This window comes from Lepidochelys kempii, chromosome 8 (assembly GCF_965140285.1).
Source record: "Lepidochelys kempii isolate rLepKem1 chromosome 8, rLepKem1.hap1, whole genome shotgun sequence".
In the NCBI taxonomy this organism is placed as follows: domain Eukaryota; kingdom Metazoa; phylum Chordata; order Testudines; family Cheloniidae; genus Lepidochelys; species Lepidochelys kempii.
Window position 1 is genome coordinate 20590935 of NC_136387.1, and position 278290 is coordinate 20869224.

The 278290-nt window shown below is 44.3% G+C and overlaps 6 protein-coding genes across 12 annotated transcripts; 1 reads left to right on the top strand and 5 right to left on the bottom strand.

The window, feature by feature from the left end:
• Nucleotides 1–13657: 13657 nt before the first annotated feature.
• Nucleotides 13658–22951, bottom strand: BNIP1 (BCL2 interacting protein 1). The gene is made up of 6 exons (XM_073355796.2): nucleotides 22781–22951; nucleotides 21725–21817; nucleotides 20870–20961; nucleotides 18562–18663; nucleotides 17651–17769; nucleotides 13658–15048 (listed from the first exon to the last, which is right to left on the bottom strand). The coding sequence occupies exons 1-6, from the start codon at nucleotides 22862–22864 to the stop codon at nucleotides 14852–14854; spliced, it is 687 nt and encodes a 228-aa protein (XP_073211897.1). The 5' UTR covers nucleotides 22865–22951; the 3' UTR covers nucleotides 13658–14851.
• Nucleotides 22952–25646: 2695 nt separating this feature from the next.
• CREBRF (CREB3 regulatory factor) lies at nucleotides 25647–61503 on the bottom strand. 4 transcript variants are annotated; one of them, XM_073355792.2, is made up of 10 exons: nucleotides 61375–61503; nucleotides 50882–50955; nucleotides 50387–50576; nucleotides 47891–48016; nucleotides 45856–46921; nucleotides 36234–36428; nucleotides 32950–33139; nucleotides 32382–32455; nucleotides 31965–32087; nucleotides 25647–31732 (listed from the first exon to the last, which is right to left on the bottom strand). In XM_073355792.2, exons 3-10 carry the CDS (start codon nucleotides 50498–50500, stop codon nucleotides 31617–31619), a joined length of 2004 nt encoding a protein of 667 aa, XP_073211893.1. In that variant the 5' UTR covers nucleotides 50501–50576; nucleotides 50882–50955; nucleotides 61375–61503; the 3' UTR covers nucleotides 25647–31616. The 4 variants fall into 4 exon arrangements, with proteins under 4 accessions (XP_073211893.1, XP_073211892.1, XP_073211894.1 ...); XM_073355791.2 differs by lacking the exon at nucleotides 50882–50955; XM_073355793.2 differs by lacking the exons at nucleotides 31965–32087; nucleotides 50882–50955.
• Nucleotides 61504–68491: 6988 nt separating this feature from the next.
• Nucleotides 68492–83297, bottom strand: ATP6V0E1 (ATPase H+ transporting V0 subunit e1). Its single transcript, XM_073355797.1, has 4 exons — nucleotides 83099–83297; nucleotides 80318–80365; nucleotides 73280–73411; nucleotides 68492–68994 (listed from the first exon to the last, which is right to left on the bottom strand). Exons 1-3 carry the CDS (start codon nucleotides 83200–83202, stop codon nucleotides 73318–73320), a joined length of 246 nt encoding a protein of 81 aa, XP_073211898.1. The 5' UTR covers nucleotides 83203–83297; the 3' UTR covers nucleotides 68492–68994; nucleotides 73280–73317.
• Nucleotides 83298–85914: 2617 nt separating this feature from the next.
• RPL26L1 (ribosomal protein L26 like 1) lies at nucleotides 85915–93244 on the bottom strand. The gene is made up of 4 exons (XM_073355798.1): nucleotides 93144–93244; nucleotides 91501–91673; nucleotides 89983–90123; nucleotides 85915–86088 (listed from the first exon to the last, which is right to left on the bottom strand). The coding sequence occupies exons 2-4, from the start codon at nucleotides 91666–91668 to the stop codon at nucleotides 85960–85962; spliced, it is 438 nt and encodes a 145-aa protein (XP_073211899.1). The 5' UTR covers nucleotides 91669–91673; nucleotides 93144–93244; the 3' UTR covers nucleotides 85915–85959.
• Nucleotides 93245–99964: 6720 nt separating this feature from the next.
• Nucleotides 99965–201464, bottom strand: ERGIC1 (endoplasmic reticulum-golgi intermediate compartment 1). Of its 4 annotated transcripts, XM_073355799.2 has the most exons (11): nucleotides 201197–201464; nucleotides 169153–169245; nucleotides 168645–168706; nucleotides 150628–150700; nucleotides 129652–129746; nucleotides 128629–128753; nucleotides 120412–120516; nucleotides 114877–114937; nucleotides 114282–114382; nucleotides 111291–111413; nucleotides 99965–102202 (listed from the first exon to the last, which is right to left on the bottom strand). In XM_073355799.2, the coding sequence occupies exons 2-11, from the start codon at nucleotides 169197–169199 to the stop codon at nucleotides 102095–102097; spliced, it is 900 nt and encodes a 299-aa protein (XP_073211900.1). In that variant the 5' UTR covers nucleotides 169200–169245; nucleotides 201197–201464; the 3' UTR covers nucleotides 99965–102094. The 4 variants fall into 4 exon arrangements, with proteins under 4 accessions (XP_073211900.1, XP_073211901.1, XP_073211902.1 ...); XM_073355800.2 differs by lacking the exon at nucleotides 169153–169245 and having other exon boundaries at nucleotides 201197–201458; XM_073355801.2 differs by lacking the exons at nucleotides 111291–111413; nucleotides 201197–201464.
• A 52398-nt stretch (nucleotides 201465–253862) lies between these two features.
• On the top strand, nucleotides 253863–256707 carry DUSP1 (dual specificity phosphatase 1). Its single transcript, XM_073355804.2, has 4 exons — nucleotides 253863–254622; nucleotides 254799–254947; nucleotides 255171–255390; nucleotides 255946–256707. The coding sequence occupies exons 1-4, from the start codon at nucleotides 254253–254255 to the stop codon at nucleotides 256314–256316; spliced, it is 1110 nt and encodes a 369-aa protein (XP_073211905.1). The 5' UTR covers nucleotides 253863–254252; the 3' UTR covers nucleotides 256317–256707.
• Nucleotides 256708–278290: the final 21583 nt, after the last annotated feature.

Consider the following 278290-nt stretch of genomic DNA (forward strand, 5'->3'; position numbering starts at 1 on the left):
GACATATCACAGAATGAAATAAAAAGAACTTTGTGTATGAACACATACTCCTTTGTATTACAGCTGTGCCTAGAGTTGAGCTTCTGGGTCTCTTTTCTCCTCCCTTTGGATCAGGCCCTTAGTATGACGTAAATCAGGAGCAACTCCACTGAAGTCAATGGTGTCACAAGGGGTGTAAAACCAATGTAAGAGGTAATGCGAATTAAGCACAAAGACTCACTCAAAGAAAGATCTCTTCCTCCCCAGGGAGAATTCTTTCATGGAAAAACTGAAAAATAAGTCCTGTTTCTTACAGGGAGTGATATTTCAATACTCTCTCCAGTATAGCAGTAAAATGTGCTTCTTGCACATGAGAGATGATCTCCAAAATACTTGTGTTTTAACTAAAAGAATGAGGAGTACTTGTGGCACCTTAGAGACTAACAAATTTATTTTGACATAAGCTTTCGTGGTCTCTAAGGTGCCACAAGTACTCCTTGTTCTTTTTGCTGATACAGACTAACACGTCTACCACTCTGAAACCTGTGTTTTAACTGTGATAATTTCACCCTGTTCATGTCGCAAGGACATATAGGAATTGTCATTCCAGAAAAGACCAATAGTTCATCTAGCCTGGCGTCCTATCTTTCTGCTCGTGTTCATTGTCAGCTCCTGGATGTCTAGTAGGACTTGCTGTTAGAAGACCATCTCCATCAATTCCTGGCATTTTTTTCCCCCACAGTGCCATGTGCCTCCCATTTCAGGAAGCCAGACCTGAGTTTCAGAAGCTCAGATGGACATTAAACTTGAAAGATGCAGTTCAGCTGTTCCAGGTCAGTTACGAATTTAGAAAAGAAATTCACTTCATCACAGTAACTCCTCAGTTTGTTTATGAGAAGATGCACTTCTAGCTGGAGGTTCTGAAACCGCAGTAACAGCTGCTGCTGTGGAGCTCATGCAGATGACTATGATGGATGAAATACCAGGAATAATGGAGATTTACAGCAGAGTAATTAGAAAAGCAGAAAGGAGGTCTTCTATCTCCATTAGACCTTCAGTTTCTTAGATGCCTTTCATTCCAGTTATCATAGGCCTGAACCCTTGTGCTCAGCCACTGGTAAGTGCAGAGCCATTTCTACATAAGTGTAAGGGGAAACAACGGCCCATGGCTCTATCTTTTGCGATTGAGAAATGCCAGTGGTGCCATGAGATGTAGACAAAGATTCGAACAGAAGTAATAGGTCATTTGATTCCTGGCCACGGACACTGCCTGAATGAGAGTACATTGGAACAGCCTGTAAGTACATATTTGAAGAGGACCACAGGTTATTTTCTGGAACATGTGTGTCCTCCTTGATTGACATCAGCCTGCCAGCTTGGTGAGTCTTCTCCTTTTAACATCACAGTGTTCTCTCAAAACCTGAAGCAGAAGCTACAAGAATACTACCCCTTGGAGTGAGGACATAATTCCCTTACCCCTGTTTAGGGGCAAGTAGACTAGATCTCATTTACTTTCTGACTCCCTATCAGCCTCATTCTCTGCTAGAGTTTATTACACAGAGTGGGAGAGGAGAGAAGGCTTATCCATACAGATAATTCAACTAACTGTATAAAATAACCCTCTACTGTCCACTGGAATGGATGAACTGGGTAGGACATATAAGGTCTTTTCCACCTCTAGCATCCATGATTCTATGAAATGGAGCTAGAAATGTAGACAACTGAAAAGCAAAGGTGACTTTTCTGTCTGCAGATTCTCTCTTCTGTTTCTACCCTGCCTAGGAATCTTTCTTAAGAAGGTTGCAACATTGCAAATGTGCTCACAGTTATTGACAACATATTGGTGACATTTATATTTTTCACTGTTCCTGTCTAGGTCATCCAGATATGCAAATATCTATTCTTGGCATCTTCTCTTCTTCCAGTCTTCCTTATTAGTCCATCCTTATCTCTTCTAGCCCAGAGATAAGATTAAAATTAAACCTACTTCGTAGGGATACTGAATGTCACCTGAAGTCTGTTGTTACAGTTTGAAACACCAGCTAAGATAGTCCCTTGAGGGCTACACAAATGTTACTCTGTTTCCTAAAGCTATTATTGATTGTTATTATTATTACAGTAGCACCGACAGTCCCCACATTAGAGTGGGCCCCATAGTGCTAGATGCCATACATGCCTAGTGAAAGCCACTCCCTTCCTCAAAGATCTTTCAAGTTAAAGAGACAAGACAGACAAAGGGTGAGGGGGAAGTGACTTGCCCAAGGTCATTCAGCAGGTCAGTGGCAGAGCCAGTAAGAGAAACTTTGTCTCCGGATTCCTAGTCCAGAGACCTATTCACTACAATTCCCTACTGTTTCTCTATTTAAAAAGTGGGTGATACCACTGGGGTTTTTATGCATTTGCAAAGGTTTTTAATTAATCTGAATTTCATTGGGTGAATAATTCATCACAAATAATTTATTCATATAATTTTGCTTTTTCATCTGTTTGCAAAGTCCTCCCAAGCTTCTCAAATGTGTTATTAAAATGATAAATTTGTAAATTTCTTCAGAATTCCCTTCTCCCACCCCATATTAATAGTTGACAGCCTGTTTGTGGTGAATATTTATTTGAAATTCACACTGGGTTGGTTAATTACTGAAGTCGGTTGGTATTGTTTCTGTTCTCTAACTGGAATACTTCTGTAACTGACTAACCCAATGTGAACTGCAAACATGTCATTCAAAAATTGCTTTCAGCAACCATTTGTGCTTAAAAAATTCACTATTCCCAAATATTTGTGCTAGCTAACCTTGAGCACTGAAATGTTCACAAAGGTAAACATGAGTCACAATAAACTCAATTGTCTATAAATTTTGTAATCAAAACATACTTGCGAACAATTTTTGCCGTTATTTGTGCAGCTATAATCTGAACTTTGTAGCTCCTTGCACAATGCAAGATTCTATAACTGCAGTGTTCCAAGCCACAACAGGATTAAGTTTTTGATAACTGATCCCATTATTTCTTGAATAAACCAGTCTCAAGGTTGACAAGGCTGAACAATATTTAGATGAAATATGAGCTGTGCATTCAAAAGAAAGAAGGAGGTAAATATTGCATTAAACTCCTACAATATTTATACAGGATTATTGTTTTTTTTCTTTTTTCTTTTAAAAAGCTGGACATTTCTTGAAGAGCATTCAAAAATTACACTCCATAGCACAAATTACTGCCAAATGTATCCAGTGTAAAATATGCTCCTTCATGGAAGGTCAAATGAATTGTTAAGAGACTGAATGTTTTTAAAACAAAGCAGAAGTGCTTCTAATTGATCTGAGAACACTTCTTTTACACTTTAAATGTTAATTTAGAGACTTGCAAGAGATGCCAGCAGGGAAATAAATCTAACTCATGTCAGCTGGCTTGCATACAATATTTTTACCTATGTGAATGTTTCATTTTTGCCACAGAGGATCTTTTGTACATCTGGCTCTTCTACTAATGTTTTGCAATCTGTTTTCTACTTTTGTATGTTTGATTAATCAATGAGATTCCAGATGTTAGATTTGTATACATAGTAACACACATTTTATATACATACATATGACCCATAAAATAAATAATACCTATCTTATATATAGGACTTTTCATGCATAAACCTCAAAGTGCTTTACAAAGTAGAAATCGTTATCTATCTCCCATACTGATTGGGAAACTAAGGCATGGAGAAGTTAAGTGACTTATCCAAGGTCATCCAGCAGATCAGTGGAGAGCCAAGAATAGAACCCAACTTTCCTGAAATACAGTCCAGTGCTCAATTCACTGGACCACAGCATTTCCTTTAGGTTGTAAACTAGAAAGAAAAGAAAGAAAGACATCTCTCTCCTAAACATCACCAGGGATTGCAGCGGGGGCGGGGGAGGAGAAATTGCAGGAAGAAATGATGAAAATTGCAGGGAATTTTGCTGTTTTTGTAGAACATTACATAAGAACGGCCATACTGCGTCAGACCAAAGGTCCATCTAGCCCAGTATAACTGTGTTCTGACAGTGGCCGATGCCAGGTGCTTCAGAGGGAATGAACAGAAAAGATAATCATCAAGTGATCCATCCCCTGTGTCCCATTCCCAGCGTCTGCAAACAGAGACGAGGGACACCATCCCTGCCCATCCTGACTGATAGCCACTGATAGACCTATCCTCCATTAATTTATCTAGTTCTTTTTTGAACGGTCATATGAAAGCTGTTCCATACCCCTAATTATTACAATATACCATTACATTATTTGGAAAAACACCTCAGCCAAAAAGCCCATGGAAGATTTCCTAGCCCTAAAATACATGTTAGTGAGACACTGATAAAATCATATCTATCTATTTAGAGATGTATATTAATAATCATTGCTCTGGCATATAAGTGCTTTCTCTTCAGTAACAGCAGAATATAATAAAAAGAAAAGGAGTAATTGTGGCACCTTAGAGACTAACCAATTTATTTGAGCATAAGCTTTCGTGAGCTACAGCTCACTTCATCGGATGCAGTGAGCTGTAGCTCACGAAAGCTTATGCTCAAATAAATTGGTTAGTCTCTAAGGTGCCACAAGTACTCCTTTTCTTTTTGCGAATACAGACTAACATTGCTGTTACTCTGAAAACTATGCCCTGCCTCACCAAACCCAAGCTCTAACAAACCACCAGAGGGAGCATTTTTCAGAGGTGTGGGCCCTGCACTGACATCTCCCTGTGCATGCTATGGGGAGATTAAACCTGAAACCAACCAGGAGAATAATGCTGAGGGTCTCTGTCAGGTAATCGGGCTGTCCCAGAACAGTTAAGGCAACCTCACTAAATTCTACTCCACCATTTGCTCTGGTTGAGTTGTTTTTTTGTTTTTAAATGGGTGAGTATAAAATAATTTTTAAAAAATCATTATTGTGGTAAAGACCCATTTTCATGATATTTTTGCAAGGTTGATTGAGGGCTTCATTGGTTATAACCAACATCCTTGAACTATAGCCTAAAGCAGACAGGGTAGCTGGTGTGGATCATGCAGTTCTGGAGATACATGAGAAGAACAGCTTCTTCCACTCTTATAGATATGTTGCTAAGCTTCTAAATATAGTATTTTGCAAGCATGTAGCACCTTTCAATTGAAAGGATTAAAAAATAGCTTACAAACTATAATTTTATAGATGTAGTTATGTTGGATGGTGTTAACGGTTTCCATCAATAACAGACCTGGGTAGGGTCAGTGGGTATATTAAACACCTTCATTCAGGCTAAAAGAATGAGCAATTAAGTGCCCCTTTGTGTTGAGAGACGTGAAATAATAGAAGCCACTACCCAAAGCACTAGCCAACTCTGAGCAGAAGCTATACTACGTGAGCCAACAGTTTTCCCTGTGGACTGATTGCAAGTGCAGGAGCTGGGGCATTAACTGGTTGCAGCTTTCTGTGTCTACATACGTCAGAGGCAGAAAGAGAAGCAGTTGTAAGCATGGTTCTGAGAGAGCGCAAAGAAAAAACATCTTGGGGCACAGGACTCTTTGGAAAGACAGGGTTGTAAACTACGGGCAGGAAACAGCATGCTGTTGCTGCTATTGTATTCAGAGAAACAGGACTTTGTGCACATTCTTTGTAAATAATTAGGATTTCACCAAAGACACATCTGGCACTTATAAAATTTCTCATCAATGGAAGCAACCCAGCAAAGCCCTAAATACTAGCTAACTACTCGGGCTCATGGGCAACTACTGAATATATAACAAACCCCTCCCTACGACTGGTATGCAGCCACCCAGCAGTAGCAGCCAGGGTGACACCAACAAATGTCAACACTGGGGTAAAGGGAAATGTTGACCAAGGACAGTGGAGAACACACACATTTATTGTAAGTGTCCTGGGATATGAACTGAAAGTTGAAGCTCTCTTCTTTAGGAGTTTCCTATCTATCTAACCTACCTGAGAAGGATGAAGGGCTGCCTCAATCCCACAAAGATTAGAAGGAAGTCTCAGTATTTAACCCCTGATGCTTATATCTCTAATCACCTCCAAATGACCATTATTGCAGATGCCACCTTGGGTTTACAATGTATTTGGCTCATTGCACAGACAATTCTATGAATGAATGAATGAATGGTTACATAGTAGCTCACAAGAACTAGAAACTTGGTAAAAATTCAGCTAGAAATTATTCAAAAAGATTAATGGCTGGGTGCACTCTACGGCTACAAAGAATTTTAAAGATCCTGCATAACCTGTATTTGCCAGATTTTTTTTCCATTTGGGGGATCTCAGGCAACAAAAAATGAAGGCAAAGCAACATGCTGGATTGACCGTTCCTCTCTCTTGAAAAGGAGTTCTGCATATTTGCAGACAAGTATGCACATGCACCCTGGATATTCTCAGCCCCCAAAGATTCCAGCCTGACTTGCCTAGCCCTCTTCCTGCTAGCATGTGTCTCTAGGCCACTTGGCATGCGATAGCAGCCGCACACATTTAGTGATGACATTTTAAAAAGTTTTCAAGCTATGAATTCACCATTCCATTCTGGTAAAGCCCATTATGTGGAAAGCATTTAAAAACCTTTCAAATATGCACCTAGATTTTTTCCTTCAATTTGTTTAAATATCATATTCAATTTCCACATAATTTATTCTCTCCCATTCACAGAGTTATCCCTACACTGTTTTTATATCAGTCTGCTCTATAACTGAAGTCAAATAATGCTTCAGACGCAGTGATTTTACAAATCAAGTAAAACCTCAGGCTCTTCAGCATAGCTACACTGGAACTGTTTCTATTTATTTCCTCCAGATTCTAATTCAATAGAATTGCAGTCTCCTAGGAAGCCATTCGAAGTACACTCCTCCCCTCAAGGAAACACAGATTTTCAGAAGTGGTTCAGAAAGAGCTATTTCAGTGTCCTAGGACATGCAGTTTCCCTTTGGATACATCCCTCTGTACACAGCCTTCTCTTCAGCACCAATCTCAACTGTAGTAGTCTGCCTGTGAGCCCCGCTGAAGTTAATTTAGGCTCTGCATGGGAGCAAGGATCAGCCCACATGTATGAGCTTGTAGAATTAGAAAAAGTCCAGAAATCCTCAACATTTGGAGCAAAATATGCATTGAAATTCCCAGATATTTCACTCCTGACCCTGCAACTGCCCAAGTTGTTACAATGTATCAATGTGGGAGAAGAAATTAAGGATGTTATGGACCCCTGCTCAGAAGTCACAGGTACAGCTGTCCTTGAATTAGGATTTCCCTCTGATAGGCATACTGGGGAAAGGAGAGCAGAACACAGCTCTAAATGAAACTGCAGCTTTTGGTCAATAATCATTTACAATACTGTGCGTGCTTGACAATTAATTAGCTTCAAACATTGTTTTTGCTAATAAAGGAGCCCGGAGATACCTGCAATACTTATATCTTCTTGGACTGTAGACCTCACTGAGGTGAGGCATTATTAGACAGAACAATGCAAACAAAATAAAAATCACGTTGCTATCAAGACACCGGTCTAAAATCCCAATAGTAACTCCCATGACTTTTTGTTGTCTTCATCCAGTCTGTACCTTGTCACCTTACTCTTTTCTGGCCAGAGATCATGTCTTCTTAGTCATCTATGAAGCACTGATCACACAGGTAGCACTATATAAATAAATGCTCTGACGGGGTGTAGGTGCTATCAAGCCCCTCATGAACAAGGGTTTAATCTCAACTCAGTTTCCCCCTCCTCTTGCACAGGTGTGCATAAGAAAGGCTTGGGAGACAATGCACTGTGGTGTGGGGGCTTATTGCCTCCCAAGCATCCCTTGTGGCCAGGGGTACCTCTGCGGTACCCCACCTTTGTTTTCTCCTTCACAGGTCTCCTTAAACAAACTTCACGCAGTCCAAAGGAAAATTAAAACATTCCCCACCCAGACTCTAATTTATTTAGTCCTCAGGTGCACTGGACCCTCCAGACCCCAACACCAGTTCAGGGTCTCGCTCTTTCTCTCTCCCCTTAATTGGGGGGTTTCCAGCCCTCTTCCTCAGACCTGGGTCATAGTTCAATGTTTCTGCAGGAGCCATACTTGCTAGCATGGATGGTGTTTTGGGGGCAAGGGGCAAGGAGGGGCATTACACCCTCCCCCTGCAAACTGCAAGTGTCAGGCAGGCAGCCTGAGTGTGCAATGTAATGAGTTCTGCAGAGGAGACTTCTCCCAGCTTGGACCCCTAAGGCAGGGAGTCCGAAAACAGAGCGATTAACAGGCGATTAAGATAAGAAAGGGCTGTTAGGATGTTTCCTAAAGTTAAATGATCTGTTCCAAGCTTGGTGAACTGCAAAAAGTAAGGTTTCAGAGTAGCAGCCGTGTTAGTCTGTATCCACAAAAAGAAAAGGAATACTTGTGGCACCTTAGAGACTAACAAATTTATTTGAGCATAAGCTTTCGTTAGCTACAGCTCACTTCATCAAAAAGTAAGTAGCCTAAATGATAGAAAGTAATTGTAGATTTTTCTACAATTGTTGGATTCAAGAGGTTACTAATATCTTTTTTTGAGAGGATAACTGATTTTTTAGACAAAGGAAATGTAGTAGATCTAATCTACCTGGATATCAGTAAGGCATTTGTTACTGTTTCACATGAGAAATTATTAGTTAAATTGGAGAAGATGGGGATTAATATGAGAACTGAAAGGTGGATAAGGAACTGGTTGAAGGAGAGACTGCAATGGATCATACTGAAAGGTGAACTGTCAAGCTAGAGGGACGTTACTAGTGGAGTTCCTCAAGGGTCAGTCTTGGGACCAATCTTATTTAACATTTTTATTACTGACCTTGGCACAAAAAGTAGGAGTGTGCTAATAACATTTGCAGATGACACAAAGTTGGGAGGTATTGCCAATATGGAGGAAGACCAGAATATCATACAAGAAGATCTGGATGAACTTGTAAACTGGAATGATAGAAATGGGATGATAGAGTATTTAATAGTGCAAAGTGCAAGGTCATGCATTTAGGGACTAACAAGAAGAATTTTTGCTGTAAGATGGGGTTTTATTAGTTGGAAGTGACAGAAGAGGAGGAAGAAAAGGATTACTAGTGGCACCTTAGAGACTAACAAATTTATTTGAGCATAAGCTTTCGTGAGCTACAGCTCACTTCATCGGATGCAGAGAAGGAAGATCTGGGTATACTGGTTGATCACAGGATGACTATGAGCCATCAGTGTGATGTGGCTCTGAAAAAGGCTAACACGGTCCTGGGGTGCATCAGGTGAGGTATTTCTGGTAGAGACAGGGAAGTGTTAGTACCATTATACAAGGCACTGGGGAGACCTCATCTGGAGGTTGCACTGTGTGAAATTTTGGTCTCCCATGTTTAAGAAAGAGGAATTCAAACTGGAACAGGTGCAGATAAGGGCCACTAGGATGATCTGAGGAATGAAAAAACCTGCCTTATGGGAGTAGACTCGAAGAGCTTGGCTTGTTTAGCCTAACCAAAATAAGGCTGAGGGGAGATATGATTGCCCTCTATAAATGTATCAGAGGGATAAATACCAAGGAGGGAGAGGACTTAAATAAGTACCAATGTGGACCCCAGAACAAATGGATATAAAGTTGCCATCAACAAGTTTAGGCTTGAAATTAGGTGAAGGTTTCTAACCATCAGAGAGTGAAATTCTGGAGAAGCCTCCCAAGAGGAGCAGAGGGGGCAAAAAACCTAACTGTCTTCAAGACTGAGTTTGATAAGTTTATGGAGGGGATGGTATGACAGGACTGCCTACAATGGCTCATCGGCAACTGCCTGTAGCCAAAATCCCAAATAGCTAGAGATGAGACACTAGATAGGGAGGGCTCTGAGCTACTACAGAGCATTCTTTCCCAGGTATCTTCCTGGTGGATCTTGTCCACATGCTCAGGGTCTTGCTGATCACCATATTAGTGTTCAGAAAGGAATTTTCCCCTGGGTCAGATTGGTGGAGACCCTGGTGGTTTTCCGCTTCCTCTGAAGAATGGGGCATGGGTCACTTCCAGGTTTAAACTAGTGTAAATGGTGAATTCTCTAACTTGAAGTCTTTAAACCATGATTTGAGGAATTCAGTAACTCAGCCAGAGGTTAGGGGTCTATTACAGGAGTGAGTGGGTGATGTTCTGTGGCCTGCAACATGCAGTAGGTCAGCCTAGACAATCACGATGGTCCCTTTTGACTTTAGTAAGAGTATCTGAGAGAGAATATACATTACAATTTTAAACCAAACCAGTGTCCCTTAAGTGATTTGCCACAAGATGTCAGACCATGTTAGTATTAGAGCTGAGTGGGTCTAATATTTATTCAATTTTCTTTCTTGAGATAGGAATTAGACACAGTGCTCCTGCCAGATAATTTCTAAGTTATCTGCAAAAATAAAAATACAAAAATACAGTATTCAGTTGCTTCAGTAGCTCCTGGAATCATAGCTAAAGTTGATTCCCTCCCCTGAAAATCTGAAATGGTGCCCCTGTGGGCCGGAACAGAATTTCCCCTCCTCCCCCATACACTGCCCCGTTGGCTGGACTGGAGCCACCCCCCTCCCCCAAATATGGAAGTCAAACTACGCCTGTGCTTGCTAGCTACATCTCCTCAGGTTTCTGTTTCCTGAACATCCCGGAACTTTCTACCTGGGGCAGCCTCAACAACCCTCTCTCAGCCACACCCCTGCCCTGTCTTTTCAGTTAGAATCTCCTGATTCCTCTCAGTCTCATCTTGTAGTAAGGGCTGGCTTAGCCCCAGACTCTTCAGCCCAATCACAAGCCACCCTGTTACACTGAGGAAAGACAATGCTTTTGGATAGATAGGCCTCCATAGCCAGGGCCAAAGGAGTGGGTTAAACTCTAGGGAGCTTTTCTATTTAGCTTTTGCTCAGGTTAACTGGCTTCAATTTCTTATCAGAAACACTGTTTCTTGAAGAAAAAGCTTGACTACAGTAAGTCATGCTGCCAGCTTACAGTGACTGATACACATCTTGTGGCAGACAGTCTAAATTACAGGAGTGCATCTGACCCATTTCTATTACATATATCTCTTTATTTTTGTAATGCTAAGTGCCCACCATAGTACCTAGGTGCCATGTACAGTGCATAAGTAAATCACATTTTATGTCCCCAAAAGGATTTAATTTTCACTGTCTTGAGTATCATTGTTCTAGTCATAGCCTTTGGGGAAGCCAAAGCTGAGCTGTTCCATAGGTTTGTTACTGCGGAAAGGCCTCCTCTAATTATCACCTAAATTGTGATGATTTGGAATATAATGACTTCATTCCACACTTCTGGAGAGCATTACATTCCACCTTAATATTACATCAATAATATTCTTATTGTATAGTTTGTAGTCCATTAGTGGTCTGGCACCATTCTTGATGGTCTGTAGAATAAAAGTTCTTGGAAATCAAGCAATGAGGGAATGGCATAACAGGAGAAGACTTGGGGCAAAGGGCAGATCATGTGCTAGCTCACTCTCTCTCAAAGGGTCTAGTTCATGGCTGCCGTATGACCATTTTGCACTAGTATAAATCCCCCTGTTTCTGGGGACTACAAATCTAATACTGATTTACAGAGGGAGGGCCACTATTTTCACAGTAAAAAAAGAATAGAAACTTTTTTTAAAAATGAAAGCTAATGTCATGGAAAGGGCTCATAATTGTAGAGTCGGCCATTTTTTTATTCCTATGATATTCTAGTTACCTACTTCTGGGATCTATAACTCAGTAATATTAAGTCACAAAGCCAACAGAGAAACAGGAAAAGATGCATTTAACAATGGATTTTTACTAAATTGCTACATTTTCAATCTCCATCAGGAAAGTCTGAACTCCTTATAAAACAGAAGTTATTGAATCCCACAGTGCCCTGCGGAGGCCATTTCTTTTATAAGAAACATTTATCTTCTGTACTGAGAGGGCAAAGCAGATAAACCACAAACTTCCTGCAGGGACAGTTGCACTCCATCATTACTTACAGCATGGCTCTACTGTCTGCTCAGCATTCCACTAACTCAGAGATTAAGAGCGATCTATTTTTATACTGCTCTCACATTAGGAAGGAAACATTGAATCAGCTGTAACGTTTGACCACCTGCAGACACTGTGCTTTTAGAACACGAGACCATTTCTCCCAAAGCAAGTCAAATCAATAAAGCAAAACTGCTACAGCTGGTCCAGAAATTTAGCAGGCTGGAAGGGAGAATTCTTTTGACTTCTTTAAATGTATATAAGATGGTAATGCATTACTAATTCAGAAGTCAGACACTCTGCAGCACAGAGGATCAACTAGAACATACTATATTTAAGCAGTGCTTTTCAATGTCAAGGACAGAGACCACTTTCATTTAGTTGTGATGTTGTATACATTTTTGATGCTTCTACATACAGAATACAATAGTTCATGCTTTCCTTTACTGCCCAAAAGAACCAAACCTCAATCTGCTCATGAGAACTCCTTTAATAAAACATATAAAAGCAGCCTTATGGTACTTTTAACTATTTACGGTATAAAAAAAATACATCTAATTGTGATGAAAATGAAGAATTTTCTCCTTTATTCAGGAATGGAACATTCTTACCATCACTTTGTTCTAAACTTTGGGTTCCCTAGGATGCAGTTACAGTTGGGAAGCTTCAAGTCAACTACCCCAGTAAGGAATAATATAAAAAACCATACACTAGATAGATGGATGGTGTATAAATGCCTGGATAAGAGACAGAAAGGATCTGACTGGATGAAAAACAGTTCATGATTCCCCTCTTAAGAAAGGCTCATTATATGTGCACGCACTACTGCCCTCTGCTGGATGTAACAGGAGAGCTGCTGGCATAGTTATCACTTCTTTTTCTCCCTATGAAGGACTGGCAACAGCTCTTTCAACTCATCACCTAGAGGCCTCTATTTTCAGAGCTGCTGATGAAAGATTATAGCTCCTATACCCTGTTGGCAGTACCTGCTCACCATGGCAACTGTGTATAGGCATTGGCTTAAATCATAATAATATACTTTGGTCCACCCTCATTACATCCTACTTCTTAAACTCAAACCCATGTCGACAGATGGCAAAAAGGGGGAATTATGCCACCTGATAAGATCTAATAAGGGAATTTTACAAGACAGGACCACCTTGAGGAGTTAGTGCCACTTCCTCTTTCCCAAATGGAACCTAACCTTTAAAGGGATGTCTAGCCAAAAATCTGATATCCTCTAAAATACTGAAATGTAACTGGAAGTATCATCTGGATTCTATTTAGAAGGGCCTTGTTTTTTATTTAACTTAACTTCTAAACAACTGATTTTTTTTTTATAATAGCCACCAGTTTTAGACACCCCCGCACAAACCCAGCATTTCAGGTGTTCCTACTGGTGCTAAGGCAGCAGTTAAATATTTTTCCTAGAGCTACACAGACATCAGTTGAAGGTTCAGCTCACAGTTCTTTCGGTATAAGAAGGTGCTACACAGAGTACTGCATATTGATAATGGTGCTGTTAAACCAAACAAACACGTTTATTGTTATTTCATTCAAAACACAGGGGAGGGGAAGGCAACTCAAGTTTGCCAATCAAAAAAGGTCAAACTATAGGAGGAAGGAAGAAACATTTGAAAATGTACAAGTTGCCAGCACTCTGAAGATGTAAATATTAAGAGGAAATGTATAAAGGGAAACTAAGACAAAAGACTACAGAAAAATTTCCTTGACAATGTGCTTTTAATAAAATATTGCACCAGTAAGAAGAGCTATAATAGAGACTTGTTTTTGCTTTGGTCTTTTGATCAATACAAAATTCTTTTTCAAATTTCAAGAGATGTAATGATGACCAAAGATCTACTCCAAGCGATCTCTAGGGTTCATGTTAAGAAATGTATAATTTTTTGCTATGGTTTTTCTAAGTTCTTTTTGTATCCCCAACTGAAATCCCTTTTCTGTAACTTCACAGTACTCCTTAGGAATTGATCATATGAAATACATTCCTATGCCTCTTACACTAACAGTATGGCAGGAATTCTCTATCCAGCAGTGAGGAAATGTCAGCATCACAAAGCTGTGCTGAATCAAGGCAAATGGGCCTTTCTACTCAAATATCAACTGGAGTCCTCCAAGTGCAGACCTGAAAGGAAGCCACAGAATATATCTGAACTACATTCTCAAAGAAACACAGTAACTTTGGCCTCAAGAAGGCACAAGATGTATTTCCCATATTATAAGACTACATTTGGAACTCGCCTTGTGAAAAGGTGGCATGACAGTTTTCATTCTAAAGCTACTTATTTAATTTCATTCCTGCAGCAGCCATCTTTGTAAGTCAAAGGCAGATTCAGTTTTAAAGTAAGACAGACCTTGTATATACAATTCGGTTCCTTCAATACAGGTGTAATTCCTCCGTTTAAATAAGACTCAATTTACGCAGACACTATAAATAGTTTATTAAAGGAATGTATCTAAGTTTGGGTTTTTTTTATTTGCTTCCATCCTCTTTTCTCTCCTCACATTCCTCATCATCTTACATGCAGCTGATAAGGCACCTCCTGATCAGACTGTTAAGTAACAGGTCATTTCATGCTGAGATGGGAGAAGGGTTGAAAATTAAGACTAGCACCTGCCATGATCACCAACTGCTTCTCTGTTTCCCCAAGCCAGCAGAGACCAGGGTGTTACTTCTGTCCACCTCATTCTTTCTGCTACGGCCCCTATCTGTGCGAGCAAGCTTGCTTGATATCTTAGCCAGGTATTGTACTCCATTTATACCATATAAAGACCTGTCTGCTCTAACCCTCTTTCAGCTAGAACAGTGCTGGAAACCAGTTACACCGACCCTTATTATTATTACCCCATCTCTCTTTCTGGTCTTTCATAATATTTGGTGGTCCATGTGCTTTGGAATTTTACAAAAATGGAAAGAGTCTCTTTTTCAGGATGTAGAGCACAGTGGCCAAAAATAAGGCCAGGGCGAGAAAAATGAGCAGCTTATCCGTCAGTTCTCTGCGGTTGTACTTTGTAATGAGCTTTCGCCCCAACTGTATTGTCCCCGACATGGACTTAAATTCCTCATTCGCATCCAGGATGGTTCGTGAAGAATTGGCTGAAATGAGAAAGTGTAAAGTTTCAGCTGAGTGTGCTTCAAAGCATCTTACAATGGAAACATGCATAAAGGAAATTACATATAGTTTCACCCCCACGGGTTAGTCTGACTAGCGGTAACATCAATGCAGATCATGTTCCTGCAGAATCTTTCACCACACAGGAGCCCTAATATGCCTTGGAAAAAAACACAAAGCAAAAGAAACTAGGAGGGCTGGATGGTTTGCAGATCTGGTAACAGGATGCAGGACCATTCATGCTTAGATTACTGGATCATCAAATCTAGTTCAGGTCACCTGTGAACAGAAGTCATTGCCTTTTGAGGTCTGTGTGAAACAAGTTTGGTGGATTCAGCTCCATTCTTACTAGAGAGAAACTGCCATCACAACTGGCACCATTACTGGCAACTTCAGTGTAGGCCAGCATCTGAGTATGGTCATGGAAACCAAAGTGCTCTCTCACCACTAGAAGTGTCCCTCTGAGCCAGGACAGTAATTCGATGAAAGTCAGGAAGAGTGATGAAGCAGTCAGGGCCTCAACAGATCCCTTAATGGTTCACTTCCAAACATTTTAACATTTGGCTTTCTTTTTTAAAAATGTACAATTTCTCTGTAAAAATTCTAATCTTAGGGTGAGGGTATTAGCTGGACTCCATTGAACAAAGAGTTTGTTTCAGAATACAACAAAATAATGACATGGCATACAGGAGCTTTTTAGTTTGTGTTTTTGCAAAACAATTCTCTCTTCATATTACTAAATAATGAAAAGCAGAAGCCCGAGTCTCCATTTTCTTGCACAATCCACATCCTGTAGCTGAGAAAATGCAGCTGAATTTGTACAGAGCTAAATGAATAAAGAAAGGTCAAACTTCAAATGTGCTGTTCACTCATATGAGCATGCAATATCTTATGAAAGAAATATCATAATCCATCATATCACAAACTCTGATGTCCCATCCTTAAAGAAAGGTCCTTTATCCAAGTGGCAAAGGGAAAATAGTTGTTGTTTCCCATGGTTAGTGACAAAGCATGGCTTCCTTGCTCCACAATCAAATACTGGAAAAAGGACTGTTATTTTTTAGATGTTAAAATTCTAACTACAGACTCAAAATCCACAGCTGGTTTTCTCACAGCAGACAATCTTTGATAGCTCCTCCCATGACAAACTGTAAGCACTATTCAGCCAGAAAATGGGTGACAGAGTGACTGCCAAATCTGTCTTATTTAAAAGGAAAAGAAACATACTTTTTCTGTGTGCAGGAACTGTGCACAGCTGCCATCTCCAGATGGGGGTAGATAGTGAGGGAGAGAAAGTTGCATTATCTAACCTATCCTTTAAATCCCACTCTCTTTCTTTCTCTCTCCAAGCACAGCAAATATAAGAGGCCCAGCTGGCACACATCCGACTTCTAAATGGTTCATGAATCACCAATTTTGACAGCCCACTTGATTTATTGTTCTAGGATCTAAAGGAAAGAGCTGGCCAAGTCCTGGGTTCCTAGTCCTAGATGCATTACTGACACAGCATGTGACCTTGGGTACAAATCACTTGATCTCGTCCTGCCTTAGTCAACCCAGCTGGAGGGCTGGGTATCTTGTATCCATGTTAAACTTCCTTCTATGTGTGGGTATGTCTCTATTTATACAGACACACCCACACATCATATTTTTGTATTTCTTTGATATGACACCATGTATGCTAGGAAAACAGTATAAAATAATGGCAAACAAACTGTCCCTGACATTGTTGCTTTGCCATCAAATTTGCTGTGGAATGTCAGTGATCTCATATCACAGAAAAGATTTTACACAGAACCAAGAGTCTCCAATCAGCTTCTTCCTCTTTCTTCTTTTTCTTAGACGATTTTACAAAACTCGCCACCAGTCAGGAGGATGGTCTGAAATATAACTCCAAGCCACAGCCAGTTGTTATTCTCTGTTTTGTGTGAAAATGTTAGTTCTGGTGACAGGTACTGACTGAAAGTCCTGCAACAGAAGTCGTCTAAGTATCTGCAAAATAAGTTCATCATGGGCAGCGCAGTGCAAATTTCCACTGCACCCTGCCAATTTTCCTCACTCTATCCTGGAAGAGTCACCTCTAGGAATAGAGCATCATTCTCCTTTAAAACAGGTCTGAACCCAGGTCTCCAGAGGCAAAAGACTAGTGCAATAATCCTATACATAAGAACAGTCATACTGGGTCAGACCAAATGTCCATCTAGCCCAGTATCCTGTCTTCCAACAGTGGCCAATGCCTGTTGCTTAAGAGGGAATGAACAGAACAGGCAATCATCAACTCATCCATCCCGTTGTCCACTCCGAGCTTCTGGCAATCAGAGGCTAGGGACACCCAGAGCATGGAATCGCATCCCTGACCACCCTGGCTAACAGCCATTGATAGACCTATCCTCCACAAACTTATCTAATTCTTTTTTGAACTCTGTGATAGTTTTGGCCTTCATAACATCCCCTGGCAATGAGTTCCACAGACTGACTGTGTGTTGTGTGAAGAAGTACTTCCTTTTGGTTGTTTTAAACCTGCTGCCTATTAATTTCAATCAAATTTTTATAATCCATAACCAAAGACTTGGGTTGCATCTGTACCTAGCGTATGCATGGTCTCCTCACTCTGCTGGACCTGCTGAGACATCATTCTGCTAATGCCCATCAGGTTCTCTGTAATTTTACTTGCATTCTCTGCCAGGCTTTCCTTTGTGGTTTTTCTGAAGGAAGAAAGGAAAAATAAAATGGCAAGGAATAAAATCACATCTCTGGGGTGTTTGATGCTTGCTGCTTCTGATAGTAATAGGGTGTTTAGAGCTGGAATTTGGCACCAACCATAGTCGCCTTCAGATGTACAAAGCACATAAACACATTATTTTAATGTGCTCATTCAAATGAGGTAGTTGATTTGAATGTGCACCCAAAATCCTCACTAAAGCCCAAAGTCACTGAATTTTAGAGCAGCAGCCCCTGAGACAGTTACTAGGCAGTGGCTGAGAGAAGGGGTCCAAGCGTCATCAGATGCTGATCCACAAATATACTATTTCATGACACAATATGGAAACAGTGATTAAAGCCACTGCTTTGTTACCTTTTATACCCAGTTTGATGTTCCTCGCCGATTAAATAAGACAAGTGTTTAATTCACAAATTATATAAAACAATCCAATTCTTGGTGTGAAATAATGATATCAGGCAGATTTGTAACTTGTACTTTATGTCTATGATACACTTGATGTAAACCACACAAACTTTGGAGCAGTCTTAACAGTTTCCCCCTTCCTAACAAAAGTGGGAGAATGTACAGTTTAACTGAATATTACAAATCAACCACACCTTTATTTACACAGAAGGTAATAGGTGTCAATAAAAGGACCCACTTTCTAAATGGAACCATGTAGTTTACAGTACACACACACACACACACACAATGTATTACTATTTCTTTTTAGAATAACTGGATACAGCATCTATTGTTTAAATTCTCTAATTACAAAGGAAAGATTTAGTACCTTTGTCTTAATGGGTCTCCTCTTTGCAGCAGTTCATCTTTCTCAGAGTTGTCTATAGCAATTTTGCAAGCTAGATTTGCCTTTCTCCAAGCTGTCTGATTGCTGAAATCACAAGTGTACAATGTTTTAGAATGATGGCGACAGTTCGCAAAGCTAGAAAGATTTTCAGGTGCCAGCCAGATACAAGGCAGTTGGGCACAAATAAATACCACACCCCAACAACATCCCACCTGCTTACCAGTAACAATCAACATGTAAAATATATTATGTGAACTACTTCTACATAAAAGCAACGAGCAGTCGTTGTGGCACCTTAGAGACTAACAAATTTATTTGGGCATAAGCTTTCGTGGGCTAGAACCCAATTCATCAGATGCATGAAGTAGGTTCTAGCCCACGAAAGCTGATGCCCAAATAAATTTGTCAGTCTCTAAGGTGCCACAAGGACTCCTTGTTGTTTTTGCTGATACAGACTAACACGGCTACCACTCTGAAATCTACTTCTACATCATGCTAAGAGTAGAAATATCCCATTCCCTCATACATTTCTCCTCTTCTGTATGTTTAGAGAGCAAGGCAAGGAAGATTATCGTGCAAGCTGTTGAAAATCTAATTACATTCCATCCCTGTTCTGAGTGTCGTCAAGAATAACTATTCAAACAATTCTATTTGACAGAAAGGTAATATATATATATAAAACACAACTCGGAGATTAGAACAAGAGACTGTGCTTCAGGAGATCTGAATTCTATTTTTGACTCTATCATTGATTTACTCGGTGACCTTGTGCAAGTCACTTCCCCTAGGTGTGGTTTTCAAACTTTTTTTCTGGCACCCCAGTTGAAGAAAATTGTTGATTCCCGCGACCCAACAGAGCTGGGGATGAGAGGTTTGAGGTGTGGGAGGGGGCTCTGGGCAGGGGTTTGGGGTGTGGGAGGGGGTCAGGGCTCTGGGCTGGGGGTGCCGGGTCTGGGATGGGGCTGTGGATGAGGGGTGGGGCTCAGGGTTGGGGTGCGGGTTTACCTCTGGTGGCTCCCGGTCAGTGGCGCAGCCAGGGTGCAGAGGCAGGCTTCCCACCTGTCCAGGCACCGCAGACTGTGCTGCGCTCTGGAAGCGGCCAGCAGCAGGTCATAGAATCATAGAATATCAGGGTTGGAAGGGACCCCAGAAGGTCATCTAGTCCAACCCCCTGCTCGAAGCAGGACCAATTCCCAGTTAAATCATCCCAGCCAGGGCTTTGTCAAGCCTGACCTTAAAAACCTCTAAGGAAGGAGATTCTACCACCTCCCTAGGTAACGCATTCCAGTGTTTCACCACCCTCTTAGTGAAAAAGTTTTTCCTAATATCCAATCTAAACCTCCCCCACTGCAACTTGAGACCATTACTCCTCGTTCTGTCATCTGCTACCATTGAGAACAGTCTAGAGCCATCCTCTTTGGAACCCCCTTTCAGGTAGTTGAAAGCAGCTATCAAATCCCCCCTCATTCTTCTCTTCTGCAGGCTAAACAATCCCAGCTCCCTCAGCCTCTCCTCATAAGTCATGTGTTCTAGACCCCTAATCGTTTTTGTTGCCCTTCACTGGACTCTCTCAAATTTATCCACATCCTTCTTGTAGTGTGGGGCCCAAAACTGGACACAGTACTCCAGATGAGGCCTCACCAATGTCGAATAGAGGAGAACGATCACGTCCCTCGATCTGCTCGCTATGCCCCTACTTATACATCCCAAAATGCCATTGGCCTTCTTGGCAACAAGGGCACACTGCTGACTCATATCCAGCTTCTCGTCCACTGTCACCCCTAGGTCCTTTTCCGCAGAACTGCTGCCTAGCCATTCGGTCCCTAGTCTGTAGCGGTGCATTGGATTCTGTCCGTACAGGTCCAGCTCCTAAGCAGAGGTGTGCAAGCAGTTCCTGCCCAATGGGAGTGCGGAGCTAGTGCTCGGCATGGGGGCAGTGCACGGAGCCCTGTGGCCTCCTGCCTCGGAGCCGGACCTGCTGCTGGCCGCTTCTGGGGCGCAGCGTGGTGTCAGAAGAGATAGGGACTAGCCTGTCTTAGCAGGGCAGCACCACTGACGGGACTTTCAATGGCCCAGTCAGCAGTGCTGACCAGAGCTGCCACGACCCAATACCTTACATTCCATGACCCAGTACTGGGTCACGACCCACAGTTTGAAAACCACTGACCTAGGTGACCCCATCTGTAATATGAGGGTAATGAAGCTCACCCACTTTTGTAAAGTGCTTTGAGATCCTAAGTGTGTACGATTAAATGAAGAGTCCGTACATACTGTCACCATCTTTACCTACCTGAGCATTTGTTTTTTATGGTTCTCTACTTCTTGGAGTAAAGCTTGTTTCTCTGATTCTTTATCTCGTTCCTTAGCCATCTGCTCAAGCTCCTTCAATATAAAAGCAGACATACTAAAATCTGAGCATAAGCTGTCACCATCTACAATAATTACTTTTTTCTCCACCAGAGAGAATAACTAACTTGATACTGCTGATACCCTTGGTTTGGATCTAGATTAGTTTAGAATGACTCGTCATGTGCATCCTAACCAGTTGGCTCTTGAACGACCCCAATAACAAGACAAGAGTCAACATACTTTCACATCAGCCAGAGAACACAGAGCAATAAGTAGACTGGCAGGTTAACTTCACTGCTGCTTTTCAGCAGACTATTGGCAACAATGGAAGTGACAAGAATCATGCCAATTTTCCTCTTCTGATTTTAGAGAAAGCTATGAGTATCAGCCCATTTGGAAGGTTACCACTGTAACTAGTGTTTAGGAATTTAATTTTTCCTTTAAAAGTAAATTTAATTTCTGCAGAACTTGTCATCTTAGACTCCATCAATTGCGAAGGAAGCTATACTTGCAAGACACATATTTGTGGGATGAGACCCCAGAATTAACGATTTTTACTTATTATGCTCAATACATAAACAATTAGAAATTCTCAATATTACGGTTTATAAATGGCTCCAAGATACTAGTACTGCAGTGTCACCCTGATACATTTTAACCTTCATTCTACCTAACACACAGGCAAATAAAACTTCTCTTTCTCTAGAAAACCCAGGCAAACCCTATTACGAAGCACCATTAACACCGTTACTGTTACCTGCCAGCATCTCATTTTTGTCGTTATGTTATGCCTCACCTGTATTCTGAGACGTAAATGTTGAAACTTTTCCTTTACTCTGGCATTTAATTCTGTAAGCACACTTAAGGGCCCTTGACAATCACTGATATCCTAAAAGAAATAACAGACAGGTTAGAAGCCATTGATGGGTAATGTAATTTAATTTGCTTATTAATTTATTTAATTAATTTTTGAGAAGGGTGTCTGCTGAATGGCATACAGGCAGAAACGTAGGACTTTTCAATTTGTGGGGAATGTGAATGTTTGCAATGTGATTAAAGATGGGGTTGATGTGAACATTATCAGTATTATGGTTTGGTTTTGTTTTTCACCAGGGACACAGGGCCCATTGCACTAGGCACTGCACAAACACACAGGCAGTGGTTTTGAAATGCTCTATTAACCTTTTAGTGGGGCAGAACTGGCACAGTTTGGGAAAATCAGTTAGCCTGGGCACATCTGAGGACCAGGCACCAGAGAATTAAACTAACATTTCTACTTCCCTTCCACATAAGACCTGCAGGCTCCTAAATGCCAGCTCTCCAAAGCCTCCAAGGGACATGACCATGGCAGAGAGGTTCACAGAGACATGCGCTCATGTATCTGTTTGCAAAGACCCTAGGTGGTGGGCGGGGAAGGATCAAGTCCTTGGGAGAGGTGTCTGGACTGGGAAGAGGTCAGGGCACTGCGCCAACTCCCCAGAGGCGACACACCCGCCCTGGATGTGGCAGGAGGGCAGCGGGCTGAGCTCAGCTGCCAGCGGTGAGCCATCCACCTACTGGGAGGGGTGTGGTGGGAGGGCCGGGCGCGGAGCGAACTCCCCAGCGGTGACCCCCCCGGCTGGGGCGGGAGGGCCGGGCGCTGGGCCCAGCTGCCCCCGGGTGACCCCCCCCCCCCACACACAGACCGACCCATCTGCCCCGGGGTGGGGGCGCGGTGGCGGGAGAGTAGGGAGCCGGACTGGGCAGGGGCCAGGGGGCGCTGGCCCCTCTTCAGGAAGGTGCCGGGCGGGGTGGAGGGGTTGGTGTCTGAAGGGGCGCAGGAAATGGGGCCGGGGGCTCCGGATGACGGTACCTGCACCGCCGCTTTAATCTCCAAGTCGAATTTGACAATCTCCTGGTTACAGACCCTCACGGGCACGTCCCCGGCCGCCGCCATCTTGCGAACTACGGGGAGGTAGAGGGATCAAAATCAAAACGCAACCCCCGCCCTCTAGTGGCCGCGCCCTGTCGGCCCAGGGCATGGGAAGCGGATACAGAGCCTCCTTCCCTGGTCCCAGGGCGGGACCTGCCTGTGACCGCTGCCCCAAGGTTGTGGGCGGCAGGAGCAGGGCCCAGGGGGCGGTGCCACTTTGTGTCCAGACACTGAAGTTTCAAAATCTTGATATTGCCACTTCCAGGCCAGTCATGAGTCAGATGCCGCCCCCCCCCACAAAAAAAAAAGAGTCAGGGGCTTGGCTTCAAAAACAGGCACTTAAAAAAAGGGAAAAAAAGGTAGGTTCTTGCTTGTGTATTTATACCTGTCTCTGAAAACTTCCACTACGTGCCTCTGACCAAGTGGGTATCGACCCCCACAAGCTTATGCTCCTGGACGTCTGTTAGTCTACAAGGTGCCACAGGACTTTGTGCCGCTTTGTTCTTTTTCTGTGACTTTAAGTTCAAGCTTTTTTTTCCTCAACAAGCATGAGCACTTGAACCAGACTTGTTTTTTAAATTAAAGCGAGCATGCTCACGCAGCCTGCCGCTGCCAGCAACTGAAGAACAACAACTGATTGCAAGACTCATGATAAAGCTCCAGCATTGTGGCAGGGATTTTTCTACATTAGTCCTTCAGAAGGGCTAACACAATCTTGTGAATCATTAAGAAAGGGCTAGACACAGTGATGAGCTGCCAAAATCTTAACCGGTTCCCTCCTCACTCCACAAGGGGGTTGTTGCCCACTCCCGCCCCCTGGGGACTTCTGCCCCATCCAATCCCCCGCATTCCTTGATGCCCTCCTCCTGTCCCCTGACTGCCCCCAGAACTGGGCAGGAGGGGATCGTGGGCCACCATAGTGGGTACCCATCCCACTCCACCCCATCCCTAAGAGCCAGAGTGACCTGCTAGGGAGTCCCAGCGGTGCTTACCTGGGGCAGCTCCCAGGAAGCATCTGGCAGGTCCCTCTAGCACCTTGGGGCAGAGGAGCGTAGCTAGGGGGAGAGCAGGGGGAGCAGCCACTCCCCCCACTGATCACATCAAAAGTGGCACCTTAGGCGCCGACTCTGAGGATGCTCTGGGGCTAGAGCACTCATGGGGAAAATTTGGTGGGTACAGAGCACCCACCAGCAGCTCTCCGCCCAGCCCCAGCTCACCTCCGCTCCGCCACTTCCCCTGAGAGCACTGCCCCACTCTGCTTCTCTGCCCCCTCCCCCGGCTTCCTGTGAATCAGCTGTTTGTCCCCCTCGCCTTCCCACAAATCAGCTGTTCGCGCGGGAAGCTGGGGCAGGCTGAGAAGCAGGCGGCGGCTTTGCCCTCAGGCCCAGGGAGGCAGAGGTGAGCTGGGGCGGGGAGCGGTTCCCCTGTGCCCCCCTCCCCGGGTTACCTGCTGAAGCATGGGCGGCCCTCCTCATGCCCCCCTGCCCCTGCTTGCCTCCACCTCCCTGGGCCTGAGTGCGAAGCTGCCGCCTGCTTCTCAGCCTGCCCCAGCTTCCCGCGCGAACAGCTGATTTGTGGGAAGGCGAGGGGGACGGGGGTGGGGATACAGAGAAGTAGAGCGGGGCGGTGCGTTCAGGGGAGGAGGCGGAGCGGAGGTGAGGGGAGCTGGGGCCAGGCACAGGGCAGGGCGGGGTGCTCTGCACCCATCAAATTTTCCCCGTGCATGCTCCGCCCGGAGCACCCACAGACAGTCAGCACCTAAGGCGCCACTTTTGGCTGGTTGTTAAATTTTAGAAGCCCTTTTAGAGGGGCTTCTAAATTTAACAACCAGTTTGTGCGAACCAGTGCGAACCGGCTCTAGCTCACCACTGGATAGACAATAAGACAGAAAATATCATCTTGCCTCTATGTAAATCCATGGTAAGCCCACATCTTGAATACTATGCGCAGATGTGGTCGTCTCATCTCAAAAAAAGATATATTGGAATTGGAAAAGGTTCAGACAAGCAACGAAAATGATTAGGGGTATGGAATGGCTGTTACACACTCTCCACCTGAGAATACAAAAAGAGAAGAGTGTGTTGATGCAGGATCCTGCTTTTTCACCACCTCATCCTAGCATGCACAAAGGGGTTCCTCCCAGCCTCAAGTGTGCAGTTTGCTAAACATACCTTGAAAGGGCAGCAGAGACCAAAGTCCACAGAGACCATATCATAGTTGTTTTGTGGCTTTTGTAAAATAACCTGGTGGTCTCAGTCTAGGTTTTACTGGAGAACTGTCCACATCACTCAAGCACCTTTTCAGCAAGTTGCTGTTACTATGCCGAGGACTGAATGGGGATAGAGATTAAATTATCCTCATATCTAGTAATCATCTCTCTAAAAGGAATATTGAAGCATGATACTGGGGCAATGGGAGAAGCTTACCCTGTTTATGATTGTGCTGTCCCTATTCTATTGGGGGGGGGGGCGCAAAAGGGAGAAAGAGGAGAAAAGGAGATAGCTCAGTGGGTTGAGCATTGGCCTGTTAAACCCAGGGTTTTGAGTTCAATCCTTGAGGGGGCCATTTATGGATCGGGGCAAAAATTGGGGATTGGTCCTGCTTTGAGCAGGGGGTTGGACTAGATGACCTCCTGAGGTCCCTTCCAACTCTGATATTTTAAGAGGGCTTCAAGTTTCCTGTAATGTCAGTACAACATTCTACAGGGGAAACCCCAGTAATTTTACCTGAGAACTATAGAAGCAACACCTCCGCTGATGCACTGCAGGAGAGAGAACACACCAAATGGGAAGCACAAACATTTGAGAACTGTTTTTTCTCCACAATTTTTTATTTTAAATTACAAAGGATGTTGCATACATTGATGAGTTTGTATCTGAATAGAAGTGCTAGGGCTCCAGGGTGACAGAGTAAACAAAAATCAATATTTTAATTGTGCCTCTTTAAAAAGAAAACTGCACAACTATTAACCAACATTAAACATTGCAACTCTTAACAGATCATGCTTTTAACAAGGTAAAATTATTTTCTGACAGAGACACAAGACTTTTAGTAAGTTTTTCTGAGCTCCAGTTGGAAATTGACTACAGAATATTGAGGACAGCATTACAAACATGACCCCAAGCATAAGCAGAGCAGGTTGCCACGTTTTGTTAAAAATTATTTTAATTTTTGCCATTCAGTCAGTTCACTATATCCACCATGTGCCATCAGCCTTAGAGTTCATTTTTAGCCACAATTACTGAGCTACAAGACATCTTTTAGACAGATGAAGTATTCTAAAAAGGGTAGGGGAAAAGGGTGGTTCAAATAGACAGAAATGCAGTTAGTAGAATATAGTGTTCTAAGAAAGGTTCAAAAAGCAGCTACATTTATACCACTACATTTTTTTGGTTTTTAACGTCATGAAGAGAAAGGAAAAAAGGAAGTATTGGGATAGAAGATGCATTTGTAATTACAAAGTCCAAGTCAAGAGAATCCTACTCTAACCATTCTACACACCCAAGTTTGGCTTATGCAAGTATCTAACTCTCCAGTATTCCTAACCCATTTAATCTTTAAATGCTGATACAGTACAACAGTATACAGTATATTGCTTGCTTAAAATAAAGAGTTTTGGATTTTTGTCCAGATTAAAAAATAAAATTGAGATTTGTCTTAAATGGATCTGGCTTTATTTTTGGCTCCATTGCTCAATAGAAAGAAAGACAGTTAATAAATGCATAATCAGCATTTGCCTTTGTGGAAGTTAATGAATGTCTAAGAGGCTGAGGGGTATAAATTCAGCACACGCACCTGGTCATGCTATATCCATTAAAAATCATGGCCTATTGTAAAATGTAAATCAAACATCATTAGCAAGGTACCCTTCAGTTTTTGGATGCGGTGAAAAAAATATACTCTAGAGTGCCACTTCTGCAATGCGGACATTGACATATCTCCAATGTAAACTGGGATATTAAAAAAAAGTGGTGTTTTCTCAACATGGTAATGCCCTTTATATGGTTACAACAAGAATCAGCCGCTTCAGCAGTAACTATTTGAAATGTATTTTGCATGATCCCTAGGGTAAACAAAATGAACTGCAGCTCTGTGAATAAGCCAAGGTTTCATCTGGTAGCATACTGAACTAGTGGTATCCAACTGAAACCTTTAACTTTAAAATAAAAAAATCATGATTAGACACATTCTTGAAATTCAGGTCCCAAGGCCAAATAAAGATACTAACATTCATATTACATAATAGGCTATGCCTCAACACCATTTCAGGAAGACTGCTACACAAGTTTGAGGAACAAAATTATATTTTCTATTTCTGCTGAAGGCAACTGTATACAACCCTTTCAAAGTAGATATTTTTAAAAAACTAAGATTTTTCACCTATCTATATGTTTTAAAAATATTTATGGAAGATAAAAGCACATCCATTCTTGACATTTGTGAATAAATTAACAGTTTTATTAAATGAAGGCAAACATCAGATAATGGTATAGATTTTAAAAATGAAATCCAAACTGGCAGAATTGTATTTCAGAAATATGTCTGGTCCTTTTTAGATTACTTAAAAGGCCCACCATGCGTTTTATAAAGGAAGAATTTTGCTTTTTACTGCTATTTTTTTAATCTGGAAAAAAGAGCTTACTAAACTTCAAGCTGATGAACTGAGCACACCTGGACCCGATTCTCACATCAATGTATATCACAGATGTCAGTGTTGTTATTTTTGATTTATACTGCTATGAGAGGAGAATCAAGCACATCCACATCTAACTGGAGACTTAAGAGAGAGACCCCCAAAAAATAAGTCAGAAAACTTTTTTGATAAACTCATGAAAGTCAGAGAAAGCATTAGCTGAAGGGATGTAGTGGAAAATATTTTTTATTTTATTTGTTTAGCCCTAGCACCCCCATCTCCCAAGGCCATTCAAAATTGGTCTTCCATACAAACACAAAGTGACTATTAAGAGAATTTGAAATCAGGTTCATTTGAAGTTCCTTCATGATACTTTTATCATAGTTCTGATTTTGCTTTCAGAAGGGTCAAAGGATTTAACAGGTTCAGGGGAATGAAAAATAAAAACGTTTAGTTCTAAATGTACAAGTAAGGCACAATATAAAGCCACATCATAATCTGGCATGAAGGAAATAGGAACGGACAAGAATCATACATGGTACAGTAGAACACGCAGTCCATCATACTGATTCAAAAAGTGTGGCACCCAAATTCAGGCTGACAAGATCTTAACAAGAGCAGTTTGACAGCATGCTTTAATATGGAAACAAATTCTAGAGAATCCAGTGTATCAGAAAAAAGGGTGAGCTTTTAGTTTTTATTAAATAAAAATGTATAATTGGTTTTGGATGACAGAATTAAAGTGAATATTCACAATGCCTACACTCAAAAATATTCAAGGACTTCATTAAGCTCCACATACCATGTATGAATGCTGAAAGCCTTTAGAGAACTATTCTCTAAAGATCATCCAAAAATGCATGCCACAATTTCCAAAAAACAGAACATGTACATTTGTATTTTTACCCTTATAAGATTTGTTTGTGATAAGAATACACTAAACATATATATTTTAATGACACTAGAGGAAGCAGATTGTTACTGGCATTAAAGTACAACCATTTCTAGACGGTTTAAATGCCACAGAGTCCCCTGGTTAAAATGTAAAGCTGCACAGCTTGCCTATGTCATCTTTATGATAAAGTTAAACCAGCAAAGGTCTTAACTTTACTCTACATTTTACTGCCAGGTTTTATTTAGATCAAGTATCGCTGCAGCATTCTGACCAGCCCAGAGTTAGCAGCAAATGGCAGGAATCATATAAAAACGCAATTTTTTTCTTCTTCTTTTTAAACAAAGTGCTTTTCTAAGATATACATACTTATATAAATAGGTACAAAATAAAGTGTCAACATTAAAAAGCTCAACTATTTAAAAGCTTTTAACTATTTAACTTAAAATAATACATAGAAAACACTGAAATGCAAGGGTACAGAATCCACTAAAGAGATTCAAAGTCTTTTTTGAAATGCTAGACCAAAATCATATTCTGGTTTTCAGACAAAATAAAAAGCTATAAAGCGATGTTAGCTCAGTATTCCTGAGCAGCTAGAAAAGGGCATTTTTCTACCTTATCGTCAGTTTAATTTGTCATGGAAATCCTACCTGATCGCAAAACTACTGTCATCGTATTTTGAAATACTGCCTTGCCTATACAGTTCTGATATAGGGTTTGCACCTTTTTAGCATTGTGAATGTTTAAACACCAGAAAGGACTAACATTATTTCAAATCTCAGTATAGCCATGACTTTAAATTTACACGACATAGACATTCTTTGTCAAGATTTCAATGGCCAAATGCATCTCTGGTGTAACTCTTGGCATTGGTAGAATTACAACAGGGATGCATCTGACCCATTATGTTCTGTTCTGAAGCTACAAACCTGTGCTGCTTCTCCTCCCGCCACATGAAAAAAAGCAAACAAAACAATCTACCCCACACACACAAAAACCCACCCCCAAAAAACCCCAAACCAACAAGACAGTCCCCTGCTCAGGTTTTGCAAATCCTTTAAGCGAATTGTCTACATTTTGACTAGATAGTCCTGGGTACTTTTTCACAAGTCTTGAAGGAAAAAAACTCTGTGATACAGTCCAGTAGTGGTATTTTGGCTTCCCTCCACCCTTTTAAGTTTTTCAAAATATCAAGGTGTAGAATAAGTTGTGGACACACTACAAGCATGTAGCAGGATTGCCATTTTCATCTTCCACTCTTTAGTTTACTACTTTTGATTCAGACCATCTTACACTAAAAGTTTAGGTATAAAAATAATCCCCTACCTATACATAAAAGGAGTCACAGTACAAACAAACTTAGCCAAACTACATAAAAGGAGAGAGATTTCCCCAAAGGGAGTGGAAAGAAAACCTTCATGGACTTTTTTTTTGCATTTTTCCAGCAGCTACATTTTAAAGTATTTGGTATTTCTATTCTCAGTAGACAGTGTTTTGTCATTATCTTTAAATAAAAAGGAAAGGGAAGAAAAAGGGGTCCATGAAACCAGAGAATGATCTTGCCTTGACATAAAGGACTTTCTCGTCAAGAGATAAAGCTTTTCATTTGTACTCTAAACACTAACAAAGCAAACTCTTATGAGCAGAGGAGCAAATAAGAACTAATGTGTGTTAGTATTTCCCAATCACAGAAACTACTGAATTAAGAATAAGTCACATATAAGTTTGAAGAAGCTAGTTTTGAAATTTCTGTACAAAAATATAAAAGAAAACTATAAATTTTGTTTCTGTTTTAAGCCTGTGCTGATCCTTTGAAACATCACATGCATAATAATACATCAACTGGAAAAGTGGCAACTAAGGAATTAGATTTGTAGCTCTTTTTCCTCTTTACATATATACATATTACAATAAAAATAATTTTATTTTGGTTGTTTGGTGGAAGTATCCTACAACAAGCTAAATAATTTTTTTAAATTCTCAAAGTTGAAAACTATTTTTCCAATAGCTTACTAAAATCCACATATATTAAACATTTCCTACAGCAAATGCAGAGAAAAAAAAAGATTGAGACTTTGAGATGGTCATCAACTTATCTACTATGGAAGCGAACTAGAAGAACAGCAAAATAATATTATGTATGAATGCTCCTTCTGTAGATAATTGGACCCAAACAAAAAAAAAAAAATTCACAGTTCAGTAAGATCCCTAACCCTGACCTTTAATTTTTTTTTTCTTTTTTGTTTTTTTGTTTTTTTACATTCAGTACAGTATCATGTAAGCTGTGCAAAACTTTACTTAGACTGGCAGTTTGCCATATCAGTTGCATTTGTCTTTGGTACAAAAATAAACAATCGCATTAATGTGCAAGTATTTGTTTTCTTCCGGCCAAGTACCGAAATTGAATTTTCTAGAGCCATCTTTTATACAATACATAGACTCTGTGGCATATATCTACATTTTCAACATATTCTTATATACATTCAAAAATTTGTAAGAGCTGGAACAAATACATGAAACCCCATAATCTTACCATCTATACATCTTGTGTTTTCCTCAGGGTTTTCATCGTACAAAAACTTTACTATCTTATATTTATAGCTCTCCCCCAAAATACAAGGCACAAAGAATATACTTTTTTTTCCTCCTCTTACTTTCACAGACATTTAAATACAATATTAAGCTCAGAAAATTAAAGTCTTATATGGCACACTAGCTCTAATGCCGTGTGCACTATGTACAAGTTAATGGGTGCAAAGAAAGCTTACTGGTTTTATTTTTTAGAAGAAAAAAAAGCAGTAATTCTAAAAAAACCCACTAAACTTTGACAGTTTACAAAAGAATGCTTCCTCTTAAATTTTTATTTTACTCAGAGCATAAACCTGCCACAATGTTCGGCATTTTGCTAAAATTTTCACAAGCACAAAACGTGTTTTTGCTTCTAAAGCAAATTATATGATCTGGTCCTAGGTTTAAAAACACCTAATCTCTGTATTTGTGCCTGAAGCAGCTTTAATACTATGTAATACTGGTTTATGCTCCAAAAATGCTAATTAAGCATTTTATATCGTGCGCTTACTTATCCTATTACATTGTTGTTAAAAAAAAAAAAAAAAAAAACAGCTATGGAACCTAATTTTAAATGTTTACATAATGCTAAACTGACATGCAGACCAGAATGAAATTTACAGTGGAGTACTTAACACAGGTAGAGCTCTGACCAATGAAATTAGGTGAAATGATGTCTGTTAAACTTTTGACGTTGGTATTCGCAGCCCTACAAGGCCACCAGTGGGGTCTCCTTCTGCAGTTTTCTCTAAAACTTGGTTCACAAATTCTGATGTTTGACCAGCTACAGGTAGTCCTGGAAAGGAAAGTTAGGGATGTACTTTAAGATCTCTTTTATTCCCACATATGTGCATATTTGAATGAATACAAAACACTCAGAAGTCCTGCTGTTGGTCAGTAACCAAGCAGAACGGCTAAAGCTCGGTGATAATTGGGCAGCTGCTCCTATAGAAATATTAGGCTGAAGGGACTCAACACTTGTTACATATCAGTTTTCGAGTATGTGGTTGATTAAGTTGATTCCTTACCAAGAGTATCTTTAATAAGTACATCAAGCTTCTGTTCCATGTTGGGTCCTCTGTCATCTTTAGGACTCTGCACTCGATTAACAATTTCTTGTTTGATAGAGTTGATCACAAACAACAAATTATCTACAGAAAAAGACAACACTGGATCACACAGTAATCTCTCTTGGGCAGGAACTGTGTTTCCCTATGTTTATGTACTGCACTTTATGGCAATGGGTCCTAAAATAGCACAACACAAATAACTAATCAAAAGCAAATCAAGTTATCTTTACGCACTACTTACAAGTTAAATACCAACACCCTTTTCTGCATAAAAAATTGTCCAAAGTAGGACTCTGGTGACGTGAAAATACAAAACATACAACTGTTTGTAGTAAGACAAAGGAAAAACTGTGTAAGTGAAAAAAAGTTAATTACCATATTCTGTGTTGAGACCCCATAGCTTCACTTTATTGGCTTCATACTGGGCTTTCTTCTTTAGTCTGCAAGCCCTGTAAAGGAGAGAGAGTCAATATACCTCTAATCACTATAGAACATTCATTATCGTTAACTTCCATCCGTGCTGCTAGAGATTGTGGCTTATTATCTGCTCCCACATCGTCTTTACAACCACTGCTTGTATTTGGTATCACTCATACACACAAAAATGCAATATGGCAGCAGTGCCTGTAGAATCTCAGATTCCTGTTTGTTAACTTAACAGGGTGGCTTTCAGGGTCTGTGCCAAAATCTATCAGCGAGGCCTGCTTCCAATGGGAAGAAAGTACAATCTAGTTTGCATTTTTCAATGTGAATCAGATGCCCTGGTTGTTTGGGGGATTTTTTTTTTTTTTGATTAAAGCAATACTAACCTTACAATGCTTGTCAAGGATGATGCAGCCTCTCTCTAAGTAAGAAATTCAAAGAGGTCTCATTTGTAAAGCACATGTCTAGAATAATCCCAAATAGGATTAATTCACACAGGTAAAAGCCATTTAAAGTTTACCTGGAAGCTAGTTTGTTCTTTTCTTTTCTTGACCTCGGTCTGGCAGTTAAGGGAAGTTCACTGACTGGTGTCAGGTCACTAATCACCTTATTCAGTTTCCTTAGTTCATTGCCAATCTGGAGAAGTTTTTTGGGGTTAGGAGTCAGGTCTTCCACATCAGTCCTCCGTGACTTCTTTACTGCATATTTTCCTATTTGAATACACAGACAACAGGGTTGAGGGGTGTTAGAATACAGAGATATACATCTGAAAAACATTCTTAAACTGCATCTGGGGAGTAGGTTGGGCTTATTTTTTCAACACTGGAGACCTGGGTGCAACCTGTCAGTTCCTGTGACCTTTTGCAATGTAAAACAGGACCACCACACAATTTGGCACTATTGACGATCCATCCAGAACCAGAAAAGCATGACTGATTGGTTAGGACTGAGATGCATGAGCAGCGATGGGTGGGATCCAGGATGCTCCCTGAACTGTGGATGCTACAAGTCAGGGATGAGGCAAAACAGCAAGATTTCATAACACCTTCCCACTGTAGCTCATTCCATTAATCTCACTTGCATGATCATCAAATTCACACCAAGAAATAAAACAATCCGTTACTCTGTTATCTTCTTTTCTTCATGAAGTGAGAGTAAAGGGTTGGTATCACAATAAAAGACCAGTGGTTGATCTAAGCCAGTGGTTCTTAAACTTTTTTACTGGTGACCCCTTTCACATAGCAAGCCTCTGAGTGCGACCCCCCCCCTATAAATTAAAAACAAGTTTTAATATATTTAACACCATTATAAATGCTGGAGGCAAAACAGGGTTTGGGGTGGAGGCTGACAGCTCACGACCCCCCATGTAATAGCCTTGTGATCCCCTGAGGGATCCCGACCCTCTGTTTGAGAGCCCCTGATCTAAGCATAACCAATGTACAGACTAGCCAAATCCTTGTGGATATCTTTGAGGAAGATCTCTTTATAGATACTAATGAGTATTAAAAACTTATGCAATTCACATATCTCCTGTGTGTCTCTTAGTCAGTTTGGTTTTACTAAGGATAAGTGCATGAAAAATCAGGATCTTTATTCCTTAGGAGTATCTGTTTCTGCTGCACATTTCCCTTCTGAAGATTATTTAAAACAGGAAAGATACTATTTTACTTAAAACAACAAAGATACTGGCAAACACTTTCCCCATAGACATTTCCCAGCTGAACTGATAACTAAAATGGCTTGCCATGAGGCACCAGCTGGCCTTTCACATACATTACCATCCAAAAGTTGCAGAATTTAACAAAGTGCTCAATTCTACAAGCCTTCTGCATACAGAATTGATTGAGTTAAAGGGCAGTTCTATGTACAGAGGTCTTGCAAAACAACCCTCCAAATCATGCCTCTGAAGAAAGTATTGAAGACTTTCTGATAAAAGTGAACAGAAGTGCAAATCCCAATCTGGAATATACCGTATATACCCAATCATAAAACGGTTCATTTATAAACTGACCCCTCCCCCACAAGATGGATAAGTAAAAACGGAAAAATTTTTTAAGACCCATTCATAAGCCGACCCTATAATTCTGGGGTCGGCAAACTTTGGCTCCCAGGCCATCAGGATAAGCCGTTGGCGGGCTGAGATGGTTTCTTTACCTCAAGCGTCCTCACGCACAGAGGTAAACCGAAGTAAACAAAGTGTCCCGGCACATTAGCTGCTTACCCTGACAGGCCGGGACAGCAACTGGTGGGGAAAATTTTTTTTGGGGGGGGGGAGAAGAAGCTCAGGGTCAGGGGAGTAATCCCTATGATCACCCCTCACATGACCCTACCCCTAGCCCGGGACCCCCACACTCTCCCCATTCCATCCCTTCCCACCTTATCTGGCGAGGGCTGAGGAGGAGGTCTCTGGCCTGGCTAGAGCTGCTCCGGCAGGCTAGGCAGCGTGGCCGCAGCCTGCTTCAACGGGCCAGACCGGGCAGCATGGCCACAGCCTGCTCTGGTGGGTGGGGCCGAGCGGTGTGGCTGAAGCCTGCCAGCCCCAGAGCTGTAGCTGCTTTGGAAGCTGGAGGGAGAGCAGTGTGGCGAGAAGTGGAGAGGTTCTGGCCCTGCTGCATCCCTTCTGACTCTACTGCCTCTCCTTGCTCCCTCTGTTGCAGGGAGGGGCTGTGTCCCACCTCTCCTTCTCTATACCCGTTCATAAGCCGACCCCCTTCTCTGATGCTTCCCTTTTTTACGAAAAAAATTGGCTTATGAACGAGTATATACACTGTATATATAATTATATTTGTTAGTGATAAAAATATCACATATTGCACATTTAAATAAACAGAAATGCATTAACTGAATTCAAAAAATTTCCATCCCAAACAGAACAGCAAGTAACATTACTTTTTATAAACAAAGGCTTTGAAAACTATCAGTATTAAAAATGACAGAGGAAGTTTTCAATTTGAGTAGCGCAAGAGGATGTTAACAATACAATTAAGGAAGTTTGTTTATTTCATTAATGTCCAAGTCCCTTCAGAATTATGACCAGGTGGGGAACTGCCTACCAGCAGAGGGCACAAGACAGAAGAACAAACTCTATTCTCAAAACTGTTTGTCCTTGACAGCATCAATAATGTCCAAAATACAGGAAAGTTGGCTTGTAAAAAAAAAAAAAAAAAGTCACAGGATGGAAATATGATATATGTTCACCAAATGGAAAGAGACAGAATATTACTTTAAGGTTCTAAGGGGGTGTAATAAAGAAATTCAAAAAGATACTTAAGTATTCATAGGTATTATTCCAAAACCCTGCCAAGTACACAAGGGTGGAAAGAGTGTGTGAAGAGGAACCAGGCAAGACAGACCTCTACCTTGTTGACTATTCTTTAGTTGACACTTGAATGAAAGTGCATCTGAGTACCATATATTGGTCAACTCTACTGCAAGCAACACTAGATCTGCCTCCCAGTATTGAGGGGCAAAGATCAGGTTTGTTACTAATTTGTGACATTAGCAGTATTGCACAGAGATTTTAGAACATTCAGTATTTTCACTGAGAGACTTCAGAAGTTACAATTCTCAATTCACCCATTTTCCTCTGGAGGGAAAGTATATTGAAGGTTACTAATGTATATGCACTGCCTCTTACCTGGATGCACTACAGATTCCAAACAGTTAAATAAAAATTACACTGTTTCAGTGATTCCTCCTCATGTAGCAAAACAAGAGCTCCCTTACATGAAGTCAGAGACAGCAGCGTTATGTGAAGATGACAGCATCAAAGACACTAACTGGTTACTGGAGAACAACTCTTACCATGATGGAGCCCATTCTTCTGATACATGTTACTTGGTAACGTATCTCGACTCCACTCTGATGGCCTTAGCATTCTTTCTTGTTGTGATGGTGTCAGTTGCTCACTATACTCCCAAAAGTATCTTCGTTTGCCTCTTTTTCGGCAAGATACTGCAGTACTTTCTTTTAAGTCTTCCACTGAATCATTTTCATATCCTAGAGGAATAAATTGCATTAGTCAGCTTATAAACTCAAGGTTGGAAATATTCTAATGTGTCTACAGGTACCAAACCAAGCATTCAAGAAAATACAAGTGAGAAGACTTAGTTAAAGGCCTCAATGGACTTGCTCCACACTATCTAATGAACCATGTTTTTCACCTTGTATGCAACTTGGGCATTTGCCATAAATCCAGCAATAGATGTATAGCCATTGATGCAGCTGCAACTGTGATAGGACAATGATTTCTGAATTGGGGAAAGTCCCCACTGCATCCAAAACCTCTCTATGCTCCGATACCACGGATGATCCAGCTCTCCTCTTCCCCCACAATCTCACCACCACACAATGTGAGAGCTGCCATCTCTGCAATTCTTGTAGTGTTGGATAGCCTTCTTGCACCTCCTTCATTACTTTCTCCTTCAATTCTCAGCAAAAACATTCTAGTTCCCCCTCATTTCTTAAATGAGTCTACCCAGCAACGTAGAATTTTAAACAAAACAAAAAAGCATCCTAAAGGGCAAGTTGGACAAAGAGCAAGATCCTAATCCATCAAGTCAGTCCAGAACAAAACTTTGACACCATCAAAAGCTTGGGGAAAAAAAGATCACCCTTGTAGCATGCCCCGAAAGTCATGATAGCCAGCTTTGTCAGACCAATGGAAGAGAAAGAGTTCCAGTATAGGAGGCCGTCTGTTCAGCACTACCTGCCCCCAGCCCCACCTCTCATCTAAACAACTTGAGCCAAGATCCATTCACTTTGATCCCTTGTCTGCACCTCTTTAATAACAAAAGAGAAGAGATAAATAATCAAATTACAAAGATAAGACACTTTAGAGTTAAATTAGGATGCAGTTTGTATGAAATATTTAAAAATACGTTTGTATACCTCAGTTTTTAATATCTATACCAACAGGTTACAGAATAGACAGTTTTCATTTTGCAACTTTATAGCACTGGTATAGGATTATTTTAGAGCTCTCTTTTATTCTCTGTCCACTTAGTTCTTCACATCAGTTTTATGTAGGACAATTTTTTAAAAGTAAAATATTGAATGTTATTTAAAAACAAATTGCAGAGACAAAAATGGATAATTGGGAACAGGACATGGAATGATGTGAAGTAATAAGTAAACATGTTAGTGGTTTTATTGCACAGATAGAGAATCTCACTTCAATTTTCTCATGCACCAAGAGAGTAGGTAAGCATTGGGATTCTATTTGTTAGTTAATGCTTATTTTCCGTTTTGGAAGACAGGATGATGTGAATTAAATATCAGGGTTTTTTCCACCATGGTTGCCATAATAAATGTAAGAATATAGATTTTATGCCTGGGTTGGTAAACTCCCATGATGATTTGGTAAGTTTGTTCCCTTCTAAAGCCAACTATAATGGCATTCAGTGTATTATAACACCGTGAAAGCATTGCTGTCAAAACCCTATTGCCTCAAAAGGAGAGGTTACTCACCTTGTGCAGGAACTGGAGTTCAAGTGCTCCACTTCAAGAGCACATGCATCCCATGTAACTCTGGTTGGAGACTTTTGGAAGCAATGTCTGTTTGATCCACACATGCACCCTACACATCTTTCTGCCCCACACTGAAGATATTTAGGACTGCACAGGCAAATCACTCCCAGTTCTTTCTTCACCACAAAGTCCCATATAGGAAACTCTCAAGCTGAGGAAGAGGAGAGTGGATAGTGGAGCACCCATAGGGGGGACACATCTCAAAGAACTCCAATTCCTGCACAAGGTGAGTGACCTCACCTTCTTCAAATAGTATCCCTATGGATATTCTATTTCAGGCGACTTCTGAGCAGTATCCTCATTAGAGGAGGGAGCTTTGGAGCGGAGTCCAACACTGAAGAAAAGATTGCAATCCCAAGGGCAGCATCTGATCTAGAAGAATGAAGCATTGCATAATGCTTGGAAAAAGTATGTATCAAGGTCCAAGCCTTGGGAATGTGTTTAAGGCCACTTGCCCTAAATCCAGCAATGTGAAAAAGTTGTGAAAAAGGCTAATATCACTATGGAGTATACTAACAGGAGCGTTGTATGTAAGACACTGGAGATAACTGTCCCACTTTACTCAGCACCGGTGAGGCCTCAGCTGGAGGACTATGTCCAATTCTGGGCATCACACTTTAGGAAATATGTGGACAACTGGAGAGAGTCCAGAGGAGAGCAACAAGATAAAAAGGTTGAGAAAACCTGACCTATGAGAAAAGGTTGAAAAAACTGGGCATGTTTAGTCCTGAGAAAAGAAAGGGGGAGGGGGGGGAGAAGAGAATCTGTTAACAGTCTTCAAATATGTTAAGGGCTGTTATAAAGAGGATTGTGATCCACTGAAGGTAGGACAAGTAGTAATGGGCTTAATCTGCAGCAAGGGAGATTTAGGTTAGATATTTGAAAATACGTTCTAACCATAAGGGCATTTAAGCTCTGGAATAGGCTTCCAAGGGAGGCTGTGGAATCCCCATCTCTGGAAGTTTTTAAAAACAGACTGGATAAATACTGGTCAAGGATGGTCCAGGTTTACTTGGTCCTGCCTCAGCACAGGAGGCTGGTCTTGATGACTTCTCAAAGTCCCTTCCAGCACTACCGTTCTAGGAGTCTAAGTAACGCCACCAAGGTACATAGAGATCTTTCAGAATGGGCTCACACTTTAGGAGAAGGGTGTATATGGGCAAATTCATAACAAGAAGTAACATTACTCAGAAATCCTCCTTGAGAGTCTCTGGGAGGAGACTGTGGACCCTTTGGGCCTGTCACCAAATGAGACAAACAGCCTGGGAGATGCTTTAAATGATCTGGTTCTGCCCAAACAGAAGGTTAATGCCCTCCTCATATCCAGGTACAGAAGGAAGCATCCTCCCTGGTCTGATGTAGCTTTGGAGGGGGGGTGCGGAAACTTGGGAGATGGAGGACTTGGTTGATGTGAAACTCAGCCAACACCTTAGAAAGAAACTTAAGATGCGAATGTAATGAAATTTTGTCCCTGAAAACCACTATAAAGGGAGTGTCTGCAATTAAAGTCTGCATTTCTCCAACTCTTCAGGCAGAAGTGATAGCCACCAAGAAAGCAGCCTTCATAGACAGGTAAAGAAGGGAACAACAATTGGCGAGCGATTCGAAGGGGTGTTTCATAAGACATTTAAGTACTAAATTTGAATCCCATATAGGAATGGGTTCTCTAAAGAAAAAGTCTTCTCAACCCCTTCATGAATCCTACTGTTGTGGGATCAGCCAACACGGATAATCCCTCATCTGAGGAATGAAAGCCTGTCATAGTCACCAAATTAACCCTAACAGAATTTAAAGATAATCCTGACTTTAATTCCAACAGATAGTCAAGGACAGGAGGGAGGGAAAAATGAACAGGTGAGAGACGTTGCTTGACAGACCAGTGATGGAATCTCTTCCATTTCTGAAGGTATTTCATGTACACCTTTTCCTACTGTTTAATAACATTTGTTTTAAAATGTAAAGTATTAAATAAGGCTTTCATATGAAATGCTTTAACTGTTTTTCCTTCTTTTCTATATCTTTAACAAAAAAGTTAAAAGGATTTTTAATGATGTGTTTTTCAGGGTACTAAGCAGGCTGACACTGCTATAAACCAAACCCTACCTTGCTTAATACTATAATTTTACACAAGTGACTGGGTCATGTCTACATCTCTGACTCTTTGGGCACCTTTGGACATTCTAAATTAATAGAACTTTATACTGTACAAAACAAAACTGAAAAGACTTACAGGACCATCAAAATACATAACAAAATTCACACTGTAATTCCAAGGATATTTCAAATCTGAAGTTTAGATTAATGAGCCGTTCCTCTTTAGAGCAGTGTCCCAAGACACAAGGAAAACAGAAAAGTTACCAAACATAGATTCTCCAGATAATGAAATGGCTGGGTAGATATTAGACATTCAGGGCATTCTGTAAACAGATGGGTTATTAGTTTTTAGTTAGTTGGACCCATTCTTTTCAAGAGTTGCTTTACAAAACGATGTATTGGGGCCATTGGGAAGGGAAGAGAAGAGAGAAAATTATCTAGTTTGATTTTGACCCTGCCTAGATCAAGTCATTCCAGAGGGGCAGCTATCAAAGCAAGTGCCCTCAGTTTAAAGCAGACGTGGGCAAGGTACGGCCTGCGGACTGCATCCCTCCTGCCTGGCCCCTGAGCTCTTAGCCCGGTAGGCTAGATCCCGGCTCCTTCCCTGCTGTTTCCTCTCCCCTGCAGCCTCAGCTCACTGTGCTGCTGTCGCAATGTTCTGGGCAGCGAGCTCTTGCCAGGCAGCGCAGCTGCCGAGCCATGGCCTGACCCGGTGCTCTGTGCTGTGCAGTGGCGTGGCTGCCTGTCTCGGTGCTCTGGGCGGCACAGCTGTAGCGCCTTCAGCCAGCGGTGCTCCAGGCAGCGCGGGAAGGGGGCAGGGAGTAGGGGGGGGGGTTGGATAGAGGGCATGGGAGTTTGGGGTGGTAGTCAGGGGCAGGGGTGTGGATAGGGGGCAGGGAAGTCACAGGGTGAGAAAGAGGGGTTGAATGGGGGCAGGGGTCCTGGGGGGCCAGTCAGGAAGGAGAGGGGGGTTGGATGGGGCAGGGGTTTCAGGGGTGGTCAGGGGACAGGGAGAAGGGGGGGTTGGGCAGACAGGAATGAGAGGAGGGGTTGGATGGGGCGGCCGGGGGAAGGGAGTGGGAGTCAAGGGTGGCGGGTCCAGGGGCGGTCAGAGGACAGGGGGTGGTGGATGGGGAGGCACAGCCTCCCCTAACCAGCTCTCCATACAATTTTGGAAACTCGATGTGGCCCTCAGGCCAAAAAGTTTGCCCACCCCAGTTTACAGACTAGTACAGGGTTTCTCAAACTGGGGTCTCTGAGGGTACTCCAGGGGGTCTGTGAGTCATGTCCGGGGTTGCTAGCCCCGCTAATCAACTCCTCCCCCCTCCCTCCCAGTGCCTCCTGCATGCCATGGACCAGCTGTTCAGCAGTGTACAGGAAGCACTGGGAGGGAGGGGAAAGAGGCAGAAAGACAGGGAAGAGCAAGGGCAGAGGTTGGACCTTGGGGGAAGGGGTGGAGTAGAGGTGGGGCCTGGGGCTGAGTGGAGGGCTTGGGGATCCATGACAAATTTTAAATCAAAATGGTGGTCCTCAGGTTGCTGAAGTTTGAGAACTGCTGGTCTAGAAAAATAAATGGGTACTGAAAGTTAAGAATATGATCAATCCTACCAAATGCATTCTTTGCTACATTCAGGGAGTCCACATCCAATCAGCTACCTGCGATAATCAAGAGAAGCATCTTTCCTCAAATCAGCAGTTTTCAACCTTTTTGAGCTGAGCCCCCTTTTGAGTTACAATTTTTGGTTGTCCCCACTACCCAGACAGAAATAGACACAATACCTGCCCCTCCCATCCCAGGTTTTCAGGGTAGGGGAAAAGCACGTAAGATGGTCTGTGGGGGTGGAGCCAGTGCCAGGTAAGGAGGCTGCCATGAGCAGAATTTGACTCAGCTGCAGCAGATGTTGACACTGACCCACAGGGTGGCCTGCTGAGGTGAGTCACGGGGTGGAGGTGGAGCTCCTTCCCCAAGCCCTGACACACGGGGCTGGTGTCATCACTTACCCCCCAAACGTTTCTCCATTTCCCCCTAGGAGGGTACACCCCACCATATGAAAACCTCTGCCTCAGAGGGTCTCAAAGAGTTTTGCAAATATTAAGTGATTTAGCCTTACATATTGAGGTAGAAGAATATTTTACAAAGACAGAATATTTAGCCTAACACCATATTGAGGTAGAAGAATATTTTATGAAGACAGAAACTGAAGTACGGATAAGTTAAGTGACTTACCCAATGTCACACAAAGTCAGTGTCTAAGTCAGAGAACATGACCTCTTAACCATCAATTCTGCATTGTAAAAACCAACTAAAACAAAGAGTCCACAAACAAAAAAACCCAGATATGCACCTGGTACATTTTTCCTGAACAGTGGATGAGCTGTCACCCTAATCCCAAAAAGCACACACTATTCATGCTAAGGATAAGGAAAGACTCTCGCACTCTTGTTTAGGATTTAAAATGCACTCTGTGACCTATCCCATTTTGTTTCCCTGTAACTATCCAGTATTATTAGGGTTCAGAGATTTAAAAAAGGAGTATAAAAGTCTGTAAAAATCCTTCTAGACCTGGTTTTCTGGCAAGAACATTTTGGAGCTTGAGAAACTTTGCAGGGTGAATAAAAAAGGGTGACTTCAAAAAAAGTATTTTAACCATACTTTAAAAATAAACTTACTTCAAATTTAATTTGAAGTGCTAACCCAGAATTTGATACCAGTAGTAGCTTCTGCAGGTTCAGAGAGAATATTTTTTTAATTTCAGTTTGTTCAACTATGTCAGTTCAATGACTAATTCATTAAAAGTCAAGAAACGGAGTTGGAGTTGAATGAGATCTACTAGTTCTAAAACTTGAAGAACACAGTGATAAGAAAATCAGTTCAATTCACTAACTACAGATAATACTTCCTTTATTTACTAAATCAGTTTGAAATATCAAAACATGTTTTGATAAATCTTTCTTATGTACCTAGCACATTTTAGGCAGTTTTTTATTTAACTAATAAAAATATTGTGCATTTTGGGGCATTTTAGTTGAATTCCTATTTCGATCCAAATGCAGCTGGACACAAATCATGAATAAAATATTAATCTAGTAAATAATAAATGTGTCATTCACTGTTTTCTAACATAACAAAATGTAATAATTAAGACATTGAATAAAAAATTTATTTATTTAAGCAATTGTATAACTTAACATACGTATAGTTATGCTCCTGGTTATCCAAAGGATTTATTAAATTTAGTGTAATGGCTATATTTAACTGGTAAGTAACCATTAAAAATGCTGATCTGCAACTAATAAGTATCAACCTTTCTTCAGAAAAATAACTGAGTAAAATACAAATCAAGATTAAATGTTTTCTGCTTGCCGATTTATATCACGATTGAAAGTTAAATCAATCCACCCTGACATCTTACTAAATCAGCAGTTCCCAGTCTAAGCAATTTATCAGCTAGACCTCAGATGAACCAGCTAGTGCCTCCTCTTATTCTACTGAATATTCTAATCCAGCATGGAGCTTTGGCTACACCAAAGTGTATCCCAGCCTAAATACTCCCAGATGGGAAGGAGGGAACGGTGCTGCATCAATTCTCAGTATCATAGGAAAGAAGAGCCTAGAATGCCCAGAAATGGTACATATATCAATTTAGAAACTAGTGCCCCCTCGTTCTATTACCTGTATAATGGAAAAGACAGAGGAATTCTGTTTTTATAACAGCTGGTCCTCTATTAGCTAGTGTGCGAGAGAACCTAGACAACCCACCTGGAATCCCATGCAAAGTTGACCTTTGCTGACGTTTGGGCTCCTAATGCTCTTACCATACATTAGCTACACTCCTGCCTCCATGGCAGTAAGGCAACTCCTGAGAAAGGGAGAATGTAGTTAAATAGACAGTCCCCAACCCCTGTCCAAACTGTAATTTCATTTATTTACTAGATTATTCGTCTTTTCGGTTGCAGATGCATTTGCACATAAGATGTGTCTCCACAAAGACTAGGTGAGGAGGATAAGACCTCAAAACAACATTGCTCAATAGAGTTTGGCTATCCACTTTTAGGATGTCCATTAAACTATGGATAATGAAGGAGCACGCAGATTATTAGTTTCTCATAGGTTCAGATGAGTCAGTGTTTCATAAACCCACAGAAATGGGGGAGGGGGAGGGGAGGAAAGAAAGGGGAATCAAAAGTAGAAAATATACATGATAGGGGTCAATAAAAACAGTATGTTCTTTGTCCTTTCAGTGAAATGCACCTCTGTGTCAAATTTAACTCTCTACCTTTAGTTTCAGTGTAACAGAATGAAAAGTCTTCCTGCTCTATGCTTGTTTCATCACTCCCTCCATCCCATCTAGGTGTATTTAGGCAGGGATACACTTTGGCATAGCCAAAGCTCCATGCTCGATTAGAAAAAAAAAAAGCAACACAAAACCCTGGTATGGTATAATTAGACAAAATGGTGATTTAATCTTTTAGTTCCCCGCTTGGAGTAAATGACCTTCATTATTTACTTGAAGCTCCAGTGAGCTTTTATAGGCCAAGTGGCTTTTTTATTTCTTAGTTATGCTATTGCTACGTGTAGGAGTAGTAGTATTTAATAGAAGGTGGAAGCGATTGCTGGTCAGAAAAAACTTTCAAAAGAGCAATTAATGCAATGCAACTAACTGAAATGCCAGCAATTAAAAAAAAATCCTTTTCAAGATTACATATTATTAAACATGGGAATCTGGTAATGTGGCATAATGGGTCAGGAGTTATACCATATGGCAATCAAGTCATACCACACAAAAACATAACAGAAGCCACTCAAACCTTCAGAAGAATAAGTTGAGAGGATTCCCTACAGAAGCAATGAGGGAAAGCTTAGAGGATGTTAATAAAGACTTGTAATGTACACACAGAAGTAATACAGAGCATATTGAATACCCAATATATTGTTTTATACAAGGTCTACTCATGACCTCCTTACAAACATGCTTGACTGAGACTGCCGATTTAAAGTGGAATTTTTTAACTGCCTTTTGAGTTTCTTCCCCAAAGTTACATATTGTCAAGAGTTTGTACAAGCTATTAATCACTATTCTATGCTAGAAAGCTGTGTAAAACGTGTATACCCACTAATAAAACTAAGCCCCTTAAGTATAGGCCTCTTTGCTTATATTTAATCATTACAGTAATAGTTACTGCCTTGTCACCTTCCAGATGAGGGTTAGTTCTCTGTTTTCTACTTGCAGATGAGAGAAGAGTTCTGTCTCCACAGTCCCATTGAATGCTTGGTCTTTGAGACTGCTAACAGGGGGCCAATTAGGGACAATTATAGGATTGATCTGTGAATTATGGACAATTGTCCAGTAGAATCTAGACAGACTATCAACTGATTTCACATGGGCTACTCAGGCAACTGTCAGGGGATAAAAATTCTCTGGATATACTAAAAGAACAATCTATTGCAGAGACGCAAGGCTCTGTGTATCCCACTATCAATTGATTGACTCAACACATCCCAGCCCAGGAAAGGGATGCAGTTGTGTCCAGTAAGCTGGGAGTCAAGAATTCTACATTCTCTTCCTGGTTTTATTACTGACTCTGTGGGACCCTGACCTTCTCTGTGAAATGGGAAGAATACCTATCTAATGGGTGCTGTGAGGTTTCATGTTTGCATTTGAAATCCTTGGATGGAAGGTCCTATGTAAGGGTAAAGTGTTACCATTTAGATCTATAAATCATTCCAAAGCATATTTCCCCCCAATACTTGCTTGGCAGAAAGAGTTGCCCTCCTCCTAATACACCACAAAATTTAACAAACCTGGTTCAGAGAAAGTATCACTGATGTCATCATCTTTGTCTTCCTCATAATCTTCTTCCTCATCATCATTTTCAGACAGTTCGTGCTCACTGCCAAACCCCTCATCATGGTCCTCATCTTCAATATCTTCCTCATCCTCCTCATCCTCTTCAGGGTCTCCTTTGGTTGGCTGCTCACACAAACTGTCTGTGACAAAGAGAGAATAATTGTGCTCTTCTTTCTTCTGTGAAGGATCTGAGACAGATGTGCTGGCAGAAAGGCTGCTCTCCCCCACAACTAGCCCTGGAGATTCCTGGGGTGGGCTGAGGAGCAGCTCCTGAGTCTCTTTGAAAGGCAAAATAGGAGTATTATGATTCTGAAGGGAATCTATCCCTTTCCTCTCTTGTCTCTTTGCTACAGCTCCACAATAGCATGTGTTCTCCTTTGCCGCATCTGCATGTGCCTGGCTCAACACTGGTTTGCTCTGTGGTAACGGACTGATCTTTACTTTTGCCTTTTTAACATAGTCTTTACATTCAACGTGGCTGTTCACCTTCTCATTATTGTACACATTGGTCTTCATGATTTGTGTGCTTGAAGTGGGCTTGCTTGCCTTTTGAACATAGTCTGACAAAGGTGCCTCAGCCTGAATGTTCTTTGAGGAACATACAGGGGCTGCTGCTCTACTTGTGATTTTTTTCCCAGGTAACAGAGAAGTTAAAGGGTTTTGTTTTACACTGAAGAGTGAATCCGAGTAATAAAGTGAATCTGACACAGGTTGAGAGTCCTCACTGTTAAGCTGGGCTAGAGTTGGAGTTTTACTTATCACCTCTTCATCTTGGTATGGGCTTGAGAAATCATCAAGGCCCAGGTAATCCACTTCTTTTGTTCCCCAGATGTCACAGCTGGTTAGTTTGGTGTACTTAGTTAAGTCTTCACAGTATGTGTCCCACTGCTCCCAGTTTGAGGTGAAAGCAGCTTCATTATCCAGGACATCTGCAAAAGACTCTAGATTTTCAATATCTTTGCAGTCCTCCATAGAAAGGAGGTTGTCTCTGGAGCTCTGCTGATAGTCCATTTCTCTGTCCTGTGCACAATAAGACAAGTTAACAAGGCACATTTTAGAAAAATACTCCCATCCAGCTCCCTGGTCTATAACAAACAAAGCCCCAAAACAAACAAAACCAAACCCCAAAACACTGAGTGCTGGTGAAGTGTACCAGCCTGATGGCACATGAGGCGTTTGTATCCCAAAACCAGACACAGCACAAGTGGCTCAGCATTGCGTTGAAGAATCTTTTTAGGGGAAAGGTCAGAGCATAGTTTCCATGCTCCATCAATTCTGGGCTTCTGTGCGGAGACTGCCAACAAGGGTACCGGACAATTGTGTTATGGTTTTTTGTATTGTGTGCACTCCTAGTCACTGGGAACTGGACTAAGACCAGCAATTCATTTCACATATAAAAGAGCCATCAGATGAAAACTACTTTAGTTCCCTGCTCACCTGGGTCAGATTTATACAAGTGACCAAGAAAAGAAGGGCTCCACGTACCAGCCACCACCAATGCCAGATATCCCAACCCTGAAGAACCTTGTTCTAGCCAGATCAATCAAATAATAAATATGAGCAATCTTTTTTCCTAGTCCATGCATGTCTGGTATAGGAAAAATTGGTTATTTCCAACATAAGCTTAGTTTACATTTTGTTCTGTTCATGTGTCTCTTCTTCAACTTGGGGGAATGTAATGTCTTTCCTAGACAAGACTATACTGCTTGGACTTATGTCGGCAAACAACATCCCAGCAGTGGCAGCGATACACCTATCTGCTCAATCTGAGGCTCCTGAACATAAGACATACCAAAGCCTCTGCTGATAGTTTTAACAGCTTCCTGTACGTGAAACATCCCAGTTGGTGGCCTGATGGTTGGGGACTAAGTCAGTAATAAGTAGTAGTGAATAATCAGACAGCAGACCTTCACTGAACAGCTCCCTACAGACCATCCCCTCATTTACATGGGAAAGGAAGATGCTATCCAAAAGGAAAAACAAACTTACTAGTTCATACATGAAGTCTGGATCTGAACTATTTGCCAACAGATCTGTGCTCGTCAGCGTCTGTTCTGAAAATGTGTGGCACCGAAAGGCATCTCCAAAAGGAGGGTCCATTCCGCTCACGCTGGGCTACAACAAAATTGTTTGATTTTGTTAAATATATATATGTATTACATTACATGCGCACTCCTACACCCCATATACCTCAACTTTGAACTTGTTCTATACTTGCATTTGGAAAACTTTAGATAAACATGTAAGCAAACAGCCAGTTAACAATACCCAGTGCTTTTACCCATGACACTCTAAAATTTGTATCCACCATGTAGCTGCTAGATCGGGGTCAGCAACCTTTCAGAAGTGGTGTGCCGAGTCTTCATTTGTTCACTCTAGTTTAAGGTTTCGTGTGCCAGAAATACATTTTAAAGTTTTTAGAAGGTCTCTCTAAGTGTATATTACATACCTGAACTATTGTTGTATGTAAAGTAAACAAGGTTTTTAAAATGTTTAAGAAGCTTCATTTAAAATTAAATTAAAATGCAGATCTTATCAGTTTAATGCAGTGGTTCTTAATCTGGGGTGCGAGATGCCCTTTCTGGGGGTGAGAGACATGTGAGATTTTTTTAGCAGGTAAATCATCGAAAACACAAAATAAGCACAGGCACATAAGTACAACTACTTTGTTTAATCAAACCTAGGTATTTATTAACATCATACATTTTTTAACGACTACTGTAATATACAAAGTTTGAGTTTTTAAGCTAATTGTAGTGTAATTTTTTATAAGGGGTGCGAGAACATGTTTTGAGAACTCCAGACCATCAGCAGGCTGGGTATAGTGTATTAAATGGGGCTGGGTATAGTGTATTAAATTGCTCCCCATAGGAACATACTACTTACCGCTGTCACAGCTGGGGCTCTGAACAGCATGGTAACAGGACAGGGAACGGGGTGGGGGGGGGGGGGGAGAGGGAGTTGGATAGGCGTGGGAGTCCCGGGGGACCTGTCAGGGGTGTGGATAGGGATCGGGGCAGTCAGGGGGCGGGAAGTGGGAGGGGGCGGATAGGGGGCAGGCTGTTTGGGGAGGCACAGCCTTCCCTACACAGGTGTAGTGTATTAAAATTTCTCCCTGTAGGAATGTGCTACTTACAGTGTACTACTTACCGCTGCCAGTCCTGGCGCTCCGCAAGTAGCACATTCCTACAGGGAGAAAATTTAATACACTACGCCGGTGGACAGAAGCCCAGACCAGCGGCAGACTGAATGGCTCAGCCTGCCACCAGCCAGGGTCCCGGCCGCCGGCCCGGGATTCCGTTCACCCAGGCCGGCAGCGGACTGAGCGGGGGCAGCGGCCAGGACCCTGGCTGGCAGCAGCGTGCCCAGTAAAAATCGGCTCACATGCAGTCTTTGGCACGCGTGCTGCAGGTTGCCAACCCCTGTGCTAGATAGTTGCTCATTTATTCCTTTTTGTTGTTGACTTGAAATTCTCAGTTGTTTGGTGAGCTTAGTGATATTTTAATGCTTGTAGAAATGACAGATTAATACTCTAGTCAATACTCTTGTGAATGGGTACTATCAACGTTTTTCATCCACTGCTTCATCAGTGGGCCTTAATCTTCCCTTGCAGCACCCTTACTATTCTAGTCCTGGAAGCTTTAAGTACATCTCAATTATTTCAATCCTGGGTAGAGACGGATGATTTTACCATTTGTGCAACTGGTTTGTAATGGAAGATCTACTGGGTGAATAGGTGGAACTTTGTGTAGAAACATTCTGCAGTTAGGTTAGGATTACTGGCCACAGAAATAATACTATGAAGCAATGGCAGTTGAGGCTAAAAATGAGTTACTGCTATAAGCCTGATTTTTGCTCTCCCCCTAAAATTCACAAAAGAAGTCACACTCGACTCAGACTGGTAGAAGTCAAAATTTCTTCTATAAAATTTGAAATTAACTGGACAAGAGGTTCCTGAATTAGGACACTAGCAGGTCATAATTTGTGGTGTTTGCCTGAAAACCCACCTTGCTAGTAGGTGGTGATCTTGCTGGAAGATGGTAAGTGTGTTCCATTGGCTCACTCTGCAGGTGGCTTATACGCTCATAGACAGAGGGGTAAGTGTGGCTCTCTAGAAAGAGTACCTAGGGTATGGGTTAAGCAGCCGTGAGTTAACAAATCTAAGAGCAGTCAAACTGGAGGAGAAGACTTGACCTTTTAGTTTTGTTTATCCACTGATGATTACTTTATTATTAAATAAAGCCAAACCCTACAAGGGGGACAGCTTTGACTCTACTCAGCATCTTAGCTTTAACTTAAAGCAGATTGGGAAAGGCAACTCACTTGTTATAATTTATACACTTCTTCTGAAGGTTCCTTGTTAGCTCAAAAGAATCTTGTAATTTAACTATAAATTTTAAAAATGCAGCAGTGTATGTGCGTGTAGGGAATACTTTACATAAGTAAATCAACTATCACACATACACACACACACACCAGGCTTACCTGAGGCATTTCCAAGCCCAGATCCCCCAAATCCAATTCCAAACTTCTTGTTTTCTTCACTTTTGGATTCCTTTCCAGCTTTACTTCAGTGTCAGTGGGTAGCATATAACTCATGCAATGAAAGGGATAGAGGTTTTCCCTGAAATAACTTCAGTTCACGCACATGGAGCTCTTCTCTCTTTGTAGACTTCTGTGTAAAATGAAGAGACCAAACACCAAAAGTTAACATTTATTACACTACAAGCTACGTGCCACAAAAAGGAGACAAACACAGGGGTTTTTTTCCTTCAGGAAAAAAAAAAGTTAGTATCCCAACATGATCATTTCTGAGGGAGCAAAAAACAAAAATCCCCCGCAAAACTGAACAGACCTCATGCTGGAGCATGCCATAAGAATTAGTTCTTCTCTCCTCCCACACCCTAGTTTAAATGAAAAAGCATGGAACAAACAAGACTTGTGCAAACCTTGCTGCTAGTTTAGACTATTTTCCGTTACCTTTTGCTCACTGTGTTTGTATGTCCTCTATTTAGATGCGAGCTCTTCAGGGTAGAGACTGTCTTTTCACATGTCTGGAAAGCGCCCAGCACACTTTTAGGTCAATACAAACAACACTCTTCATACATTTAATATCACAAAGTCAATAAATTCTAGAATGAGACTCATGTAATCATCATATTTTCCAAAGTGGATATTGAGGGCATACCTGTTTTAGTGTTTTCCCCATCCTTTTCTAACAAGGTCAGCCCAGCCACCTCCAGCTACAATTTAATCAGTTTCTCATGCAGTAACATCTAGTGGCAGAAGGAAAGTGCAGCAGGTACACTCACTATTAAAAAGGGGAACTTTCCTATTGGAACTTAAAGTTTGAGCCAATTCCAATGTCTTCCACTGACTTCTGCCTGGGCCTGGGTTGATTTGATCCAATTTATTCAATAGTAATTTCATTGACTCAGTATCTTTTGTAGTCCCTTGGATAGTTCAAATGCATGTCCTAAATAAGGGCTCCTTTCCAACCAATCCTGCATTTGTAACAGCATGAGGAAGCAAGGCTATGAAAAAGCGAAGTATTTGGTGCAAACATGACAAAAAGCTCAAAAGATAAATGATCGTGAGCACAGGAGAAACCAATTTATACATCAGAACTAACTAGCCATATTCATTCCTGGTGTAATTCCACTGACAACTGTTACACCAGGGATGAATTTGGCCAAATATTTATTGGCCTTCCTTCCCACACCCCCAAATACATGAAAGTCTCTTTAAGGAATGATGCGCACTGCCTAGATAAATCAGACAGCAGCAGTGTTGTATGAGCATTAAACTGAAATCCCAACCATCAACCCTGAAACAACAGTGCAGAAATATCAGTAGAAACATATTTCCATTTCTTTGAATGTAATTGTTTTATTTTGCACACAATTCCCTTCTAAAAGGGAAGCCACTTGCTCAGATTATTTAAGTTTATTCTCATTTTTAAATGCAGAAATAGCACTAGAAATGTTCTCCTACCACAGAGTAAACATGCCAGGAAAAAAAAGAATCCCTTTATAGATGAACTAACACAGGAAGGTAAATTATTCCTTCCCACTGAGTTAGTCTAAATTTTGTATCGTGAGTTTAGTATTTTTAAAAAGTCATTTGCATCTTAAGGTAACTGAAAGAGAATGCAAACAAAGCCCCTGCCACAGCAAAATAAAGTGGTTTTTAAATCGCAGAGTCACAAACATAAACAAAAACAAATATAAAAAACCACAAAGTTTCAATAGCCCAAATTTTAACTAGGCAAGACAGGTTCTCATTAAGATAATGCAAATGCTTCCAATGAAGCCACCCCTTTTAGGGCCTACATGTCAAATAAAAACCGGCCAGTCCTTTCTGAAGTAAGATTTTCTTTCTAACCTCATATTTCCAACAATCCCTTTTTTACTTGTGTCAACTGATGTTTCAACTTTCTGTCAGACTGCCTCAGGGCACCAAGTGTGCAGCCCTTGTCTGTCTCAGTGCACTGAAAACTACATACAGAAGAGACATCTACAGAGCAGGCTTGCTCAATGCTGTGAAATTTCACATTAGGTCGCAAAATAGATTTGCTCATTAGTCTAATGCAGTACCAAAACTTTGCACTTTAACTTAAATTTTAAAAAAGTATGGAAACTCATTTTGGAGCCTGGCTCTTCATATTTGTAGCTGGCGACATGGGGGAGGGGAGACAGGGTTGAGGAAATGGATCTCATCTTTCAATACCAATCCGCATGTCACAGTCTCTCTGCAATTCTGTATGTTCAAAGGGATCAATTTTATCTTCCATAAACTTAATATGCCAGCATCTTAATGATTTTGGGCAACCAGAATATCTGAAATTGCAAGTCTATGGAGTGTCAAGACCAAATTCTGCCTTTTTACAATCCACACAACCCCACTGCCTTTGATACACAAGGTATAAAGTCAGGGCAGAATTTTGCCCAACCCCTATGGCAATGCGTTCAGTAATGATTTGACATGACACTTCCCAAAAGCTTCTCTGCTCCTGAATCTCCAGAGTCTGCAAGTGTTATAAAGGTTACTAAGGTGCATAACAAACTTTCATAAATTTAAGTATGGTAGTTGCTGGTCTCCAACATAAACTCATAGTGTCATATTCTCAAATGTCTTGTGCCCTTACTTGACTAGGCAGAATGTATTCAAATAATCATTCTTTTTCATAGTTCTTTTTAAGTTTTTTTCTTAGTCCAAAATCTCATCAGAATACTTCAATGACGGTACTTCAGTCATACTTAGATAAATGCTAATGTTCATACTCTATGGGTAACCTTTGGTATTTACTGGTAGTTTTGATGACAAGACAATTAAATGGAAAGAGACAGTGAGGGGCACACGCTAATGACCCAGTTAGAGATTCTTAGTCTACAGTGTTCTCCACATTTACTATAGAGCAGGACTGCCTTCTATTCTTTTCCATTCCTAAATTCCCTGGAATCATCAAAATCTTTATGATAAAAAAATATTCACACTTACTTTTTTCTGGGGTTGGTAGATCATAATTTAATACACCAATCAACAATGTCTATGGAAACATGGGTTTAAAATCTGAATTGGTTGGAAAGTAAAATGAGTTTGTGGATCTCAAAGAACCCATTTATCCACACAGAACTACTATACAGTTCATCCATTATAAACAGTCTGTGCTTAAGACCACACTAGAACAACCTAGCAGGGATGCTGCAGATCAGGATTCAGCCTACTGAATACAGATTTGAATTAATGGAAAGAACTGTAGTGGGGCTTACAACAGGAGCATAAATAATACTGAAGATCAGCACACTTGCAGAGTTGTATGGGAGCACTTGTCCTTTAAGCAAGTTCCATTAATTTCTTAAATAAACATTAAAGGATACTGGGCATTGGTAATGTAATACACCCTTTCACTTCTAAATCACTGGTGCCCCAGGTGGGTTGTGATCATAAAGTTATAACCAACCACTGTTCAGTGGAGTTTGTAAAATGAAATATTAATCTAAAATCAGTTCCTAGAAGATAAACACACTTTTCCAACTGATTATCTTGCTGGTGATCTTATAGAAATGCTAAATGAACCACAGAGACAACTTTCAAGCTGGACCCTCCAATGTCAGGGTTGTTATATTGATGTGGTAGTGCAGGGGAGCTCGCATTGCCACTTCCTGTGTTTTATTCTCCCAGGTTGTAAATCCATCACCTTTCACCAACATTAAATTCACTCAAAAGAAACCCCGAAGAGAAGTTTCCAAACAACTGCATGAGAATGTAGCTGAATGGCTTTACAATATACACAAAAAGAAAAAGGAGTACTTGTGGCACCTTAGAGACTAACACATTTATTTGACCATAAGCTTTCGTGAGCTACAGCTCCGCTCCGCTGTAGCTCACGAAAGCTTATGCTCAAATAAATGTGTTAGTCTCTAAGGTGCCACAAGTCCTCCTTTTCTTTTTGCGGATACAGACTAACACGGCTGTTACTCTGAAACTTTACAAGATACAGTGCACCTCAAACTGCAATATGAATTTTGTAGTTTAGTTATGAGCAACATTGCTATTTAATGTTTGTAATGTTAGATGCACATTTTGTACTGTTTAAAAGTAGTAAGTATAGCTATATCTTTTGTTAAGGATTTGCACAGTGCCTATTATCACAGCAGCTAAGCACTTAGTTACAGCGTTAAAGTGCATTACATAAACAATTACATTTTCACCATCATGAAAAGTGTTTCAGCTGCTATTAATATGTCAAAGTTCCATTTTTAATACCAGAAGAAAGGGAGGAGAAAACATGTTTGCATGACTTTCCATGTGTACTAATCAATATTTTATTGATATTAATATTTGTACATGATTTGGAAGATGAAGAAATATAGCTTGAAAGTTTCCCCAAACACCTGTTAGGCCTGAGGATGAAGTCTACTAACAGAAGTGACTAGCAGCAGCAGTACTAGCATTGGGGATCGGCCCTGCTTTGAGCAGGGGGTTGGACTAGATGACCTCCTGAGGTCCCTTCCAACCCTGATATTCTATGATAGGTGAAAAAAGCAGATTGGTTTTCAAGACCTGTACGTGGTACTATTAAAACCAGTGGTGGGCAACTTGCAGCCCATCATGGTAATCTGCTGCTGGGCTGCCAGTTTGTTTACATTTGCGTGGCTGCGGTTCGCCGTTCCCAGCCAATGGGAGCTGTGGGAAGCGGCAGCCAGCACGTCCCTGTGGCCTGCGCCACTTCCCACAGCTCCCATTGGACAGGAACGGCAAACCGCGGCCACTGGGAGCTGCAGACAGCTGTGCAAACGTAAGCAAAGTGTCCAGCAGCCTGCCAGTGGATTACCCTGATGGGCTGCGTGCGGCCCGTGGGCTGCCCACCACTGTATTAAACAGAACGCTTTGTCTGCAAGCAGGCATCCACTGGGCTTTAATAGCACAAAACAGTGATCCATACTATTAATAACTTTAAGAAACTACTACAGCAAACAAGAAGAGCATGGTACTAGATTATAAAGACTAAATTCGTAGTTTATTTGAACACATATCCTTATGCAAGAATTTCAGCCAAATAGGTCAAAGGTTACTTGGGCATTCTTCATTTCTGCATATAACATAAGCAGACTAACAGACGCCAGCAACTGATCACTGCATGTCCTATTTCAAAGAGACTTTAAAACAATACTGTTGCACTTAAGAGTCAAAAAAAAAAAAAAAAAAAAAACCCTCCAACCACCTATCCCTTTTGTAATAAAATGTTAACTTTTCTGAGCATTTTGGGGTGGGCAAAGGGGCTGGTGTTTGAACGGACATATCGGACTAATTAATATTTTTAAATCATTGAGCCCCACCTGCCTCACTGTTTTGCCGCTGTAGGTGCCAATAGCAACATATTTCAAACAATCGCACCTTAAGCCTAAGGATCTCAAAAGGTAAGCATCATTATTCCTCTTCTAGAAGGACAGGGGATTTGAAGTACAGGGAAGTTAAGTGACTTGCTCCAGGTCATGGCAAGTCAGTGGAAGAACTGGGGATAGGACCCAGATATCTTGATTCATATTCTTGCTCTAACCACTACAGTACATTCATCTTTAAAACGCTAATACTACCAGCACCACTTTCCTCTGAACACCTACTGCATGGACATCTTATTCAAGAAAAACCTCACCAGACCAAGCGGAAAATTGCAGCAGGTTAAGTAGAATTACCGCATCTAGTGAAACAGTGAAGGGCTGTTTTGAATACAGATGAAAATACAAGTGCTAGAGCAGGGATCGGCAACCTTTGCCACTTGGCCCACCAGGGAAAGCCACTGGTGGACTGGGACAGTTTGTTTACCTGTAGTGTCCGCAGGTTCGGCCGATCGCAGCTCCCACTGGCCATGGTTCGCTGTGCCAGGCCAATGGGGGCTGCGGGAAGCGGCATGGGCTTAGGGATATGATGGCCGCCACTTCCCGCAGCCCCCATTGGCAGCTGTGATCGGCCGAACCTGCAGATGCTGCAGGTAAACAAACTGTCCCGGCCCGCCAGCAGCTTTCCCTGACAGGCCGTGTGCAAAGGTTGCCGATCCTTGTGCTAGGGGTTACACTATTTTCAGGCAAGTTATTAGCAGCTTTCAATTAATTCTTAACATCTTTTAACACTTTTTAGGAATCAATTTTAAATGTGAAAGGGATTAATTAGTATATGGATTTTATTCAAGTACTGTAAAACTAGAAAAGAGTTACTTTCACAAGAGATAATAATGAAACTGGTTTCTTCTGCTTATGTTGCATGGGAATTCACTGTTAGAAACAGAACAAAGAAGAGAGAAAACGAACACAAAACTAGGCAATTATATAACTGATCTTTTGGAAAGCGTGTCCTAGCATAAGCAATGCTACAGAGATGTAGAATATGAAGTCATCATCTCCACTCTTCTGCCAGTGCAGGGTACAGGGTGTAGAGCAGAGTCTTTGAGGAGAATGTGAGGGGCGCAAAGAAGGAAGAAATCCTTAATGCTCAGAAAACCCCTGGGTGAAGGGAAATGTAAACTTATTCTAAGCCCTTGTAATGTGGAATTATATTTATAGAAAACAAAAAAAAGTTTTGATATTAACTGCTGTCTCAACACAAAATGCTTCAAACTCACATATTTTATAGCCAAAAAGTGTGCAAGTGTAGTCAATTTATCCATTATCAAACAACTAATAAAAATATAATCCAATTGCCCATGCCATCCAAAAACCTGCAGGAAATGTAAATAAGCAAAAACAGAAGTGTTTATTTTTTCTTAAAATGAGTTATGGCACAGGCTACACTTTAAAGCCTAAGGCAATATATTCAAGTAATCATCCCCTAGCACCAATCTGTTTTTCCTATATATTGTAGATTTTCCTATATATTGGTTATTCTCTGTTACAGTAGAACCTCAGAGTTATGAACAGCTTGGGAATGGCGGTTGTTCCTAACTCTGAAAAGCTTGGAATTCTGAACAAAGAGTTATGGTTGTTCTTTCAAAAGTTTACACCTGAAAAACAACAATACAGCTTTGAAACTTTACCATGCAGAAGAAAAATGCTGTTTTTAACCATCTTAATTTAAATTAAACAAGCACAGAAACAGCTTCCTTACCACGTCAAATCTTTTTAAACTTTCACTTTATTTTTAGTAGTTTGTGTTTAACACAGTACTGTACAGTATTTGCTTTTTTGGTTTTGTCTCTGCGGCTTGATTGCGTATTTCTGGTTCCAAATGAGGTATCTGATTGACCGGTCAGTTCCTAACTCTGAGGTTCTACTGTACCTCAAATAAATAGCTGTCATAGGGTTTTACATGCTTGATCTTCAAGGAATCTCTCTGATGTGGATAAATAATTTTTTCATTGTACAATTGGGAAAACTGGGGTACAGGGTTAAGTGGTATGGTATATCAGAGATGGTCTCCTCTGACCACTAAATAATGCCTCTATCAAACACAGACAATCCTTTTTAAGTTAGCTAGTGTTTCTACAGCACTCGAAAAGTGCTGAGAATTATAATTAATTTCTCACTCCAGGAGCTATACCATCCAGCAATGAGTTTTACAGGCCATGTGATCATTATCCACTTTCCTTCAACATCAACCATATCAGGTTAGTTGGCAATCCGAAGTATATCAATCACCTAAAATATCTCAGACCTAGCAATTTCCACTCCTTATCTAGGATGCCCACAATGAACATGCACCAGATCCCCCAAAAAACTTCTGTATCTACATCTATTATTCTTACTCCAAAAAAAAATGTACAAATGTTATAATTCAAAAAACCCACAAGAGTACTTCAGGTGTGCTCAGAAGCAAGCTGTCTGACATAAACAACCTGGATGTCAGCCCACCTTTTTATTACTTTATTTTGAATTCAAGTCTCTTACAGCTTGAAAGACCATGAGTCAAGTCTCATCATACTTACACTGGTTTTACACCAGTGTGACTTCAAGGAGTTACCCCTGATTTACACTGTGAACAAAACAGGCCTACTGTGCTTTCAATCCAGAAATTAATATTTCAGTGTGTACAGTTACAAACTTAAAATAAAGTATCTAGTCTATACTGGAGTTTGAAAAAACTGGAACATTTGTTTTAATTGGTTAGTTCAGCATGAAAGGTAGAAGAATTCTGGTCCTGAAATTAAAACACTAATTATTGGATCAGTTACTGAAAATAATCCTTAAAAAAAAAAAAACAACCACCCAGTGTGCTTCACCTATGCACATGCCACAGCTGTATTAACAAACTGTCAAATCACAAGTATCAGGGGGTAGCCATGTTAGTCTGTATCCACAAAAACAACAAGGAGTCCGGTGGCACCTTCTCTTCATGTGTCAGTATATAATGCCTGCATCTGAAGAAGTGGTTTTTTTACCCACAAAAGTTTATGCTCAAATAAATCTGTTAGTCTTTAAGGTGTCACTGGACTCCTTGTTGTTTTTGTCAAATCACAGGGATGAGATTAGGGCATGCCTCATAACTCAAAGGGATGGAGAAGTTCAGTAGTTCACAAAAAAAAGTCCCTAATCATACAAAAAGCTCCCTGGCAAGCAGAAGCCAGCTGAAAACCCCACTGAAGTAGAGGAGGGTCCTTGTAGGGGCAGAAATCTACCTATTTGATGACCTGTTGATTTGAAAGAGGCTCTGTGCCAGTTTCCAGCAACACAAAGCTCCTTATAGGAATGATCTCATGGAATGTTAATATTTCCTTATTTATAAGAAAAGAATGGAAGGAAGGATGATCAGAAATCTCATGCTTGGATAAACACCTTAATTTGCTTTAAAAGGGAAGTAATTCAGATTAATATTGGATTAAACTCCACATTTCTAGAATAGTTAGTAAACAGTTTATGACATTTTCTGAATTTTAGATCAAACGTTCTTTGTAGAGCATCAATAATGTGTATGATTATGCCTCATTTACAAAAGCCAGAAGTGAAAAGACTCATGGGGAAGGTGGGAGGGTTTAAGCATGAAAAGAGAGAGAACATAACTTTAAAGAACCAAGTTACAGAGAATCTGTCTCCTTAACAATAAATGAAGATGTTTTACCCTCAGTTTCCTGATACAAACAAACAATATTAGTGATGAGAAGTCCTGCGAGTGACAGCAAGGAATTAGGTCCGCCCTGAGTCAGAGGGTAACTAGGGGGGTTGGTCTGGGTATATGTGGGTATGTATAGTCACAGCAGCAGAGGGGATGGTCCACTAGTTTTGTAAGCTACTTCCTATCCAGCATGTGCCTCCTGACACCCTCTTGGCTTCAGAGAGCAGGATCTCAATCTTCCAGCCCAATCACCTAGGTCAGGCATCTCCCCTTTCTGCATCGTCCGGAGCCCTACCTGTGCCTCTCCCCACCACCTCAAAGGGGAAGGGAGCTGCCCTCCCTAGCACACCCCTGGCTGAGCCCGCCTGCCTCCCGCACCTCTGACCCAGCCCCCACAGGCATGGTCTCCCCGCGACAAGCCCTTGTGCCTGGGCCTCGCCCCCTCCTCCTGACCCACTAACACACCTCCCAGCCAACATGGCCGCCCCACCAACCAGCACCGAACGCAGCCTAACCCATGACACAGCCCGCCCCACCCCCTTCCCAACCTGATTGGCCATCCGACCTCCCAAGCTCGCACCCATTGGCCCGAACCGCCGCCACTCATCCGCCCAGCGGCTCTTTCAAGCTAGTGTGAGGCAACATGTAAACAAATCACTTTCAGAGGCTCCTCAGCTAGGCAGTGCCGCCCCCCCACTCCCAAAGGAAAGGAAGTGGGGGGAGCTACTGCTCTTCAGAGGGAAGGGATAAGGGAACCTACTCTCACAAACTCCACCGTCCAGGCATGGGGGGAGCGGGCTTCCCTCACCCCCCCATTCCCCCCGCTGGGGTGCCCATAGGCACCTACTCTTCTCTCCTGGACTAGGAAGATGGGGCAGGAGGCTCGCAGGCAGCTAGGTTCGCCCCACAAATCCCCCTCCAGGAGAGGGGATAAGGACGGATCTCCATGGTAGCTTGTTTCCAGGCCTGTCACAAGCCTAAGACTCCTCCGGGAGCCCACACATTCCCCGCCCCACAACCCCAAACTAGTTACACAGAGTCACAGGGCTGAGCTAGGAGACTCCCTCATCCATTTCCCACCCAGCTGTCGCCTGTCTCCCCTATTTGCACTGATCCCTTATATACTGAGGGCTAAGCAAACCTTTCATCCATAGTACCAGAACCCACAGAGCCCCTGGAGAGAAGGTGCTTTAATCCCCATAATCGTTCAGTGCAGGCTCTGCTCCCCTTGCCACGGCACAGACGCCTGATAGATGTAGGTTGCAATGGAATCCGACAGACCACTGCTAACTCAGTGCACGCCCCTGCACATGCTGCTGCTTTCCTTTGCAGTCTCTTTCAACTCCTTCTGCTACTAACTTGCAGCCATTCATTTCAAAACATACCAAAGGCCCAAGAAGCGACAGCAGTACAATCACTGTGCCAACGGGTCGGAAACCTCAGAAGCAGAGAAACTCAGGCATCTGCTTAGCACGGGGCTGTTCCCATCATACTACCAACAACCGCCCCCTTGAAGGAGCACGGGAAAGTGTCTGCTGCCCTCCACGTCTCTATCCGCGTGGTACCTCCCCCATCCCATACGCCTCTCCAAAACCAGGAGAGGGAATCAGAGGCAGGCACACCCCTTTTTCACCCTGGGATTGTCCTGGCCTCAGTACCCCGGTCCTTCCTTGTGTGTATCAGCGACTCTCCTGATCTACTCTGGATGGAGTTCCTGTACCTCTCTACTGGGTTAAAGGAGCAATAAATGCAGCCCCCCCGCCCCGCCAAGGACTGCACCAGCCTCCACACCGCTGCCCCCAGCCCTTATCCTGCCAGGGGCTACTAGTGCAACAGTCTCCACAGCCTCCGCCCTGTCAGAGGCTGCTGCTACCGCCACCCCCACGACCCCTCCCTGCCCGAGGCTGCTGCAGCAGCCGCTCCCTCACCTGGCGTCCCCCCGACCCAGCGGGGCAAAGGTATGGCTCAGTAGGGGGCGCCGCCCATCCCGCTCCGGCCCGGACCCTCCATGCTGCTTTGGGGTTTGTTTTGTTTATGTCTCTTCCTGACGGGTTCCCGGAAATCGCGTGACTCGCCCCCCTCACGTGAGAAGGGGGGGGTCTGAGAGCAGGCCAATCACAGAGAACAATGCACAGGGCCTATCAGCAGCTGCAGCGCAGGCGGTCCTCTGTCATGTGACAGGGGCGGGCCGCGGAGGGGCCCAGTGGGTGTCGGGGGTATTGGCTCCCAGGCGTTTGCAACGAGCCCTGCAGTTCGTGTCAGGAGTGGCCGAACTTATTGGCCCTCAGATTCCGAGCTGCACATAACCATCTTCAGCGCTTCAAGAGCTGGAGCGTGCCTGCTAGGCCGGGGGGTTTCAGCCTTGCAGGGAGGCGGGTCTCGGGGCTCCAGCCCCATCGGAGGCATCTGCTGGGGCTCAGGACTCCAGTCCTGTGGGGTGCGCCTGCCAGGGCTGGGGGCTTCAGCCTTGCTCCTGCTGAAGCCCCCAGCCCTGGCAGGCGCACCCCACAGCGCTGAATCCCTCAGACCCCCATCCATGCAGGGTGGGAGCCCCTACCTCCACCACCCCACCACAGGGCAGACGCGTAGGCCCGGTCAGTGAGGAATCAGGGGCTCCGCAAGCCCCACTTTAACTGTAAAAGAGCTGAATCCGGCGTATGGGCCGCAGTTTGGCCACCCCGATATATATGCCATATAGGGTAGCAGGTGGTCCCAAGGGAGTTTCCCCACACAAGGAGCAGTGGGGTCTCCTAGGGAGTCAGCAGAGGGGCATCACCCCATACGCAGGGCTACGGGACTCCAGGGAGTTACTGGTGGTGATTATTTTTATGTAGTTTAAAACCTTAAACCCAAGAATCATGTTTCTGAAGCTCTGCTGAACTTTTGTCCCCTCTTTATCCCTGTTCCTGTATGGCAGTGGTCCCCAATCTTTTGGGGGTTATGCACCCCCTTATCCGGTGTGCCCCCCCCCCGACCCAGAGCTCCGGGAAGGGGCAGGAGATGCAGACAGGACTAAGGGCAGAGGTTGGGGCCACAGCTGGGGGTGGGGCTGGGAGCAGGAGTGGAGCCAGGGCCAGGCTGCAGTGAAGGCTGGCAGCCAAGCCCCTGGCCAGGTGGGGCTCTGCTCCCAGCCTTGCTCCCAGGTGGGGACACAATGGAACTGGGGGTGGGGGGAGACCTGCTGGGTGTTGCTCCCTGCCCCCCTGGGGGCTTGCCTAGGTCCCACCGGATGTTCCTCCACCCCCCTTGGGGACCTCTGCTGTATGGTATAAACCCTCAATAAAAAATAGTTGAGAGTTTGAGCCACATTTGATACCTAAATCACTCCTGCAGCTGCTGCAGCCTGTAATCAAAGGCTCTGAAGCTAGTGTGCATTGTAGTGATACGTGAGTTTATTTTTTCATTTATTTTTTTCCTGGCCTCCACCCTGTTAAATCCAGATGGGCATTAAACAAATGAACAAACAAGCAAAACCCAGTCTTCATAAGCTTTTCATCCATTTATATCTCTCTGACTTGGAGAATGAATGGGTTTTGGCTTAAAATAGTTTGGTCTCAAAGTAAATTGTAAATAAAAAGACACCTACTCAGCTGTGGAGAAAATTACACATTTTATCCACTCATATCCAATTTCTGCTCCTCAGTGCTGGCTGCTCAAACTCATTATTTCCTATTGGCTAGATGCAAGTGGATGCCTAAGTGGATGTACTGATGAATTTCATTCTATTGCCTATAAGTCTAGGTCTGTTAAATAAACTAGACAGAAAAAAGTGAAAAGATCATTGTCAGCTTCAAAAAGCCTTCCCTGTGTTACTAATTACTCAGATTAAAACCAATATATTTGGAAAACTTTATTTACTTTCTGCTGTTTAGACTGCTCAGTTTACTTTTGTACTTACTTCACACAGGCCAACACAATTATTAGTATTTATTTGACGCTATCCAAGAATATGGTACTTGCCTCACAGTACAAACATGAAGACATGGACACTGTCTTGAAGATCTTAAAATCTATTACCCCAGTCCTACAGTGTGCCAGGCATGAACACAGCAGTCTACCTACACACTACTACATGTTGGCTCAGGACCTAATGTCAAATGGAGGGGTAACAAAACAGTAATGAGAATAAGGGAGGATGGACAGAGCTAACATCAATAAAATAATGTTATCAGCAAAAGCTTATGCACAGCATGATAGAACAAACAATTATTGTTTAAGAATAAATAAATGTCTTTCCCTCATCACAGGTCAAAGAGGAAAGGTTAGTCAGTTGGCAGACCAGTTCTGAAGGGCATTCCATGCATAAAAGACAGTGTGGGTAAAGAGTACTTGTGGCACCTTAGAGACTAACCAATTTATTAGAGCATAAGCTTTCGTGAGCTACAGCTCACTTCCTCAGATGCATATCGTGGAAACTGCACGTGATAAAGCCTGCTGCAGTTTCCACGATATGCATCTGAGGAAGTGAGCTGTAGCTCACGAAAGCTTATGCTCTAATAAATTGGTTAGTCTCTAAGGTGCCACAAGTCCTCCTTTTCTTAGTGTGGGTAAAGAAGCGCAAAGAGAAGTAGACAATAGGACAAAAGTAATCTGTAGTGATGGTGACCACATGCACGCCTCTATTCACACTCTACACATTACTGTAATAATTTTTGTACAAAATATGCTTCAGTATTGTTTGAAAACTAATAGCTTGCTGGTTAATAATATCATGGTGGAATATATGTACCAATATGTTAGTTTGTGAACAGAAGGTGAAATCATGACTGAAGTGTGTTTACCAGACAAGTCTGGAGAGTGGGTAAACCTGTTTCTCAAAGACAAAGGACAAGTTGAAACCTCTAGCCAGGTGTCACCAAAGCTGATAAGTAATCACCTACCAAGTGGCCATTCTTGAGCAAGGACGCAGGGCAACAGATCTGCAGATTAGCAAACAGCAGCATGGAGACGTTTTCATCACCAGTCTCTTTGGCTATTGTCTACAGTACACACCTTTTAATGACACAATTGTGCTGCTACAGCCGCGCTGCTAAAAGGCACAGAGTGTAGTTGCTGTTTGTCGGTAGGAGAGAGCGCTCCCACCAACAGAAATACTTCCACCCCCAAAGAGTGGCAGGAGAGCTCTCCTGCCAACAAAGCGCTGTTCACACCACGGCTTTTTGTCGGCAAAACTTTTGGTGTTCGGAGGTGGTTTATTTTTGGGGTTTTTTTTCAAAGGTTCTGTCGTTCAGGTTCCACTGTAGACAAAGCCTTAGTCTCCATCCTCACAGTGGAAATGAACTTTATCTAGGGGTAACCCTTAGGAAAATGCAATTTCAAAGGGTGACTGAATTATAAAAGCAAGGAGCAAAAACACCCCAAGTTCTCTTTCCCTACGCATCTCTCTCTTTTCCATGTAAGATCACAAAAGAAACAGCCTATGGACTTTTGGAGCAGATTGTGACCTGAAAGTTGGTCAGCCCTATTGCTGGGAGCTTGTGGTAAGAATTTTACTTTGAACCAAGTCTAGTTTAAGTTTAGAAAGCATTTTAGCTTTATTTCTCTGGTAACCATTTCTACCTTTAATGCCTTATACTTGTACTCACTTAAAAATCTCTTTATAATTAAACAAACTTGTTTTATTCTTTAATTAAAACTAATCCAGCATTGTCTTTAAACTGAACTGTGTAGGTAATTCCAATTATGGTAGCAAATTGTTGTATATTGATAACCTTAGAGGGGTAATGGACCTAATATTGTCCAGGAGAGGGCTGGATGGTGCAGAACACACATTTTGGGGGGGAAATCCAGGACTGGGAGTGTGTTGGGTTCACCCAGCTAGCAGTAGCCAAGGCTACGGAAAGCCAGAGTGTAGCTTTGTTTTGAGCCCTGTGAAAGCTGGTGTTTCCTAACAGGCAACTGGGGTCAGAATTGCTAGACCAGGCTTATGGCTATCCACAGACACTCAGGGTGTAACATGCATCCTATTTGGCTGTTTGTGAGGAGCCCCAGCAGCAAAGCACTGGGAGACACCCCAGGTTGCAGAGGAAGGCTGATAGCCTGTCACTGGTCTGGATTGCACAGCACAGTGTGGGGAAAGAAGCGAAGAGAGAAGCAGACAAATAGGACAAAATAGTCATCTGTAGAGATGGTTGCAGAAAGAGAGAAAGCCATATTCTGTAGGAATATTCAGTTCTGTCAAAATTGAAATACTTCACAAAAATTGATTTAGTTTTAATGGAATTTCATTTCAGAAGAAAACTCGAAAAAATTCCAACGTCAAAATGTCCTGTTTTGACATTTTCAGAAGACTTTTTTTTGTTTTGAAATGACTTTTCATTGTGCATTTTTAAATTTTGTATCTTATATCGCACATAATTTTAAAAAGACAAAATTGAAAAATGTTTTAATTGATCCAAAACAATTATTAAAAAATTTCCTTTATGAAGGATTTTGGAATTTTGGGGTTTCATTTCAATTTGGAATGAAGTCAAATTTCAAAATCCATTAGGACATGGAATTTCATCCTCTGCACAGCTCTATTAGTCTGCTTATAGTTGGTTTCATTTTTGGGTTTTCATCTACCCACACTATAGTGCCACATTGTATGGGTTGCAAATAGTTCAGAAAAAAATCTAAATCCAAACAGTTTGAACTGCTGTTTACATTTTTAAAAAATTCATTTTTATTAATTTCAAATATTATTGTAAAAATAACTGTTAGCAAGACAAGATCAACAGAAACAACAGCATCAAAATAAAAAAATCAGGTTTGTTCAGAGAGAAAACAGTACTTGGAAATCTTGAAGAGACACCAAATTTAAAAACAACTTGAAAATAATCAGCAAGGTTAGCCGGTCTAGTTTTATACTTAACGTTGTATTAAATGGCAGGAAAAAAACAATGGTGTTAAGAGGCAGTTTTGTAAATCTTTTACATAATTTACATTTTGGGCTTCAAGCTACCTGTCAATGTACAAAGTATGAGATAAAAAGAATAAAGTTCATGGAATGGGTTTCACCTGTGATGACTTTGAAGCAGAGAAGTATCTCCAGAGTCCAGTTGAGTGAGCCTCAGAAATTCAGCTGAAGAAAATACATACCAGATTGAGGAATTTCCCTCTATTTTATGCATCAGCACAGTGAGCTAACACTTCCTCTCTGAGACAGCTGTCAGATAGTTAATGTGAAGAACTTTGGAGGTACCTGCATTTTTTTTTTAAATGAGTATTATGCGGACCTCTCTTTGATTACTATCATGCTGTCTGCTAAATGGGTGCAATGAGTTAACACAGTCCTGGATGGCTTTTTGCATGTCTGCAGGAAGCCAAAGTCAATAGCTTTAGACAGCCCGAAGTATTAGTGCTTAGCAACCACCACAGGTGTCAAGCTTTTAACATTGTCTCTATCCAAGTTGGGCACAGCACCCCTCTACCTCATGGCAAAGTGGGGAGAGGAGTCTATGGATACAAGAAAATGGAGTTGCCTGGTTTTAAAATGGTGACAGGTTTCAGAGTGGTAGCTGTGTTAGTCTGTATCAGCAAAAAGAACGAGGAGTACTTGTGGCACCTTAGAGACTAACAAATCTGAGCATAAGCTTTTGTGGGCTAAAACCCACTTCATGGGATGCACACGTTGGAAAATTCTGGTTTTTTGCTGGTTTTAAAACGAGATTCTCCCTGAAACTAAGAAGAGGCTTAATAAAAATTTGCATGGAGTTAACCAACTTGTATACTCCTCTTTTGGGGAATAAATTAATAGGAATATTATTTACCTACACAAAAGTCTGCTTTGTGACTATTGCCATGGATTCCCACTTCACCAATCCACCACTTTCCTCATTCTGATACCTCCAAGTAGTTAATTTTGTAAAAGCGCTGAATTATATCCTGTTCCCCAGCATGGCTCATCATTTGTTGCTCAGGCTATAATACATTCATGCTAACACCTGTCTGTGTTTTTTGTAACACAAAGTGGTGAATATCTTCATAACAGACTGTATCTGGGGCTTGTGTATAATAGAGATGCCCCTCCAGCTCTGTATAGATGTGGTTAACTGCACTGGTCACAAAATCCTGGACATGTTTTAAATAGGAAGGAGGGTAAGTGTGTCAAACTCATGTAGGCATGAACTGGGATTTTGATTATACCCTGCATAGAAGAGGTTTGTTCCCCATTTCCTGCACCTCAGTGGTTTCCAATCTCTCCTCATGGAGGCCCAGCTGATATATATGGCTTTCACCAGTTGTCTTTTTTCACATTTGACCTAGAATTAGCATGATCTCTGTTTAGAATTAGAACACCTTTGAGGACTACGTGGAAGCATCAGCTAGTACAAAATGTAGTCCTTGTGCTTTCTGCTGTGTACTGGGTCAATCCAAAGGGTTTGATACCATCAATACCACAAAAGTCCTGGATCAGGTTAGCCAAGTAACAGTATCTCCACTTATGCCTCACTGAAACTGGCCATCTTATCTCCAAGATCAAATTCCCGGCATCAGGTAATAGGGCTTTCTGTGAGGGATTCTCGGCTCTGGAACTCATTTATACTGAAGGGTCTTTCAGAGAATGTCTATTTCTAAGGCACATGCATATATCTATCTATAGCTAGTGGTTTTTTTTTCCTGATTGCAGTGTTTAGCATTAGGTAGGGTTGGTTGCTGTAGCATAACTTAAGGCAGTTTATTATTCTAACAGTGATTTTCTTGATGGGGCTTTAGCCCAAAGCACCAAGCTCTATTTTGTCATAGGCCTTTACTATATATATCATGGAAAATATACATACTGAAGTTGAACAGCTTGAAACACTACAAGAAAGAATTGAGAGAGAAAGCAACCAAGTAATTTCCCTCAGTATAGACCACCAGCTGGAGAGTTGGAGTCAGCTGGATAAGAACGCTTACATTCAGATGGTGTAGTGAAATAACAGGCAATGTTAGATACAGGCATATTGAAAGCTCTGAAAGTTTCTAAAGTTGAACTCTTTGACTAACTAAGCAAAATTAACATTACAGAAATCTACCCAAAACCAAAATAACTATACAACCATTAGATGCTTCCCAAGAATGTTTCACATAAAGCAGCAGATTCATTTTAATCTTAAATTTCTGTGTACATGGGAATAAACTTTTTGAGAATACAATCCATTGTAAAAATAAATGCCAAACATGTGGCAGCATCTCCCAGCCACCAGTTTTATTGCACACTTTATTTTTTGCAGCCTAGTGTATGGAAGTTTCATAAAGCTCATGGAGAATGAGCAACACATAGGACAAGGAAGAGGGCTGCCCTCAAACTCACATATCCCAGAAAAAAAAATTAGAACTTAAATTTCAAGTGTAATCGAAACAAGGAGTTTATAACACAGAAAAGGAGGTATAAATCTTATGTATTAGGCACATCGTTAAACAGCATAAAAGGAAACCAGGAGAAAAATATAGGGCTTTGAACAAGCCATTTTAAGCACAATACAAACATTAAGGCATTAAGCAGGTTTGGTATCCAATCAGCTATGTCAAGGGCATCTTTGGATCAATGTAGCTTTTACATCTAGAGGAAATATGTTCTTTACCTGCAAAGCAAAAGGCAAGTCAGTCACTCTTTTTCATCGAGGCAATTTACTAGCTGAAGAGCTGCTCAGTGAATTAACCATGGCTGTTTGCTTTCTAGGAAGATGCTATGCTGTAAAGGAACAGTTGTGGCCAAATAACTACAGAGTATGGACAGAATTCATCTGCTTGGGTGTTTGAAAGTTCTTTCTGAAGAGATCTATCCCCAAATCAGCATAATCTGTGGTGTTAGTACATTTATCATGTTTAATTCGGTCATATTAGAAGCTACCACCTGGGAAGTTGTGCAGTTTTATAAGTGGGCCTGAGGGGATTTCTGGCGGGTGCCCTGGAATTTAGTAGTGTGTGCACAGAATCTCCAAAGTAACGCCAGGGATGCACATCCAAGATCTCTTTCAGTTGCAATCTTGCTCCAGAACTTGCCAAGCAGAAGCCCACTGAAGGTTGTGTGGCTCCATCGGTACACTGATGGCAGAAGGGACAAGCAAGAGATTGGTACTCTTCAATAGCCTAATCAAGGTTGGAGCTCTTAGCTAGTCTGCTCCAGCCTGCAGCCCTGTCAACATGCTTGTGGTTGGCCAAGCATGTTAGAAAGTTTCTTACCTCTGGACAGTAAAAGATGCTTAGAAAACCATGTTGTAATCTTGATCAATACCCAGCATGGTTATTACATGTTTCTTCTGTTCACACAGGCCAGAACACACATGTGTAACTCAGACACACCATGCAAACTGAAGGTTAAAAACCCACACAAGTTGCTTTATAGCTACTTATCACAAGCAGTCAAGCAGAAAGGCACTCAGTCAGTAATTTGGATTCTCTGACAATCATTTGACTGGATTCCAACTCACTCTCCCACCTTTCCTTCAGATGAGGGACTTTCTGGTCATCCTATCACAGGGGTGAGCAATAATTTTTGCAGGGAGGCCACTCCACGAATTTTGGTAAGTCATCACAGGCTGCACATTTCTACTATATTAATGTGGGGTCTGGGAGGGAATTTGGGTGCAGGAGGGAGCTCTGGGCTGGAGCAGAGTGTTGGGGTGCAGGAGAGGGTGAGGAGTGTGGGCTCTGGGAGGGAGTATGGTGCAGGAGGGAGCTCTGGGCTGAGGCAGGGGATTGGGTGCAGGGTCTGGGAGGGAGTTTGGGTGCAGGAGGGGATTCTGACTTGGGGCAGGGGTGCGAGGTGTAGGCTCTGGTTGGAAGGCACTTACCACAGGCAACTCCCAGCCGGCGGCGCAGCAGGGCTCAAGCAGGCTGCCTGCATGCCATGGCCCCATGCCACTCCTGGAAGTGGCTGCGGCTGGCTGCTGCTGGCACATCTCTGGGCACCCCTTGAGGGGGAAGAGGGCAGCAGGTCTCTGTGCGCTGCCCACGCCTACAAGCACCACCCCTGTGGCTCCCATTGGCCGGTTTACAGCCAATGGGAGGAGTGAGGATGGTGCTGGGGGTGGAGGGCAGCACACAGAGCCGCCTCTCCCCTGTCAGGGGTGCGCAGTGACGTGCCAGCAGCAGCCGGCCGCTTCCGGGAGCGGTGTGGGGCCACGGCAGGCAGGCAACCTACCTGAGCACCCCACTGCGCCGCAAGACTTTTAGTGGCCCGGACTTGGAGATCACAAGGGGGCAGAGGAGGCCAGACAGAAATGTTAGACGGGCCGGATCCAGCCCGCAGGCTGTATTTTGCCACCCCTGTTCTATCAGATATTAATCCCCCTTCTTTTCCTCAGTACCAATTTATTTATAATGCTTTGGGATGCTACTCCACTAAAAGGGAAACATCTTCCAATAGATATTTTCCGGATAGCCAAGTCTAGATTCCATCTCTCACTCTAGCTTGTTCCAGCTGCTAGTGGCAGCACAGACCATGGAGCAGACGGTTCATTATTAATTAAAAGCAAGTCCCACCCTCTAGTTCCAAGTGTCCACTCTGTGCAGGTGATTATATTCCAATTCCAATCCCCTGACCTTCTGGGAATATGCCAGCCTTTCTGTCTGTGGTCAAGGTCATTACTCAGCAGAAACAAGACCCAGCACAATCACACAAAACAAATCCAGCTTGGCCACTGTACACTGTTAGAGCTTTCTATCTGCAGCAGATCCCAGCCTACCTTTGGCTTCTACTGAAAAACTAGCAAACAGAGACTTACATACACCACAGTCTGATACTTGTCAGGCTCGGCCTGATTTGGAAACACTAGAGTTTTGCTTAAGGGTTGGTACTCAACAAGCTTTACAACCAACATCCAATTGAGTGGCAATGTCAGCTATCATCCATATACTGCTGTTCAACTCTTTCAAAAGAACAGAAAATTATAGTAGTGAGGGGGGATTAAAGCTGCAAGACAAAGGCAGTAGAACACAGTGCTTTGAATTATTAATTCAGTTTGATCAGCATAAAAAACAAAGTCATGGAATTGGTCCCCACTGTTCTTGTTTGCACAGCAAGTCACCATTTACATCTCCTGCTCCCAAATCCAGCCCTTCAAAGAGGATGCCTGGATTAATTGTGCCTCCAAAAACCATTCAGTCCTGGTGATGGTTTCTGATGTGTCCAGCAGAAGCTTCAAGAGGTATTCCCATAGCACTGCTCAGCTAGTGCCCACGAGGTTTATTTATCTTGTTGGCCAGCACTAAAAATACCACGTTGGTTTGCAAGTTTATGGGGTAGTGCTCCCACACTGTCATGAGCGACCTAGAATCATTCTGGTCATTTGCACCGACTTCCTAGAGAGGAGAGTTGTACTGCATCAAACAAACTGCTCATCTTTATTTTCAAGGACTTTCACCATCTATTCTCACTCTACCCATCATCTCTCATTTGCTGTTGATTCTTGCCTCTAATCGGCCTATGATACCAGCCTCTCTCACGCAACTGTTACATTTTCAAATAAGCACCTTTGTGCTTCCTCCCATGCTGCCCCACCTGCTTGGGGGGAAGCTCTCTATACACATCTGCAAAACTACCTCACTACTCTCCTTAAAACTCCCCTTTGCCACAATACAAAAAACCTGACAATGGTCAGGCTGCTGGCGTGCTGAGACCACTGCCTGTCATGCTGACAAATACTGTCTCATCTCATACTTAGGGTACATCTACACTAGAAATTTAAGTGGACTTATATTAGGTCGACCTGCATCACCGCATACGGTGGTGGCTGTATGTCCACACTACCCTCCTTGGGTCAGTGGTGCACGTCCTCACCAGGAAGGCTTGCAACGACCTAAGGGGGCAGTGTGGGGAGCAGAGAGCCCGGCGCCTCAGCTCTGCTGGCAGCTCCCTGTCAGGAGCCCAGTTGCTCCACAGGCTCCTGGCAGGCCACCCAGGGTGGAGGGCAAGGGGAGGGGCTGAACAGGAGAGAACTGCCCAGGGCTTCTCACCTCCCCCTTGCCCGCTGGAAGTGGGAGGAGGGACCCTGGGCTATAGCTGCCCTGCTTTGTCGTCAATTTCATGGCTCCTGCCGTAAAATTGACAAGACAATCAACAGCCGACTTAAGTAACGCAGCGTCTATCCAGACATTGCGTTGTCCTAACTATACTGACATAAGTCCTATGCCTCTCATGGAGGTAGAGTTATTATGTCAGTGTAGTATGGCTCTTGCATCAGTGGGAGCAAGGCTGTAGTGTAGACACTGACATAATTAGGCAGATGTAAGCTGCCTTATGTTGACCTAAATGGGTAGTGTACACCAGCCCTCAGATTGTAAGATTTTTGGGGCAGGAACCGTCTTTTTGTTCAGTGTTTGTATAGGGCCTAACACAATGGGGTCCTGGTCCATGACTGGGGCTCCTAGGCACAACAATAATACAAATGATAATAATGTTACTCTGGACAGTTAAGGTGGGAGGACTACCTGGTCTGCAGAAAGATAGTCAGGTCGCCTCAACCATAATAGTGTAAGCACTTGATGATTGTTAAATAAGAAAACCAACTTATGATAAGTGTTAAAGAAAAAAGATATCCCCCCCTTCCCATACCCATTTTCAGGACTCTCATTTTGTTGCTAGAAGGAGGAACAGATGGTTCCCTCAACACCACCTGCTGTCACATGGTGTGGCACTCCCCTCCCCATCTTTTCAGAAATCAAGCATCCTAGTTCTAACATCTCAGTCTCCAAATGAGATTAAAGCACCCAGTCCCAAACTCAAATCCTTCATTGTTACAGACTGCGAAAAGATGCTTCCTCTTGTGAAACTGCCCACCCATTATCCATGCTATTGTGTAAGTTTTCACTGAGCATTTAGCAAACCCAAAGACATAACTGGAGAAGGTCTCCAACCATATTTACCTCGTCCACAAAAAAGGCAGCACAGAGGACAGACATCCTTAAGGCCATTGATGATGAAGATACCAGATTGTTTCATTGCTTAACTGTGGACCAAAGAGAGGGTTGAGCTGGGCCAGGATCGCAATCAGCCAACTGAAAGGGGGGGTAAAAAAAAAAAAAAAACACATAAGAGTATGGATGACTTGGCCAAAGCATAAAGGGTATCAGGAGAAGGTAAGACAACATCGCAAAAGGTCTAACACCAAGTCAAAATGCTGCTAAGGCTAAACTCCTAAAAGTCTGACACAGATGAAAGAGCTCTAGCACTGTATTACACCTCAGAAGACTAGCATGTTTGGACTGAGAACTATCTTGTTCAATTTAAAGTGACACTGTCAGTTGGATTTAATAGTATCTTTTTAATTCGTTGCTGCTTCTTCTTGAAAGGTGAAGCGCTCTGGGACACATTCCCATCCTCTGGGCCCATGTTCCAACAACACTGCCTCCAGAGCTACTCAAGGCCTCTCTAAATGGCAGTACAAGGCACGGAGAGTTACTAAAGCACATCACCTTCCAAATAAGGAGTATGCGTCTCATTTACTTTAACCATAACTGTGCCAAAACGTTTAGATATACAGAATATACATGAAATTTGAATTGAAGCAGAACCTCTTTTATACCAATAAACATTACAACGAAGATTAAATTGAGGGACGGAAGTACAATCTAGCAGTTAAAACGAAGGAACAGGAATTGGAAAATTCCTGACCTACTATGCAACATTGGCCAAATCACTTAATCTCTGTGTCTGAGACATCCCCCCCATAAAATCAGAGATACTAGGCTTGGCTTTACAAGGAACATTACGATCCAATAAAAGGTCTTAATGAAATGTATTGAACACTTTCAAACCACCAGCCCCCAATATAATTCTTGTAAGAATAAAAATAGAACAAATTTAGAACGGAAGTCAGAGAAATGGGTGTCTAGATCAAAGAGGTGCAAAGCTACTGAAACAATGTCAATGACAACAAAATCCAGATTAGCAGCAGCCTCTCCCTCAGAGCAGCTGACAGACTAACTCAGCAGAAACCACAGCCAGAATGCAGAACAAGAGGAATCTGGGATGTGGAAAATATCCAGGCAAGCTGAACAGAAATAAATATTTCAGTATTATAAGATGTACTTGCTTTGGCTTTTTCTGAATTTGTAATATTGACAAAGAAACCTTATTTTCACGGATTTACATCTATGTAAAATACTAACGCTATAAACATGTTTAGTGAACATACTGACCTATCCATCTGCTCTTTGTAGACTCTTTGTGAGGAGGAGAAAAAGCAGAGCAGCTTTGACTGGGAGCTGCCACAAAATGCATCAAAGTGCTTAGGCAGTCATGGAAAATTCCACATAAACCTGGATGCTTTAACAAGCAAATGAAGTGCAGGTCAGATCAGCTTCAAAATGGCTACAGAAGCCTTAGGCAAAAGATGCAGGGTTAGATAAAAGGAAGGTCAATCCTCTTGGCACTGACAAAATAAATATTTGTAAATTTTAGTGTTGCTTTTAGGGGGGTTTATTATTATTTTTAACACTAAGATTAAGTAGGACACTAGCTAAAGTCAAGCAAATGCTGTGCCCATAGTATGCTAACAACCCCTCACTCCTCACACATTCAATAGTATTCTGAGTGTAAATCAACAACTGAGGCCAGTCACTCATGCTGATATGCACAATGGATATTATGAAGTGGGTAAATGTCTACTCAGGACCAGTAGGAAAATAGCAATTCATTCTCCCTTGTAAACTGAAGAGCCAGAATACTTATTTTGTTATCCCTAGCTACTGCAGGGAAAGGGTCGCTCAGCATCACACACATTATGTTGAACTTAGCCTAATCCTTTTACTATATCAAGCAAATCCCTCAAGTGTTCATTGATTTGATAGAAATTCTCCCCTCCATCACCAGAACTCTATGTGTAGCCCACTTACAAGTTATTTTTCAGATACAAAAGGCAGATTAGAGGGGTACCAGAGTGCATTGTACTAACTGTCATTAACTTCCTGAACTAACACAGGCGGGGGGGAAGGACAGAAACAGTTGATTGCTGTAATAGGATAATTTGCCTCTTTACACTGTGCAGAGAAAGGAACCCCAGACACCAACATACATGCCCAGACCTCTCCCTATGTTCACTGAGATCAGACCCAGAACTGCTGTGAAATAAATGAGCTGGAAGTGCATTCTGAATATTGACATGTCCACAGCTGTACAATTAGGCTCTAGGCAAACACTGTACTGGTTTCAAAAGCTATTTGTTAGGACCATGCTGTTTACCGAACTTCTGAAGCGCAGTGCCATTACAGATTGTTCTTTAGCTTCATTACTTCCCTGCAGTGCTGGGGGTCTGATCACTGAGAACACAGTAGTAGAAGGTAGGGGAGCACAGGGTTCAGTGCTTTGAAAGACAGAACTGTGGAAAGCTTCTCCACACACATTTATCTTACACAGGGCTGCTTTACACGAAACTCTATCAGAGCATAATAAAGTAAACCTCTGTATCCAACATCTAATGTTTTAGTGCTGTTACATTCCACATGCTACCTCCTGCAACAGTCAGTGTTAATTATCATGCTAACTCAAAGAAATGATGGTCCATCATGATCAAGTATAACCATGTCATTTTATTACTGTATAGACTTCAGAGCAATTTTTATTCTAATTCCATTCTAATGGGCTGAGCACTACAATCTGTCTCTCTCTATAGCGGAGTAAGAGCTCAGGTTCTGGTTTCTATTTAGATTCCAGTTTGGGTAATTACAGTCAGCCCACCCAGAATTCTCCTGCAGATGCAACTGATGGAGTGTTCCAAACTCTCTATTTTGAACCACTGGGTACTACTGCTGTGTGCTCCTACACAGATAATATCTTCTACCTCAGAGGTGGCTTCGGTGATCTCAAAATAGATGTAGCGGAGCACCCTGGGTCTTTGATGGAAGGAATTACAGAAAGAAAAACTTCTTATCGAAAAGACAATAGGAAAAAAAGACCTGGAATGGACATTTCAGGCTTTGCTGGTACAGCTTTATGAGCTAAGACTATTACAAAAATGGAACAATTTTCTTCTGTTTAAAAAATAAATAAATAAATAAATAAATAAAGACTACCACTACATACTCTGCTTTGAGTCTCACCATGCTCCTGAGGTTTTGGTTACACTTCTTTTAGCAAGGTACAGCATACAGCACACGCACAAAAGGATATACAGTAAATTGTGTAAAGTTTCCCATAAAGCAACCAAATTTGTACAGCACAGTCAATAAGCTTAATTTGGATGACCCCTACCAACTCCACACGGAGGAAGCCAGTTTATTTTATCGAATGGGAATGACTGCTGTTTAATTGAGATTAAATTGGAATAAATTCAATTTAATGTGGATGTATTTGGCTAGTGCCAAGTAGTTAAGTGGCATTTAATAGTTACAAAACTGAACTTCATTAAGACTGGTGCTATCAAAAGTTAAAAGAAATTATAATAATTTTTATACTTGCATTTTATTTAGTCCAGAATTTCTGGATAAAAGTTTTGTAAAAACTGTATGACGGGGAACAGCCACTTCAGCAGAGTGACAGGTCCTTGCAGGAGAATCTTAAGTACAGGGGACTACACTTGTGACAGTGCAGTTAACATCAAATTTGACTCTGATACCAATATAATAAATACTTTCACACAAAGAACCTTTCATCTAAAATCCCAAAGCTCCAATAGGATTAACAAATGGAATGTAAGTGCAACATTTCCAGAAACTATTTAAAAAAAAAAATCCATAAATATGCAACACAAGGCAATTCCACCCTGGAGCATCAGAAGAGACATCAGTTCTCCTCCACATTTGTAAAAATAGAATCCAAATTCCATGTGATTGACTGTGTATTCACTAAGCCACTTAGGCTTTGTCTACACTAGCACTTTTGTTGGCAAAACTTTTGCTAGTCACTCCACTGACCGAAATAAGTTTCACCAACAAAAGCGCAGGTGTGGATAGCGCTAGGTCGGCGGGAGACGCGATCTCACCAAGATGGCCACCGTTGCTCATTGGGGTGGTTTAATTATGCCAGTGGGAATGCTCTCGCCTGCTGGCATAGAGTAGCTACACAGGAGACCTTACAGTGGTGCAGCTGTGCTGCTGTAAGGTCCGTAGTGTACGCATAGCCTTAGACATCACGTATGAAGACTTTAGCTTCTTCCGCTTTTTCTTTTTTGCAGGGTGCAACTGAGAATGTCAGCGAATAAATCCTGGGAACATGTTTGACAATTTTAATAAATGCAAATAATCTATCCTTCATTCAATAACACACGAGAGCAGATTACAAGACGTTTTAATGAAGAGCAGTTTTATCACTGCCCTATTCCAGGTACAGCAATTGCTAACCTCTTTCAATACTTCCACAACCACCTTTTGTTTGAGGATTTCAAAGCATTCAATCAAGCCTCAGTCATTCTGTGAAGTAAATATCTCCATTTTACAGATAAGGAGTCTGAGGCACAGAAAAGTAAAGAACCTAGTTTCCAGGGATTCCGAGAACCCTTAAATTTAATTAACTTCAAGGGGAACTGCCTCTACTCAGTACCTAAAAAAAAAGCTAGCCTTAAGTGGCTTGTCCAAGACCACAAAGCAAATCAGTGACAGGGCCAAAGTCAGAAATCTGGAATCCCAATTCCTACTCTCCTCAAACTTTCTGTTTGATTTAAAATAAATAAATAAATCAAACTAGAGAGCAGAGACAAACACAGTGCCTCAAAGCTAAATGGGCAGAATCACTGTGCCCGAAAGACCATCAAACACAGCAAAGAGTTACTAGTGTAAGTGAGGATTTTGCTTCTCAGTTTCACTTGTACACATGTACAGTAGATAGCAGTCTTGCCAGGGCCTACCTGATTACTTCACAATGCACTGGATCTCTACGAACCTGAGAAGCAGACTCAGTGACACTCCAAAATTCAAATTATTGGGACCACAGCACTGCTACTAAATACAAATAAACAAGCCATTCACATTTCCCTAGAAAGAGGCAGTATGCTTCCTCTATTAGGAGCTCTGAATCTATCTAAAATCAAGATGCTACAGCCATATTATGCTCCTCTTCTTTCAAATCATAATTTACTTCATCTGCTCATAGTCTAAATGTAATTTTCATGGTGAAATAAAAGGAACACATTATGGATATTTAATCTGGCAAATATTCGTGTTTACACACAGAGTCTAAGGAAGTTGGATAAAGATGCCTCCAGTGACTTTCTATATAATCACCTTCATGAATTCACAGCAGTTAAGTGTATGAGTGTGTGATTTCATTAACATTTTGTGGAATACAATTCCCACATATGCCAGCTGAAAATTCATCAGTAGAGGCTTCTCATTACACTGCATCCAGTAGTTCTCTGACAGCCAAGTCTTGGTCCAATTTAAGTATTAAAATCTACTCTTAGGCATTTCTTAGAACACCCAGCTTCCCCTACCACAATTAGTACTTGCTTTCCACAAGTACAAGACAGCATGGTCCAGGTACTCATCCTTAAATAGGCAGATACCCACACAAGAAATAACTTAACATTTATATTAAGCTATCTATTTGATGGCATGCATCAAAAGCCCTAAGGGTATGTTCTGCTGTTCAGCCAGTAAGTCAAGTTAGGTTAGTATATATTTTGTGAGAGCATAACTATGTTACTAGGTGGTTATTCCTATATAAACTGCAAGTGCGACGGACAGGGCTCCCAGTGCTTATGTACAGACATCTTTTCATATTTAAATATAGATTTTTTTTTAAAATGGCTTTTTTAAAATAGGATATGTCCTGGTCTAGCATGTTTTTAAAAGTCAGTCAGGAGGCAGATTCCATAAGGCTTCACATGTGAAATACTTCAGGCCTGTTTAACCATAAACAGAAACTGGACCTTGCTTGTATAAAACCTGCATATCACAGCATTCAACCAAGCTAAACCCACACAAGCTCGTGTCCCAAGCCAGCTCAAGATGGAACAAGACAGACCTTACTTTAAACATGCCATGTACTACAAATAATGCAGACACTAAAAATATGGCTTTGTGCTGCCAATCCCTGCACTCAAAGTCCCAGAAATTGAGATATATCCCTCTAAGAGGTTATTTATATTAAGCTCATCACCATGGTATGTTATGAGTGATGGTTTGCAACTAGAGAATGTGTGAACACTCCCAATGTTCGGTCATTGAATTATGAACAAGTCACCTAGCAAGTTGTACCCACAACAGGTATGTCAGTTTACTGTCTGTACTTGTAGAAAAAAAAAAAAAAGTGCTGTGTAGAAATGGCCTGAAAGATATTTTGATCTCAATTACAAGGCCCTATCAAGAGGAAGAAGTCATTTCACACAATTAAAGGTTTTCACTGCAGACTGTACCTATAACTCATCCATTTATTGACAAGAAAAGATGATATAGGAAGCAAAAAGGGTTGCAAAGTGTTCACAGGAGCGCAGAAGCTGCTCATTAGGTGGCTAAGAAAGAATTGTTATTAATACCATAAAATAAGGCATAATCAAGGAGCACAGTATTGATTTCAGTGGAAGTCAAGGGCTCTTGGCACCTCAAAGGATTTTGGCATAGTTGACCTGCCACTCTATCATAGTAGGTACACACAAACAGTTATTACAATTAATACAAATTATTCGAGAACTGAGAAACCCTCAAGAGGCTTGAGCTGAATAACTCAAGGTCCGTAGAGCAGAAAGCAATAGCCAAGATAAATCAATATAAAAGTACTAAGACTTTGGGTATAAGTCAGAGAATAACACTCATCCAGACTCATTTAAATATATTATCCACTAACCGGAATTTTTTCAAGATTGCTGAAGATATTTAGGAGCATGAGTTCCACTGACTTTCAAAGGGAGTTGTGCTCCTAAATCCCTTTGGTGCTCTGAAAATTTCCCCCTAAACATTTATTCACTGAAGAGGCCTTTTTCATTTTATAAGCTGTGCCATTATTAGGAGGGAAGCATTATTTATACTTACAAGAGGTAACAGCAAACAGCACAGGTCACCAGCATCGTGTTGATAACACTGCAGAAAGAAATAGGAAAAGACAACTGATTAAGAGTCATAGGCACAGAAAATAAACCTAAGAATGCATTTGGCTTTGATCACATGCAAGGTGACTCAAAATATGAATGTTCTCATGACAATCTAATTTCTTGTAATGTAACAGTATAATTAGAAGATAGATGTGCCTCTCTAACCTAGGACTCTGCACAGACTTAGTTTGCCATTTGCAAATAAAAGCATCTCTTTTTTTTGTAGTATAAATATTTAAATACAAAGCACAAGACCACACAGCCTTGTCTAAAAAGACTTCCAAAGAGAAGATCTCATGTAATAAACTTCCTTCTTTGTTACAATTGTTTCTATATAGTAAATCAGAACCAAATCCTAAAGCACCTTTTCTGTTAGATTTATATGTGAACACCCAAAGGCACAGTATATAGAATTCTTCATCTGGACACTCTGTTTGCAGAAAGTCTCACTGAAAACCACGAAATTAAGAGCCAATTATTTTGTTTAAAGTGAATCCTGTTGACTGTAACTATTGTAAAATTAAAGATCTTCAAAGGACAAACAAAATCTTGGAGATAATATGACAGTTGCCCAGAATGGGAAGATCCTTATTGGAGGGGATTGTCAGAACAGGTGTTACTAAAATGATAATAAAGCAACTGAAGCTGTAGCGGTAAAATCGTAGCTGAACAAACATTTCAAAATCCCATATAGATGGGAAAATTATGTTTTCCAAGAAGGAGTCATATGTTCTGACCATGTAGCTCAATGGAAGATGGGTATTCTGTGTCATGACTTTTTTTTTTAAAAATAAAAAAGAGGAATTCCTCTATATGTAGGTTTTTAGTTCTGTAAGAAGAGTTCAACCTAGATAATAAAAATCCTAATCAGCACTGGAAATAGGTAGATCAAGTAACTTGCTTTGGCTTTTCAAGCTATAAAATACATAGATCTGCTCATAAATAGTAACTTTAACATTAATGCTGGTGTTTCTAAAAAGTAAATTAAAGCACAATACAATTATAATGTATACAGTATCTTTCAAATACATTGTACAAGAAATTTTAGAGATGCAAAACAGTGAATGGTCTATATGGTATATATTATACATTATATATATATGGTATGGTATATATTATATACGAGAAGACAATGGTGGTGTTAATTGGGCAAATAAATTATTCAATTCTTGCAGCCACAGGATCATAGGATGGAGGTGTGGGGGGCAAAGTAGCAGCCCCTCCTCCTCCCTGTTGCTCCTGGATGCACTGCCTTGGTGTTGGTTGCTTGGGCTGCCAGCAAGGGTTGGACCCTGCCCCCCTCTGGAGACACCTGGGGCACACACTGGAGCAGCAGGCGAGTTCCCCACCTTCCCAGGGGTGGTGGGGCTCAGCCTCTGGGCTTCAGCCTCAGGCTTCGGGCTCCATCCCTGGGCCCCATCCTCCAGCTGCAGGGCTTTGGGCTCTGGCTGCGGGGCTTCAGGCTTCAGCCCCCCACTGCCTCCCCCACCCACCCCCATCACCCCTCCCGCGACCCTCCATTTGGGGCTTCATTTGTCCCCAGGCTTGCCAGAGCTGAGTAAGTCTGCTGTGTAAAGTGAAACTTATATGTTTGTTAGTATCACTTTGCACAGCAGACTTACTAGCTAGCAATAAATAAATTGCAATGATTTGGACATGTATTTGTGCACATTTATAGGGTTTTCCCAAAGCTAATTAAGTATTTTAGAAAAGGTATGACAGCAGCTACCAGCAAGAGTTGGTGGCCGCACTCTGAGGCCGCCAAAAAATTTGTCCTGAGAAACCCTGATGATAAGTGCTTATGTGCCCCTTCATCCTAAGAGTGGACTTGCCCCTTCCCAAGTACATAAGAACAGAACAGCCACATCTTATGATTTGGTGGATAAATACAGGGAGAGCATTCCAGTCAGCAGGATGTACAGAGAAAAATGTTCCTGTGTCATTAAAAGAAGCTAAACAAATCTACACTGTAACAGCAGCTGCATATGGGGTCTCAGGCTCAGTCCCCGCAGATGGTCAGCGATCACAGGAAAGCAGCACATTAGTCCGCGCCCCCCATCACGACTCTGCTCAGGAGGGGCAAGTCAGACACATTCAATCAGACACAAAAAATAAATAAAAAGGGAACTACGATGAGCAAGTGGCACAAGACCACTTCTGTCTGCGCCACTGAGATGCAGCAGGACCCCCACCCCTGGGACGGCTGCTGTATTATAGGAGGGTGGAGACACTCATTGCCAAGGGCCCTTCGCTGGTTTTACCGACTATGCCCTGCCCAGGTGCCCGAGAGAGAGAGGATCCCTACAGGCTTTACCGGGGTAACGGGACGGGAGACCCAGCCTGGGGAGAGCTGAAGGGGGAAGGCCCCGACGCCCGTTCTCCAACTGAAATCGAAGAGGACAAAGGCCCCAGGGGAAGAAAGAGCCAGACCCGCTCCCCGGGTGCGGGGGGCCACGGCGGCCACCACAGCAAGGCCAGACTCACAGCGCTGCCTCAGGAGCCTTCTTCCCCTCACAGCCCCCCCACCCCCCAAGGAGCGGCCCTGCCCTGCCCAGTCAGGGTAGGGGGGACACGGGGTCAGCTCCCCACGGGACCGGCTCCCTCGTTGGAGCTCTCCGCCGCCGGAGGGAGGGTAGCCGGGTGGGTGGCCGACACTCTCCAGCCCTGGACGGGGTCGGGGCCAGGGTCCGCTCCGCTTCTCTCCCGGCGGCCCATCACTCACCCACGGTTGGGCCCCTTGGGCACCAGCCAGGGCAGGATGCCGCCGACTATCCCCCAGAAAACGCTCATGACGATGATGGGCACAGTGAGGCCGCCGTACGCCATGGCTGGGGGCTTCGCTCTGGCACACTCGCGACAGCACCACTCCGCGCTCCCCCTCAGCTCGGAGTCGGCCCCCACCACAGCTGCTCGCGGAGCCCCGCCCCAGCCCCGCCGACCAACCAGCGCCCGGCACGTGACATTGGCTTGAGCCCGCCCTCGCCCGGAACCCGCGCTCGACCCGGCCCGAAGTAGGGCGAGGCACGCGCGTGCCCGGGACGGGGCTCGCGACGTCTGCGCGGCTGGCTTAGCCAGGCCGTTCGGCAGTTCGAGGCCCCGCCTTCCGGCCTGGCGGGCGTCCCTGCGCACTTTTGGCTTTGTGTTCTCCCCCCCTCCCCCAGCAGGACACCCCGGTTTCCCGGCACCGCCCTTGGGAATAGCTGGTGCCTACGGCACCGCAGCCACCACCTGCGGGATGGAGCTCAGGCCTCCTGCAGCACAGCGCCAGTCCAGTTTGGGGGTGGTGCAGGCGGCCGCTAGGCCTCGCCCGGCGACTTCCTGATACCTTTCAGCGAGAGGGGTAAGGCGGGCAGTCCCCCAGCACCGCTGGAGGACAGAGCAGGGCTGGCTCCAATCGCCAAGCCCGCAAGCCCGCTGCTCATTCCTCACTGCACAGTTACAGGAGGCAGAGGGAGCAGATAGGTTCCCACTGCCTGGCCGTGCGAAGCAGGCCCTATGGACTCTAGGCTTAAACAAGAAAGGGGACCCCACCGTGCCAGGAGCTGGAGGAGTAGAGGAGGGCAAGCTGTACCCTCGAGAATTGAGTTTAAAACAAGAAGCCCAAAGAAATGGAACAGCTAGCGAAACTCTTCTAAGGGTGTGTTCAGCTGCAGGAGCATCAAGTCCAATTGCTTTGTCCGTGTGAAGTGGTTTCATCTTAGATTCTGCATTTCAAATCTTAGATTGTAAGGGCAGAGACTGTACTTCTGTACAGCACCTCCTGTAGCAAAGGCCTTATCTGACCCCATAACAAAACTGATGGGCCTTTGTTTATACAGCACACATAGGACTATATATACACATTTGGAGAATGTGAAGATAATCCTATCACACTCATATCAGTGGAAAAGCGGCCCTTTGGTCTAAAGCAGTGATTAGAACAAGTAACTTGGGATTCACTTTACAGACCTCACTCTGCCTCCCTGGACAACTTTGCGTTTCACTTTCTCCATCTAAAATTTGAGATAAATACAGTTTCAAAACATGCTGTGAAGATCCAAGGATAGAGGTGGACTAGTTGTTTTGCTAAAATAGTGGAAATACTCTTCCCAGAAGTTATCCAACATGGCCGTGTCAATAGAGTTGATCCATTCCCACATGAACAGAAACTAAAGTAGATTAAGCACTGTGTTTGTACGTGTGGAAATAGGTCTACAAGGGTATGTCTGTACTGGCCATGCCAGCTGACTTGGGCTCAGGCTAAGGGGCTGTTTAATTGCCTTGTAGATGTTCCAGCTTGGGCTGGAGCCCAGGCTCTAGGACAGTGAGATGGGAGGTCCCAGAGCTCAGGCTCATCTATCTCTGCAGTAGACAGCCACATAAGCCCAGTCAACTTGTACAGGCCAGGCATATACTGCAATGTAGACATTCCTAAAGAGACTAGGATGAAGCCTCAATTTATGCAACAGTCTCCAAATTATTAAACACATTCCAAATTAATCTTTCCTCTGGATTCTCACTGCTTCCCATATTTTAGATGGTAAATCTTCAAGGCAGGGGCCGGATTTTTTGTCCAAGCTTATCAGTGATTGATAAGTCATTCGCTATGCCAGTTAGCCATCCAGTAAAAGTGAACTGTTTTCACCAGTCTGCAACAGCTTTCAGTCATTTCTATTACATTCATGTCAAAGCTCATGGAATTATGTTTTACTTACATAAATTCTCAAAAATAGCTAGAACAGACAACTACTGGTAGAATTTCACAAAGTGCTGAAAATGAGGGAAGCCTCTTCTCAAACTTCAGTAATAATTTAAAGGCACATCACAACTCAGTAACTGCACAGAACTAAAATAAAGCTACCACAACAGGGTACTTTAATACCTTGGTCTGTCTTCTTTTACTTCCACTTCATTATATGCCAGTGTAAAACTAATATGCAGACAAGTCTATTTACTTCTTTGAAGACAAAAGTTGGCTGGTGCAAGAGCCTGTGGTTGCAAGCGCTGCACTCATCTGCCTTGAAAACAACACTTTGTAGACTAAAAACATGACCAATTTCTCCCACTTATTTTGCCAAGTATGTGATACTTCAAACCAAATAACTTACGTTCCTTCATGGTTTTATACATGTCTTAAAGTTTCATTTATAGAGATGGAGAGGAGAAAAAACCCAATATATGCACTATTTATTCTAGCCACATGTGCTTTCTCCCCAGTTGTCCTTACAGCCTCCCCCCTGAATCAACTCTTGCTACTATTCTTGATTTCTTGGATTGTAAACTCTTAGGTATAGCGTCTGTCTTTACTGGCTTTGTAAAATGTCATACACATCTCTTGTACTACATAAAGGAATACAAGAACCAATGTGCATGCATGGTGAGAAGATACTAAATCTGCTTTAACCAATTTAAAGCATCCAATGGATAATAAGTGTTCTTTTAATTAGTAGAAGTGCTTTTCTGAGCATCCAATATTAACATGTGAAAGTGGTATGAAGAATAACACCAATCCAGACAGACTGTACCAACGCTTCCAAAAGTAGAACACACAACAATAGGTTTCATTTTAGCAGTTCTTTTAATGGGTGACACACAGGAGACCATTTATTCTTGCATCTTTTCAATGGTTTCTTCCTTGTATTTGCCCTTTTCCTTGCCAACTTGGCGAGACTTTGCTTTGCGTTCCAAGATCTTTTTGCGATCCTTGTCCAGTTTTAGCCTAGTGATCACCACCTAGAGAAAAAGGAGAAATAATAAAAATCTGTAATATTAAAACAAACTCTGGCAGAGAACTGTACCATCCTAACACCTTGGGAGTATCACAGTTAAACCTACTGGCATTATTAAATTCCCAGGATTATCATTTAATTTGATTAGAGTTGTAGCTCAGATATTGCTGTTCTTGCACATTTCAAAACTATATAGGATTCTAGGATAATGCAAACTAAAATTTTTTTCTATTGTCCCTCACAAAAACAAACAAACAAACAAACAAACAAACAAACAAACAAACAAACAAACAAACAAACAAACAAACAAACAAACAGCCCACAAATGCTTCACAGATCTTTTAGAACTGCCTCCCCACTGACAGTCAGGTCCTCTTAATACACAGCATATGAGAACTAGCGGAAAGGAACAAGAAGCATTAATCTGAGTTTCATGTGAATTGGAAAACTGGAACACAAAGGCCAGCACACTGAACAAGCTCTAGAATTGTGTGTATTCATGGACTAAAATAGACGAAGTAGGTGGGGTAATATCCTGGGTTCAACATGTCTGCATATAACAATGGACTGAAATAGACATATATTCAGGTACTTGGGAATTGATAGCCCTAGTGTGCTGTGATAAATTGAACTAATAGATTTTACTTTTAAACTTGTCTTAGCTACAGGTAGACGTTTTGTGGGTGCTAAGCTTATTGCGAACCAGCCAGCCAAAGGACAAAATTATCACTGAGATACATAAGTTTATTGCTTGTATTATTGTTATACCTGCAGACCCCAATCAGGGATTGAGGTTCAACCAGATGCTATACAAAGTATGTGGCTTATGGCTAAAAAGACTATATGCTTTAACCCTTTCCCTGCTGTTCCCTCACTGCATCTGCTCTACTATCCAGAGTTTTCCTCAAAGTCTTAAAGAATGTTATCTGATAAACAAATATGCAAATGTAAAATTCACAACTTGCATCAAGCTGGGATATATAGAATTTGAAGCTAGTGGCCATTACACCATCTAAACTGACACCATATTTGCAGAACTGAAATGGATTACAAGTAATGATCACACCTTCAGAGAGCTTCCTTCACCATTCACTAGCATAAGTACCAAAAATAAGCAACTTAAGCAAAGGTGTCCACAGTAACAACTCCCTCTTTACAGGGCACATGAGATATCCCCATAATTTTGGAAAACACTGCTGCTGTTGGCTGTGCTATTGGTTTAGCAACAAAATACTTAGCATGGCCAATCCATTTATTCAATACAGAATATTTTCAAAATATAAACAATACGTTGACCAGTTTAAAGACAAAGATTATAAATAAAATAGGTTAAAGAAAAGTAGCAATAACTGATGGTCAATATAATTTCATACTTATACTGGGTCTATACAAATAAACCAACAGAGGACCATCTTGGGCAGTATATCATAGGTAGATTCTCAAACATTTCGATTAAAGGTGGCTTTCTTGTAATTATAAATCTGCATTTCCCATGCTCCAGCCTTGAATAAAGTTCTCTCTTTTAGAGATTCACTAAATAGCACAACCAGCCCAAGATCAGCAAACGGCATTGTTTGTACACTGTACAGTTAAATATCTTTCAAACCAAGTTCAGCTCTGAGTCTGTTAGCAAGTTAAAGAATAGCACTAAAATCGTCCCATGTTTGCGTAGTGGATAGAAAGCATCTGGGAAATAATACTAATGGAAAAAGTTTGTCATGCAAACAGCAGACAACATTCCAAATACAATTTTACTGGTCCCCTTTCTTGGAATGCAAGAGCCACCAACCTGTGTGTGCTGTGCTGTAAACATATGACTGCTATCAGAAGGTTGCAGTCTGGCCAGGCAGTTATCAAATCTTATTAACACATGGGTACATTAGTGATTACTTGCCAAGCTCAATTTGCTTCCAGATTCCTGAAGTTATTTCATAATAAGACAGTGATACACACAAGAGTTTCCAATGGGCACCTTAGTTTCCAGACCCTTGCAGCAGCCTACTACTTTTCTGCCTTCCCAACTGGCAAGGAAGTAACAGAACTGGATTAAGCAGTGCTAAAAGAACAATAAGCAGTGCTAGAAAAAACAGATACATAAACCCCTAAATTTGTGAAGTAGTGAGTTAATGAGATATCTACTGTATCTCCCATCAAGCAATATTTGGATACTATTTGCTTTTAAAAAATGCAACTCTGGGATCTAGTTCTAATACATCCGCACAGATCTGAAGTAGGGCTGTACAATCTAGCCAGTATTCATTCTGCTCCTGCCAGCGTTGAAGAAATAAATGCAACATCAATGGGACAAGAGGAGGAATCCTCCTGCTACAGTGAGAGGCAGAAAACTGCAGAATTCCTGCTATCCCCCTAGAACAGCGGTTCTCAAACTGTGGGTCATGACCCCATTTAAAAGGGGTTGCCAGGGCTGGCATTAGACCAGCTGGGGCCCAGGCTTGGGGATGAAGCCCGACGGGGCTCAGGCAGACTCAGGCTTTCATCACCCCTCTTGGGGTCCTGTAGTAATTTTTGTTGTCAGAAGGGGGTTGCAGTGCAATGAAGTTTGAGAACCCCTGCCCTAGAAGTTTACTACATAACCAGACTGTCCTTTTTCCTCTTTTGTATATGCAGCTGGTAATTTCCTTATGGAAACAGAGCTTCCTTAGGAGACACTGCTTTCTTGGTGGGTGGCCCAAGACTGGAATTAACTCCTAAAGGAACTAAGGACCATTAGAAAACTCATTACTTTCCACTCTTAAGTACAAATCAACATCTTCCTGGGGGGTGGGGAGAAAGAATGACAGATGTTAGTCATTTTGCTTAATGCACTACTGGAAGACACACAGCTACTATAATGATGAGTGTGCAAAAAGAACATACATAGAATAGAATGGTAGATGTGATGCATTAGAGATGAGGTCTTATTTCCACTGTGTAGAGTTTTGTGGTGGAACCCATTAGCTCAAATCCAGTCTCTGGGCACAAAACTGTGTTCTTTGGATATAATTCTGTTCCCCTCTATCACATACAGTTTGTTAGAGGTTTCAGAGTAACAGCTGTGTTAGTCTGTATTCGTAAAAAGAAAAGGAGTACTTGTGCCAATTTATTTGAGCATGAGCTTTCGTGAGCTAAGCTGGGTTCATTCAAAACTACCCTTGCCTGGTCAGTGTGGGCCAGACAAAAGTCTTGTTATATCTGCTTCAAACTAGGTTTCTAGCTAGGTTTGCTGTTATTTCATTAGTTCCCTAATTATTCTTAAATGCCTGTCTATGACCAGCAAAACAAGCATTTTCTTCATCTTCACTGAATATAAACCGCCTTAAACCATGTTAGGCTGAAGCCAGAGTCAACCAGCAATATTTTTCTTGGCAGCAACTCCTTCATTTATGGAGGTGTATTTAGATATTTCTAATGCGTCCATCAGAGTGGCAGAAATGCCATATGGGAAGGCTGAAGGATGGATCAGATCAATCCACAACGTATGACAATCCCATTTTCACCACTGCAGAGGACTGGTGTGTGTGTTGGGAGGGGCAGGGGGTGTCCCCCAATATGGCAGTTACTACAATGTGGATGTGCGCTTAACAGTACTTTTGTTTTTAAATAACCAAGCTTTTTGGACATTTTACAAAATGTTTTAGCCTTTCACAAGACACTGCAGTTCAGATGCAAATAATTTCTTCATGGTCAATCAATTCACAGCAGGAAACAACCCCAAAATTCGGGTTCCTACTTCCCTGCTGCAACTAGGACATTCCCTTACTGTATTGTTATGCCAGTGCTACGGCTTCTCAAACTACTGTGTGTGCTAGGACAGCACTCTACTTCTATAAACTGCACCTATTTCCAAAGCTAACAGAAATTCCTTTGGGGAATTTCAGTTCCCATACACGTATTATACCTTGCTAGGATGGATTCCAACATGGACTGTTGTGCCGTTGGCCTTCTCACGCTGTACGCGTTCAATGTAGATGACGTATTTTTTTCTGTATACCTGGACTACCTTGCCGATTTGCTGGCCTTTATAATGTCCCCGGACAACCTGACCAAAAAAAAAAACCAGAGCATTTAACTTTCTCAGATTTCACAAATTCAGTCTCAGACATAGATAAGAATAGTAAGATCTTCACAGGCTGAAATCCCACCTTTACGCCTTGTGTGCAACATTACAGTGAGATCTCATATATCGCTCATAGTATGAGCGATATAATGTTCAACTAGATATAAAATATTATGGAAAGGAAGCGTATTTCTCCTTCAGTAAATTAGATTCAGTGAACTCTAAACTGCTTGAAGTTTAAATTATTAAAGGGCTCCTTTTTCTGTATCTGTCCTGTTTGTGGCCTGTAACCAAGTATGACAGGTTTCAGAGTAACAGCCGTGTTAGTCTGTATTCGCAAAAAGAAAAGGAGTACTTGTGGCACCTTAGAGACTAACCAATTTATTTGAGCATGAGCTTTCGTGAGCTACAGCTCACTTCATTGGATGCATACTGTGGAAAGTATAGAAGATCTTTTTATACACACAAAGCATGAAAAAAATGGGTGTTTACCACTACAAAAGGTTTTCTCTCCCCCCACCCCACTCTCCTGCTGGTAACAGCTTATCTAAAGTGATCACTCTCCTTACAATGTGTATGATAATCAAGGTGGGCCATTTCCAGCACAAATCCAGGGTTTAACAAGAACATCTGGGGGTAGGAAAAAACAAGGGGAAATAGGTTACCTTGCATAATGACTTGCATATTTCCCCTTGTCTCCCCCCCCACACACACACACGTTCTTGTTAAACCCTGGATTTGTGCTGGAAACGGTCCACCTTGATTATCATACACATTGTAAGGAGAGTGATCACTTTAGATAAGCTATTACCAACAGGAGAGTGGGGTTGGGGGGGGGGGGAGCTGCTGTAGCTCAGGAAAGCTCAAGCTCAAATAAATTGGTTAGTCTCTAAGGTGCCACAAGTACTCCTTTTCTTATTGTAAGGAGAATGATCACTTTAGATAAGCTATTATCAGCAGGAGAGTGGGGTGGGGGGGGGAGAGAAAACCTTTTGTAGTGGTAAACACCCATTTTTTCATGCTTTGTGTGTATAAAAAGATCTTTTATACTTTCCACAGTATGCATCCGATGAAGTGAGCTGTAGCTCACGAAAGCTTATGCTCAAATAAATTGGTTAGTCTCTAAGGTGCCACAAGTACTCCTTTTCTTGTAACCAAGTATGGCTCTCAAAACACTTGTCTTCCACACATTTTTTTCCTTGAGATCTCCCCCACCATAGCCTAGCCTGCTATGAGATTAACTCCAAAGCCCTAACAGCTATTTAAAGTTGTCTGGCCCATCTCTCCTGCAGAGATTCTACATAAAACAAGATGTCCACAAGACTCAAATTTCACAACAAAGACTAAAATGGCACCTACCTGGACTTCGTCATCTTTTCGGATCGGCATAGAGCGGACGTTGTATTTCTGCCTTAGCTCCTTGGAAAGGGGGGAAGACATGATCTTCCTGCGAATGTGAGAGGGTGCATTGAAGTGCCTCTTGCGGTTCTTGCTGCGGTCTGAGGTCACAAAAGGATTGAACTTCATTTTGGCTGCACAAAGAAACATAAAATTGAAACTCTGAGGCATTTATAGCAAAAACAAGCTTGGTGTGAAATTCTGCATATATTAGATATGACACAGTTCCAACTAGATTTCAACAAAATCCTGTAGGCACTTACTTTAGTTTCCATCCACAAATCTCTAGCTTGCATTAACACAAACCTGGGTTTTCAACAAGGTTATATAGCATGTTCCCATACCAATGTGGTGAGGGAGTTCTTCCTGAAAAACCATACTATAAACAATCACCCTGACAGTCTATAGCACTACTTCTGACCCAAAACTCACTGTGTACACCAGTCAGGAAAACTGTGCTAGCAATAACCATAATTAAGCATGGTGGTTGTAACCAGCACAGTTCTATTTCCATTGTGGCCATAACCTAGATATTTGAGGGGGCTTGCATCATTTTGTATGCTTCTATTAAAGAGAAAAATTAAGGTTTAGAGAATATAGCAGTCCTGTAATTCAAGTATGTCTTGGAATTTTAGCACGACGTTTGTGACACCCCACAATATCAGTAACGTCACATAGCAGCTCAGTGTTTTAAAGGCATATTAAGCTCTCGGTGATAGAAACATGTGCCCTCTACCTGCCTATGTTCAAATCCGTGTTCCAATTTGCAGTGAGCTTGGGTTGCACATGAATACAAGACAGGGCTTTGAAACAACCCAATTAAAAATCAGATACTGGACATTGAGGCTTAGTGCTGGCCAAGCTCAGTGGCAGGTGAGAGAGCATGGAACTAAACAAGAGGCAGGAACAGCAGGCCGCAACATAAAAGCTCATCAGCAGAAAAAATACAGGAAAGGAGAGATCAGGAAGAATCAGTTACAAAAACTAAGTATCACAACTGAGGCATACAAGTGAGGGGAATCTGGGGTCTACGAGTACCACTCAGAACAGCCTCCAACGTGCACATTTTTTAAATACTCCACCAGACATGACATAGGAGCGAGGGGTAGCAGAATCTTGGGTTATTTATGTGCCGCCTCCACCCCAAAATAGGGGCAGCATCTCCCTCTCCGGGGCCGACACCTCGGGAGATGTGCAGCCTCCCACCGTCTCACCGCGGAGAAATAGACTATACCGTGGGGCCTTTAATCTCGGCTCCCCGCCTCGAGTCATTTCCCCAACAGGGGGGTTGCTAGCAGGTCTCCCCGAAAAAGGCCAGGCCCCCAGCAGGTGATCGCTCCCGGGGCAATGGGGACACGGGTTGCTCGCTGTGCTTTCCCTCCACCACCCTCCCATTCCCTATTGGGCGCAATCCCACCCTCACCAAGGCCCCAGGCATCTTCTGCAGCCGGGAGCCACCTCCTGCCCCGCCAGGCTCCCCATACAGGCACTACACTGTCGGCCGCACGGCTCCCGAGCTCCCCCTAGCACCCCGGGCACGGGATCGAGGCCCCGTGGGAAGGATGGCAGGGGATTATAGCGGCTCCCCCCAGCGCCTCCCTTACCCCGCTGCTGGCTCCACTATGGCGGCCAGGAAAGAGGACTGGACGCTGCTTCCGCCTGCCCTACGGACTCTAAGTTCTCGCGAGAATCAAAGGGTGAGACTGGGGAGGAAAAGTGAGCAGCGCCACCAGGTGTTCGCCGAGCCATACGGCACCTGCAGCAGGAGGGCGGCTGTTGCAAAAGCAAAAAGCAGCAGATGCTGTCCTAAGCCCCATTGAAGTCAGTGAGGTTGCACAGTAAACCAGGGGCGGGCAAACTTTTTGGCCCGAGGGCCACATGAGGTTTCCGAAATTGTATGGAGGGCTGGTTAGGGGATGCTGTGTCTCTCCAAACAGCTAGGTGTGGCTCAGCCTGGCCCCCAACCTCATCTGACCCCCGGTTTCTCGCCCCGTGACAGCCTCCCCACGACTCCTACCCCATCCAACCCTCCCTGTTCTCTGTCCCCTGATGGCCGCCCTGGGACACTCCTGCCCCATCCGCCACCCTGTGCTCCTGGACCTCACACCCTCCCATCCAACCCCCCCCCCCTTACTGCCTGCCCCCTGGGATGCCTGCCCCCATTCAACCCCCCCATTTCCCACTATCTGAGCGCCCCAAGCCCTATCCATACCCCCACCCCCTCACCACCACCCCAAATTCCCCTGCCCTCTATCCAACCCGCCTGCTCCCTGCCCCCTTACCGTGCTGCCTGGAGCACCGGTGGCTGGCGGCACTACAGCCGTGCCGCCATGCAGCGCCGAGCACCGAGTCAGGCCAGGTTCTGCAGCTGCGCTGCCCCAGGAGCTCGCAGCCCCGCCACCCAGAGCATTGTGCCAACGGTGCAGTGAGCTGAGGCTGCTGGGGAGGAGGAACAGCAGGAGATTGGCCGGGGGCGAGCTTCCCAGGCCAGGAGCTCAGGGGCCGGGCAGGAGGGTCCCACAGGATGTGGCCCACGGGCTGTAGTTTGCCCACCTGTGCAATAAGTGCTTAGTACTGGCAGGGAGCAGAGAACGGATCAGGATGCTGTAGCATAGGGCAGCCTTGCAAACACGGTCATGGAAATTTACCAGCTCAGGCCCAAAAACCTAGGCGCATGGAGAAAAATTAACTATGACTTCCACTTCCTCCTCACCCCCATCACAAAGTAAAAATCAGTTTGCCTCACAAATATGAGAGCAGCCTTTGAGGTGCTGCTCCAGGATTTCCAGTGGGTGGGGGTTTTGCGGAGTTTAAAAAATAAATGGGGGGTAGGGAATATTAAGAAAATTACAATTTATATTCTCCATAATTACCAGGGCTGGATTAACCTTTTGTGGGCCTGGCCCCAAACATATTTGTGGGCCCCCATAGGGGCAAAGAAGCATGGGGTCGGGAGTTCAGTCCCCAGAGCAAGGGGCCAGCCAGGGGCAATTGGGCATAGGATGGTGGGGCCCGCCCCGCTCCACCCAACCCAGTGCAAGGGCACCGTATGCAAACCAACAGTTGCCAGATGCACACTGGCCCATCCACCCCTGTGCTGCCAGCAGTGGGCCCATACCATGCCACACAGCCCCCGATTCCCTATCCCCAGCAGCCCCCAACAGAAATGCACAGCGGCTTGCACACAACCCCCCCTTACAGCCGCACCACTACTGCCCAATGCACTTCCCCACAGCCCACAACCACACAGCACCCACTCAGACCCCCCACTGCCCAGCATCCCAACACTCAGACCTCCCCCCCCCTCCAAGAGACACCCCACTGGCCAGCAGCCCCCCCCCACCTCCAGAGACCCACTAACTCCCTCACACCCTGCCCCGTGGCCACACTCACCAGCCCTGCTGGAAGGTGATGGTGTCTGCCAGGCTCTGCTGGCAGCGCAGCCAGGGCCGGTCCAGTGCCAGGGCAGGGAATCACTCCAGCCTCCTGGGAGTGGCACGATCAGCCAGGTCAGGGTCTGCCCCAGTCCTGGCAGGACTCCCTCAGGACCCACTTGCCTGGAGATAGGATGACCATACGTCCCCATTTGGCTGGGACAGTTCCCTTCTTAAGCTCTGTACCAGCCATCCTGTGCGCCCCCCTAGCAGGGCGGGGAGGAGGCAATGTGAGGTGTCAAGCAGCAGGGTTTGGGGTGTCAGCCCCAGCCCCAGGTAGAATGGAGCCTGGGGGGGTGGGGGGTGGAAGGTTAGTGCCAGCCCCAGCTCCTGGCAGTGGTGCAGGGAGCGGAGGTGAGGGAGGAGTCAGCCCCTGTCCTGGCAGCAGCATGCAGAGCTCGGGAAGTGGGTGTGGGGGGGTGTCAGCCCCTCGCTGCGGCGTGGGGAGCTGTGGAGGAGGGGTCAACGCCAGTGGCGGATTTAGAGTTAGTGGGGTCCTGTGCTCAGCTTCATTTTTGGGGCCTCTCCTTGGGACCCAGCCAAGAAAAAGAACATTCTCTTATCTCCCCCCCTGCCCCTGTTTTTCATTCTTTTTTTCTTCATCCTCCTCCTATAAGTAATAGCAAGTAAATGAAAATAAAGTGAGGTACCTTGATTGTTTTTGTAGTCTAACTTATTTTTCCACAGACCACTTGAAAATCGCTGAGGGTCTCAGCCGACCACTTAATAATCTTTCCAAATATTGTTTGTACCGTTAGCTAACTATTGTAAAGCGCTTGGGATAAGAGTGCTTTATAAAAAACTGTAAAAAAACATTGGGGTGCGGGGCCTGGCCAGGACTTAGGGTGTGGGAGGGGCCTCAGGGCTGGAAGTACAGGGTCTGGGAGGGAGTTAGAGTGAAGGAGCAGGCTGGGGGTTGGGGTGTAGGGTCTGGCCAGGAGCTAGAATGAGGGAGGGGACTCAGGGTTGGGGCAGGAGGTTGGGGTGTGGAGTGCTTACCTGGGGCAGCTCCCATTTGGTGCAAGGGGTGCAGGTGGGGATGTGCGGGGGTGCAGGAGCCAGGGGGCTGGGGGTTTGTGAGGGGAGGGCAGGGTCTTGGAGGGAGTTAGGGTGTAGGAGCAGGCTGGGGGGGGGAGGTCTGGGGGAGGGCTGGCCAGGTGTTAGGATGCAGGAGGGGGCTCAGGGCTGGGGCAGGAGGTTGGGGTGTGGAGCGCTTACCTGGGGCAGCTCCTGTTTGGTGCTCAGGGTGGGGATGTGGTGGGGGGCAAGAGTCAGGGCAGGGGGCTGGGGTCTTGGGGGGGTTCTCAGCCCCCCTGCCCTGAGCAGGTCATGACAAGGTGTATGGGTAGGGGGAGTGCGGGGGCCCCGCCTTTGCTCCACCCAGCCCCGATTCCATCCCCTGCCCAAAGCCCCCCCCTCCCATCTTTGCTCCGCCCTGCCCCAATTCCACCCTTTGCACCAAGGCCTCCTCCCCGGCCTCTTCTCCATCTCCTTCCCTGAGTGCACTGTGACCCTTTTGGAGCCTGGGCCAGACACCATTGTAAACCTGGTACTGATAATTACCACCATAAAAATAACTTACCTGCATGCTGTATAGGCACCCTTAAACTGCAGCTCTGTTCAGAAAAGCCAAAATGAGGTTGGCTACAGCCATAGTTGAATGTATTCTGATGCAAATAATTTCACTATGATGGGAGGTAATGCTAGGTCATTAAACTATGCAAAGTGCCATTTGGAACAATCCCTCCAGCCTGGCTCAATAGACTTTGGCTAGCAGGACTTGCACAAGTGCTCTAAAAGTAGGTATACAGTACACACAATACTCTGAAATGGCCACTTGTGCTGGAGCTTGGGCTCTGGAACCTAAGGGAGGGAGGGATATCAGCACCACAGCTGGAGCTTTAACTTCAAAGCCCTGTCTATACTGCTATTTTTAGAGTACGAGCATGAGCCCTGCTATCCCAACTGTGTCAACCTGGCTTGCTCCAGACTGCTGTGTAGACATACCCTAAAAGTGTCCTCAAATGAATTTCGTATCCTCAAATGAAAAGCACTACAGAAGCATGACTGTGTTTTGCCCTACCTTGACGGGACCACTTGTAAACTGAAAGGTTGTAGTACTCAGATTTATAAAAGCAGCTTCTGTAATACTCAATTTTCTTTTTAGCAGTATAGTGAGTTCATACACAGGATTGTCACTTCTGGAAACCTGGGTTCAAACCCAGGCTTGAATTCAACTGCAAGCTGGCAGGGCCTGATCCTCTCTCAGTATTTTGAACTGTCACACATGTACAGATATAAATAAACAATATGAAAATTAAAGGGAATATGGTGACTCAAACAAGACATATGATCATCTACATCATTCAATTTTATAAACCCTTCTTCCCTTCAGCCTGACAAACTGTCTGGCTTAATTAACACAATGGTTCAATCAATCATTATAACCGTGTATTGCAAAGGATTTAAAGAAAGAGAAAGTACTTTTATACTGCAAGATACATATTGAAAAGGGCCAGTCATGGAAGGTTCTGAGCACAACCTGCATTGTGCTGAGCAAACACACTACTTCCACTAAAGTCAGCTGGAGTTGAGGAGACTGAGCGCCTCCAAGTTTGAGCCCTACCTATTTTTTATGCCCTGGTAGTGAGTCAGCGTCAATTAAAATTCAAGGAGGCAGTCTACTGTTTCAAATTTCCACCCACGTCAGAATGCTTACCATGATTTCACTGTACACAGCTCATTAAAATAAACAAAAACATTTACAAATGAAAAACCCCATCAAACCTGGTCTTGCAAGGCTAGTGGAATGAGAGGCAAATGGAAATGAAGTTTTATGTGATTATATCCGAAAAGACAATGTTCTTTTAATGTAAAGACTGTTAAGTGAAGCACTCAAAAGTTAGGAAATGCTAGAATTAAAATTGCCTGTGCAACCCTGATTTGGCACCTTTATGCATATGCATTGTGAGAACCTTTAATTATATGATCGCATGCTATTTTTTCCACAGGCTCCTGCCGCATTCAGTGAGCCTTTGTTTCCAAAACTTTAAAAAAAATAAATCAGTCTGAGGCAGGTATCCAGCAAGGAAAATTTTAACCTGAACCATCTTTTTATGGCAAAGTTATAAGCAACTGAAAAGCGGGTCTTAGTTATAATGAACAGCATTGGGGAACCTTAAGTATAGATAAAAGAAAAGGAGTACTTGTGGCACCTTAGAGACTAACCAATTTATTTGAGCATAAGCTTTCGTGAGCTACAGCTCACTTCATCGGATGCACACTGTGGAAAGTGTAGAAGATCTTTTTATACACACAAAGCACGCTGTGTATAAAAAGATCTTCTACACTTTCCACAGTGTGCATCCGATGAAGCGAGCTGTAGCTCACGAAAGCTTATGCTCAAATAAATTGGTTAGTCTCTAAGGTGCCACAAGTACTCCTTTTCTGTTTGCAAATACAGACTAACACGGCTGCTACTCTGAAACCTGTTAAGTATAGATGTCGCTACCTGAACTGCCTATAAAATGACTACTCGGTGATCTTACTTAGTCCAGCTGGTACTCTATTAAACCCTGGTTTGCAAAACATCTGCAAACAGACAGGCACAAACCTCTTCTGAGTATTTGTTTCCACCCCTTCCAAACACTAGCACCACAAGAGAGCCCTGTGTCCCATTTTCCTCAACCAGTCCTCAGCACTCCACATACATTTGAGGAAACACCATATTGCCGTGGACTTTTCACAGATCTGGAAATTGAAACCCTGCTTGCTCCAGGCCCTCAAGCAAAACTGTCTGGGCCCCCATTTCTTCAACTGTGTGATAGGGTTAATGCAGGTTTCAGGGGGCTTATGAGGATTATTTAGTTACTGCGGAGATTAACATCTTCAAAAGTGCTAAGTATTTATTTCTGGGGATGTCCCTCCAAGAAACCCTCAAATCAGTATTTTGATGGAGGTACATGTAAAAGCAAAGTGAGGGGAACAGAAAAGGAGCATCTATGGGATGTCAGAAAACGTTTAATAAAGGAGTTTGCTTGTTCATCTCTCTCAAAAGAGAAGGTGACTTGTAGCAGCCACTTTGCTTTTACAGTAGCAGTCTTTGCTTTTGCTCACAGAAAAATCCAAAGGCTCCATGATATCAGCTTAAAGACAACCCAAATGGGTCTTGGGTTGCATTAACCTCTGTTATCAAGGACACAACCTGGTGCCTTTATCCGGATTCTGTACACACTCCATGTCAATTTCTACCTCAGTCACATTCCTTAAAGATGTCCCTGTCTCAGCAATCTGCAGAGTTTTGGGCTTCTGCCCACACTTTTGCAGAACATTATGCGAACACTAGAGATTCAGGTTTCAGAGTAGCAGCCGTGTTAGTCTGTATTCGCAAAAAGAAAAGGAGTACTTGTGGCACCTTAGAGACTAACAAATTTATCTGAGCATAAGCTTTTGTGAGCCCACTTCAGCTCACTTCATCGGATGCATGAGATTCAGCCTCCCACGCCATCTTCGGCTCCTCAGTACTCTGTAGCAACAGACTCCACTCTCAAGTCCCAGCCCTTCATGGGGGATACTGCTGTGAAGTCACCTACAGTGGAGCTGTAGGGACCTAAAGTATGGGTCAGCTACAACAAGGGGACAGAGATACCCAGAACATACAGCACCATTGGTTTGGCAAAGCTTGAGAGGGTGTGGATCCATTGCCTAGAGACAGGTCCTGAGCTGTGATGTCAAGATCTGGATGATCCTTTTTTCCAAATTCATCTGGAATTTGAAAGGCTGTTGGGGCTCTATCTCTAGAAAAAACTGAACTCACTAGCAGAGTTATGAAACAGCTCTTTGACTGGATTATTTCAATGGATTGTTTTGGAAAGAAAGCAGGTAAGCTGAAACCTACTTGAAAACTAACACAGTTCAATTGGCTGTCCTATAGGCCAAGGACCTCTGTTTTTAAAGTGTGGGACAAAGATGCACTATGCAAGATGCTAAAATCATATCCTTTTAATCCTTTAATCTAACAAGCTCTGAGCAAAAATTCACCAAACGCAAGAGAAAAAACGAGGACATGTTTGCTTTAAGCTTTGGTTGGGAACCATGAATTAGAGGAAATTCCTCAGCAGGCAAAAGAACTGATTATACTGAAAAAATCCCATGTTCCCTCTGCAAAGCAACCACCACCAAGTGGGCAAAAACACACGAACACACACACTGAAATGAAGACAAATGTACTGTTTTCAACTTGATTTCTATAAATGGAAAAAATGTATAAAATCCATCCATACATTAACAGATACAGGAAGTTACAAGATCCAATTCACACCTAAAATAATAGTAATCAGTCCATTAAAAAAAATGGGAAATTCCACCGCTGTAATTTTACAGTAGTTACTACAGGGCAGGTACCAAAAGATTTTTTTCAATATGATTAAAAATTATTGGCTATCTTCCCTACTTCTAAAGCAATGAGACAATTTCAACAGATACATACTGGGCAGATTGAAGTGTTTCTGGCTCTTGCATCAACATGGAATATTCAAGATGCATATAATTACAATGTTCTATTTGGACATTCTCACCTCCAGGAGAGGGCTAAGGACTATAGATACTACTCCAAAGAAAGCCTTAACCCGTTCCAGAACCTGTAAAGTTGACAGACTTGGGGTTTATTGTTTTATGATTTGCAGTAATCCGGGACCACTCAAAATGTCTCCCCCCTCAGGTCACGCAATTTACAAATAGTGCAAAGACTGAAGGGATGTTTAGGGGCCTATGGAGAACGCACTGGTGGGTCAGTCCAGTGCCTAGTGGACTGACTGATGTTCACATCACATACGAACTGTATCTGGCAGAAAATTTCCTCTCATACTCCCCATTGCTGGAGGTCTCAGACAGGTCAAGAATTAAATGAAGGGCCTGGAAACTCAGCTACCCTTTCATCCTAAGAGTTTAGAAATACTGGCAGGAGCCAGTCTGTGAGGAAAGCTTGCCCTGTTACTGCCTGTGCGATATCTGTGACTAGACAGAGGACTTCAGTAACTGCCAGTCTAGGGCTGGTAAAAGATGCCTGGTTCAGTTTAAAAAAAAAAAAAAAAAAGTGTGCTGGGAATGCAGGCACCTCAAAATCCCAAAGGACAGACGTATTGTGTTTTACAGGTGTGAACCACAGACACAGACAGCACAAGGCACCAAGCTGTGTGCATCCACCCAACGCATCCCAGCATTTCTATGAACAAGTAGCATGGGTGACCCTTTCCAAATAAATCAAATTGCAGACTCCAAATGAGGTGGTCTGTGTTTAAAAAAGGCAGGAGAAAAGGATACAAAGCTAGTATTGCAATGACAACTATTCCCCTTCAAAACAAAAGGCCACATAAAATAGCATAACTCAATTTGGCCATCTAAAACACAAGACCAGATATTCAGTTATTAGGAAGAAATGAAAATATTTTTACATCCAAAGAGTACAACAGAGGCTGTCCCCTTCCCCAGTTACAGGTAGTTTACCCAGGAAAAGGTGGTTGGGGAATTTAATCATATTTGCTCATTTCATCTAGAGAGGGTCAGACCTAAAGAGGAGCTTTTCAATAAGAAACAAAACATCTTGAAGTCATTTTTGCCTTTCTCTCCTTGGGATTGCTGTGAGGACTAAACACTTTCCATTCTTCATCAATGGACACATCACTCTTTTTGGCACTGTGGGTAGAATTTCTTATACATAAGAATTTCCTAATACATAATTTTGCCTTATAAAATACATGATTGTCTAGTCATGCAATTCCAATAGCATGAAAGAGCTGCAAGAGAATTCACTTACATCTTTGAAACCCCTATATACGGAACCTTCCTGACACTAAAGTGTTACTCTGTAGGATCCTGGAGAGTTAATTCATAAATGCAATTTCTACATTAGAAACCTTTTGGGAGGTTTTGTGGGGAGGGGGCTGATGACTCAGAACTTTGAAATGTAGACAGATTTTTGAGTTGTTGAAAAGAGCTTCATTGAATAACTTGACTAAAGAATAATGTATCAATTCAATCAAATAGAAGAAACAGAAACAGGTGTGTGTGGGGGTTCTCATTCTTTACTCCTGCCCCTGGAGCTTTGGATAACGGTTTCATTGCTACTGCATTTTCCCTAATTGGATCTTCTTCCAGGCTTCAGAGGCTGTGAAAATGCATGAGTCAAGGATCCCAGCTACAGTAAACGTTCCTCCAATAATGGCGCAAATCTGAAATTTACAAAAAGAGAGAGTTTAGGGATTTTGTTGATGAGACAGACATTTACACAGCTTGAAACCCAGGGAAAAGGTAAGTGCTTACAGTTATTGTATTTGATAGAATCAATGGGTTATTTTGAGGGGGATCAATGCTGGGGAGATGGTTACATGTCAAGGCATGGGAACTACCAGTCCTACTGAAGGGGAAAGGAACTTATTCACAATACTATTAGCCCATTCTCTCTGCCAGCCCTACTCAAGGATGAAATCACCAAGTTAAACACAATGTCACTTGTCTGGTGTGTATTTACAAGAGTCCCCTCTTTATCCCCAGTATTACAAATATAATTGGATTTTCCCCTAGAGTGAACCTTGATCTCACTTTGTCTGAACCCCCTACTTCTGTTATCTACTTGAGTAAGTACCCAGCCCCTTCATACTCCAGGTTCATGCATAAGACCATTTAAAATAGCTTCAATCTGGTACATTTTAATCTAGTAGCTACCCCAAGAAATACTCCAAGGATTCATCACAGTACTGACACAGGACACATCAGTTATTGCTTTTGAAATGTGCACCTACTATGTAGGGGACCTCCAAAGCATGTCCTCACTGTTCCCCAGCCCACCTCAGAGAGTATTAATATACTAGCACAAGGAAGAATTTAAGGCAAAGGAATCTGACCCACCAGTTTCTATCATATGTTCCAATAAAAAGTACAGCACATCTCAAATGTCTAATAAAAGCACCCTTGTCTCACCTTTGTCCTTTCCCATACTCTGCCACTATTCCAGAGACAAATATCTGAGCAGCCTCCCAAGACAGCAGCAGAAACTCTATCATTTGGCACATGTTAAATACGTCTGAACAGAACGCTAAAAAATGTGCCACAGGGAACAATGTTGCATTGGCCCCCAAGGAACGGGAAGGACTTGTCACATCATAAATCCATCTCTAACTTTTAGGATTCTGTGGTATAAATTGCTCCTTCCCCTGGATGTATGCAGTGTTGCTGTAGCCACGTTGGTCCCAAGATATTAAAGAGACAAGGTGGGTGAGGTAATGTCATTTATTGGACCAATTTCTGCTGGTGAGGGAGACCAGCTTTTGAACTTACACAGAGCTCTTCTTCAGGTAACCAGAAGAGCTCTGTGTAGCTCAAAAGCTTGTCTCTCTCACCAACAGAAGTTGGTCCAATTAAGTTATTACCTCATCCACCCTGTCTTCCTCTGGATCATCTTCTATGTAGAGTAGCCCTCTGGAATCTCACTACTCTCCCTTCCTGCTGACTCACTGGCCTGGTCGTGATTCTGTCCCTCCACACACTCACCTCACTTTGGTGGTTCTGTCCCTCCGTAGTCTTGCAGTTGATGGTACAATATCCTTTCCTGACGCTACTCTTATTGACAAACAGCCTCTCTCTCTGTTTCATAGACTCAGCTATTTTAAAATCTCAGCAGAAAAATCTCTTCTCCCTTATGGCATTTAAATCCCTCCCCAACTAGCTTTAGCACAACGGCTTTTAACTAGGCTTGGCAGGATTTGATTTAAATGGTTAGCTGACAGTAAAAGTCGATTTCACCTGACACTCCATATATCCATCAGTAACAATCAGCAAATGCAGCCTCTCTTTGTGTCTGCAAAGATCCAGGGTCACCGGCCCTATGGCTATGCATAGAGCCCCCTGCTGTCAAGCTGTCATCTCACTCACTCACCGGCTGGGAGCGTGGGGGGCTATCCCCAGGGAGGAGCCATTCAACAGCAAGATGGCCTCCCCTGTGGCCAGGGACTTGTCCTCCTCCTTGCAGTCCTCCGCTTTGCCCTGCCAGGACTGCAACCGTTCCCCCACCTTATGCTTGCAGGGATCGGGAGTCACTAGCCCTGCAGTCACGCAGGGCGCCCCTTGCAGCCCTGCTGTCATGGGCCCCTGCAGTCCCGCTATCAATGCCCCACCACGGTTGCACAGGGAGCCCCTTGGAGCACGGCTATGAAACTGAACATTTATTTTAAACCAATCAATCAGAAAAAGGTTAAAAATAAAAATCTGCATCAGCCACTGAATTGACAAAAAAATAAAAATCAAATTCTGGCAAGCCGACTTTTAATTTAGTCACCACACAACATCTTTCCACTGCAGCTTTCTATCATCCATAGCTGTCTACCTTCCCTTATTTATTGTAGAGCATTTTGCAATGCAGGGCGAACGTGTATTGTTCAGCTCGTAAAGGACGGAGACGAATAAGAGGTAGAGCTGGCAGCAGCACAATAGTTAAGGCATCTAACACTTTCCCTTGTAAGAGCCCATTTTCAATTGTTTATGACTTTGCCAAACTAACTGTTCAGGCTGAAGTTTTCCATTCTGGGTGTCTAACTCAGGCTGAATTATTTAATTAATTAAATGTCAACACAAAAGGAAAGAAATGTTTTTTTTTAGGGAAAAATGTTTTTCCAGTGTTAAAAAACTCACAACTATTTCACGGAGAAGCTCTAGCACCTTCATGCTTTGGAGCAAGGACTAGAAATATCACAGAGGAGTTGCCTTGGAAGTCAGAGGTGTTTTTTGGTGTCCCTATGAAAATTTACCCAATTTGTCTGAATTCTAAGCCTTGGAAAATCACCAATTGTACTTGCTCACTAGAAGTTTGCAAAGAGCTTGATAGCAAAATTTTCTGAACATTCCATGCCCACAGAGCTCTGTAGCAATCGTGCTGAGCATACTCCACCCCACCAGAGCTCACAGCATTCTCTGGCCTGGGGCTGACCAGGACTTTCTTTGCAACTGCTCCTCACAGCTGTTGCGGGCCATTGTGGTGCCCAGCACCAGAACTGTGTGCACAGCGATTGCCTTTCCTGTGCTCTCAGTGCTCCCTCTGCAGGTGCCCAGGCAGCGTGGAGAAGGAGGAAACCTGACTTGGGAGGGTGGAGGATTAAAGTGAGGGCAGGAGCAGAGGAGGAATGTGACAGAAGGAAACAATTTGGGGAGGGCTGGGGACGTGCTAGGGGACAGAATCAGAAGAATCCGTAATTACTAAAGCATATTCTTCTCCAGAACCTGGGAATCCTGAGTCCCAGTATTCCTCTGTTGGCAAATACCTGTAAAACTACCAATTCAGTGTGTCTCATCACACTCTAGTAGCTGGTGCACACAGCAATAGCAGGCCAAAATCATTTAACACTTAATTAGCTTAAAGAGCAGATGTCTGTTCTGTGGAACTAATGGTTCCAATTGTGCTGATGGCCCATGATGGTATAGGGATCAATATGGTTCTACGTGGGGTTTTTTCCAGATTGCTTTTCGAAAAATTTGGGAAATTACATGAAAAACCCTATGTTAAAAGAACACTTATGTTTAATAGTCACATGCTCAAAAATTAGGAAACAACAGCATTAAGGTTGCTAATGCAACCCTAATTCCCCCTCTGCCCACTCTGTCTGCATATATATGAACTTTGATATAGTCTTTAATTACATGATCACACACTATTTTTCACAAGACCTCTGCCTCATTTAGGCACAGGATGGATGGTGTTCCAGGAATGAATGAGGGCTGTCTAGTAAATGAGGCTGTTGGCCCCGCCTGCTTCATTTGTTACAGAAGTTGCAAAGTGTGTGGTGAATGAGGCAGGAGACTACAAGAAAAAATAAGCAGTGGATTTTATGGTTAAGGAAGTCAAATGCCACCTTGGAGAAATGGATTCTTATCCCTGCCTCTACCAGAGTTCCTATGTGATGCTGGGCAAGTCACAACCAAACTTTTCACAGGGGGCCACTAGCTGTGTGTTTCTCATTTTCTGAGTGCCCACCTTGAATCACTTGGGGCCTGATTTGTGGAAGTGCTGAGTGCTCACAGCTGTGGCTAAAATTAATAGGAGCTGTTCTGTGAACATCTAAAATGTTAAGTACTCCGAAAAGTCAGGCTCTGCGTGTCTGAGTGAGGGCATCCAAAATCTGAAGGCCAAACTTCTGGCCTACTAGTCTCTTTTATAATCAATATATCTCCTTTATATTGCTTCAGTTCCCCATCTGTAAAACGGGGTTGATAACAACCTGGCTACAGAGGGATGCTGTGAGGATAAAATTAATAAATATTTGTGAAGCATTCAATACTACAATGATGAGCACCATAGAAAAGCCCATGAGGAAATTAATAATTCTGTATTCAGTGCGAGGTTTAAATTGTATGCAGTAAATAAGGCATGGGCCAGACCTGAATGATGGGGATAAAAAGAAATATTGAATAGATATCCCATCAGTGAGCACCATCCATCCTGGGCAACGAATGAGGCAGTAAAAATAGTATGTGTTCATGTAATGAGAGTCTCTATAATAATGCATACGAATGAGGGGCCCAAATTAAAGTTGCTACGGTTTTAACTTATGCGTGCTTGCCTTTGCAACCTTAATATTCTTTTAATGTAGTCTTTTTGTATGTCATTCAGACTGCAGCCTGGGGTGGCTCACTGAACGATAGTGACTCTTGGAGCTGGTGAAAGGTGAACAAACTGCAGTGCTTCCTTTGCTCAGGAAGAGGGAGGATTTGGACACATGCCAGATCTTAGAGATGGATGGGAAAACAGAATAAATTATTTAAAGCTTCAGGGCGAAGGGTCAGCAGCTATAGGGAAGTTAGCTGTGCAACTTCGCTGGGAGGGAGCCAACCCTGATTTAGGCCTATTGCACCATATCTGATTTGCCACAGAACAAATCCCACTGGTATGCCACACAGATGAGCAGCAGTGGCCGAGTTAGGTAGGGAGTTTGTTACAGTAATAAACAGCTCTAATGATAGACTAAAGATGAGAGAGAGCAGTGGGGAAGAAATCACTCATTTATAAACATATTTATAACCAGTGATATTTGCGTCCTATGAGCTCAGTGAAACAGCAAGATGCCTCAATGACGGAGGGGCCGGGTGATGTGTTTCTTGCAGCACAGCTGGCATTCTGGCAGATGAAAGCCTCAGAAACCAGAGCACCTGTCAGAGACTTAATTCATAGTTTTGGGGAGTGAGTACACTCTCCACACTCTGCCCCTCTCCCTTGCCACCCCTCTGAATGTGACGCATGGTGACGCTTCAGGGAAAGTGACAGCTGAGGAGGTGGGCTATTTCAGTCCACAGGGGATCAGCTGACAGGAGATTTTACACCACAAAAAATGCTTTTAGAGTTTGCATCAGATGGTAGGAAAATCTGACTTTAGTGCCGCCACAAGAGGGTGGGGGGAACTCACAGAAAAATGCATATTCATCTGCACAGCTCTGTACTGCTGAGTGCTTATGACTCACACACACCTGGCATTTGGCTGGACTCTGCCTCCCAGCACACACAGATTTTGAGTTTGCTGTGACCAACAAAAGAGGCGATACACAAGGTCTCTCTCTGGGTCAATACAGAAGCGATGCTATGTAATTTATTTGTCACAGTCCACCAGTGAGGTTCTAATATGTGCTCAGAGTCCCGTTCTATGGTGGGCTTCACGGGAAGCAGGCACTACACTATTAGTTATTTGTGTCGTGCCATGGGTGCAAAGGAGCTTTATAGATAGAATGACCAGTAGCTGCCTTAAGATATTTACGCCTATCCCACCATGGGGGAAGACAAATAAAAGAAGGGGAGTACGGGTGCAGGGAGACAATAGTGAGCGATCATGTGATGATAACATGGGCAGCACATTGGAGAATTTTAACAGATATGATTAGGGGACTACAGTGCAGTTGCTAGTAATGGAAGGCTGCATGGGTATAATGAAGGGAAGATGAAAGAAGGGCAATGGCAACATGGCTCTGCCTTCCCTAAGTGAAATACCATACTGAGGATCTTCAGGGTTTCTTCATGATCAGATTTTAAGAGCAGAAGGGGCCACTATAATCATGTAGTCTGACTTCCTCCATAAAACAGGCAATATATTTGCATCCAGTAATCCCTGCCCTGAGCTCAATAACTTGTTGTGGAGCTGGTGCGCATGTATTTAAAGCAAAACTCGGTGTTATTCTAAGACAGCTCATGTGATGGGGAGTCCACCACGCTCCTCAATAAGCTGTTGTGATGCTTAATTGTGGTCACTGCTAAAAATTTGCACCTTATTTCCAGTTTGAACTTTTCTAGCTTTGACTTCCAGCCCCTGGATCTTCTTATGCCTTTGCCTGCTAGAATGAAGAGCCCTCTAATATTAGGCATCTTTTCCTAATCTTCCCTTGGGATTGGGGATTCCTACATTGCACCTTTGTAACTATCTGCTTACTCCTCCCCCAGAGCTAACCCTGTGGACTAAAAGGCTGCTCTCTGGCCAACCACCTAGGGGAGCTCACAACTGATAAAATGTGAAATGTTGCATATACCTACACCTTTATCCACCAATGACTTGTCTACACTGCAAAATGTCACTCTGTTAACCAACACGTTAACTACCATGATGTTAAAGACTCTTTAGACAAGAAGAAAAGGAGGACTTGTGGCACCTTAGAGACTAACAAATTTATTTGAGCATAAGCTTCCGTAAGCTACAGCTCACTTCATCAGATGCATTCATTTAGACAAGGAACGTCAAGTTTAACGTTGTGTCAGCTGTTTGTGACTAACTGTAGGGTTCACAACCGGTTGACATGACGGTAATCATGGTAGCCCTGGTCTTCACTTAGTGCTAAATTGTGCTTAACACTATTTGTTAAAATGGGATACTTAAAGCATTTTCTAGCACAATGCTTTTTGCCATGTATAGATTAGACCTCTTGCATGTCACAGAATGAAGTTCTTAATGTCACTGGAAACAAAAGGTGCGGCCACAAGCTAACAAGTGTTAGACTAGAACAGCATTGCAGTTCAGATGGCAGTAATGAAGGCCGTAACATATGGTACAGCGCTGTGTGTTCTGATGTATCAGTCTCAGCTGCTTTGGGATTTTAAAAAGAAATTCCATGCTAGTGCACGATGTCAGACATCCTCTGTTTATCCACAGAACAAATATGGTAAGGACAACAGCAGCACAAGAGTCCACTGGAACTATATTGCGTAGTGCCAACACTTCTTTCTTACCTGACCTCCCAGCACCTCCCTACACACAGCTGGTAGATCTTAGCACCCACTAGTCAACATCTACATCATTCTTCCAACAGACACCCATGCTTAGGGTTCCTACAGACTCAGAAACTAAAAAGTCAGCTGCCTTTGTGGTAACAAACAGGTTTACATTTACAACCCTACCAAAGCCTCTCAGAGTCCAACAGAGTCTTCTCCCAGCTACACCTCCAAGAACATATTTCAGAACTGCAGTGTTTTTGTGACGACTGTATGACCACAGTCTAGTAAACAGGCTGCTCAATAAGGAATGGCAGGTGCTCCCTCCATAGCCCCCTTCTGTGGTTTTTAACTAAGCATCTGCTGCATAGGCAAGAGCTGAGGGGTTTCTGAAGCCTGCCCCACTCAACAATAACTCCAGCTACCACAAGCAGATAATCTTCTGTTGGATCAGAATGCTGTGGCCTCAGCATGCCAGTGACGATGAGCCAGTCTTCGGGGCAATCGTGATGCAGAAGGCCAGGCTGGTAATACTACACGGAAGAGCTAAAATGATAGGAATGATGACAGATCATCGTGTGTCACTGAGATAGGACAAGAAGGCTGAGGACCAAGGCATCTTAATCCCCAGCAACCTTGCTCTCCCTGATCCTTTCACAAAGCTTCCCCACACCTGCATCGACAAACCGAAGAAGCCAGCATACACACACACAGGGGATCAAACCAAACCTTAGACTTCTCAGCCTAGATAAACATAAGGGAGACATGACCTGGAACTGCATCCTGGCCAGAGGGTCCCATTGATATAGCAAAGATCTGCATGGTAGGTAAATACAAAAGGTCTGACACACAAGTGACATCAGCCACCCTCAAGTAACAGGACTAAAGCTGCCATGGATGTACTGTTACCCTCAGGTCTCAATATAACAAATATTAACACGGAACAGCCCAAATGGAGCTACTTAAACTTGGAAGGCAAATTTGGTGGTAGTCAGGGGAGGAAAGTGAAAAGTCTGGAACATTCTCCCCACCAGCTACTTAGACAATTTTGAAGCACAGTGTTTTATTTAACACAGATGCTACAGTTGTTCCCAATCGTAAGATGACCTCTTAGCAACAAGCAAATAGACATGATAGTGAACAGCAGTGCGGAATACTGAAGTATGGACCGGTCCCAGGTTCCAAACCATGCTACCTACCTCCCCCAAAAAGAAAAGACCATGGGACCACAATTTGGGAGGGAGAAGGACAGCAAGAAGCATTAGCAACCAGGTTAGTAAGCCCTAATGTTTTAACCTATTGACCACACTTTGAGACCAGGCAGACATGCTAATTAAAAAAGGGCCCAAACCATGAAGTTCTGGATCTCAACTCTTCTGCCTCAGAGTTTGGGGGTGTTTTGATCCATCTCTAAAGCTGATTGAAAGGAATTTAACGTTTATTGAGAACTCCAAAAACCGAAGCCTCCTAGGGACAGAGCACAGCACATCTAATAAAGCACCATTTATGTTTACAATTCAAATATTCAAACCCCAGTTCCAAACTACAGGTCTTGGGCACCACCAAAGTCAGGTTATTTCAGTCAGTTTATCATAAACACATGAAGCTTACATGTCCCAGCATGTAATGCTACACATTTTTCTGAGTAGCCCAGGTACATAGCACGATGGGTCCTTTAGTCTGTACAAGCTAGGTCCCATTATTAGAGAGGGGGTCTGCTGCAATCTGCTCTTATTGTGTGTCAGTTAGGTTTTGTCCCCATGTTCCTGGCATATTGCCAACGTGCCTCCCTTCCCTCCTAATGCAATGGGCAAAAAGAGCATGGGTACCGCTGGTGCAGGATATTTGTCATTCTTTTGTGCCAAAGCGGTTAAATCAAACCATCAAAGCTTGATCCTCTCTTATCGGATGCTCCACTTTTCCTTCCAGTTTCGATACGTGTAAGCTGGCTAAGGAAGAGCTCAGCTTTACTCTCAGCTCCTGTCATAGTGCTCTGAAGCAGGAACTCAGTTCCCAGATTGGCAAGGAGGGCAGGGGAAGAGCAGGAGAGGTCAAGAAGGAAGAGTCACAGGCTTAAAGTAACTCACCGATGTGATAAACCTGTACAAAGGTTGCCGCCTCTCTGTATATTTCACTGTGATGGGGCTCAGATCATAGCGAAACCAGATAGCGGGGATAATGCGGCCAGTGTGACTGTAGGCAACATACTCCTGGAAAAAGAGAGTGGGGAGAGAGGAAGGCAGAAAGCGTGAGCAATTTTATTTCAAAGAAGTTGATCTCAGAACTGACTCCACTGGGCTGCTCCTCATTCCTACCCAGGAAAATTGCAACATTCTATCAGGAGATAATAATTACCCATAATGATTACACTAAGAAGAGTAACTTGTTCATTTCTGAATGACTATACTCAACAATACTGACAGCATGGTGATGTGGCAGAGAACAAAAAATGCCACTCAGTATGACCCTAATCCAAAGCCCACTGAAGTCAATGAAAGAAAAAAAAAAAAAGACAGTTTTGGATCAGTCCCAAGTGGATACATGGATTTTCCAAGTGGTTTTAGATAGAGTTCTAGCACTATTACAATTAAACTGCAGCTAACCCACTGGTAAGTTAAGCAATACAAAGGGAATTTAATTTACACCAGCTTGTCGGCCTGCCCCATGCATTCAGAACAACAAAGCTTTCCCTGTATCTGAGGCCCCAAGCACATTGAGATACAAACAGATTTTTGCCTGCCCAGTGCAAATGGGACAGAGCCGTGTTTAAACCATGTTAAGAAACTTGCTCTAGGCAAGGAGGGGACCTAATGTAGCAGAGAGTTTGCAAACACCTTTTTAAATCTGTTGAGCAGAGACACTCTTAGCTTCACTGTGGACAGGGCCCTTTAATCCACTTCCTATATAGCAGGTACATGTGAAGTATCAGCCAAAGGGCAGCTCTCCAGCAAAAGACAGATCATCCACCATTATGGAGAAACCAGCACTGCAAAAGGGATTTCTAAAACCTGCTTTGAAAATACATCTTAGTTCTATCAGGTCTCACCAAGAAAACATTTAGATGATTTGCTGTATAATATTTTAACTGTGCCCTCAACACAAAGATAAATACCAGCCACTGATATGAGCAGACGAACAAGTCGAGGAGGAGAGTTCTCTTTGAGATACAGCAAATCTTTGAGAAATACCTGAGCATGCCCTCACATTCTGGCCCTTATCCCAGCAGACACCCCTTCCTGTGACACGTGTGCCACTTTTGACTGTTAGACCCAACTCTTCAGGAGATAGGGACAACAACAACCCTAGAGAGGTGGATGAAGGACTAACAAAGACATGTCCACAGGTATAACACGAACAGGATGATCTCTTCTCAGGAAAGGGAGAGGGAACCAACTGAAGCAGCACCATCATGCTCCATCAACCCCACAGGGATTTTTCCTTCCTTTTGAAGTCTCTTCCAGAGGAGGTGGACTGAGCTTCAGTGGACAGAACAGGAGGGGACCCAGACCAGCATATTTTAAGGGCTCCTTGCAGAGCTAACTGGTTGATGCCAGAACTGTAGTGGTGGCTTTGGGTGGAGAGGAAACAGAAGATCTAGGAGATAACGTAGGAGAGGAAACAGACACTCTGCACACATCTCCATCATGGTAGAGAACCACCTCATGGCTAGGGCATCTATACCAGACTATTCCAAAGACTTCCTTCCAATTCCTGCTTCCCTCTTATCAGCATGGGAGTCTAGAGCAGAGGCAGTAATCAGAGACCTTTTTAAAATGTACAGAAAATGCAGACGCAGCTCCATTTGCCTGAACTCTGGTTATGAAGAGAACAGTTTTGACAGAACTGACCTCATTTTTTCCTTCCTTACCTCTGCCCTCAGCAACACAGTCCTGATGATACAGTCTTGGCTGAGGGCCCCAACTGCAATCCTGCTCACAGAAGTATCGAGATCAGCAGCTCAGGATGTATGTTTTCCTAATTAATTTCAGAACTTGTATTGCAAGAGAGTCTTATCTGAAGAGTGGTTGTAACATTAAACAGAAAGAATACATTCTATCCAGGGAGAGAAAGCCATCCAAACTGTCAGGACACTCTGTACAGCACAAGCAGAAAGCACAGGAGACTATCACTAGTCTTGGCACAGCTCATGAGAGCAAAATAAATGAGTGGATATTTTAGCAGAATGGCAGCCTCAGAACCCTCAAGTAGCATGGACACAATAAATTTGCATGCAAATGGTCTGAAGGGAAGTAAGAGCCACTCGATGCTCCACTGGGCCAATGCAATCAAGAGATGTCCTGCAAAAACATCCACAGACATGAAGAGCAAGAACCCTGCCCACCTTCGAGTGACTAGCAAAGGGCAGTACTCCCATAAACAATGCATTATGTTTGCGCTATGTGTTAAAATAATAGTTAATTTTTCAGAGTCTAAAGGCTCTTTAAAGGGAAAATAATTAGCCCCCAATCAATTCAGTCATAGGAATGGCCTGCCAGGTTCCCACACTGTAAAAAGAAGGAGAGTACCAGGCAATAAATCTCTCTGAAACTCCCACTGGCCACTGTTTGCCCTTCCAGGCCAATGGGAGCTGCAATCGGCCGAACCTGTGGACGCGGCAGGTAAACAAACTGGCCCGACCCACCAGGGGGCTTACCCTGGAGGGTCTCATGCCAAAAGGTTGCCAATCCCTGATCTAGAATTACTTCAGGCAATGAAGGTTTTAGGTACAATATATATGGACTTGAGTTAAGCTCACATAGGAGAGTGTGAACTGCAAGGCAACAACTCTCCAGAGAAAGAATAATTAGCACCAGACGCTGAGAAAAATTCTCATGCTACTATAATGTAGCAGGTGCTAAGTATAGAAGAGGTGACTGCAAGAGTCCTTGTTCTAAAGCAATTCAGTTCCCCACTCTTCCAGCAGAGGTTACTGTATGCCTACCAAACACAAATGCTTTATAAACAGAGCGCAATACCAATAGCATGGATTGAGCTTTGTAAGTAAAGAGCTTCCTATGAACTCATTGGGTTTTTCTTCCCCAATGGCCAGCCTATGTAACAGTCACCTCCAGCCTTACCTTGTTTGCTACAGTATACTGGTATGAGTACCGCTGTTTGCCGCTTATATCTTCATACACGGTGGGGACTATCTTCAATATATAATCATGAGATGCAAGGGCTATGAGGCAGAAAGGGAAAGGATAGATTAGCCAGTGAAAAAGCTCATGCCTCCCAGAGGAGGGTGGGAGCTCATGACAGCTATTAGTAAAGGATAGGGGTGATTTTGGTGGTAATGGTGGTAGCAGTAGCAAGTGGGTGGGGGTTAGAAGAGCAGTATACAGATGCAAATACCATAAGCCCCCTGCTCAGACTTGCGACAATCCATGTCATACCCAGCTAGTCCCTCTTGTAGCAGATGATCATAATCAAGCTGCAGAGAATGCCACCTACTACAAAATCCAGGGTGCAAGAGGGGAGGTAGCAAAGGACGCTGTGTATTAGGCCTTCCCTAGGGTCAGGGGTGGGAATGGAAATCCCATTCACTGATGCAGGGATTGTTTTGATTGCTTTTCTGGCCTCCTAATCAGTGTTGCATTAATATCCTGGTTTTTATTTTGCCTTTGCCCACCATCGGTGGGCTGGCTAAGCCCTGAAAGCACTGACAATACATACGGTTTGAGCTGAGTTTGTCTGCTCCCCCTAGGGCATTGAATGCTCCATGAATGTTCTGGACCTGGAGAGCGAGAAAACACATACAGTGGTTATATTATATACTTAGTGCTTTTGGCTTTTGCTTCCCCACCTTTGAAGGCTCCAGTTTGACTCAGTCTTCCCGAATGCAAAGCCTCAGCCCAATGAGAAAAAGGCACAAATTATTTTCAGTGACCATTACCACAAGGATTGGCTCCAATTGGTGAGGTTGTAAGATCAATCTCCAAAGATCTAACATTAATGTCCACTCTAAATTGCTTCAGCCAAGGGAGCACTCCCAAATTGGAAGCGACTGGTGGGGAAACACAAGTCAGTCTGAAGCTTTGAGGTGAGTCGCCATGGCAAACGATGACATCATCGCACACCAGTCTGCGTTGGTGGGTAGTGTCAACAACCCATAATTAGGATCAATCTCCCAGCTGGAGAATAAAAGCTTGCACTAGCAAGCTCTCATCATTCTATCACATGCAAATAAAACGTAGAGACTATAGCCTGTTGGGAGTCACACTTTAAAGATTCAAATTCAGGGCAGAACCTGGAGCTTTCTATAGCTTTCACTCAGACGCATTCCTAGAACAAACACACCCTCTTTCAAGAATAGTGTAAGGCGACATGCCAGCTAGGTGATCCATTCCTTAGCAGCTGGTTCCAGGCATGCAAGCGTTAGGCACTCCCAACCCCTCACCACAGATCAATTGGATTCCCCCATTACTCCCCACTCCTCTAAGGTACAGGCTAATGGAATTAGTTGAAAACAATAAGGACCAACATCCACTAATAGAATGACTGATTTGGGAAACTTCTGGAATGGTGAAAGCTATACAGAGGTCCTGAAACTGTAGTCAGAGGGTTGCAGTGGTAACACATGCCACATTAAGATATACAGAAGGAGAAGAGATATCCACTAGCCGGGAAATTACTGACAGACAACAGATAAGCAGTTTTGTTTGGAGGAAGAGTTGTGTCCTTCTAGCTTTCACTGCATTAACAAGTCACTGCACCAATTTGCATTGCCCACCATCCTGCCAACAGCTGTAAGCACTTGACTGCATAGGACACATCCACCTGATCCTACGGCATGTTCCCCTGATCAGTATTCCACAGCAAGATGGTTTGGGAAAGAAACAAGCTAACAAGGTCCCTTATCAATATCCTAGGAAAGAAAATTCTAGCAAGACAAATTCCTTGTTTCTCATTAAACTGAACTGATGGAACAGGTAACACGCAGGTGACAAACATAACTGGAAGCACAAATGGGTTTTCTATAATGTCTTTGAGACTGCTGGTATCTCAAAAGGCTTGCACAGTGTCGAGTTGGAGAGTAGCAGTGTAGTAACTAGGCAGGCAGACAGCATTCTGTGCTATAGCTCACACATCCTTGGACATCTAGAGAGGGGGAATGTTTGACTTGGTAACAGGGTTAACCTCAGCTCTTCTTGATACATGCGATAGGAGTCAAACTTCTACTAGGAAAGCCCTTTGAGACAGGCAGAAAGGCCATCACTTTAAGGTCTCATCTGAAAGATGGCACCTGTTATGACACAGCAGCTCTTCCAACCACTCCTTCAGCATCAACATCCAGTAGAAGTCCTGGCAGGAAACATGAAGCCTCAAGCTTCAGATCAGAGGGTAGAGCACATTAATAGCTGAACAGTTAATCCTGGCAGAATCAGGTACTTTTTGAAGACAACTCTGAATACTTTCCCTCTCCAAAAGGAGCCACACTCTGAAGTGACTACACAAAGGAATTAATGGTCAAGCAGAAGTGTCCTCGTATTAGGGGATACTTTGGGGGCAGCTCAGGATAGGAGTCTGCCTAATAACTGTGACCTCTACATAATCTAAAGGAGGGAGCATATGTCAGTGAGGAAGCATACATGCTTGATTTACACGAGATGCTGGCTGCACTACAAGCGACCAACCACTGCAACATGCCAGCAGAATGCCTGGTGGTTTTCAATGTCATAATACCTTGAAGAGGTGGAAAAGCAAGGCAGCTGGTGTTTAGCAGGCATAGATGCATGGATGTGTGTATGGACTGCTGGCTTAGCTCAGCATATTTACAGGCAGCTGTGGTAATTCAAAACTAGTTCAGAAGGGATGAGCTCAGGTAAACATCTATTTCAGAGGACTGTCTGTGCATTATATAACTCCATGAACCATCCAACCCTTCCTAAGGTTCACACACAAGACATCAGAGTTAAGTTTAAACTACCAGGGTAAGGCCAGGGGAAGATGTGTCACTCAATAATAGTTCTAAGACACATGATACATATAAAAGTTCCCCCAATTTCCTTCATCTTAGTGGGTAGCACGTCACTTGCTTCTGCTCCACTTGGTACTTTGGCCTGGTCTACACTAGGGAAATTTACAAAACGTTTTCCTCCAATTCAGCTTGAGCCACTATTAAAACCAATCGGAAACATAGTTTAGACAAGGTTCCAGCAGCCAGACCAGTCTTAAACCACTATTTCAATTAGACTTGCTTTTCAGAAAGTTTAGCTAAAATATTGGTAAAAATGGGTTGCTGGATCCTTGTCTGAACTCTGGTGGTCACCTGTTTTGATGACAGTTCAGCTGAAACAGCGCTAAAACTGGTGGGATACTTTTTGTAAGTTTGCCTAGTACAGACAAGGCCTAGGAGGCCATACACAACAGCATACAGTCAAGGCACAAACAACAGACTTTGGGGGCAAATGTCCAGTGTCTGGAAAACATTCCAAGTTCTTCCAGTGTCAAAAACCCACAAGCTGTAGGTATAATGTCCTGGGAGGCTAGAGTTCAAGAACGCATAGTTACAACACAAAAAAACCTGCCCTTTAAATTATTTCATTCTTCTGTGTAAACAAGGAGAGCGAGGATCCCAGACCAGTAGTTTACTGAGAGCAATGTCTCATTTTTGTGCCACAAGTAGAGGGGTGCCTGGAAGATTCCACCCCCACGACACACATCCCAAATTGGACAGGAGCTAAGCCCAAGGCTCCGCGCAATCATAATTTGATCATCAGCAACATTTACAGTGAGCGGCATCTGATTTTGGTGACTCACATGAACAGAGCTTATTTTGTGGGCACAGCTTGGAGGAGTACCGCCACCATTTCCCAGCCACCTTCCAATCTGGTCATGGATGGCAGGAGATAGCCCCATTTTGCAGACAGGGAAACCGAAGCACCGAGTTGTTAAATGATTTACCCAAGGTCACAAAACATCTGTACGATACAGGTAAGTGACTAGACCCTGATCTACTGAACACCAGTCCCATGCACTAGAGCACGCTGTCAGAGTACTGGAGAGAACACCCCTGACCCATTTTGAGCTCTGCACTTCAAATTCAGGCAGTACTGAGATGAAATGTAGAAAAGGTTAATGAAGCCTAAAGTAGCACAACCTCTGAGACTCCAGTGGGCTTTTCACTATTGGAGAGAGGGGATAAATATTCTCCTAGTCTGTCAGCAAATGGAGGTGGGGAGATCCCTTGAGGGATAATCTGGGAGGTTTTTGCAGTTGGAGTTTATGAAAAACTCACATTTCAGGCCACGACACAATAAGGAACAAGGGAATCAGGCAAGCCCTTCAACCCACTATTAAATCAGCAGATACCCTAAGATAAACACTGAAGAAAGCTCACTCATATCCAGATCACATGAAAATGATCCACACCCCCCACCTCACGAAATCACTCAGGATACGTCTTTTGCTGCAGCTGGAGTATGCTTCCCCCAGTGCAGACCCACTAGCTCTGCTTCAGCTAGGATGCTAAAAAAACAGGGTGGCTGTGGTGGTGGCTCAGGCTAGCCACCCAAGTACATACCCAGGAAGTGAGGTGAGCTTGTGCATGGTTGGCTAGCCTGAGCTGCCGTTCATGCTACTGTGGCTACACTGCTATTTTTAGCATGCTAGCTCAAGCAGAACTAGTGCATCTATGTGCCTGCTCTAGGAAGCACACTCCGCCTGCAGCGTAGACACGCCCTCAGTGGCTCTCACTAGTGCTTGCTCAGACTTGCTAGAAGCAGAGTAATGAACATCTCCTCCCATGTCACATACCCTTTAGCTCATGGGTTTTGCTTACTGTGCCAGCAGCATGTGCACACACATGCATGAAGAGACGGAGGTGACTCAACAGCATGTGTTATTTAGAGGCATGAGATTTCTGAATCAACCTGTAATGGCACACACCAATAGCCAGCTACATCTGGGAGAGTGGCAGACTATATGATGTACTAAATAATTCTATGCTGGGGGACACTATGTCTGCAATCAGACATCTTCTGCCTGTCCCCCTCCATGCCCAAAGCCCTCCAATTGTCCAGCCTTCTCACCACATTCATGCTAACACTCTCCGAAGACTGCAGGATGCAGTGGTGGGAACATTCCCACATAGGACATGTTTCCCATGCAGTCAGCAGTAGCCCCTATTTGCACTTCCTCTTATAGCGGACCACCATGTCTACTAAAGTTAAGATTTATTTTTCATACTTTTCAAAGTGCTTTACACATTAAACCTCCTAATCAATATGCTAATATTTCAGTGCTCCAACACAAGACATGTCCTAAAGGAAGCAGGAGCAGAATGAAATAGAGGACGACAAAGCAATGCTTTAGACTCATTAGCATTACAAAGATTTTGGAGTACGCAGGCATGTGTGGAACAGGGAGCAGCATAATGAAATGTCTGTGTTGAGGAACCAGGATTACAAAGAGGCTCTGTTTAAGCCATACTGGGGGGTAAGTCATGGAATAGGTTTGTGCATGCACCTTTGTATCCCTATGAAGTCAGCTTTCTGGAAGCAAATTACAAAGGTGTGAGTTGTCTCCATTAAGAAGTCAGGAATTATGCAATAACATATAGCACACCAGGTGAAACGCTAGCCATAGGGCAAATGCACACATTCACCTTCTCCCCAGCTGTAGGCTGGCAGCTTTGAGCAACCACTCAATTTGTCCTATGAGAAGGGGGAAGTTGCTAGATGTCTCACTTTCTAATCTTTGATCTCCCTTAGAAGTATAGTGAAAGGAAGGGCAATGGGGCTAGAATTTTTTGCAGTAGCATATGCTCTCAACTACCACACCTATGGTATTGTAGTCCCTTGATGTACATGCCTAGCCTCCACAAAGCCGCTAACTGAAGCTACATGTGCAAAATGAATATTCAAAGCAACTTGCCAAGTGCTGTAGCGGGGAATCTGGACTCAGGATTCCTAAATTCTATTCCTAGTGATGCCAGTGACATCACAACCTTTTTATGCCTCCATTTCCCATCACCATCTGTGCAGCAAGGATAGGGCTACCTATCCATCTTTTCAAAAGCACTGTGAGATCTATAGATGAAACACAGCCACAAAAGTTTTAAGTTCTCTATTGTGAATGAGAATACAGCTCCTCCCTGCCCTTCCCCACCACACACAGCCCTTCTGTAAAATGCTCCAAAATGTAGTAAAAATAAGACTGGTTCCTCTGCCCCTGTAGGCAGCAAGATGGCCCGGATGGAGGACTCACCTGTAACTTATCCCCAAATGAGAGTTTGTGGATGATGTGCGTCATGTCAGGATTCTGAGGCTGTGCAGTGGCACTGTGTGTTGACACATGAAAGTTACCTGGAACCTGCAGTCAGCCAATCATTAAAAAAAAAAAAAGGAAACACATGACTATATTTTATTTCCTTAGGCATTATTAGGTATCGCACCACAAAATAGGACCACAAGGATAAGATCATAGACCCGTCTACTCTAGGAACGGCCACTACTTGATGTTTCAGAGAAAGTTTGAAAGCCCATAACGCACCTGGCCAGTGAGGTAATGCTGCACATAGAGGGGAGATCGGCTTACATCCCAAAATACAAGACCCAAGTGGCCGTATAAACACATTGCATACACTTATTTTCAACAAATCATACCCCAGCATTTCCAGGTCCCAAGACCTAAGGCATACCTTCCCTTTCGCCCATCAAAATGAAGATCCACGATTGCCGCAGGTGAAAAATAATTGTCTAAAATTTTTCTCCCACACTCACACTTATACATGGACCCATTATTGTTTAGCTGCGTAGAAAAGTCCTGGGTACCAGTCTTATATATATAAAAAGAGTTAGAGGCTTCACGTACATACAAACTGGTCAGATTTTCAGCTTCCAGCCCTGACAGTGGCCACCTCAAGAACAGGTTTTGTTAACTTAGGGAAAAAGAGAGTTACCTTTTCTGTAACCGGTGTTCTTCAAGATGTGTTGCTCATGTCCATTTCATATTAGGTGTGTGTGCTCGCCACATGCACCGGTGCTGGAAGATTTTCCCTTAGCAGTATCCGTAGGGGAGTGCCTCTGGCGCCCTCTGGAGTGGCACCCGTATGGCACAGTATAAGGGGCGCCACCAGCTCCCACGACCCTCAGTTCCTTCTTGCCGGAAACTCCAATAGTGGGGAAGGAGGGCGGGTTGTGGAATAGACATGACCAACACATCTCAAAAAACACCAGTTACAGAAAAGGTAACTGTCTTTTCTTCTTCGAGTGCTTGCTCATGTCCATTCCATATTAGCGACTCCAAAGCAGTACCTCTGGAGGCGAGTAGGAGTTCACGGACATGTAGATTGCAACACCACTCTACGGAACCAAGTGTCGTCCCTGGCCTGCTGAGTGATGGCATAATGAGTCATGAATGTATGGACAGAAGACCACGTTGCAGCTTTACAGATGTCCTGGATAGGGATGTGTACCAGGAAGGCCGTCAAAGCGGCCTGCGCTCTCATCAAGTGGGCTGTGACAATCGGCGGTGGCAGAACCCCTGCCAGGCCATAACAGGTCCTTATGCATGAAGTGATCCAATTGGAAATCTTCTGCAAGGACACCGGGTGACCCTTCATCCTATCCACTGTAGCAATGAAGATTTGAGTCGATTTTAGGAAAGGCTTAGTGCATTCTAAATAGAAAGCCAAGGCCCTTCGGACGTCCAGCACATGAAGATGCCTCTCCTCACTTGTCTTGTGTGGTTTGGGTCAGAACACCAGGAGGAAGAGGTCCTGGTTCATATGGAAGGTGGATACCACCTTCGACAGGAAGGCCGGGTGGGACCGCAACTGAACCTTATCATTGTAGAAGACAGCGTATGGAGGTCCTGAGATCAAGGCTTTAATTTCAGAGACCCGTCCTGCCGATGTCACCGCCACCAGGAACGCAGCCTTCCGTGACAGGTGGGAAAGGGAGCAGGACCCAGTGGCTCAAAGGGTGAGCTGGCGAGCCTAGAGAGGACCAAGTTAAGATCCCACTGTGGGACAGGAGTCCGTACCTGTGGGAAGAGTCTCTCGAGGCCTCTCAAGAATCTGACCGTCCTGTCATAAGAAAACACCATCTGCACAGTGCCATGTGACCCAGCAGGCACAAGCAAACCCTGGCCATAATCAGAGGGAATGTGGAGAACTCTGTGATGGGGTCCATCAACGTCTGGAACCTTTCTAGCGTCAGGAATGCTCTGGCACGGTCGAGTCGAGCACCGCTTCAATTAACTCTATCCTTTCCACCAGAACTAACATAGATTTTTTGTGGTTCACCAATAGGCCCAGGGAGCGGCACGTGGCTTGCAGCACCATGACATCCTCTTCGACCTGAGACCTGGAGTTGCTCTTGACTAGCCAGTCATTGAGGTACGGGTAGATCTGGATACCCCGACGCCTGAGGTAAGCCGCCACCACGAGCACGCACTTGGTAAACACTCTGGGTGCTGTCTCCAGGCTGAACGGGAGGACCGCAAACTGGTAGTGGTGGGGCCCCACCATAAACTGGAGGAAGCATCTGTGACCTTGAAAGATCGCTATGTGGAAGCATGAGTCCTTCAAGTTGAGGGCGGCATACCAGTCTCCTGGATCCAGGGGAGGGGATAATAGAAGCCAAGGAGACCATGTGGAACTTTAGCTTCTTTAGATACTTGTTGAGGTCCCTCAGGTCCAGGATGGGCCATAGATGGCCCTTGGGATTAACTAGTACTGGGAATAGAACCCCCTTGCTCCTGTACACGAGAGGAACTTCTTTTACTGCACCCAGTTGTAGCAACCCCTTTACCTCTTATGCAACAAGACTCTCATGAGAAGGAGCCCTGAAGAGGGACGGGGAAGTGGGGTGGGAAATAAACTGTAGGGTATAACCCTCCGCCACAGTATTGAGGACGCAGCAGTCTGAAGTTATAGGCATCCATGCGGGGAGGAAAAAATAAAGGCAGTTGGATAACAACGGAACAGACGGATCTGGGGTGAAGTCTGGTAGGTTGCCCTCAAGTTCACCCTCAAAACTATAGCTTGCCCCCCTGCTTATTGCAGATTGAGCCCGACTGGGCAGAGGGAGGAGGTGGGTGGCTTGGGTGGCGCTTGTAGCCCCTACTCTTCTTATGGGGGGAACTCCTTGTGGGTTTGTCTCCCTTGGGTCTGAAATTGCTGCAGTTTGAACCACTTATGGGCTGGACCTGGAACGTACAGCCCCAAAGTTTTCAGGGTAATGTGGGAGTCCTTAAGGCCATGCACTTTACCATCTGTCTGTTCTGCAAACAGGACCTGGCCATCAAAGGGGAAGTCCTGCATCAATTGCCGAGCCTCCGTTGAAAGACCCTCTGTTGACAGACCGAGAGGAGCAGCCAGGATGCCCTTTGCATGGAGATGGCCAAGGCCACGGTACGAGCCACAGAGTCTGCTGTGTCCGAGGCTATTTGGAAGGCCGCTCTCACTGCAGCAGTGCAGTCTTCGAGGATTGCCCGGAATGCCTTCCTGGACCCTTTGGGCAGCGAGACCTCGAGTTTTGCCACAGACTGCCACATATTGTAGTCGTAGCAGCCAAGGAGGGCTTGGTGGTTGGCCACTCTCCACCTAAGGCTGGAAGACTAATACATTTTTCACCCAAACAAACAGTCTCTTCAAGTCTTTATTCTTGGGCGTAGCCCCGGGTTGACTCTGGCTCTCACTCTGATTAATGGCCTCAACTATGAGGGAGTTTGGGGCTGGGTGAGTATAGAGATACTCATGGCCTTTAGTTGGCACAAAATATTTGCACTCAGCCCTTTTTGAGATGGGTGGAAGGAGGTGGGGCTTTGCCCTAGGGCATTAATTATTTTCAATACCCTCCCATGTAGGGGTAAAGCCACTCTAGCAGGTGACGTGGAGCAAAGGACATTGAACAGTGAGTCCTAAGGCTCCTCAAGTTCCTCTTCCTGGAGCCCCTGGTTACAGGCAACCCTCTTCAAAAGCTCCTGATGAGCTCTGGTGTCATCTTGTGGAACTGGGTGAGGGGCACCCGTAATCGCTTCGTCTGGCGATGATGAGGACGAAGCCAGGGCCAAGGGATCCACCACATCCCCCGGTGGTCCAACTGGCTGCTCCCCTAGTTCCTCAGGGGACTTGGTGGGGGAGGAGGGGGCTTCCCCTGCGGGGCCTCCACCTCCAGAGGAGGATGGGATGCCGCGGCTGATGGCCTATCTGAGGCCCCTGCCACCAATCAGGCAGCCTGGGAAGGCTGAGTGAACCCCCATGGATTCCAGGGGTACCACGCTGCTGGCCATTGGCCCAGAGGCTACGGGTCAGTTGCAGTACTTTTGAGGTCGATAGTACCACTGGTGCAGGGGCCTGTCCTGCTACCAGGGACTCCTGATCAGCACTGGAGTTGCAAGCGGAACGGATGCTGCAGAATGACCATAATCAGCTGGCCCGACGGCACTCCTCACCTTGGTGCCCGCTGCTGTGCCTCGGCACTGACCTGTCTGGTTGGGACGAGTTCCTCCCATGGGACCCTGGGGATCTTCGGCGTTCAGCGGATCTACGCCTCACACTGCTTGAGCTGTACCAGGATCTAGAGTGGGACCAGGAGTAAGAGCAGGCCAGTCGTCGATAGAATCTCCCCGATTGAGGGGATTCACATCTTGGCAACAGGTGCTGTCGGGTGGGTGACCGGTGACCCCATTCCACCGATCGGTCGCAGGACCGGTGCCGCAACATTGGAGACCCAATGGGTTGGTCTCAATGCTCATGCCGGGGGGCGCGTGCCATGGCAGGTCTGCACCAGGTTACCAGCAAGCTGCACCTCGAATCCTGCTTTTGGTGCCCAGGGTCTGGAGACAGACGAGGGCTTCTCTGAGCCGGTCTCCGGAAGTCCGAGGCATGACAGCTCCATGCGGGCGAGCGCTGGTGGGATGTCATCCGCAATGGGGAGCGGCGCTGCTGAGGCAGGGAAAGTCGGAACGGTCCCAAGGGTTTGGTACCACCAGAGCCGGTGTGGGCGGCACCAGAAGCGTCAGGATCTCTTGCGTTGCCTGCAGGGCCTCAACAAGACTTAGAGCTGATAGAGGCCCTCATCACCATCTGGTGTGGCAGGCATAGTACGGGAGGGGCTCGACCGCTCAACATGAGCTGGGGCCCGACTCCCTGATGGAGGTGTCAAGTCGCCCAACACAGATCTTGGCTCTCCGCCGGCCCTCTTCTCTCCCTCCTGGGAAGTGGGAGATCTTCCCCGCGCGGGCTTCTTGGCCAGGGAAGGAGATCGGTGCCAGCTCGTAGACGGCACCAGCGGGGCACTCCATACTGATGCTGCAGTGCTCAGGGCTGAGTCGGATCTCTGCTCCGGTGTCAGGGTCAGTGCCAAGTCCATCAGGAGTGCCCTAAGATAGATGTCGGTATCATTTTTAATTCTGGGTTTGAACGACTTAGAGATGCGACACTTGTCGCTTATGTGTCCTTCTCTGAGACATCTTAAACAGCTAAAGGGCGGGCTGCTGATTGGCATGGGCCGCTTACAACGATCACATGGTTTAAAGCCTCGGGATCGGGGCATGCCCTGTCTCTAGGCTGAGTCCCATCTGGGACCAACTAACTAGAACTATACTAAGTGTAAATACTAAACTATTTTACAAAGAAACGTTTGTGAGACACACTGAACACTCTGAAAACTGAATTAAGCAAAAGCTAGCCAAAGCAGCAGAAGTTCCAGCACCATCACTGATGGCAAGAAGGAACTGAGGGTGGGGGGAGCTGGCGGTGCCCCTTATACCACGCCATGCAGGCGCCACTCCAGAGGGCATCAGAGCCGGTCCCCTACGGATACTGCTAGGGGGGAAAAACTTCTGGCACATGTGAGCACACACACCTAATATGGAATGGACATGAACAAGTACTCAAAGAAGAACAGTAACTTCTGCATACATAAAAAGCTACAGTTCACTGTAGCTCACGAAAGCTCATGCTCAAATAAATTGGTTAGTCTCTAAGGTGCCACTAGTACTCCTTTTTCTTTTTGCGAATACAGACTAACACGGCTGCTACTCTGGATTCTGCATACATGGATTTCACCTAAGGGCTTCAGTTGCCATGACAATGTAAAGCAGCTGCTCTCATGTCGTTTTTGATTGGATCACTCTGGAATTCAGACACTTCAGAACATGATTACCAGAACTGCACCATGAAACCTTTCAACAGAGTCAATGCAACTGCTGCTCTGAAAGGGCCAGGTAAATCTTCCTTGGCAGCTCAGTGCAAAGGATTGGTGTCAGAAGAAAAAGATCTTGAGTGCTGATGTGGTTGGCAACACCTAGCAACAACTGATGCATTGTAGAACAGTAGTGGGAGAATTACCACTGGAGCCATTACCTTAATGATCCCGATAGCTCTGCACCAGCGGAGACTGGCATATAAGGGAAGACCACATGGTGCTTAGTTTAGATCCGGGGTTCTGAAACTGGGGGTTGTTACCCTCAGGGATTATGAGGTTATTACACGAGGGGTCGTGAGCTATCAGCCTCCATCCCCAAACCCAGCTTCACCTCCAGCATTTATATTAGTGTTCAATATTTTTTAAAAATGTGTTTTTAATTTATAAAGGGGGTCGCTTGCTGTGTGAAAGGGGTCACCAATACAAAAGTTTGAGAACCACTGCCTTAGATCAAAGCAAGTCTAATCCAAATGGTTGTATGAACACCCGGATACCACTGGGAATGCTTGTATGTGTGCACATGATGTGTGTTACAAGCATACTAGGGAAATGATACTGGGGATGAAGAAGCATAGTCAACATTTAGAACCACACAGACTCATCTCACTGCTGCTCTCTGCATTCTCTCCCATTCACTGTACCCACCGGTTGTCTTGCCATATGCTATCATACACTTGTTAGACTCCAATGGAGCAACAGTTAAGCATGTGCTTAACTTTACACACACAAGCTGTCCCACTGAAGTCAACAGGACTAATCACATACACAGAGTTCAGAGCGGCTTAGCTATCTGCAAGATCAGAGCCTACGATTGTAAGACCATGCCTTCAGTATGTGTGTGTACAGTGTCAAGCACAATGAGACCTAAATCCGCGACTGCGGCCTCTAGACCCTATCATAATGCGAATTAACCCATGCTTACACAGCATGGCTTGTCCTCTTCTAGTGGCTGGACCCAAGAGGTTTGTAAGTCCATACAGCCTTTTTGCTAACAGACTGGGATCTTTTAGCTCAGGCAGTAGAGGTTCATGCTTTTAGAGCCAGAGCCCCTGGGTTTGACCCCTGCCGCCAAAGACCACCCCCAGGAGTGATGTATTACCCAAATAATAAAAACAAAAATTAAAGAGAGTCAAGCAGATCACCCTATTCCTACTTTGTGAGAGAAGAACATACAGCAAGCCTCCTGGCTCTGACCTGTGCCGGAAAGCAGACACATTACACGTACCAGACAGGAACTTCACTTCCTTAGCCTACACTTCAGAGAGCTCTCAGACTTTCAGAACAAAAAGATGAAACTGCACTGAGCTCTATCCCAGCTTAGCAGCTAGTCAGTCATCAGTCTCGCTGGCTGCTTAGTGGGAGAGAGAGACAAAAAAGACTATGCTTCAAGGAACTAGTAAGTCCAAATCATTTTCATGCCACAGCGTAAGCAAGGGGCTCTGCCGGTTATTTTTAGATGTGATTTAACATGCTCTGGGAGGGGGAGAAGGAAGCAGGATTTGGCTGCCTCTGTGGTACATGACAAGGCGTGAATAAAGCCGTCAGTGAGCCACACCCTTCCAATCCCCACATCCCATTTAGTCATCTGCAGCATTACATAGCCAGAGTAACCAATTCTGGACACACCCATCCCGGAGAGGAACTTCCCTAGGCCTGTATATTCATTCCCTCAGAGCATGCCAGAGATCCATTTCTACACAGCACATAGGGTGCACGCACGTGGGTGTTCATGGCACCCCATCTAAACACGAAGACATTTCTGTCAAGCTGGCATCCCCAAATGGGGAACATTCCAATCATTCTGCAGTTCTTGGAATAGGACAGAGTTTGGATCAGAATGTGCCAAAGCTCTTTGCACAGCAGTGAATCATGTACTAGAGGTGCTGTGATTATGGAGGGCAAACAGCAGCCATTCTGCATTCCCCAATAGCTCATACACAACCTAAGACATTAGAGCCTGTTTTAATGAAAGGGGCTGTTGGCCACAACACAGGCCTGTTTTCTGCTATTCAAGAGGTGACACCTAGAATGTTGTTCTAGACAGGGGTATATGGGCGCTTTATTTAATACTTCTATAGGTCTAACTGTGCAGCCTCTCCTCCTAGTGCTATACTGCAGCATCAGAGAGCTGAGCTCATGTCCTGATTTGAAACCACAATACCTGCAGAGCTATTCAGATGTGGGCTTTCAGGAGCACTTTGCATATGGGGCTTGCCAGCTGCTCCCGAACCACCGTACACCCACAACCGGAGTCATTCACACTCACCTTGTTGATGCTGAAGTGGCCCTCAAACCTGCAGCCATCCCCATTATTGAGAGGTACTTTCATTGAGTTGTCAATATGACCAACTTCGTGCCTTCCCATTTCATCCTGAATGTCCAGTCCAACCACTACCCGGTTGGGAGGGGGAAAAGGGAAAGATAAACGTGGAGAAAGTTACAAACAGGAAAAGGTGTGCACAATTCTTTGTGGAGCACAAACAACTTTTTCCTGGCATTCAACAGAATCGTTCAAGTAAATTCACCTCTTAAAGTAAAGGTCATTGCTGCTCATCAGCAGTGATGGAATAATCACCAAAGAGCTTTTCAGCTTCAGAGTATTTTATGAATATTAATTTAGACATTACACCCTTGGGAGGTAGGCCTAATTCCCATTTTTCAGATTGAGAAAGTGAGGCAGAGAAGTTAGGTTATTTGCCAAAGGCCAAATGTGATATCTGAGTCAGACAGCTGTGATTAGAACTCAAAAGGTTTCTTACTCCTGGACACAAAACAGCAGACCATGAAAGAGGAAACCAGATTTAGTCAGATCTCACTAAGGGAGGTGGGTCACTAGTCAGAACTGAAGGAAGACAGAGTCATATTCCATTGCTAGGTAGGGTCGCAAGAAAAAGATAACCTGGCTTAGAATGTGAAGCAGTAGGGTATTTACAGAGACTCAGCCACTGCAGAAATCTGACCTCCCTCCCACACCTGGATTGTGTAAGCATGAGCCACTGGGTTATGTAAACATGGGCACAACTGATTCCCTATAGAGATGACAACACACTATAGAAAAGACGCTCTCTAATGCCTCTCTCTACAGTCATACGCCTCAGAAAGGGAAGAACAATACACTGGACAAGGTAGAGTTTTTATTTCTTCCCTAGGAGAAAAGGGCAACAACATTTCATCAAAATACAGGGTGGGGATTGCTCCCAGATTTCACATTAAATGAGTAAATTTAGAGCTTTGAGTAGCCACCTCCAGAAATACAGCAAGAAATCTAGGCCTGAACGGAGACACTTACATTCACAGTGCAGGTTCGGTAAGCTGATGTTCAGATTCACTTCTATTTTACCTCCGCTCTCTTTGTCTGGGTCGTCTACGTAAAGCTCGTTAACTCTGCAGGGAGATGAGCACAGATGGTTTCACTTTGTAACTCACACACACTGCTACTCTTCAGTAGGGGAATTTGCTCAGGGAGGGAAAGTTAGGGTTAGTTTGTGTGACAGATGCTAAAAATCTCAGGAATTAAGTGAGAAGAAAGCCTTTCCAGAGGATATGAAATCAGATGGGTATAGACACTAGCAACCTGACTCTATAACTTGCACATAGCAATTGCAGGACAGAGGGACTTTACCCACCTCACTCACTCCAGTAGGAAACCAAGTCAACCACTTGCTCTAACCAAAAAAAAAAAAATTAAAAAAAGAAGTTATATACTTCCCCCAAAAGGGGCTTCCACTTGTGACATGAAATAAGACTGCTCTTTCTAGAGGTGAACGGCTAATTAATGCATCAGCCCTCTGCATTATGGGGCTCCTACCCCCCTTAGGAAGAAGGAAGCCTATAATCTGATATATACAAAGTTGTAGCCCTGTCTGTCCCAGGATATGTTGGATGTAAGATGTTCTGAAGAAGAGCTGTGTGTGGCTCAAAAGCTTGTCTCTCTCACCAACAGAAGTTAGTCCAATAAAATATATTATTAGAGAATCAGGGGGGGTGAGGTACTATCGTTTATTAGATCCACATTTGTTGGTGAGAGAGACAAGCTTTTGAGCCACACTGAACTCCTCTGAGGCCTTGTCTACACTACAGAGTTTTGTTGACAAAAGGCAGCTTTTGTCAACAAAACAGTGAATGCATACACACTGCGATGGGACCTTTGGCAGCAAAAGTGCTCTGTTTTGACGACAAAATAAAACCACCCTGATGACAGACATAAGGTTTTTTGCGCAAATTTTTTGTCAACAAAGTGCCAGTGTAGACACCAAGCTTGATTTTACTGGTGTCCCACAATACCCATCCTGACCGCTCTGGTCAGCAGTTTGAACTCCACTACCCAGCAGCCAGGTAAACAACCATCCGCCCTTCCCCCTTAGAAGTCCCAGGAATTTTTGAAATTCCATTTCCTGTTGGCTCGTCATGGAGAGGTCTCATCGCATCTTCCCAGGTGACCATGGTGGCTTATTGCAGCAAACGCTCTCCTGCTGCACCACTACTGAGCTGTTGGATCTGCTCAGTATCTGGGGAGAGGAGTCTGTGCAGTCACAGCTGCACTTGAACCGTAGGAATTGGGATACCTATGGGCAGATTTCTTGAGGCTTGTGCGAAAAGGGCTATGGTCGGGACACGCTGCAGTACAGAGCAAATATAAAGGAGCTGAGGCAGCCTACCATAAGGAGAGGGAGGCAAACCGTCGCTCCAGTGCTGCACCTAAGACCCGCTGGCTCTACAAGGAGCTGGATGCTATCCTCTGTGGTGACTCCACCTCTACTGCCAAGAGCCCCGTGGATATTTTGGCGAGCCTGGGGGTAGGGGAAAGAGGACCTAACTCAGAGGACAAAGTCATTAATGAAGAGGTGGAGTTAGACACAATGTGGAGCGCCCGGTGGGGCAGGCTGTCAGGAACTGTTCACCACTCCGGAGGTGTCTAGCCAGTCCCAGCAGTTGCTCTCCAGTGAACAAGAAGCAGGAGAGGAGACACCTGGTAAGTGGCTGTGGTTTGTGTAGCGCAAAGCTGAGTTTAGGGTGTAGAAATGTACAAGGCTAGCTGTGTTTCTGTGTGCTGGACATTCCCCTGTGCAGCTAATCACTATGGTGAAACAGGGGTGTTGATGCACACGGGAATCCTCCAGAGAGATCTCTAGGAAAAAGTTTCCTGGAGGTATTTGGCAATCCTCTGCCGAAGGTTCCTTGGCAGAGCTGCTTTGTTCCTTCCCCCATTGTAGGAAACTTTCCCTCGCCGTTCAGCAATCACTTGTGCAGGCACCAAAGTGGCACACAGGCGAGCAGCACAGGGACCAGGGAGGAAGCCACAAGCATGTGGGAGGCTTGCTTCCCTGCTTACCCTCAGGAGTGAGAGATCTGCTACAATGACCCTCACCTGTGGAAAAGCGTGGGAAAATTTTAGAATTTTTTCCCTAGTCGGCTGCAATGCAACCCTTGTAGGGGAAAAGAGCACCCATGTAGAGCGCCCCCCTCTACCTCCCTAGCCAACACTCACCATGCTTTGGGTGTTCACCAAGATGTTTGCTTGCCAAGGGTCAGTGACAAAGTGATTATGTTACCAGAGATGTATTTTACTGAAACGTTTCAATGCTGTGCGTGAACTTAATCATGCTTCGGCAGTTGTGGCCTTGAGGAACACCACACACGCACTGGCTGAATGTCTACACCAGATAAGAAAGCACCCAAGAGTGAGCAAAGAAGACATGTTCCGGGAGGTACTTCCCTTCTCCAATGCAGAGAAATGGGAATGCAAGGAGTGGAGGTAAGCCGAAAGGCAGGACAAGAAAGAAAATCAGGAGTTTGTTAAGGACAGTACTGAGCGGATGATTAAAATCATGGAGGAGCAAACGCAGATGCTGAAGTCCTTAATAATGCTGCAGACTGAGCACATGTGTGCCCACCCTCCCCTGCAGCACAGTCAGAACTCTTTTCCATGCCCTCCCCCCAAACTCTGCCTGCACAGTCATTTCCACTGTCGGGAATCCTCGGTTTCCCCTTCACTCCACCGCCTTGGACAACTTTCATAATGATAGCTGGACCTACATACAGATCTGAAAGTCTGCCCTTCCCTGGTTCCTCCTTTCCCACCAAGTCATTGTGTGTGTGTGTGTGTGTACATCCGTGTGTGCTGGTGTGAGTGTGCATCCTGTTTCTTGTGCAATAAAAGGAAAGTTTGTGAACGGAAACTCATCTTTGTTTGTTTCCTACAAATTGAGATAGCAAGCACTACCAATACATACACAGGCAGTTTAATCATTTGCTTACTGGAACGTAAGGCCCCAAATGTCACCATTGCTTCCTAGGAAAACTACATGTCATGTAACATTGCAGCACCAATCACAGAGATATACATGACTGGTTCTCATTTTCAAAGTGTTGCCTCAAAGCCTCCCTGATTTGAATTGCCCCCCTCTGATAGCCCTGGTATCTGGCTGCTCAAAATCAGCAGCCAAGCTGTCTGTCTCAACACTCCACTTCTGAGCAAACCTTTCACCGTTAACTTCACAAAGATTATGCAATGTACATCATGCGGCTATGACCATGGGGATATTATATGACCATATTATCCTCACTGAGGTCTAACCTGCCAGAAAGGCATTGCCAGCGCGCTTTTAATCTGCCAAAGGCACATTCCATGGTCATCCAGCATCTACTCATCCTGTTGTTGAACCGCTCCTTACTGCTGTCCAGGTTTCATGAGCCAGGACTGTAAGGGGTATGCTGGGTCTCCCAGGATCACTATGGGCATTTCAACGTCTCCCCCTGTAATCTTCTGATTTGGAAAGAAAGTCCCCACTGTTAGCTTGCTGTACAGGCCAGTGTTCCTGAAGATGCATGTGTCATGCACCTTCCCGGACCACCCCGCATTGATGTCAGTGAAACGCTCACGGTGATCCACAAGCACCTGCATCACCATGGAGAAGTACCCCTTCCTATCGATGTACTCTGTCATAAGGTGGTCTGGTGCCAAAATAGGAACATGCAATTAATTGCCTTGCACACTTGCATTAACACAGCCTCAACGGTCAACTTCCCCACTCCAAATTGATTCGCAACCAACCAGTAGCAGTCTGGAGTCATCAGCTTCCACACAGTGATCACCATACTCTTCTCCACCGATAGGGCAGCTCTCATTCCGGTGTCCTTGTGACACAGTGCTGGGGTGAGCACCACACACAGTTCCAGGAAGGTGGCTTTCCGCATCCGAAAATTCTGTAGCCACTGCTCATCATCCCAGACCTGCATGATGATGCAATCCCACCATTCAGTGCTTGTTTCCCAAGTCCAAAAGCGACAGTCCACTGTCTGCAGCTGTTCCGTGAATGCCAAAAGCAGTCTGAAGTTGGTCCTATCCATATCAGACAGCATGTCAGGCAACTGGGGGTCTTCTTCAGTTAGGATCTTCGTGATTAACTGCACGGCCATCCGCAATGTCTTCATGACAGTTATCAGAGCATAGGAGAGCAGTGCGGGATCCATCCCTTCACACAGAGATGGCGGGGTGAACAGTAAATAAGGGCCTTTGAAAAAATGCCACAAAAGAAAGCTGGAAACCCATGGAATGTTGGGACAGAAAACAATGCATCATGGGACACTGAGCCTGGTCCCTAGATACACCGTGATCAACTCTGCCTTTCCACAAGGCCTAGTGGCAGAAGGGGTCGAGGTGGACTATGGTAAAGGTACCCACAGTGCATTGCTCACACTGTTGATGATGGTGTCCCAACTGTGGATGTCCCAACTGCTGACAGAGGGAGCGAGTGTGAACATGCAATACCAATTATTATAGCGCTTTTTGAGTGTCGACATAATCTTTGTTGACAATACTCTGTAGTGTAGACAAGGCCTTAGTCTTAACAGCAAAATGCAAGGTGGAACAGATTGTTTAGGGTAAGTAGTTAGCACCTATTGTAAAAGACCATTCAAGGTAGAGTGGCCTGTTAACACCTCTGCGTCAATACAAGATATTACCTCACCCAACTCGTGATATTACCTCACCCAACTCAATACCCTGGGACTGACACAGCTGCAACTACACTGCATATAATCTGATGCATCAGAAAGGGTTTTAGAGAAAGAAGACTGCCACCTATCCCATAAGGGTATGTCTACTCTGCCCACGTTACAGCATTGCTGCAGCAGCACTGTGATGTGGGCAGGGTAGTCACACTTTATGGCCGGGGCAGAGCTCTCCTGGCGATAAAAAAACCCCCCCCGAACAAGTGGTGGTAGCTTTATCGCCAGGAGCTGCAGCTGTCTATATTGGCACTTTTCAGCGCTAAAACTTTTGTTGCACCGGGGGGTGTTTTTTCACACCCCTGAACGACTAAAGTTTTAGCACTGAAAGTGGTGGTGTAGACACAGCCTTAGAAAGGCCCACTTGTGCAGCTGATCACAATCAATTTTTGCCACCCACATTGGGTGGCAGAGGCAGGGGCAGTTTGTGAGATGGGACATTTAGGATTAGTCTCCTCACCTGTGATTAACCCTGCCTGTGCTGGAAAGCTGTCTGAGCTCCTTGCTGGAGGGGAGAGGTGTTTTAGGTTTCTCCGATTCGTGATTCCTAACTTTCGACCCTTCCTTTTTTGGCTGGTGTGCCCCTCTCCCACGCCTCCAATTACATCTCCTTCCCCTGGTGACTCACTTGGAACTCTGCATAGCACTTCAAAACAATGGCATGACATTGAGATGAGGAGCATTTAGGCTAGAAAATATCAGGGGAAAGATTCCTGGATAGCGAGATCCAATAAACTGTGGAACAGTTTTCTGTGCGTGGTAGTATTATATTATAGCACTTTGCACCTCACATGTAAGATGACAAAACACAGACTCAGGTTGGAAGAAGGAATATTTAGGGTTGGCACAAATCTTGTTAGTTCCACCATTTGTGCTTATTTTGAACACTTAAAATATGGCAAAAAAATACAGTGGAGAGACAGCTGGAAGCCCATTTGCGTGGGAGATTTAAAAACTAGTCCAGATAAAGCTCTGGAGAAAATATTGTAGGGAAAATCCTGCACAGGACCAAAGAGATGGATAAAGATTACCGAGGAGATCTTTTCGATCACTGTGCTATCCAGCCAGACCAGATAAGCACATTAGTGGATGTATCTGCCAATATGTGATATATATGATATAATAGTCTACTTTTTGCAAATATGCTTTACTATCTTCAGCAGTGAGAATCCCACATTACTTTTCATCTAGTGCTCAAAAGTGTGCTAAGCCCTTTTGACAAACAAAAAGAAAAATGGTCCCTGGCCAGAGGAGCTAACAGACAATACAGATGAAGGGTGCTAAAAGATGAGGCAAGAGTGCTTTTGCTCTTAGGGCCCATCTCTGGACCATGAGCTTCTAGCTGGTGAATGGCATGACTTATTTATCCAGAAGGAAGTGCAGAGAGAGATGGGTTTGCCTACACGGAAACCAGTAACTACAGGTTCGGTTGAGAAGATAATGATCACCAGATCAGTGAATTTGATTGGCGTTTGACTGAAACCAAAATAGTGTTGGTGTTCAGCTCCACATTGCTACCGTCTCCTTTCTGTTAACTGGCCTGACAAGCTGTTGGTAATAGTTACCTAATATACATTTCAAGTGATTAATAAAAATGACACAGAGGGAAGGGCAAGTCTGCTCATCTGTGACCTGGTTAGAAGTTTCTTGGCTGGGAGCTCCCATTCGTGCTAGAGGATATTAAGCCTTCTATGTATTTATTATTGAGAGATTATGTAGTGCCAAAAATTCAGGCATACCTGCGACATGGCTTCCAGGAGTGACCTCAGCCAAGAGAGGCATTAATCCTAACAGAAATGTTGCAGTTTTCTACATCCCATAAGTGCTTCCAGCAGGCTCCCAGGCTACCAGTCAGTCTGTTTCATAATAGTGTCCGGCTTTCTCCCAGCTCTTCTCTGCTGTCTGAGATTTAGGCCACACTCCGTCACTGCTTTGGGCAGTTTAACATTACCACTGTAAAGGCGCTTCCATGCCCAAGCTAGCAATGGAATGTGTATCAGGTTCAAAAATTCATTGATCACTTCAAAGAGCTGTGGTATACTCCAAGGACATCAATATTTCTATTGGGCATTTTCAGGTTATGAGCCAGCAAGAAAGTCAAATGCAGCTTCATACATGATTAACCCTTACTTCTCTCCAGTGTCAATTATAATAGGGTACTGGAACAGTTCACATGATATAATTTGTGCTTACATAATGCTTTTTCATTTGTGGCTCTCAAAGCTCTTTACAAAGGGACGTAAGCAGTAGAATCACTTCCATTTTAATAAATGGGATACCTGTGGCAGAGAAGTATGGCAATTTGCCCAAGGGTGCAAAGCCAGTGACAGAGTCAGGAACAGAATCTAGGACATCTCACTCCCCATTCCATGCTCCATCCACCAGGTCACAGCTGCATGCCTAATAATGAGCTATAGGCTTAGCTTGCTAAGGGAAGGCCTCAAAGAAAATGTCATCCCCCTTCACTGAACTGGAAGTTTCACTCCCCAAAGACACACTGGAAACGTGCAGCTAAAGCAGAGCTCTCGTGTCAAGGTCACTCTTTCTATGAACTCCCCCTGAGCCACTACTAGGGTCTTCATGGAACTGGTAGATTTCTGTATTATGCCCCTTTATTTTATTTATTTATTTATTTATTATGCCCCTTTATTTATTTTATTTCTGTATTATGCCCCTTTATTATGCCCCTCGCTGTCCAGCTGCCATCCTTCCCCCTAATGCCAAGAAGGGGAATTAAGAGTCTCATGGATTCTTCCCATTATTTAAGCAGTCAACACTGATGTGAAGTGGGAAATAATATGTGCAGTTTGTGACACAGTGACAAGCAGACCTTGCTGGAGGGATAGAGACTCCAGCAAAAGAAAAGGAGTCGGCCCAAGGTATTATGCCACCATGCATACAGCTACCCTTCTGGAGGGCAGGCAATGGGAATGTGAGATTCCTGCACCACGGCTTGGCTCAGACAGTCACAGAAACAATATAATCACGAGGTTGGACGGGGGAGTATTGCAGTTGTGGATTCTAGCTCTTTAGAGGTGGCTGCCTGTAGGGCTGCACTGTAGCCTCAAAGGACGGTTCGAGTCCCTCCCAAAACCAGAGGAGCAGCAGGCAAGCACTGCTGCTTCACGGGTGCTTCTGGTGGCAGGGCAGGGGTTGTGTTTTTTTATTGGCTTTTCTTAGGGACTACTCCTGAGGTGTATGAAAGGGGCAAGTGAGGGCACAAGGGCAGGTGGGGGAAGACACACCTGTCCCACCTCAAGTGCTTGCAGTCACAGTTTCAGGGGAAAGAGCAAGAGAGTTTCCTTACATGGCATAAACCATGATCCACTCAGAAACAATTTGATTTGCTTCTAGAAATACTTCAGATTCCAAGGAGATGTTGCTACGCTCCTTGCTCCCTCATACCCTTTGCTTAGAAACTTGCAGCAGAAGGTTTCAGGGATTCTTTGGCAAGCCTGCAGACAGTGCAAACTGCACATACACATAGAGGGGACAGAAGCAGAGTAAAAAGAAAAGGAGTACTTGTGGCACCTTAGAGACTAACCAATTTATTTATTACTAGTCGAATACAGACTAACATGGCTGTTACTCTGAAAGTAGCAGAGTAGTTTGTTATCACTCAAGGATTTCACCCAGATAAAACATGAGCCACTCCCCAAATTGGAGCCTTATAACTGACATTTGGGATACAACAGCTTTGTTTCTCCAACAAAAAGAGAATGATTTTTTCCAGGGTCCCTGGTCAGTAACATGAAACACTTCAGCACTTGCCGAGATCCAGAAGCCTATGATCCTTCAGACACAAAAGGAGACATGTTTAATCCTTCTGAACCTTAGTCTCTGTCCAAGCCCTCCCAAAGTGGCTCCTCCTGCTCCCTTGCCTGCTTTACTCACCTGGCTCCTCCTCTTTTGGACACCCCCTCCTCGGCTCTTGCTTCACAGGAATCCAGCCTCTTCTGCTGCCTCCCTCAAAGCAAGCTGCCTTTCTTCTGATACATTGTCCTCTCCCAGGCACCAGTGTCTGTCTCACCCCAACAGTTTGAGAAAGGACACCCTGCTGCCAGCGTGCTCCTACTTTGCATTGTTTTCTCAAGTCCAATCGATGACAGTTAGCCTTGCTGGGATTTAAATATTGTGAAGAGAGGGGTCATCTCAAGAGATTTTCCATCTTTCCTAGGTGATGACCCTCATAGACCTCTTCAGGGCTGCTCAGTGTCTCAGACACAGTATCTGAGCCTACCCATTGTTTACCTTGTCCACCTGATGGGCTCCCAGCAGTACAGTCCCCTGCAAAGGCTGCTCAACAATTTCCCATCCACAGACAGAAGAAGAATCAATATTTATACAATGTAATGTCTCATCCTCCCAATTCTTGATAAGGAATCAGAAGTGGGACAGCAAATTCTCGAATAACAAATAAGTTGGACATATGTTATTGCTCTGTCATTTGTAGTTTCCTGCTGTGCTTGCATTCTGGTCACTTCCTCATTTAAAAGGTCACCGTCCATCTCATTTTAGTCTCATTGCTAAATCAAGAGGTGTACAAAACACACAGTCCTACAAAGGAAGGAAATACACTTCTCAGGGAGGTGGGGAAGATGGGAGATCCTCGTTAAAGATGTCAACATCCATTTGAGTCAGCCATTGTAAATGACATAATGGCACAACCGTCCGCTTCCTGTTAACCCGCAAACACGTAGATTAGGATGAACAGCATAACAATTCCCCACCATACAACACCTTTCATTAGATAATCTCAAAGTGTTAGGCAAACATCAAAAAGCCTCTCAACACTCCTGGGAAGTAGGAAACTAAGTATTCCTATCTTCCTTTTACAGGTTGGAACAGTAAGGCATAGAAAAGTGATGTGACTCGTCCAAGGCCAATTAGTGGTAGAGTTAGGAGTGCAACCCAAGAGTCTTGACTGTCTTTCTGTTTCCTCTTCTACAATAAATCTGTTTCATCATTTCTCCAACTGGATGAACTAGTGGAACTGCACCTACAGCTCACTTACCTGGAATAGAAGGTCACGAGTTCTAGACTCCTTGCTCCCTTTGTACAGTTAGGGCTACACGGCAAGTTACTGTGTGACAAACCCAAGTATGAATTCCACACTGCTTCATCTTGCAACATCCCACGTGGATACTGCTACCGTGTGAAGTCCTGGCGTGCAGCTTAACATGATACGCTTTCAAGTGGTAGCGTGTTAAGCCACCCTCTGGGACCGTTCACTGTGCTGTAGCAGTGGAACATGGAACATTATTGTGTGGCAAGCTGGGACACTCTAGATTCACATACTGGCTTGTTGTGCAATAATTTGCCATGTAGACAAGCCCTTAGTGACCAACTGTAGATGTATGTGAGCACTGCAAGATGCAGGTTTGTCCCGTCAGACATGCGCAGGATCTTTTATGGAGAGAGAACAGGTGTCCCAATGGTAAGACTCAAGCCCTGGACAGAATGACGGATTTGGTTGCTGACTACTCATACTTTTATATGAAGGTAATTATTTTACTGTAGGTACTTTAGCCAAGTAGTTGCCTTGCAGTGGGCCATGAGCTTTCATTTGAGAAACAGTCACTAAAACCTAGCCAGTTACTTCAGAATTGCATAACTAACTCTATTCTGGTGCTCTTAACGCAAGTTATTTGATCAACAATAATTGATTTGCCATATTCACACATTTGCCATATTTGTAATGGAATCAAGGCCACACTTCCACTGCACAGCTACCGGCAGATCAACTGGGTTAATTATTTCATTCCCTCTAATTGTGAAATACTTGGAAACATTCTTAACATCACTTCTACAGAGTATTACTTAGGTCACATGATACACACTATTATCTCACTAGTTAGAACACTGTAATAACCACCACCATCTAGAACTAGATCTGGGTTAATTAAAAAAAGGGACAGATTATTTCTATGCTCTTAATTTATGACGTAGCCATGAGATGAGCTAGGGAGGACGTTAAAATTATGATGAGCAACTCCTGGAGGTCCTCAACCTCCAATCGATCCTGCCCAGGAAATACCAGAGACATTCAACACTTACAGCTTTATTTTCCTAACTGTTTGAGTCATTTGCTCAGTGGGACAGGATGTGTGTTTGTGACTGACAACTTAGCAAAAGCTCAGATATGAGACACTGACCTCCTTCTCTTTATCTATCCTTCCCTGCAGAGCCATGGAGCTCTCTTAATTTCTTGTGCCCTATTAGTCACAAAGACTTCAGGTCACCACCATACTCATCAGGAAGCCCCTTTTGAGCTAATCTCTGCTTTCTGTAGCTGGCAAGAGGTATTGCAGTTGAATAATGTAAGGTGCTGCTCTCTCCCACTACGCCTTAGGCATGCTATTTCTGCAGGATATGTAACCTCAGCCAGGAATTAAACCTGAATCTTCCACATGGCTGTGCAGAGAGCTAGCCACCAAGACCATCTAGCAGGTTTGGGAAAAGGAACGGCCACATAATCTCCAGTATACCTAGTGGTTAGTGCTCTGACTGCCATGCTAGAGTTGAACGTGCAATTTCTTTCACTTCCCAGACCAGGCTGTTGCCATACAGAGCATGCAGGCTAAATCAATGGGCGGGGTCAAAGATACTGACCTTTCAACTGGGGAACAAGAGTTATTGACATAACTTCTAATGGTAGTGGAAATTTAAGGAGCATATAGGAAGTTTTAGCAACAAGAAAGCAGAGGAAGATCCATGCATGGGGTAGTCTAACCCAGGCACTGAGGGGAGTAGTACACAGACTTCATCTCGCACAGGCTGTCTTCTTGCCTACACCCATGTGTACACATACTGCACATAGCCACTCTGCAGTAGGGGGACATTAGGTAAGCAATAATACATGATCAGGTATTCGCTAATAGGAGGATATTGATATGCCTCTGGCTAAGGCAGCACAAGGCCAGAGGCTTTGGATTTTTCTCAGCCATCCATACAGTGCAGCTATTTCCATGCGACCTCACTTAGGGAAAGGCATTATTGCTTTAATGCGACTTACTTTATTGCACAAGAGGAGGAGAAAGATTGATGCAGAGTCTCACAATACAGTTGATACAAGCAAAGCAGGTAAGCTTATAAGCTCATCTGATATATCTGCACACACCAGTCCGTCATTATAAACTAGCTGCCACTACAAAATTTCAAGCAGCAAGAGAGATTTGTTGTAGGAGATTTCCTTATAAAAGACACACTAGAAGCCTGCAGGGTAACAAAACCTGGTTGAAAATTAATATGCACTTAAACAATACTTTACATCTTCAAAGCACTTGACAATTAGTCAATCAAACCTCACAACATCCCTGAGAGGTATGTCGGTATCATCGTGGCCATTTCACAGATGGTGACACACAGAGGGAGGCGAGCGATACATTACTCCACCCAAGAAATGCTCAAGGACCACACAGAGCTGGAAGTAGGACCCAGGAGTTCTGTGCTCCCAGGCCCGTACTCCAAAACACTACACTATGCTGCTTCAAATTGTACCATTAGTCTCAGGTCCCATAGGGAAGCAGAGAAACTTACTGTTATTAACACCTGCAATATAGTGGGTTTCCTAGAAGGGAGAGTAATAAGCAAGCAAAACAAAAAATGCCCAGTTCACCAGAATTTATGAACGTGGAAGTACCTTGTTGCCCGATACTCTGTCATTTCCCTAGATGGAGAGAGAAATTCTTCACAAATACAATGTCCCAGTCGCTACCAGTAAGAGATCCTGGTGAGACCATAATGAGCAGAAGTGGATTTTCGTATTCTCAGATTCCCATGCTGGTGGTCCACATGGAATCAGCCCCCTTCACTCACTTTGGTCATCTCACCCGCTCCCATCATGTTCTGATCCTGATTTTACTGCATTATTGCTCACAAACACCTACTCCCAGAACAATTCCCCCTTTTGCTTCCCCATCCCTTGCCATCCCACCCCATTGGGGTCACCATCTATCCCAGGGGTGGGCAAACTTTTTGGCCCAAGGGCCACATCAGGGTTGCGCAACTGAATGGAGGGACGGGTAGGGAAGGCTGTGGCTCCCCAAACAGCCTGGCTCCTGCCCCCTATCCACCCCCTCCCACGTCCTGCCCCCCTCAGAACCCCCAACCCATCCAACCCCCGCTGCTCCTTGACCCCTGACCGCTCCCCCCCCCCCTGCTCCTGGTCCCCTGACTGCCACAACCCCTATCCACACCCCCGCCCCTAACCACCCCCAGGACCCCACTGCCTATCCAACTCCTCCTGCTCCCCGTCCCCTGACTGCCCCACCCTCAGAACCTCCACCCCATCCAACCGCCCCCTGCTCCCTGTCCCCTGACTGCCCCTCGGGACTCCCTACCCCATATCCAATCCCCCTGCTCCCCACCCCCTTATCATGCCAGAGCCAGCCATGCCACCGCGCTGCCGGACAGGAGCGGCGGGACAGAGCGCTTCCCGCACGGCGGCATCGCTGTGGGGCAAGGGGACAGCAGGGGAGGGGCCAAGGGCTAGCCTCCCCGGCCAGGAGCTCAGGGGCCAGGCAGGATGGTCCCGTGGGCCAGACGTGGCCCGCAGATCATAGTTTGCCCACCTCTGATCTATCCCAAACTTTGATAAGACAGTCTTGTATTCTGTCAGATGGGTTTCGAGAAGTCACAGCACCTGAAGTGTCTTTGAGAAGACACATCATCATGCTGACAATGTCAAGATGTACATCAGCTTGACAAGACCTCAGAGACTTTAGTTCTTGTCACTCTGAAGGCACTCTTAAGCCAGGAAACATAAATCTCTCCCTCTCTACCTCCCTCACCCACAAAACTTGCTCAATCACAGATAATCACACACAAAACTTGCTCAATTAAATCGGCTAAGGTCAGGAAAGAAGAGTTGTTTACTCTCCTTGAAATTTACATTTTAAAAATCAAACCAGACACGACTCAGGATAACCAGGGGAAGAGAAGTAATGTATTACTGGATGTAGTTCTCCACTTTCTAGCTGTTCAAATTTTGTTTTAAATTAAGGAAATCCCAAAGACCTGGCTCTAGAGATCAGGTGATCCTGAGCATTTTATAGAACAATGAATTACTAACTGAAGAGAGAAGGAAAGGGAAACAGAAAACACCATATATGAAGTAAGCCAGGGAGTAGGGTTGCCACCTTTCTAATTTCAGAAAACCAAGCACCCTTGCCCCGCGCCCTGCCAGAGGCCCACTCCTGCTCACTCCATCCTGCCATCTCCATCGCTTGCTCTCCCCATCCTTGTTCACTTTCACTGGGCTGGGGCAGGGGTGTGTGTGGAGGGGTGAGGGCTCTGCCTGGGGGTGCAGGCTCTGGGGTGGGGCCAGGGTTGAGGGGTTCAGGGTGCAGGAGGGTGCTCAGAGTTGGGGCCAAGGGGTTCAGAGCGTGGAAGGGAGCACCAGGCTAGGGTGAGGGGAGGGAGGGTGCAGGCTCTGGGGTGGGGCCAGGGTTGAGGGGTTCAGGGTGCAGGAGGGTGCTTGGAGCTGGGGCCAAGGGGTTCAGAGCGTGGGAGGGAGCTCCAGGCTGGGGTGTGTGGGGGGGCACTCCAGCTAGGGGTGCAGGCTCTGGGGTGGGGTCAGGGATGAGGGGTTTGGGGTGCAGGAGGGGGCTCCGGGCTGGGGGTTCAGTGTGTGGGTGTGGGGTGCAGGCTCTGGCAGGGAGTTCAGGTGCGGGAGGGGGTTTGGGGTCCGGGCTCTGGGTGGTGCAGTTTGCGGGGGCCCTGGGAGGCACTGATATCAGGGGGCCCCTTAAATAGCAGTTGCACCAGCGCTGCCCTGGCATTTCCCAGGCCTCAGAGGCTGCTCTAACGACTATGAATCTTGGACACATGGCTCGGCCAGCACACCAAAGTCAAAAATTCTTCCTGCTCTATGGAATGTGGGTGGGTGGGAGAATTCCCCACAAGTGACACACACACCCCACTGCTGCCCTCGGCTTGCTGCTCCCCTAGCATAGCCCAAATCACTGCAGCTCTAGGGAGAGCGCTGCTCCAAGCCCCCTTCTCCTCCCGCACCATTTGCAATGACCCCCTGCGTGTCCCCCCAGTTCTGGCTGCTGGCTGGGGCTTCCGCACCAAGCTGATGTCCAACTCTGCTCAGACTCATTCCCAGGGACAGTAGCTCAGCTTCAGCCCCATCCTTCCATGCAGCCCATTCATCTCCAGGGGAGACTGACCAGCTCACAGCCCCTTACCTGCTAGCCACATGGTCCCGAAACAAGCCAGGTACAGCAGCCCGCGGGGAGCAAGCTATGGGGCCTGTGGCAGGCAGCAGTAGCTCACTCTGGCCCCCTCTCCTGCCGCCTGCTGCATGCCACCCCTGGAGAGCCGGGCTGACTCCTCTCTCCAGGAGGCTGGGTAGGGAGGGGGCTGAAGCACTTCCTAAAGACTACAATGCCTGCTCTGCAGGGAGCCCCCAGCCACCACGGAGGCTGCTGCCCAGGGTTAACCCTGCCAGCCCCAGCCTGCAGCCAAATGCCTTTCCCAGCACCTCCGCTGGGATCCACCCCCTACCTGCTGGGGCTCACACCGCCCCCAAGCTCCACAGAGAGCGCTGCTGCAGGCTCCCTCCTCATCCCATCGACGACCAGACTTTTAACGGGCCCGGTCGGCAGGGCCAACTGGAGCTCCCAGGGTCCTTTTTCGACCGGGCTTTCCAGTCGAAAACTGGACACCTGGCAACCCTACCAGGGAGACACATTAAAACAAGTTACAACCTATATTTCACTACTATCTTTGACCACCCAAGGTTAAGATTTTCAGGGAGAGTACACTCTTGTGCCAAGGTAGTCGAACACTGGAAGAGGCAGTTCTCTAACAGGCACACAACAAAGCCTGACACATGTTTTAAATCAAGAGGTGGCTAATCAGTCCCATACAGCATGGGACACACACATACCCTGCACCCCACTGGCTGATTAGGTTCCTCTTTTTAATCTGGTATTGGTGCTAATTTAAAAAAATTGTTCTCATTTTATTCAGTGCGTGTTTTTGAGAGGTCACAGACACACTGTCAACCATATTTCCAAGTAAAGTTTGTGGCAGGGACAAGAGGTAAGGGGAGATTTTAACAACTATGCCACCAGTACAGCGTGTCTCTGAATATCAGAGATAGGACCCCAGCTCTATTTCAGCTGAACAGAAAAGCTTTCAGCGTTAACCTTTACTAATGACCAGTTGCACATACATCGTTCATCTCTTCCAAAAGGTCGGTCTTGGAGTGTTGTAAGAAGACAGACAAAGCAATATGCCCATTTTACAGATGGGGAAATGGGAAGAAGTAGTATCTTGCCTCAAGTCATGCAGTCATTAGCAGAGCTGGGAACAAAACCCAGAGACTCATGGCTCACGTGCCCCTGCTTTAACCACTAAGCACCATAACATCATGAAATTTTGATGGGTTGGACACCACTCACCTTTAGTCAAATGTGTGTAAAACAAGCTCACTGCACTGGGCTGGAGTTACAGGAAACAAGTTGCAGCAAAGAGCAAGGGAACTCCTACTGTAGGAAAGAGAGGGATGTGCAACTGCCTTTTTTAATATACATACTACCCTTTGATCAACCATGAGATACTTTGAAAAGGGTTGGGTTTGTGTACAAACTACAGCCTGACTAACATATCCATCACACTCAACATGAAATCCAGTATGTAGCTGGAAAGAAATGATTGGACAGGAAAAGAGCAGCTTTCCCTCAAAGGAATGAAAGTTTTCCTAAGATACATCACTAAATGGAAAAGATGAGTGAATGCTTGAGAATTTTGTTTCAACGAGGAGGATTCCAAACACTGTTAAACAATGAACTGGACTACTGTAGTGGAATTAGACACACAACACCAAGGTCACAGAGGGATGATTTGGTTAAAGAAGGAGAGGTTACTTAACTTGTACAATAACTGGAGTTCTTTGAGATGTGTCCCCCTAGGTGCTCCACATCCAGATGCATGCATGCCCAGGCACTCTAGATATGAGATTTTTGTCAGCACTATCCGCAGGTCTGCACATACACCCGAGTCATCCTCATGCTCCAGTACAAGGGTATGTAGGGAAGGGTGGACCTGCCGACACGCCAATTCCTTCTCAACCATGAAAGTCTAATGAGAGATTCTGAGGCAGAGGGGAAGGCAGGCAGTGGAACACCCACAGGACACACATCTCGAAGAAATCCAGTTACCGTACAAGGTAAGTAACCTCTCCTTCTTTGAGTAGTGTCGCTATGGGTGTTCCATGCCAGGAGACTCCCAAGCAGTACCTCAATTACAGAAGAGGGTGCCAAGGAGGTGGATTCAGTACAGATCACAGAACAGCATCACCAAAAGCCACATCAGCTCTGTAACCAAGCATGACAGCGTAATGCACATGGTAAAATATGTGCAGCAAAGATCTTGGCTGCCCTGCAGACATCCAAGATAGCCATTCTGAAAAATATACCTACAGAGGTAGATTGAGCCCTGGTGGAGTAAGCAATAACTCTTGGAGGGGGATGAACCCCCAAGGCTTCGTAATAGGACAAGTCACATCCTGAAACCCATTTAGCCAGTCTTTGGGTGGAGGTAGGACACCCTTTAATTTGTTCTGCAATAGAGACAAAGAGTCTAGTGGAAGACCTAAAGGATCTAGTCCTGTCAAGGTAAAACGCAAGAGCTCTTTTCACATGTAGTGTATGGAGGCTTGTTCCTTTTCTTGAAGAGCGAGGCTTGGGATAAAACACTAGTAGGTGAATCTCCTGATTAACATGGAATTATACAGTGAGGGTGTGGACATAGTGTCACCTTATCGCAACAGAACACTGTGTATGGTTGTCCAGACATCAAGGCTCCAAGTTCCCATACTCTCCTAGCTGAGGTGATGGCTATGATGAGGAATGAAGTCTTGGCCTCTGATGTGGAGTAGGATGTGCTGGCAAGCGTAATGAACCACTCTGAGGTCTAGTATATTGAGATGCAGCATCACCTCCTCAGGGGTCCATTTGCCCTACGCTGTGAGGTTCTGGGAATGCGCACTCCAACCTACCAGGCAAGGGTCTGTGGTGAGGATCCTCATGGGAGGAAGCTGTAGGAATGAAATTCCCATGCATATCTTTTGTGGGTCCTTCCACCAATTTAGCAAATTGAGGACCCTCCATGTTAGACAGTCAATTGGATAGACTGTGCTTGTTGGGGACATAGACATTCTCAGCCAGGCTTGAAGATACCAAGATGTAGCCTTGCTAAGGGTGTCACAACCATACAGGATATCACGTAGCCCAGAAGCTGTAGGCAAGCCCTTAATAGGGTTTGCAGGCTCTGTTATACTGTTGAAACAAGGTTGGACATTGTGGCAAGTCTGTCCTTAGGCAAGTATGCTCTGGTGGTGAAGGAATACAGAGTGGCCCCAATGAAGTTTACGTATTGAGTGGCTGTGAGGGTAGACTCTTCTGTATTAAGGCAGAGGCCCACTAAATACAACAGAGGCAGGGCTTTGCTGGTTGCTGTCTGTGCCTTGAGAAATGAGCAAACTTTCAGGTGCCAACCCTCCAGGTAGGGAAAGACAATGATTCCCATCTGGCAAAGATAGACTGTGACAGCCAGTAGGACCTTGGTAAAGACCCTTGGTGCAGTGAAAAGGCTGAAGGGTATGACGCAATACAGATAGTGGTCTCTGCCTACCACAAAATGTAGGAATTGTCTGGGTGAGGGATGCAGGATGTTAAGTGTCCTGAAGGTTGAAGACGACAAACCAATCTTGCAGATCCAGAGACGGAGTTATTGCAGTAAGGTTGCCATTCTGAACTGCTGAGCATGGATAAAGGTTTTCAAAGTCCCAAGGTCCACAACCGGTCTCTAGCCTCCATTTTTCATAGGGCCCTGACACTGAAAATAAAACCCTTTCCCAACGAAGTCCAGTGGAACAGGTTCGATCAGATCCAGATTAGGAGGTCTGATACCTCCTGTCCCAAGAGATCCTCATGAGAAGGGTCCCTGAAGAGGGACGGGGATGAGTGGGAGGGCAGTAAAGAGCTGAATTGGATGACACAGCCTGCAGAAATCACCTCCAGGACTTAATCTGTCTGAGGTGACAAGCTCCCAGGAAGGTAGAAAATGGGGAAGTTGATCCCTATAAAGATGGAGGAGTGCAGCACAGGATCTGGAATGGGAGACAGTTTGTGATCCTCAACCAGTGCGTCAAAACGGACGATTTGAGGGTGTAGCTGACTGGGAGGTGATGGCTACGGAGGGCACTTTCTTAGTGAATCTACAATTCTTCCAGGGGGTCTTAGCCAGTCTCGTGGGCTGGTAGTGGACTGAACAAGATCATTTAGCTATCGGAATTCTGCTGTATTTTCTCTTTGTTTCAGATGTATAGATGCCCAGGGATTGTAGTGTCGCCTGGGGATCTTTGAGAGAATGAAGGGACTTATTTGTGGTGTCACTAAACAACTTGGGCCCTTGAAAGGAATGTCCAAAACTGTATTTGTACCTCACAGGAGAGGCCAGAGGACTGCAGCCAGGAAGCTCGGAACATGACTACTGTCACAGCCATGGAACGTGCAGCTGTGTCGGCAGCACTGAGTGAGCCCTGGAGAGATGCCTTGGCAACTGTCTAGCCTTCTGCAATGACGGCCTGAGATTGCTCTCTCTGATCCTGAAGCAGGTGTTCAATAAAAAGTGAGAACTTAAAATAGTGTGTGAAATCACACTTTGCCATCAGGGCTCGGTAATTGACTGCTATTAACCGCAAAGAGTCCTAGGAATAGCTCTTGCAGCTCAGAAGATGTAGACATTTTGGCTCTTTGTGCAATGGTGTTCAATGGAACCGATGTCGCCTGTTCTGTTTGTCAATGGCCTCAACAACTAGAGAGTTGGGTGTAGGGTGGGAGAAAAAGTACTCTGAGCCTCTGGGTGGAATATAATTTTGTCGGCCCTTTTGCACATAGGCGGGATAATAGCTGGAGTTTGCTGGGCTGGGGCCAGCAGAGCATCATTGATAGGCAAGGCAGTCTTGCCCTGAGGAGACATAGGAAGGCTGTCAAAGAAGGAATGTTGGGGCTCCCATATTTCCTCCAACAAAATTGGTAGGGCATTTGCTACACGTTTCATAGGTTCTTGAAAGGCCTTGAAATCATCAAGATAAGATGATGAAGGAGGCATGACAGCCTCGTCTGGTGAGGAGGTGATTTTCCTTCCTCCTCACCAGTGGAGCTGGTTCTTGCTTCTCTGTGAGATGTGCCTGTGGGGCAAGGCTCGAGATGTGCCTGTAGGGCATGACGATTTCCGCTAGGCTTGGGAGTCCCTGTGTTTAGGAAAGACTGAGCCTGGTGCCAATGTCAGTGCTGCTTTAGGTGGCTTCTCACTACGTGGCTTCCTAGATGGTGCCATGGGGTCAGTACTGGAAGGAATGGGAGCCTCAGCGGTACCCACATTGGGACACAAAGTCTCCTGAGGCCCAGATCAAGGGTGACTTTCCCCTTCTCTTATCTCGTTCCAGAAAATTGGGATCCTTTTAATGTGAAGGTGTGGATGGTACCGTAGGACCCACAGGGTCTTTGCTTACTGCCAGAGCAGAGGTAGTCAGTGGATCCAATTTGCAGGGTCTGAGTCACTCCCCTATATGTCTCAGGAGTGCTCCATCAACAGGAGTTTCAGCCTGTGCTCCCTCAATTTCTTAGATCTGCTCTGAAATGTTGAGCAGTTCTTACATTTGGAGGGGACGTAAGTCTCTCCCAGGTAGTGGAAGCAACATGAATGTCCATGGCAAGTCTGCAGGGTTTGAAGCCCAGGATCTTAGCCATAACCCATACTCAAGGCAGCAGATCAAGGCCTGAGAAAAAAAACAAAAACAAAGGCCCAGACTGGGCAAAGAAAGAAGGGAAGGGGGAACCCCCACAAAAAAGTACAAACTGTGCTAAATAACAGAAAAAAATAGTTAAAATAATTAAAGTAAAGGAAAATACTAGAGAATAAGGAAAAAATAAGCAAGAAGCATAGCAAACCGCATGGCTAGCTAATGAACACAGTGACACTCCACCTCAAGCTACAGGTGGTTGATAAGGTGCTAGAACGGCGGTGGGTCCGCCCCAACCTATATGCCCTCATACACAAGGCGTCTAGGGTGCAGGCATGGACCCATGGACACTGCTGATGAAAATCTGCGATCAAGTGCCTGGGTACATCCTGATGCAGAGCACCCATCGGGACACTACCCAATGAAGAATCACTTGGGGAAAAAAAGAAAAAAAAAACCCTATAAAACAAACTTTCAATAGCTTTTACTTACATTTCAGTGGCTATGAATCCGGTGAGCTCAGACAGGAAAAGAAACAGTATGAAGAGACAGCAGCAGACAGAAACTGGAAGAGATAGGTGTGGGGGGAAGGATTAGTTTAAAAAACTTTCAAAAGATTTTGATTTGTTTTCATACACACACTGGTTTGCCACTGGTTCCCCCACCCCCCATTACTCTGCCCCCTAGGCATAGCTGGGAGCTACCACCAGGTTCAGGGGCAGCAATTCAGGTTACGTCAGCAGAATATGATGGCACCAGTGGGAAACATGGTCTGGAATCTCAGCTCTGAATCAGAATGTAGGCTCCTGATCAGTGCCTATGTTCTGAGGGCAACTTCCAGCCTTAAGTGTAAGATCCACCTCCCACCCCACCTTTGACTCCTGTTTTTAATGTCCTACGTTGCTGGCAGCCAACCCTCCCTCCGGAAAGATTGCTCCATTATATGCCTTCTTCAAAGCACTTGCCAATGACAACAGGGAAAGAGGATCTCCTGCGGGGGGTCTGGAAGGAATCCTCCTCTCCCCACACTATTATAGCACTACACACTATCAAGTCACTGTCAAAGGCAGGTTCATAGATCAGATGAGTCGATGTTCTGAGACTGTGGGATATGGAGATAACAGCATCAGCTCTACAATGAGGGAAGATTCCCAGTAATCCAGAGAACAAGAGACCTACAGTGACTCTGACAGCAGGTCTCTCAACCGGCCACTGGTGTGCATTTTCTCTCTAATCCAACTAACCTAGCATGTATTCAGTCCAGACGATATCTCATGGGGAGCCAAAAGAAGCAACCCTTCCTCTGTAGTTTGTGCATTAACAACTATTCCTTACCAGGACACTGCTCAGCCCACTGTGCAAGCAGTCAGCCTCATGTGATAGTTACAGAGCCACTAACCCACAGTGGGGGGGATGGGAGGAAAAGAGACTCAGGAGGGTAAGAGAGACTGTAAGTGCTTGAGGAGTAGTAGGGGAGCAGAAAGGAGACGCAGTGATGTGGCAACCACAGTCCTGACCTGGCTGGGATTTACATTTGTATTAAACAAGCATTCCCCACATTCCAGCTCCCACGTGAATCACCACAAAGGAGTAGTTCAGGAAATGGCATGTAATCACAGAGGAACAATGAGAGCATTATGACCCCAGCTCACACTCCCTCAGTCCCAGGGAGTAACATTAGTGTCCTACCAGGGTCCTAATGACTGGGCATTCCATGGTAATGACCACCTCACCCCAAAAACACAACCACTGAGATACAGAGGACCGAGAACCATGTAGGGTGACCCTTCTCCCTCAACTTTATTCCACTTGGCTGATACAGCCTCAATTTCATCTCCATTCCCTCAGGGGACTCCCAGAATGGTTATGAGGAGGGAAGGTGCTGTAGCCACCATTGCTGTCCAAGACTGAGGCGAAGTTTGGAGGCAAGGAGAGGAAGAAGAAGATAGTTGAGACAAAACACCAAGATGGAGCCTAGATGTCTCAAAGCTTTGTGCCTCGTCCTTCCAATCCATCAGCGCTATAACTCCGTGGAAAGGCAAATTCCTGCCTTGCTTCCCCCTTCCTCAGCAGTGTCATCTCAGAGCTCACTTACTCTAGCAGGCGGAAGGATTAACAGAGACGTCAAAAGCCATTAAATGGCTCATTCTTTAAACAGGAAAAAGAAAGAGGAAAGGAAAACTAAGGCTGAGAATAGTAGGAAGATGTGGAAGGGAGGAGATACTTTAAGGGAAACCTTCACAGAAGCACACACACAGTTCCTTCCATCTCTGTGCCTTTGGCAGGGAGAAGAATTCAACATGCCACTGCTACCCCCGGAAGCCTCTGGCCTAGTGCACAACAATGTATTGTTGTACAACACTGGTGTACAACAATGGGTGTGAGGAGGGGAAGCTTTTACCTAGAGCACTGAGGCAAATTCCTAGGAGGAGAAGTACTGGGAGACCTTTGTTCATACCTAACTGAACCAGCACAAACTGGTAGGTCAGGATGCTTCTTATTCATAAGCAACCAAACAGCAGGGAGGTCAGGTCAAGTCCTTGGCAGTACACACATGAAGTCTCTCTTGCACATACTGCATAGAGCACATCAGTCAGAATTTTAAACAAATAAACCCTTTGCACTGAAATCACAATGACAGACTGGTAAGATCACCTGCCACTTACATGACTCTCTTCCCTCAACTCCCTTCACAGGCTTCCTCTTCTCTTCAACATCCCATTCAAGACTCTTGTCTTCCTGTAAAGGTCCTCCACAATAACATGCCAGCTCTCTCTGCTCTCATTCCCTCTTACTCAAACCCTGAGCTGCTCTCTGCAACACTCCATTTTTTGTAGGTTTCTTTCACTTCCATCTTCACATCTTCTTCTGTGCCATTATCTCTGGAACATTTTGCCTTCTCCCTTCCAGATACACCAAACATCTGCCCTCTTGCAAATCTTCCCTTCAGACCTGCTCCTCCACTGAAGATTTGCAGCACTACACTTAACAAATAAAGTAGAGGTAAATTGTACTGGCCATAATTAGTGAGTTTGGGTGCCCAGTCTGAGCTACCTTGCAGGGGCTTGATTTTTAGAGGACAAGGGCTCAGCACTTTCAGAAAAAATCATGCAGCTTCTGAAAAATCACGCAGCTGAAGTTGTGCACCCAAAAATAACTAAGTCACTTTGGAAAATGTGGGCTACTATATAATTACATGCATGCTGTTTGGAAACCAGACCTTCATCTGAACACCCTGTGTACCGGAACTGTATTGTCTGTCTAATTTATAACGGAAGCCTTTCAGGCACAGAACATAAATTCCTCTATACTTACAGAATACCAAGCACATAGAATATTCCCATAATGAAGGCTTGCACAAATTTACTTCAGTCAGTTATTTAACAAGGGAAACCTTTATCTGCCTCTACATGAATGCACGATTCCCTAGGTCACACATTTGTTATGCTTGGAATAGTAGTTAAAAGACTAGAGGCAGATTAAGAAGATAACTGCTTTATTACAATGGTTAATTCAATTGTGGGAGCATGCGTACTGCAGTGTTCCCCCAGAGCTGTTAAGAACCAGCTCTGACCTGTTGTCATAGAAATCCACCTACAAAACTCCAAATATATTAAAGTTTAAAAGCATTACTAGCATTGGAACACGCTGCTATTGGCTGACCAGAAAACTTAAGTAGAGCTGAGTGAGAAACTGTTTTCCCCTTTGTAAAAGTTTGAGGGGTGTGTTTGTTTTTTAAATTTCCATATTCAATTGAGATGAAAAGTCAAAGTCTCAAACGTTCACAAACCAAAAATGCAAAACAAAATTAGTTCAGGTCAAAATGTTTAGGTTTTGATTATTCTTTTACTCTACTTCGCTTAATTTTTAAAACAAAAATTGTTTCAAAACAGAAAACTAATTTTTCATTTAGAAAATGTCAAAACAGACATTGACTATTTCTAACCTTTTTTTCAAAAGCTTTCAATCAAGAAATTGGTTGAAACCAACCCCTTCCTCATGAGAAGTTTGGGTTTAGACAAATTGTCATTTTTCAACTAAAAAACTTTGTCAAAAAATTCCTGACCAGCTCTAACCTGGAGGATAGGATGCTTGCTAAGCAAATGTTCAGGACTGCCTTCTTCAAGCTAACTTGATGCAACAAGCACCTCCATCTATGCACCCCAGCCCCTTTTTTCCATCCCCTTTAAAAAAATAAAATAAAAAGATGAAATTCAAAGCAAAAGCAGATTAATGCTTAATTAATGAATGCATATTGAGAACATAGATGCAGGTCTATATTATGGCATACACCAACAGCAGGTATATGTACAATTATACAAACTGCTAGGAAGCGCAAGGAGGGGTCAAGTCCCAGTGGCCATGCAAGTCATAACAGATATTTCCTGATGTGTATTAAAACTCCAGCCTCCACACAGTATTGCTGTAGAACATTACCCAGCCCTGGTCTACACTAGGAGTTTAGGTCGAATTTAGCAGTGTTAAATCAATGTAAACCTGCACCCGTCCACATGATGAAGCCCTTTTTTTCCAACTTAAAGGGCTCTTAAAATCGATTTCCTTAATCCACCTCTGACAAGTAGATTAGCGCTTAAATCGGCCTCGCCGGGTCGAATTTGGGGTACTGTGGATGCAATTAGACGGTATTGGCCTCTGGGAGCTATCCCAGAGTGCTCTATTGTGACCGCTCTGGACAGCACTCTCAACTTAGATGCACTAGCCAGGTAGACAGGAAAAGGCCCGTGAACTTTTGAATTTCAATTTCCTGTTTGCATGGTCACCTGCAGCTTGCCACGCTGGCCAGAGTTCATCAGCAGAGGTGACCATGCAGAGCTCATCAGCAGAGGTGACTATGATGGAGTCCCAGAATCGCAAAAGAGCTCCAGCATGGACCGAACAGGAAGTACGTGATCTGATCGCTGTATGGGGAGAGAAATCTGTGCTATCAGAACTATGTTCCAGTTTTCGAAATGCCAAAACGTTTGTCAAAATCTCCCAGGGCATGAAGGACAGAGGCCAGAACAGGGACCCGAAGCAATGCTGCGTGAAACTTAAGGAGCTGAGGCAAGCCTACCAGAAAACCAGAGAGGCAAAAGGCCGCTCCGGGTCAGAGCCCCAAACATGCCGCTTCTATGATGAGCTGCATGCCATTTTAGGAGGTTCAGCCACCACGACCCCAACCGTGTTGTTTGACTCCTTCAATGGAGATGGAGGCAACACAGAAGCAGGTTTTGGGGACGAGGAAGATGATGATGATGAAATTGTAGATAGCTCACAGCAAGCAAGCGGAGAAACCGGTTTTCCCGACAGCTAGGAACTGTTTCTCACCCTGGACCTGGAGGCAGTCCCCCCCGAACTCACCCAAGGCTGCCTCCCAGACCCGCAGGCGGAGAAGGGACCTCTGGTGAGTGTACCTTTTAAAATACTATACATGGTTTAAAAGCAAGCATGTTTAATGATTAATTTGCCCTGGCATTTGCGGCTCTCCTGGATGTACGCCCAAAGCCTTTCGTTTCTGGGGAGGGCAGCCTTATTCCACCCACCATGGTAGGACACTTTACCACACCAGGCCAGTAGCACGTATTCAGGAATCACTGTAGAACAAAGCATTGCAGTGTATGTTTGCTGGCGTTCAAACAACATCCGTTCTTTATCTCTCTGTGTTATCCTCAGAAGAGTGATATCATTCATGGTCACCTGGTTGAAATAGGGTGCTTTTCTTAAGGGGACATGCAGAGGTGCCCGTTTCTGCTGGACTGTTTGCCTGTGGCTGAACAGAAATATTCCCCACTGTTAGCCAGGGGCAGGGATGAGGGGCTAGCCACTTGGTGTGGGGAGGCAAAATGCGACCTTGGAACGAAAGCACATGTGCTGTGTCTGTAATGTTAACAGCAAGGTTTACCGTGAAAGAGTGTAGCCATTGTTCTAGAAAATGTGTCTTTTTAAATACCACTGCCTCTTTTTTTTTCTCCACCAGCTTCATGTGTTTCAATGATCACAGGATCTTCTCCTTCCCAGAGGCTAATGAAGATTAGAAGGCGAAAAAAACGCACTCGTGATGAAATGTTCTCTGAGCTCATGGTATCCTCCCACACTGACATAGCACCGATGACTGTATGGAGGCAGACAATGTCAGAGTGCAGGAAAGCACAATATGATCGGGTGGAGAGGTGGCGGGCTGAAGAGAGTAAGTGGCAGACTGAAGAGAGGGCTGAAGCTCAAATGTGGCGGTAGCGTGATGAGAGGAGGCAGGATTCAATGCTGAGGCTGCTGGAGGACCAAACCAATATGCTCCAGCGTATGGTTGAGCTGCAGGAAAGGCAGCAGGAGCACAGACCGCCGCTACAGCCCCTGTGTAACCAACCGCCCTCCTCCCCAAGTTCCATAGCCTCCTCAGCCAGATGCCCAAGAACGTGGTGGGGGGGCCTCCGGCCACTCCACCCCAGAGGATTGCCCAAGCAACAGAAGGCTGGCATTCAATAAGTTTTAAAGTTTTAAACTTTTAAAGTGCTGTGTGGCCTTGTCCTTCCCTCCTCCACCACCCCTCCTGGTGCTTCCCTCCTCCACCACCCCTCCCGGGCTACCTTGGTAGTTATCCCCCTATTTGTGTGATGAATGAATGAAGAATGCATGAATGTGAAGCAACAATGACTTTATTGCCTCTGACAACGGTGATCAAAGGGAAGAGGGGAGGGTGGTTAGCTTACAGGGAAGTAGAGTGAACCAAGGGGCGGTGGGTTTCATCATGGAGAAACAAACAGAACTTTCACACCGTAGCCTGTCCAGTCATGAAACTGGTTTTCAAAGCTTCTCTGATGCGCACCGCGCCCTCCTGTGCTCTTCTAACCACCCTGGTGTCTGGCTGTACGAAACCAGCAGCCAGGCGATTTGCCTCAACCTCCCACCCCGCCATAAACGTCTCCCCCTTACTCTCACAGATATTATGGAGTGCACAGCAAGTAGTAATAACAGTGGGACTATTGGTTTCACTGAGGTCTAACCGAGTCAGTAAACTGCGCCTGCGCGCTTTTAAACGTTCAAATGCACATTCTACCACCATTCTGCACTTGCTCAGCCTATAGTTGAACAGCTCCTTACTACTATCCAGGGTGCCTGTGTACTGCTTCATGAGCCAGGGCATTAAGGGGTAGGTTGGGTCCCCAAGGATACATATAGGCATTTCAACGTCCCCAACGGTTATTTTCTGGTCTAGGAATAAAGTCCCTTCCTGCAGCTTTTGAAACAGACCAGAGTTCCTGAAGATGCGAGCGTCATGTACCTTTCCCGGCCATCCCACGTTGATGTTGGTGAAACACGCCTTGTGATCCACCAGAGCTTGCAGCACTATTGAAAAGTACCCCTTGCGGTTTATGTACTCGCCGACTTGGTGCTCCGGTCGGGATAGGGATATGGGTTCCATCTGTGGCTCCACCACAGTTAGAGAATCCCATTGCAGCAAAGCCATCCACTATCACCTGCACATTTCCCAGGGTCATTACCCTGGATATCAGCAGATCTTTGATTGCGTTGGCTACTTACATCACAGCAGCCCCCACAGTAGATTTGCCGCTCCAAATTGATTCCCAACTGACCAGTAGCTGTCTGGTGTTGCAAGCTTCCACAGGGCTATTGCCACTTGCTTCTCAACTGTGAGGGCTGTTCTCATCTTGGTATTCTTGGGCCTCAGGGCAGGGGAAAGCAAGTCACAAAGTTCCATAAAAGTGCCCTTACGCATGCGAAAGTTTTGCAACCACTGGGAATCGTCCCACACCTGCAACACTATGCGGTCCCACAAGTCTGTGCTTGTTTCCCGAGCCCAGAATCGGTGTTCCACCACATGAACCTGCCCCATTAGCACCATGATGCCCACATTGCCAGGGTCCCTGCTTTGACAGAAGTCTGTGTCCATGTCCTCATCACTCAGGTTACTGCGCTGACATCGCCTACTCGCCCAGTATCGCTTTGCCAGGTTCCGGTGCTGCATATACTGCTGGATAATGCGCGTGATGTTTAATGTGCTCCTAATTGCCAAAGTGATCTGAGCGGGCTCCATGCTTGCCGTGGTATGGCGTCTGCACAGAAAAAAGGCGCGGAACGATTGTCTGCCGTTGCCCTGATGGAGGGAGGGGCGACTGACGACATGGCTTACAGGGTTGGCTTACAGGGAATTAAAATCAACAAAGGGGGTGGCTTTGCGAGAAACTGAATGGCCCCTTCAAGGATAGAACTCAAAACCTCACGGATAGAACTCAAAACTGGGTTTGGCAGGCCGTTGATTTCACAAAGGGAAGGAGGAGAAAATGAATACAAAACAAATCTGGTCTATTTCTTGTTTTGAGCCACTTCATCTATCTTTATACATCTTGCTGGCAGCAGACTGTGCAGTACGACCGCTAGCCGTCATCATCTCCTGGGTGCTCAGCAGAAGACGGTGCAGTATGACGACTAGCCATCATCTTCTGCTGGCTGGAGGTTAAAAGACAGTGCACTGCCGGTAGGACTGAATCGCCACGAGACGAAACTTAAAAGGGAAATGACCTGGCTGAGTCACTCCCATGTTTGCCCAGGCGCCCAATTAAAAGGACTACGTCGATGATGGCTACCAGTCATGCTGCACTTTCTGCTGCCAAAAGGCAATTAACTGCTGCTGTGTAGCAGTGCAGTACCACGTCTGCCAGCACCCAGGAGACATACGGTGACGGTTTGCTGAGCGGGCTCCATGCTTGCCGTGGTATGGTGTCTGCACAGGTAACTCAAGAAAAAAGGCGCAAAACGATTGTCTGCCCTTGCTTTCACGGAGGGAGGGAGGTAACGGGGGTCTGACGATATGTACCCAGAACCACCCGCGACAATGTTTTAGCCCCATCAGGCACTGGGATTTCTACCCAGAATTCAGATGGGCGGCGGAGACTGAGGGAACTGTGGGATAGCTACCCACGGTGCGACGCTCCGGAAGTCGACGGTTGCCTCGGTACTGTGGACACACTCCGCCGACTACATGCACTGAGAGCACTTGTGTGGGGACACACACAATCAACTGTATAAAACCGCTTTCTACAAAACTGACTTCTATAAATTCGACCTAATTTTGTAGTGTAGACATATCCCCAGTGTGTACAACAAGTACATGTAAGCTATGCATCCACACCGAGTGCTAAATCATGGGATTGGCAGAGCTGCAGACTCCTATTATGATGTCAGGCAGCTCATGCCCATCCAGATACCAACTGTCAGATTGCCTGGGCATGTGCTGCTGCAGCCCACATACCCAAACATGGCCACTTTGTCACAGTGATACTTAGGGCTGCTGACTGTTTCAGCACCACAGACACTGTGACAGAGGGAGGGAGGCAATGTTGACACGGGGACTGAATGGAGTGGTATATGTACTGTTCAGTGGTTTGGAGGATGGAAAGTGGAAAAAAAAAAAGAAAAAAACGACTATTCAATGAAGGAGATTTTAATTGTGGTATAATATGAGGGCCTGAAACTACTGTGTTCTAATCATCTCCAGAAACTCTATGCATTGATAAAGGAGGCAGTGGGCATTTAGGTTTTTCCAGCCCTCATCTCACCATATCTGAGTGGATTGCTCTAGTTCCTCCAGTCCTAATGAAATTTAGATTTATATTAATGATTGTTTTTACCTGCAGTAGGAATGATTGCACTGTGAATCTCAGATACCTATGTTGTGTGCCATACCCGTTAAATCCCCTGTGATTGCAAAGCTGAGAGTGTCAGATTATACCTCTCCCCAATATTGGGTTTCTAGCAGTTAGTGACTGGCACTGCCCTGCAGGAGTACAGGTGTGATTCCCAGTCGTTGTCAAGGACCAATCCCTTATTTGTGAGACAGCAGGGATACAGTAGTAAGCTTTAACACTGTGCACAAATCAGGGGACTGCTGTTCAATGCTACGTCCTACTTCTACTCAGAGATTTCTAACATATGTCAAGGATCAGCTGGTTCTAGTTAAAGAAGGAAATGGATGAAAAGTTGAAACTCAATGGTCTTATCTGTTTCTGGAAGGGAATATTTGAACGAATGAGAGCTCTTTGGCTAACCATGCTAGAGCAACCAGTGCTTTGGTACTATAGACCCCAAAACTCTGCCCCAGTCTTTGAGGTGGTGCTTTAAATGTTTCTTCCTCCCTCTTAATTGCAGGTCCTCATTGCACTTCACCTCCAACTTCTAAGTCACCCCGATTCAGAGCAGGCAGAGCAGCCTCTCAGCAGAAGTTTTCTACTTGTGAGAAGCTGAGACTCTGCTGAAGTAGTGACAACTAAGCATATGACACTGGTACTCTTCAGGGGATCTACAGCTACGTCAGCTGTCATTGGAATCTTTCTGGACTCTGGGTGCTGGCTTCTCCTCAGTGGGACTCAAGCAGGCTTCACCAACAGCAGCACTGTGGTGGTGGTGGTGGTGGTTTTCATCAGAGTACTCCCTTGCTACAGGCAGCAGCTGCTTACTGTTCATGTACTGCTTGAGGAAGGAGATATCTGAGGAGGTTGTCAAACCCTCCCTCTGGACCACTGCCAGAAGTGCCCAGCCCACAGAGAATCAACAAAAGGTAGACAGACACCAAAGAAACCCATCAGCTGGCTCCTGAGCATCCCCTGTGTTTTAATGTGCCCCCGCCCATCGTATCAAGATATGCTACCCATACTCCCATCAGACAGGGATGAACTTCAGCGCTTCCCATCTTGGATGCTTCTGTCTCCCAGAACCTGATCAGCTCAACAGTCCCTAGTGCAGGCAGCATTGAGACGCCAAACCTTCCAGTAAGCTGCCATGGTGAGAAGCAGCATTTTACAACCCAAAAGTGACTGTGGGAGTCTGGCTGACAAACACGCTTCTATTCCAGAAAGCTTCAGTACCATGCGAGTTCCCTTCCAGAGGCAACGCTGGATCAGTGCCTATGCAGCAGTTATATGGAAAGTGCAGGACTGTAAGCAATCAGCTGCTACAAACTGTTTTAGAACTTCAAGCAAGTTGGATGCTCAGAAATGCAACCATAGTCATCTAATCTATTCTACTACCATAGTCATTTCATTTATTCTAGGGCCCTGGTAAAAATTCTTTATGGGGAATTAATCCCCCACCATTAAATGGAATCAAGATGAGGTGTGGAACTGTCATTCCCCAAATGGAAGGGAAGTTTTGGGGCCTCGACACACTCTAAGAGTCCCCTCCTAACAACAGATCTTAGGGGCCTCCAAACTTATCAACAGGTTCATGCAGACCTTATGGCTGTGCTTGGGGGCGGGAGTGTCTACGCAAACTACTGTGCTGGCATTCTGAATAATCTTAGCAGCTGCACCATGACTACAGGAGAGCGGGGTCAATGCTGGAGTAATTCAGTGTTTGGGAGAGCCAGAGAGGCAAGGACCCTCTGAAGAGAAATGGTTTGGTAAAACATCTCATCCAGTTCTTTGGTCAGGAGTCTCCACAGCTCACACAGCCCTTCACTTCACATCCTTCTGATTCATGGTTACTGACTCAGTTCTATTCAGCGCCTGTCTCCACCAAGGGATATGTGTCAGCAACGAATACAGGGCCACTGACCCAATCTCAGAGCATGAGTGAATGGGGCACAACTACGTGATCAAAGAGAGGCAGTGTGGAACGGAACAGGAAAGCTGCATTAGGCATCTAATTACCAATTTAGCAGGATCAGCTAGATCTGTATTTACCACTCCATGCAGAGCACTCAGTGATAATGATGGTGTGAAATTGCATTACTCAGCCAATCTGAAAAGGAGGAAGGAAGAAGAAAGGCCCAAGGCAAAAAAATTTACATCAACCAAAAACTATGCACCGATACATGGGCTGGGGAGTGGATTGTTATAGGTAGGGCCCTACCAAATTCATGGTCCATTTTGGTCAACTTCACGGTCGTAGGATTTTTAAAACTGCGTATTTCATGATTTCAGATATTTAAATCTGAAATTTCACGGTGTTCTAATTGTAGGGGTCCTGACCCGAAAGGGAGTTGGGGGTGGGGGCCAAGGTTATTGTAGGGGAAATTGCAGGTCTGCTACCCTTACTTCTGTGCTGCTTACACCCAGCACTGCCATTAAAGCTGGGTGGCTGGAGAGCCACAGCTGCTGGCCAGGAGCCCAGCTCTGCTGCCACCAGCAGCAGCGCAGAAGTAAGGGTAGCATGGTATGGTACTGCCACCCTTACTTCTGCACTGCTACCTTCAGAGCTGGGCCCTTGGTCAGCACCACTCTCTCCAGCCACCCATATCTGAAGGCAGCAGCAGAGAAGTAAGGGTGGCCCTACCGCAATCCCCCTAAAATAACTTTGCCGCCCCCTTGCAACTCCCTTTTGGGTCAGGACTCCCAATTTGAGAAACGCTGGTCTCCCCTCGTTAAATCTGATCTTTTGTGTACTTTTACACTATACTACACAGATTTCGGGGGGGAGACCAGCGTTTCTCAAATTGGGAGTCCTGACCCAAAAGAGTTGCAGGGGGGTAGCAAAGTTATTTTAGGGGGATTGTGGTATGGCCCCCTTATTTCTCTGCTGCTGCCAGATTTCACGTCCACGAAGCATTTTACATGGCCGTGAATTTGGAAGGACTCTAGTTATAGGCAATTTATGGCAAGGTGAAAAATAAAGACAAAAAAATTGCAGAAAATAAGTCATGTTGGGCTCTCTTCTCCTCGCCAGCTCTTTCTCTGATCCCACAGGAATCCCATCTTTATTGCTACCCCACCACTCCAGCTCTCTCCGACTGATAACAGTGATCATCATAGAATCATAGACTTTAATGTCAGAAGGGACCATTATGATCGTCTAGTCTGACCTCCTGCACAACGCAGGCCACGGAATCTCACCCACCAACTCCTATAACAAACCCCTAACTTATGTCTGAGCTATTGAAGTCCTCAAATCGTGGTTTAAAGACTTCAAGGTGTAGAGAATCCTCCAGCAAGTGACCAGTGCCCCACGCTGTAGAAGAAGGCGAAAAACCCCCAAGGCCTCTTCCAATCTGCCCTGGGGGAAAATTCCTTCCCAACCCCAAATATGGCGATCAGCTAAACCCTGAGCATGTGGGCAAGACTCACCAGCCAGACACCCAGGAAAGAATTCTCTGTAGTAACTCAGATCCCATCCCATCTAACATCCCATCACAGGCCATTGGGCATATCTACCACTAGTAGTCGAAGATCAATTAATTGCCAAAATTAGGCTATCCCATCATATCATCTCCTCCATAAACTTATCAAGCTTCGTCTTGAAGCCAGATGTGTCTTTTGCCCCCACTGCTTCCCTTGGAAGGCTGTTCCAGAACTTCACTCCTCTGATGGTTAGAAACCTTTGTCTAATTTCAAGTCTAAACTTCCTGATGGCCCCAGTTTATATCCATTTGTTCTTGTGTTCACATTGGTACTGAGCTTAAATAATTCTTCTCCCTCCGTGGTATTTATCCCTCTGATATATTTATAGAGAGCAATCATATCTCCTCTCAGCCTCCTTTTGGTTAGGCTAAACAAGCCAAGCTCATTGAGTTTCCTTTCATAAAACAGGTTTTCCATTCCTCGGATCATCCTAGTAGCCCTTCTCTGTACCTGATCCAGTTTGAATTCATCCTTCTTAAACATGGGAGACCAGAACTGCACACAATATTCCAGATGCGGTCTCACCAGTGCCTCGTATAACGGTACTAACACCTCCTTACCTCTACTGGAAATACCTTGCCTGATGCATCCCAAGACCGCATTAGCTTTTTTCACAGCTATATCACATTGGCGGCTCATAGTCATCCCGTGATCAACCAATACTCCAAGGTCCTTCTCCTCCTCTGTTACTTCCAAGTAATGCATCCCCAGTTTATAACAGAAATTCTTGTTATTAATCCCTAAATGCATGACCTTGCACTTTTCACTATTAAATTTCATCCTATTACTATTACTCCAGTTTACAAGGTCATCCAGATCTTCCTGTATGATATCCCGGTCCTTCTCTGTATTGGCAATACCTCCCAGCTTTGTGTCATCCGCAAACTTTATTAGCACATTCCCACTTTTTGTGCCAAGAACAGTAATAAAAAAATTAAATAAGATTGGTCCCAAAACTGATCCCTGAGGAACTCCACTAGTAACCTCCTTCCAGTGACAATTCACCTTTCAGTGTGACCCGCTGTAGTCTCCCCTTTAACCAGTTCCTTATCCACCTTTCAATTTTCATATTGACCCCCATCTTTTCCAATTTAGCTAATAATTCTCCATGTGGAACTGTATCAAATCCCTTACTGAAATCAAGGTAGATTACATCCACTGTGTTCCCTTTGTCTAAAAAATCTGTACCTTCTCAAAGAAGGAGATCAGTTTGGTTTGACACGATTTACCTTTTGTAAAGCCATGTTGTATTTTGTCCCAATTACCATTGACCTCAATGTCCTTAACGACTTTCTCCTTCAACTTTTTTTCCAAGACCTTGCATACTACGGATGTCAAACTAACAGGCCTGTAGTTACCCGGATTGCTGTTTTTACCTTTCTTAAAAATAGGAACTATGTTAGCAATTCTCCAGTCATACGATACAAACCCTGAGTTTACAGATTGATTAAAAATTCTTGCTAACAGGCTTGTAATTTCATGTGCCAGTTCCTTTAATATCCTTGGATGAAGATTATCCGGGTCCCCCGATTTAGTCCCATTAAGTTGTTCGAGTTTGGCTTCTACCTCGGATGTGGCAATATCTACCTCCATATCCTCATTCCCATTTGTCGTCCTACCATTATCTCTAAGCTCCTCATTAGCCTCGTTAAAGACTGAGGCAAAGTATTTGTTTAGATATTGGGCCATGCCTAAATTATCCTTAACCTCCATCCTCAGTGTTAAGCGGTCCCACTTCTTCTTTCTTTGTTTTCTTTTTATTTATATGGCTATAGAACCTTTTACTATTGCTTTTAAATTCCCTTTGCAAGGTCCAACTCTACATGGCTTTTGGCCTCTCTCACTTTATCCCTACATATTCTTACCTCAGTAAGGTAGCCTTTCTTGCTAATCCCTCCCATCTTCCACTCCTTGTAGGCTTTCCGCTTTTTCTTAATCACCTCTCTGAGATGCTTGCTCAACCAGCTTGGTCTACAACTCCTGCCTATGAATTTCCCCTTTCTTGGGATGCAGGCTTCTAATAGTTTCTGCAACTTTGACTTGAAGTAATTCCAGGCCTCCTCCGCCTTTAGATCCACAAGTTTTCAGTCCAATCCACTTCTCTAACTAATTTCCTTAATTTTTAAAGTTAGCCTTTTTGAAATCAAAAACCCTAGTCACAGATCTATTTTTGTTTATCCTTCCATTTAGTTTGAACTGAATTAGCTCATGATAGCTCGAACCAAGGTTGTCCTCTACAATTATTTCTTCTATGAGGTCCTCACTGCTCACCAAAACCAAATCTCAAATGGCATCCCCTCTTGTTAGTTCAGCAACTACTTGGTGAAGGAATCCATCAGCTATCATATCCAGGAAAATCTGAGCCCAATTATTATTACTAGCACTTGTCCTCCAGTGTATATCTGGGAATTTAAAGTCTCCCATGATCACACAATTCCCATTAATATTTACTTCTTTAAAAACATTAACGAGGTCTCTATCCATATCCACATCAGATACCGTCAGTCTATAGCACACCCAAGCATTATCCCAGGGCAGGCTCTAGTAGCTTTCTTCTCCAATGTGATTTTTGCCCAGACAGACTCTGTTTTATCCATTCCATCACCTCTTATTTCTTTACAGTCTACCTCATCATTGATATACAATGCTACTCCATCACCTTTGACTTTATTTCCGTCTTTCCTAAATGGCACATACCCTTCAATACCTGTACTCCAGTCATGACTACTATTCCACCATGTTTCTGTTATCTCTATAATATCTGGTTTCACTTCCTGCACCAGTAGATCTAGTTCCTCCATTTTGTTACCTAGGCTCCTCGCATTAGTGTAAAAACATCTTAATTTTTGTCGTTTGGCTTCGCTCATATTCTTTACCTGATTGGGCACAGACATTCTACCGCCAATATTACCTATTAGATTGGTATGTACACTGCCCTTCCACCTTATGTCCATTGTCCTACTCATGGCTGTATCCTTTCTTTCTTTGTTTTCTTCCCTCTCAAAGAGAATAACTGGCGTGGAGATTACCTGGACATCTCCCAGCCATCTCCCCCGAATTCCTAGTTTAAAGCTCTCTTGATCAGTTGTGCCACCCTCCAACCTAGAAGTCTATTTCCCTCTTTACTCAGGTGAAGTCCATCCTGAGAGAACAGTCCTCTGTCCATGAATGCTTCCCAGTGGCCATACATTATGAAATGCTAAGGAAGGTTAGAGAGGCTACAAGAGCAGAAAGCACAATAATAATAATGGGTGATTTCGACTGGCCTCTTATTGATTGGGTAAATGTCACCTCAGGGCATAATGGAGGGATAAAATTTCTAGATACCATAATGACTGCTTCATGAAGCAGCTAGTCCTGGAACCCACAAGGGGAGAGGCAATTCTTGATTTAGTCCTAAGTGGAGCACAGGATTTGGTCCAAGATGTGACTACGGCTGAACTGCTCAGTAATAATGACCATCATCTAATTAAATTTAACATCCTTGTAAGGGAGAAAATACCAAAGAGACCCAATACTAAAAGCAGGAACGACATAAAAATGAGGCCACTTGTTTGATGGAAATTAAATGGAACTGTCACAAAGGGAAAATGCCTGCAAGCAGCATGGGAACTATTTAAAAAGACCATGACAAAGACTCCGACTAAATGCATACCTCAAATCAGAAAAGACAATAAGAGGACCAAAGTCATCCCACCCTGGCTAAAGAGCAGAATAATGAAGGCCATTCAAGGCAAAAAAGCATCCTTTAAAATTTGGAAGTCAAATGCTAGATGCACAAACTCGGGCAGATAAAATGTAAAAGTACAGTAAGACAGGCCAAGAAGGACTTTGAGAAGCAACTTGTTTAAGATGCAAAAACTAGTAGTAAGGGTTTTTATTTTTGTTTTTTAAAGTATATCAGAAACAGGAAGCCTGACAAACTGGCAGTGGGGCCACCAGACAACCAAGGTGTTAAAAGAGCACTCAAGGGAGACAAGGCCATTGCAGAGAAGCTAAATGAGTTCTTTGTATTGATCTTCACTGCAGAGGATGTGCAGGAAGATTCCCACATGAGTGCTGTTCTTTTTGGGCGACAAATCTGCAGTATTGTCCCACATTGTAGGGGGCAAACTGATAGAAACTATAGTAAAGAACAGAATTTTCAGATAGATAAGTAAATATGATTTGTTGGGGAAGAGTCAATATGGTTTTCGTAAAGGGGAGTCATGCCTCACCAATCTATTAGAGCTCTTTGAGGGAGTCAACAAGCACATGGATAAAGCTGATCCAGTCGATATAGTATATCTGGATTTTCAGAATGCCTGTGATAAGGTCCCTCATCAAAGTCTCTTAAGGAAATTAAGTGGTCATAGGATAACAGGGAAGATCCTCTCCTAGATCAGTAACTGGTTAAAAGATAGGAAAGAAAGGATAGAAATAAATGATCAGTTTTCACAATAGAGAGAGGTGTCTATGCTGGAACGAGTGCTGTTCAACATATTCATTAATGATCCAGAAAAGGGATCAATTAATTAATGATCCAGAAGCGGCAAAGTCTCCAGATTATACGAATTATTTAAGATACTAGAGTCCCAAAGCTAGGGTTGCTAGGTATTCCTAGCAGCATCCAGTCAGCACAGATGTTGGCCGAAGTAACCGGCCTCCATCACTCTGGGGTAGGAAGAGCAGCACCTGAAGCCACATGGAGGAGCTGCTCTCTGCTCAGCTGCTGACACCTGACAGAGACCAGTGGCTGGCTTCCAGACCAGGCTCCAAGAGGTAGGTGGCATTGCAGGGGAGTAGGACAAGGGGACAACAATTGTCCTAGCCCTCACCCCTTGCTACGGAGACTGATCCCTCCCTGTCCCAGACCCTTGCTAGGGGGACCAACCCCCTGCTGTGCCCCGATTGGGCAGGTAGGTAAGCTCCATGTCAGCAACTCCCAGACTGGCTCTGCAGGCAGCTGGTGAGTCCTGGGAGAGCGGGGATTGGGAAAGAGAAGTGAGCAGGGGGTGAGGCCTTGGGGGAAGAAGCGGGTTAAGAATTGCAAAGTCTATTTGGAGCAGGCCCACACCCATCAAGGGGGGGAGCTAGGAGCTCCCCATCTACTTCAGCCCGTGTCAGAGTTAAATGGTTGGTAGTTCAGAGCCTGCTTTTAACAACTCCCTTTTTGCCATTTTCTGTCCATGTGGTTCTAAAACAAATTGCCTTAAGGGGTTGTTCAGCTCCTCCGTACAAGAGCACAGACTGGTCACAGCAAGCTGCCTCAGCTACAGAAGATGTCTGTTCTCACGTGTTTAATATCCCTTTAAAAATCAGACCTTTTAGAGGGACGCCAGAAGAAATACTAATTTTGGACTGGGGTATGCACAGGCGGCAATGAAAGCTGGTACTTACTAATAGCTCCTGTGTAGGTTGGCTGTGTAAGGTCTTTTGGCACCTTCCTGTAGATATCAAACCTGAAAGAGGAAAAGCAACAGCCATAAAACAGGTGGAATATTTTAATATACTTCATGTCCCTGTAGGGTTCAATGATGCTCAGGATTTTTCCATTCAGGTTTCCAACAACATTTTTCATTTTGCAGAAGGGCATGAAAAAAAAAAAAACACCGACAAACCCTTTCCTTTTGTACAGTTATGTAACTGCGCTACTTTTTGGCTCCACCTTTGCAAGCTCCCCCCTCTACCTCCTTTGCCTTGCTCTCTGGGTCTCTGCACTCCAGCTAGTTAGCTAGCATTGGGGGAAAATAGGTTATGGTGGACAAATTATAGACCATTGTATAATCAGTGATGTCATCAGAAAGAGTATTCTTTTCCCTTTTCAAATTTTTTGTATGCAAACTATGGGCTCATGAATGCAAGGAACCCAGTACAAACCAGGCAGGCTCTCTACACACATGCTCACCTCCACTTTGGACATGGGTGGAATATCAGACAGGCAGCTAGTGTCATGGGACTGGGCAGTCATTTTGGAGGCACTGACAAGCATATCCAGGGACTAGGAGAAGAACAATACAGACATATATCTTCATTTAGGGAAATAAAGTTTTGAATCCAGATCTCTGGAGACTAAATGCCCGCACATTGACCTACTGGACCCCGTCTTTTTCTGCTTTTCACAGCAGGATCCACACAACAGATTTTCTAAAAGGAACATCTCCCAAGCCCCAAACCTGAATTACAGAAACATAGTTGTGTCTTTTAAATTAATCCTGCTGTAACGAGCAAAGCTGTTCAGTCAATCAGCTCCTACGTACTAGGAACAAAAATGCAGAAAGGCAACCTAATTAAATAATAGGTCTGTTAAGACTGAAGACAGAAGAGCTCCTTTCACCTGAACCCACCCAGGTTCTCATGTGGAACAGGGAGCAGGTATTTCAATCTTCCCCTAACTGAAATCATTAAAAACAAAGAAAGGTGACATGGCAGCAGAGATTCATGGAAGAAGCCTGCAAAAAGCTCCAGGGAGCTCTGACTTCAGTTGCCAGGAAAGATAATCCATAAAGCAACTTGCAACTTGTGTGTGTGTGTCTGGTGGGGGGAAAAGCTGCAAACACCAATCTCCCAGCAATAATTAAAAAAGTCAAGGTGTTGAGGTAAGAAACCTATACTTGGACAACAGATGCAGGGAGAAAAACCAGCCAAGCATTTTGCTTCCTCTCCCAAGAAAAGAAAACTAGTTTAATATTAGACCATTATTTCTATTCAGTCATGTCTTTTAATATCAACATGGCTCAGCTTTGCTATTTTAAACTCCCATAGTTAAACTTTCACTGCCTTATGATCTTGGCGATATAATTTCCAATCAACTTGTGCTCCACCACACCCAGCCGCAACGCAGGTCTGACATCAGATTTTCCAAGACTCAATAAAAACTAATTAGTCCATTAAAAAAAAAAACAACCCACACCCTGAAGTGTGAAGTGACTGGTTCCCCCACAAAATAGCCTTGGGTTTTTTGTTGTTGTTTTTTTTAAATGTCCTAGTGGTGCATGAGCTTTGATGATTTTTCCAGCTCAGGATCGCGGGTCTCCCAAGTTCACCCTGAAGTCCTTGTCTCCAGCTGCAGTGAGATAGATAAGACCTCTCCAGTTCCAAACTGGACACTATAATAACCTGCATTTTCACACAGAGAAGATACAAGGCTAAGATTCATTTTACCACCCTCTCTTTGACTTTCTAAAATTCAATAGGTATCTTCATTTTAAAGCACAAGTTAAAGTATTTTGTTTATAGTCAACCTCATTATTTATCTAAGGGTCTCAAAGCACTTCACAGCTCCCTGTGAGGTAAGGAAGCATCATCATCCCCATTTTCCAGATAGGGGACACAGCACTACAGAGAAGTTAAATGACTTGCACAAGGTTGTACAACAAACTTGGCAGAGCCAAAAAAAGTCTCCCACTCTAGCCATTAGCAGCCATGGCATTGCTGTATTTTATCTACCCACTCTGGACTAGTCTAATTAGTCTATGGGCCAGCAGCACTTAACTAGCCTCCCACCTAGAGGGATCTCTTGTTGAGCACGGAGAGCTCAGGGTAGAAGACCTTCACTCTGCTGCTACAATCTGTGCTATGCCTATTATGGGTCAGAGGTCACCAGCTCCAAGGTCACCTATCCAGCACCTTTCACTAGCACCAAATCTGCTATTTTTGGGGGCAGTTCGAAGATAACTAGAATGCCTTTCTGAATTCTTTCATCATTAGTCTGACTAGAACACCAATATAGTAAGCTCCTTAGCACACCACCTGGAGGCAGAATGGGTTAACAAAGACTAGCACCTGCCTGCCACAGACCTACTAGAAGACTTTTCTATTGTTTAATTTTATTCAGGATTCAAAGTTGGGGGTGATGGTTTGGGAGGGAGGGAGGGAGGGAAGAGAAACAGGAAAGTATAATAATAAAATTAATCTTATGGTTACGGCCATAGGAACATTACATATCTGGGTTCAATGCCTGACTAAGCCACAGAACAAATCACTTTAATCATCCGGTGTCCCAGTTACCCACCTGTGAAATCCTCCCCTGGTGTGCTGGGAGACTAAACTCATTAGTGTCTGTGAGGTGCTTAGATACTGCACTAATGGGGCCAAGTACATACACAGAGGGAACTGACACCCCCCCCCCCCCCTTGCCAGCTTTTGCTCATGCATGATGTAACTAACAGAGCATGCGTTGCTGGATGCTTATAGCACTATACATTTTTATTACTCTATTCACTGCCACCCCCCTAAACACATTACTAATGCTCCTGAACTAAACAGCCCATTTATGGGTTTGCAGCCACCCTGAGAACATCTGGAAAGTGCTGTTTACATTTTTTCCACATACACCAAAGCAACAGCAGCAGCAGATGATAAAGTGACCCAGAACAGCTGATGACATCATGGTCTCACAGGAGGAGGAAATAGCTGAACTTCCTGCTCATGGCCCATTAAACGCTCAACACTGGCGTCGTCTCACTGAAATCACAATAATGGATTGGCAAGGCGAGAAAGTCAATGGAGAGGGAGGCAGAGCAAGGGCTTTGGAGTGTTACTGAACAACTGTAAAATAGGAAATAGCTCTATGCTGAATGTAGTAAAACCACCGCCATGTGTACACTATAAAAGGAAGCGTGTTTTTAGAGTGAGAAATGTTCACTAGTTTTGAAGCTATGACCCATCGCAGGATAAAAATAAATGCAGAATATATAGGTATTTGAATACTTGAAAAGCTGCTTTTAAAACAGATGACTAAAATGGGAGAGGGCGCTAAGTGGCACTCACTTCCTAAAGGCCTCTTTACACCCCCACCCCCAAAACCAAATATTTTTAGATTTATTTATACAGGAAATCTCTAAAGAGGGACAGAGTCAAAGTTGGTGGGACAAACCACCAACATAAACTGACCTGTGACCTGTCATGTGCATTTATCTGCTGGTTGTAATCACCTACTGAAAAAAAATCTAGCCTCTCCATTTTCCATGCTGCTTCAGTTGCATTCCCCGTCCTCTCCCATGTAATAAAAATCACAGCTAGAGACAGAACTGAGCCAAAACTCTAGATTGTAATACTCCTCAACTCTGCGAGCCTTTGGAGCCAGATCCAGACTTCAGGACCCAAGCCTCTCTCGAATCACACCACTTTGTACCTCTATAGTATCTGTCACGTGAGAATCTCAAAGCACTTTACAAACATTTAATACCCAAAGTGCACCAAAAAAATGAACCTATAGCCTGAAGAGCTCACAGTCTGAAGACCCATTATGTCTACACAGCATTTTGGAGCTCAAGGAAGCAAGCCTCAGAGCCCAGGTCAACAGACTCGGGCTAGCAGGGCTCATGCTAGTGCTCTAAAAATAGCTCTGTAGACAGCAGTTTGATGTTTCAGTTCAGGCTGGAGCTTGGGCTTTGAAAGCTGGGGAGAGGGGCAGGCTTCAGAGCCCAACCTGCAACTGCAAAGCGAAGTCTAAACAGCTATTTTTAGAGCTCTAGCATGAACCCTGCTACCCTGAGTCTGTTGACCCGGGCTGGGAGGCTCCCTCCCGTGGACTCCAAAATGCTGTATAGACATATCCATATGCATAGTACAGTACAGTGCAAAGTGAGTGGATTGCATCTGATAAGTGGAATGCTTTGTGGAACTGGCAAGCTTTTAGAAGGGGACAGGAAGGGTTCCCATAACAAACAGTGGAGGAAGGACAGTGGTGAGATTGGATTGTAGGCAGAAAGGAGCTTGGATTGTAGGCAGAAAAGAGAGCTTAGGGAGGAAGTACAAGCTTAAACTTCACACGGGGCGAACGCCGATACATGGCCTAAGTAGCAGAAAAGGCAGGTGAACTAGGCAACTGCATTTAGGGTTGGAGCAGGATGCTGCAACGGTCAGGACAGACAACAGCACTAGCAGCAGGGATCACGAGAGGGATAGGTTAAGAGATCTGGAAAGAAAACACAACACAACTAGACAGCAGAACTCATGGCCACACAGAAGTCATTGAGGCCAAGAGCCTAGCAGGAATGGGGGTGAGGGAAAAGAGACTGGAGATGTATAAATAAGCCTAACTTATCTGTGGAAGTGCTCACAAATTTGGAAGATATTATGTTCTAGAACTAGATCATAAAGGTTTATAAGCTAACCACTAAATATAAATAATTAAAAATTATTACCATAGCCTAGTACAATGGGGCCCTAAGTGCTAAAAATCTACATCTGGCAACGATCCTGGATGGAGGTCACCTGTGGAGGAAAAGTTGTAATACTTAGCATCGTCCTTGGTGGCAAGCAAGTCTATTATGGGAGATCCCCAATGACAGAATATTGGTCCCGTGATGGATCTGTGCAAGGACCATTTACATTTGGTCATAGATTGCCTACTCAGGAATTCCATTAGGCCAGTGGCTATCAAGCTTTCCATACTACTGTCCCCCTTTCAGGAGTCTGATTTGTCTTGCATACCCCCAAGTTTCACCTCACTTAAAAGCTACTTGCTTACAAAATCAGACATAAAAATATAAAAAAAAAAACCAGCACACTATTACGGAAAAATTGTTTACTTTCTTATTTTGACCATATAATTATAAAATAAATCAATTAGAATATAAATATTGTACTTACATTTCAGTATATCGTATATAGGAGCAGTATAAACAAGTCATTGTCTGTATGAAATTTTAGTTTGTACTGACTTCGCTAGTGCATTTTATGTTGCCTGTTGTAAAACTAGGCAAATATCTAGAGGAGTTGATGTACCCCCTGGAAGACCTTTGCATACCTTTAGGGGTACACCTATCCCTGGTTGAGAACCACTGCACTAGGCTATTGCTGACTTCTAGGAGGCGCAGGGACTTTGGGGTTGCCCCACTCACACTTTTTTGAGAGTGAAACCATATCACAGAGATGTCAGGTACCAGCCCTCGGGTCACTCTTAGAAGATCAAAGACAGGCATCCCTGCTCGATGCCAGAGGGAAGGCGTAATCCAGCAAAGAAAATATGACTTTTTGTACAGCGGTGTTATGGAATAATGTTTCAGCTCCAGTCCTGGGCACCTCTCTTGTACAGACTATGTCCGTGGAGGGGATCTCAATAATCATGTGAGGGCATATCACTGACCCATAATTGGCATGGTCTGCATTTAAGTCTGTACTAGTTCACTGTGCATCATTCCTGCCCTAATGGCAGACTTCAACACTTTGTCCTTGGAGCGAAGCTTGTCCCCTCCTTACAGGATGGTATCTCCCTGTGCCTGAATCCATGCTTGGGCTCTGCTCAGCTCTTTCAGTCTCACCTTTATCAGCTCTGATAACAAAATTGTTGGCATCAGGAGTGCTGGCCCTGAGACCAGCGCTGGCATAGAGGCAACTTGCGCTGGGGTGGTCAGCGGAGCTGGTGCCAATTCTTACTGCATCTCCTTTCCTGCTTACCTTTCGCTGAACCCTAAGGTAGTGTGTGTGCTTACAGGAGCAGACACTAACAAAGACCCTTTCAGTCATTCTTTGGAGGCAGTCACCTCCTCTGAGTCTGAAGTGACAAGTGTATCAAATGTTTGAGGAGATGCAGCTTCAAATCACATGTCCCTAGATGTACGAGCTCTCAAAAGAGAAGGATTTACACAACGAGCACCTATCTGGGATGTGACTCTCCTCCAGAGAGAACAGGCATCAACTGTGCCCATCAACTGGGAGGCGAGTCCATTGCAGGCTGGGCAGGATTCAAAGCCAAATGATTCGGAGTCTGCCACATTAGTTGGCATGAAGCACATTACCCCACTGTACAGAGAAGTGTACAGGTTTCTTTGGGGCGGGAGGCGGGCATATTACTGACCTGACACTAGCATAGCAGGTGCCAATCCAAAGGATCCCAAAGCATTTTAAATAAACTCAAAGGTCACATCATTGGTATGCGGCATGTAAGCACCTCAGAGGTGGTACACCTTACAGCTTTTGTAAGAGTGACATGAAATTCTGCAATAGCATTCCTTTAAGATACAGTGATCTGCGTACACAAAAAGGAAGTGCATACCTAAGAATGTGAGAAGTGGCAACAAAGGAAAAGAAATCAAGCTGTCTGGTAGGTAAGTATTAGCAGCACAGCAGCAAAGGGAACCCTTGGCATCCAGAGGAATTCATTTGATGGGAACCAAGATGTTCTCCTCCTCCATCTAGACGAGTATCTCTGGGTACACTTCACTGTATTTTAAAACCCATCGAAGTGAATCACAGAGCTTGAGTCTGCAGATGTGGGGTTGCGCGATTGCACTAAAAACACCTGTGCAGACTTTGTGCTTGTGCTCTGAACCCCACCCCTACCGCAGGCTTTAGAGCTCATGCTGTAACTCAAGCCCAAATGTCTACACAGCTGTTTTTAGAATCATAGCATGAGCCCTGCAAGCCTGAGTCTGTAGACCCAGGCTTGAAGACTTGCTGCCACAGGTTTAAAAACTCAGTGTAGACATACCCTCACTACCTAGTATACAGGAACTGCTCCTGTCAATGCATGCAGGAACAGTGATGTTTGCAGATCCCCTCATTGGGCCTGGAGGAGCACTGTGGGCCCACCATAAAGCAATGCACGTAGGGAGAACAGAATAGCAGCCTCCCGACCAGAAAGGGCAAACGATGCTGAGCATGCCACCCAACCCAGCCTTTCAGAGTAGTTAAGTGACTCTCGGGGTCATTCTATTTCCACGTACTAGTGAATCATTCTGGTGAGTCACTACAGAGAGACATTAAATTCCTTAACCACCTACTCTCAGCAAGACCGCAGACAAAACTGAGGTTGGGGGAGGAGGAAGATACACACACGCGCGCGCACACACACACACACACCTACGCTTGTTTACTGAATTTTGGGGAGGGGAAGAGGTGTTCCACTTTTTGTTTAGAGGACTGCATTTTATATCCCACAAAATTATCTCAGCAGCCAAGCAAAACCGCAACACGCACAACCTCGCTGCCGAACAGAATTCACACACCAGCAATAGCTAAATGATGAAATTTGCAAAGAGATGATTCCCTTCCCCCACCATGCCACCCCATTTCATATGATTCAGATTTGACTTCAATGCTTAGAGTGGGTTGTTGTTTTTTCCCCCCACTAAAACTGAAGTGTATTTTTCCAAAGCAGAACTGCATATTAAAGATCAGCTTCCCCTGCCCCATCCATCTGCTTTTTGACAGACACTGGCCCCAGAGTGGCTGGTCTTGCATTAGTACAGCATGTACTGAGAAACGAAGGTGCCTAGGAGATGTGGTCAGAGCAAAGCATTGTTCTTCTCCTATTCCCCATGCTAAGAGTGGTTGTTCATTTCATGAGGACAAATTATGTACCTGATGTCACTGAAATGAGAAAAAAAAAATTGATTACACTGGGGCTGATGTATCTATGGCTGGTCAGTAAAACGGTCATAAGCCAAGCCATCTGAACTCCATGCCTATGATAAGAACATAAGAATGTGGATGATGAAAGAACCATGGAGTCTCCACCTTCTGCAGTAACCAGCTCCTGGCAAAAGTACTACTTTTCCGCAAGCACGTCTCATCCAGAAATTAACCCATCCTGGATTAAGAAGAACCGGGTCAGGTCAAGTTTAGCCTGAAATACAGGCTGCATTAAGACAAGCTTTTTACGAAACTTCACACCACGAAAAATGTTTATTTTAATTCTTCTTTTACTAGAAAGTTTAAACATACATTCCCTCACAACAACTGCAACCCAAGCACTATACCACCGTGCTAGTACAGGAGTACCTGAAAGTAAAACAGACTAGTCTCTTTTAATTGGGTGACGTTAAAGGAAAGCAAATGCACAGTCATATAATAGATTTGTAAAGTCTTTCAGTGTTTTAATAAACAAAGATAGTATTTGTAAGATTTTTAAGTCAGAGTGTCCCTGTTAATTAGTTGAACATGAATAATCCCTAGACGTCACCTAATGTGTGTGTTAGAATCATAAAATCATAGAATATCAGAGTTGGAAGGGACCTCAAGAAGTCATCTAGTCCAACCCCCTGCTCAAAGCAGGACCAGTCTCCAACTAAATCATCCCAGCCAGGGCTTTGTCAAGCCTGGCCTTAAAAACTTCAAAGGAAGGAGATTCCACCACCTCCCTAGGTATCACATTCCAGTGCTTCACCACCCTCCTAGTGAAAAAGTTTTGCCTAATATCCAACCTAAACCTCCCCCACTGCAACTTGAGACCATTACTCCTCGTTCTGTCATCTGCTACCACTGAGAACAGTCTAGATCCATCCTCTTTGGAACCCCCTTTCAGGTAGTTGAAAGCAGCTATCAAATCCCCCCTCATCCTTCTCTTCCGCAGACTAAACAATCCCAGTTCCCTCAGCCTCTCCTCATAAGTCATGCATTCCAGTCCCCTAATCATTTTTGTTGCCCTCCGCTGGATTCTTTCCAATTTTTTCACATCCTTCTTGAAGTGTGGGCCCCAAAACTGGACACAGTACTCCAGATGAGGCCTCACCAATGTTGAATAGAGGGGAACGATCAGTCCCTCAATCTGCTGGCAATGCCCCTACTTATACATCCCAAAATGCCATTGGCCTTCTTGGCAACAAGGGCACACCGTTGACTCATATCCAGCTTCTCGTAAACCGTCACCCCTAGGTCCTTTTCTGCAGAACTGCTGCCTAGCCATTCGGTCCCTAGTCTTTAGCGGTGCATGGGATTCTTCCGTCCTAAGTGCAGGACTCTGCATTTGTCCTTGTTGAACCTCATCAGATTTCTTTTGGCCCAATCTTCTAATTTGTCTAGATCCCGCTGTATCCTCTCCCTACCCTGCAGCATATCTACCTCTCCTCCCAGTTTAGTGTCATCTGCAAACTTGCTGAGGGTGCAATCCACGCCATTCTCCAGATCATTAATGAAGATACTGAACAAAACCGGCCCCAGGACTGACCCTTGGGGCACTCCACTTGATACCGGCTGCCAACTAGACATGGAGCCATTGATCACTAGACGTTGAGCCCGACAATCTAGACAGCTTTCTAGCCACCTTATAGTCCATTCATCCAGCCCATACTCCTTTAACTTGCGGGCAAGTGTTAACTGTCCTCTGGGTGAAAATGCTCAAATGATTTTGGGCAAGAGTACCACAGGACAGAGAAAAAAGTACGACTGTGTGCAGCAGCTATATTCATTGTTAAACAGTCACTAATTCCTGGTGTCTCTCATCACTCTCAAAGCCCAGGCTAGCACAGAGTGAAAAATAACAATTTAGAATAATCAATTACCTTGGGATCAGTCTGTAAACACGAAAAAGGTGACATTTGCTGAATCAATCTGTGAATTTCTTTAGCAATTAACTCTTAACTTGCTAGTACCACAGATTTTACAGTCAAAATTTGCTTTCAAATAATATTTGAGCTAAACATTTTGTTGACCTAGTCGAGCTGGAAATTCAAGTAGAGTTCAAAAACTGAGGATTTTATTGAGTTAAGGTATGAAAACGGAGAATGCAAGCATTAGAATATTCCCCGGGTTAGGACATGTCAGTATCAAATTCAGGCAGCCCCCACATTTTCATTAGGCTGCACACTGTTGTATTGACAATGCAGAATGGCACTGGAGGCATTTGTGTTCCACCATACATGCTGTGGTCTTGAGGCCTGTTGCTGGCAGAGAGCTAACCACTCATCCTGGGTAGGGAGCTATGTCCCTTACATCGCAATCACTGGTTCTGCAATATAACTAGGTTTGGCAGGTTTGATTTAAATAACTAGTGATCAGTAAAGGTCGATTTCATCTGACACACTGAAATAGATGAAAAAAAAATCTATTGATAACAGTTGGCTCCTAGAGCCTACAGGGATCCAGCATCACTGGCCCCGCGACCACGTAGAGCCATCTGCAGCCCTGGTCACTCGCTCACCGGCTGGCCATCCCCCGGAAAGGGCCGTTCAGCAGTGGGGTGGTCTCCCCTGCAGCAGGAGGTGCGTCCTCCTTCTCACTGTCCTGGCCAGGGGTCTCTGCCCTGCCAAGCCAGGACCCTCACCACGTGCCTCCAGGGATCTGGTGTCACCAACCTTGTGGCCGTGCAGGGAGCCCCGTGCAGCACCACTGGGAACGTTTATTTAAAAGACAAATATCAGAAAAAAACTAAGATTAAAAATATCAATCAATAATTAACCATCAAATTTACAAAAATAAATAAATAATGAATTCTGCCAACCCAATATATATAAGGCCTCCAGAGGAATAAACAGAAAAACAAGATAAAACCTGGCAAGGGAAAAAAACTCTCAAACTTGACAGTTTGAACTGCCCCAAAAGATTTCTGGTTCAGGAACAATCTCAGTCCTCTTACATCCTCTCTGGGTAGAATAAACTATACTGAGCCAAGGTTAGGTTCCTGCTCAGGGAGAGGGGATGTTGGCGGACAGCAGCAACATACACAGAACACGGTTTTTTAAATAAAAAGAGAGACACGACTCTATGCTAGTCACGCTGAGACTGCTTCCTGGGCAGAAGTACTCAAACATCAGGCAGGAGTCATGCAGCTCACTATAGTGAAGTATGTAATGAGAGTGGTGGAAAACCCACTTCACAGTGACACATCTGCAGTCAAGAGGGAAGCTGAAGAGTCATCGAGCCCACACTCTCCAAGGGCACTACTGTCTGTCATGACAGAACTCAGACCTGTCTAGGGCTGGTTATTGGCGTTTCCTAATGGGAGGCCCCTGGGGCTCCCCCACATCACAGAACCACACAGTATTGTCTGCACGGGGTTATTTCACCCCTATGCAGTGGGACAGGGAACGAGGGCAAGAAGAGCACTGCATTTTCTGAACTAACTCACACATGTTCTCATACCACAGGACCATTTATACAACGTGAAAACAACCTCCAAACCAGGCACGCCTGCTATCACTAAATGTTTAGGCCATACCATCCAGGATAAAAAAAATAAAACCAGGTTAGGAAACCTGCTTTAAAATGTTTCATCCAAGTGCAACTTTATTGCCAGTATGGAGGGGGCACAATTTGGTTAAAGCCATTTTCAGAACCTGGTTGCCCTTAGGCCCTTACCCCTGGATGGAACTGTGCTATTTACAACTTTGTTCAGAAATAGTTGGCAAGCACAGCTCTGCTCCCACGTAGTTTCATAACACTGCAAAAGAGAAGGTTCCAATGAATCCAACGTGCATGAAGTAGATTTTGTTAAACAAAGTCTACGTGGGACACCATCAACTTGAAATCTAGCCACTTAAAAAACAAAGTATGAGTTACCTGTTTCACCTGAAACTATTCGTATTTGCCCTTGGATCCTCTAGCCCTTTTCTGTGGCCTTACAGACATTTGCAGGGGACAGATGGACAGACACACACAAAAATACAACTCTGTAGCTGTGTGAAAGAGCCACACCAAGATGGGATGTTATTATAAAAAGGAGAAACACAATAAACCTGACAATACATGATCACTTTATCAATTGCATACGGTAAAATTAAAAAATATAAAGATTTCAATCTACTTTAGTTCTAGTAACTTCAGTTCTTGTTTCACCTATTAATATTACTTTTTAAATTGACAAGTGTTCCTTTCACCTAAACTTGCAGTTTCCTTTTTGCTTACAAACTAGACAGTTTCTCTCTCTTTAGAAGCACTCAAGGGCATTTGAATTGGATTTTTGACAGACCTTCATACCAAGAAAGAAGATTCAGATCTATAGCTCCTTCGTGGAACCAAAGAAAGATGAAATGGTATACAACGGTGCTAGCAGTAGTCTCTTGAATAGAACTGGGTACTGCATCCATCTCCATTACTGGCTTTTCCCTATTGCCCCCTCACCCTGTCAAATCTTTCCTGCAAATCAGAGAAGATGTGTGTGCATGTTCATGTATTCATGTCCATCCTTGACAGTCAGATTAAGTGAGAAACCTACGACACCAAGAGCCTCATTGCAAACCAAAAAGAGCTGAACCAAATAGAGTTTTCCCACAGACCTCATATATCAAGAATCCAGCAAGGTAATGTTTCCTTTTTACAAAAGGTTTGAATGATAAAAATGCATCTAGGCATATGCCACTGCCTGGCTGACATGACAGAGAGCATGCTCATTTCTTGCAGAGAGTGCACTCCTTAAACATACTGGTCAGTAATTGGGAGACAAGAGGAGGAAGAGACTAACACAGTACTACACATTTAACTTGCCATAGGCATGCTGCATAACAGTGTTATACCCACATACATTCATTTTAAGGAGGCCTCATTGTTCTTGGACATTGACTTGACTGTGCCAGCTAGAAATCTAACAGCTTAAGTGTCCACTGTAGCATTCTCTTCAGATGATCTGGAAAATTCTGTGACCTGGTGTTTCTCCCAGAGCAGAGGTATTCGCTGAAGAGACCAACAGTCAACAGGCTGCACTGGATGAGAAGGCAAAGATATATAAAACTGCAGCGACACAAATGCAGCTCTTGACCATCTTCAATATGGAGGTGCTGCATGCAGTGACTCTGGCTTCTAACAGGCCAGAGAGCACCAACTGCTGCTCATCTGTAGTTTCTCTGTGAACACTTAAAATTTGGCTTGTTTAGAAGGATGTAATCTAAAAACTAATTATATACTACAAAACCATCTGTAGTTATTCCATGTAACAACTGCGTAAGGACAAAGTTCAACAACTGCTGGTGAACTTGGCCAAGAAACTATTTCTATTCAGCTGTCATGAAAGGCACAAATCTTCTTTAAAAATTAAGTGAAGAGGATGAATTTAGCCTCAAAAACAAGAAAAAACAGAATCTTGGGGTTTGCCAGCCTCCCCTCCACCCACATACCAATCTCCCCAACTGCTGTCTCTGCCTCCTTCCCTGGGCATTTCTATTCTACTGTTGTATCATGAGCGTGCCACTCAGAAGGCGGAGTTGGGTGGTGGAGTCTATCAATCCAGATGTCATACACCCAGCCAGGACAGATAATCAAATCTCCCAAGATCAGTGTAGTTGTTCCTATTTTTATATTTGCCATTTCACGATACAGGAGATGCATTAGCAATTCAGCATGTCAGACATCTGTGTAACACACAGGCTTTTTTTGAGGGAAGACTGAGCAACCACAATCCAAATTTAGAAAGCATGTTAAAGAATATTCATAAAGGAGGATTTTTGTTCAGGTGAAGTGAGCTGAAATGATGGCCCTACAGAATCATGTTCTCCATTAGTATACAGAACAGGCTGCCCCTACACAGCCACCACCACCACCTCAATATTTTTCTGGAGGAAGCACCTCTAGTGCCAAGAAAGGAGTTTGCAGACCATGGCTCTTTCACAGTCTCTGCTTCTGTTCAGACTTCCTACCAAGGTGCCACCTTTTTGTGTGGATGCCTGTCCATTTGGAATTCAGAACCCACCAGCTCATTTTGCATAAATCAAACAACTAATAATTTGAGGATTGGAGACAGGGAGCACAGAGAAAAAAATCACTATAAATTTGGGCCAGATTAAGTCAGAATGATTTGTAGGCTAATTCTATTTCCAAAAAAGTTTTTAGGAAAGGCTGGATGTTGTATGGAGGAGATGAGAGTCAGTCACCAAATTGCCCTGAGAAGTTTTCTCCTCCTCCTCAACTTCAGTGTATTTAGGGCAGGGGTGGGTAAACTTTTTGGCCCGAGGGCCACATCAGGGAATTGAAATTGTATGGTGGGCCACGAATGCTCACAAAATTGGGGTTGGGGTGGGGGTCTAGGGTGGGGCTGGGGATGAGGAGTTTGGGGTATAGGAGGGTGCTCAGAGCTGGGACCAAGGGGCTCAGAGGGCGGGAGGGGGATCAGGGCTGGGGCAGGGGGCAGGTTCCGGCTGGGGGTGTGGGCTCTAGGGTGGGGCTGGGGATGAGAGGTTTGGCATGCAGGAGGATGCTCCAGGCTGAGATCGAGGGGTCTGGAGTACGGGAGGAGGATCAGAGCTGGGGCTGGGGGTTGGTGGGTGGGGAGAGGTTCAGGGAGTGCAGGCTTCGAGTAGCGCTTACCTCAAGCTGTTCCCAGAAGCAGCAGCATGTCCATTCTCTGACTCCTATGCAGAGGCACGGCCAGGTGGCTCTCCACACTGCCTCATCCATAGGCACTGCCCCTGCAGCTCGCATTGGAGTGCGTAGGAGCTGGAGCAGGGCCATGCTGAGGCTTGTGGGAGCTGTGTGGTATGGCCCCTGACCCTGTGTCCCAGCTGGAGTGCCGGAGCGGGGCTGAGCCACATGGTGGAGCCCCGACCCTGTGCCCCAGCCAGAGCGGGGCCAACCCACATGGTGTGGCGCCGACGCAGCACCCCGGCCGGAGTGCCAAAGCAGGGCCAAGCTGTGTGGTGCAGCCCCTGACCCAACACCCTGGCCAGAGCGGGGCCGAGCCACACGGTGTGGTTTACGGGCCAGCTTAAAACAGCTCGTGGGCCAGATCCAGCCCATGGGCCGCAGTTTGCCCACCCCTGATTTAGGGGGTGGGGGAGAGGAAAGAAGGACTCGCTACATTTTTTGCCACCTTCTACATGCTTCATGGAATCACAGTAGGCCTGAGTTTAGGAGGCGACCTTTTTCAGCCTCGGGGAGTTACAGCTCTGGATAGTCATATTGATGGCAGAGTTGGAGCGAGAGGCACGTCCTTCTTCCTAACTCCCTGTGGTATTTCTGTGGCATCCATTCTATATCTGCTAGCTGATTTACTGAACAGCGTTTGTACCCCTATGGTACATCAGCTACCTGGGCACAGAGAAAGTCATAATAGGACACAGAAACAAAGGAAAGCCAGGGAATAAAGTATTACGGGAATTGGAAGCATGAAGGAACATGAGTTAAAAGCCTACCTCTAGCTCCTCAACAACTTGAGGTACAAGGGGAGGAATGCTTGCCACCATTTAAATTCAAAGAAAAAAGCCCTTCACTAAATACTTTGTGAGGTAGTTCAGGATGCAAGATGGTCAGTGCAGGGCACGTGTGTAAAAATGCGTGTGCACACACAACACACACGCACGCTTGCTTTCCCTTCCCCCTGTTTCTTCTAGGGAATATGAAAGAGCAAAGCAGATTTTTACAGCACAACTCCATGAAGAGAGGGGGCCTGGAGGTGCCTCATGTTCCACCATGACAGCTACCTCCTCTGCCAAGACACCAAAAAACGAAACAAAAAACAAAATAGAGGAGAAATTACAAGGTGCTAGAAAAACTACATAAAGGGAGACATGAAAGAGGAACAAGAACATACACATAACCTTCTAGTGCTCTTAGGAGAGCAGATTTTACCACACAAAGCAAGCCACACAATACAGGGCTAGAAAAACAAGTTGTGAAGAACCACCAACTGTTCTTTCATTTCCTTGGGTCACTGCTCTGAAACAATGACTTTGGGACAATTCGTCTTTGCTTTGTCAGTAATGGTGGGCTAACAGCCCTTGAATGCTAGACAATTAGAGCAGTCCCATGAATGCCAAAAGAATAACAAGGCTGCCACTCACTCTAACACAGGTGGCCATCTCAAGTGGCCCGGGACCAGTCCATAACTTGTACTATACCCCTGACTAAATCTTGGGGTGCTCATGGGGGGTGGCCCAGGTGGCACCACGGGTGCTGGGGGAGCGGCAGCCCGGGCCGTGGGTGCTGCTGCAGGTGTTGGGGGGGCAGTTCAGAGTGAGCCTCAAGTGCTGGTGGGGCTGCCCAGGGGGTGCCGTGGGTGTGCAGGGTCGGGGGAGGGCTATGGGTGTACAGCCTTCCCTTTTTACTTCCCTAGCAGCTTCTTACAAAAGGAGGAGAGTGCCAGGTAAAACGTTTTCAAAAAGCAAATTTCTTACCATTATTATTACTAAGAACAATTTTTTTAAAACCCCTATTTACTTTTCAACACTTAGGACCACTGTCCAAGCTGAGTGAAAAGGAAAAGGTAAAACAATCAGAACAGCTGTGTCTAATTCACGTTGAGATTACCATGCACAAGCACATTGCGGTCTGAATCATAGAATTTAAGGCCAAAAGGGACCCTCAGATTATCTAGTCTGAACTCCTGTATCATAGGCCACCAACACCACCTAGCACCCACACACTAAACCCAACAACTAAAATTAGACCAAAGCGTTACAGCCCACGGGAGATTAAATGATTACGTGTCACAGGCAGAGAACAGGAGGGACTGAGATGCACCAGTGCCCGACGCCCACGTAATGGAACAGAAATGGTTATGTGAACTATACCCAGATAATTCTGGCAGGTGATCCGCACCCACACACAGCAAAGGAAGGTGAAAAATCCCCAGTGTCGCTGCCATTCTGACCAGGGGGGAAATTCCTTCCCAACCCCATGTGTATGGGCAAGATCAAGCCAGCCAAGCACCTGAGAGAGAGAGTATGTCTCGTGCCACCTCAGAGTCCTCCCTGTCCAATGTCCCATATCTAGCCAAGGCCATCCATGATGCTTCAGAGGAAAGACTTTTTTTTTTAAATCCCTTCCTGACCCTTTCAGGTGGCCAGCAAAAACCCCCCATGAAGCATGAACTTTCAGGATCAATTGAAAGAAAAACAGACACACTTCTGAAGTTTTGATTTGGGAGGGTGGGATGTTCATTTTGTTTTGTTTTGTTTTTTGTCTACTATTGTTGAAAGCCATATCTAAAGTCACAGTGACTCAGATTAGAGAAAAGGTTACTATTTTTTCCAGTTTGTTTACTTTGTGAATTTTACAGCAGTCTGGGTAGGGTTAAGGTTACTTTTCCCCTCATTTGGGTGTTTCACATAGCAAATGGGGAAAAGAAAAGAAAAAAAGTATGATTGTAAAAAACAAACAAAAGAAAACACCCACATTTCTCGGGGAGAGTTAGTGGTATAGTGTCTTTTTTTTAAAAAATGGTTAAATTTCAAGTTGAAGATGTCCCTTTAAATACAAACAAAATATTCATGGTGAGGAAATGGTTTTAATTGCCTGTTTTTTTCCAATCTGTTGCTATCCATGTTGTACCTATTCTGGGTGTAGATCTAGGATCTCACTCTCCAGAGCAGTTAAATAAGGCAGAACGTACCTTTCAACAGTACTAAATTCACTTACAAAAAGCAGAAAGAAAAAAAACAAATGCCTTAACCTATTGCCTTAGTTTAAACTGTGTGACAAGGGTAAGCTATAGCTGTACAAACCACTTTTTCCATTCTTTAGGAAAATAGTAATTTAAGATTTTATTTTGAGATCCTTTGTTTCCAGGAAGTTCCTTTGTTTCCTATCTAAAGGCAGCTACCAGCTCTGACGTATAGGGCAGAACACTTTGCACTTCTAATACAATGCTTGATAAATACTAATTATTCTTCCTGCAATGAAGCTGGCAAACGTTACCATCCCAATTTGACAGATGAGGAAACAGACATTGCGAGATTAAGGAACTCGCCCAATATTACACAGGAAGTCAGTAGCAGACCCGGAATAAGAACTCAGGAGTTCCTTGCTCTTACTGCTTCACTTTGAGTTTGTTTCTCTTTGTTTAGACAAAGTTTCCATATTTCCCATCTAATGGGAGGGGAGAGTGTAACATGAGGGAGAGGTGTTGGGACATATAAAGGCAGTAGAGTTCTGTGGTTAGGATGAAGGACTGGAAGTTAGTAGATCTGATTCTATTCTATTCCAGGCTCTGACTCACTGGGTGATTTTGGTCAAGTCACTTAACCTTTGTTCTTCGCTTTCTCCATCTGTAGAGTGGGGCTAATAATACTAACCTAAATTTGTAAAGTGCTTTGAGATCTACAAATGAAAAGCTCCAAAAGTGCTAAATGTCTAAGATCAAAGGTTTTTTTTTAAAAAAAAAATATATTTTGGAAGGTCTTTACTAGGGAAATTCAAGGAGTTTGTGAAAACCCCATGATACGTGTACTTTAAGAGCCATGGCTTTGATTCATGACAGTACTTAAACACATGCATTAAGCATAAATGACATCGTGAATAGGGATGCTTTCCTGAATAGAGGCCCAGTTTTCAGAAGGGTGTAAGCTAAACTGCATGTTCCTGTAAATCAAAATTTACATATGCAAACTGGGCACACACTGAGTCTGGCACACTGAGTCTGGCCCTGAATATTTGAGTGAAGATGGACAAACACACATTCAAAGCAGAATGAATAAGTCGCTTATTAAAAATACCAGCAAGTTACTAAAACACATTATGAGATTAGCACCTGCATAACAGTTGATAAGATGCAAATATCCTTAAGCAATCAACTGGCCTTATTTACAATAGTGCATTAAATATGTACTTCAGAAGGCCAGTTTTAGAAGGGTAATCTTTTTTCAGCTTCAGAATTACACAATGAAAACAGTTTGTTCTGAACTGTTTGAAGCAAGTTCCAATACGAACTGGAAAATTCAGGGAGGTGGAGGGTTTAATGTAGTTTTAAATTAACTTCTTTGTTTTAAAAACAGATAAGGTTGGGACTGCCACAAGACAAGTCACCTACACAATACACACACTCCTGCCACCTCACCACTTCTCATCAGTGCTCCTCTGATGTCCCTCCCGCCCTTCCTCTTTAACCTGATAGCTCTTTGCACTTTTAGATCCAAGGGTAAAGGACAGGAATAGATTTCTCTGCCAGCCAGTTCCCCCTCTTAATTCTGATCCCAAAGACATTCTGAAACAGAGAAAGTTTCTCAAACAAGGATGAGTACTGAGAACAAGCTAATGAGGTTAACATTATGTAGGATTGGCACATTCTGTTTTAATGCAGACAGTACATTCATACAAGTAGAGCCCGTAGATAACTGGACTGTAAGGGAACAGGGAGGAGAGGACATCAAAAACACTCTTGGCAGGAGTGTGGGTGCTTACATAGTATGGTGGTACCTAGATTGCAGTGTCATAACCTGCACCCACTGCCTATCTTCATACAGAACTCCTAGAACAGTGGTCACCCACCGGTGGATTGCGATCTCCGGCGGCACAGCGGGGCTGCTGCTAAGACAGGCTCCCTGCCTCCCACGGCCCCACGCCACTCCTGAAAGTGGCCAGCGCAGCCCTGGGGGCAGGAGGGCAGGAGTCTCCCTTCGCTTGCTTCTCCTGCCTGCAAGCACTGCCCCCACAGCTCCCACTGGCCGGGAACAGGGAGCTGTGGCCAATGGGAACTGCGGGGGTGGTGCCTGCAGAGACAGGCAGCGCACAGAGCCATGTGCCACCCGCCTCCCCCCAGGAAGCACAGGAGCGCATTGGCCCCTTCCAGGAGTGGCGTGGAGCCAGGGTAGGCAAGGACCCTGCCCTAGCGGCAGCCATGCTGCACCACCAACTGGAAGCCGCTGGCGGTAAGTGCTGCCTGGTGGGAGGCCGCACCCCAACCCCCAGCTCCCTCCCAGAGCCAGAACCCCAAACCTCCTCCTGCACCCAAACCCCAGCCCTGAGCTCCCTCCCAGAGCCAGCACCCCAACCCCCTGCCCAGTCCTGACCCCCCGCCCAGAGCCAGCACGCTGTACCCTCTTCTGCACCCCAACATTCTGCTCCAGCCCAGAGCCCCCTCGTACACCCTAACCCCCTGCCCCAGGCTCAGCCCAGAGCCCCCTCCCACACTGCGAACCCCTCGGCTCCAGCCCAGAGCCTGCACCCCCTCCCAAACCCCTACCCCAGCCCAATGAAAGTGAGTGAGGGTGGGGGAGAGCGAGTGGGGGGGTGGAGTGAGTGGGGCGGGGATTTGGAGAAGGGGCAAGGGCCTCAGGGAAGGGGCGGGGTAGATCTTGGGGTGCCCTTAAATTCAAAAAAAGTGATCTTGGGCATAAAAAGGTTGGAGACCACTGTCCTAGAGGCATCTGCCTATAGAAAAAAATATATATAAAGAAAACCAAACAAGTTACTTTTAGAACAAAAGGTACATTTACCCCCACTTGAACGCTTCAATAAGAGGATGCAAAAAGCTAAGAAAATTCTGTTCCTTTGTTGAATTGACTTCTTTGCCAAGAACCTAGTTCTCCTACCCCTGCTCCTCCCATCAGTCATACTATTCTGTATTATGCCTTATTAGCCAACTATATTCTGTTATGAGTTTGGCAATCTTGGTCCGCAAGTGCTTGTGTGGGTTGCTCTCCATCCTCCAGGAATATCAAATAAATCACTGTCATTGAAATGTGCCAACAGAACAAACTGCTTCAGAGAATGGAAAGAATGGAAAAGAGAGAGCTCAGAAGAAGCAGTAGAACACATACTTTTCCTTTGAAATTGTATATTAGGCACAACTACATTTCAGTGGAAATTAGGAGGGAGACAGTATTTCTAGACTGAGAGAGACTTAGCTGTGGATTTGTGCCAAGGAGTGATTTTTTTTTCTTCTTTTAGACAGTGAGAATAAAATGCCAAAACGAAGGATAGCAGAGTGTGAGGGAGAGATTTTTTTTTTTTTAAATAAAGTGAGCAAACCACACCTTGCTTCATCAAAAAAAGAGAAAAATGTAATGAAGAAAAAATGTCCAAGTAAGGGGACTGGTATTTAAAAGGAACCAAACCCACTGCTGGACTGAAAGCAAGAAAGAACGTAATTCTGAATGAAGCAATTAACACAACCAACAGGCAGGATGTCCACTTGGTCTTTAGGAGCCAAGACTAAAAGTCATTAGACTCAACTGCTGTCCTGCACTCTACAATGCCATGAAACAAAATCTGATCAAGTAAAGAAAGCATCAGAATCATACTAGAACTGAAAACATGTTAACTGTGGTACATAGCTGTTGCTAGTACTAACCTCACATGGTTTTCCTGAACAGTGAAGGACAGTATTTTGTCAGGATAATGGGAAGTGTGGGGGATGCCAAGAGGTGAGGAAGATAGAAGAACAGTCACTTGTTGATGTGGTTTGGACCTCCATGGTTTTCAGAGAAACCATGCTCCACTCAAGGAGACGACGATTTCGCCACCCCAAGCAGGGAAATTGCTAGAGCTCTGCTATCTATAACTGATTATGCTCCTACTGTACAAGTACTGTGAGAATTTCAAATGAAAAGTGCTCTGCAAGTAATATGTCCCTTTCAGAGATCGGGTAACTGAGGCACAGAAAGGTTACATTCTTTGCCCAAGGCCACAAAGAGCTGACTGAGTCAGGAATGAGTCCCAGGAGTCCAGACACCTTGTCCCAAGGACTAGACAATGCCGCCTCACTGTATACACCCTGTGACACATGGCCAGGGAGGGCTAAGCAGACTAATTGACCCAGGTTCAACCTTTAGAGACATTTTAGAAAAGTATGTAAATGGTAATCAGGGCCATTCCATGTTAGATAGGCTAGAACTTTAAAATGCAAACCTATATTGTTAGAGAATTAGAGGGGATACTAATTGTATGTGTTTAGTTATCTTATTAGATGTTAACCATGTAAACAGACAGTTCCTGTCTATTACTATAGCTATTGATTCAAAGATCAAAGGGAATATTAACATTTAGATGAATCTTGGGTGTAATAATGTCACTGTATATATGTCTCTTTAAAGTTTGTGATAAATGGCTTAATGGATAAATTGCCTTATGTTAATTTGTGTAGCTAATTACCATTGATGCTTAGGAAATTGGTCTACTTCTGAGTCTCTATGATTGCCTAATGTTCGTCTAAGGAATGTATGGTCAAGAGGCCTCTAGAAAACTGTATAAACGACTCTTGGGACCTGATCCTTTCATCTCCGATCTGCTTGATACTTTATGCAGGGGAAGCTTGAGTTGTAAGACTGAGATCTACAGTCCAATCTGGATTGCATTGAATATGAACATTGGACTTATTTTGCAGCTACAAAGTTCTTCATCTCTACTATAAAACTGATCTCAGAATGGTACTCATGTCTGTCTGTATACTGATCTTTTAATCAATTCTCTCTCTCTTTTCTTTAATAAATTTTAGTGTAGTTAATAAGAATTCACTGTAAGCGTGTATTTGAATAAGATCTGAAATATTCATTAACTTGGGAGGTAATGTGCCTGATCCTTTGAGATTGGTAGAACTTTCTTATATGATAAATAAGATTTTCAGTAATCCTCATCATATTTGACTTGGGTTTCTGGGTGGAGGCCTAAGGCTGGGTTGCTTTAAGGGAACTGTGTTTTGGCTTCTGGGTAACCAGTAAGGTATTACAAAAGCTGTTTTGAGGCTAGCTTGGTGTATCTAAGTACTGGAATGACCACCAACTTTGGGGATTGTCTGCCCCATTCTTTGCAGTTTGCCCTAATTAAGTAACCTCAGTGTGGTTCCCGTGGGACCCTGGCCACACACCCAAAGCACTGAAGAGTCCCCCTACGTTCCTAAAGTAAAATTGGACAATATTGTACAGACAAATATCATTCCTAATACACTAGATTTCAGGCCACAATACGCTCCTTTTTCCAGGGACACCAAGATGGCTCCAAATATTTTCTGGCTGCTGGTATATCAAGCAGCATCTCAGTAACTATCCTGTGACAAAGCTCAAAAGGTGCAGCTGCCAGATAAGGTTCTCTTATCTGCTGCTCTCTTCCCTTCCGGACCAATTAGAATTTAAATTCCCTAGCACCCTTCTATGATCTTTGTATTCTTTTCCAATTACAGAGGATTCATCTCAGTAACCAACCATTTGAACTGACATGAACAAATTCAGCTGGACCATCTTTTACTTCCTTAAAAGGCTTAGTTGGGGCCAGTATTGCGGTCCCAGCTTACCTTCCAGAAAAGAAAGATTTGATAGTTATCTAGGATCCCAATTTCACTATGGCCTCCCCACAAAATCCATAAAATCTCTAATTTATTCTCCTGCACCTGCTGTGCTACAGTCATCCATTGAAGCCAACGGAATATTAAGAGTTGTAGTTCAGTAACATTCCCTATCTGAGCCATTGCTTGTCTGCTATGGAGCATTTATTACAGCAATGTTTCTGTCACAAACCTTTTACTGCATCAAGGACAGCCAGGGTTAAAAAAAATTTAGGTGAAACATACCACTAAGACTTCCACTTACTGTGTTCAAACCCTGTAAGGTGCACAGGCAGTGGGAGTACCTTTGATTTCCTTTTGAAACAGATTGTATTACCACAGGATTAGCTCAGATCAGACAGCATCTGGCTTTCAGTGCGGTTCCTGTTTCTGGCCCAGTTTCCAAGAAAAGTTTACGAAGGAGCAAGGCACACTATCAAATGCCAGTGAGGGAGAGGAGACAGTTACATCTTATAATTTGGATGGGACTTAAATCAATGCTCTCCAACAAGGCTAAATCTTATGACAGTCCACAGGCCCAGTTCTAATCTGTGAAGTTACTCCCAATTTACACCAAACATCAGTATCAATGCCCAAGACTTCACCCTGGTTACGAAACATGGTTACAGTCAGATCTACACTACAAGTTGCAACAGTGTTTTAGCAGGATCCCCAAAAGTATTTTACCTGGAGCATGGATTGGCCTATGGGCAGATGGCAGGGAGAAGGGGGGCAAATGACTTCGGTCGAAGTCTCACTATTTCAAACTAAAATTGAAGAGAGGTATGAGAAAGTGGATTTGTTATGTTACCTTAACATGGATTTGTGCCCGTTACAAAGCGTTCATTTGTTATAAATGTCAAATCTGTATTTCTGACTCCTTGTGGTTTTTCCTGATAAAAGTTTAAGATATGCTTCATTAAAGAAGATTTTTCTTAAATGCTACAACAACCTGCAAAAGCAGTTCAAAAGCTGCCACCTTTTTAATCACACTCTATCCAACTGAAGTCTCTCTTTACAATGGGTATTTTCAGTCACTGAACAGCAGAGTTACTAGCCAGTTAACTCTGATTTCAGAGCACTGATCACTATCCACACTTTCAAGAGTTTAGAAAACTGCTTTAGGACATGGGAGATTTTGTAGTGTGGATGGGGGAAAAGATTATTATTTCAACCAGCCTTTTGCAGATTAAGTTTTCCCTGCTTTTGGGCTCAACACAGGATTAACTGGATGAAGTTCTGGGACTTCTGTCATACAGGAGGTCAGACTGATCTAATGGCCCCTTCTGGCCTTAAAAATCTATGAATCTTTTCAATAGGTATGTACATATGTTTTACACTCAAGCTCTCTCAAGCTTCCACTACCCTTGGTTAATTCATGCAATGTTGCTACAATCCTGTGCGCAACATCTGATGCAACTGTTTGCAAGTCAATGAACTATGATGTCACAAAGTGAAGATTGTGGCTTCAATGAATGAACTAAGAAAGACAACTATCTTGGTAAAGTGAAGTCAAGAAGAAACAAGTCAAAGCTAACTGAAGCTTAATATTTTTCTTCTGTCTTTGGAGTAAAAACCTTGCACTTGAGCAATTAGATTTTAGAAGGAACAGAGGGGCTATTAAGGATACCTGAAAATAAAATAGTATTTATATATGGATACATGGATACATATAATCACATTACCTATGGCACAAGCTTCACTAAAGTTCTTGACACTTCTAGAGCTTCTGCACATCCCAACACTTCCTCAGCTTCTTGCATGTCTAGTTAACTCCTGGGATTCTACAGTAATTCCCCCCCAAAGACATCTTGTTTATTTTAAACAAACTTGGGGGCAAGCCAGTATCCCGATTGATACCAAACTGTGGCAATTACATACGATTCCCGCATCAGGTGCATTTGGAGAGGTTGTGTGTCACTCTACACTGTGCCATATCACTGGTGAACACATACCCCTTTCCACCCTGGCGGCGACTGTGTTATAACATAAAAAAATATGGAATGACAGGTATTGTGTAAACAAGTGCTTAGTTATCACTTTACAGCTAATAAAAATGCAGCTCTCTCTGGAGTGTAAAGCAGCAGCTATTTAACAGCACAGAGCAACACTACAATTTTTACTTATGCATGCATAAATTAGGCCACAGAGCGAAGAGTACACCACCCAGCTGAATCATATACAAGAGTCCATGGAGGACCTTTATCAATTCTGCTGAATAAAGGCATGGTATGAACATCAAGAATTATTGTCACTAAAGTTAATGTCCCAATTCACATAATTTACTATAGGGCACATACCAAGGTTTGCACACTGTGATTCTAAAGCAAAAAAAAAAATAAGCGCAACACATCTCATCAGGAAAAAGCCATGCAAGTGGAAAGCTGGCATTAATTCCCCACCCTTACAGAAACACACACCCACTGCTACCTAGCACCAGCACTTTATATTCTACACAAAGGGCACCCAGAGCTTGTTTGAAAAAGTGTTTTTGCCAAATGAACTACCACTGTACATTAATGCAGCTAGTTAAACAACATACAGCAAAAGCAAACAGACAGATTGATAAAAAGCAAACTACTACTGGGCTATCAGCAATGCAGACTCATTTGAGTCCCTACCAAGCACCTTGGAGATTCCAAATTGAAACTATCGACCAAATATGTACTTTTCCATTAGGCATTTGATATGGATCTGGAAATAGTGATGCGTCATTTAGTCAGGAACTCTACTCAAAAACATACAAATGGTGAATTTATAGAAAAGGAGATATGGAAAAGATGTTCTCCCAACTAACCAGCATTTTGAGTGTCACATCAGGATTTCGAGTTGCAAATCTTATGAATCTGTCAAAGAAAAAAAGAGTCAGGAAGGAAAGTTGTGTGTGTCTTCTTTAGAAGTTTGAGGACTGAAAAAAAAAAAACCAACACTTTTTTCCTGGGGCTCACAAGTAAATGCAGAAGTTCTTTATGGAATCATAGAATTCAGAAAAGAAATTTTGTAAGATTTTAGAGTAGTCAATAATCTGTCAGTTTGAAGCCAGTTTTTAATGGGTAGACAGGGAGAGAAAAAGGGCAACATAACACTGCCCTATAGTTCCTGCTGCAGTCTGCTTCACCAGCTTCTCTAATACTCCAGGCTGTGTAATTCAAGCATTACTTTGTCCATTAGCCATCACAATGGATGAGTTTAAGCTAAAAAAAAAACCCAAAACAAACACATATATGCTTTACCCTCCACTAAAAGCAACACGGTTGAAAGCATGTCAGCTTCAATTAGAGATGGTCCTACTCGCTCAGGAAAGACAAATAAGAACTGAAACAAACATTTGCCCATCCCCCAACAAAAAGTATGCTTTAAGGTGTGGATTACAATAGTCATCCCAGGGACAGCCTCCTTTCAAAAAAAAAAAAAAAAGTTTTTTACAGTTGTGCTTAGGGGCCAACTGAGAATAGGGCTCCATTGTGCTAGGCTCCATACCAACGGAATAAGAGACAACTCCTGCCACTGAGCACTTCCAGTCTGAGGCCAGGCCTACACTAGAAACTTCTGCTAGTACACTATAGTAATTTTGGTTGAGTGTCACTTTTTTTATATTGCCAAAAGCCCTGGGGTAGATACAGTCATACTTGTACACAAATGCTTTTGTCAGTACAGCTCATTTTGCTCAGGAAACTGGGATAAGCTATACAGGCAAAAAAAATATTTGTTGTCACTATAAGCTGCATCTACACTGGGAAGGTTTGCCGATATAGCTATACAGGTAAAGGCAAACCTTTTCTAGTGTACACTAGGCTTTATCATTTAAATCTAAATCCCCTCTAAGCCTGGCTCCTTCCCCATGCCTCTGAAACCTGTGCCCAATGTACTGGTGAGCTCTATTATTCTACTCACAACATCAAGCAATAAAAAAAAACAGCAAAATTATTAAATGATGGGAAGTAAGTTCTGAATTGCTCCATTAGCTATAAATGGTGATTTACTATCCAATGCCGGAATAGCACAGCACTGGGATCTATTAGCACATAACTTTGGAATTGCCCACAGTTAAAACAAGATCTTAGTTACAGTTACTTTAGTTTATACTTGCTCGCAGGCTGAATAACAGCAGTTTAATGGTCCTGAAAGAATTCAAAAGCCTCTGTGGCTACTCCACAGCCAACTGTAACTAGCTTTGAAATGAGAACTGCCAGACAGTCAGCCACAAGGACAACAATAATACATGTGGCAAAGTTTCTCTCTCCACCTTGTTACCCAGTTTCCAATGCACAGACACTGTTCAATGACCTGTTCATTGTACTTAGAATTATGAAGAACATTTATAATTCCAGGGTCTCTTTCCTCTCAGAGATACTGCTCTCTACTGAAGCAAGGTCTAGCAAGCAGTTACATCATGCATCAGACACATTTTTGCCACACAATCCTCATTCAAGATGGGCCAAAGTTACAGTTTAATTTACGCATGCTTCTAACTTTCACACAAGTTGCACATGGTAGCAGGGCCGGATTAAGACCTTTAGAGGCCCTAAGCACTGAAAAGATTATGGTGCCCCCCAATATGTAATTCAAAATAAAAACAATACGATACCGTAAATTAAAATTTTATTTTTCGAAATCACACAAAACTTACATGTATGCTGAAATTAAAGTAGCTTCTTTCTAGATTTTCTGATTGCAAAATTTTGGATAAATTCATCGAAGCTGACTTGACGAAGCATGTCTGCTTCCATACACAATAGGGAAAGTGAATCAAGTCTGTCCTGACACATTGTTGTTCTCTGAGGGTTTTTTATTCTTTTCAGCTGAGAAAAAGAGCGTTCTGCGGAGCAGTTAGTAATCATCAATGTTAGAAAGATATGTAGTGGTTTGGAAATACACATTGTATTCCATCTTTCAATATTGTGTCATGAAGATCAATGTGACTGAATTTCATTTTTCCTGTTTCATGAAACTTTGCACGCATATAACAGTGGAACTGCCATACTTCTCCACAGAGATTCATGTTCAAGTCAACAGGGTATGAGTCAACTAGCTTTCGGGAACCTTGTGAATACTGTTCGTCAGATAAGTCCATATCATTTAGAAAAGAAAATCTACTTGATACCTCTTTGTACACTTCATCTCTCCTCTTCGTATGAGCTTCAAGTGTATCGATTATAGCGTAGTAATTAGATATGAGAAATTTGTCTCTAGGATTCAATGCTACTTCTGTTGCACTGCTATCATTTGCTTGTTTTTTCCTGATTCACTTGAGGGACTGGGCTTCTTTGTAGTTAGTATCAGGCAAGATATCTTTTGATATGTCTTCAAATCTTTCAAAATCATTCCTCAAAATGTGTAAGTGGTCTGCTAATGATTGACAGAGGTCTGCACATGTTTTCAAATCCAATTCTTTTTCCTGGAGAGCTTGACTTGTGTGAACAAAGTGTTGTAAAATTTCATTCCACATGGTCAACATGAATACAAACTCTAGTTCTTGCATCTTGTTTGCAATGGTTTCTGCCTCTTGTATAGTTTCTCCCTTTTGTGTTTGATCTTCAATTATACTTTCTAATGCATCCACAATCTTTGGGTAGGACTCCAGAATTGCACTTGTTGCCACTGCATGTGCCTCCCAGCGAGTATTATAAAGAGATTTCAACACACAATCATTGCCCAAATATGTTTTAAGAACTGTTTTTGAAATATCAAATTTTTGAAAAAAAAAAAATCTCTTTTTTTGGTGCCCCCTGCTTTGCTGGTGCCCTAAGCACGTGCTTAGTCTGCCTATTGGGTAATCCAGCCCTGCGCGGTAGCATGCATGCACAGGCACATGAAGGCAGCGTGGGTTCCTAGAAACATCTGCAGCTCCCCATAAAACCTGCAGCCCCAGTTGTTTGGCGACTGTAGTAGAAAGGGTGGTGTGGGATGAAGGTGTTCTGACATGAAAAACAGAGACCAGGGTAGGTGTGGAAACATTTGCATTTCATTTGTAGCCAAATATTGGCTGAGAGAATAAAAAGGCACCAAGGCTGTGCATTATTAGGATAAGATGTTTTGTCGGAAGGGCATATACCTGAATGGCATGTGCTTCAGTCTTAATACAGACCTAAAGTAGTATGCACCAGAGATTTCAACCTATAAAGTAAGGTCTTAATTGCTTACCTACTTCACAGATGGATTGCAGGGATTAGTCATTATGTATAAAATGCTGTGAAGATGAACAGCACTAGATAAGTGCTCAAGTATTATTAAAACCCTAATGCCCTCTGGTTGTTCATTCATTCTAAACTAATTTCAAGTGAACACATTTCATTATATTTTAAATTGAAATGAATTCAGTGTTCCTGAAAATGGACAGCTTGACAGCACAAGAGATAAAAGTTCTATTTATCCACAAACAGATACTGCATGGAGCAGGGCTACAGCACAAGCTTTCCCCTGACTCCTCTAGGAGTGAGGGTGTTCAGTCTTCATAGGCTCTTCAGTCTTTGGCCTCTCATGCAATTACTAGCATCTGTGACATGTATCCATGTCCACTAGTAGATGGATTGGGACTCACCAGCTCATTTTATATGCTGGTTGCTGAAAAGCTGTGAAAAGGCAAATTTTGGTCACTACTGATCTAGGAGATAGGAGCTACAGCCACAGCTTCTCACGACGATTTGCAGTCTTGGTCTCATCTCTATTCAGGGCAGCAAATACACGTTCCTTCATGTTTGGCTGGCCAAAAGGTTGTTTTTTTCCTGGCAGATGAAGACCTCACTCCATTCATACCTTTATCATCTCCAGTCCAGACTATTGCAATCCACTCTATCTAGAGCTACTCTGCAGGGCAACATAGTTCTTACAGAAAAGCGCTGTGTAGTTTGAAAATTTGTCCCTCACCAACAGAAGTTGGTCCAATAAAAGATATTACCTCACCCACCTTGTCTCTCTAGTATCCTGGGACCGACACGGCTGCAACACCGCATAGTTATATTTTGTCAGACATGATAATTAATTTCTGTACCAAAAAACTGGTATATCCCAGAACCCAGTAGTTTGAGACAATTTTATGATTGTCATCTTAGATGAAAGCTAAACAGTTTTTTTTTTGTAGTTTACATTATGTAAGATGACACATTTTAAAAAAATCTATTTTTAGCCCTCTGGGTTGCCAAGAAACAAAGAATGCAAAGTTTATCTGTGATTTTGAAATCTCTCAAATATAGCTCTGAACCAACACCTCCAAATTCTGGGGAAGTTTGGATCAAACTTTATAACCCCAGGTTCATTTAATTTCTCTGCCTCATCCTGTTGTGAACCATCAGCCCTTTCCTTTATTTTAGTGAGCTTGTGTTTCCACCTGGGTTTTGAAACTTGGGAACAAGAGGAATTGCATTTATCAAGCCACCTGAAATACACCTCCCTCTCATACTATTATAGCAGTTGCTCCAGATCCCATTATAAGCCCTATTTTTCCACATACCTCTACTGTCTGCAAATAGAGGCCTCTGAGGTTTGAAATTGGCAGCCTATCTCCAAAGCTGAGGAATAATTCTACCACCAAGTTTCACGCAAATCAGACGGGGGCTTTGAAGCCACGGACCGCCCAAAATCCAGTATGACTTAGTGAAATTGCATTGTTTCCAGCTAAGCAATACTCCACTGTGCTCATTCCACTAGAAGCAATTACCCACTGGAGCAATAGTGCCTCAAAGAACACAACGAAAATCCCACTGAACTGTATAAATAAGAGTCCTGATTTGGAGTTATGGTGGACAGAGAGAAAATGACAGTTTTGTTTGGGAGGGGTAAGGTACTGTAATGTTCCCAGTTCCTCCTAGCATCTCACCTCCTGAAACCAAAGGCATCCCAAAGAGGGCACAGATAAGATTCTATAGCTTCTTAGTTGGGAAGTATCATCTTAATTTTACATTTCCCAGTTCTCCAATGTTTACCGTGCATTTTTAATTGTAAGGGGCACATGAGGACACCTTAACTGCATATTTTCTGCTCTTCCAGTGCAAGTTTGGGGAATTAAAAACTCATGCTCAGGAAGAGCATGATGACTACAAGGAACTATTTTGCCATTGCAAACCTCATGTTAACCAAGTTTTTTAAATATGAATCTAAGTATCTATGAGGCTACATGAAGCATGCACGGCAACCTCATTTATAGGTCTGTGTCTCAAGACATAGGTTTGCTAACAGGAATGCAGGAGAGTACAGGTTGAGATGTCCGTGCTATTTTGATTGATGAGAACGTCAATGCTGTCAGTAGCAACAACACACAAAGCTTTAGTTACATGTAGCCTTATCATAACAGGCAGCCCCCTAAAGAAGCTTTCGTACTTGGTAAGAGCATTATACTGGGAACAAAGACCTGTCAGTGCCTCTCCCTGCAAGGAGAAGAAGAGAGGGCAGAGTGCTCAACTCAGCTCTTTTGTTATTGTTTGTGTCTAAAGTAATGAAACACCCCCTCCACCCAGCCAGTTTAGGAATCATGCATCATCAAACAAAGGGTTCTACCTCTCCCCCCAGCACACCCACATGACCTCAATGCTCTCTATAAAGATCCTCAACACCCACTTTACACAACATTATTACATAACAGCATTGTTGGAAGAACCTCCAACTTCCCATGCACCTTCCCCTCAAAACCTAGTCCCCTTCCCCTGGCATCCTGCCCGCCCCCAGCCTCAGGGCGGCCTCCATACCCTCTCCCCAGACTGCTCTGCGGCTTGTGTTTCATTTCAGCCTGTGTGAGATCATAAGCAGTTTGAGGCAGGACTTTACCTTGTTTTTGCACAGCACTGGGCACATTTATGGTGTTATATAGTAACATGTTTTCTTACACAAAGATCACACCCCTGCCTGTGTTTCAGCGAGCGCTACCCAGTGCTTACGAGACACTCGCACAGGTTGCGCCCTGAACTAATGTACACGTGGGAAAAAGCTCGGCCGGGGGCGTTCAGCGTCCCCAGATGAGGCTAGGCCAGGTTTGGCTGCGGAACGGATACAACTGTGCACTGCACGCTACGAGGGAAGAACATCACCGAGCAACGGGGCACCAGCTCGGGGCGGAGGAGCAGCCCCCAGGTGCCCAGGGCTGCAAGGATCCTGTGACTCTTTTCTTCCCCCACTCCATGCACGGCTGGAGGGAAGGGGCTGCATCGACCCCTCCCGCAGCGCGGGACGCCTTGGCGGATATCGCCGCGGACAGCATGGGATGCTCCGGGTGTCCCCCTCCCGCGTGCACTAGAGGCCCTAGACCCCGGCCTCGCGCCGCGGTAAGGTCCGCGCGCAAGCAGCCCCCGGGGCCCCTCCCCGCGCGCGGGGGCGGGGGGCGCCCCGCACTCACCTCCTGAAGTCAAAGGGCATGTTGGTGGCGGGTGCGGCGCAGCCTCCGGCCCCTCCCCCGGCTCTCTCAGCCTCGCTCGTGCCGGCCCGGCTGCAGGGCCAGGAAGTGATGGGCCGCGAACCGCGTCCCCATTGGGCGGCCGGCACCGGCCACCCCAGCCGCTTCCGCCGCCGAGTTAAAGGGCCAGGAGAGGCCAGGCGGCGCGGCCGGTTCCGGGCCTGGAGGAGCCGCTGCCTGGCCTTGGGCTGGCACTCAGGAGAGCTGGCTGTGCCACTGCCCTGCTGGGGGACCCTGGGCAAGGGCTTCCCTCTCTGTGCCTCTGCCGGAACCCCCTCCCTCTTCGTGTGTACAGGCTGTGAGCTCTTCGGGGTAAGCATTGCGTGTTTGTACAGCGCCTAGCACAGGGGGCCTGACCCCGCTAGGGGCCTTTCAGCCCAAACAGTAATCACCCTTCCTACATACTGAGCTACTCCAGGGGCAGTTGGGGCTGCACTGCAGGGAGAGCCTGGGCCCAGTAAACTGCAGCCTGTCTTTGAAAGGGGATGCCTCAGATCATCATCTCTGTGTCCAGCAGTCAGTGGAAACTGAAAAAGCAGCTGAGGAAGGGGCTCAGGTTCCTTACAACTCCAAGGAAGGTGTAAAGATAACTTTCGCTGGCTGCGGAATAACTAGTCACTGCTTTGGGAAAGGGGGTTGACAGAGTGGTGTCACCTACAGCACAAGTTATATCACAGCACAGAAAAGAAACATGGTTACAGCCAAAATACCTCCTCTTGGCGGTTAATCAAGAAAAGGGATCAAAGGGAAGAGGAAATTCGCAGAACTCTATGCATACCACACTGCCTTCCTTGGTGGTTCCACCACTTTCATGGTCTTCTTGTGTCTGTTGCCATCTGCCTCCTCCCTAGTGACCCACCTCTCTCCATTTTACCCTTCTCTGGTGGCTCAGCAGGAAACCAAGACTATATTTAGAAGCAAGATTAGTTTAGATTGGAACAAGCAGAGAAACATTTCTTAATGGTGAGATCCATTAGGCTGTGTAATAGGTTCCTAAGGGAAGGGATGAAAACTTCAGTACCGGGCAAACTGGTTGAAACCATAGTAAAGAACAAAACTGTCATACACATAGATGAACACAATTTGTTGGGGAAGAGTTAACATGTTTTTTATATTATTTTATTTTTATAAAGGGAAATCATGCCTCACCAATCTACTAGAATTCTTTGCAGATGATACAAAACTACTCACAATAGTTAAGTCCCAGGCAGACTGCAAAGAGCTACAAAAGGATCTCTCAAAACTGGGTTACTGGGCAACAAAATGGCAGATGAAATTTAATGTTGATAAATGCAAAGTAATGCACAGTGGAAAACATAATCCCAACTAGACATATAAAAAGATGGGGTCTAAACTAACTGTTACCACTCAAAAAAAGAGATCTTGGAGTCATTGTGGATAGTTTTCTGAAAACATCCACTCAATGTGCTGTAGCAGTCAAAAAAGCTAACAGAATGTTGGGAATCATTAAGAAAGGAATAGATAATAAATAGAAAATATCATATTGCCTCTATATAAATCCATGGTATACCCACATCTTAAATACTGCATGCAGATGTGGTCGCCACATCTCAAAAAAGATATATTAGAATTGGAAAAGATTCAGAAAAGGGCAACAAAAATGATTAGGGGTATGGAACGGCTGCCATATGAGGAGAGATTAATAAGACTTGGACCTTGCAGCTTGGAAAAAAGATGACTAAGGGGGGATATGATAGAGATCTATAAAATCATGACTGGTGTGGAGAAAGTAAATAGGGAAGGGTTATTTACTCCTCATAACACAAGAATTAGGAGTCACCAAATGAAATTAATAGGCAGCAGGTTTAAAACAAACAAAAAGAAGTATTTTTTTCACACAATGCACAGTCAACCTATGGAACTCCTTGTCAGAGGATATTGTGAAGGCCAAGACTATAACAGGGTTCAAAAAAGAACTAAGTAAATTCATTGAGGATAGGTTCATCAATAGCTATTAGCCAGGATGGGCAGGGATGGTTCCCTAGCCTCTGTTTGCCAGAAGCTGGGAATGGGCGACAAGGAGTGAATCACTTGATGATTACCTGTTCTGTTCATTCCCTCTGGGGCATCTGGCATTGGCCACTGTCAGATGGGAGGATACTGGGCTGGATGGACCTTTGGTCTGACCCAGTATGGCCATTCTTATGTTCTTTTCTTGGGATATGTGAAACTAGACTGGAGGAAGCCCTGGAGATTAGACTGTAGGGAACAATCCTGCAGAAGTCCCTTGGAATGAATAAAAAATATCGAATAGACCTTTTGTAACTCAGATGTCTATATTATCTGACATTAGTGGGATATTTCTCTTAAATGATTAGCAGTGAGCTAGTTAACATACTCAGCTGAAATTTAACAGCCCATCAAAATTAGTAGGGCAATTTCCAGCTCTCATAAGGTAGAGCTGGTTAGACAGGCTTGGGTAGAGGGTCCTATAGTGCAAAAAAACCAAAACAGTGCTGATTCAGGTACAGCCTAGAATACATACTAGCAAGAACCAAACAGTGTTAGCTGCTACAGTCACCTAGTATTAGCCATATTGTGTTGAAGACATAAACCATGTAAGCCAAGCAAGTTACTAAACTGGTTACAAACTCAAAAACACAGAGCCTTAGGCAGCCTAAAACACAGTAGCTCTGACTACATATTTAGGAATACATACAACACAGCAATAGGTCACATGGGGAAGTTTTTCTTTGAAACATAAAGGTCAAATTCTGAAGAAATCGATGGGCACCGCATCATGCCAGAATAACTTTATGGCCTGATACAGCTCACAGCCCTGCCAAGAAAAGGAGAACTTAATGCCCTTAGATAAGACCCCTCGTCATTACATTGTTTAATTACCTAAGGCTTCTAGAAAGCTTGAGATAAGAACAGGAATTTGACTGCAGTCCAGCTGGGTGCGGTTGCTTAGATCATGCTGTGTGTTAGGTTAAGAACTAAAAGCAAGAGTTTATGTGGCATGATTATAGCATAATTGGAGTTGAAATAAGTAAGCTGATACTGATGACTGGATCTGAAAGTAACTGTCTTTTTCATAAAGAAACAATAAATTATCACTCTCCTGATGATAGTAATCTTAATACTACCTCATGTTTCTCTTCAAAGTGCTTTACTACCATTAATTGATCCTCCTAACTCCTTTGAAGTTGGTAAGTAAATATCATTATGAACATTTTTCAGATGAAGAAACCCAGGCAGAGAGGTGAAATTACTCACCTAGGACAACGCAGGGTCTGTTTCACATTCAAGATTAGCAACCAGGAGTTTCTAGCTCCTAGTTCTATGTTCACAAAAGTACAAAAAATAACATTCCATATTCCTGACTGCTTTCTTACAGATGAAACACATCATTGGTGACTCTCTCTGGATTCATAACCAGTGTCTCATAGATTAAAGATAGAGAAATAATAAAATGGTCTTGTAATTAAGGCGAGATTGCTACTTCCTCCCAGATGAATTCAGTACCATTCTACTTCAGCAGTAGAACAGGAGTCTTACTTTGATGATCCACTCTGGGATGCTGGTGGATCTTGTTGGATTCCAAAGTTCTCTGGAAGATAAATCCATCCCTACCTTAAAGATGAGAAAACAGACAGAATGGGGTTCACAGCTGGAGTAAATGACAACCAGAGAAAGAACTTGGGTTTTCTAGACTTCCAAACATTGGCTTGTACCCCCTGCCTATACTGTCTCCCAAAAAAACCTATTTGTCCCCCAAGATCATAGACACTAGAGAGGGAAAAAAATCTTTATCTCTCTGTTTGTTCAGGATTTTTCCCTACAGTATGTTTTCTAGTCTTTTACTCAATCTAGTTTTAAAAGTCCCAAATGATGGGAGTTTTACTCTTTCCATGGAAGACTATTCCCCAGCCAAATACACTTCATTGTCAAGAAACTTTTACCGATGTTCAGCCTACATTTTCCTCTATTTTATTGTAAGTAATTATTCCCCTTGTGTCTCCTTGTGGAGCTGTGATGATTTATAACAGCTGAGGATCTGGCCCAGAACTGGGCTTAGGTGTTTATGCCCTAGCCAATATTTTATCAACTGTTATGTATCTTCAGTTATTGTTAACCACAGTAGATGTATTTATCTTAGTCAGTCCTTACAAGTCAGCCCTTCTAGTTCTCTGATTGTTGCCGTTCTCTGCATTCTTTCCAGTTTGCCAATATCTTTCTGATAACATGGAGTCCAGAATTCTTTATATGACTTGCTTTAATCACCTACCTCAATCATTTATTCCATAAATTTGTTTTTCTTGGTAAAATGATGTCTGCCTAAATTACCTAGGTATTCCTAATATTTAGATTATATGACATCCCTTAGTTTTAACTCCTCATTAATGTATCTTTATAAATTATATTGATTTTTCATAATTTTGATAATCTCTATTGTATCAACCCAAAGTCTCTTCATTTCTAAACAGAGTAATCCCAGTTCTCTTCACATTCTGTACAAATCTGTTTAATAAATATCCTTTAAGGCTCACATCAAATGGTCACTTTTTTCTTTTGAGATCTCTTACTCATTGTTCAGTGCTATTTGATAACCTCTGGCTTGGACTCTGGTGCTCAAGCATGAATTGGAAATGTACTATAGATACATTGACTAGGTCACGAGCAGTCATTATTTATCAAGGTAAATCTGTGACGCTTTGCTCTTGACCTGTATATGTACAGTCACCATTCGGGTCAATTATGTTTTGTTCAAAGGTTGATATGCGCAGTCATTGAGCTTACTCAGTTATGCACTGTCTTCTGTTGCTTAAGAGTGTATGCAAGCTGCTGAACTGTAGTAGCCCTTCATTTGGGAGGGTATATCAGGGTGTGTGCTGTACTGTTTTGTCATTGTGCATTTATTAGCCAAGTATATGTGTAGTCCTCATGTCACCACAGGTTTATGGGAGTGCATTTGTTTTCAGGGTGTGGTTAGTTGAGTTCTCTTGAATTCTACAGGGTGTGTCAGTGACTGCACAATGTGTCAAACAAATGACATTAAGGACAAGAAAACAGTTCAGAGAAGCAAAAAGAAAAGGTTAAAAATGTACTTTTTAAAGTAAATGGAGAAATTCATGTGAGTGAACAAGTTGGGTGGAGAATTTGCAGTTAGGTGAGGACTTGATTGTTAATTGAATTCACATAGCATGCTTAGTACTAGACCAGCATGAAGGCTCAGTTCCTGTCCCCAGGCACTCACAATCTAAACTGGGCATGGACAATATTGTTCAAGCACATAAAAAGACCAAAATCTAGGTCTAATTTTGATGTGGTACAGAAATTTATCATCATATTTTTTAAATCACTGGTGAATTAATCACAGGTTACAGACGGGTAGCCATGTTAGTCTGTATCAGCAAAAACAACGAGGCGTCCTTGTAGCACCTTAGAGACTAACAAATTTATTTGGGCATCAGCTTTCATGGGCTATAACCCACTTCATCAGATGCATGAAGTGAAAAAAAGTAGGCAGGTATAAATATACAGCACATGAAAAGATGGGAGTTGCCTTACCAAGTGTGGGGTTCCGTGCTAACGAGGCCAATTCAATTAGGGTGGATGTGGCCCATTTCCAACAGTTGGCAAGAAGGTGTGAGTATCAACAGAGGGAAAATTATTTTTTGTAGTGACCCAGCCACTCACAGTCTTTCTTCAGGCCTAATTTGATAGTGTCAAGTCTGCAAATAAATTCCAGTTCTACAGTTTCTCGTTGAAGTCTGTTCTTGAAGTTTTTTTGTTGAAGAATGACCACTTTTAAGTCTGTTATTGAGTGTCCAGGGAGCTTCTTCAACCTCCTCTTTGTTTTTGGTGAATTAATGATATAAATAGATTTTAAATTAATATTACAATAAATTACTATAAACTTATCTGCCTGTCTAGGTACCTAAATGATCCCCCTGCTGTGGTATCTGAGCATCTCCCCAGTGTAGACATCATAACCACAACCTCTCCCTTCTTCCTTCCCACCCTGAAGAAGTAACTTGATTATTTCATAGCTCGTGTGAGTGTGTGAAGAATTTACTAAGGGAAAGCCACATTGACAAGATGAGTTTTGCATTTAGTTCTCACCTCACTGTGGTCATTCTTATCCCTTGTAGGAATGAGATCCATAGACTTGCTCCAGCTCCTGTGACAGCTCTGCCTTCTGCATTCACAAGCACACACACCCATTAATCACTATTTTCTAGATCCAGTAAAATGTAGCGGTCCCAAGAGGACATGGCCAGAAGGAGATGCAATCACTCAGATAACTGGATCCAATCCAACAGAGGGCTTTAAATATCAGGACAGAGCTCTTGGCCAGCACCTTGTTCAACGAGGAGGCATGCAGACAGCCAAATGGTGGGGTGGTGTGTTCATGGGAAGTAGGTGGACTGCTGCATGAAGGACCAGGTTTTCCAGGTTGTGGCTTTTATCTTAGATAGCAGCTGCAACATCCCTGAAAGTTATGAATGAATGGATCAGTCTGTAGCCAAGACTACATCTGACAGGAGGGAGTGGGCTCTTCAGGCCAATCCCAGATTGAAATGGGTGGGGGGAAGGGTGTTGTTGTTTGGTGGTAGAATGGCTATCTGAGCATTTTGTACTGTTGAGGAGTCCAAGAACGCCCCATGGCAGTAGGCCCATTTAACATTCTGAGAGCAGAGATCCGTACAAGAGGAGAATTTTTCACAGGAGACAATTTATTGGAAGCATGCCCTGGTCTAGCACCGTCACTTCAGTCTTCCCCAGAATCAACTTTAGGCAGCTGCTCTTTATTAAGGTGCTGATTTCAGCTAAGCAGTAAGAAAGCTGGGATGTGGTGCTGTTTACATTTGATGTAAAGGAGATAGAGAGCAGTGTGTCATCCACTTATAGCTGTCCCACGGGTTTTCTTTGGGGAATGGACCAAGCCTTGTGGGACTCCATAGGTGAGGGCCTTGGAAGTGGATCTCTTTGCCTTTTTCATTGTAGTGACATAGGCTCATAATAATTCCTCATCTACAAGCCGGTCTGTAGCAGGCTGCATTTTCTGTCATTTCAGTTTTCTTTTCTCATTTGTTGTGTTGCTAATTAAATGAAAACCATAGTGATTTGTGGGGTCCTTGGAATGGGAGGGAGCACTTCAGTGCCAGATAATCAATAGCAGAAGTCAGAGTAGATGTAGCAAGTCTTTTAAAGAGAGGGTATTTGCTGGGGCCCTGTTTTCAGAGATGCTGAGCAGCCACAGCTTCCAGTGATTTCCACTGGAGTTTTGGTCACTCCCTACTTCTGAAAATTTAGCTGTAAGAGCTTGATTTTCAGACATGGACTGTGATTTGGAATGATTGTTTTTGAGTGCCCAGCTTGGCAAACCTTGCAGAGAGGCCAAGCACCAGCAACTCCCATTCACTTCAATTTGGAGCTGTGGGTGTTCAGTTAGGCCAAAATCATAAATTTGGGCTTTCAAATAGGCACCCCAAATCTGTTACCAGTTTTGAAAGTGTTGGCTTCTGCCAACAGTGAGCACCAAACACAGGAGGTACATAGAAGCATAGCTTAGAAGGAGTGTGGCCAGCAGGAAGGCGAGTAGGAGGTAATGAGAGCAGAGGTATAGGCAGAGGCATATTAGTCCTGGGCTTTGAAAGTGAAAATAAGAAGCCTGAATGTGATGTAGTAAGAAAGAAATAAGTCTAAGCCAGTGGGCTCACTCCTCAGAAACAAAACAAGTCCAGTCAAGCAAGGGTTTCGTTCAGAGGAGGCTGTTTATAAAATAGAGATCAGACCAAGTTATATTAAGCAAAAGTGTAATAAAACTCCCTCAGCCTGCAGTTCAAGGTTCCTGAGTGCAAAATTACTCCCTAAAAGAATCATTCTCCCCTGTGCCTCCCAAGTAGCCAGTTGATGGTTCTTTCCTAAGCATCTGGACTAAGGGAGGAGCAAAACTGATTTGAAATAACCCCTTATTCACTGGGGACTTCTTGGAACCCCTGTACCCTCTCACACTGTGATAGAGGGACTGCAGTAGAGATTGTGTTTTAATTGGACCGGTCTCACTTTTTGTAGTACTTCAAGGTTTCTGAACAGAAAGGATCCGAGTTGGGTTGTCACATGTCCAGTTTTGGACTGGACAGTCCACTCAAAAAGAGGAGGACCTGGCAGTGGCTAGTCAGCACTGCTGACTGGACGCTAAAAGTCCAGTTACCAGCGTAACCGCAATCAGCCTCCCTGCTGAGAGGACAGGAAGAGCGGCAACTGCTCAGCTGCAGTTGATGATGGAGAGAACTGGTTGGCTCCCAGATATGGCTCCAGCCTCTCCAACGGAGAGGTAGATACTGCTGCTGCCCGGGGAGATCCTGTCCACCCCTCTTTCCAGCTGTGCCCCGATTTCCTGGCTCTGGGGAGTGACTCCGCTCCCCCCCCACACACTGCAAACAGTGCATCCCCCCCACCCCCACCGCTGTCCATTACTGCCTCTCTTCTCTCACACACACACACACACACACACATATACAGTGCATGCCTCCCCTGCCCCTTACTGCCTCTCCCCACCACATACACACACCACTATCACCCCGCTGCCAGTTAGTGGTACCCCAACTCCTGTGCCCTGTCTGCCAGTTAGTGCCCCCACCTACAGCATGCCCCATCAATGCCAGTTACTGCCCCCTCCACACCTCCACCTACCCCTCAATGACACAGCTCTCCCCAAAATCCCAGTGCCCACACGCACAGTATTCCCCCTCAATGCCAGTTAGTGCCCCTATAATCCCATCTCCCCTCAATGCCAATTACTGCGCCCCCACATCTTTGGGAAGTAGGGCAAATCTACAGTTTTTTGTGAGTTATCAAGAGTGTGGAGTAATACATTTCTATTCAAACAATATTCTGAGATGCTCATTCTAGTGACAATTTTTAAAATAAAGTTTGATTTAAAATACAATACTTTCTTAACCAGCCAAAAATAATTTGCCAGCTTTTCAAAGAACAATGTAGACACCTAAGAAGACTTAATTTCTACAAAAGAAATCTTACTGTGCATAATATGCCAGAAGCCATAAAATTTGTACCAAATTGAGATTCTAAAACAGAAACAAGATGATTAGGACTATGAAAAATGGGGCGATAGCTAGCAGCAGCCTGGCAAATGGGTTGCTGCATTTTATAGCAGAATTACATATGCTGTCCAGTTTGTTCGGCATTATCTTGGGATATTATGTTTTAGCAAGGCATTCTTGTTTGTATACCTGAAACTTTCCTTTTCTACATTTGTGGAACTTCTCATTTGCCCTCGCCCCAAGAAAAAACTGACATTCCTATATTGGTTGGTATTTAATAGCACATAGAAAAGAGGTGGGATCAGCTTTTAACCAAGTTATAGGAAGATTTTTAAACTTTGTTTTTGGATATTAGTGTTATTGGTACTTCTCACTTAATGTAGATGCACTTGAATCTGTTTAACCCTCACTTAAATCAGTTAATTTAATTTAGTAATTGGTTGATCACAGGATGACTATGAGCCGCCAATGTGATATGGCCGTGAAAAAACCTAATGCGGTCTTGGGATGCATCAGGCAAGGTATTTCCAGTAGAGGTAAGGAGGTGTTAGTACTGTTATACGAGGCACTGGTGAGACCTCATCTGAAATATTGTGTGCAGTTCTGGTCTCCCATGTTTAAGAAGGATGAATTCAAACTGGATCAGGTACAGAGAAGGGCTACTAGGATGATCCAAGGAATGGAAAACCTGTCTTATGAAAGGACGCTCAAAGAGCTTGGCTTGTTTAGCCTAACTAAAAGAAGGCTGAGAGGAGATATGATTGTTCTCTATAAATATATCAGAGGGATAAATACCACGGAGGGAGAAGAATTATTTAAGCTCAGTACCAATGTGGACACAAGAACAAATGGATATAAACTGGGGCCATCAGGAAGTTTAGACTTGAAATTAGACTAAGGTTTCTAACCATCAAAGGAGTGAAGTTCTGGAACAGCCTTCCAAGGGAAGCAGTGGGGGCAAAAGACATACCTGGCTTCAGGACTAAGTTTGATAAGTTTATGGAGGGGATGATATGATGGGATTGCCTAATTTAGGCAATTAATTGATCTTCGACTACTAGTGGTAGATATGCCCAATGGCCTGTGATGGGATGTTAGATGGGATGGGATCTGAGTTACTACAGAGAATTCTTTCCTGGGTGTCTGGCTGGTGAGTCTTGCCCACATGCTCAGGGTTTAGCTGATCACCATATTTGGGGTCGGGAAGGAATTTTCCTCCAGGACAAATTGGCCCTGGAGGTTTTTCGCCTTCCTCTGCAGCGTGGGGCACGGGACACTTGCTGGAGGATTCTCTGCACTTTGAAGTCTTTAAACCACGATTTGAGGACTTCAATAGCTCAGACATAGGTTAGGGGTTTGTTACAGGAGTGGGTGCGTGAGATTCTGTGGCCTGCGTTGTGCAGGAGGTCAGACTAGACTATCATAATGGTCCCTTCTGACCTTAAAGTCTATGATTCTATGAGTACATGGTAAACAAGGATTAAGTGGGTTTAAATGCATCTACATTAGGGGGTATCACCTATTTAACTATGCAGATTTCAAATTAATTTAGTTAAGACTGTACAACTTTTCTAATACAGATAAGCCTTAAGTATTAGACCACAATTACAAAAAGATGCACATTGAGTAAATGTCAATATGTATTGGTATAATACCACACTGAATCTGCTCATTAGGTTTGCTTCATTTGAGTGTGCAATCAGTTTTCTCTTTTAAAAAGTCCTTGAGAAGGTGTGTGGGGAAAGCCTACATATAAAAGAGGTGAGACATTTAATGAATACTTCTGAGGCTAGATGGTTTTTCTACATGAATTTTCTGTGGAGAATTTTGTTGTAGGAAGGAATCTAGTATGAGAAAGAAGTTTTCCAAAGGCAAAGAACAAACACCTCTTTTACCCTCCTCATTCTGTTCTAAGTCTCATGAATCAGCTTGCTCAATCACAGCTTCCTGGGAGGGGGAAGTGAGCAGGGAAGTGAGGGGTGTGGCCTCAGGAAGAGGCATGGCAGGGGACATGGCCTCCGGGGAAGAGGCAGGGCAGGGGTGTCTGGTTTTCAGCAATTAGAAAGTTGGCAACTGACTAATTTAGGGACTGGACTCGACTAGTTGCAAGCACTGATCTTAGCTACTGTAGGTTAATGCAGTACGTCTGTGCCACAATTTACGGTTCACCCCTCCCCTATGAGCGCCATCAAAAGGGAACATATCACAGCTGGTGGCATTCTGAAGAATTCAGACTTCCTGAACTTATCAAATAATTGAATCACACCCGTCAAGAAACAAGTGGGCTCAGAAGATTCCATGCTACTAAAATACTTCAGAAGTTGACATTTTACTACACTATATTACTGTCTGCCTGTAACAGGACACCACCCACCAAGCAGGCCCATTTGTGGCATGGCCCTGCAGGCCCACTGCCCTCCTTCTTACAGCATTCTGCTTCCAGACTAGAGTACTTACACCAAGGTTCCCTCTTTGTGGGGCTTATTTATTAACTCTCATAAAGCATACAAACTCTTTAGACCCTCAAGACCACCTGTCTTCTGTAAGCCTCGGTACTAGTGTAGGCAGGCAGGTATCCCCTCCTAAGTTCAGGAATCCCACAGCCTCTTTCTGGCCTGTGTAATAACTCAAGTAGGCTTACCCTCCTTACATGAAGGAGTACCACAGCTCTCCGCCTGGACCTGGGTTATGACTCAGGCCAGCTGCAGGCCTCAGCCAGCTTCTCCCCAGCTAAGCCCTTTTATGCAGGCTTGGGAGAGCGAAGTCAGTAGGCAGGCATCTGCTGCTAGCTTCTGTGGTAGCTCTTTAGAAGCACCCTCCTTCAGTTGTGCTCTGGTAGCCATTTATTGGGCCCAGGAGCTCTGGGACCTTCCCATCCCATAGGGTCCTAGAGCCCAAGCTCCAGCCCAAGCCCAGAAGTCTACAAAGCAATGAAACAGCCCCGCAGCCCAAGCCCCACAAGCCCAAGTCGACTGGCATGGGCCAGCCATGGGTTTTTCTTTGCTGAATAGACATACCCTTGATTACTTACAGGTGAGGCAAGAGCATTGTTCTTCTTTAAAAAGTCAGAGGTAGAGTGGGCCAGTCACCCTCTGATTCTGCCAAAATGATAGTCATGGGCTACCCGTGAAATTCTTTGGCCTGTGTAGGAGGTCAGATTAGATGATCTAGTGGTCCCTTCTGGCCTTAAAAATCCATGGATCCGTAGGTCACAGGGGCCCAGCTGACCTTGCGATCTGTATGCAGTTCACAAAGATAGCCATTCTATTAATTATGGTTTTCCCCCAAATCCTAAAGAATGTTTCCCTCACCACATTTATATTTCACTTCATAGAATCATAGAATATCAGGGTTGGAAGGGACCTCAGGAGGTCATCTAGTCCAACCCCCTGCTCAAAGCAGGACCAATTCCCAAATAAATCATCCCAGCCAGGGCTTTGTCAAGCCTGACCTTAAAAGTATCTAAGGAAGGAGATTCCACCACCTCCCTAGGTAACGCATTCCAGTGTTTCACCACCCTCCTAGTGAAAAAGTTTTGCCTAATATCCAACCTAAACCTCTCCCACTGCAACTTGAGACCATTACTCCTCCTTCTGTCATCAGCTACCACTGAGAACAGTCTAGATCCATCCTCTTTGGAACCCCCTTTCAGGTAGTTGAAAGCAGCTATCAAATCCCCCCTCATTCTTCTCTTCCGCAGACTAAACAATCCCAGTTCCCTCAGCCTCTCTTCGTAAGTCATGTGTTCCAGTCCCCTAATCATTTTTGTTGCCCTCCGCTGAACTCTTTCCAATTTTTCCACATCCTTCTTGTAGTGGGGGGCCCAAAACTGGACACAGTACCCCAGATGAGGCCTTACCAATGTCAAATAGAGGGGACCGATCACGTCTCTCAATCTGCTGGCAATGCCCCTACGTATACATCCCAAAATGCCATTGGCCTTCTTGGCAACAAGGGCACACTGTTGACTCATATCCAGCTTCTTGTCCACTGTAACCCCTAGGTCCTTTTCTGCAGAACTGCTGCCTAGCCATTCGGTCCCTAGTCTGTAGCGGTGCATGGGATTCTTCCATCCTAAGTGCAGGACTCTGCACTTGTCCTTGTTAAACCTCATCAGATTTCTTTTGGCCCAATACTCTAACTTGTCTAGGTCCCTCTGTATCCTATCCCTACCCTCCAACGTATCTACCTCTCCTCCCAGTTTACTGTCATCTGCAAACTTGCTGAGGGTGCAATCCACACCATCCTCCAGATCATTTATGAAGATATTGAACAAAACCAGCCCCAGGACCGACCCTTGGGGCACTCCACTTGATACCGGCTGCCAACTACACATGGAGCCATTGATCACTAGCCGTTGAGCCCGACAATCTAGCCAACTTTCTATCCACCTTATAGTCCATTCATCCAGCCCATACTTCTTTAACTTGCTGGCAAGAATACTGTGGGAGACATGTCAAAAGCTTTGCTAAAGTCAAGGAAAGTCATCCACCGCTTTCCCCTCATCCACAGAGCCAGGTATCTTGTCATAGAAGGCAATTAGATTAGTCAGGCATGACTTGCCCTTGGTGAATCCATACTGACTGTTCCTGATCACTTTCCTCTCCTCTAAGCGCTTCAGAATTGATTCCTTGAGAACCTGCTCCATGATTTTTCCAGGGACTGAGGTGAGGCTGACTTGCCTGTAGTTCCCTGGATCCTCCTTCTTCTCTTTTTTAATGATGGGCACTACATTAGCCTTTTTCCAGTCGTCTGGGACTTCCCCGGATTGCCATGAGTTTTCAAAAATAATGGCCAATGGTTCTGCAATCACATCCGCCAACTCCTTTATCATTCTTGGATGCAGCACATCCGGCCCCATGGATTTGTGCTCATCCAGCTTTTATAAATAGTCCCGAACCAATTCTTTCTCCACAGAGGGCTGGCCACCTCCTCCCCATGCTGTGCTGCCCAGTGCAGTAGTCTGGGAGCTGATCTTGTTCGTGAAGACCGAGGCAAAAAAAGCATTAAGTACATTAGCTTTTTCCACATCCTCTGTCACTAGGTTCCTCCCTCATTCAGTAAGGGGCCCACGCTTTCCTTGACTTTCTTCTTATTGCTAACATACCTGAAGAAACCCTTCCTGTTACTTTTAACATCTCTTGCTAACTGCAACTCCAGGTGTGATTTGGCCTTCCTGATTTCACTCCTGCATCCCCGAGCAATATTTTTATACTCTTCCCTGGTCATTTGTCCAATCTTCCACTTCTCGTAAGCTTCTTTTTTGTGTTCCAGATCAGCAAGGATTTCACTGTTAAGCCGAGCTGGTCGCTTGCCATATTTACTATTCTTTCTACACATCGGGATGGTTTGTCCCGTAACCTTAAAATACAGCCAGCTCTCCTGGACTCCTTTCCCCCTCATGATATTCTCCCAGGGGATCCTGCCCATCAGTTCCCGGACAGAGTTAAAGTCTGCTTTTCTGAAGTCCAGGGTCCGTATTCTGCTGCTCTCTTTTCTTCCCTGTGTCAGGATCCTGAACTCGACCATCTCATGGTCACTGCCTCCCAGGTTCCCATCCACTTTAGCTTCCCCTACTGATTCTTCCTGGTTTGTGAGCAGCAGGTCAAGGAGAGCTCTGCCCCTAGTCTTCCCTTTACTCCATTTTTTAGAAGCCCCCCACACTCTCATTTACATTATGTTTCTCTCATTTCTAAGTTTTGTCTTTCTTTTGAGGGTTTATTCTGAAATAATTTGGTGACTTCCCAGCTTCACCCCTACTTACTCAATCTCCTCCCTGAAATCTTGATGGAAACACACTGATATACCATAAGACAGAGGGAGGTTTCCAGTTCCATTTACTCCCGTGGAAATTGCCTGCTGTGCCCTTTCCATTTCAGTAGATGGTTGTTGCTGGTAAGAGCAGTGACAATAACATCAAAGTCTGAAAATAAAATATTGAAGAGTCAAATCTACCCCTAACTTCAGAGGAGTTACAATAGGGATGAATTTAGCCCATTATTACTGGTTGTATTGTCACAAACATATTGGCCTCTTATACTTACAGGGAGAAATTAGATTTGCCTTTCTCTGCATGTATGCCCTAAACCAGGTGACCAGAAGCCAGGACTTCTGTGTTCACTTTGGACCTCTCACAGTGTGTTTTTGAGCAGCCGTGGGCAAGACAGCCCTGTGCCTCAGTTTTCCCATCTGTAAAATGGTGTGAAAATAAATTAGGTTAATAAATGTAAGACCCTTTGGAAATTGGCAAAGTAATGTATATGAGGGGATAGGTTTGCAAGAAATGGATACATAAGGCTTATGTTTAAGCCGTCAACTTGGGATAACTTGAGCTATTAGTGAATAACTCTCACCAACAATAACAGAAGCCATGCACATAACTTTCCCCATACCAGAGGAAAATTTTACCTTCTGAACGTTTGCACATTTCCCTGAACCAGACGCTGATCAAATCACATGGATGCTGCGTGAGCGTGTAACCGGAAGCTGATGTGCTCACTTACCGCCCAGAAGCTCGTCACAGTGACAAGCTGAAGCTGTGAAAGAAAAAATGACTCATGCTTAGAGCTTTATGTAAATGAGAAGCCTCTGTTGTCATTTCCTGTTTTCCCAACAAGCCAGGCTGAGTTCAGTTCAGTTACAAGATGTACTTTGCTCCCGCTCTCTTCTTCTCGAAGCAGTGCTATTATGGGAGGGAGGACATGGTTTTCGAACTGCACAGCATTGTTGATAGGGCAATGAGGCAGAATGGCAAGTCATTCTGAATGTGAAAGCCTCTTGGAATGCTGGGCTGACTATACAGTCCTGGTGCCTGCTGTGGATTGCAAAAGTCACTAAATCTTTACATGCTGACCGTAAATGTTGAGTTGGAATTGAAAAAGGAGAAGTTGTGGACTGCAGTGAAGCCTTCTCCCCACTGGGAACTGATCGTTTTTGGGTAGTTTGAAGGGTATTTTTTTCTTGTTAGAGTCCCTCGTTTAGTTCAGTAATGACGTAAGAAAAAGTCCTGCTGTTGAGGGCACCACATTGTGTGCCATCTCATAACAAACCTCACATAGGCAGCCTACTCCAGGCAACGGCAGTGAAGATGAGCAGTGAAAACAGCCAAATGCACCAGATGTGAAGTGTCTGACCAGGCAAACCCATCAGATAATATTATTCAAGATATAATTCTGATTATTCTTTCAATTGCCCAAGCAGAAATCAGGTGCAACTCCACTGAAGTCCATGGAGTTACACGAGTGTAAAACTGATGCAACTAAACGGGAGGAGAATCAGGCTCAGGCCCAAAGACTGAGTCTTTCAGCTATTCTTGTTTCTCCTGTGCATCATCCAGTGACCCGTGTGTGTACATAGTGCCAGCAGATATAGCATAGCAGTGTCTCTGTAGAGGACTGAACTTTAGCGAGCCAAAAGGCATGATAAACTCTGGCAAACTAGAACACGTTTGCCTTGCATTGGGTACATTAGGTAGAATTATAGAAAGAAATCTAAGATCCTTACACACGCCAAATTTAATTGACTTCACTGGGAGTTTTACTTGAGTAAGGACTTCACGATCTGAAATTAGAGATGAAAAAGAAAGGTTACTCTTCTTGTCCAGCCCCAGGGATCATAGAAGGATTGTTCCCTACAGTTGATTCTCCAGTGCTTTGCTCTGTCAATTGAAACCAGCACAAGTCTTCCACAACTTCCCTTTGGAGATTATAATACTATCTAACAGATTTCGTTGTGAGAAACTATTTCCTGATATTCAGCCTATTTCTACATATATGTCACTTCATCCCTTTATTTATGGTTATCCCCCAACTCAAACCACCTTAACCAATTCTTTTCACACCCAACAGGCACTATAGAAAGGGATCATACTCTACCATGGTCTTAGGCCATGTCTACACTATGAAATTAGGTTGAATTTCTAGAATTTGGTTTTGTAGAAAGCGTTTTTATACAGTCGATTCTGTGTGTCCCCACACAAATGCTCTAAGTGCATTTAGTTGGCGGAGTGCGTCCACAGTACCGAGGCAACTGTCGACTTCCGGAGCGTTGCACTGTGGGTAGCTATCCCACAGTTCCTTCAGTCTCCGCCTCCCATTTGAATTCTGGGTAGAAATCCCAATGCCTGATGGGGCAAAAACATTGTCGCGGGTGGTTCTGGGTACATATAGTCAGGCTCCCCTTCCCTCCCTCCCTCCGTGAAAGCAACAGCAGACAATCGTTTTATGCCTTTTTTCCTGGGTTACCCGAGCAGACACCATACCACGGCAAGCATGGAGCCCACTCAGCTCACCATCACCGTATGTCTCCTGGGTGTCGGTAGACATGGTACTGCATTGCTACGCAGCAACCGCTCATTGCTTTTTGGCAGCAGATAGTGCAGTATGACTGGTAGCCGTTGTCAACGTACTCCTGGGTGCTCTTTTAACCAACCTTGATGAGGTCAGGGGCACCTGGGCAAACCTGGAAGTAACTCAGCCACGTCATTACCCTTTTAAGTTTCATTTCATGGTGATTCATTCCTGCCGGCAGTCCTACTGCACCATCTTTTAATGAGCAGCCAGGAGATGATGATGGCCTGCAGTCATACTGCACCGTCTTCTGCCGAGCACCCGGGACATGACAATGGCCAGCAGTAGTACTGCACAGTCTGCTGCCAGCAAGATGTATAAAGATAGATGAAGTGGATCAAAACAAGAAATAGACCAGATTTGGTTTGTATTCATTTTCTCCTCCCTCCCTCCATGAAATCAACGGCCTGCTAAACCCAGGGTTTTGAGTTCTGTCCTTGAGGGGGCCATTCTGTTTCTCCTTGATGCAAAGCCACCCCCTTTGTTGATTTTAATTCCCTGTAAGCCAACCCTGTCAGCCATGTTGTCAGTCGGCCCTTCCTCCGCCAGAGCAACGGCAGACAATTGCTTTGCGCCCTTTTCCCTGGATTACCCGAGCAGACGCCATAGCACAGCAAGCATGGAGCCCGTTCAGTTCACCGCAGCAGTTATGACCATTGTAAACACCTCGTGCATTATCATGCAGTTTATGCAGAACCAGCCTGAGAAACCAGGTGAGGAGGTGACGGCGGTGATGAGGACATGAACACAGAATTCTCTAACTCAGAATTCTCACAGTCCCCAGCAATTTGGAGATCATGTTGTTAATGGGGCAGGCTCATGCTGTGGAATGCTGATTCTGGGCCTGGGAAACAAGCACAGAGTGGTAGGACCGGATAGTGTTGCAGGCTTGGGACAATTCCTAGTGGCTCTGAAACTTTTGCCTGTGTAAGGGCACTTTTATGGAACTTTGTGACTTGCTTTCCCCTGCCCTGAAGTGCAAGAATACCGAGATGAGAGCAGCCCTCACAGTTCACAAGTGAGTGGCGATAGCCCTGTGGAAGCTTGCAACACCAGACAGCTACCCGTCGGTCGGTAATCAATTTGGGGTGGGCAAATCAACTGTGGGGGGTTGCTGTGATGCAAGTAGCCAATGCAATCATTGAGCTGCTGCTATCAAAGATAGTGATTCTGGGAAATGTGCAGGTCATACTAGATGGCTTTTCTGCAATGGGATTCCCTAACTGTGGTGGGGCTATAGACGGAATGCATGGCCCTATCTTGGGACCAGACCACCAAGGCAGCCAGTACATAAACCGCAAGGGGTACTTTTCAATGGTGCTGCAAGCACTGGTGGATCACAAGGGACATTTCACCAACATCAATGTGGGATGGCCGGGAAAAGTTCATGGCGCTCGTGTCTTCAGGAACTCTGGTCTGTTTAAATGGCTGCAGGAAGGGATTTACTTCCCAGATCAGAAAATAACTGTTGGGGATGTTGAAATACCTATAGTTATCCTTGGGGACCCAACCTACCCCTTAATGCCCTGGCTCATGAAGCAGTACACAGGCACCCTGGATAGTAGTAAGGAGCTGTTCAACTATAGGCTGAGCAAGTGCAGAATGGTGGTAGAGTGTGTATTTGGACGTTTAAAGGGTCGCTGGCGCAGTTTACTGACTCGCTCACACCTCAGCTAAACCAGTATTCCCATTGTTATTGCTGCTTGCTGTGTGCTCCATAATCCCTGTGAGAGTAAGGGGGAGATGTTTATGGTGGGGTGGGAGGTTGATGCAAATCGTCTGGCTGCTGAATACGCACAGCCAGACACCAGGGCGCTTAGAAGAGCACAGCAGGAAGCGCTGTGCATCAGAGAAGCTTTGAAAACCAGTTTCATGACTGGCCAGGGTACTGTGTGACACTTCTGTTTGTTTCTCCTTGATGAAAATCCGCCCCCTTGGTTGCCTCTAAATTCCCTGTAAGCCACCCGCACCCCCCCACCCTTCGATCACAGCTTGCTTGCAAAGGAAAGAAAGTCAATATCATTTAAAAAATTTGTATTCTTTACTAATTGATTATAAAAATAGGGAGATAACTCGCAAGGTAGCCCAGGTGGGGTGTGGGAGGAGGGTAGGAGGGAAGGAAAAGGCCACTTTAAAACTTCTTGAATGACAGCCTTCTGTTGCTTGGGCTGTCCACTGGGGTGGAGTGGTTGAGTGCCCAGAGCCTCCTTCCGCCACGTTCTTGGGCATCTGAGTGAGGAGGCTATGGAACTTGGGGAGGAGGGAGGGTAGTTAAACAGGGGCTGCAGCGGCAGTCTGTGATCCTGCTGCCGTTCATGAACCTCCACCAGACGCCAGAGCATGTCCGTTTGATCCCGCAGTAGCCCCAGCATTGCCTCATGCCTCCTCTGATCTTCCTGCCGCCACCTTTCCTCACGTTCATCGGCCGCTTTCCTGTACTCTGCTATTGTGTTCCTCCACACGTTCTGCTGAGCTCTGTCAGTGCCAGACGACTGCATAAGCTCAGACAACATTTCATCGCGCATGCTTTTTTTTTTTGCCGCCTTATCTGAAATAGCCTTTGGGACGGAGGAGGGAGGCTTGAAACATTTGCAGCTGCTGGAAGAAAAAAAGGGAGTGAAGTATTTTAAAAGATACATTTTACAGAACAATGGCTATACTCTTTCATGGTGAACAACACTATTCACATTACATAGCACATGTGATTTTGGTACAAGGTCGCATTTTGCATCTTATAGTGAGTGCCTGTGGCTTTGGTGTTAGAGATCACACACACAGTGCCGGGCAACAGAGTTCGGCTTGCAGGCGGCCATGGTAAGCCATAGTCTTTCGGCTTCTGCAACCTTTATAACAGCAGCGCCCACCCCTCACATACCAAACAAAGCACTTTGAGTTGGCCATTTAGTGCTGCGGTTTTCCTGTTAACGTGCAGCAGCAGAAACCAAACTAACCCTCCCCCCCCCCATCCAATTCTCTGGAATGATTGCTTTACCCCTCCCCCCACCGCGTGGCTGTGTGAAGATCAGGGATGATCCCTGCTAGCCAAATGCGAACAGCTCAGCGCCAATGCCCCACCTCCCCCGCACACCGCGTGGCTAACTGTGGGGAGGATTTCTTTTCAGGCACAGGCAAACAGCCCAGTAGGAACGGCCACCTCTGAATATCACCTTAATTAAATTCCCCTATTTCAACCAGGTTACCATGAATGATATCACTCTCCTGAGGATATCACAGAGAGATAGAGAATGGATGTTGCTTGAATGCCAGCAAACACCGGGACCATACGCTGCCATGCTTTGTTATGCAATGATTCCAGACTACATGCTGCTGGCCTGCCGTGGTAAAGTGTCCTACCATGGAGAACGGAATAAGGCTGCCCTCCCCAGAAACCTTTTGCAAAGGCTTTGGGAGTAGATCCAGGAGAGCTTCATGGAGATGTCCCTGGAGGATTTCCGCTCCATCCCCAGACACGTTAACAGACTTTTCCAGTAGCTGTACTGGCCACAAATGCATTCCAAGTCCTCAGGGCTACTTAATCATTAAAAAACGCTTGCTTTTATAATGTGTATTATATTTAAAAAGGTACACTCCCCAGAGGTCCCTTCTCCGGCTTGGTTGGGTTGGGACGGTATTTCAGTCAGGGTGATAAAAAGATCCTGGCTGTCGGGGAGAACGGTGTGCTGTGTGCTCTCCTCAAGCTCATCGTCCTCCTCATCTTCCCCAACCGCAAAATCCTCAGCCATGGCAAAGAGTACCCCATCATTGGAGTCCACAGACGGGTGGAGTAGTGGCGGCGGCCCCCCCTAGAATTGCACGCAGCTCAGTGTAGAAGCGGCATGTCTGGGGCTCCGTCCCAGTGCGTCCGTTTGATTCTTTGGTTTTCTGGTATGCCTGTCTGAGCTCCTTAAGTTTCACATGGCACTGTGTTGCATCCCTGCTGTAGCCTCTGTCCCTCATGGCCTCGGAGATATTTTGAAATGTTTTGGCATTTCGTCTTTTGGAACATAGTTCTGATAGCACAGTTTCCTCTCCCCATACAGCGAACAGATCCAGTACCTCCCGTTTGGTCCATGCTGGAGCTCTTTTTTCATTCTGGGACTGCATGGTCACCTGTGCTGATGAGTTCACCTGGCCAAACAGGAAATGAGATTCAAAAGTTCCTGGGGCTTTTCCTGTACACTTGGCCAGTGCATCCGAGTTCAGAGTGCTGCCCAGAGCAATCACAATGGTGGACTGTGGGATAGCTCCTGGAGGCCAATACCTTCGAATTGCATCCACACTAACCCTAATTCAAAACGGCGATGTCGATTTCAGCTCTAATCCCCTCGTTGGGGAGGTGTACAGAAATCGGTTTTAAGAGCCCTTTATGTTGAAAAAAATAGCTTCGTTGTGTGGACGGGTGCAGGGTTAATTCGATGTAATGCTGCTAAATCTGACAAACTCGTAGTGTACACCAGGCCTAAGTTTCATAAAGTTCTGTGTATGTAGTTCTTGAATCCTTTCCTCATTAGTTGATCATCCAATCCACTGCCCCTGATTCAAGCCTCCATAACAGCAAGCCGATATAAATTATTTTAACCTTAGTCTTACTGGACTTCCATCTATATTAATTTGCATGCTTTAATTCTTATAAAAATCCGCTGTAAATCTTCCAGACAGAAGTGAACTGGTGCCCTGATTAAAGGCAACATTTCTCATTTGTTTTAAGGGTCATACTCATGACCTTTAAAGTCCCTCCATGAGCTGAGTCCTTCATATATTTTTGATATTTTAGTTGCCTGTTCTCTACCAGACCCCACAGCTTAAAGGCTAAAAACTGCCATCTTTCTGTCTGCAAGCCTTTGGGGTATGGCATTTTCTCAATGGACACCCCATCCATGGAGCATGCTGCCTCCTGTCTTTAGAAATGTGACTCACTAACGAATTCTGCAAGTACCATGGATGAAAATTCTGTTCTTCCAGCCTGGCATTCAGTTAGCGTTTGCTGAATCTTCTGCATCTGGTGTTTTAGTTATCTCATAAGGTTCTGTGAGATACAATAACACTCTGTACAAGTAGCTTTTTTTCTTTTTTTTTAAACAGGTAGTATTATACATTATGGGTGAAATCATGGCCCTTTTGAAGTCAATGGCAGTTTTGCCATTGACTTCTGTGGGGCCAGGATTTCACTCTGTGGATATGTCTACATAGCAGCTTCGAGATGTGATTCCCAGCTTGGCTAGACAGACATGCTAGCTCTGCTCAAGCTACTCTGCTAAAAACAGCAGTGTGGCCACAGTAGCCCAGGCAGCAACTCAGGCTAGCTGCCTGTGTATAATCCCACCCGACTCCCTGGGTAGTATGTACTTGGCTGACTAGCCCAAGCTGCTGTCCTTGTCTCTATGGTCACTGCTATTTATAGTGCACTAGCTCAAGCAGAGCTAGCACGTGTATGACTATCTGAGCTGGGAATTACATCTCCCAGCTGCTGTGTAACATATGCTATGTATGGTCTGTCCCTGCCTTGCTAAAATACTATATGCTTATCCCCTCACACCTGTGATATATCAATGTTAAGTATTTATCTAACTAAAGGGTTATTAATACCAATAGTTCGTGGTCTTTTCAAAGGTGTTTTTGAGCATCAAGAAACTGATGCATCTAAGGTAATATTGTATGATGAAGATGCAGTTGTGAAATAATATTACCTTACCTTTCTCTTGCACCTTTCATCTGAGGATCTTAGTGTACTTTACAGAGATTAATTAATTCTCATAATGCTTCCTTAGAAATAGTTAAAAGTTATTGTTCCAAGTTTACAAATGTGGAAACCAAGTCATAGAGAGGTTAAATGATATGACCAGTGCCCCACCATGAGGCAATGGTAGTTTTGTGGATGGAACCCAGGAGTTCTGTTCACTTCTCGTATGTATGGATTGTAGTTGTAGCCATGTCAGTCCCAGGATATTAGAGAGACAAGATGGGGAGTCCAGGATGTACACCTTCACATGCTTAAAATCGCCTTCACCAAAAAGGTCACTCCACCAGAGAAGTAGATTGCATCATGGAATGGGTCAACCAAATACCCCGAGAGAGTATTTATTCAAAAGAGAAATAAAACCCCCTTTGACTGCACATCCCTAATTGTCACTGACCACCCCACACTGGATCCCATACGGGATATCATCAAACAACTACAACTCATACTCAATGGGGATCCCATCCTGAAATCTTCCCTGAACCCCCATTCCTAGCCTTCAAACAACCTTGCAACCTCGCCAAGCTCATAATCAGAAGCAAGCTCCCCACAGACCAGGACAAACCAACTCAAAATAGCTCCAGATCCTGCCAGAACAACAGATGCAAAATCTGCAGACATATCTCGACTGCTACAATGATCAGCACCCCAGACAACACACCTTTCAAGATCCATGGTCTTACACACACCTATCACAATATGTAGTTCACCTCATCCAGTGCACTAAATGCCCCAGTAACAACTATGAGAGTGAAAACAGACAGTCACTACACTCTCAAATGAACTCACACAGGAAAATGATAAAAGACAAAAACACCACATCACCTGTGAGTAAACATTTTTCACAAATTTCAGAGTGGTAGCCGTGTTAGTCTGTATCAGCAAAAAGAACGAGGAGTACTTGTGGCACCTTAGAGACTAACAAATTTATTTGAGCAAAAGCTTTCGTGGGCTAAAACCCACTTCATCGGATGCATGCAGTGGAAAATACAGTAGGAAGATGTATACACACACAGAGAACATGAAAAAATTGGTGTTGCCATCCACACTATAACAAGAGTGATCAATTAAGGTGAGCTACTATCAGCAGGAGAAAAAAACCTTTTGTAGTGATAATCAGGATGGCCCATTTCCAACAGTTGACAAGAAGGTGAGAGTAACAGTATGGGGGGGGGGGAATAAGCATGGGGAAATAGTTTTACTTTGTGTAATGACCCATCCACTCCCAGTCTTTATTCAAGCCTAATTTAATGGTGTCCAGTTTGCAAATTAATTCGAATTCAGGAGTCTCTGATTGGAGTCTGTTTTTGACGTTTTTTTGTTGTAATATTGCGACTTTTAGGTCTGTAATCAAGTGACCAGGGAGATTGAAGTGTTCTCTGACTAGTTTTTGAATGTTATAATTCTTGATGTCTGATTTGTGTCCATTTATTCTTTTACATAGAGACTGTACCGTTTGGCCAATGTACATGGCAGAGGGTTATTGCTGGCACATGGTGGCATATATCACATTGGTAGATGTGCAGGTGAATGAGCCTCTGATAGTGTGGCTGATGTGATTAGGTCCTATGATGGCGTTCCCTGAATAGATATGTGGACAGAGTTGGCAATGGGTTTTGTTGCAAGAATAGGTTCCTGGGTTAGTGTTTTTGTTGTGTGATGTGTGGTTGCTGGTGAGTAGTTGCTTCAGGTTGGGGGACTGTCTGTAAGCAATGACTGGCCTGTCTCCCAAGATTTCTACAAAGGAAAAAGGACACTTCACTATCTAAACTACTACATGCCACAAGGGGCCACAACAGTGGTTCCCTTAACCCACCCAGCAATATTGTTAATCTATCCAGCTGTACTCTTAGTCCAGCAGAAGAATCTGTCCTATCTCGGGGCCTCTCCTTCTGCCCCTCCACCCCCATGAACATGATACAGTTTTGTGGTGACCTAGAATCCTATTTTCAATGTCTCCAACTCAAGGAATATTTCCAACACACCTCTGAACAGCATACTAATGCACAGAGACCTTCCTACCAACACTACAAAACGAAGGATTCTGGGTGGACTCCTCCTGAAAGTCTAAACAGACTGGACTTCTACATAGAGTGCTTTCGCTGACTTGCACGGGCTGAAATTGTGGAAAAGCAGCGTCATTTGCCCCATAACCTCAGCCGTGCAGAACACCATGCCATCCACAGCCTCAGAAACAACTCTGACATCATAATAAAAAAGGCTAACAAAGGAGATGCTGTTGTCGTCATGAATAGGTCGGAATATGAACAAGAGGCTACTAGGCAGCTCTCCAACACCACATTCTACAAGCCATTACCCTCTGATCCCACTGAGGGTTACCATAAGAAACTACACCATCTGCTCAAGAAACTCCCTGAAAAAGTACAAGAACAAATCTGCACAGACACACCCCTAGAACTCCGACCAGGGGTATTTTATCTGCTGTCCAAGTTACATAAACCTGGAAATCCTGGACTCCCCATCATCTCAGGCATTGGCACCCTGACAGTAGGATTGTCTGGCTATGTAGACTCCCTCCTCAGGCCCTACTCTACCAGCACTCCTAGCTATCTTCGAGACACCACTGACTTCCTGAGGAAACTACAATCCTTTGGTGATCTTCCAGAAAACACCATCCTGGCCACTATGGATGTAGAAGCCCTCTACACCAACATTCCACACAAAGATGAACTACAAGCCGTCAGGAACAGTATCCCCGATAATGTCACGGCAAACCTGATGGCTGAACTTTGTGACTTTGTCCTCACCCATAACTATTTCACATTTGGGAACAATGTATACCTTCAAGTCAGCAGTACTGCTATGGGTACCCACATGGCCCCACAGTATGCCAACATTTTTATGGCTGAATTAGAACAACAGTTCTTCAGCTTTCGTCCCCTAACGCCCCTACTCTACTTGCACTACATCGATGACATCTTCATCATCTGGACCTCACATGGAAAAGAAGCCCTTGAGGAATTCCACCATGATTTCAACAATTTCCATCCCACCATCAACCTCAGCCTGGACCAGTCCACACAAGAGATCCACTTCCTGGACACTACAGTGCTAATAAGCAATGGTCACATAAACACCACCCTATACCAGAAACCTACTGACCACTGTACTTACCTACATGCCTCCAGCTTTCATCCAGACCACACCACACGATCCATTGTCTACAGCCAAGCTCTAAGATACAACCGCATTTGCTCCAACCCCTCAGACAGAGACAAACACCTACAAGATCTCTATCAAGCATTCTTACAACTATAACACCCACCTGCTGAAGTGAAGAAACAGATTGACAGAGCCAGAAGAGTATCCAGAAGTTACCTACTACAGGACAGGCCCAACAAAGAAAGTAACAGAACGCCACTAACCGTCACCTTCAGCCCCCAACTAAAACCTCTCCAGCGCATCATCAAGGATCTACAACCTATCCTGAAGGATGATCCCTCACTCTCACAGATCTTGGGAGACAGGCCAGTCCTTGATTACAGTCAGTCCCCCAACCTGAAGCAACTACTCACCAGCAACCACACATCACACAACAAACACACTAACACAGGAACTTTATCCTTGCAACAAAACCCGTTGCCAACTCTGCCCACATATCTATTCAGGGGACACCATCATAGGACCTAATCACATCAGCCACACTATCAGAGGCTCATTCACCTGCACATCTACCAATGTGATATATGCCACCATGTGCCAGCAATAACCCTCTGCCATGTACATTGGCCAAACGGTACAGTCTCTAAGTAAAAGAATAAATGGACACAAATCAGACATCAAGAATTATAACATTCAAAAACTAGTCAGAGAACACTTAAATCTCCCTGGTTACTCGATTACAGACCTAAAAGTCGCAATATTACAACAAAAAAATGTCAAAAACAGACTCCAATCAGAGACTGCTGAATTCAAATTAATTTGCAAACTGGACACCATTAAATTAGGCTTGAATAAAGACTGGGAGTGGATGGGTCATTACACAAAGTAAAACTATTTCCCATGCTTATTTCCCCACCCTCCCCCACTGTTACTCTCACCTTCTTGTCAACTGTTGGAAATGGGCCATCCTGATTCATCCAACAGTGTTTCATGTTCTCTGTGTGTATAAATCTCCCCATTGTATTTTCCACTGCATGCATCCGATGAAGTGAGCTGTTGCTCACGAAAGCTTATGCTCAAATAAATTTGTTAGTCTCTAAGGTGCCACAAGTACTCCTTTTCTTTTTACTTACAATAAACAATCTGTTCCACCTTGCATTTTGGTGTGATGCTGGGAGTATCTTTCCCAGACCTGAAGAAGAGCTCTGTGTGGCTTGGAACCTTGTTTCTCTCACTAACAGAAGTTGGTCCTATAAAAGATATATTACATCACCTGCCTTGTCTGACTTCTTATATGGTAACATTCTGAATCAAAGATATTGCTGTATTCACAGTGATTGATATATAACTCTGTGTTACATCAAAGTGAATGGGTACCTGACCGGATTCTCTCTGATTTACAGGGTTGTCACCTGTTCTGCACAGGAGAGTCCCAGTTTTCACAGGTCCTATTAAACTGGGTTTGCAGGACATTCCTATGGGGGTCTTGAATCATCCTGACACCAACACAAGGTGGATCATTTGACATGATAAAGTTGCATCAGTATGGGAAAATGCAAAAGTTGTAACGCTATGACACAGTCATTTTGTATGTAATTACTTAAAGGAGGATGTCTTGCTGTAAGGTGTGTGTAACCCATGGTCAGTTATGTTCCCACAGTCACCCAATGACTTGGCAATCTTTCTGTCCTCTTCCTGCAGACTTTGGGAAGTTATAACTTACGATGGAAACAAAGTTGGTGGGAAACTGGGCCCACCCTCTACTCCGGGTTCCAGCCCAGGGCCCTGTGGAATGCAGCTGTCTAGAGTGCCTCCTGGAACAGCTGTGCGACAGCTACAACTCCCTGGGCTTCCTCCCCAACACATTCTTTATTCTCACCATAGGACCTTCCTCCTGGTGTCTGATAATGCTTGTACTCCTCAGTCCTCCAACAGTATGCGTTCTCGTTCTCACTCTCAGCTCCTAGCGCCTCTTGCTCCCCACTCCTTACATGCACACCACAACTGAAGTGAGCTCCTTGTTAAACCCAGGTGCCCTGATTAGCCTGCCTTAATTGATTCTAGCAGCTTCTTGATTGGCTGCAGGTGTTCTAATCAGCCTGTCTTAATTGTCTCCAGAAGGTTCCTGATTGTTCTGGAACCTTCCCTGTTACCTTACCCAGGGAAAAGGGACCTACTTAACCTGGAGCTAATATATCTGCCTTCTACTACTCTCCTGTAGCCCTCCGGCCCAACCCTGTCACACTACACAATTCAAATAACAAACAGTGTAAGTGAGCAGTGTGCAAACATACCATAGGCTAAAAATTGTTTTTCCAAATTATTAGGTAAATATTTAGGGATAACGGATGCATTCACAGAAGTGCAGAATTGGTTCATGAAATAGAAAAAAGGGCTATAACTTGCAAAAATAGTTCTGTCAACTGTATTTGTAAGAGTCTGTGCTTTATAAAACATAAACAAAGAACTGAACTGCTGCTCAACCTTTGGGAAAGGTTTATGTTGCACCATATCTTATCTGCTACTTCCTGTTTCGGCACAGTAATGTTGATTTCACATCATTGGCACATGCAATGTACAAAAGGTTTGGGGGTCACAATTCACTGGTGACACAAGTAAACAACAATGTAGTTTGCTCCTGCTGTTCTGGTTTATTAGAGAGAAGAGCTGATTGTGATGCTTCCCACCTGTGAGGCACCTCACTACCATCTGTATTTAGTGTGAGGAAGCCTTGTCTGTGCCTGCTATGGTTCAGCTCCCCAACTCCACTGGCCACGGGCAACACAGGCACTCCCTTCTAGACATACGCATGTCTCTCTGTTGGTTAGCGATAGGCATGCTCCAACCCCTGAGCCCTCCAAACCTCTCCCTGAAGTGTACAGCTCCTACTCCACTGGACACTCATAGTATTCACAGATTCGCTGCTCCCAAAGGAGCAGCACAGCACAGCGTACCAGTTACACCTCAGATCACCGCTCTGCTTAACACACAGCACCTAGATATGTTCATAGTGAGAACACGTATAGGTTTATTTAACAAAGGATAAAGAGTCTGGTAATAGCAAGTAGAAGTCATGATATTACACAGGGTACAATCTGGACCGATGAACAGCTGTGTCCCCTTAGTTCTCTAACCTGGGGTGCGTTTTATACTGCTTCGTCGTGAGAGTTATCAGTCCTGGTCTCCTCACGCACAGCCTCCAGCATGTAAATTGCTCCCAGTTATACTGTGTGAGTGTTATAGCCAACCAATTATGAATTACACTGCAGAACAACACCAGCAAATTCCCAGTCCCATACTTTCCCCCAGAAATGTGCATCTTGTACTGCCCAGCTCTCTCTGGACAATAGAAGCTCATATAAAGTCCATCATTTTATTAATAAGAATTGATATGCACAAATCCTGTTGTCCCAAATGGACTTTCTCAAACACTTCTGTCTAAACACTCTGATTTAGATAAAACAACAAAAAAAGTTTATTGACTATAAAAGATAAATTTTAAGTGATTACAAGCAATGAGACATAAAAGTCAGAATTTTGGTTACAAGAAAATAAAAGTAAAACGCCACTAATACCTAACTTAACAAGCTAAGTGAATTCAAAGCAAAAGTCTCTCTCACCACGTTACAGCAATCTTGCTGTCTAAATTCCTTTCAGTCAGGATCCCTCCGCAAGTCCAGAGCTATTTCCTTTGTTCTTCAGACATTGTGGATGCCATGGGTAGAGAAAAAGGGAGGGAGAAATAATTTGGGGTGCCTCCTCTGTGTGGAGGGAAAAGTCTGTGTGGAGAAAGTCTGTGTGGACAGGAACCTCCAGCTTCTTTCTTCATCAAGATGTAGATTTTCGCCCAAGTCTGGATTCAAATCCAATTCAAATTCAAATCCAGACTCCAGCGAGAAACTGCTGAATTGGAATTCATTTGCAAATTGGATACTATTAATTTAGGCTTAAATAGAGACTGGGAGTGGCTAAGTCATTATGCAAGGTAGCCTATTTCCCCTTGTTTTTTTCTAACACTGCCCCCCCCCCGACGTTCTGGTTAAACTTGGATTTATGCTGGAAATGGCTCACCTTGATTATCATGCACGTTGTAAGGAGGTTGGTCAGTTTGGATGAGCTATTGCCAGCAGGAGAGTGAGTTTGTGTGGGGGGGGGGCGGAGGGTGAGAAAACCTGGATTTGTGCTGGAAGTGGCCCAACTTGATGATCACTTTAGATAAGCTATTACCAGCAGGAGAGTGGGGTGGAAGGAGGTATTGTTTCATGGTCTCTATGTGTATATATAATGTCTTCTGCAGTTTCCACAGTATGCATCCGATGAAGTGAGCTGTAGCTCACGAAAGCTCATGCTCAAATAAATTGGTTAGTCTCTAAGGTGCCACAAGTACTCCTTTTCTTTTTGCGAATACAGACTAACACGGCTGTTACTCTGAAATACCATACCATGACACCCTTACTTCTGCGCTGCTGCCTTCAGAGGTGGATGTTTGGAGAATGGCGGCTACTGACCAAGGACCCAGCTCTGCAGGCAGCAGCTCAGAAGTAAGGGTGGCAATACCATCCCATCCCATCCCATCCTTATGTCTGCGCTGCTGGTGGTGGCAGTTCTGCCTTCAGAGCTGGGGTGCCTGGCCAGCAGCCGCCGCTCTCCAGCCGCCCAGCTCTGAAGGCAGCACCGCCTCACCAGCAGCAGTGCAGAAGTAAGGGTAGCAGTACAGCAATCCCCCTACAATAATCTTGCGACCCTTCCACCCTCCCCCCTTCCTTTTTGCATCAGGACACCTACAATTACAACACGGTGAAATTTCAGATTTAAATAGCTGAAATCATGAAATTTATTATTTGTAAAAATTATTTTTAAAATCTATGATTGTGAAATTGACCAAAATGGACCATGAATTTTTCAGGTACAAAAAGTGTTGTATTGGCAGTCCTCAAGGCTAATGGCTTCTATTTATCAACAAACTAGGAATAGCATGCTGTCACCTGTGTACACCCTTCAACCCTGACATGGGAGGAGGAGGAGATAGCTTTGTCACATTGTTTTATTATTGCCCATAAAAGTTGGCACTGCACACATTTGTTTAGCTGTTCATAAGTGCTGGGACTCTGCCCAGTTGTTTGTTATTAATGGGTTATTTATGAATGCTGAGCAAAGGAAGATTATAATTGTTTAGAAACAGCATTCTAGAAAGCACCTGTCCCTACAACCCATCACTGTTACTGAGAGAAGTGGCTTTTTAGTAATTGCCAAACTGTTTTGTTGGCGGGGCAGGGGGGACTAGCTGAACCAGTGCAGTTGCAATGCTTGTGGCTTCTTGTTCACACCAGGAAGAAACCAGTGTTGATGTCACAATTTTACACCTTTTCAGCTAATATAGGAGGGGCTGGGCAGTCCTAGAGGGGAAGGCTGGGTTAGTGGTTAACCTGGGATTTGAGCAACCCAGGTTTAATTCTCTGTTCTGCCACAGACTTCCTGTATGACCATGGGTAAGCCACTTAGAGTACGTCTACGCTGCAAAAGAAACCGCACAGCAATAAGTCTCAGACTCTGCGTCAATTGACTCGGGTTCATGCTATGGGGCTAAAAATAGCAGTGTAGACATTCCTGCTCAGGCTACACCATGGGTTCTGAAACCTGGGGAGGGAAAAGCCTGGACCCCAGCTAAGTGGGAATGTCTACACAGCTATTTTTAGCCCTGTAGTGTGAGCCTGAGTCAGTTCACCCCGGCTCTGAGTCTCGCTGCTGCAGGGTTTTTTGGGTTTTGCAGTGTAGATGTACCCTTAGCTTCTCTGTGCCCCTGTTCCCTATCTGTAAAATGGTGACAGGGCCCATTCTTGCAGTACCAGCATTGAGGAATATAGCTTGTTCCAAAAGGATAGGTTTGGGGGGAAAGGAGGAGGTGTTGCGCTGTATGTCAAGAATATATACACTTGCTCCAAAGTCCAAGAGGAAGTGAGCAACAAACCTACTGAGAGTCGCTGAGTGAGGTTAACAAGGGGAAAGAACAGTAGCAATGTTCTGGTGGGAGTCTATTGTAGACCATCAAATTAGGAAGAGGAAGTGGATGAGTCATTCTACAAGCAGGTAACAAGATTAGCTAACACACATGAGCTCATATGAATGGGGGATTTTAACTTCCCTAATATCTGTTGGAAGACTATTGCAGCAAAATTCTTAGCGTGTGTAGGGGACCACTTTCTGATTCAGAAAGTTGAGGAAACCAGAGGTCGTCCATTTTGGATCTGGTTTTAATCAACAGGGATGAATTAGTTGTGAAGGTGGTTGGGAACTTGGGAAGAAGTGATCATGATCTGATAGAATTCAAGAGCCTATTGAAAGGAGGACATGAAAATGGGGGGAGACCAGATTTCACGATCCGTGATGTGTTTTTCGTGACCATGAATTTGGAAGGGCCCTACTTATATCCAGCTCCCCATAGTTCCAAGGAGTGTTCCAGGCACAGGACTGCCAGCACCCCTTCTGTGCTCTCTTTCTTCTGTAAATCCCCCCTACACCAGAAGCCAGGATGGGGGGGGGGGACAAGGAGCTGCTGCCACACAGGGATTCTCTGTACTATCTAGGTATTTATACAGCCCTCAGCACCATAGCTTCTGAGCACCTCACAACCATTAGTAGATTTTATCCTCACATCTCCCTGTGACTAAGGGCAAGTCTACACTACAATGCTACATTGGCGTAGCTGCACCAATCTGGTGAAGACGTGCTATGCCGATGGGAGAGCGCTCTCCCTTTGGCATAATTACTTCACCTCTTGTGGAGGTGGAGTAATTATGCCATGTCGATGGGAGGGCGTCTCCCGCCAACATAGCGCCGATGTGGACAGTGCTTAAGTTGATGTAACTTGCGTCAGTCCAGGGAGTGACTATTTTATGACGTAAGTTACATCAACTGAAGCAGTAATGTAGACCAGCCCATAGTGTGTACTATCCCCATTTTAAAGACAGGCAACTGAGGCACATGTAGATTAAGTGACTTGAAGAGGCAGGAATTGAAGGCAGTTCTCCAGCATCCCTGTCCAGTGCCCCCACTAAATAAACTAGACCATCCTTCCTCCATACACAGGGGAGATTCCAAGAGGGCTAAATCCAGTAGGTTTCCAACCTACTTTGTAGAACCAGAGTAGAGCAAAACATCTGATATGGACCTAAAAATCAAGCCCTGAGTGTTAACTTACTAGAAAAGCTGTTATATTTTATAAAGGTGACTAAGAATGGCACATAAAAATAGACTCAATTCAGAGCGCAATGAGTAAAGGTCATTCTCTTGTTTGTGCATTATTTACACAAGCAACTGTGCCACACAGAGTCATAAGCACACCGGTGAGTTTCCTGAACAGCTCAATATTGCGAAAGTTGGCTACACTGGACAAGCCACAATCACAGTTTGGCTGGGTGTTGCCTGTTCATTACCAAACAAGTCAGAAAAACCACCATGAAGTCCAATCAGTTCTCAGGAGAGCAATCAATTAGAAAGGATTCCAGGCAGGTAGTTCTGAAGGAGTGTATGCTCGATTTCAGACCACACATCAGGATAAATACCCGCCTCTTTGCTTTTCAGGGGAAAGAAATTCTTGTGTGTGTTATCTGAGTGCGCTGATGTGTATTTAACTACAAACTTTACTCAGCTTCATACTCCTATGTTACATGTCCCAGTGTCACTCGGTCCTGAGGGAAGGTCCCTGTCTTAATCATCCTGTAGCCATATTCATTCAGTCCTTTTCACTGATTTACCTGAAATGAACTTAGTTTCCTCTCTAACAATAGACAAGTTGTTTTGGTAGGAATGCCAGGCTCCTGGTGCTCCTTGAAATATCTGGCATCAGCCAGTGTGCTGAGGCTCCATGTTTTTAATATCTTTATTCTCACAACACCCTTGTGAGGTAGAGCAATGCTATTATAGAATCATAGAGCTAGAAGGGACCACATGGGTCATCTAGTCTAACCCTCTGCCAAGATGCAGGATTTGTTATGTCTACACCATATCAGATAGCTATCCAGCCTCCAGTGAAGAAGCTTCCACAACCTCCTGAGACAGTCTGTTCCATTGTCCTACTGTTCTTACGTTAGGAAGTTTTTCCTGAGATTTAATCTAAATCTGCTATGATGTAGTTTACATCCCTTGCCTCTTGTCCTGCCCTCTGTGGAAAAAGAGAACAACTTTTCTCCGTCTTTTTTATGGCAGTCTTTTAAGTATCTGAAGACCGCTATCATATTGTCCCATAATCTCCTCTTTTCCAAACTAAACATATCCAGTTCCTTCAGCCTTTGCTCATATGGCTTGTATTCCATCCCTTTGATCATCTTTGTCGGTTTCCTCTGGATCCTTTCCAGTTTCTCTACATCCTTTCTATACATTGGTTACCCAAACTGGACACAGTACTCCTGAGGCCTAACCAGTGCCAAGTAGAGCGGTAGTATCACCTCCCGTGACTTGCATGCTATGCCTCTGTTAATGCAACCTAAAATTGCATTTGCTTTTTTTGCAAGAGCATCACATTGCTGACTCATGTTGAGGTTGTGATGCACCACAACTCCCAGATCCTTCTCAGCAAAGCTGCTGCCAAGCCAGTTTTCTCCCATTCTGTATTTGTGCATTTGGTTTTTCTTCCCTAAGTGTAGCACCTTACATTTGTCTTTCTTGAATTTCATTTTGTTCTCAATAGCCCAGTTCTCCAGTTTATCAAGATCCCTCTTAATTTTAGCTCTATCCTCCAAAGTGTTGGCAACCCCCATAGCTTTGTGTCATCTTCAAACTTGATCAGTGTGCTCTCTATACCTATAGCCACATCATTAATAAAGATGTGAACACCAGACCTAGAACAGATCCCTGTGGAACCCCTCTTGAGACCTCACTCCAATCCACCAGCTCTGAAGGCAGCACCCCGTCAGCAGCAGCACAGAAGTAAGGGTGGCAATACCATACCATGACACCTTTACTTATGCGCTGTTGCCTTCAGAGGTGGGTGGTTGGAGAATGGTGGCTGCTGACCAGGGGCCCAGCTCTGAAGCCAGCAGAGCAGAAGTAACGGTGGCAGTACCATACCATGCTATCCTTACTTCTGCGCTGCTGGTGCCTGGCCAGTAGCTGCCACTCTCTGGCCGCCTCGCTATGAAGGCAGCACCGCCTCGCCAGCAGTAGTGCAGAAGTAAGGGTAGCAGTGCAGCAACCCCCCTACAAGAACCTTGTGACCTCCCCACTCCTTTTTGGGTCAGGACACCTACAATTACAACACAGTGAAATTTCAGATTTCAATAGCTGAAATCATGAAATTTATGACTTTTAAAATCCTATGACCTTGAAATTGACCAAAATAGACCATAAATTTGGTAGGGCCCTAGATATAAGACAGAGCAGCCTTCAGAGCCCCATTTGATATGTATGTCCTGGTAGCATAACCCCCAAGGTAAACAGTCATATACCATTTTTAATCTGAGGATTTATCTGAAAGAACTTTACAAATGAGGCTAAGTATAATTATCCCTGTTTTACCATTGGAGAAACTGAGGCACATGGCATCTGAAGGACTTGTCCCAGGTCACACAGCAAGTAAGAGGCTGGAATAAAACCTAGCAGTCTTCATTTCTGTTCCCCTGCAAGAACCCCTGGACACACTGTCTCCCACATAATAATGCTTATCACAGAGTCTTAATTAATTTAATATGTAAAATACTTAGACTCCCTTTGATGACAGGTGCTGTATAATTACTCTAATATTTTTAAACTAATATCTCCAACTGTTATACAGTAGTAAGGTGAACGATGAGTAACAACTACAAAAATTTGCTATTTTGGGAAATAACAGAGTATTTCATTCCAGCTGTTTTAGGTCACAAACATTTTTGAGAGGATTTAATGTTTCTGTTTCTGTTGAAAGACTGAAAAGAATGCAAATAAGCAAACATACAGTGTGTTCTGGGACACTAACTTTGCAGGAGAGAGTTCCCCCCAGGAGGGTGACTAACAGCTGCATGCGGGACACAATTTACATGTTCTCTGACTCTGGTGCAATCACTTGGATACTTGAATAACTCACACCACAGCAGGTCGTCCACTCCTTAAGCTGACAGCACTGCTGAAAATCACACATCTATTGACTGAATCTGGTAGAGGCGTTTTGAGTGTTGTTTCAAAGAAATCGTTTAGAGTTATTTCAAGAAAAAAAATAGCTCAGAAGATTTGGAATCTATCACCGAACAGGGTTGGTTTTTAGTTTTGTTTACATATTCTGTGACATTTTCCAAGTAACTGTTGGTTTCAGTTATTGCTGCTACTTCTCTTCATTCCCTAAAGTGAATTTGATGCTGCTGAAAAGTGTCTGTCATAGGGTGGCCCTGACTGGAGCATCCTCCTGTGGCAGGCCACAGTACAACAAGCATGCCTGCCTCAGTTTCCCTCCTTCAGAGTCTCCAGAAATAGTCCAAAGAGTTTCTGAGTAAAAATGGCCCTTGTGGGGTTAGTTTATTGCAAAAGAAAGCCCCATGCACATAAACCATAAGAAAACAAGTTCCATCATCAAGTAACACAACAATAGTCCAGACAGTACACCAAGTAGCGCCGTGGCATCCCTCATCACTCCTCAGCTTTCCAGTACAGCCCTGGCATCCCTCACTGTGCCCCGGCTCTCCAGCTCAGACCTGACATCCCTCACCACTCCCCAGCCTTCATTCCTTCTGGCCTTGGCGCATTGGCTCAGGAAGATCATCCAGATAGCCTCTCTACTGGTCTCCTACCCCTACACTCTTTTCAGATCCTCAGCACTGGCTTTGGCTCCTGAAAGTCAGCAGGTTAGCCCCTCCATTGACTTCCTGATCATTCCTTTCTCTTTCTAGGGAGGGCTTGTAGCAAGCTTTCTGCTCTCTGCAGCTTTTCCTAGAGCCCTCCTCTCCAGTCTCCTCTTCTCTCATCCTTTATAGCCCGAGGTGCTGTCCCAGTCCCACCCTCTTAATTGGCCAATGAGAGCGCCTGTTCTGGCATGGGGATGCTGGACCTCCTTCATTTACTGGGGCCAGCCATCCGGTGACAGTGCCATTTTGTCAGCCCTCGACAATTGAATCCTCTATTATCCATAGAGCAAGTACATCATAGGAAGTATTAAGGCAAATATCCCATACTCTGCCCCACCAATGTGCCTCTAGCTTGCTGTGGAAGGACAATTTGTTATGGTAAGTGGGAAGTTCACTCTCTTCTCTGTTGTCCATTAAACCCTTGTTTTTTCCACTAAGACCAGAGAGTGCTCTTTGTGTTGTGGGCACCTGTCCCACTAGAAAATAGACTGAAACCCACCAACTCATTCTTCATAGGCCACCAAACGCCTACCAAAAGGTAAGGACATTTGGTCAGTACCTGAACTATGTCCCTCCATCCAGTCCCACATCTCAGCCTGTCTCACTGACAACTCCTCTGGGATGTGTCCAGATTAAACTTAATGAGGCCAAAACTGAATGTCATTACTTTCCTCTGAAACCTTCCTTTCTCTATCACTGTTGGCAGAATCACATTTTCCAAGACATTTAGGTTCCTTAACTGGTGGTTATCTCGGACTGCTGTCTACTAGACCAACTCATGCAGGCCATTTCCAAACCTCACCACTTGGTCCTCCATAACATTTCCAAGATCTGGATTTTTTTTCTCTATATCCAGTTGACCAGCATTCTCAACCAGGCCTCAGCATCTCCCAACTTGACGACTGTAGTCTCCTCCACTCTGGCCTTTCTGACACCCACCTTGTCCTTGTTAGGGGCCATCCAAACTGCTGCTGTTAAGATAATCTTCTCTGCATTCAACCCACCTCCAAGTCTTTCTGCAGGCTCCCTCTCCTCCATCACATGAAATGCAATTGTCTTGTCACTTTCAGAGCTCTTCACAACTCTGCGTCTCCCTAGTTATCCGTGCTTGTATCTTATCATGGATCCCCTGCTCCCTCTAATCCACTAAGGGTGTCAGCTTTGATGGACCATTTGTTCACTTCTCCCACAAGTGCCTTTGTGTTTTCTTTCACAACAACTTTTATGCATTGACCCCCCTCACTCACCACCACCACCAAATTAGTCTAGAAAACTCTTAACCTGTCTTCCTTCAAATCCCTCTCAAAACCCACTTCTTTCATGGTGCCTATTGGAAATTCCCAACTGATAATGGTTAGGAAGATGGCAAGCAGGGACAATTGATGTCTGTGTATATATCAATATCTATATCTATCTTATAGCTCAAAAAGAAAAAGGAGAGAGAGTGATTCAAAACCAATTAACTGAACATGTAGTGAGCTCATAGTAATTATATGTTTCTATCCCTCTTCCCTAATTGTTTGTTACACTCACTTATTGCATCTTGTCTTAGATTGCAAGCTCTTTAGGTCAAGGACCATGCCTTGCTACCATATGTATGTGTATATGCCTCTGGGTAATGCAATAATAATAATAAATAACACCGACTAATTAATACCAACGTTAACTGATTCACATTGGTACCCTAGATGTAAAAAGCTCCCCTTCTTATTAACAATCTCCCTGAACCATCCAGTCCCATGGGGCAGGTAAGTGATGCAGATGGGGCCAGTAGATCCATGAACTGGATGGGTCCACTGGAAACCCGGGACGGGGATGATATAGCAGGCATAGCCAGGAGTGCAATATTGTTGAAGGCCAGTCTGTACAGGTACTCCATGCCGTGCTACCATATTGGGGTGGTGATTTTGTTTCCTGCCCAACATCCTTGGCGCTCCCTGGCCTTTTGTGGTAATCCCAGTAGACTGCATTATAATTCTTCAGATGATCCCTTTTGTTTTTTTATGGTCAGGGTTTGTTGCTAATGCAGGACCAATATCCCCAGGAGTGAGTTGACCATTGCTGTGTTCCAAAACCTACTTGTCATTGGAACCAGTAGAAAGTAGCTGAAAATTTTCATTTGCAATTTTTACTGAGGGCCGCAAATCCTTTTACTTAGGAATTGTGTGTGTGACCAGAATTTCACCTTTCAGCTCTCTATGCCTTCATTTTCCTGTCTGTAATGATAACAGTTTACCTATCTCCAGGAGTGCCAAGAGGGTCCAATAGTTGCTGTTTGTAAAGTGCTTTGAAAATATTGTAGAATCTGGAAGTGCAAGGTATTTTCCCCACCCTGGTAGAAGTAGCATTCTTAACTTTGGATTATTTGTGTAAATGCTGTGAAATCATTGACTGCCTTATACATGATCCCTGCAAGCTCTGCACTCACTTCATAGCACTGAGCTAATTCTAACAAAGTCCTTGAGGCAAGAAGCAAGGGAGAAACTCATAACTGAAACGAAATATATAAGTGAAAATGAAAACCAGGTAGCCCTGTACTGTTACAGCTCAACTGTTTAATGAGGTTTCTCACTGTGACTATAAACACTGGAAGCACTTGTACAGGAGAGATAACAAGACTGTTAGGAAAGATTTTTAATGACTGTTCCCAGGAGCAATCAGATGAGCTGCAAATCTGCACGTACCAGCTGTCATAGTGCTGGACTCGCTTACTTCAGGCTTTTCTAAGTAGGAAATGTTATGATCAAAATCCAAACTAAGTATCACATGGAGTTTCCTGGTGCTGGGGAGCATTCTCCACCCCTGTTACTCATAGATTCAAGCCCCTTCATTTTAAGGTATAGGCTAGGTAGTGGCTGACCATGCATGGGTGCACAAGGGGTAGGGCAGAGGTCACAAGGATTTTTCTCCTGTTTGTGCCTCAGGGCAGGGGCTAGGCACACCTAGTGCACTGCTTGCACTATAGAGCACCTCTCCTCACCCCCTGCTTCTTCCATTCTATTAGCCAGTGGGGCTCAGTCAGCTGATGGGAAGCACACACTGAGCCTTTATAAAGAGCATAGTGCTCCTGGAGGCATTATCTTCAGGTACAGTGCCTCTTGGAGCTCCCCCTGGGGCAATGATTCTCTGCACCATCCCATGCTACAGGCATTGAGTTTCCCTTGCCTTAAGCATGAAGAAGAGAGACTTGATTGACTGATCTGGACTGAAGCCTGAAAGCTCCAGCCACAATGAAGAAATGAAAATATTTTTCTTCATATTTACATTTTTCTCTCCCAGTGCTCTGGACACAGTTGGAGCTTTTTGGCTGGCTGTCAGTGATGTTGTCCCCAAGCATATAGTCACCGGTAATGCCAAATTTGTTTTCCTTGATTCAGAGCCTGAATTTCATATCATAGAAGCAATAAGACCCTCCCAAGCTACTACAATTCTAAATGGGTGGCCACGTGCCTTGTGACCAGGGCTGGTAGAAGACAGACTGCCCCATGTATACTAACTCTCCTTTGAGTTAATGGGAAAGGATCTATACATATAAGTTGCATGATCTGTCTCTCAATCCCTCTTCCTCTAGGCCAGAATCAGATCCTTAGCTGTTATAAATTGGTGTAACTCCAATTAATTAAACCTTCTGTATGGTACTTCTATTGACTTCAGTGGAGTTACACATATTTACACCAGCTCAGGATCTGGCCTGTAATATTTATCTATCTATCTAGTCACATTTATGACCAAAATAAACCATTTTTGGTTAGGTATTAAATATGAATCATGCCCCATTGCTAATTAAAAAGAAATCATGAAACCCTCAGTGGGAAAAGTTCTGAGTAATAGCAATGGTGCAGGGACTGGAATCCAACCAATGTCCAAGTGACTGTCCACAAAAACATTTCTAACTTACAAAGGTGGCGTAAGCATGATTTAAAAGAAAAAATAGAAAACTATATCCAGTTTTAAAAAAGCAAACTAAAATATTTTTAGCCTTGCTGGTCTCCTGATCTTACACTAATGGGAACCGTATGCATTGGGATTGGCTGACATTCTTGGTAAATGACATCACTGCAGCATTCCAGATGTTCCAAGGGGTTCTTTGGGAATGAGTGTTTGTCTCTCTGTTTCTCACCCTTATTTTCTGCCTTTCCTGACCATCTGTAACTTACATTCAAAGGCACCTGAGGGAATTAGACACCCAAAGCCTATTGAAATGTGTTGGGAACTGGGCACCTCACTCTAGCTGGCTCCATTGAAAATCCCAGCTTATAAAACAGAGGTTCTGACTTTTAATAATGAGAGTTATTTAGTATGGCTACCTTGATACCAGTGTATTGCAGTATTCTACAGTAGTGGGCCACTCTAGTGTAAAACTATGGTAGTATATTATGCAAAGGAATGGAGCCTGGTGGTTGTGTTGTGTTGGTATTGCTTGAAACAGCTGCCTTGTTACACCCCGAAGGTGGCTGCTCTTCAGGAGTGGATGAAAAAAACCCTAATTATAGGGGTTGATTGAACTGTGCTTAGCCCAGGAATGGAGCAAGGGCTAAAGGGGGTTTTAAGCCCCCTTTGTACCTTCCCACACTCTAGGACTCTACTAGGGCTTCCTGGAGCCTGGTGTAAATTAGAACAGCATTGGGGGTGCTCTAACTTATGCTCAGCTACAAACTAGTAGCTAAGAACAGCCAAAGTACATCCATTCCCATTCCCCCAGCCATGATCTCATCATAGTACCTACACCAGGAGCTATGAGGAAGCAGTGAAGCGCTATCATAGCTAGCACTACATTATCCAGGGAAGCCCCTATAATAGTGATATTCTCTAGTGAGTATATCCTCTACTTTGATGGCCTCTTTACCAAGGCAGCATCATAACATTGTCACAGGGCAAAGGAGAACCTGGCCTGTAGTTTCTAAGGCACTTTGGGTTGGAAGGTGCCGTTAGAGATAAGCTATGGTATTGTTATTATTATCACAATATACTTTCCATTTCCAGTGAGCTCTTACTAGCTGGCACATGCTGCAAATCTAGCTGAACACAGTGTTTTGGGAAAGCCATCATATTGATCTGGATGATAACTTCCATCACAGAAGTTGGTCCAATAAAAGTTATTACCTCACCCACCTTGTATCTCTAATATCCTGGGACCAGCATGGCTACAACACTGCATACTTCCATCAAGTTAGTTTCATAACCAAGGTTTTCTGAGCTTGGGGGTTTTGTGTGTGTTAGTGCTGGTAATGTGACTGAAATATTCTGGTGATTCATTTTTAGTCCAGAGCGCTGAATAAACCATGTAGAACACAGCTTTCTTCTCCCAAACCACTATCTTTTCCGTCCTTCCTCGTCATTTCTGCAAGAGGATGATTCATGTCTCTTTTATTTACTATTTCAGAATCTGCCTCAGGCTTTTATCAAATTTCACTTCTTCTTCTTCCTCTTTTTCATGAAACAGTCAGACCTGTGAGAAGGAAACCAATCACCAGGCACCAAGATATCAGGTTGAGGCTCATGGTATGTAAACCTGAACAGAATAAAATAGAGGGAGAAATCCTGTAAATAATTAAACTAATCATTGGTCCAAGAGTCAAAATTCAGATACCGAGATACATTCTCTGTGTTTCAAAGTTCTGGGGTGCTCAAGTCTGGGGTTTTGTTCAAGCCCAGTTCCTATAAAACCATTTTGAAGTCAGAGCTATATTTTGACGTCAGAGACCCTCAGCAATTTTCAAGTGGTCCGTGGCAAAAAAAAATGTTTGAGAACCACTGGTCTAGGATAACTGGCTTTTCATCATGATCTTAAGGTAATCAAACCCAGCAGGGGAGTGAGTTCTAGAATCAGAGACTCCTAATAAAGAATGTCCTCCCATCCATTCCTTCCAGTTCAAACCAAGGAGCTATCGGTCTAAGTGCCTCAGCTGATCACAGCAGGTACAGTGTGACACAGGGAAAGATGTATCTCTCAGGTGACCTTCTAGATCACTCTTGTTTGAATCTGTCTTTAAATCAGGAATGACTTAAAGATGTTATCTCAGGGTGCTTTGGTGGCTTATATGAAATGACAACTCATGCCTGATCCAAAGTTTGCTTAAATCAATGAAAAGCTTCTAGCTGAGCATGCTGGCTCTATGGTTTTCCTACTTTCTTCGTTAGCAAGAGAGTTTTTGACACTATGGGAGTGGTCAAACTTGTTCTGTAGGAAGCATAGTCCTATTAAAAGCCCTTCTCCTGGGCCTCTATCTAAATAGACCTCAGCATTCTGTGCAGAGTATGAGGTGAAATCAGACTTTGCAGCTGGCTCCAGGATCCACAGAACGTTTGGAATATGAGTCTGGCCAACCCCCCTGAGGAGCGTGCCATGTTTGGTAAAATTCATTTCAGCCAGATCTTTCTTATGACTTCAGCACTTATTCATTCCAGTTGGAAAACAAAGTGTTTGCCAAAAGCACAGGAGAAAACTAGCAAGATGAACATTTTGTAAGCTTACCTGAGGCAAAAGGATCTCGTTGGAGGGTAATATCTCAGGTAGATTAGATCAGGTAAACACTGACCTGTGTAAAGTCAGGTGGGTAGTGAGGTGGCACTGACAAGGCACAGGGGACAATGACGAGACATCACATGAGCAAAGAATTGTATGAATAAAGCTATACAGGGGTATGCCACATGGTTCCATTAGAGGCAATAGACACAGAACACCACATACGTGAGTCAGTTCCCATATATTCAAATGTGCTTTGAGAAACAAAACAGGAGGATAAGGTTTGACTTTTTTCCCCAGCCTAAAGGTTTTCATATTCAAAACAGCCAAGCGCTGTTCCCTTCTATGACTAATCCTATGTTTTCACTAGCTTCTCTCTTACACACAAACATGACCTCACACTATCACATGAGAATCAAGTCATAGTGCAAATATGTTAACACACTTTATAGTGAAAATGAATAAGCTGTTCTGTGTTTACTGATACTGGGGTTAATGGACAATCAGAAGGTGCTACTCAAAGATTAGCTATTTGCATGGGTAAACTCAAAAGCTAGTGCTGGGGACAAACAGATACTACAGAGAAAAGAAAACAAGGTAACTAAATAGATTCAGAGGGGTTACAGACAGTAATGTAAATTGAACTCCCTTTATGCTTGGACTCCCCTACACTCAGATTCCTTTAGACCTACTCACACCAACTGAACAACTGTCAGACTGTCCAAGTTGGTGTAACTTGCACATTAAGCAGGCAGAAGTTGTGAATTTATATAGGTGACCATTTTAGCTTACACCTCTTTACACTCTCCTGCTAGTTGCTTTTGCTGCTACCTTCCTCTCTCCCATCCCCTCAGCCACTACTGTTCCTTACACTTCATTAGACATACCGGGACAAGTGTAGGGGTGATGTGCAGTGCTTCCATTATTGGGAAAAAAAAGAGGGGCCCTGAATGTCAAGTGGCTTGCTTTAGTGTAAACAATAGTGAGAAGTAAGGGGACCTTGCTTTAATGTAAACAATAGTGTGAAGTGCAGGAGCCCCTAACAGTACTAAGGGTCCAAGTCCCCCCCACATCAGGCTTCCCTGTCATTTGAGCATTGGTGATGTGTGAGGCAGAGGGTGTTGCTTAGATGTTGGTAAGTGTATTTAAGTGTAAGGAGCCCTGATTCCTGGGATCAGTGGAGATGCATTGGCATAGGACCTCAGAGGGAGGCAAAACTGGCTTTACATCACATTGGCAACTCCCCAATTCTATAGCTGGCCCCTGACTATTGTAAATGACTCCCAGCTGCCTATGGTTCCCAGGGGCTGTTCTGGCAGCCATCAGTAGCTAGATCACACAGGAGCTCTGGTCATGTCCTTTCTTTCTTCCTCAGCAATGCTTCCTACACCGGGGGAATTTGGGGGTAGCTGGTTAAACTGGCTTTATGGCTCCACTGCATCAGCAGACTAGTGCAAACAGCTGTAGCTTATAGAGAACTGGGCCCTGGAGTGCAGAGGGAACCTAATTTGGTGTAACAGATGCATTGAGGGGACCAGAAGGTGTAAGTTACATCAAATTAGAGTCCTTCCTCCTTCTAGGCTTACTTAGATTCACATCTGAATCAGGGCCCTGGTTCTCTAAATTCTTCAGGACAGGTATCATCGAGTCATATTCTGAGCTCATTCACCCTGAAATCTAGAGTTACTCCTCGTTTATACCAGTGTTACTGAAATCGGAATCTGACCCTATACTTTTCACTTGTCTACTAAATACCATGTGCATTTGTGGAGCTATATGTGTAATCAACAATAATAACAAAAGGGAGAAAGTCAGAAGAGCAACCTACAGTTTGCATTGCCCCAAGGAGCATCATCACAATCTTTGCTACACAGCTGCTGATTTCAGAGCTTAAGAACTCACATATGATCACTGCACCCACAGGATGCTGGAATCAGCTGACTAACAATAGATCCATGTCTCATATTTCTGCATGAGAGCAACACACCTCTTATCGCTATCTGGTTACAAGGTACGTCACTCATTTTCTATTCAAATTTACCTCCCTTCCACAAAAACTTGCTCTTACCTCACTGCTCATTAGTGTATGTTACTGATAAATGGGTAGCGGTGATGAATTATTGGATACCATTAGAGAGAATACTCACCCTGTTTAGGGTACTCACAGGAGGAGGGCTCCCCAGGCAGCAAGCCAGAATGTTTAGTTTGGTTCTTTGAATATTAACCTGGCCCTGAATAAGTATAAGTAATGTATGATGTACTATGTTAAAGTTTTATTGTAACTTTCCCTTAATAAAAAGTTTCAAAGAGAGAATGACACATTTTACACAGTGCTTAATTTCCAAAGACAAAGGTGCTGGGGCTCAAGCAATAACAATGGCGTCCTCCACACAGTGTGACCTCACACTTGAACGTATATGCGTAGTCGTGCTGCATGGAAGGTAATATTCTGTTCTACAAAATGGCATCCTCTGCCCAGAGTAACCTGGCATGCACCATACGTATGAGGTCACGCCTTGCATGCCTCTGACAGAAGAGGTGCAGGGGCTGCGGCCTGACATGAAGAGATGCTGGGGCTGAGCTCCAGCAAGCCCTGGCACAAATTATGCTCTGATTTTACATATATCTAGTGCCTTTCATTCTGAAGGATCCCAGCTTTACAAATACTGTAGCTTCACAACCACTATCAGGTGAGTAATTCCTACATCCAGTACATTTCATGTTTCACTGCAGATGGTTAGTTAATTAACTGTAATGCTAATTTGGCTAACATCATGAGTACTGCTGCCCTGATCCTGCCAGGTGCTGAGTGCCTGCTGAATGGTGCTATTCTCCCACAGATTTCAACGAGAGGGACAGTGCATTTCTGAAAATCAAGGCCAAGGTATCCCAAGCTGGACACCCAAAATCAGTGGTTGCTTTTGAAAATTGGCCCTCAAGTGACTTGCTCAAGGCTATACAGTAACTCAGTGTCAGAGTAAGGAATAGAAGATAGATCTGCTGGCTCCCAGGGCCAGTTCAAGCAAATCGGGGGTCTGCTGTAAAATCATTCTCTTGGGCCATCCCCAGCTTCAAGGACCAAGTTTCAGTGTATGGCCTTTTTTCCCTACTTGCCCCAAACTAGACTTTGGAGGCAGTGATCATTCTTGGGCTAGCCAGATGATATGTCCAGAACTGGATTTTAGTGCAGGCATTTAGTGGAACAGTGGGTGGAGGTTTTCTGCTGACCAAGAGAAGAGGAAGTCTAAGATACACCCCAGCCAGGGCTGAGATAAAGGAGGAGATGTTGTTACTCCCCAAAGGGGGGGGGGGGCTACTTGTCTGTATGCCAGTCAAACTCCTTACTATAATCACTGTACCACTGAACCTCTATATTACTGAGTTTCCAGTTAGTAAGAAGCAGTTCACACTGCATACAACCAGACATGAGCATATACAGAAAATACCATATTAGATTTTCAGCTTTCCTTTCATCGGATAAGACCCCCAACCTAGGTCCTCCTGTTGCATTGTCTGGACTGGCCCTGTGAACAATTAAATACATTCCCTCACCTCTGCAACATTATGAAGTTGATAAAATTAGAACACGGCCAGAACTCAACAAGAAGATGCAGTCCCCATCCTGGATTTAAATGTGTAAAGGAATCTAGTTATCTGTAGTATATCTGATTGGTAATTCTATATTGATTATATTTTACCTGTTAATTCCTTCATCCCTTTCCCCCCCTCCCACTTGTTATATACTAGATCAACACAAATGTTTATAAACAGAAATGCTGGGTTGTGAAACTGAATTTAGAGAAAATGTTACACATGCTAAAGAAATGAATCCAGTACATTTCCAGTTTCCCCCACATGTCTGTCTCACTGTTGAATTGATCTTTCATATCTTTATTCAGGCAAAGGACATGTTGAGTCAGTAAAGCACAAAAGGTCACATCCAAACCTGCTATAATTCTGATTTCCGTGGAGTTTCGCTCACTTACATGAGGTCTGAATTTGGCCCTGAGTCACCACTTCAGAAGTCTCTATCACCAGTTTAGCTCTCTACGGGTTAAAAGCTAAGAAGGAGAATACCAAGTGTATGGTAGAAATCTGTGTAAGTGGAAGGATCCCGGCTCAGAGGTTATCTGTGATCAACACAGGATTGGTAAACAAATCAGCATCAGAGTCAATCAGTGTAGAAGCTTTCTGTGGTCTTTTTTTTATTACACTTCTAGATAAGTGTCAGTTTGGAATGTGAAGCCCCTTCCCTCTGAAAAAAGATAATGAAGTCTTCCCTCCCACTGTCCATACACACAAAGAGACAGCAAACATGTAAAGGCACAACAAATGTGACTATGAATTCACGCTGATCTCACTGTGCCATGAGTCTCCTACCCCATGATCATGGTATCATCTTCATGTGGTTTTCATGTCTACAGACTTGTTAGACGTACTATAAAATAACAGTGAACTCACAGTCCCACGACTCTAACATTAAAATAATGTGGAATCTGGACTAATGTGGGTTACCTGACATGGTCAAATTAAAGATCCACCTCCCTCCTTCGCACAAGTGCACAGTCCTTTTCTATCGTTGTTATTATTTTCACAATGACATTTTAGCCTGATTGGAAACAGAGACTTGTTTAGGAGTAAGGGGTTAACTTGGAATTTCCTGACTTTTTTTAAACCAGGAAGTCAAACCCTAATTTAAGTGAATTGACTTAAACTAAACTCTTTAAATGTGACTTTAACACTCTGTTTTGAGCTTTCATTACCTTAGCTTTTAAAGGATGTTTATTTTTAATAAATAAGAGACAACGGCAAGGAAATTATTCTTTGGTGTTATCAGAGCTTAATTTTCTTCCTACTGACACAGGTTTTACACTGGTGTAATTCCATTTATATTGATCATGTGCCTCCTGCTTTGTTGTAGTGTGAGCAAAGTCAGAATCAAAGCTCTCCTCCTTTGGTGACAAAACCAACTAGCACAACTGATGCTGCCCTTATTTGGGTGGATTCCCCTAGAATACAGGGTGCCATAGTGGCATGGACAGTGTTCTTTTTGCACCTCCCTAGAGAAGCTAGAGTGTATCTGGCCCAATATTTAATATTCTGGTGCTGATTAATAACAATGTTATGGAAAAGGCTAGTTGCTATTGAGGTGCATTCTAACTATTGTTCAAAGACTAGAAATATGATTCTTCATGTAAGTGCAGGAAAAGTAAAGGTGTCCGAGATGGAAAAAAATCCATTTTTATTTTACTTTTATGCTCAAGTAATTTTAAAGCAGCCAAACCACAAGTTGTTAAATTTGGTTAAATCAGTGAAAAGAAAACGTGCCCCCAGGCTGATACCTGGCAGGATAATATTGGTACAGCTAAGTTATAGTGCAGCCATGCTACCTTGGGTCGTGGTCTTGTCCAAACTCACAGGGCTGGCCCAGATCAGTTCTTGAATGGGAGACCTCCAAGGAAGAATCCAGAATTCTGGAGGAAATAGTGTTGCGAGATGGCCCTTGGCCCTTTGGGTCAGTGCTGGCCCAGTGCCCTAGCCCGGCGCTAGGAGGCACTGTGCTGCTGACAGTGCTGTCCTTCAGATGAAACATTAAACTGAGGTTCTGACCTCTTGGTTCATGGTTACTAAGGGCATGTCTACAGTACAAAACTAAGTGGAACTAACTTATCTTGGCATACAGCTACCACAGTAATTACATCGCTCGTATGTGTCTACACTTTACTCCTTGTTTCGTTGGTGTGCGTCCTCACTAGGGGCACTTATACTAATTGTACTATCAGTGTGGGGCATTGTGGGATGGCTTCTGAAAGCCAGTAACAGCTGATGTAAGCAACGCTGTGTCTACACTGACAGTGCATTGCCCTAACTACATGAACATTGATTCTATGCCTCTCATGAGGTGGAGTTATTAAGTCAGTGTAGCGGGGCGGTTACGTTGGTGGAAGCAAAATTTTAGTGTAGACACTTATGTAATTAGGTCCACGTAAACTGCCTTCCGTCGACCTAACTCTGTAGTGTAGATCAGGCCTAACAATTCCCTTGGTGCTTTTTACAACCGTAGGGGTATTAAGAGACCAATATTCTAGTCAAATTCCATCTCAGAATTACATTCTCTTTTCCTGCTGTATTTTCAGCTGGATATGGGATTCTTGCAGAGACAAGGTGGGTGAGGTAATATCTTTTATTGGACCAACTTCTGTTGGTGAGAGAGACAAGATTTCGAGCCACACAGAGCTCTTCTTCAGGTCTCGAAAAGATACTCCCAGCGTCACAGCAAAATGCAAGGTGAAACAGATTGTTTAGCATATAAGTAGGTAGCACATACTGTAAGGGAGCATTCTAGGTAGAGTGACCCATTAACACCTCTGCAGATATAGGACAAAAAGAGGGGGTTAGTGGGTTACAGATTGTTGTAAAAAGCCATAAATCCACTGTCTCTGTTCAGTCCATGATTTTTAGTGTCTAGCAGAGTAATGAAATTAAGCTCCCAGGCTTGACTTTTGAAAGTGTTGTGCAGGTTTCCTTTGGGGATGAGGACTGATAGGTCAGATATTTTGTGAAAAATGTTCACCCACAGGTGATGTGGTGTTTTTGTCTTTTTTAATTTTCCTGTGTGAGTTTATTCAAGAGTGTAGTGCTTGTCTAGTTTCACCCCCATACTAAATTATTTCAGTGTGCCACATTAAACTACTGCTGCATTCCACCCTCCTCCTAGCCGGCATGATTCCTGTGTATATACTTGTATATGCACTAAGTAGGAGTTCTGCCAAGACAATAAACTCTAAATAAGGGCCTCAGCTCTTTGCCTGTCCTTTCTTGACTGCTTTTTTTTTGGGGTATGAAAAGGCTATTAATTAATTATTAATAATTATCACTATTATTATTCCCCTAAAAGAGATTTGTGGAGGCCTGGTCAGTAAAAGTTTGATTGGAGCATTGTAAAGGCTGAGGGTTATGAATAATAACCTTGCTAATGGCAGCATCTTATGCAGCACATCCAACAGACTATGTGACCTATTCTAACCGGCCACTCTAGTGTGAGCAGAATATTTCACTGATCATGCTGCATGGGCATTAATGATTCACTGGAAACGATGTGTTGTAAACTGCCTCCACGGTTCTAGTAAGTGAGTAGCTGATGGGGGGCTGGAACATCAAGCACTGGAACATACGAATCCTTCACTCACAATCTGTCTCTAAGTCATGGTGTTATTATAATAGCAATAATAAATAAATAGAAATGAAAAAGTGCAGCCCTGTGTTTATTTTTAAGGGGGGAAAAACAGATTTTCTTTGAGTCTGCAGCTTTGGCAGAGGAGTCACGGTTTGGCAGAATGGATGCAATTGCACAATCAGTTAATCAGTTTCAGACTGGCGATTAGTCAGTATATCCCCAGTTATCTGAGGAGAAAATTCTGGATGGCTCTGGGGCACTTGATCAGATACAGATCAGCAGGGAACTAGTTGGAGAGGGTCTAGAAGGTTGCGGGGCACTTTGTTGTTTATGGACTGTCAGGGACTTACTGAAAAACTTCTGGAACATTCTGAGGCAGTTGGCCAGTAATAGTTTGTCAGGAGCCCAGGGAGAAAGTTCTGGAAAGTCCCAGAAAAAATGTGGCAGTCTGGGAGTTAGAAAGTGTGACTGGGAGTCCAAAGCAGTTTGAGGAAATGAGAACAGTGAAAAGTTTGTGTTGAAAGGAGCAGCTGGAGAAGAGGAATGGTAAGAGAGTACTGCTGCGTGGTGAGGGAAGGAACAAGGCCGAGAAGAGAAAAGCAGTTGTACGGGGGCAAGACTGGGAGAGAAGCAGGAGTCACAACAAGTGGGCAATAGGGAAAAGGGAAGGTAGAGAGACATGGGGAGCCCATCGGGAGGGACAGAGAAAACACAGAGCAAGGGAAAAAGCAGGCTGAGAGACTGCTTTAGAAGCCAGGCACCCAGAAAGGGGAAGCGAAAGTAACTGTGATTGGAAGCCCTGAGTAAGAAATACCCCAGTGGGTTGATGGAAGCTGATCACCCACAGGGAGAAATAACTTTTGGGAAGCCTTGCTACATTTGTGAAGGGGAAAAAAATCAGAGACTGAACAGCTCTACTGCCAGTTATTTGGTAGCCCTGATTTCAGTGGGAATTTTGAGTACGCAAAGAATGCAGTCCCAGGCCTAGAGTTTATATTGCTTTTTCTTCCATACAAAACAAACTAGGGAATATTCCCCAATATATACACACACACAAGTCTTTTAGGTATCTCAAATATACATTTAAAAGATGTCTATGTCTATTCTGTCCACCCTGTGATGCTTTTCTCAGTACCCCTTTCACATACCAGACCTATGAGGTAATGTGAAACAGTAACTGTCAATAGGGGTGTGTGTGTAAGTGTAAAGAGAAATAATATGAAGAGTCTGTGCCTGCAGTCCCATTCCTAATCTATAAGGGAACATGGACACAAACTAATATTGTTTTGAAGACAAGAGGAACCACTGCCACTTGTGCTTGAAAAGAACCTCACTTAGCTTCTTAGCAGTGTGGGGTCTATGACACTGGATGGGAGTGCTCTAATTCCACCCAGCAGAGGGCAGTAAGAGAGCTATACATCCTAGTCATGTCATCGCACTAGGCATGGGGTGAGTGTGTGGGAATTCTTACATGCCAAACAGATAAGAGACTGGGGCACAGTACATACTCTGACGGGGGAGAGTGTACATGTTCTTCAGCTTTCCGGTGTACATTGTGTGCCTTTTCATAATGCCGGGAGGCCTGGTCGTTTCTGCCCGCAGCGCTGGGGAGCATAGGGTTGCATCAGTTGATTTCCTGCCTGATCAGGGTGGAAGGTTTGTATGTGTGTATGTGTTTTGCATTGAAGCGACTGCAAGAGTGCCGATGACGCGAGTACTCCTGGGCAGGGAGTGTCTGCTCAACACCCCTGCAAGTGACGTCTTCCTGAAGCAGTCATGTGATCCAGTCTCATTCACAAGAAAAAGGAGGCGGGGCGGCGGCAAGCTGACTATATAAGGCCACGCGCAAGGTTGCAGCGAGCAAGGAAAGTGCTAAACCCGAGGAGGGCGCGCAAAGAGCTGCTAGTGAAGGGAGGCTCCCGCAGCAAACAGCAACCTCAAATCAAGCCAGGGGCGCTACCCCCTCGGACCCAGACTCTGCCTTTGCGATACAGAGGGGGCGGCTGGAGTTAAAACAAGGAGTTTACAAGAAGCGCCGGCTGATTTTTTTTTTTTTTTAAGAAACTCTAATAGCAGAAACCAAGGAACCCCTGAGAAGAAACAAAGGAGGCGGGAGAGGAAACAGCCCCCAGGCACAGACAAAGGGGACTCGCCTTCTCCCATCCGAACGAGCACTTTGAGCTTGCCAGAGACCAACAACCTACCCCCCCGCTCTCTCCCCGCCGGAGTCCTGCATTTGGGGGCCCGACCAGCCGTTCCGAGCTCTCCTCCCCCCAGCTCCTCTCACCCCGTGCTCCGAGCTATGGTCAACATGCAAGTGTGCGCCCTGGATTGCGAGACGCTGCGGGGGCTCCTGCAGGACCGAGCTGCCCAGTGCCTGGTGCTGGACTGCCGCTCCTTCTTCTCCTTCAACTCCGCGCACATCCTGGGCTCCTCCAACGTTCGCTTCAGCACCATCGTCAAGCGGCGGGCCAAGGGGGCCATGGGGCTGGAGCACATCCTCCCCAACGAGGAGCTGCGGGGCCGCCTGCTCAGCGGGGGATACCAAGCCGTGGTGCTGCTGGACGAGCGCAGCTCGGACCTGGAGCTGCCCAAGCGGGACAGCACCATCATGCTGGCCGTGAACACCCTCTGCAGGGAGGCCAGGGATACCCGCATCTGCTTCCTCAAGGGTGAGTCCCGGGAGGGCTCAGGGCACGGGTGGCATCAGTGGTGAGCCTGGGAAGAGGGAGATGCTGGCTGGCACAATGTGGCCTGTGTGTTTTCAGGGGGGCGCGGAGAATTTATGCTTCACCCATGCTAATAAGACCTTTCGCTTTTTTTTTTTTTTCCCCCCTTGCCATTCCAGGAGGGTATGAAGCCTTCTCTTCTGCCTGCGCTGAGCTGTGTACCAAGCCAGCTGCGCCCACCGGCCTGACCCTGCCTCTGAGTGCCAACAGCATGCCCAGCAGTGCGGATTCTGGCTGCAGCTCTTGTGGCACCCCACTCTATGACCAGGTCAGTAGGAAACAGGCAACGAAATAAGGGATCATTTGAATTGACGATAGCCCTGGAGGCTGAGTATCTCCAGAGGTGATGCCCAGATGCAGATACATTTAATACTAAAACCGGGTAAAGAGAGCAAACATCTGCTTGCCTGCATGTAACAAAAGAAGAGGGGGCTATTTTAAATTACAGAGTGCAATTAACGGATCCTCTTCCTTTGCCTCTTCTCTTTTAGGGTGGGCCAGTGGAAATCCTACCATTTCTCTACTTGGGCAGTGCCTATCATGCCTCCAGAAAGGACATGCTGGATGCTTTGGGGATCACAGCTTTAATCAACGTCTCGGCAAACTGCCCCAACCATTTTGAGGGGCATTACCAGTACAAAAGCATCCCCGTGGAGGACAACCACAAGGCTGACATCAGCTCCTGGTTTAACGAAGCCATTGACTTCATAGGTAAATAAGTACTCTCTGCAGCCTGTGCTTCCAAAGAATCAGTTTGCATTATCCTTGAGGCAGAAATCTCAGTGGAAAACTCTAGCATGGTTTAATTTTAAAATACATGGGAAACTGTTTCCTCAGTGATTAAAGTAACATGAAATAAATGTATAGCTATTTTATTAGGGTCTGTACTTCCTACGATGCTGTATTGCTAAATGCTGAGAAGATCCTTAACTTTATAAAGCTGTCTGAAATATTGACTCCCATAACAGAAAGCAGTTAGTAAACTTAGTCTGGTATTCCACCAATAGGTTTTTATTTTTTAAATAGAGATGACTGTTTCAAACAAGTATCAGTGGCTGAAGGAAACTATATTTGTATCCTTGGAATTAGAATTTAGTATAGGTTTCCCTCAGGACAAGAGTCTCCTTTGTGTGTGAAGTGCCATGCACAGCTAGAGTGTTATGGAAAGAACAAATTAAAAAAAATGTGAAATACCAGCTTGTGTTTCTGTAGCATTGCAGCAACCTGACCCATGTGTTAACCATGTCATTTAATTGATTATTTCAGATTCTGTTAAAAATGATGGCGGAAGGGTATTTGTGCACTGCCAGGCTGGCATCTCCCGCTCAGCGACTATCTGCCTTGCTTATCTCATGAGGACCAACCGAGTCAAACTAGACGAGGCCTTTGAGTTTGTGAAGCAGAGGAGAAGCATCATCTCTCCAAATTTCAGCTTCATGGGGCAGCTACTTCAGTTTGAATCTCAAGTCCTAGCCCCTAACTGCTCAGCAGAGGCTGGAAGCCCTGCCATGTCTGTATTGGACAGAGGAACATCAACCACCACTGTCTTTAACTTCCCCGTCTCTATCCCTGTACACCCTTCATCCAGTGCTTTAAGCTATCTACAGAGTCCCATCACCACTTCTCCGAGCTGCTGAAGGGTAGATGAAAATTTATTCAGAACACAAAAACTTGACTCTTGTCTAAAAAGTGCAATAACCCTGGGGACAGTGTCTTCAATCATTTTAGTTCACATGGGGTTCCATTCATCCCAGAACAAGCACATTGTCACAAGCACAGAGGGGCTGATTTGACTCCAGAGAGCTAGTTCGTTCCTGAGTTTGTTGGCATATTTTTTGACCGATATCTGGATGTCTACAAAGGAGACAAAGAACACAGAACATTTCTTTCTTCTCCTGAGTTATTTCTCCTTTGTCAGTTCTAAAAGATTAGTCCTTGTTAAGTAGCATACCTATCGGTATTACCATGTCTGGACATTCTAAGCAACAGTGACACTGTCCCCTTTTATATGAAAGTCCTGTTATTTATTTATTTTTATGTAGACGCATTGTTCTTGCCTTCACAAGTCTGAAGTTTCATTTCTAGAGAAACCAAATACCTCAGTATTTTTTGGGTACTGTAATCCTGTAAATACATCTTAAACTGTTCACATTTCCTAAGCACTGACGTGAAAGCACCAGTTGAGTGCTTTTTTTTTTTTAGTTGTGCAAGGTTGTATGTTTGCTGATTTATTTATGATGTGAAATAATATATTTCTTCTTATGAAAGAAGACATGGTTTTGTTACATGATTATAACTTTTTATACAAACAGAATAAATTATGACATTTCTATTGAAATCTGGATGTATAAAGTCTTATGTTTTCAGGATGTCTGCCTAAACCTCACCTAGGCTGTCTTCCAGCTAAGGCTGCACAGGAGAAAAGTCTTGAGTTCAAGTCCTTCTGCTTAACTTTGTGATCATAAGGAAATCTCTCAACCCCCTGGTGTCTCAGTCAACCCACCTGGAAAAATGGGTTTGTGAAGGGTAGGGACCTCACTGAAAACTAGATTCTGCATCTGAGCTAAACTCTACATGAATATGTAAATGATCAATAAACTTGTGGTTCAAACAGTAGTATAATAGCAACACTCTGTCCCCTGCTTTAATAAATCATATTATAAACACTCCAGGCCACCTTCTCAGTAGTGTGAAGTGGTGTTAGCTGCATTGATATCAGGGCTATGCCAATTTACATCAGCTGAGAAACTGGTAGATGACTAGCAGTCACCCTACTGTGAAACAAAATAGATCCCTTCTTTGAGGACCTTCCTTATTACTTATTTACTCTTAACACATTAAAGGTTAAGTCTAAAATCTGGCCCACCACTAACAATTGGCCCATATTTGTAAAGCTTCCGTTAAGGAGCCTAGTGACTTTCTTTGCCACCCTGAATGCTTCTCTTTCCAGCCCAGAATATTTCTATTACCCCAAATGAAGTGCCTGCCCTCTTGTGCCATGCACAGTACACAAATCTGGGCATATCTACAACAGGAGATAGTTTAAACTGTGTAGAGAGCACATATTTTATTTCTCACACACTATTTCAAATTTTGCTCTCTTCCTGCAGATTTGCACAAGCATGTCTCTGTTGACTCCAGGGGAGTTACTCTGCATTTATATTGATGTAACAGAGGAGAAGCTATTTCATTATGTGCTGTAACAGAGACAGGAAATTTAGCCAATGAATAGTCATGCCACCTTGAAGGTAAGACCTACAAGAACCTATAACATACAATGAAACAGTATCAACAAGGAGCCCGTTGGCACCTTAAAGACTAACAGATGCAGTTGAAGAAGTGGAGTTTTTACCCATGAAAGCTTATGCTCAAATGAATCTGTTAGTCTTTAAGGTGCCACCAGACTCCTTGTCGTTTTTGTGGATACAGACTAACACGGCTACCCCCCTGATAAATGCAGCAGTATGAGATTAGTTGTGCACAGCCCTGTGGGTGGTGTAGCATCAGGCTATCCCACTGGGAGTTGTGGGAGAGATTGTATGCTCAGGATTGCAGTTGCTGTGCCACCCAGGTACTTCCCTCTGAGCCAAGGTAATGCTGCAGGTAGAGGGTGGGTATGGGTATTTCCCCACCTGCTTCCCTCTATATTTAGAGTAATTAATCGCACTCACAATGCTAGCCTTGTGCTCAGAAGAGTTCCAGAGCTGCAACTGTGGCTGGCTTCTTGCACCAACTGGACATGATCAGGTACTGTATCTTTAAAATCCAGTGGATCTAATTCTTCTTCTGGATATTATGCAGCCTCATCGAAGATGGGTTTGCACAGATGCAGATAAAAGTAGAATTTGACCCTGTCTCTTTACTTGAAACTAAGGCACTTATAATTAAAGTAGACTCTCAAGTCCAAGGTTATGCGTGAGCTCTTACTGAGTATATAATAGCTGCTGTTTGCCCACACAACCAGTGCTGAGCCAGACACCACATACTTCATTGCTTTGTAAAGCCCTGTGAGATAACTGAAGTGTTAATGTAAATCCATTCTATGTAAAATCCAGTTCTGTTCTCTTGGGAGGAGGTACCCTTAAAAGTTAAGATGATTGCACAACTAGGTCTGAAATTCTCCCAGATGAAATATTCCATAGACGCTGCTCTGCCTTCAGGCGTATATGTTAGCAATCAGTGAGCCACAACCTGACCCCAAGGGACAAAAACAAATGGAACAGCAATAGGGAAGTAAACAAACATCCCTATTCACTGACAACTGAAGCGAGAACCCTTTCCCCCTCCTGCCCACAACTGATTGCATACATGAGCCTCCTACTGGAATTGAATTATCCTCCCACAGAGCCTCTCCCACTCCCCAAATCCCGGAATGCTACCCACCCCCTTTCCTTGTTCCATGGAAATGAACTTGGAAGGTTTTATTGTTCCATGGAATTACACCCACCACCACATTCCCTGAAAAATGAGTAAGGCTATTTCTGAATACGTGAACCTCGTTACACCTGCAGTGATCAGCGGAACAAGCGTTCATCTTCAAAGCAAAGCTTATTCAGTGGAAAAATACAACCTTGGCTGTGGTGCAACTGACAAAAACAAAAAAGAGATCCTGCCCATTAATCACAGTTCGAACAGAATTCTGCTCCCCATCAGCCGTGGAGGTTTGTTTATATGTTTCTGGGAACAATAAAACTCATTACCTGGCAGCTGGTTGTTTTTACAACCTAAACAGGCACCTGACAGAGGGGCACAAAAAGAGCTGCTTCAGCACAAACCACATTTCTGAAAAACAAGCCAATTCAACCTGGTTAAAACTTTCTCTGCTAGGCAAAAAATACATTTCTAGTTCTAAAGGGTTGCAATGTATGCTCATAATCTTAATCACAGCTATTACAGTAGTGCCTAGGGACCAACCAAGATTTGGTCCCCGTTGTGCTAGGTGCTGTACAAACACAGAGTGGAAGACAGGCTCTGCCCCAAAGAAGGGGAAGTCCAAATAGATGAAGACCTGGGGATATAACATACAAGCAGAGAGATCACTGTGAGAATGACAAACATCATATTAGTGCCACAAATTTGGGAGCAGATGGTGAGGTTTAGATGGAGAGGATTAGCTACTCAGAAAGACAAGCGAAGGGATAAGGGTGAAGGGGACAGAGCATTGCAAAGAGGTAGGTGAGGAAGTTACCAGGGGTAGGTGTCGAATGCAGGTGAGTGAAGAGACTATGAAAGGGGGGTGGGAGAGGACAGGAGGGGGCTGGAGCAAACAGCCAGTTATGAGGGCAGAGAAAGACAAGTTGCAACTATAGAGAGTGTAATTAATTATGCTCAGTGTTTTATTTGCAGGAGAGGAAGTCAGGGTAATTCAGCCTAACTAAACTTCATTTTGCCAGCTCTAAATGCTCAGGGGATGATTTTGCCCTTCTGCTCCACTATATATGTTCTGCCTGCTGTGAATTATCATTTGCTCAGTATACCATGACATACTATTTAGCATGGCTCATAAGGGCTTTGAGACCCACCCTCCACTGATTCTCACAATCACAATCTATGGATTGCATACTGAGAGGTGTTTCCAGGCCGCTCAGGATAAGACCCTATATTTTGTATCAGGCCTTTAATCCCCTAGTGAGTGAGGCACAAAAATGGTGTGTATAACTTTAAGATTATATAAGTTTGTCATTACACAGTTGCCTATGTCCCCATGGAAACAGACTACTAGGAGTTTCCCTTTTGTGAGAAAGGCAGTAACATCACTTCCTGTTGCTGACAAATCAATTTGTCCTGAAGTGATAAAAAGGCATGTTTAGCGTTTACAGCAGCCGGTTCCAGGCTTTGTTGGTTGCCAAGCAGAACCACAAACGCACATACATGCTGAACGCTGGCCATTTTGTCTACTTTTGAGGGGGACCCCATCAGATAGATGTGAACATATTTAAGGACCTGAAAAAGCACAGCACAGAAAAAAGCAGGCAGCCATTCAATCACAAAATGCACACACCCAAAAGGCAACATATAACACAAGCACATAGCACCTTACAAACACAAAACACACAACCAGCATACACAGCACACATAATGAACATATAACAACATACACACCGTGCCAGATCAGATGCAGCTGCGGTAATGCCCATGTCCAAAGCTTCTGTCTTCCTTCTATAATCAGCACTTTTAAAGGGAGCTATGTGAATTAGTTCAGTGACTGTACAACTTAATGACAGGTTTCAGAGTAGCAGCTGTGTTAGTCTGTATTCGCAAAAAGAAAAGGAGGACTTGTGGCACCTTAGAGACTAACCAATTTATTAGAGCATCAGCTTTCGTGAGCTACAGCTCACTTCATCGGATGCAACTTCATCCGATGAAGTGAACTGTAGCTCACAAAAGCTTATGCTCAAATAAACTGGTTAGTCTCTAAGGTGCCACAAGTCCTCCTTTTCTTTTTGTACAACATAAGTAGTTCTTGGTATTAGCCCAGCAGAGACCAGGTTACATTAGGCCATCAGGTACTTGTTGGAAAGGGACATTACATGATTATGATCACACATGAGGCATCCAGCTCAACTAGTTAGCGCCTGTTTTTTCTTCTGTCTGGCTTCCATACCACGGGTAGGAAAGAGGCAGGTTTTATCTCCAGTGGTTTGAAAATCATTTTCAAACTGAGTTTAAACACAGTTCCAAATAAACCACTTTCTAGCATAGTTTGACTGGTTATTGTGAATGAAGCACTACTCTATAAGAACCATGTTCTAGGCTGGGCTGTGTCCTACTGTGTTAAAAACTGACATTTAAACACAGTTTCTTTCAGTCCCATCTGCACTATGACAACTGCCCCGATGGATGACTTGGTTAAAGCACAGTTGTCATGGATAAAACACAGTTTGGGTTTACAGCATAGATGGGACTAAACTCAGTTTTGCGTGTTCCCAAACTGTGCTGAAATCTGTAGTTGTATTCAGGCTAGGAGTATGGTTAAAATTCAGTTCACTCCCATCTACAATACAAGACCAAACTGTGTTGGGCAGCAACCTTTGTAACCAGCCCTCCCTCCACTGCCGTGGTAGTTATTACAGTATAGAAGGGTCAGTGAGTGTGGAGAGTGGGGCAAGGCAAGAGGCGAGGTTAGGCTTCAGGACACAGGTAGCCAGGCCAGGTGGTTCTCTCTAGTTCAAGTCAGGAATATAAAAGGCCGAGAGACTTTGTGAAACAAGAGGGAGGGACACACAGTCCTGAAAACAGAAACAACTAGAGATCAGGCAGCTCAGGGAGGAGCTCAAGCTTGAATTTCATAGGCCAGATGCTCAGCTGGTGTAAATTGACAGTATGACTTCAATAGATGCCAATTTACATCTGCTGAGGACTTGGCTCTATGCTTGTGAGTACAGCTCTGCTTCAGGCCTTTGTTACTTGAAATTAAGGGGTGAGTTTTCAGATAATTTTATATATGAACAGCAGAGTTACGCTGTCTGGAGTCCCGCTATGGGTGGGACAAGAGAGGGTAAAGGATACTTTTCTTTTTAGGCTAAATGCATGAGTTACTAACCCTTGATTATATAGAAGGTAGTTCTAGGGCCAGGTCCTACTGGCACACTCTGAACGGATAGCTTTAGTGCTTTACACAGTCAAGAATGACTTTGTCATTCTAAAACCACTAACTGGAAACAAAGCAATGAAGGAGTTTCTACTTTATTTCATTTTATAGCATGGAGAAAACCTGCCCTGCCACTTCCAAAGAACATGTTCTGTAGATCAAGAGAGGATTTCCATTTCCAGGGCTGTCCAGCTGGCAAATTTAGGGGACAGAGGTATAAGTATTCAAGGGAGGTTAATGAGCCCCTTGTTCACCCAGGAATACTTCCTCCACCTCTGTGCCCCATTTTGAGTGAGCCTAAGGAGAACCATAGATGCTTACCCAGTCTCTCTCTGCTCTAGGTATGAGAGGCTGAGGTTAATCTTAGGTCCCTCTGAGGATTGCTGAGTTGGCTCTTTTCTAACGGGGTTTTCCTGAATGGATCTCTCAAGCCCTTAGATTTGCATGCACTTCCTGGTAGACACTGAAATGAGTAGTGCTGGGCTTCCCCTATCTTGACACTGCTAAGATGCAAAAGAGTGAGTGGGAGGTGAAGCTAGTGACAGCCCATAGGTACATTACAGCTCCTGCTGATGTCACTTGTCCAGAGGAATTGGCAATGAATAGCTTGTGCCACTCAGTGGTGACACCCCCAGCCAAGGCATTCCTGTGGGGATCCTGTCCAGTGCTCCTCAGCTACAACATCCCCTAGTTTCTGGGATCCAGAGTCTCAAGAGTGTAGGATGTATATCAGTATAAGAATGAGGAGACCCTCAAGGATCCAGTGGGGGGCATGGAGAGGATTTTTAAGGATCTTACAGGGCTGTAGAAAGGATCCTCGGTGATCCATTAGGGAAATGGAGAGGATTATATAGTGATAAAGGAGGGATCTTCAGGAATCCAATAGGCTTATAAAAGGGATCCTGACCTCAGGGATCCATTAGGGAGCTACTCTTCCTCCTAGACCTCTTGGATGGGCTCTTGTATTCTTTCCATTCCTGAATCCTTGATCTTACTCCCAACCAAGACAGCTGAGCATAGCCCACCCCAGTAGGTAGCTAGCCACTAGCAGATATGCTGAGCTGTCACCTGATGCTCCACCTGACTGTTATGCCTGGGCCTCTGTCACCTTCTATGGATCCTGGCTTAACTAGGCCCCTGTTTGGCAAACCAGTCTGGGCTGTGTGAGTAGCACTTTCATCAGTCAACTTATTTCCAATGCCCTATCAGACAGGGCCTATCAGAAGGCCATAGAGAAGGGTACTTTCCCCACAGGATGATGATTACACATTAGGGCAGGGGTTCTCAAACTTCATTGCATCCCGACCCCCTTCACACAACAAAAATTACCACACAACCCCAGGAGTGGGGACCAAAGCCTGAGCCCGCCCGAGCCCTGTTGCCCCAGGCGGGGGAAGGGGGGGCTCAAAGTTGAACCCCAAGGGCTTCAGCCCCAGCCAGAGGGCCTATAATCTGAGCCCCATCACCCAGGGCAGAAGCCCTCAGGCTTTGGCTTTGATCCCAGGTGGTGGGACTCGGGCTTTGGCTTTGGCCCTGGGTGCCAACAAGTCTAAGCCAGCCCTCGCAACCCCACTGACTTTGGGATCCCAACCCACAGTTTGAGACCCGCTACATTAGGGTGATCCTTGTCATAGCTGTGTTGCCTGCTCCTAAAAATGTAAGCCACATTTAAAAACTAACTATAACCAAGTCAGGGGATTCAAATACAGTTCAGTTGTCTTCTCACCTTGTCACAACATGCTAAAAGTTTCTAGGGACCAAGGATAAAGTACAATGGAGTTGATGTAAGCAGGTCCTAACCCCACTTCTTTAGCAGTGGGGTCTGTGTAACTGGCTTTGTCAATTTTCAGCTCCCAAGTTTCTGTGTGAGGAGACATCCCAAAGTACCTTGCATCCCAGGGAAGGGGACATATTGAAGGATATCCAAAAGCATTACTAGCAGTTGAGGCACTATGGGAGAACAGGTCAGGTCTTCCAAGGATGCATTGGTACAAGCCCAGTCGTATAGCAGGGTAGGTACAGCATGGTTATATCTGGTAAAATATTACAACATGGACAAGTTGAAACCATATTTGCTGCTGTAAACTGCTCAGAATTCACATTACATGAACATAATTCTCCTTGAGACCTAGGAGTTTTTGCACTCTGTGATGTTTACCCCATAATACTTTATAGAAATATGCTTATGAATGTAAATATGACATAACTGGAATATGTTTTATGCTACATATGCCATGTAACATATCTTTGCAAATGTTATGTTCTACTGAACGTATTCATCCTATTCGTATGCACGTATCATTTTTATATCTGAAGTTATGAGCATTGGCTCTATGCTTGTATTTAAAGTGTTTGCTGTAGAAAGCACCTAAGGCAGATTTGGTCAACATAGTGTGAAAGGGTTATTCAAGTCATTGGGAGTACCTGGCCAACAATGGACCTTGACAGACGCCAATCCACTTCTGAGCTTTCCTGGGAATGTTCGGGCTAACATGGCATTGGCCTGCAAAGAACTGGGTCATGCCTGGACATGTGACTTGCCCATATGACTCCATCTTGTAGCTGTAATTCTATACAGGGGGAGAGAGGGGTTTCTACCCACAAGAGGGAGACTATATAAGCCTCTGGGAAACCCCTCCATTTTGTCTTCAGCTGGCTCAAGAGATAGCCTCTCCACCCCAAAGGATGCCTGAAAGAAACTGGAACAAAGGCCAGTAACTACAGGGGTGTGAGTGATTGCTGAACCCAGACTAGAAGGAGGCTAGTCTGTCAAAAAAGCTTATTGGAACATCTCTGAGGATGAGATTTACCTGCATTCAGTTTCCTACTGTATTAGGCTTAGACTTGCGTGTTTTATTTTATTTTGTTTGGTAATTTACTTTGTTCTGTCTGTTATTACTTGGAACCACTTAAATCCTACTTTTTGTATTTAATAAAATCATTTTTTTACTTATTAATTAACCCAGAGTAAGTATTAATACCTGGGGGACAAACAGCTGCGCATATCTCTCTATCAGTGAACAATTTATGAGTTCGCATCCTTCTTCTCTGATCCCCTCCTCCCTCCCATAGTCTGGGATTTATTTAGTAAATGGATTTATTTGGGGTTTGGACCCCATTGGGAACTGGATATCTGAGTGCTGGAGACAGGAGCACTTCTTAAACTGTTTTCAGTTAAGCCTGCAGCTTGTGGGGGACGTGGTTCAGACTTAGTTCTGTGTTTGCAGCAGGCAAGCATGTCTGGCTCAAACAAGACAAGGTACTGAAGTCCCAAGCTGGCAGGGAAAACGGGCTCAGAGGTAGTCTAGGCACATCAGGTGGCAGTCCCAAAGGGGCTTCTGTGATCCAACCCGTCACACGTGCCTCCCCCTGGACCCTCTCAAGAACCCAGCTATTCAACCGTGTAGCTGTAGCACATTACACAATAATTCCCACCCCCTTCTACTGATCAGGAATGGACTGCAAGGACAGAAGCAATTTCAAAGGCAGAAACACCCTTTCAGCCTCTATTTTTTTGCTGTCATTCCCTTCACACTGATCACTGCTTCCAGATGCCAGTGGCCACCTCATTGCAGAGCTAACCCCAACTTTCAGCACCTTTTCTTTCTTCTTCTTCTTCTTTTTTTTTTTTTTTGAGACTTGTCCCTGGAAGCCAAAGCCAGATGGTCTTTTTATAACCTCCTTTCATTACACTGTTTACTGATTCTCTTCCAAACTCCAATGATGGTTGACGTCAGGGCCCTACATTTGGGCTCCTTGTACTTTTATTCCGCGCTAATGCATTCCTTATGCTCTCGGAATGTGAAATGCAATGTGAGCTGGTTGGAGGTGGGGGAAGGGGAGTAGACTATGGGAGGGAGGAGGGGATCAGAGAAGAAGGATGCTAACCAGCATGTAGCCCTCTGTGTACCAGCAGCTAATTGGTGCAAAGGAGAGCACTATGGTCATTTATGGCATTGTGTTTGTGGCATGCCTGCTCATTGGGGTACCCATCTGTCCATCCACACAGACAGCAGAGTGGATTAATGGCACCAAGGGCTACACACTGAGCTATTTTTAATAGGCTTGGGCTGGATCCCAAGGATTGTTCACTCTATTCCTGGTGCAAACTGATCTTCCTGAAAGATGTGGACATTTTTATTGTGAAATGCATGATTTTTGGTTTCAAGTCAACTAAAGAGAGAAAGCACTAGGAAAAAGGTGGAGGAAAGGCAACTAAACAGGAGGGGAGTGTTAAAGGGTGTCAGGAGACATAAATGACTTGGAAGGGGGAGTGTGCTCTGCCTCCATTGAATGGTCGTTGCCAATTTTAAACTCACTCATCAGGAATTAAAGAAGACAAGGTTTCATTTTACAGATGGGGGTTTACTGAGGGCACTGGAGGGCTGTGCCTTTGCTTGAAATAGAAAGCAGGGGAGTTTTAAATTCTTAAACATTTTAAAAGGGAAAAACAATGATGGAGGTAAATGCAGGGCTGCTAGGTTACCAGCTGCCATTACCCACTCTGGAACCACCTCTCACCTCAAATCAAGTGGCTCTGAAAAGCAGCAAAACACCTTCCTTCTCCCTGGATTTGGGGAAATTCCTAAGAAGAATGAAGCAACAACTGTTATTATTTGTGTTACAGCAGCATCTAGAAGCCCTGGCTGAGATTGGGGCTCCATTGTGTTAGGTGCTGTACATTCACATAGGAGAAGATAGTTCTCCTTTGGCTCCCAGGTGAGTACTAGTCCATTGTACACCAAGGGCCAAGCAATCAAATGTAGACATCTATACTGCAGGTCAGAAAGTTGCATGTGCACCTACTACACACCTGAAACTTGCATTTATCTGAGTTTTGCCAATGCAAACAATATGCCTATATTTGAAAATGTGACTATAGTTTTTAACATCCTCTCAGCACAAGTGGGCAGACAGCCACACAGACTTTACAGAAAATCGGACAATCAGATGAATAAATTGTTTCTTTTAAGCAAACAGGAGATCACCATTCTCATTTCTAATTTTATGATCATTTGTAGGGGATAACGTCCCTCATCCCATTACATGAGCTATTTCTTGTCTGAAGTGACAAGCAGGATCTCAATGCCTGCAGAACTAAACCCTGATGTTTCAGATGCCTCAAAGCTAAGACCTGCTGCATGTGTAAAGACCACCACACCCAACTTGGGAAGGCTTTTTCTAAAAATCATGAATCCAAAGTGGAAATATTTGGTATTTCCAAAGGATTTGTCTGGGCACAAGATTAATGGCAACTTTGCTTTTGATATGTTCTTTTGGAGGAAAGTTTAGTGTTTTGAAGCTGGAAGAAAATTTTCTACTTTTTGACTTCTGATCAGGACTGTTTTAATACTGTCTATAAAGAGCTGACTCGAGGAGGTAGACGACAACATACCTCCCTCCTACCAACCCTCACAAGAAAGGAGTGAGTAATAACACTGACCGAAGTATCTTGAGCTGTCCAATAAGTAGACACAGACCAGTAGATTAAGTATGCCAGTCTTGGGCTGGCATTTCCTACTCACTGTGCCATGTTACTAATGCCAGCAGATATGAAGATATATATAGTGTGACATTGCACTCCATATGTTTTATGGAAATATGTTTATGAGTGTGATGTAACTGGAATATGCTTCATGCAAAAGGTCTCTTGTGAGGTATCATTACATAGCTTATGATCTACTGAGCACGTTCATACTATTTGTTTGCATGTATTATTTCTATGTCTGGAGTTAGGAGAATAAGATATAAACTTGTATTACTGATGTAAACATGTTAAGTGGAAGCCATTAAGGGTGCTTCAGAATCAATGACCTGTGAATGGGTTTGTCTACCTGCAAGCCTGCCTATGTACCTGTCTTCCAGCTACTGGTTAATGAAGAAGAAGGTCTTACAGTGACATGTGATCATGTCACCTGAACTGGAATCCATCTTAAACTGGGTGCTTTTCCATTTAGAAGGAGGGGTAGGGATCCAGAGAAACAAAAGATTCCGCCTTGTGCCAAAGATATAAAAGGGGGTGGAACAGAACAAAGGGGGCTACCAGTCATGAGAAATCCTCTACTTACCATCTGAGCTGGAACTAACAAGGATTGTACTGGGGAAAGGATTGGGCCCAGACTAGGAAGGAGTCTAATCTGTGAAAGAAGCTTATTGGAACATCTCTGAGGGTGAGATTTACCTTTATTCAGTTTCTTAATGTATTAGGCTTAGATTTGTGTGTTTTGTTTTATTTTGCTTCGTAACTTACTTTGTTCTGTCTGTTAGTACATGGAACAACTTAAACCCTACTTTTTATACTTAATAAAATCACTTTTGTCTATTAATTAATCCAGAGTAAGTGATTAATACCAGGGGGGCAAACAGCTGTGCATATCTCTCTATCAGTGTTATAGAGGGTGGACAATTTATGTGTTTACTCTGTATAAGCTTTATACAGAATAAAAGCGATGTATTTGGGGTTTGGATATCATTGGAAACTGGGTGTCTGGGTGTTGGAGACAGGAGTACTTGCTGAGCTGTTTTCAGTTAAGTCTGCAGCTTTGGGGCCGTGGTTCAGACCCGGGGTCTGTGTCGCAGCAGGCTAGCGTGTCCGGCTCAACAAGACAGGGTTCTGAAATCCCAAGCTGGCAGGGGAAACGGGCTCAGAGGTAGTCTCAGCACATCAGGTGACAGTCCCAAAGGGGTCTCTGTGTCTGAACCCGTCATATATAGATTCATAGATTTTTAAGGCCTGAAGAGACCATTCTGAACAATCATCTGGTCTGACCTCCTGCATAACACAAACCATACTTCTGCTCGAACTAAAGCATATTTTTTAGAAAGGCATCCAACTTGATTTAAAGACTTCAAGTGATAGAGAAATAGACTATCATTATCATCATTATTATTTGTATTCCAGGAGAGTGACATGTGGGCTAGTGGACAGACTGGTGGGTAGGACTCTCGGGTCTCTTTATGGCTCTATTTGATTTTGTTTCCCTTTGTGTCTCAGTTTGACTTTGTGTCTCAGATTACGTCTCTGTAAAATGGGGATGACACTGACCAGATAACAACAGGGATATTATGAGGTTTAATTAATGAATGTTTATAAAATTACTTTGAGACTCTTGGATGAAACGCAATGCAGGATAAAGTATTATTATGATATAGTGAGCTGGTAACAAACAGAGCATGCTGCACTGGCAGAATACAGACCTACTAGTTCTTTTCCCATGAAATACGCAATACATTTTTCGGGTGGAATTTTCGAAAGTACCATTGGCCTAACTCTGCTCCTATTGAAATCGGTGGCAACCGTTGGACCAATGCGGAGTCCTTCTAAAAATTTCATCCATAAGGTTGTCTATAAATCAGTGCTGCAGCTGGAGCCCGTCAGGTAAGCTATTGCAAGGGCTGGAAACATTCCCTAGCAGCTTCATCTCCAGAGTTAATTATCTTTATTAGTAATATTAATACTTTGCACTGTGCAGAGTTCAGCCTTTTCTCACAATCCCTCGTGGGGAAGGGAAGTATTATTGTCCCCATTTTGCACATAGGGAAAGTGAGACCCAGAGAGATTATGACTTATCCAAGGCCACAGAGGGAGTCCTAGTGGGATTAACACTCAGAGCCTTTTGTTCTTAGGCCTGTGGATGGACCACTAGGGGTATGTCTACACAGCCTGCGGCAGCGAGCCTCCAGCCCAGGTCACCAGACTTGGGTTAGCGGGGCTGCCACTAGCTCTCTCAAAACAGCTGTGTAGACGGCACTTGGAAGCTGCGGCTCAGGCTGGAATCTGGGCTCTGAAGCCTTGGGAGGGGAGTGGGCGTAAGAGCCCGACCTCCAGCCCAAGCTGCAATTTCGAAGCACTGTCTGCACAGCTATTTTTAGAGCATTAGTACAAGCCCAAGTCTGCCGACCTGGGCTCGGAGGCTCACTGCTGCTGGCTGTGCAGACATAGCCTTAGGGTACGTGCCCACAGCCAAGCTCGGACCTAGGTGTCTGGGTGGCCTTGTGCAGCTAGGGCCCGAGCAACCACCCATGCCACAACATCCATGCTGCTGTTTTTAGCGGCCAAGCTGAGTTAGTTCAAGATTGTCCCTGGGCTGGGAATCTTACCTCCCAGCCCCAGGGCACATAAACCCATACAGTTCACTGTTCAGTTTAGCACAGTGGCCCTTTAATGAGGGAGTGCTGCACTTCTGAATGGCATGGAAGAGGCCCTTGTCAACAGCCAAGTATTTTTATATCTCAGAAAATTCAGTAAGGTCACTTTGCTGCTCAAGATCAAAGCTACATGCAGATTTGCAGAGGACTGCCTTTGTAAAATGGTCCGTTTTATGGGGATGGATGAGTGATCAAAGATGTGTTTCCTCAGCAGCAGGTTTCCTTTGTCTTTTGCATCCAGCTGAACTGGAGCGTCTTGTGATATGTTCCCCCAAACCAGGCACAGCCCTGCCCTGGCAGCATGGAAGGTTAAATGGCCATCGAGGGCCAGTATCTCCTTGAAAAAAGAAAAGGAGTACTTGTGGCACCTTAGAGACTAACCAATTTATTTGACCATAAGCTTTCGTGAGCTACAGCTCACTTCATCGGATGCATACTGTGGAAAGTGTAGAAGATCTTTTTATACACACAAAGCATGAAAAAATACCTCCCCCCACCCCACTCTCCTGCTGGTAATAGCTTATCTAAAGTGATCACTCTCCTTACAATGTGTATGATAATCCAGTTGGGCCATTTCCAGCACAAATCCAGGGTTTAACAAGAACATCTGGGGGGGGGGAGGTTCCCCTTGTTTTTTCCTACCCCCCCCCCCCAGAAGTTCTTGTTAAACCCAGGATTTGTGCTGGAAATGGCCACCTTGATTATCATACACATTGTAAGGAGAGTGGTCACTTTAGATAAGCTATTACCAACAGGAGAGTGGGTTTGTGTGTGTGTGTGTTGGGGGGGGGGGGGTTTGAGAAAACCTGGATTTGTGCTGGAAATGGCCCAACTTGTTTATCGTACACATTGTAAGGAGAGTGATCACTTTAGATAAGTATAACCAGCAGGAGAGTGGGGTGGGGGGAGGTATTTTTTCAAGCTTTGTGTGTAGAAAAAGATCTTCTACACTTTCCACAGTGTGCATCCGATGAAGCGAGCTGTAGCTCACGGAAGCTTATGCTCAAATAAATTGGTTAGTCTCTAAGGTGCCACAAGTCCTCCTTTTCTTTTTGTGAATACAGACTAACACGGCTATTACTCTGAAACCTGTCTCCTTGAAGAGCATGTGTTCTCTTTCTCAACCTTTTCCATCTTACACCAACTTTTTCACCACTTTTTCACCAAGGTGAGGGCCTTGTTTCTGTCCCCTTCTTAGAGTGTTTTAACAAACATAGTGTTTCTTTGTATCTGAGCTTCTGAAGTTCATGCCAACTTTTGCCCAAGCCTCTCCCAGGAATAAAATCAGCCATTGTTGCCCTTTGAACAGATCCCTGTCTTTGTTTCCTCTGATCGTATGATCAGCTCTCTCTTCTAAAAGGCCTTTTAGCCATTAGCACATATTGGGCCTGATTCCCCTTTGTGTTGTGATTTACACTTGTGAAAAGTAGGTGTAAGACAGAAACAAGTCAGCGCACTCCACTTGCCGATAGTGGTGGTAGCACTTTGCACTACCTATGCACGTGTAAAAATGCCTACAAAGGGGCAAGGCATGGGAGAATCAGGCCCACTGTATAAGTGCTTTACCTGTGTGCAGTTATTCTAGTCCTAGACCCTCCCCTTTTCCCCAGCTGCCAACGCACCCCAGTCCATAGCATCCCCACTTATTCTAGTCCTGGACCATCACACACCTCTGCCAGTGTACCTCAGTCTGATCTGCACATCCCCCTATTATTCAAATCCTGTGCCTAGCTCTCGTTTTTTGTCACTCCCCCGATCCTGGAGACCCCACTGGCTGATGAGTACTGCACAAGATCTCTTGCAAGCTGATCTAGATGCAGTGTTTCTCAAATGTGGCTGCCGTTGCTGCATGTGGCCACCAGGGCCTTTCCTTTCGGCCACAGCCCTCTGGGTTGTGATGGGAGGGTCGGGGCGGGGGGAGGGAGCAAAGCAGTGGCCCTTCTCCCAGGGCCACCAGCAGTGGCCTGCCCCCCTCCAGAGAGAAAAACTCTGGCGGTGCAGGCAGCTGGTGATTTCCCCACTTTCCCAGGGGTAGGAGTGGCAGGCTTCAGCCACAGGGCTTTGGGCTCTGTCCATGAAGTGGCAGGCTCAGGTTCCAGGCTCTGGCCCCAGGCTCACTGCCCCGGCATCGTCCCTGCGCCCCGCTGCCTGTCTGTCCACCTTCCCATTCAGGACTTAAACTTGTCCCAGGGCTTGCCGGAGCTGAGTAAGTCTGCTGTGAAAAGTGATATTAAGAAATATACAAATATCACTTTTCACAGAAGAAGACTTACCAGCTAGCAAGTCTTAGAAGAAGAAAAAGTGCAACCGAAAAAGCAAAATAAACAACAACAAAAAGACAAGAACATGCAAAGCGCCTTATTTGTGTTTCTATTCTGTTTAGGTCCAGTAAAGAATAGAGACAACTGTAAATTGTTTTTATTACTGAGTCTGAAAAAAAACCCCTACATAAATAAATTACAATGATTTGGACATGTATGTGTGCATATTTATTTGTTTTTCCTAAACTTATTTAAGTATTTTAGGAAAAATTGTCAGCACAGCCACTGTCAAGAGTTGGTGGCCACATTCTGAGGCCACCAAAATTTTTGTTGTGAGAACCCCTGCTAGAGATACTTCCCTGATGACTCTTCTTGTAGGGATTTTCATGTGAAAAGCTTGGCTTTTTCTTTCAAGCCAGTAATGGGTGAAAAAACGTTTCCTGAGAGACAGTGGAGGGGATATGTAATGATTCTCCAGGAACAGTGACCTGGGATGGCTCAGTTTGATCTGCCTCCAGGGAGTGGCTATTGCCAACTCTACAGTCACTTGTCAGGAATGAAGGGGCCGTGGTTGTGTTTATAGACACGCTCCACTGTTTGTCCAGTTGCCTGGTGGATGCTGTGGGTTGTTTATCCCCTTCCCAGGCCGTGTGAATTGCTGCTGCCTCTTGGTGTGGAGTTCAAATAGGGTCCAGGATACCGGAGGCCCGACAGTAATGTCCAGAGCTCATGCACTAAAAAAAGCTCTTGTCTCGCTACCCGCTGGATCTGCTGACCAGCCAGCAAAGGCCTTTCCTGCTGCATGAGGGAGTGGCCACAGGTTGGCGTGCCAACATGAGGAGCAGCAGCAATGAGGAAGTGACTCAGGCGGATGGGTGCCACCATGGAGGAGTGCTCAATGAATCTGCCTGCCCAGGTGTTTCTAACCTGCTTATTGCTGGGGTATCTGAGCAAGGGGTCTCACCCCCGTAGCACCATTTCATCTGCCCAGCAGAGCTGTCGGTGTGCGGTGACTTCTCGGCTACAGATACTTGCTTTTTGGGGCAGAGACTGTATCTTTTCACGTGTCTGTACAGGGCCCATCACAACAGGGGCCCAATCCCGACTGGGTGCTACTGTAATGTGGAACAAATTGATGGGATGCAGCTATCAAATAGAGGAAGGGAAACTACTTCTCTAAGGCCTCGTTTGCATTTGAAAAGATTTGCAGTTATAGCTTATACCAGTAGATGTACACGGGAAACCCCCTAGCTCAGCTTATACCAGCAAGACGTTCTTTTACAAGGATAGCTTAAATCAGTTTTCTGAATGGAATAAATCTGAGTCACATCCTATGTGAAGTGGTACTGGAGCCTGTCCATGAGCACCCATGGTTCATTCATTTATGCTGGCTTTCCACCATGGGAAGTACTGGAGGCTTCTTCTTCAACCCCTGCTGCTTTCTTCTGCATAATTCCTTGCCAGCTCGTGTGCAGTGGAGACATCTGGAGCCCTCCTTACTCTTCTGGGAATGCAACGCTCCTTCAGGTGACAGAGAGACTGATCTTTCAAGCCATGGATGTGTCTCTGCTTCTGGATGTTCAAGCCACAGGAGAAGATCCTTTGCTAACAACACCTGCTGGATTTACACCCCAATGCAATCACCACACATGGGAACCAACTGGTCCTTTCTGCCTCATGCACTGATGTAACACTGCAAGAGCTGTGTGGCTTGGGAGCTAATCGCTTTAGCCAGTAATCAGCCTATATTCGGTGACCCGCTGCCATTGTTCCATTCACTTTCCTCTCCTCCTGTTTCTGAAAGGAGGGATTGTTTACGTGAGGTCAAGAAAACAGGATCTAGCTTGAAGGAGGGTGGGAACCTGAAGGGCAGCTTGAGCCTTCCTGCCTGGGCTTCTTGCGGGGAGCTGATGACGTTAATATCTCAGGAAGGAACACAGTGTTCCCGAAGGGAGCCCGAGACATTCCATTCATAACTAAGCAAGGATCTGGCACGTCACCCCTCTCCACCTCGCCCCCCGTTCATCACATAAGCCAGTCTCCAGGAGAGTCCCACAGGGAGTTGAGGCTATTATTGAAACCCATTTCCATGGCAGATTTCCAGATTTATATTTCTTTTCAGATGAAACAGGGAAGCAAACGCCTCCCAAAAGTGTCCAGCTGGCAACCTTTGCACTTGCTGTACTTTTCCAGTGCATTCAGTGCCCATCAGCACAGGGTATGCTATGTCTATGGGGCAGAAGAGTGTTTTTCTGGTGTCAATGAGTGTGCTTTGCGGCCCCTCAAGTCTCAGGAAGCAGAAGCGGGGATCTCAGTGGGCTAGTGCTCACTGACATAAAATTCCCTTGGATTCCAGGCTCCCAACAGGCCAAAGGGAGAAGCACCAATCGCATTGTGCCCTCAAACCCCCTTATGTTTCATATTCTATCTTGAGGCCAAAAATGAGGCTAGGAACCAGGAGCTTGAGTTACTCAATCACCTTGGGCAAGTCTTTTTAACCTCTCAGTGCCTTGGTTTCCCATGTCTAGAATGGAGAAAAAGATCCTTACCTACTTCACTGGGGCTGTATTAAATAGTGAGTGCTTGTGTGGCACTTGGGAAATATAACATGTTATATAGGATAGTTATCTGTCTGTTGCATTTTGCTCTGTCCCTCCTAGCAACAGCTGGCTCTGTAGCCTCAAGCCCTCTTAGGACACACCTCATGGAGATGCCAATAATTTTTTTGTTAATGGTATTTCTGCTATTATTTCAAAGCTTCAGCGAATGGTAACAGGCAGGTGAGTGCATACGCTCCTCTCCTCCTTCCAGACATGCTTTCTGAGCCCTGACCTGTGACAGGTACAGAGCCAGCCTTGCCTAAACACTGCAGCCTAACAGTGTAGTGCAGTAAAGCACCAAAGAAGCTTAGATTGATCAGTGTGTGTATGTGTAGATGATACTGCTTCAGATTGATGCATCTCTGAGCTGTCTGCAGGCTTCTGCCCAAGAAATGGATTCCAGGCCCCTTGAGAAATACAGTGTTTGAGAGACAGAAACTGAAAGCTTGGAGCAAATTAGTCATCCCTGTACCCTAGTAACGCTGGCAAAAAACAGCCTCAAACACAACAGAGCTGAGTGTTTGTGCAATCCCAGCAAGGCTCTTGGGTAGTAGCCGCTGCAAACCCTGCACTTCTCCTTATAAAGAGGGAGCTAGCAAAAGGAGGAAGGGGAATAAAGCTCCTTATATATCAGCAGTGTGAAATGAGCCCTCAAAAAACCCTCCTGCCCCATTTCCCAGTGACATCACTCTCCGTCAAAATCCAAGGCTCATACATTTGGGGCTGGGATAGCAGATGGGCCTGCCAGGAGCTGGACAGTGCATGAGGATTTAATAATGATCCCTGGGCACCTTTCCCCCCACCAGATCAGGTCTTTCACTCCTGAGTGGGAGCCACATAGGTCAGAACAGCTGCAGTAGTCGGAGGACTATCAAGGACCACACACAAACTTGAGCGAGGTACTTGGCCTCTGACTCTGCTCCAGCCCAGCATTTCTAGGCCAAGGGAGAGCTCAGTTTCCAAGTTTTGTTCAGCCCTTGACCTTTCTGCTGAGACTTCCAACAAGGGATGTGGAAAATGGACTGAGAAGCCAAACTCCACTCACCAGGGCCAGTGAATGCTGTTGGATATAGAGGACGCCCATGGGCACAGTTCATGTGGTGACCCAAGGATGAAAGGTGCTGTATCCCCTGACACATCCAGCCTCCCTGGCATCAGATCCCTGAGACTAGTATTAAAATAGGGGTCAGTGCTCCTTGTTTATTACCAGCCTTTTTGGATGAAAGGCCAAATTCACTCAGAATGCTGCACACCTTCGATTTGAGGATCCCAAAGCACCATACATTCATTCTCAAAGCCACCTGTGACATAGGCCAGGATTACTATTGCCATTTTAGAGAGCGGTTTTAGGGAATTGTAGGTGACTTGCCCGCACCGTGATTCAGTCAGAGATGGGAATAGAACCATGAATAAGATATCCTGTGTTAGCTGCTAGAAAACACTTTTTCCTTTCAAGGGGCTTTTGTTATCCTGCTTTTCAGTTACAGCTGGGACCACATCAAAATTCAGGGTCCAAAGACTCAGACAACAGGAAAGGTCCACTGGGCCCCAATCGGTGGCCAGAACCTTCCCCACAAAATCAGAAACCTTTGCAGCCTGAATCCATTGTTGTGCTTTCCTCTTTTGGTCTCCTCTCTGCCTTGCCAGCTGTAGGGGAGAGTGGGGGAATGCGAGAGTCTGGCTGGAGCACACACTCACTGGCCAAGAAGGAACTCGGCCGAGAAGCTCTCTGGAATGCCTGCAGCCCGATTTAACCAGTTCCAGATTTGCACAGTTTACGTCAGTGCCTGAAATGAGAAATGGGTCTCACTTAACCACAGCAAAACATAGCAACAGCAGGGCTGGTGGCGGCACAGGAACCTGTTTTTCAGGGCTGTTGTAAGTGAAGCAAGCGGCAAGGCTTCGGGGAACTGAAGGCTGGCTCAGGGTCATGCTACAGATGCTGTGGGAATGGTAACTCAGCATCCCAAAGGCTGCTGAACTGGTGCCATTCAGATATACAGGGAGCGCAGACCCCGATGCACAACAAAGCCCAGCTGCACAGTGGGGTTTGAAGTGAGAATGGCCAAGGATGGGGTCAGTGGATCCTCTGCTGCATGGATCCACTGGGCACTGCCCCCTTGCAGAAATGTTGAGGCTATGCAGGGTCTCAAGAGCTGCTCCATGGTATGGAGACCCCCGTCTGCAGAATCTACCTACACTACACCACTCAGGCTCGGCTCAGGGACATAGTTTATGTCTCTGCATCCAGGACTCCTGGAGATTTGAGACATCTGCTGTGCCTTTTAGAATGTCAGAGGATTAGATGGGCTGGGAAGGGGCTAGTTCCCCCCACCCCCAGTGAAAGGTCCCACTTTGGCTGGAGGATTCTTAGATGATATTAACTGTTTCAGTGGGTCTGAAGTAAAGTCCTGGACCAAGCCCCTGTGAGTTATGGGGCCTCTCAAATCTAGATCCATACTTCACAGTTGGTCCCTAACTCCATAATAAGCCAAACCAACCCATGGATATGAACACTCTGAGTTCAGAAAGTTCAGTTTTGGCTCATCCAGGCCCATTTCTCAAATTAATATGGACTGGGGTCCTTCCATCTCTGGGTGGCTTCTGCTCTCACCCTCTCAGACACTCCTGGGATAGCTATCCAGGGCCTGACTCCATGGGTCAGTACAAACTAGCCTGGGGATGCAGCTGCAGTTTGCTGAGTTCCTGTGCAGGAGAACCGGGGCTCAATCAGCCACACCATCAGGGGCTCGTTCATCTGCACATCTACCAATGTGATATATGCCATCATGTGCCAGCAACGCCCCTCTGCCATGTACCTTGGCCAAACCGGACAGTCTCTACGCAAAAGAATAAATGGACACAAATCTGACATCAGGAATCATAACATTCAAAAACCAGTAGGAGAACATCCAGACCTTCCTGAAGGAGATGTTCCAGAATGATCTCCAGCAGAAGTGGAACTAGCCCCCTGGGCAATGCAGACCTGTGAGGACATAGGCCCAGGTCCT

Bases quoted from the DNA above. Each gene is read 5' to 3' on its own strand.
- RPL26L1 (XM_073355798.1), bottom strand. From the start codon at position 91,668: ATGAAGTTCAATCCTTTTGTGACCTCAGACCGCAGCAAGAACCGCAAG. The intron at 90,124-91,500 runs GTAGGTGCCATT...TTTTTTGGTCAG, and splicing joins GAAAAGATGACGAAGTCCAG to GTTGTCCGGGGACATTATAA. The intron at 86,089-89,982 runs GTATAATACGTG...CTTTTTCTCTAG, and splicing joins TTGGAATCCATCCTAGCAAG to GTGGTGATCACTAGGCTAAA.
- CREBRF (XM_073355791.2), bottom strand. From the start codon at position 50,500: ATGAGTTATATGCTACCCACTGACACTGAAGTAAAGCTGGAAAGGAAT. The intron at 48,017-50,386 runs GTAAGCCTGGTG...ATTTTGTTGTAG, and splicing joins TGGGCTTGGAAATGCCTCAG to CCCAGCGTGAGCGGAATGGA. The intron at 31,733-31,964 runs GTAAGGAATCAA...TTTCCTTTCCAG, and splicing joins ACTTATTAAAGATACTCTTG to GACTACCTGTAGCTGGTCAA.
- BNIP1 (XM_073355796.2), bottom strand. From the start codon at position 22,864: ATGGCGGCGGCCGGGGACGTGCCCGTGAGGGTCTGTAACCAGGAGATT. The intron at 17,770-18,561 runs GTACTAAATCTT...TTCTTCCTTCAG, and splicing joins GGAGACCCATTAAGACAAAG to AAAAACCACAAAGGAAAGCC. The intron at 15,049-17,650 runs GTACAGATGCAA...TTCTCATTTCAG, and splicing joins GGAGACCATGCATACGCTAG to CCAATTCTTCACGAACCATC.
- ATP6V0E1 (XM_073355797.1), bottom strand. From the start codon at position 83,202: ATGGCGTACGGCGGCCTCACTGTGCCCATCATCGTCATGAGCGTTTTC. The intron at 80,366-83,098 runs GTGAGTGATGGG...TTCTTTCTGCAG, and splicing joins CCCAAGGGGCCCAACCGTGG to TGTTATCAACACGATGCTGG. The intron at 73,412-80,317 runs GTAAGTATAAAT...CCCCCCTTTCAG, and splicing joins GCTGTTTGCTGTTACCTCTT to TTGGCTGATTGCGATCCTGG.
- ERGIC1 (XM_073355799.2), bottom strand. From the start codon at position 169,199: ATGACACTAGCTGCCTGTCTGATATTCCACCCATGTCCAAAGTGGAG. The intron at 120,517-128,628 runs GTGAGTGTGAAT...GGCTGACTGCAG, and splicing joins GCCACTTCAGCATCAACAAG to GTTCCAGGTAACTTTCATGT. The intron at 114,938-120,411 runs GTGAGTCCTCCA...CTCGCTCTCCAG, and splicing joins CATTTGGGGATAAGTTACAG to GTCCAGAACATTCATGGAGC.
- DUSP1 (XM_073355804.2), top strand. From the start codon at position 254,253: ATGGTCAACATGCAAGTGTGCGCCCTGGATTGCGAGACGCTGCGGGGG. The intron at 254,623-254,798 runs GTGAGTCCCGGG...TTGCCATTCCAG, and splicing joins CCGCATCTGCTTCCTCAAGG to GAGGGTATGAAGCCTTCTCT. The intron at 255,391-255,945 runs GTAAATAAGTAC...TGATTATTTCAG, and splicing joins CGAAGCCATTGACTTCATAG to ATTCTGTTAAAAATGATGGC.